Source organism: Emys orbicularis, chromosome 2 (genome assembly GCF_028017835.1).
Source record: "Emys orbicularis isolate rEmyOrb1 chromosome 2, rEmyOrb1.hap1, whole genome shotgun sequence".
NCBI lineage: Eukaryota > Metazoa > Chordata > Testudines > Emydidae > Emys > Emys orbicularis.
In genome coordinates, this window is record NC_088684.1 from 162,630,490 (window position 1) to 162,873,338 (window position 242,849).

At 45.1% G+C, this 242,849-nt stretch overlaps 2 protein-coding genes across 3 annotated transcripts; both read right to left on the bottom strand.

The window, feature by feature from the left end:
- Positions 1-26,351: 26,351 nt before the first annotated feature.
- ROPN1L (rhophilin associated tail protein 1 like) lies at positions 26,352-39,188 on the bottom strand. Its single transcript, XM_065399813.1, has 5 exons — positions 39,043-39,188; positions 36,884-37,007; positions 36,456-36,617; positions 30,812-30,987; positions 26,352-26,412 (listed from the first exon to the last, which is right to left on the bottom strand). Exons 1-5 carry the CDS (start codon positions 39,171-39,173, stop codon positions 26,352-26,354), a joined length of 654 nt encoding a protein of 217 aa, XP_065255885.1. The 5' UTR covers positions 39,174-39,188.
- A 21,680-nt stretch (positions 39,189-60,868) lies between these two features.
- On the bottom strand, positions 60,869-183,112 carry MARCHF6 (membrane associated ring-CH-type finger 6). Of its 2 annotated transcripts, XM_065398618.1 has the most exons (26): positions 183,040-183,112; positions 169,463-169,559; positions 168,397-168,470; positions 149,835-149,978; positions 144,384-144,456; positions 138,773-138,938; positions 132,561-132,753; positions 131,966-132,027; positions 130,116-130,148; positions 128,514-128,565; positions 120,193-120,251; positions 119,247-119,327; positions 116,969-117,037; positions 116,797-116,871; positions 115,289-115,423; positions 114,639-114,758; positions 113,180-113,280; positions 110,507-110,644; positions 96,612-96,813; positions 95,107-95,176; positions 90,735-90,916; positions 89,083-89,217; positions 70,502-70,591; positions 65,648-65,780; positions 63,254-63,389; positions 60,869-61,273 (listed from the first exon to the last, which is right to left on the bottom strand). In XM_065398618.1, the coding sequence occupies exons 1-26, from the start codon at positions 183,056-183,058 to the stop codon at positions 61,183-61,185; spliced, it is 2,730 nt and encodes a 909-aa protein (XP_065254690.1). In that variant the 5' UTR covers positions 183,059-183,112; the 3' UTR covers positions 60,869-61,182. The 2 variants fall into 2 exon arrangements, with proteins under 2 accessions (XP_065254690.1, XP_065254689.1); XM_065398617.1 differs by lacking the exon at positions 183,040-183,112 and having other exon boundaries at positions 169,463-169,590.
- Positions 183,113-242,849: the final 59,737 nt, after the last annotated feature.

Genomic DNA, 242,849 nt, shown 5'->3' on the forward strand with positions numbered 1-242,849 from the left:
GGAAGTACACCCTTATTAGCCCTCTGCGACCTTTTTAAGACTGGTGGTTCGTTACCCATATTTTCTATTTCCCTATCCTCAGGTAATACTGGGTCAGTTTGAAGGATCTGGCCATTCTCGTTAGGGTTTGGGTTTGCCCCACTCTGTCCCCCTCTGTATTCGGTTTGTGGGACTAGAACCATTTCCCAATTGGTTTCAGCCTCCTCGGGGTGTACTGATCTACGCCTCCTATGGTCCCTGTCTGGACTAAGAGTGCAATCTTTCAACTGGTCCCTATGTACTACTCTCTCAGGACCTCCTCGTTCAGGCTGGTTAGCGTACACTGGCAGTTCGGGATTGTTGTGGGTGACCACAGTGTGGGGATTTGGCTTCCATTTGTCCTGTATTTTATTACATCTCCGGCGTCTATGGCTACAAACTGGTACACAGTCACCAGATCTGATGAGAGCCCCACTGGACTTGCTATCATAAGTCCTTTTCCTACTTTGGGCTATGTCTTTAGTTGTACTGAGAGCAACTTTCCAGGCTGTCTTCAGCCTGTCATGGTGACCTTTGACCTGGTCATCATAATTGGTCACCTCATCCTTAGAAAAGACTTCTTGATGCTTTTCTGGCAACGCCCTTATGTTAGCCACATGTGCAGGAATCAGCCCTTGGCGTGCCGCTTGAACTGGAACTGGCAGTCTCCCATCACATCTTTCTTGAAGAAAGGTAACTCGTCCTCCCTTCTCCCTCGTCACCTGCAGCTCATTTCCTGGTACACAGCTGTGTTCGTCAAGGATCTTCCCTCTCCAAGGAGGAATAATGGTCTTCCGTTTTCTGCCCACTTTAACATTTCCCATATGCCTTGTGGGGCCCAGGGAAAGACTCTGCCTCTCCGCTCGAGCCAGTACTTTACTCAGCACAGCATTCTTCGTAGAGTGCTCGTGACAGTTTATCCTCCTGGTCCCTTTTCCTGGTAAGAGTAGCTCCTTCAGCTCACTAATGATGTTCATCCCTAGAATCCCTGGGACTCCTTCTCCTATATGGCTCCCTTTTGAGGCTTTGTCTTTCAGGATGAAGATGCATTTTCCTGGCAGTGTCTGGCCCATATACTCTATGTCTGCTTCAAGGCACCCCACCACTGGGATTGCCAGTCCATTAACAGCTGTTAGACGTACAAACCGTGTGCTGTGCATGGTCAGGTCCTTGTCCTTCAGATATTTTTGAAAATGCGACTCAGTAATGGTGGTGACTTCTGAGCCAGTATCTAACAAACATCTGGTCTTCACCCCTGCTATACATACTTCAGCAGTTAGACAGTCTCCAAATGCTCGCTTACAGAAGTCGCTAGATATGCTGGCACTGCCCACGTTCCTCTCAACACTGTATGCAGAGGGATTTTCTATGAAGGACAGGCCTAGGAATCCTTCTGCCACTGCTTGGCCTTCTACTGTAGATGGACCACTTGCTCCTGGTGCCCCATTGGTTTCGAGTGCCTGGGACTCTGTTCTCCTTCTCAGTGGACATTCTCGGCTAATATGTCCTGGCCTTTCACAAGTGTAACAAATGTATCTTCCCAGCTCGTCCTTCAGTGGGGCTCTTCGGGATCCCGGTGCCCTTGGATACTTTGGCATACTAATGGGATTTTTTTCTTTCATCAACTCGGTCATTACTTTCAGTATCTCCCCCTGTTGGACCGCCAGTTTTTGACAGCTTCACTTAAGCTTTCCAATGTTAGCTCTGTTTGGGGCAGGGCCTTTTCCCCAGCAGCTGCATTCACTAGGCCCCCACTTCGTGTATGGGGGTTAGGCTTGGCTGTCTCTGCCACAGGAACTTCCTCTTCTTCTGACCACATAATAGCAGCCTGCATGAGTTCATGGAACTTCTTACTGGGCTCTTCCTTAAACCTCCTTTTCATTTCACGGCGGAGGGAATCATCCTGGAGCCCCAGCACTAACTGCTCTTTCAGAACCATATCTGGGTCTGGAACTCGCTGAGGGTCTCGCCGCTCCACTCTGCTCATTTTCTCCTGGAGGTCATATGCATATGCCCAGATAGTTTCACCGGGCTCCTGCTTTCTCTCAAAGAACTCCTTTAGTCGGGTTCCAATAGGTACCTTGTCCCCATACACTTCTAGGAGGAGTTCAAATACCTTTTCCACATTTTTTTTGTCCGCCCCTGCCATGAACTTTACTGTGGCCTTGGCCTGGCCCTTGAGGTGTTCCTCTATGAAGTCTACATGATCTTCTTCAGGTACTCTTAGCACACGCAGAGCTGCCTTCACAGACTTGACCCACTCCTCTACCGTAATGTCTCCTGGTCTTGTCGGGAAGCCACCAAACTCTGTGACCTTCCGCTCCCGTGGGACATAAATAGTAGGGGGTTTCTTAGCTTCTGCTGCCTGTTGGTCTATCACTGCCTTAGCCAGTGATAAGGCTTCTCTCTGTTCTGTTCTAGCTTGCTGTAATGCCTCAGCTTGGTCTGATAATCTGCGCTGAAGTTCAGCAAACTGGGCCCGTAGTTCTTCAATTCCAGCCATGGTAGGATGCTCAATCAGGCCTGGACCGTGCAACTAGAATTCAACCAGTAAACCAATGGGGTGGACCCTGTGGATAGGATCCTGTTCGTGACGCCAATTATGTAGGCGGGGGAATGGTCCCGCTATTGTGGGGAACTTTCCTGGCTTCTGCACTACCCCGGTGAAGTGGGCTAGCGAAAGGATCTGAGTCCTCGCTCCCACTCCCTTTACCCAGAGGCCTCCCTGCCCTTGAGGGCTCCCCTTCCACTCTCCTGTCTGGCAGAGTCCTTGTAACCCCAACAAGGCTGGGCCCAGGATTCCTGGGGGGCTCAACCCCCAACCCTGCTGTGGTCACCTAGGACAGGGGCTAGGGTGTCCCCACTCCGGAGTACTCTCTTTGCACTGGCCACCTCCCTGACCCACTGATTATTTCATACAATTTAAAACAAATACAAGTTGTTTAATTAACAATTAATTTAAAGAAAAGAATAAGGGAAAATGGGAAAGGTTAAAGGAAAACACATCACCCTGCTTTGTGGCAGGGAACATTACAAACAGTGTCTCTGGACATCAGGGCACTTCACAGTCTGTTCCTTGTAGGTCCCAGATTTCCGTCTCAGGCCCTGGCTGTGCTGCAGGTATGCTGCGGGTTGGACACTTGCAATGGTGGTGGCCACACACCTCCGGGCTTTGAGTGGTGGGACCCTTCTTCCCAGCGTCAGCCCCCCGTCAGGTTACGGTCCCCCTCCCGGTCTGGCCTGCAAGGGCCCTTGTCTGGGGGTGTCTTTCTGTGCTGGGCCCTTTGCCCAAGGTCCCCTCTTGGCTGGCCCCACTTGCTCACCACACCTGGCTCTGTGGCTGCAGCTCTGCTCCCAGCACAGGATCTGCTCTCCCTGGGCTGCGTCTCTGGCTCTGTGGCTGCGTCTCTGCTCCCAGCACAGGATCTGCTCTCCCTGGGCCACGTCTCTGGCTCTGTGGCTGCGGCTCTGGCCCCTCTGGATCTGGCACGGTTCTGCTCTCCAGCTCAGCTTGGGCCCCTGCTTTCTCCTTAGCTCGGCCCCACTCAGTCTGATCCAGGCAATTCCAGCTCACATGGAGGAAGGGACCTCCCTGGCCTCCTGACCCTCTGATTAGCCTGCCCGGCCTGTCAATTAGGCTGATCTGGAGCATTGGCCTCTCCCCATTGTTCCTGGGGACTGTCAGTCTCAGGCTCCTGATTTGCCATCGACCCTTCCCCTTTTAGTACTGGGAGCAAGCCAATCAAAACACCCCCACTGAATGTTAGTAAGGGGGCAACAGTCCCCTTACATATTGGTCAAAGGTGTTAGGGAGGTGGTGACCTCACCGAGAGATGCTGACATCAGCCAGGCAGGACAGGGGCGCAGGGCCAGGGAAACCTCAGAGACCCCTGTGGCTTTGCTTCAGCAAGTCTCCTTCTCGAGGTCTCTCTTTGAGGACTGAGAGAGTATTAGGGTTCACGTAGGTGAGTGCGAGCAGGAGCCTCTTTCGAGTTTTCTCCTTTCCTTTTACTGATTTTACTAGAAAACAGACGTCCCTGTTGAGAAGGTAAGAGCCTCCAAGAGGTTTTGGAAGCTGCTCAGTCTGATCCATCTGGTGCCAGCTGAATTCTAGGCATGGAAAACACTAGTTCAAGGTGGCAGAATTTTATAGCCCACCTGGGATTTTGTTCCGTGGAATCACTGGGGACATTAGGGTTTGTCCTTTTCGTTTTACCTTTTCCTCCATCCCTCCTTCCTTTCTCTTCATCTCTTACTTCTTTTGTCCTTTCTCCTGTTCCCCTCTCACCACCAGGAGTGGTGTGTGTGTGTGTGTGTGTGTGTGTGTGTGTGTGTGTGTGTGTTGCTGGGGGTGCTCTTCACCTCCCCTTGTGGGAAGTTCATCCAAAACTGTGGGGTTGAAATAGTGCTTGGACTCCACTGACACTAGATGCTGCCATCCTGTGGCTTAGCATTAGTGTCTGGGATGACTTGGGGCAAGATCTCAACCTCCCCGCAACCCACTTCACTGCTGCCAGAATCCCTCCTGCCCCCCCTGCTAGAGCCGCCTTCCTGCCCAACCTGGGTGGGGGTGGAGAAGAGGGTTCTGAGAACTTGAGCTGTGGTTTGGAGGTGGAACAGCTGTCAAGGGCACTGAGGGGGAGGTAGCAGGAGCTCACCCTACAAGGAGGGGGGTTGGCACTGGACGTTACTAGAAAGGACAAGAAGACTCCATTCTGGGGTTCAGGAGGTGAATTCATCCCTCAGTGGTGGGCATGTGCTGGGTGGAAATACTGCTGGTTCCAGGTGCCCTTAATTCCCCCTGATTCCTCGGAGCGTTTGAGTCTCTGACGGGTTCTCGTTCCTTTGCAGCAGGAGGACGTCACGGCCAAAGTGATGCACCAGCTCCGCATCATCCGGCACTTGTGAAAGGTGCCTGAGACACGGCAGGGGCTGTGCCTCCGAGGCCATCAGCAACTCCCGCTCCCTGCTGCAGGTACTGCTCTGGCTCACTGTAAATGGGGAGCTAGTGGAAGGGGAAATGGAGCCCCCTGGCACTCACTAAAAGGGAAAGTGGTGGATTCTCCATCTCTTGATGTCATTGAATGAAGACTAGATGCCTTTCTGGAATGTGTGTGCCCAAAAAGTAACTATTGTACTATACAGGAAGCTTATGATATGCAGGGGGTTAGATTAGATGCACTAAAGGTCTCTTCTGGCCATAAAGTCTACTAATTTTGGAAACACTGAGTGTAGCATTTGGAGCAGCCTCTGATGTTTTACTGTCTAGCCGGCTTGCTTCCTAGAATGAACAGGCATTGAGTGGGGTGATCCACAGAGAGTAGCTCAAACCTTCAAAGTGTCAGGCCAGCAGCAGGACATTAGCACTTCAGGGGATGGGTGGGTGTGGCAGTGACATCACAAAGGCCTTTTGCAGGACCTCAGTCTATTGGTCAAAGGTGTTAGGGAGGTGGTGACCTCACAGAGAGATGCTGACATGAGCCAGGCAGGATAGGGGCGCAGAGCCAGGAAAACCTCGTAGACCCTTGTGGCTTAGCTTCAGCAATTCTCCTTCTCGAGGTCTCTCTTTGAGAGAGTATTAGGGTTCACGTAGGTGAGTGCGAGGAGGAACCTCTTTCGAGTTTTCTCCTTTCCTTTTACTGATTTTACTAGAAAACAGACGTCCCTGTTGAGAAGGTAAGAGCCTCCAAGAGGTTTTGGAAGCTGCTCAGTCTGATTCATCTGGTGCCAGCTGAATTCTAGGCATGGAAAACACTAGTTTAAGGTGGCAGAATTTTATTCCCTCCTTGGGATTTTGTCCTGTAGAATCACTGGGGACATTAGGATTTGTCCTTTCCGTTTTACCTTTTCCTCCATCCCTCCTTCCTTTCTCTTCATCTCTTACTTCTTTTGTCCTTTCTCCTGTTCCCCTCCCACCACCAGGAGTGGTGTGTATGTGTGTGTGTGTGTGTGTGTGTGTGTGTGTGTGTGTGTGTGTGTGTGTTGCTGGGGGTGCTCTTCACCTCCCCTTGTGGGAAGTTCATCCAAAACTGTGGGGTTGAAATAGTGCTTGGACTCCACTGACACTAGATGCTGCCATCCTCTGACTTAGCATTAGTGTCTGGGATGACTTGGGGCAAGATCTCAACCTCCCCGCAACCCACTTCACTGCTGCCAGAATCCCTCCTGCCCCCCCTGCTAGAGCCGCCTCCCTGCCCAACCTGGGTGGGGGTGGAGAAGAGGGTTCTGAGAACTTGAGCTGTGGTTTGGAGGTGGAACAGCTGTCAAGGGCACTGAGGGGCAGGTAGCAGGAGCTCACCCTACAAGGAGGGGGGTTGGCACTGGAGGTTACTAGAAAGGACAAGAAGACTCCATTCTGGGGTTCAGGAGGTGAATTCATCCCTCAGTGGTGGGCAGGTGCTGGGTGGAAATACTGCTGGTTCCAGGTGCCCTTAATTCCCCCTGATTCCTCGGGGCGTTTGAGTCTGTGACAGGTTCTCGTTCCCTTGCAGCAGGAGGACGTCACGGCCAAAGTGATGCACCAGCTCCGCATCATCCGGCACTTGCCCCAGGTGCCTGAGACACTGCAGGGGCTGTGCCTCTGAGGCCATCAGCAACTCCCGCTCCCTGCTGCAGGTACTGCTCTGGCTCACTGTAAATGGGGAGCTAGTGGAAGGGGAAATGGAGCCCCCTGGCACTCACTAAAAGGGAAAGTGGTGGATTCTCCATCTCTTGATGTCATTGAATGAAGACTAGATGCCTTTCTGGAATGTGTGTGCCCAAAAAGTAACTATTGTACTATACAGGAAGCCTATGATATGCAGGGGGTTAGATTAGATGCTCTAAAGGTCATAAAGTCTACTAATTTTGGAAACACAGAATGTAGCATTGGGAGCAGCCTCTAATGTTGTACTGTCTAGCCGGCTTGCTTCCTAGAATGAACAGGCATTGAGTGGGGTGATCCACAGAGAGTAGCTCAAACCTTCCAAGTGTCAGGCCAGCAGCAGGACATTAGCACTTCAGGGGATGGGTGGGTGTGGCAGTGACATCACACAGGCCTTTTGCAGGACCTCAGCCTATAGGTCAAAGATGGTGGGGAGGTGGTGACCTCACAGAGAAATGCTGACATGAGCCAGGCAGGATAGGGGCGCAGAGCCAGGAAAACCTCGTAGACCCCTGTGGCTTAGCTTCAGCAAGTCTCCTTCTCGAGGTCTCTCTTTGAGAGAGTATTAGGGTTCACGTAGGTGAGTGCGAGGAGGAAACTCTTTCGAGTTTTCTCCTTTCCTTTTACTGATTTTACTAGAAAACAGACGTCCCTGTTGAGAAGGTAAGAGCCTCGGAGAGGTTTGTAACCTGTTCAGTCTGATCCACCTGGTGCCAGCTGAATTCTAGGCATGGAAAACACTAGTTCAAGGTGGCAGAATTTTATAGCCCACCTGGGATTTTGTCCCGTGGAATCACTGGGGACATTAGGGTTTGTCCTTTTCGTTTTACCTTTTCCTCCATCCCTCCTTCCTTTCTCTTCATCTCTTACTTCTTTTGTCCTTTCTCCTGTTCCCCTCTCACCACCAGGAGTGGTGTGTGTGTGTGTGTGTGTGTGTTGCTGTGGGTGCTCTTCACCTTCCCTTGTGGGAAGTTCATCCAAAACTGTGGGGTTGAAATAGTGCTTGGACTCCACTGACACTAGATGCTGCCATCCTGTGGCTTAGCATTAGTGTCTGGGATGACTTGGGGCAAGATCTCAACCTCCCCGCAACCCACTTCACTGCTGCCAGAATCTCTCCTGCCCCCCCTGCTAGAGCCGCCTCCCTGCCCAACCTGGGTGGGGGTGGAGAAGAGGGTTCTGAGAACTTGAGCTGTGGTTTGGAGGTGGAACAGCTGTCAAGGGGCCAGCAGCACCTCAGAGGAGTGTGAGAGCCCTGAGGCTGAAGGCTCCCCCAGTGCAGGTGATGGGAGACCCAAGGGAAAGGGAGAAGGACTGGGGGGGAGGCTAGTAACACCCTGTGCCCATTGGTTTGCCAAGGTGTCAGGCCTCAGTCACGTGAGCCCCACTGACACCAGTGGGAGTGGCACAGCTACGCCCGGCGCAGGGCATTCTGAGTGGAGTCGGGGGAGCTGCCTCCCAAGCTCCTGATGATGTTGGGGGATGGCCTGACTGCTATGGGTCCCTAGGGTGACCAGATGAGAGGAAGAAAATATCGGGCACATGGGGGGGTCCGCCGGCAGAGCAAAAAAAAATAAAAATAAAAAACGAGTGCTGCCGGGCGGAGGAAAAAAAAAAAAGGCCGGCGAAGCGAAATACTGGGACGCGGGACAAACACCTAAAAATCGGGATGGTGCTGATTTTATCAGGACGTCTGGTCACCCTATGGGGCCCTGAGGCTGATGGGGCTGAGGGCGTCTCTGGGAGGGGCAGGGTTGGGCCCTCTCTGCCATGGGGTTCCTTACAGAAGAGGGAGGCACATTAAGCCTTCTCTCTCCACTGCACCCCGTCCTTCCCCTCAGCGGCAGCAGGAGTTATCCTCTCTCCTTCTGTGCCCGGTGCAGGGACCCCCAGTGTCCAGATGGAGAACGAGGAGGAGGAGGACGTAACCCCGGAGGAAGCTGCCATCAGGGTCATCCAGCAGCATCTCCAGGGCAGAGATGAGGTACAAAAATCCCCCTGCTGAGCTGGCGCCGAGTCTGTCCTGCCCCTTGTTCCATCCTCACCCCCGGCAGGAGGGTCCTGTCCCATAGAAGTCATAACCCCCAATAGGGGGCACTTCTTCCATGTTATCTGGGACCCCCCGAGAGGGGGTGTTTGTTTCCTCCCCCCACAGACATTGTCCCAGTTACAAACCCTGCCTGTGCAGGAGTACACTGTGGATTCGGGAAGGGGGGGCTTTTCCTGTCCAGCCCCATGAAGGACCTGGGCCCTGGAGCCGGTTTGGGTGGGGTGGGGAGGTCCCTACCTAACAGGTCACTGCGCTCCTTGGCACCTCCGTTTCCATTTTTGCTGGCCGGTGCCTATTTCTCTGACGTTTCATGTCCATGGTGGTGTCAGTGCCACTCTGGTACTGCAAAATCTAATACAGGCTCCTTTTCCTGCCAGCAAACCAAAGCCGCCACTGGAGCTGGAATCAGGCCTCCTGCGAGCTGTCCTGTACAGCGTTTTTACCATGCACCCAGGGAAGGACACCGCTCACCTCCGGGTAGGTCACCGTCCTACTTCTCTGTCCCAGGAGTAGGAGTGGCCTGTGGTCCCTGCTCCCTTGGTTTTGTGGAGCTGCTGAGAATAGGGGAGGGGTGAGGAGAACTGGGAACAGGCCCGGGGGTTAACAAAATGTCAGGGAGGGCCCCTTCCCTCCATAGGGAATAGTGTTACCCGTCCTTGGCAGATCCTTTCCTTCCCTCCTCATTCTGTGCTTTGCTGCCTGGACTCTGCCCAGGCGCCTGGCTCCCATCCATTGCAGTTTGGCTGTTCCATACCCTGCCGGGTACCAGGCCCTGTGCAGGGCAAAGATTGAAGAGCCAGCTGGAATCTGACCAAGAACTCTCGCTAAGTTCCCCTGGGGTGATGTGAATGGGAGAGGCCAGGATGTGTCTTTGGGGTCTTGCCAGGGCTTCCCAGAGAACCCTCCTAATCATCCCCTGACCGGTGTAGCCCGGATTCCATGACTGCCATCATGGAATCATCATCCATTCTCTTGCTGGCTCTGCACAAGGCCTATGCAGACAACCTGGATATCATGCTGAGGAGCCTGCTGACGGAAACCCCCACCACAGACACCTGCAGCACCTCTTGGGGGTGAGCACAATGGCAGGGTCTGGGGGGAATTTCCCCTTAACCCCGTGGGAGGGCTACAAAGAAGAGACTGGAAGAGTCACATTTCCATTGTGTCCTCCCAACTGGGACCAGCGGGCCAGACTTTGCCAGAGCTGTCAGTACAGTGCAATAGTTGGGCCCTTCCACCTTTGGGGGGACAGAGGGAAGGAGCTGGGACTGTAAGTGCATGGTTCTGTTCAGCATTAACAGTGGGCACCAGGCCTGGCTGGGGACTGAGAGACTGAAACCCCTGTGAGATCCAGGACATGGGCCTCTGAGAAAAGTCACTGGCTCCTTTCTAGGGAGACCCTGAGTATAGGAGGATCCTCAGAAAATCAGCTCTTCTGTCCTACGGACACTGCAGTTCCTGTAGGGACTGTCCTCATGGCGACTCCCTCCATCCTATCAAAGCCTTTGCAGCTGGGGAGGGGCCAGGGCGTGTGCCTTGATCCTGATGTGCTGTTCATGGATCATGGGTTCAGAAAGGATGGACCAGCCCCAAGACCGAACATCGTCCCAGTCTGGAGAGACAATGACAGCTTGTGCCCAGCAGGACCTGGGCAATGTCCTGGGTGCAAGAACCCCTTTTAAAGCTCTGGGATCAGCCAGTCAGCTATTCCACCCTGAGCACAATGCCTCAGCCCCATGTGGAGGGGGAGAGGCTCTTTTGTAGAGCATGTGCACCTGCCTCCTTCTCCCACAGCACGTCAATTTCTGGAGAGAGCCAGGGCCATACAGAGCAGCACTGCCCTAACCCAGCAGATGACATCAGCCGGCAAGCCAGGGGTGGGATTTACTGGCTCTACCAGCTACTGCTGCAGAAGAGGGGTAAGAAACGCAGCTGGGCAATGGGACCCTATAGAAATGAGCCCCTCGGAGACTAACTGCAGCTGGACATTGGGACTCCTATAGAACTAAGGCCTCTCTTTTTAGACCAACTGGAGCTGGGCAGAGGGACCGCAATAGAAACAAGGCCCCTCCTTTGAGACTCACTCTGTTGGGCAATGGGAACCTATAGAAAGAAGCCCCCTCCTCTGAGACTGACCCCAGCTTAGATGCTAATTCTTTCTCTTCCCTGCTCCCTGAATCAGGGAGATGAGTGTGAAAGTGCCAGGGAAATTGGCTGTTTTATCTCAGAGTCCGGCCCTGTCCCCCACCCGAGGGAAATCAGCCCATCCACGGGGCTGCCAGCTGGTGAGGGGACAGGAATGGAGCTATTGAGACACATGGAGAGAAGTGAAGTGAAGTCAGGGGCAGGAGCAGGGACCACAGGGAAAGGACACAAAGCTTGTAGGATGTCACCAATTGGGTACCTAGGGCCAGATCCTGACTTCAGTGGGAGTGGGGGTTCCCAGAACACACACACAATAAGGGTCACTGTGATGAATGGAACAAATCCCCTCCAGGTACTAAACCACTTGGTGGTGACCCTGCGAATCCACTGGGGCATGGATGCTGCGAAGGCCCCAGCCAGTGTGCACCCAGCAGTGGGAACAGAAGAAGATAGGCACTGAAACCAGAATGCCAAACCTCACAAATGTGTGTGTCTTTCTCTCCCAGGGCTGCACATCAGAGATGCCGAGGAGCTGTGGTGCCAGGATGGGCTCCTGGACACCAAGCGTCTTGGTTACAGGAATATGGCCAGGGTGGGGGAGGTAAGGATTCTCAGCCAGTGCATTGCAGCAGCTCAGGTCCAGAGCTGTGTCTCCCCCGGCAGTAGCTGTGTCCTGGATACAGGACAAGACCCTGCTACTTATTTCCAGCTGACAGTGTTCAGCTGCGAGAGGCTGAGGATTCTGGGTTGGAGCCTTGCTAACGGCCATGGTTTGTGTGTGTTACATGGATCCGTTGCTAAGTGGCATAAAAGGAATCCCCTGGGGGGTTGAGTTAATGGAGGATTGTATCTCAAGGGATCCAGCTCTGCTCACTGCAGTGAATCCTGCTCCAGAAAGAGCTATGAGAGGCCCTAGTGCCTGTGACCTCTCACTGAAGGGGGTTCCCTGGGCCATGGGACCCCACAGGTCCTCGAGGGGAATTAGCTGCCCGGGCTGCAGCAGGACTCTGACCGTCCACATGAGCCACTAGAGGGATTTGGAGCCTGGTTCTGGGCAATTGCCAAGGGCTCTGGTGCTGTTGGTTTTAGGTCTTTGGCGAGATCTTCTCAGAAGGCCAGAGGAGATCCTTCCTGCAGGCGGCACTGATGGCCATCCACGACCCCCGGCAACATGTCAGCCAGGCTGGGCTGTTCCTAGCCTTCTCCATCATGGGAGAAGCCGGCCAGCTGATAGGGGACGAGGTAACCAGAGAAAGATTAATCTAGTTTTGGGGAGTGACCCAGGGCCATTCACCTTCAGGCCATGGAAAGTCCCTGCCATCCCATCCCCATTCGCTGACCTGGGAGAAAGGAGACGAATTAATCATGGCAGGTGCCATTGTTAGGTGCCAGCTTGTCCCCTGAGCAGCTCAAAGCAGTTCAGACCCAGCTGTCCAGCAAGGCTATTTCATAACAGGCATCACATCAACAGAACAAGCTGCCATTGCTCATGCTAGGGGCTGGAAACTCCCCTTGTGATCTCTGCGAACCTTTCTTCTTCTCAGGGCCTCAGGCCAGTTCCTTCCTAGTGGTCTTGTGTCCATGTTATCTAGTGTCACTGGCAGCCTTGGAGGCCAAGGATTGAAAGGGCCACGAAGACTAACCAGGCTGGGCTCAGGCACGTGGGCCAGGGAAAGTTTGCCCTGCTGCTGGCCGGGCTGGGCCTGCTCTGGGAGAACTGGAGGATTCAGTCAGCAGAGGCTGCCCATGTGGCCCGTTCACCAGAGCTACCATCCACGGCTTCACCATAAGGACCAGGGGTCACTTGGGGAAAGGTCTCAACTTCCTCTCACCCCACTTCACTGCTGCCAAAAGCCTCCCAAACCCACAGCTGGAGGGGAAGGGGTGGCTGAGAGGATTCTGGGGAGCTGAGCTGCTTCCCCAGATGGGTTTGGAAATAGAACAGCTCTCACAGGGGGACTAAGAGGAAAGGGAGAGGAGGTCACTCTGCAGTGCTGGGAGTGGGAGGTCACTAGAGAGGAGACAAGACTTCATCTCGGGGGGTGGGTGGGGGAATCCATCCCTCAGACGTGGGGAGGGGCTGGGTGGAAATGTTGTTGTCTCCAGGTGCCATCAATACCCTTTGTTGCCGGGGGTGTCTGAGTCTGACTAGTTCTTGTTCCCTTCAGCAGGAAGATGTTACTGAGAAAGTGATGGGCCAGCTCTTTACTAACCGGTGCTTGTGCCAGGTGCCCAAGGCACTGCAGGGGCTGTGCCCCATGGGACACCCTTAAAGGACCCCCCCCTCACATGTCTAGCAGCTCACACTCCCTGCTGTAGATAGTGCTCTGTCTGACTGTACATGGAGGAGAGGGGCTAATGAGAGTGGAGATAGAACCCACAGGGCTGAGAGAAACCCTCTCCCTTCTGGGTGGGATGGGGCCTTTCCCTCCGCTCCTGAATCCCCTTTGTCTGGGGCATGAGGTTCTCCTCACCCTCCTTTTTCTTGGCCTTTTCCTCTCTGCCATCACCCCTGCTTCCAGGCCGAGCTCTCCCTGCCCAGCCTGATGCAGAAGGGCCTGCATGTCCCCCAGTAGAGCTCAGAAAGCTCCGCATTGGAGCAGGGGGAATGGCCGAGCGCCGCATCTGCAGCACTCCCAGACCCAGGGCTGCTGTGGCAGGGCCCCTCAGTCACTCCCCCATGCCAGGGGGGCACAGGAGGAATCTACCCTCAGGGAGCCAGAGCTAGAACGCCACCTCCCTCTCACCACCATGCCCACACCGACCCCCCGGGGGCTAGGGCCAGGCCAGATTCTGTACCTGCCCCATGCCCAGAGGCCAGTTTAGGAAACATCAGGCTGACAGGGCTGTGGGGCTGGCCCAGCAAATGACAACAACAAATGAGAACTTCCGTAGAGCCAGGGTTTATCATCAATAACCACTGCAGTCTGGGGGTGGTGGCCTGACATGGAACCCCTCCCCTATGCTCACTGCTCAGATGTTCCCATGGCCCATGTCACCCATGAGCTAGTGAATGTCTGACCCATCCCCTACCCAGGGTCCAATCCACCCACATGGCATCTGAATCCTTCCCAGCCATAAATGAAACTCCCCGCAAGCACCCTGGGGCAGGGAAGGATCCTCCCCATCTGACAGGTGGGGACTAAGACACAGAGGAAGGGCTGTGGCCCAGGTCACACAGGTCTGGATGTAGATCTGGGAACTGGACTGTGTCCCAGGCTAGTGCCTTCCCCTCAGGGTCAGCTTCACTTTCTGCCCTTTATTCTCCCCTCCTGCTAGGGGGTCTCTGCATGTGAAATTATCCTATGCCTAGCTATGACTTAAGCTCCAACCACTAGACCTAACTATCAGAGGCAGCATGTGACACCTGGTGGTGCAACTGTTTGCAGAAAAGCAGGCTTTCTGGAAGTAAGTGGCCTGTATGCAAAATGGGACACGTCACACCAAGTATGAACCATGACCTTGTTACCTGACCTTGTGGTGCCTCTATCAAAGTGGTTCAATGGAGATGACTGAAAATGTAGGGATTTCCTTAACCAGCCTCCGCCCCTGGACCTACACCTCCATTCTTGGCTCTGACACCCAACATTCCTGATAAATACCAGGATTATGTGGACATCTTCGAAAGAAAGGCGGACAATATTGCCTCTGCACCGAGACTATGACTGCCCTATTGACCTACAGCCTTGGCTGAAAGTTGCCTTTGTCCGTATTTACGCAATGTCCAAACCAGAACTAGTGGCTCTCCCTGTGTACAGCCATGAAAACAGTTCAAAGGGTTTATTCACTACTAAGCATTTCCCACAGAGGCCCCAGCCTCTTTGGGAAGAAGAAAGGTGGGACTCTACACTTGTGTGTAGATTACCAGCCCCTGAACAAAGTGACAGTTTAGAACCAGTACCCCCTACTCTTAATCCCAGAATTGTTGGATCACATGAAACCTGCACGGGTATTCATCAAACTAGATCTCCAAGGACTCACAATCTAACCCTCATTTGGATGGGGGACAAATGGAAGACAGATTTCAAAACACATTATGGACACTTTAACTGTCTGGTAATGCCATTTGGACTGACTAACGGTCCCGTGACCTTGCAACACTTCATCAGTGATGTATTTGGGGACATTCTGGATCACTACATTGTCATCTATTTAGATAACATACTTCTCTTTTTGGAGAACCCAGAGCAGCATACACCCCACATCAGAACTCAGAGAGGTTGTGGCAGAATGGTCTCTATACAAAATTGGAAAAGCAAACCTTCAGCCAACTCTCCACGGAGTTTTTGGGGCACATCCTCTCCCCAGAAGGAGTTAAGATTGATCCAAATAAGATGGAAGCTGTTCCCAACTGGGAGGAAGCTTGAAGTACTCAAGAAGAGCAGCACTTCCTAGGCTTCCCCAGTTTTACTGCTGCTTCAGCCCAGGGTTCTCAGAGAAAATAAGCCCCATGATAGCTCTCCTCCACAAGACTGTCAAATTTGTTTGATCGCCCAAGGCCCGACAAGCCCTCAAACAGCTCAAAATTGCCTTCACCACTGCACCTATTCTGGCACACCCCAATCCAACTGGAGCATTCATCATGGAAGTTGACACATCTAATTTGACAATCAGGGCCATGCTCTCTGAGGTATGGCCTCCAGCACCTGGTGCACCCCTGTGCATACCGCTCCTGGACCCCACTGACCAAATCTAGGAGATCCTTGATAATTAGCGGGTTCTCATTAAATCCTCATTTGAAGACTGGTGTCAGTAGCTGAAGGGGCCTCGATACCCAGCACAAGTTTGTACTGATCACAAAAGCCTCCAGTATCTGCGCAAAGCCAAAGCACTGAATCAGGGACAATTCAGCTAGACCTTATTCTTCTCTTGCTTCAATTTCAAGATTACTTAACTGCCCACATGGAACTAAGAATGGCCAGGCTGACGCCCTGTCATCTAATGCAGAATATAACCAAGAAGGGAGAAAGCTAGTCTGGAACAGCCCTTCCTCCTCAAGCCCCGAAACGTGCTTAACACTACCATACCTCAAGCTCTACTCATGCTAATTTAATCAGCCTCCCGGGATGACCCGCTGGCCAGGGAATGGGGACATCTCTGAACAATCAGGAGCCAAGAATGAGAAACAACATTCCATGTGGGACGCGATAACATTTACTAAGGGCCGCCTGTACTGCGAGGATGTCCCCGGTTGAAGGTACTACATCCGAACCAGGGCAACTCCCTGGCACGGCACTTTGGGTGCCTCAAAACCTCCTGCTTCGTTTGGTGGTGCTGGATGTGGGCTGAAATTCAGACTGATATTGACTCATGTGACTTCTGCACTTGCACCAAGGCACCACACACCAAATATCTTGGCACCTCATGTCTTTGCCCCAGCCATGGGCAGCCAGTGCCATGGATTTCATTGCAGAACTCCCTGAATGAAATGGCCACATGGTGGAACTGACTGCCATCTTGGTCAGTTGTTCTATGATACTCTTCTTCCCCTGTGTCCTCATACCTTCGGTGAGAGGACAGATCAGCTCCAAATTTGCAAACCAAAATGCCAACGACACCTTTTTTTGCTAGCTGTAGATTTCCCCCTCATTTCATCCCACACTACCAATTGCCTCTCTGAACTTCACAGCTATCGACTTGGTTCAATGAATCCATCACATTCAAGAACTACGTGGGCACCTTGAGGACACTAGGAAGGACTTCAAATAGTATGCAGATTGCCAATGACAGGAGGGGTCAGTCTTTTCAGTAAGGAAACTATTTGATGAAGGGAGGTACTGAGCCCTTGGCATTGACTGAATTCCTAAGCCCCGTGTGTGGCAGCAGTTCCTGCCCCATCCCCCTTCCTTGACCTTCTGATCCCATCCTCCTCCCCTGGTTATAGTAGAGAAAATTCTAGGTCCCTTCCCCTGTGGCACAATCCATGCCCAGAGTGTCCAAGCCCCATGTAGACAATGGGACTGTCCTCTCCTCACCTCCTGGGGAGGGGAGGAACCTACTACCCCCATTTTACAGACAGGAATGAAAGCAATAAAGTGACCTCTCCAAGATCACACCTACAAACATGGGGTAGATCTGGGAACTGGACTGGCTTCTACTCTAGTGCCTTCCCCACAGGGGCAGCTTCACTTCCTGCCCTTCCTTCTCCCCTCCCCTCTTGGCCCTTCTTCGGTGGGGTCCCTGAACAGGAAATGAGCAGGGGCTTCCTCCCCTCTCTGTCTTCCAGGCTCTGGGATCTGGCCTTGCCTCCTACATCAATGTAGTCTGCAGCTGGCCCAGCTTGGGGGGCAATGACCTCATCCTGTCAAACCGAGAAGTGCTGGCTCTCAGTGATGCTTAGATGGAAAACCACACACCCCTCATAGAGGTAGGAACCACTCACTCATCTGGGTGATTGTGGCGTTTGGGACAAAGATCAGGTTCCTGGTACATAGTCTGGCTGAGAGCAACCCTTATCCCTGGGTCCCAGCCCTGGGACTGAGACATTGTTCTCATTGTGCTGTGTTGATTTTATTCCTAGGAAAATCATCCCCAAAGGAGGTGTAAGGATCCTGGACTCTATTGCCTGCAAGAAGCTTCAGCCACCTTCACAGGTAGAGGTCACTGTCTTTCTTACAATGTCACCAGTGCCCCCACCTCCACCATCAGATACTTTTTCTATGGGAATCTCACTAGAGCAGAGAAGGAATCTCTTCTTCTCTTAGAACATGTCTGCTCAGTAAATCCACCCACACTGACCTCATCTTAGATGCTTTATTTATCTGAGATTAGTGGTATCTTTTGAAAACCCTTAGCATGTGGGGGTGGGGTGGAGCAGGGGAGACTGGAGCTTCAGCAGATTCCCATGAAGAACACCACCCTGTTTTTCTGTAGTCAGGCTAGGGCTCACTGTCCATTGTGGAGGTGAAAACCGGATGGGAGCTGCTGGATTGGCCTTGATATGCCATGTCCTTGTGTGGATAAGGGACCTACATCACAGAGATGGCCAGCAGCAGATGTACCACACATGACCAGGAATGGGCTGAACAACCTACACTGATAGGTAAGTAAAACTGTAGACACGACGGGCATTGGTGGGGATTGAACCAGGGTCCTTCAGCACAAGCCCCTCTCACTCAAACTAAAGGGATCACTCTAGGAGTCTAAGAGAGCTACCGGGTGAGTCTGATGGAATGAATAGAAAGGGAAGCCTAAGCTGAGGTTGCTGGGCCCTTCCCAGTAGCAGGGAGATGCTGCAGGAAGAAGTGGCAGTAAGATGGGATGGGGATGACTGAGGTGGAGATGTTTACACAGGGAGATATTTGGATAGGGAGCTTAGGAGGTGAGGAGGAGAAGTTTGAGCTGGACATGGAAAAAGGGCAGCCAGAGCCTGACTTGGGAAAGTGGGGAAGACAGCACCAGGAGAGGAAGTTCATCTCAGCAGCTGCAGTTTGGATGGCTGGCAGGGGGGAGGGGAAGTCACCAGAACGTGATCTGGGGTCTTGTCAGTCGGAAGAGCTTGGATACACTGTCAAAGAGATCGGCCCTATTTTAACAGAGCGAGGAACAGAGATGAAGTGGTGAAGAGTTCCCTGAGACCTAGAAAGGAGGCTGATTGCGACTCTGTTCTGATTCTAAGTCCTGTGCTTGGACCACACTCAGTGCAACCGTCTGTAAATTAATGACCTACCTGAACAACAACCAGTGCTGCCGCTGCCTGTCCTGGAGCAGAAAACTGAGAATTTTGTGGGAGCTTTCTCAGGTCAGTGTCAACCAAGGCTGGTGGCCTGTTGGAGAGTCTGTCTGACGCATTTGGAAAGCAGTCGCTTAGAAATGGCTGCTCCACGTAAGGGCATGGGGGTTGCAAAAACCCTCCAATGCACAGAGCTCTGACTAACAAGGCTTGTGTTCTATCACTAGAGTCCTGATGTCAGAGACCAGATGGCTGCCCCTGTGGTCTGGGCCATGGTGTTCTGCACTGAGGAACCTGTCCGTTCTCTCCAGACTGCAGGGATCTGAAATTGTTTGCAGCCCCTGCTGTTGCTGTACCCTGGAGAAGTGTATTTGTCTGGGGCTGAATTTGTGATACCAGGGCTAGATACTGCTGACCTTATTCACTGTTGTGACAATGTTCAGTGGCAGTTCTGTGTGAGCGAGGTCTGCAGGAATAGGCCTCATCTGAATGGGTGCTCTCTTACCCAGACAGAACCTTGTGGGCTGGACTGTACCCTGTGTGTGAAATTCCACTGGCAGTGGAGATGCACAAGTAGTTAGCTTTGGAGAGAGGGGTAGTCTAAACCTAATACCTTTGGGAGGCTTGGGTGGAAGGTGCTAGAGTGAGGAGACACTAACTCATGACCCCTCCCCGGCCCTCTGAGGTTGGTTGCTATTAGTTGCAAAGTGACTGGCTGCAAGGTCATACACAACATCAATAACAGAAGCAGAAGCCAGTCCCGGTACTCAGTACCAATCCAGCTCCACCCATTAGACCACGCACCCTTCCAGAGCCACAGAACCCAGGAGCCCCCACTCTCAGACCTGTGCCTTACATCACAAGGCCAAACCTTCTTCCGTTAAGGGAGCTATAGAAGGGATCATCTGTAGAGACTCCCTCTACACTCCCACTGTCAGAGAGTGTTTCCATGGGTGACAAGTGCATGAGCAGAGATCTCCCCTATGGGAATCCTAGGGGCTGCACAGTTGGGTTTCACAGGGAAGGCCTCCAGCAGCCATTGATAGAGTGTTGCATCGAGGAGATTTTCCATCTCTAACAAAGGGTTTCTGTTCTCCTAGATCGTTGGCCACTTAGCAGAATGCAAAAGAGCCATGTGGTGATGGGCTAGAGGAGTCACAGGAGTCACCATGTGGCTGTGCAGCAGGTGCAGTGCCAGCTGTCACCATGGGCCAAACCCTGCACTCCGGACAACGTAGGCTAAGTGACCCTTGATTGCGAAGGGGACTTTGGCTTGGGGAATCGGTTGCTGGTGCCTGTGTCCATAGACAGAGAACTGAGATGTTTTCATGAGGCTACTCAATGGTACATGCAGCTCCATCCAGACAAGTGGCGAATGTACGTTAAAGAGCGAGGCTGGGACCTCTGCGGAGCTGCTGCACTCAAGCATCCACAGCCAGGAGAGAGACAATGGGAAACTCGCTAAGATGGCTGGCCACAGCGCTGAGAAAAAGCAGTTTAGCAGCTAGTTCATGGGAAATAAAAAGGAACTAAATATTGCTCCCTGCTCAATAAAGTGTTAAAAATGTGTCTCTTTAAAATCGCTCTGAACTTTACAATGTCCTTGTATAATTTGCGGCAGGGGGCGGGGGATTTCTAAACGTAATAGTTCATGCTCCTAAAATGACCTATCAGGTTCAATCTCTAAGCACCTAATTCTACAACTTGAGCTGAACTGAACAAATGCCTCAGGATGAGCCTCCAGGGAGGCATTCAGTACATAGGGTCATAGAGCGGTATGAGGTTCCCCTTGCAGAGTTGCCTGTTGACAGAGTCCTTGTTGGGGAGCACATCAGGGTACTGTGGACTGGGCAGGAGAGACATGCCTCCAAACCTGCACAGCTCTGTCCCAGAGCCCAGCTCTTCCTCAGAGCAACTTAGGAGCCAGACAGCACCTGGATGCTCCCTCTCTGTGCCCCAGCAGCACAGAAGCAGCTGTCTGCAGACATGTCAAGTGCCATCTCCTGTGACACTCACATGAGGGTCACTGATGCATTTGTAGAGTCCAGGCTGAAGGCCGCATACTCCTCTGGGCTCTGGGAAACAGGAGGACTTGTGCTGCAATAAATCTTTCTATGCACCTGCCGAGCAAGCAACCTCGCTGCTCCCCAGCCTCCAGGAAGCACTGAGGGGTAAGGAGACAGAGTTACACCTGCCTCAAAGGTGGGTATGGGAAGAAGCAGAGCTAAAGGGTAACAGCCATGCTATAGTGTTCCCCCTAGGTTCACGCCAACAACCACCTGGCTCCTTCCCATTGTTGAGCTAGGTTCCCCCACTACAAAGCTGCCTCTGGCTTACTACAGGCTCTCCCACTGCCCTGTTGAGAGAGAGGTAAGGAATGCCTTTTGCCCCTGGCTTCTAAGTGGGGAGCCATGTGTGACCCCAGCTCCTTGACAGTCACTTGAGAGTATATCTACATTGCAATTAGACACCTGTGGCTGGCCTATACCAGCTGCTTTAGGGCTTGGGCTGCAGGGCTCTTTCATTGCAGTGTAGACTTCTGGGCTCAGGCTGTAGCTTCAGCTCTGGGACCCTCTGACCTCACAGGCTTGAACGTGGAAGTCCCAAATCCACCCTCAGCCACGTCACTGGGATTGTAGGGAGGTCACTGAGGCAGAGTTGGTCCCCAAGAATGCTGCCTTGTGTTCTCTTTCTTTAATGTATATTCCTGGTGTCCCCATCGTATGAGAGGCTGGTGATAGCAGGCTGTAAAGAGTTCATTTCAAGGTCATGCATATCATCTTCTGGGCAAATTTGTAATTATAAAACTCACCTGAAACACCTTTAAAAGCAAACACATCCATTTGATGTTTGGAACCCTAGGAAAACAAGTAGAAGGGCATTAAGGGGGGGAGGAACCATGAGATTCTCTCATCCAGTCTCCTGATCTTCCATCTGTGGGAAGGGCATGGACCTACACATGGCCTATCCTGGGACCCCATTTAAATCGGGATTCCAGCACAGACAGCTGTGGAGTGGCCACTCTGTGGCCATGAGATGGAAAGCCACAGTATTATTGATTATTAGTGTTTTCAAATCCACCAGAAGGACTTCCATTGATTTCAAGGGGCTTTGAACTGGATGTGCAAGTCTTGATGGTTCTGCTAATTTAGATTTGCTTTTATATATAACCTTCTCATAGGCAACATGGCAGAAATGAGTTTTTAAGAGTTGTTCCCATAGGCCTCAATCCCACAAACATTAAAGCATGCACATAGCTTTAGTCACAAGAAGGTTCAGATGCGTTCAATGGGATTACTTATATGAATAACATTAAGCAAGTGATTGGGTGTTTGTAGGTTCAGGGAGTTAGTCCTTCACCTGAACAAAATAGTTACAGTTTCCCCCTTCACTGAGTCACAACAGTCAAAGACAAATCTCTCCTGCCCTGTTGCTAAACTGCTTTTTCACTGGAAGAACTGAATTAAAATCCACCCTCCCCACCCAGACTCCAAAGGTTTTAGAAACAGAAAACCACAAAAGCTTTTCATGTCACAGGACTTAATTTTATATCTCAGTTGAATTTTAATCAACAATTTATCCACATGCTTTTTAAAAAAAAAAACCTGATCTTTAAAATAATTTTAGCAATTTTTCTTGGAAGCAGAGAAGAGTCTGACAAACATGCACATGGCAGAGACAGGATCGTCGACTAATGTATGTATCAAATCAGTACCACATCATACAGAGTATTTTTCCATGTGCATAAATCAGTGAACAACCTCTCAAGATTGTTGGGCAAATGTTTTCTTTCCAACCTCAATCCTGTATCTGTAATCTGTGTCTTGTTGTATTGTCTGCGTCAGAGCCTTACCCAGGAGCCCTTGCTTTCATGAGTAGCGCTATTGAGGCAAGTAGGACTACACATGTAAAGGCCTCAGGTTTGGGCCATAAATCAGACACAAACACAGAATTCAGTGGCACTCAAATAATCAAACCCCACTGCATCACTTCTTTTTTAAATAAAAAAGGTCTTCCCTCTCCATCCAATTTTTCAGTGAGCTATTTTGCATAATACTGTGCTCCTCTCTTTCCTTAACTGATTTCAGAGCCACTCTTAGTGTACACGGCCCATTACTCTTCCAGTGAATTTGTGCAATTTTAAAATGAACAAATGTTGAAAAATAAAAGCTGTTCAAAGCTGCCTTCTCCCCAACCACTATCATCAGTGCTGTCCTGTTCAAAGTGAGCCTCAATTGTGCCATTAAAGCATAATCCTGCTGCAGCAGACTGTAGGGGAGGAAAAATCATGGCCTCCTCCCCAGCCCTGGGGTCCTAGGTGGGAGCAGTCCCTGTGCACCCCCAAGTCCAGATCTGCAATTGTGCTGTCCCTTTGTGTGGGAGTGCGAGGCAGAGAGGCCACAAAGGCTCCTTGGACGCATATTTGTTCACTAGCCGGGTACAATATGTCCTTAAACTGAAAGCACCTCAGGGCAGAGCCCTGTTCATGGTGCTTGTTCAGCACCATGCACACACATGGCGCTGTATGTAGAATAAATAATAACCTATGAATATCCCAATTTGCAGATGTACTGAATCACCGCTTACCATTTCATACAAAGCTTGTTCAAAGTGTTGCGATTGTGCCCAATTTTAAGACTGCCTAAAAGGCTGGACTAAAAATATTTGCTACTTGCTAACTGTGAATGGCAAAAGCTATTTGTGGGCAGTGCCAAGAGTTGCATTGGCAGATCTTGCTCAAAACCAACTCTTGAAAGCAGTAGCTCCATAAAGGTAATAGTGATTGGCTGGTTGTATTTCTGACTCTGCAACTTCATTTGAGCAAGTAATACTTTCAGGTAAGTGCTGTGCAGAAGCGTAACAAGAAATGGGATTCTTTGTAATTGCTCAGATTGCTGCAGTCCCTTATTTTTATGTTTCTTCTTTTGAAAATCTATTTTTGGGGTCTGTACTTCCTTTACTATATATTTTTTTCTTTTTATAAACATAAAACAATATTCCAATTTACAAAAAGTGCAGATTGGACAAAATCTATAATAAACTTCAATTGGTACCAACAACCCTCAAACCATTTAATGTGTCATTATTTGGGAGAGGAGGGAGGGACACAGAGAGTATCGTTGTACTGGAGTGCAGGTTAACAATGGTCAGTTAACACCTTATTGATCTTTATGAATGGAAAATGGACAGAAGGATCAGAAAAAGAGATGAGAATTCTTGTAATAAGCTACAGCAAGGAAAGGGAGCAACAGCTGCATAGGGCACAGTATCCGTTCCCTCTTCTTCTTAAGTGAAGATTTGAGAATTTCATCTTTTATATTGCAACCCATGATTTCTGGTCTATTGAATAAAAATGACACTTCCTAGTGTGGTCACACTGATTGTAGTTCATCCGCTGGCCATGTGAGGGCATGGTCAGAACAGATCTAGGAGGCCAGGGTCAGAAAGTTTCTGGGCTGCACCATGCCATTCTGTTGATCTCTGGAAAAGAACAATCATACTCAGAACATTTTAAAATACTGTTTCTTAACCTTTATACGTCACAATGAAACACTGGCTGCAGAAGAAAAGCACCATGGAAGAGCTAAGCATTATTGTCCTCTCCTCTCAGTCAGATGACGGGAACTGTGCTGTGCTGTTCCTCCACTGCACTGAAAAGCCACCCTCCTCCAATAGTGATGTTTCCCCAGAAGGCAAGAGGGCTTTGGGTGAGTGTACATGTGGTTTCTTAGTTTCAAAATAAAAGAGGTCTTTATTTTCTCAATCCCCGATAGTATGAGCTGTGATGTTTTGGAATACACAATAGGAACAGATCAATAGTCAACTGAGTCTAGTATCTCTAGCAGTGACCAATGCTGAATGGTTCAGAGGAAGGCATAACCACCCCTCCTCCACCATTCCATTATGGATAGGTCTACATGTGAGTGAAATAAGCACCATCTTGTAGGAAGCTTTAGATGAAAAGAAAGCATTTTTACCCATTGCTGGTGTCGAAGCAGTTATGAGATCAATAAAGCCCTAAGACCCACGTGTTACCATTGTTTACATGTTATTTATTACACAATTTGTTGCAGAAGTGATAGTTCAGGCATTAAGGGCTAAAATGAATATCTGAAAGGACTGGTGGCCAGTTGTACAAATAAAATGTGATGTAGAGCCATGCACATTTGTCTTCAGCTTTCTGCACAAGGTTCTAGATGGTTAAACCATCATGCAAAGGCCTTGGCATCCCTCTGTCTCAGAATCCTGAACATCTATATGTTTCTACTTTTGTTACTGTGTGTTCCTAGAGTCTATGACCTGGCATGCTACCAGCTCCTGTCCAGCTGATAAACAGGCTTCATAAACATGAAAGATATGTTTATAGGTACCTCAGCTCCCTGATAAACTAGTAGGATGCTCCATTGCAGTCTCTCATATGACAGACTGCTTGGCACAAAGTTGGATTCAGTAAAGTGTACTGCAGTTTAAGGCAGATGGGGTGACTGTGTTCAATTCCTATTAGTCACAATACACTTTATTTAATCAAGTAATTAGTAACAATGAGCATTTTCACTGCAGTAAAGTTAAAATTATTCAGAGAAAACTGGGACTTCTATCATACTAAATAACAACAAATGCTAAATTGGCATTAAGATAAACAAATTGACGAGTGCTTGAGTGTGGCATAATTTAGAGAAATTGGGTATAAGGTGACCATATTTTCTAAATCAAACACTAGGACCCTTTTGTGGCAACGTCTTTAAGGGTTGTGAAATTCACATGAAATTGCTATTTCAAACTATATGAAATATGATTTCATATTTTCATTGCAGATAGCTTCAGATCTGTATGAAGCTACATCCATGTGAAATTGTGATGTAAACCATATATGATTTTTGTATGAAGTCCATACAGTTTTGATGACCATCTAGAGGAAGGAGGCGAAAGACAGACTGACCACCAGGTACCCATCCATCCTCAATGGCCCTGAGTTAAACAACACTACAGTAACTGTAGTAACCTAACAACAATAAGAAAATAACTATTAAAAGAGCAACAGAATCACACAGTGTGCAGAGAAGTGGTCACTTCCAGGGTTCCGTCTCACTGCCACAGCTGTAAAAAGGAACTGAAGGATGGGTGGGCCTGCTCTACCCTTTATGACTGGGATGGGATGGGTGTGTGTGTACACTTGTGCAGGCATGTCCCCAATAGTCACTGCTATTCAAAATAATCTGATCTCCTGTGCATGAGGCACATGTGAACCACAAGTGGAATACGTGTAGACAACTGCATGAAGAACAGGATATTTCAGATGTCCCAAAAGAAGTTTTTGGGACACACGGACATCATATGAAAAAAATGGGACATCTGATTTCTTCACTCAGGTAGACCCACTGGGCACGAGTTGCGTATAAGAACATACAATATAAATGAATGGCATAGTTCCTTAAAGTTCTTTGATATGGCCTTCAGATAGAAGAATCTTGATCAATTTATGGAGGTAGATACCAATATCTCTCTGTGAAAAAACATTTTTTTTGACCTGACATGTAGTTTCATAATATATCAGAAAATGTCCTAAATCACTAACTCTATTAAAAGTTTCTATTTATCTGCAGAAATCTAAAGCTAAAATTACACGTCTATGAAAACAAATAAATCCTAAGATGTATCTCTTAGTCAACTTTCATAAATAAAAATCACACTGCATATGGTATATTGGTAAATCAAAGTCTATATTTTGTGGTGACTGCTAATGCTAAACTTTATGTGACTTTATTAAAGTTCTGCTCTGAATTGGTGGCATTTACTTCCAGAAAATCCTTGTCATCTTTCTCTTAAACCTTCTTTGATGGAATGAAGAAATCTGAAACTCCAACCTGATCTCCTTTACGCTCCCTAAATTACAAGAAAATAAATATCCTTCATTAAATTATTTATTTTAATAATGACCCAAATGGCTGAACTTTTTAAAGCTACACTTACTCTCCCCCCAATGTACATTTTCTTAGTGAGGATTTTTCTCTTAAACATTTTTCTTTGTAGCATAGTTCAGAATTACTTCATTATAACAGTTGTAACAGACAATACAACCTGGTTCTGGAACATTACACATTTTACAAACATTTTACTCCTGGGGGAATTCTGTGGCAAAAAAATAAAAATTCCGCACACAATATTTTAAAATTCTGTAAAACTCTGCATATTTTATTTGTCAAAATAACACAATATAATCACATCAGCTTCAATTAATTTTGGTCATTTATTTCAAAATACCTGTCAGCAAGTATGTCTGTAACAATATAGACAACAAAAAGGATTCAGGAAATGTTTTTTGACAAATAGATTCCGTACTAGGCATATTAATACAGAACTCTGAGTAATAATTCATTTAAACTACAGTACAGAACCATATTTCCCACACCCCTCAGAAATGGTGCCAAGGCTTGGGGGAGTGAGGGGTAATGGAGGAGCTGAGAGAGAGAGGGAAATAAATTGCTTGGAAGGAGCCTGGGTGTGAACTTGGAGGGTTGTTGGGTATGGGTGGGAAAAATATGGAACAGGTTTTTTTGTGGGGTGAGGAGGAATTGTTAGGGAGCTTTCCCCATGCAGACCCTGGCTGATCCCTAGCCTCTCCCATTCAGTCAGGCACAGCTGCCCCTTTCCCCATGTGTTCCGGAACCCCCATGTGTCCCTCCACCTCTACTCAGATACCCACTCCCCACATCCCTATGTATCCCTGCACCTCCTCCCCACCCCCCTATGTCCCTGTACTCCCTCCCACTGTCCCCATGTGTCTCTGTACCCCCACCCAGCCACTCCCCTGTCCCTATGTAGCTCTGCACCCCCTTCCCCATGTGGCCCTGCACCTCCCTCTCCCCTGTGGCCCTGGGCCTCCATTCCCATTCAGCCCCTGCCCCAGTCTGCCTCCCCCTAGCCCTTATGAGCCCCTGTATGACCCCTACCAGCACACCACGCTGTCCGTCTCCCCATAACCCTTGTCTCCTGACCTGGCCAGCTGCAAAGAAGGCTCTGCAGGCTCTCTCTCTTCCCTAGCTGGCTGGGAGCTGCTGTGTTTTATCGACACAGCGCCCTCTGGTGGGCAAAAGGTGGAACTACAGCAACATTTCGTCAGAAGCTTTTTTCTGAACAAAAATTTAAAAATATGAGCGGCTCATTAATTATGCACATGCACAGTAGTGCAGAATTCCCCCAGGAGTAAATATTTTTCTTGCACCAAGTAATCTATCAGCCAAATTTTGCTTTATTTAAAATATAGAATTTAGGACTTGTACCACATGAAGTTGCCCTAACTCTTAAATCCACTAAAGTCAAGTGCACAGAAGCTCCATAAAGCTCCATTCAATGGGCTCAAATAAAAAAAAAAGGGTAAAGGCAGAATCAAACCTAGGATTCTGGAAGGGTTCTTGAAGGTGAAACCTAATTTAATACTATGAAATCCAAACAACTTCAAAAAGATCTGCCAATAGCACTGGAGTGTCTTATATGGGACATTGCTTTCACTTTTAAAGGTACATTACTAGATTGCTGTTTTACCTAGTCTGTAGCAGCTATAAAGAAATCTCCCAAGAGGCTATTATCTCAACTTTTCAAAAGTTAACAAGGGAAGGTAAATAAGGTTAACGATTTTAAACAAATTACTGTACAACGATTACTTATCTGGGTTCCAGTTAAACCTAAATCATTGTATTATGCAAAAGAGTAATATAATCTTAATTTTATGTATGATTGCAATTCTATAGTCATCCTAAGTGGTGACAGTAAAGCTTATCAATTTGTTAATGTAAATGGATATGGCATTTGTGTATTTATCTTCCCACCCGGAATGCTCCAGAGACAAGAAAGCTCAAAATAACACCACACTTAGGTTCAATTAATTTAGGACAGTGATTATGTTAATCCTGCTGGCTCCTTCAGCAGGAAGGACCAGAGGACAAAAGCACAAATGAAATAGGTAGTCTCCATACACCCACAGCTCAAGAACTGAGCAAGCCATGTATACCATATTTTTGTCCTCCTCCTGCAGGAATGCATTACTCAAATACTCAGGTACAAGAGATATGCCCTTTCAGGGATCAGGACTATGTCAATAGCATACAAGAGAAATAATATTACAAGGATTGGGGATCTGAGACACCAAAGAAATGACAAATAAAACAAACACCAAATTCATGCCCCTCACATATACCCCCAACCCCAGTCCTGATGGGATTGAGGCAACCCAAGACAAAAAGACGCATCCTCAGGATGGAACAGACACTTAGTGCATATCCATACATACAAACCAGGCATCACCCTGCAGCCATGGTATGGAGGACAGGATTATATGATAGAGTTGCCTGCAATAGCAGGGGACTGGACTTGATGAGTCAATAGGACCCTTCCAGTCTTATGTCCTAGGGATCAAGGAACATAACCGCAGGCTCATGAACACAAGATTGGTTAAAAATAAAGTCTGCGTTACATATGACCTGATTGTGGAGGAGGCAACTGACCTGGCCTACCTCGCTGAAACCTGCGTTGAAGACATTGTCAGATGCATTCTGGTACAACTCATTCCAGCAGGATATACAACACACCATGGGTGAAATCCTCATTCCACTGAGGTCAATGGGAGTTTTGCTGTTGACTTCAGTGGGGCCAGGATTCCACCCCATGAGTCCAAAGTTTGGTAGGGAGGAAGGATGGCTATCAGATAACCCAACCAAACCCAGATGGAAATGAGATCTTAACCCAGAGACCAAGTTATTCAGATGCACCCAGATGACACAGAACTCCAGGAAACAGAACCAATATAGACATTCTAGCAATATACAGACCACTCAAGAGCTCTGCAAGGTTCCTCTCAGAGCTAATCTCAAACCAAGACATCAAAATTTGTCTTGTGAGACTTCACACTTATGGAGTACAGTTCTGTCTCAGTGGCCCAGCATCTAACATCCATTAAGATAAACACAGCATTCTCCCGCATAGTGTTCAATCCCACTCTTACATTCTGTTGGAATACACTACACCAGCCAGAAGCATGACCAGTGTGCTAAGGGACTAGTCAGACACTCTCTAACCACAACCTCAAAACAACCCCTCCCTCTGTACCACCCCCAGAGATATCTACTGTTAACCAATGATCAGCACCAGATAAAGCAGAGACAAGAACTGGTAGCCTGGAACATACAGTGTTTATAAACACCAACATTATAAAGGAAACCAATATCTAAAATGTCTGATCAACATAACTGTTCTTGATAGCAGAACTCCTGACCAGCCCAGATTGTCTTTTCCTTTACCTTGCACCTGAACATCTCCCACTGTGAAGAACTGCCATAATACTTCGCTGAAAATATTAATAAAATCTATAAAGGTGGCAGGAGCAGCAGAGAGATAGAACAGACCCTGGTAATGGTAAATGAACACCTGAGATCATGTCTAAGGAAGGGCAATTTACCAGTGGCTTGGAATCATGGCTAATACTAAAAAAAACCCAAAAAACAGAAGGACCCAAACAATTTTGCTAGTTATGGCCTAGTCTCAAATGTTCCTTTCCTGAACAAGGACACTGAGATGATAGTGGTAGATCATCTCCAGCAATCTCCAGCAGAATCCACCTTCTGCCAATATGCTGGCTACCAGATTTGGCTAATGCAAAGCCAGTACAACAGTCACCCTAGTGAATGATCTCCTTATAAAATCTGCTGCCTTCAATAAGAGTTGGTCACAAGTGTATTCCACTTGTGCCATCTAGCAGGCATCAGTGGATTGCCCTCAGATATAATTCTATCCATTTCTCTAATAAAGGCTGTGATGGGCAGCTGCTCCTCACAGAGAGTCCTCCTCCAAAATCAGGTCATATGTAATGCAGTTTCCTCCTACAGGGCTTGTTTATTTCCCTTCTCCTGTTCAACATCTATGGTAAAACATAAGAAGAAACTTTAAAATGCTGTGGGTTCAAACAACAACATGCGGATGTTACAAAGCTATAAACATCATTTCTATCTGGAGTAGAGAACACCATAATTCACCTAACCGAACATCTGGAAAAAATAAACGTGTGGGTGAATAACTGTTGGCTCAAACTCTGACATTGAAGCCAACAGGAGTCTAACTTTAGGCACACATTTTTGAAAAATCTTGTCCTCAACGTTTATTATGCTCTCACTAGCAAGTACAAAGAGAAAATGAAGTGAAAAGAGAGATTATCTAACTAAAACTAGAGATTTATGAAGCCAGAATGAACTAGCATAGCTGATGCATGCTCCAGATCCAAATTTATACTTACACTTGTCCCTTAAGAGCATTGAGGAAAGCTTCAACTTTGTAGTCTGGCATCTCACCATCTATACTGGCCAGGTATGTGTAAATAAATGAGAATGTATCAAATGGAATGCGAGCAGGTCCCCCCTCTGGATCAGTTGTTAGAATTTCACAGGCATACTTCACAGAAGTCATTAAGGACTAGCAGGATCCCAACCAAGAAAAGAGAGACACAATACCAGAAGGCATTAGCATCCTTTGTTCACTATGGTGTAATATCGCATGAAAGACTGTCAGCTTCTGAAATTCAGTGTGAATAGAACCAAGACTTCATTTACACTTGCAAAGTTTGTACCTGCAATTCACACTCCAATGCAGGCAGCTCCACTGGTGATAACGGTGGTGGAAGCTGTAGTGTAGACAGGGCTCAGGCATTTTTATTATTGTGGCATCTCATTTGGTTTAAGACTACAGAGTGGTAAAAATGCCTGAGCCCTTTTTACACTACTGCCTCCACCAACATTAGCACCGGTAAAGCTACACTATTGGTGAATTAAGGCTAAACATTTTGTTAGTATAGAAAAGGCCTTAGTGTAATTCTGTTACTCTTTTAACCAATGCAAAAGAGAAAGGTAGCGTATCATTGAGCAATTAATTGCATCATGTTAGCCTGAACAGACATCAGTCCACTGCCATATTTACAAATACATCACCAGGTAAAGAATTGTCCCTAATTTGTTACCATATAAAGGCCTCAGTTCATCTGTGAACTATCATTTCAATTTATCTGAACCTGGCCCTAGTGAGGGCAGCACTAAATTGGCTAAGATAGCTAAATCTCAATAAAGCTGGGGAAAAAAAAGTTTGTCTGGATCAATGTTGTGGCAGCTGATATTTTGGCATGATGCTGTGAATGTCAGCATTCACAATAACCAAACAATATCCAATCCTGGAAAAGGTCCTTTTGGATACATCTAAACCAGTGGTTCCCAACCTATTTACCACATTGTGGGCCGCATATGGGGCCTATAATATGTTATGTGGGCCACATCCAATACTACCTGTATGGCCCTAAGGATGTCACATGGGCCATAGCTCTGTGCTGATTGGGCCAGCCACAGGTTGAGAATCACTGGGCTACACAGTCTGTGGCAGCAATCCTCCCAGCCTGAGTCAAGAGACACAGGCCTGCAGGGCTCACACTAGCGTTCTAATAATAGCTGTGTAGACAGCACTTCGAAGTTGCAGTTCAGGCTGGAACTCGGGCTCTGAAGCTTAGGGATGGGAATGGACTTCAGAGCCCAAATTAAAACTTCAAAGAGCTGTCTACAAGGCTATTTTTAGTGTGTTAGTGCAAGCTCCGCATGCCCAAGTCTGTCATCTCAGCCTGTGGCAGTGAGCCTCCCAGCTTATCTAAATATATCCTAAATGGAGTAAACTTAAACTGAAGTTAAGGATGTCAATAATTTAAGGCAGAAAAATCTTAACAAGAATGTTGCAGTTAAAAAAAACCACCAAAAACCCAGAAAATTCAGAGTTAAGATTACATTTTAAAAAACAAACATAACCCCAAGTGTTAGTTAAGGATATACTTTAAAAAAAAAATTCCTGTAACTTCAATGGGACTCTCACAGATACTGTAATCTGAACTAGTGGATACTAGTGCAGGATCAATGCCATAAATACTAACATTTATAAAAATTCAGTGAGGAGTTTTGCTCAGTAATAGGCTGGTTGGGGTAACAAAGACCATGACTAAAGACCCTAAAAATAATGGCAGTGACAAAAATTACAGTTTTAGTAACAAGTAAACAATGGATTTTCTAAAGATAAGTATTTTGTAGTGATGGAATGGTGAATAAAAAAAAAAATGTCTATTCAAAATCAAGAGTATATTCCAAACCCTGTTATTCACAAATTTAAGGTAATTAAAACTGGAGACCCAAACTGATATACAGTGCCACTTTATAACTGGCACACCTGTCAGCCCTCTCATACAAGAGCTTTGCTGAATCTGCCAACCTTGGGGAAGCCGGGAGGACCTTCTGCAGAATTTCTAAAGGCCTCCTACACAATTTATAAACTCTGCAGGGCTTTCTGGCCCTCACATTTTGGCCTAGCCACAACTCTCTCTTTTATGTTGTAGCAAGTTTATTCACCTCAAGTTTTCGCATATCAAGGTTATACAAATTGTTTCAAAAGATAAGGAAATTTCCACACCAAGAATTATTAAACCAGAGGTTAGACTGCAAAGACATCGCAATATTTTATGAAACAAATGTATTAAATCATTGTTGTTTTTAAAAGTTAGAAAGTCAGGAAATTCTTAGTTAAGGCTGCACTTAAAATATAAAAAAATTCAAAGGTAAGGAACTGCAAGCTATCTTAACTCTGACCCTGATCCATGATCATCTATGCATATCATTTACTCACTGTTATGACTTGGTGGGATAATACACATGATTGGAATGTTGGTGTGGATGGGTATAGCTTGCTCAGGAAGGATAGACAGGGGAAAAAGGGAGGAGGTGTTGCCTTATATATTAAAAATGTACACACTTGGACTGAGGTGGAGATGGACATAGGAGACAGAAGTGTTGAGAGTCTCTGGGTTAGGCTAAAAGGGATAAAAAACAAGGGTGATGTCATGCGAGGAGTCTACTACAGGCCACCTAACCAGGTGGAAGAGGTGGATGAGGCTTTTTTTAAACAACTAACAAAATCATCCAAAGCCCAAGATTTGGTGGTGATGGGGGACTTCAACTATCCAGATATATGTTGGGAAAATAACACAGCGGGGTACAGACTATCCAATAAGTTCTTGGACTGCATTGCAGACAACTTTTTATTTCAGAAGGTTGAAAAAGCTACTAGGGGGGAAGCTGTTCTAGACTTGATTTTAACAAATAGGGAGGAACTCGTTGAGAATTTGAAAGTAGAAGGCAGCTTGGGTGAAAGTGATCATGAAATCATAGAGTTTGCAATTCTAAGGAAGGGTAGAAGGGAGTACAGCAAAATAGAGACAATGGATTTCAGGAAGGCGGATTTTGGTAAGCTCAGAGAGCTGATAGGTAAGGTCCCATGGGAATCAAGACTGAGGGGAAAAACAACTGAGGAGAGTTAGCAGTTTTTCAAAGGGACACTATTAAGGGCCCAAAAGCAAGCTATTCCGCTGGGTAGGAAAGATCGAAAATGTGGCAAAAGACCACCTTGGCTTAACCACGAGATCTTGCAGGATCTAAAAAATAAAAAGGAGTTATATAAAAAATGGAAACTAGGACAGATTTCAAAGGATGAATATAGGCAAACAACATAGGAATGCAGGGGCAAGATTAGAAAGGCAAAGGCACAAAATGAGCTCAAACTAGCTACGAGAATAAAGGGAAACAAGAAGACTTTTTATCAATATATTAGAAGCAAGAGGAAGACCAAGGACAGGGTAGGCCCACTGCTCAGTGAGGAGGGAGAAACAGTAACAGGAAACTTGGAAATGGCAGAGATGCTTAATGACTTCTTTGTTTCGGTCTTCACCAAGAAGTCTGAGGAATGCCTAACATAGTGAATGCTAATGGGAAGGGGGTAGGTTTAGAAGATAAAATAAAAAAAGAACAAATTAAAAATCACTTAGAAAAGTTAGATGCCTGCAAGTCACCAGGGCCTGATGAAATGCATCCTAGAATACTCAAGGAGCTAATAGAGGAGGTATCTGAGCCTCTAGCTATTATCTTTGGAAAATCATGGGAGACGGGAGAGATTCCAGAAGACTGGAAAAGGGCAAATATAGTGCCCATCTATAAAAAGGGAAATAAAAACAGCCCAGGAAACTACAGACCAGTTAGTTTAACTTCTGTGCCAGGGAAGATAATGGAGCAAGTAATTAAGGAAATCATCTGCAAACACTTGGAAGGTGGTAAGGTGATAGGGAATAGCCAGCATGGATTTGTAAAGAACAAATTGTGTCAAACCAATCTGATAGCTTTCTTTGATAGGATAACGAGTCTTGTGGATGAGGGAGAAGCGGTGGATGTGGTATATCTAGACTTTAGTAAGGCATTTGATACGGTCTCGCATGATATTCTTATCGATAAACTAGGCAAATACAATTTAGATGGGGCTACTATAAGGTGGGTGCATAACTGGCTGGATAACCGTACTCAGAGTAGTTATTAATGGTTCCCAATCCTGCTGGAAAGGTATAACAAGTGGGGTTCCGCAGGGGTCTGTTTTGGGACCGGCTCTGTTCAATATCTTCATCAACAACTTAGATACTGGCATAGAAAGTACACTTATTAAGTTTGCAGATGATACCAAACTAGGAGGGATTGCAACTGCTTTGGAGGACAGGGTCATAATTCAAAATGATCTGGACAAATTGGAGAAATGGTCTGAGGTAAACAGGATGAAGTTTAACAAAGACAAATGCAAAGTGCTCCGCTTAGGAAGGAAAAATCAGTTTCAGACATACAGAATGGGAAGAGACTGTCTAGGAAGGAGTACGGCAGAAAGGGATCTAGGGGTTATAGTGGACCACAAGCTAAATATAAGTCAACAGTGTGATGCTGTTGCAAAAAAAGCAAACATGATTCTGGGATGCATTAACAGGTGTGTTGTGAGCAAGACACGAGAAGTCATTCTTCCGCTCTACTCTGCGCTGGTTAGGCTTCAACTGGTGTATTGTGTCCAGTTCTGGGCACCGCATTTCAAGAAAGATGTGGAGAAATTGGAGAGGGTCCAGAGAAGAGCAACAAGAATGATTAAAGGTCTTGAGAACCTGACCCATGAAGGAAGGCTGAAAGAATTGGGTTTGTTTAGTTTGGAAAAGAGAAGACTGAGAGGGGACATGATAGCAGTTTTCAGGTATCTAAAAGGGTGTCATAAGGAGGAGGGAGAAAATTTGTTCACCTTAGCCTCTAAGGATAGAACAAGAAGCAATGGGCTTAAACTGCAGCAAGGGAGGTTTAGGTTGGACATTAGGAAAAAGTTCCTAACTGTCAGGGTGGTTAAACACTGGAATAAATTGCCTAGGGAGGTTGTAGAATCTCCATCTCTGGAGATAATTAAGAGTAGGTTAGATAAATGTCTATCAGGGATGGTCTAGACAGTATTTGGTCCTGCCATGAGGGCAGGGGACTGGACTCGATGACCTCTCGAGGTCCCTTCCAGTCCTAGAATCTATGAATCATGGAGATGGATGAATGTGCTAACTCTTTTATTATGCTCTATGTACTGTCAGGTATAAGAGAATATGGATATAAATCTCTTATCACACAGAGTTAGAGTCAAATAAGGAGACAAATAAGGGAGTATTAGAGCCATTAGATACTTTGAAGGGCAGATGAGGTACATTGTACTGTTCAGCTCATAGTGATATGATATCTCCTTCTCCTGGTGCACCTGCTTGCTAATTGTACTGACATTAAACCAGCAGTGGTAGCACTCTTATCCCCCCTTCTTCTGCCTGTCTGAATCACACACACCCTCAGAGCAAAGGTTGACACTGAATGAACATAAACAAACACAAATACGTGACCTGCCTTTGCTGCACAAAAAATTGGGGTTTTAAAGTGACACAATAGTATCTAGATCTACAATCTATTTACTGTAGTTCCTCTATGGTCTGCTTGGTACATAGTCATTTGATTATGAAAGATTTTAACATGGCTACATACCCCACCAAGTATACTACACCCAAGTGCTAGAACTTTCAACCATTCCACCTCTTCACCGAAGTTGTCCAATTGTAGAAGGGCTCTCAGTTGCTCCACTGGCAAACATAGATGTTTCCATTTTTTTTCTAGTTCTATCATGCTCACACGGCCCTTCGGAGAAAGCTTTAAAAGACAAAACACAACACCACAAGTAAAACTGGAATACACCATGGAGATTATCACACAACTAAGAGTACAAAACTTTAGGGCCACTTTTTTCCCCCCACAAAGAAATTGTGGCGTACTGTTTCTCTGACAGATAGTCTGTAGGACCAAACTGTCTATGAAGAGTTCTACTGACATCTCATCTCATCTATGAGCCATGTCTATGAAAATTTCCATTGACATCTCTCAACAATACTGTGTGTTCAATATAGGTTGGCTTGTACCTGCTTGTGCAAAACTTTAAGGAGGCCTGGTGTGAGCCCAGTATCTGTTTTCTGTGTTGCTACTGGCATTTCAATCCTGTCCTTTACAGGAAGGGGCTCTCCTTTCGACAGAGCTGAGAAATACCTAGATTAATAGGAATACCAACACATTTGAATGCTTATAAGCAAATAAAAGTTAAGCAAAAACAAGCTTTATAAAAATCTGCTAATGAATCTAAGTGCCCATGAAAGTGGGAAATGGGCTTCAGTTAGCTCCTGGTATAGACTTCCTCCCCTCTCTGTATCCAGTTTCCATCTTCCTTTTTAATTGAAGCCACAGAGTTTAGTTTTAACAGTGTTTATTTGACACTATAATAATTATTATTGTGCTTTAATTGTGCATTCGATGTTCTGTGTTCCTTGGTGGCGATATTATTAGTGTGTTCTGGCAAGTAGCAATGTCTAAGCTTTCCACACACATTTCTAACAATGCACTTTAAACCAGATTTCTATAATCCTCTACAAGTCTAATTTGGTGATAGGCCATTGTCAAAACACAATTTTGAAGAATTTATATAAAGACTTACAATAGTCATTATACTTATTTATTTTATAGCTGAACATAACTTAAACACAGCAGGAATTAAGTTTGATGCAGATATTAGTAATTTTAAGGATGCTGATACAGATATCTACCTCTTACAGCCAATGTCACCATCACAACTGGCCAAAAACTAATATACAAGAGACTTATTCCGCTTAATTCACTACCATATACAGTGCCTTGCTCACAAGATAGGAAGAAACACTAAACTTTAACAACTTTTCCTAAAAAGTATCCACACAGCTATTTTCAAAAAGAGAACCACAAATAGTAACACATTTCAACAGTAGCCTATATCTTCTTAATACAAACATGGTACAGTACTTATGGTAAAGCTAGAGTTCACTAACACACAGAACTTTCAGATTCTGTTCCTTCCTATGAAATAGCACGTGTTTCACTGATGTGTAAAAGTGATTACCCCAGAAAATCCAACCAAATACAAGGATCTAAAGATGGCAACACCCTGCACCTGCTTTTCAACCAGGATTATTTAGGAAATCTACAGGGGAAAAACTAATTATGACATTCAGTACAGAGCAAAAATTAACAGCACCAAAAATGTGAGCCAGTTCGCTGGGTAGCAGTCCCTAAGTCACTCTGCCAAGGTTCCACATCTAAAATTGCATCACTAAATATAAATTCAATCAAAGACCACATTATCTTTAACAAATTAAAGAATACATAAAAATATATCAGCATATGTGCCACACAATACTTAATATCCAGACAACTTAGGGCTTGGCTACACTTGCAAGTTAGAGTGCATTAAATCAGCCCTGGGCACCCTAACTCCTGAGGTGTCCACACTGGCAAAGCACTTAAAGCGCCTGGACTCTGCAGCTGGAGCGCTCCTGGTGATCCACCTCCATGAGAAGCATAAAGCTTGCTGCGCCCTGGCTGAAACGCCTGGGTGTCAGTGTGGATGACGTGTTGCATTACTGCGCTGGGACTGGCCTCCAGAAATGTCCCATAATCCCCTGAAGTCAAGTGGCCACTCTGGTCATTGTTTTGAACTCGGCTACAGGCATGCGGATATCCCCTTTCAAAGCTCCGTTTCTGACAGCTGGCATGCTTATCTGCTCCGGGACAAAGCAAACCATTACTGTGGAATGCTGCTGCTGCTGCTGCTGCCGAGGCAGGCGTTTGTGCGTGCGTGTGTGCGTGCGTGGGTGTGTGAGAGAGAGGCGGGGTGGGGTGTCCTGCTGCTGCCTGAACTTACAAGACAGCATGCTGACACACTCTCTGCCCCCCAAAACACAGTCTCTCCCCCCACATACACACAACGCACTCCGTCACACTCCACCTCCTCCCATTTGAAAAGCACGCTGCAGCCACTTGCACACTGGGATAGCTACCACAATGCACTCCCCTCCATGGTGTCGCAAGAGCTGCTAATGTTGCCATGCCACTGAGCTTGCAGCTGACAGTGTAAACACACAGCAGCGTTTTCCCTGCTGCTGTCTCCGAAGGCTGGTTTAACTCCCAGCACTCTACATCTGCAAGTGACCCTAATTAGGTCAATATATGATGCAGCAATATTTTGTTGTTAGCCTATATATAAAGTACTACTTACCCAGCTGACCACTGCAGTACATCATGAGGCTGAGTCCTGATGGCAGCTTTGGTAAACTGTTTCAAAATATCTGGGAGTTCAGGAGGTATGTTAATCTGCTGAGCACAAAACATGGTGTCTGGAAGAGGCATGATTCTTGTAAGGTCCAATAACAAGATCCTGAAAGAACTAAAAATATAAATGAATTCTAAACATATGAGATTAGTATGGTTCTATACAAGTTCTCTTAATTTTATTATTCAACTCAAGTGTATAAAAAACCCAAACTTACTTTAACTGTGAGGTCCTGTTCCAGAACAGAACATGGATGTCCATGTGTTGCAACCAGTTTATTTTAATGTAATTTAATTAAATTAAAAGATAAAAGGAAAGAAATACAGATTTTTAGTCACAGCATCAGTTTTAGCCTAGGCAAAAATAAATGAGGCAAATCCATAAAAGTATGCAAGACTCTCTTCGTCTGCAGCTCCTGTGATCAGGAACAGCCTATTTCATCTTTATCTTTGTGCCTCATTGCCTTTCTCTTAACTGAAAACATCCCTCTGCTGCTCCCTTACCTATGCTTTTTAATTTCTTTCTTAATCTTCTCTTTGTTTTAGCTTTGCAACTGTATTATTTAACTCTGTTACAATTTTATGATACAGATTTTGTGCAAGATGATATACAAAATAAAAAGGTAAATCTGAAACTAATATAGATTCTCCTAGTTCTGTAATGGGCTAGCTCAGGCAGTGGGGTAATATGCACCAGATGATGGAAACTGATGGATTATACCACACAGTTTTTCTTTATTTCCTATTAAAAGGAAAACAGACTCCAAATTTCAATCAGTAACTTTGAAAAACAAAAAGTGAGACTAAAGCACTTCTGAACTGGCACAGACTCACGACAGTGAGCTATCACAGACCGTTCAGAACCGAGAGGGCACCAGTGACAAGGAGGCTTTGGGAGCTCTTCAACTGGTGCTTAAAGGTGAAATAGCGCTCCATGGGGAAAGTAAAGGAATTCAGAATATAAGAAAAATGTTGGTATATCTTGACAGGCAGAACCACAGAATGAGTTGGACAACAGCTATGTTGTCAAATCTTTGCTTTGAGGAGAGTCTGCCATTTTTGAGCAGACAATTAAGTGTGAAGATTATAAAGTTTCTACTATATCTGTGTATATGTTTAAGCAGAGCGAATATTTATTAACCTCTGCTCTTAGCTCTGTACAATACCACCAGAAAGAAATTTTACATGCAAGTCTTGCTATAACATATATGAGTAGTTAAAAATCCATAGAGATTTATTTTAAAAATACTCTAAAAGCATTTTAAAAATCACAGAGCTCTTAAGTTCCCTGGCTTCACAGTGAACAGTAGGATGGACTGTTTTATAATTAGAATAGGACAACCTGAACTAGCAGGTAAGAAACATGTCTTTGTCCAAACAGGCTAATTCAGAAAATTGGAACTCTTATAGCATTACTCAACATCAGCACAAGAATAGATAGTGTGGGTAAAAATAGATTGTGCTAAAAAGTGATTCTCTCATACCATTATGCACCAATCCTTTACAAAAGAGGCCTGCAGTGAAAAGCAAAAGCACAGAGAAATATTTAGTTTTTAAAAGTTTTTCTTTCATATCACTTTCAAATAACTCCACTTTCTGATCAACTTTTCTTCATATGTCTGTAAAAGATTGGTTGTCTATTTTAGAGGGAAAGCTGCTTGGCAGGGAGTTTCTTTTCCTATGTTTTGTTTATGCTTAAATAACAAGCAGGTCAAATGAAGATCCTATGATATCCTATGTATCACCATAGCATGAGCACACCTATACAGACAGCTTACCCAGGGGCTCCCTGCCCCTGCCAGTTGCCCAGGCATGGAGGGCACCAGCCACTCCCCAGCCCATCACCTGCCTTTGCTACTAGTCAGTCCACTCAGCCCGGGGGATGAGTTATGGGGCGGCCTATTGCTGAGCCTCACCTAGATGTTCCCCAGATCAAGGACTGGTACTGCCTTGTCCCACTCTGTATTAGGGTTGCCAACTCTGACTGAAGCTATTGCGGGAGAGTCCCCCCCCCCCCAACATGACATAACATCATGCTCTTAAAATTACCTCTTAAAGTCTCCTGGGTCCCTTTCAAGAGCCGGTTCCGGGGAACTCCAGGCCAAACCTAGAGGGTTGGTAACCCTGCGCAGGACTGGCCTGGAGCCTCCAGAAATTCAAGATGAATTAAAGATTAGGTCATGTGATGAAACCTCCAGGAATACATCAGTCAAAGTTGGCCACCCCGGGGGGAAGCGAGGGCGATGCCGCCTGCCCGGCTGAGCCGCCCCTGGCGCGGTCCCGCGCACCCTGCGGGGAGGGGGCGTCGCTCTCCGGCACCGGCTCCCACGCCGCAGCCTGGCCCTGCCCCGACCGACCCGGCAACCGCCGCAGGCAGCGCGGATCGCCCCGCGGGGCAGGGACCCCGGCGCAGGCAGGTGTCCCCTGAGCGGGGTCCCGCCCGGGCCGGAGCTGTGGCTCCAGCAGGCGCCCGGCCTCGCGTCTGGGGGAGCTGGCCCGGGGGCGGGTCTCTCACCTCCGTGCTGCGGCTCGCTCTGAGGGACAGCGCGTAACCGCCGCTCGCCTCCCGCCAGTTCCCGGGGCAACGTTTGTGTTTCACCGTCGCCATGCAACCGGCTCGAGCTACCGCCCGCGCGGCGCATGCGCTGGGCAAAGGCGGGACCTGCTCAAAGGATGAGGACCGACTAGCCTTGGCGCATGCGCTTATAGGTGCCAGCTATTCAAAACCGCTTGCTGGCCACAGCTTGTTACCGAGCCGCTGCTCGCTCACAGCACATGCGCAGGAGCAAGGAGCCTGGGGCGGCGCGTGGCTGCTGTTGCGCCTTGCCGGAGGTCGGAGAACAGCTGCTCGTCACACTTACCAACCTGCTACTCAGGGGCAGGGAGACCATTGGGAAGCCCCCCCCCCCAAACACCTCCTCACCCAGGGTGACCAGACGTCCCGACAAAACCAGGACTATCCCCATATGTAGCCGTTCCTGCCATGTCCTGACTGAAGTGTGGTCAGGACGCCATTTATCCCGATATTTGGTGCAGGACGGGACTGGTCAGCCTAGCGGGCAGGCTCCCAGCCTGGCTCTGCACAGCTCCCAGGAAGTGTCTGGTAGGACCCTGCAGCCGCTAAGTGGGGGGACATCTCCGCAGCTGCCATTGGCCAGGAACTCAGCCAAAGGGAGCTGTGGGGGCGGGCCAGCATGTGCAAGTAGCACACAGAGCCCCCTGGCTGCCCCTGGTCCTAGGAGCCAGAGGGGTCCTGCTGGCCACTTCCTGGGAGCCGCCCTAGGTAGGTGCTGCCCGGACCCTGCCCCTACACCCAGCAGGTCCCTCTGGCTCCTAGGGTCAGGGGGCACTGTGCGCTGCTTGCGCTCACAGGCCCCACTGCTGCAGCTCCCATTGGTCCTGCTTTGAGCAGGGGGTTGCACTAGATGACTTCCTGAGGTCTCTTCCAACCCTAATCTATGATCTGTCCTGCTGGGAGTAAGAAACCCATTCACCTTTCCCGGAGAAGGAGATCACAGCCTGTGGAATTTCAGAGCCCAGGCATAGAACTCTATTCCCTTCCCCTTTATGATTCACCCCATTCTGATTCACTCCTCTTCTTGCAGCTCGCTTGTTCCTGGTGGAGCTGCTTGTGTTCCTGTTCAGGAGGCTGAACAAGGACGATGAAGAGGAGACCTGTGCCAGTCTCTTCATTCTGGACCGGACAGTCTGATCCAACAGTAAGTGACCCACAGCGAGGCCTCGTCTTTTGATGTGTTATGGCCTCTTGTGCAATTAGCAGCGCTTAGCACTGGGCCTCATTGGGGTCATTTGTACCTGTCTGCAGTAGATAATCCAAGTCCTGCAGCCCCTCGGCCGATGCTGCGGCAATGAGAGAGGACAATCACTGCTGGAACTGCAAGTGTGGGCAGATGCAGCTGGTTACTCATGGGGGTAACCTGCCGGCAGGGTCATGTAGGGACATTGAGGTGTTGCTCTAAAGTTCCTGAGAAATCAGGTCCCTGCACACCCCGGTTTAACATCAGCCCTGCCGAGCCGTGTGTCTGTGTCTCTTACAGTTTCCGAAATGACACATCACACGGAGAAGCTGTTCATAGCCCTGGGGCCAATCCTGCAGAGCACAAGCATATGGGTGAGTCTGGAAGCATGGCCAATGCGGCCAAAGCTAGTGAATGTCTGCCTGCCAGTGCAGAGCCTGCCGGGACCCTGTGCATCGAAACACGTGCCCCACCAGTGCTCCATAGTGTAGGGCAGAAGGTGGGGGAAAGAATCCCAGCAGGGCTCCGGATGCATTCCTATCTCTGGGCTGCCTAGCAGCATTTCACCAAACCCTCCGCTGAGAAAGGATCCCAGCCTGGACTGGGAGGGGCCAAGGTCCCACCACACTGTGTGCAAATCCTTTCTGTTTCTGTCTGGGTCTGGCAGGTCAGAGAAGCCCTGGCTTATTTTATACGGACAATGGGGGCGCATGGGCTCTTGGAGAACTCTGCATCGAGACCCTTCATTGACTTCTTGGTGCGCCAGTGCACCCTACAGGAGACTAAGCCATGGTGGAGCTGGTTTTCCCCAGGCAGAGGGATGGAGCCTAGAACTGGCTCCACACAGACCCTGGGCTGGTTATGGCACAGTCACAGCCAGGGTTGCGCCTTTTCCCGTCAAGCTCCATTTTCACCCCCTGCCATGCCCACTGGAGTTACCGTGCCACGGAGGTCTCCACCGAATCTAAATCTCCCTGGTGTCTCCCTTATTTCTCACCATCAGGAGGAAGCAGACGGGAGGCGCACCATGGAGCTCGAGGTCCGCCAGCTCTGCTCCAGCACCCTGCAGTCCCTGGCTGACTCCCCCAGAATGGCCAATGTAAGTGACCCTGCCCCTCTCCATTGAACGCAGGCCTCTCTGGGTCTGAGCTTTTCGATGAGACAGGCCCCAACCAGACTTATTTCTCTGAGCCTCCCCGCTCCAGAACATCCTGGGGTTGGGTAAAATGGAGCCCGGATCCGAGCCAGACCTGGTTCTTTGGAACAGGGAACACTCCCCGGCTGAGTGCCCCTGCGTGCCAGGGTTTGGGGTCACGGGGGCTCTTCCGCTCTAGCATCCCCTGGGGTCAGTCATGCTGGTTCTGCAGCTTCCATAGCTCAGTCCCTTTTCATTGGTCCCTCTGGTAACTTTTTCCTGGCTGTTCCGGGGTGGGGTCTATCCAGCCCATCACATTCTTGTTTTGCAAAAGCCAACCCTAGCCCAGGAGTTCCTGCCTCTCACCCACATTACCCTGGTGCCTAAGGGAGAGTCCCCTGAGCTGGGAGACACTACATCCAAATCTCATCTCTGCTGACTAGTGCTTATGTTTCCACACACTGCACAGACCTGATTACTGACCCAGGCCTCAGAACGCAAGCCTGAGCAGTCACGTATTAGCCAGCCCCCTCCCCACACTGAACAAAGTAACAGCGACGTTGCGCAAGGTCACTTCAGGCAGAGCTGAGACTAGAAGCCACATTTCTAATAAGGCAGACCCAAGTATTGTGCGCTTAGCTACGCTGTCTTTCCGATTGAGCATGCCAAATAGACGTGCTTTAGTTACTACAGGTGGGGATAGACCCCCGGGGGTTCCTGATCTCCACTCTTCTATACTGTCTTGCAAAAAGTTGTGTAACCCTCTGGCATAGTGTGTGTTAAGTCCCCCTCTTGTCCACAAAGCAGACAGCAATTGCGTCTGTGGTTCAAGTGGCGCAGGTCTGTGTGGGGATGTGAAGGTCAGAGCTCAAACCTCCCTGAGCACCTGTTATGGTTTCACTCGATAGTATTGGTTTTCCTAGTCTCCTCTTTATTGATCAAGCTGGTGTATTGTGCTCACGCCGTGAGAACACAGCCTTTCCAAGCGGGACTGGAGTTAGGAAATACTGTGCTGTCAACGATGATGCTACACTCAACAAAAGGCGGGGGGTCAGTCATGTGTCATTTGATTTGGTGCTGGAGGCAGACACTGACAGGTGTGAAGGGGGAGGGGTTGGGGATTGCTGCATGGTTCAGGCTGGGTAGAGAGGTCTGGCTGGCCGTGGCGAGGCCACGGGTCCTGTCTAGTGTAGGAAAGAGAGAGCTGGTGCAGGGAGAGGATATTTCCGTACTGAGATGGCTTTTCTCTGCTCTGCAGGTTTTCTGGCCTGGGCTGCTGCTTCAGTTGAGCCCAGCAGCCCATGGGCCAGCCCTGCCTCTCCTCCTGCAGCCGTCGGTTAGGGTGGTAAAGAGGATGCAGGAGGAAGGCAGGCTGCCCTTGGCCAGGAGGTGCGGCAAGGAGAACAGAGGTGAGTCCCAGTATTTTATCCACCTGCTCTTAGTCCTTCTGTAGCGAGAGGCGTCTGCCCCCAGGTGGGGGTGGGGATGGGGATCAGCTCTTGGCTCTGGTGTTCCGGCTCACTGCAAGGACACAGCCAGCCGTCAAGGGCACAGGTAGAGCTCAGAGACGAATGCAGAAGATCCCTCCAGAGCCTGATGGGATGTCCCCCATTTCTGTTCACAGGGTGTCGGTCAAGCCCCAGGGCCACTCTACCCAAGGAGCTGCTGGCTCGGCTGCTGGTGCGTAACCCGCAGCCAGGAGGTTTCCTTATGCTCAGTGGGAAGGGGCCGCTCCTGGAGCTGGCATGCAATGCGTGGTGGCTCTTCTCCCCGCAGCCCCCAGAGGAGCTGGCTCGTCACATTCCTCACGTTCATTGCACATCGACCCAGCGCCTCCCAGCATTTAACAGAACCAGCGAGCTCTCTGAGCCAGCCACCTTCCTGGCTCCCCTGATCCTGGGCCGGACCAGGTCCCCCAGCACAAGTTAGTGCAGCCCTCAGACGGCTCCAATATAAGCCCCCTGGAATGAGCCCGTAGGGACTGTTGTGCAGGCCCCCTCCTGCCCCCTGGCCTCCAGCATCCTCCCTTACCAAGGGGCAGCTGGGGATTCCCTTTATGGCCCAGCTGCCTCTTTCGGGCTGCTTCAAGCTCCCCTGGTGCTGCTCTGACCTAGGCCAAGGATCTGACCCAGCAGCTGCCTGACGGCCTCTGGATAATCCTGTCTCCTTTCATCCGAGCTAGAGCCAGCCCAGGAGTGAGAGGATGGAAGAGCCAATAGCTGGTCCATGGAGTCTCCCTGATCAACTCAAATATCCATCTCAATCCTGTCCTGGTTGTCAGCTCCACCTCCCTGCTGTCTCCTTCCCTCCATCACTGAGCTCTCCCCTTACACCTGTAGGGAGCTCCCTTCTCACACTGCCTTGCAAGGGAGGGGTACAGCCACCTCTGCCTCTTTGTCTGCCAGGTGCTCGGTGCATCTTCGTATATGACGGTGCAGGTCAGGAGGGCAGCCATGTTCCTCCTCTTCCAGCTGATGGGCATGTTCCAGGCCGGGTGGGGCCGATTCTGGGATAACTACATGACGGACATGCTCCTCTACGTGGAAGGTGAGGAGGGAGTGTCTCCCCTTGCAGGAGCGAAGGGAGGGGACACTGTGGTGCTGGGCTCAGATTGGGAGAGGCCAGGGCCTCCCTCTGAATCCAGGATAATATGATGCTGTGACTTTGGAATCAGAGAGGATCACATCAGGATCATATCCCTTGGTTCATCTAGCCCAGCCCCCCATGCCCAGACAGGAAGGATCCTCTCCAGGACCGTATCTAACCATCATCTGACACCTCACACCCTGGGGAAGGATCTTGGCAAGCAGAACGCCTGGGTATTTCACGTCAAGGGGTCTGGGTCTGAGGAGCATTGTTGTCCATCAGCGATTTGCAAAGAGCCATGGGTCCCCTCGGGGCCTGTGAGTCGGCAGCTCCTCCCCACACCCTGCCAAACAAGAGCCAGGTTGTAGGCTGCTCCCCAGTAGAAGGGTCTAAACACAAAGGAAACTGACCTGCCCATCTCTTCCAGATCACAAGACCTGCTTCTGCCAGAGGGAGTGGGAGCAGCAGCTGCTGCAGGTAAGGGTCAGAGAAATGGAGGGCTGGAAAGGAACTCAAGAGGTCATCTAGTCCAGCCCCCCCCCTCCCCCCGCTGAGGCAGGCTTAAGAGGCCCCTCAGCAGCACTGCATTGTGGGACAGAGAAGGTGGCTGAGCCCAGCAGATACAATTAGAGAAGCACCAGGAGCAGCTCATAAGGATTCACAAGAGAGACGTGGGGGGGTGACAGTGCACGCTCCCTCTTCCTCTTCCCTCCCAGCTGTGGTGGGTTCCTGGCTGGAGCTATTGAGAGGACCAGTTTCTTGGCCCCTCTCGGTTCTAACTGGCTCTTCTTTCCCTGGCAGTTCCTGGAAGACCTTCTCTTCTTCATCTTGGACCATACCTGGCTGGGCTGCTTCATCGCTAGTATCAGGCGCCAGCTGGCCCACAGTGATAAGTGGCCCGATGACAAGGTCAGTGTCCTAGAAGGAATTGGGGGTCAGTGCCTAGTTCAGAACAGCAGTCGCTGCCCAGGGGCAGCTTGGGGCCAGTGAAGCAGACAACTCTACCCAGTGGGCTCTGTGCATGCCAGGCCGTGCCCAATGCATCCAGCATGATGGTGTCTCTTTTGCAGAGCTTTCTCTACAAGTGCTGGGGCACCGGGCTGATGTTTTTTCCAGCAGAGAGCATCAAGCCCCAGCTATGGCTTCTGGTGGAGATGGTCGATTTGCGAGAAGAAGAGGAAAGAGAGGTGAGGTCTTTGCTCCTCCACTGTCAAGAGATCCCTCATTCCTTGTCAATCCCCTGATGCTACATGTCTATGTTCTGCCTTGGACAAGGTCCAGTGGATTGAAAAGATCTTCCTTATACCCATGCCCATGGCGATGACTTTGAGATCCCATCCTGGCCCCTTGGCTTGTTGCTCAGCATTCCCAACCTCCATCTTTCTGTCTCTCAGAGATTCGCCCGAGCGCCTGGGCTGTGTGCCAGGCAACACCTAGGCGAGATTTTCGCCATCCTGGAGCACTGGGAGGAGTTAGTCAGCAGGGTGCAGCTCCAGCCTTCTGCTGGTGGCTCTCTGGAAGTACGGTCCCATCTAGCATCTCTGCTCTTTCATCCATCCCTTCACCAGCCTTTGCAAGTAAAGGGACCTGCCAGGGAGGACCCTGCTTCCCAGAAGCCTGTTCAGCGAAGAGCTGAATTTCCAAGCAGTGGCTCAGCCTCCGTGGAGGGAGCCCTTTCCTTACTCCTCCATGGAGCTGCAATCACAGCACAATGGGGTGGATCCAGGGGGGGAAGGTGGGTCCTGTTGTTTAAGCTTTCCAGGGTATCTCCTAGGGAGCTCAGACATGCTCCCCGCAGCCCCATAAACAAGGCTCAGAGAGGGCCCAAAAGACACTGCCATGCCATCAGCTCCAGCTGACACATTTCTCAGCAGAACAGACCCTTGGTCTTCCCCTGAACTGTGCTACTGCCAGCCCTGGTGAGTCTGCCAGGAAGGTCTGTGAATGTCTGACATTCCCCCCTGCACCACCACCACCTTCCCAGTAACTCTCTGGGCCTGTGCAATCCACTGTAGTCCCAGTGACATCTCTGGAGCTAGGCTGAATTAAAGCAGCTGCTAGTGCGTCCCCTTCGGCTGCCGGGTCACCTCAACCACCCAATCCTGGGGAGCTGGGAAGGGCCTCGGAGTCCAGGCATTTCAGCTCAGCAGAGTAGCCTTTGGTTGCTAAGCCGGCTGGGTGAAAAATCCTCCCCTGGCCCCATTTGTGAGTTAGGAGCAGCTGGAGTCCATCCCTTCTCCTCACTCTTTCCTTTGCAATTCTCAGGAGCCAGCTTCCATTGAGCAGCTGAGAAGCCTCCTGCTCCTCACCTATGGGCACGTGGTCCACTCAGGCCCCACGGATCTCATCCTAGACAGCATAGACTGCAAGATCCTGTCTCCCATGTGGCAACACTATTTTCTGAGCCCACACATAAGTCAGAGCCCTCCCCTGACCGCCCACGCAGCACCTACCTGGGCTGTGCACAGCAGCACAGAGCTATGCCTTTGCATAAACTCAGCTCAGAGGACTGGCCCTTTGCCCCAGGAGGGACAGGAGACATGGGAACAGCACCATTCTCTGTGACTCCCCATCTTGATTAGCTTCTTCTCTGATTCCAGGCCCATGGAAGCTAATGGAAGGACTCCCATCTGGGCCTTGTTAGAGTGTAACTGAGCATCACTTGGTGTGTCCCAGAGACGACTGTACCCTGTTTAGTATCAGGGGGTAGCCGTGTTAGTCTGTATCTACAAAAACAACAAGGAGTCTGGTGGCACCTTAAAGACTAACAGATTTATTTGGGCATAAGCTTTCGTGGGTAAAAAACTCACTTCTTCAGATGCATAGAGTGAAAGTTACAGATGCAGGCATTATATACTGACACATGGAGAGCAGGGAGTTACTTCACAAGTGGAGAACCAGTGTTGACAGGGCCAATTCAATCAGGGTGGATGTAGTCCACTCCCAATAATAGATGAGGAGGTGTCAATTCCAGGAGAGGAAAAGCTGCTTCTGTAATGAGCCAGCCACTCCCAGTCCCTACTCAAACCCAGATTAATGGTGTTAAATTTGCAAATGAATTTTAGTTCTGCTGTTTCTCTTTGAAGTCTGTTTCTGAAGTTTTTTTGTTCAATGATAGTGACTTTTAAATCTGTAATAGAATGTCCAGGGAGATTGAAGTGTTCACTTACTGGCTTATGTATGTTACCATTCCTGATGTCCGATTTGTGTCCATTTATTCTTTTGCGGAGGGACTGTCCGGTTTGGCCAATGTACGTGGCAGAGGGGCATTGCTGGCACATGATGGCATATATAACATTAGTGGATGTGCAGGTGAATGAGCCCTTGATGGTGTGGCATACTAGATATCCCATTACAATCGCCAGGCAAAAGTGCGACAGTTCCAACCAGGGGATTGGGTTATGGTGTTGGTACCCACGGCAGAAAGCAAGCTTCTGACCCAATGGCAGGGGCCCTATGAGGTGGTTGAACCCATGGGGGAAGTAACCTACAAGGTGCGGCAGCCAGGACGCAGAAAACAAGAACAGATTTATCACGTTAACCTTCTGAAACCCTGGCATGCACAAGAGGCATGCACAATGGTCCAAAAAGACCTAACCCAGGAAAACAAGCCTTCCAAACAGGTGAGAGTGTCTCCCTATTTAACACGTGACCAGAAGAATGAGGTGTCTGAGATGATCTTCCGGAACCAAGATGTGTTCGACAAAACCGGGTCGAACAACCGAGACATATCACCACATCGTCACGAACCCTGGGGCCAGAGTAACAATGAGTAGAGAGCGGGTCCGGGTTCCCCCCAAACCTCCCAATTGACCTGGACTGTGGGTTCTTCCAGAGGGGAAGGTCTCTGGGCTGTTCCCCAACCCAGATGGTGAATCTCTGAGGCAAGAATATCTGCCAATAAGCGCAGGACCCACCAAGATAGAGGAGGAACTTTGTCACACATGTTAGAACTTCCCAGCGATGTGTAGAAACTGAGAAATACACATACACACGTTGAACTAAATCAAAGAAGGCGGTTGCCTCCAAGCAACACTTTGCAGCATCATTAACAACCAAATTCAATGAATGTGCACTGCAAGGAATGAAAAAGGCTCATGGATTAATATCCAAAATTCTTCGCTGGACACCATTTTCTTTCCCTTTCATATTGCTCCCATTGTCATAGCCTTGACTACGCAAGTTTTCTATAGGCAGTGACATCTCTTCTAACTGGTGAAGAATAGTTTCTGTCATACCAGCTCCAGTTGTCTCCGTAAGCAACACAAATCCCAAGAAGTGTTCGTTTATGCATACTGATTCAGTCTCATTCTCGGTCTCTGAAGTAGGCCTATCCACAAACCGAATGATCATGGCCGTTTGTTCAATGTGGCCTGCATCTTGTGTACAATCTAGAATGATCGAAAAGTATTTTGCAGCACGAGCAGATGCTAGGATTTTTTGTTTGATGGAATTGGATAGAAGCTGAATAAGCTCATTCTCTGTCCTTCCCTAGGTAATGTACATGCATCTCCTGGTCCTTAATCCTGAGAATATGCTCATCCATAAGTGGGTCAAACAAAGCTAGATATTTGACAAATTTGAGGAAGTTCCCATTACCAGAAGTGTGCAGTTTTTCATGTGTTCCTCGAAAGGCCAGGTTTTGCACACCAAGAACTCTGACCAAAGCAATCAGACGTTTTAGTATTTGCTGCCAATACTTTTCTTCTTGCTTAATCAAGTGCAAATGTTCTTCATCAATTGTTCTCTTGTATTTCAATTGCAGTTCAAGTTCCTTCCATGTTTGAACATTCGTCAAATGTTCACTGCTTTTCTCGTGCCGTGAAAGAATTGCAGACATGTTTTTCCAATCCCTTGAGCCTTTTTCAGAAAGAGATGATATGCCAATAGTACTACTGCCAAACAACTTGCAGCAGAAGCAAAAGACAGAATCACTTGATGTGGAATACTGCAGCCACTGACGGTGCATTTCTTCTCCATTAACAAGTCTACGTTTGTAATGAATTGCTGAGAATTTTCTTTGCTTACTATCTTTGGGAAAATCCAACTGCTGAACTTGTTCAGGCCCATGTTCCACCAGAATTTGTCAGACTTGATCATCGCATTTGGCCCAAGTAGCAGGATCACTAAAGCTCAAATTCAAACGAGTGACATTTTCACTTTCACGGTCTTCCAAGTTTTGATCCTCGCGTGTCTCATTTGATTCGTCTTCAATATTCAGATTATGTTCTTCAAACTCTTCTTCAACTTGTGAAACTTCCATCCCCACCTCCATCTCTGCTTGATCCTTTGGCATTGAACTACCTTCATCTCTGGCCAGTGGATGGAGATATTTCAGAAACGAACCTTCTTGCTTTCTTTCTTCTTTTTGCTTATCAGCCTTCCGCTTACGAAATTGTGCCCCAGACAATTTTTTTTATCTGCCATGAGGCTGCATCAACTGAAAACGGAAAAAAATGAAATTTTATTCCTATCAGTTCTTTTTCTTGTTCACTATTAAAAGTAAAGGATAGAGAATACATGTCACTTACTATTCACTATTTGAATTTCATCAACTGTTTGATGTAAATATTGATTAAGAGATCAAGATGACTTTCCCTTAAAATTAAGCAATGTTGATTGTAATCAGAAACACACCCTTTTTAGTCATGTATACTTCATTCCTTCATATCAAAATCTGACTGGGAGTGCTGCGGAACCCATTCTGTCCAACCAGCCATGCACCTCCAAATGATTAAAAACATCAAATGGTACAAACTCAATTAGAATGAAAAGTTCAATTTTCTAACTAAATAGGTCACACACTCTCAAATGGTTGCCAAGTGCTCTCTGTGGTGGTATGCTCATCTGCTCTAAATGCCTACTAACTTCCTGTGAGAATAATCTTTGACTTTGATCCAATGAAAGCAGGATGGAAAAGCCCCCCCCTGAAGACCTAAGACATGATGGCTGGATGACATAAACAGACACCTGTCCCTCACAGGCACTACCTCATAACATGCCAATTTTGCTCAGGACAGAACATCATAGAGGAATATTATGCGTTCAGTGGTCTCTACACTGGCCAAGCAACAGCATGACAACTAACCTAACCAGTCCATCCAACTTTTTTGACTGCTTCTTGGGCACTGGTGAGGGGTAACGATGCCAGACTGAGTCCGGTGACAGGGGTGCTCTACAAGTCTACAAACCGAGGCAAGGTGCTGGGCCTCGAGTCCTGCTGAGACTGCAGTCCTGCGCCAAGTAGAGCGCAGCCTCCATGAGGAGAGAACTCAAACAAATATCACGCTCCTTCTGCGTGATTCCCCCAAGCACTTCTTCAGGCAGCTGCTATGGGGGTCACTCACAGGCTGCTATGGGGGTCACAAGCAGCAGGGCTTAAAACTCAGACAGGGCCACCCAGAGGATCCAGGGGGCCTGGGGCAAAGCAATTTCGGGGGGCCCTTCCATAAAAAAAAGTTGCAATACTATAGCAACATGTATTTGGAAATGTAAAAAATAACTAGTGAAATACATTCAAAAATTAATTTGTAATAATTTGAAAATACACTAAATACATTATTTAAAAACATTAAAAGCTGTAATGGTATGTATACATTTGCAATTACATAATGGGCTGTTGCTGGGTGATGGTGATGGTTGGTACCAATGGGCTGTCGCTGCCTGGGGGTGGTGCTGCTGTTGCCCAGGGCTGGGTGGGGAGCTGGGCTCTGGGTTGGGGGGTGCCCGGCTCACAGGGGCTAGGCTCAGGGATGTGGGGAGATGGGGTCAGGGGGATGTCTGGCTCAGAAGGGCTGGTCTCGGAGCTGGTGGTCAGGGCTGTGGCGGGGATGGGGTCGGGGGGGTTCAGGCTCAGAGGGGCTGGGCTCGGAGCTGGGAGTCAGGGCTGTGTGTGGGATGGGGTTGGGGGGTGCCCGGCCCCAGCCCCTTACCCCCTCTCCCAGGAGCCTCTGACATACTCGTGGGGGCCCCTGCGGGGCCCGGGGCAAATTGACCCACTTCCCCCCCCCCGGGCAGCCCTGAACTCAGATACTGGGCATGACAGAGGCTGGAGCAGGGAGAGGGGGGCACTGGTGCAGCTCAGCTCTGCAGACTGCCGTCCTCTCCAGCCGCCCACGCACAAGGGGAGCAGGAGCAGGGACCAGCCAAGGACCAAGGGGGCAGGAGCACAGGCAGCTGAGGCCGAGCTGTGTGGGGAAGTGCTTACCTTGCCCAACGCAGGGGCGTCGGGGTCCTCTTTCTTCCTCCACTCCACCAGACTGCTGCCTGAGGCTCTTTTTTCCCCCATGCCCCCCGATGGGGCTGACCGTGGAGGCTGAGCCAGGAGGCAGCCGCCCCTTTCCTCCAGAAGCCCTGCTGAGTCGCGCCCATCGCCGTCGCTGGGCTCGTGCCACATGCCGTAAGCAGAGCTGCGGAGCTCTGCCCAGTCGCCGGCGCCCCCGCCGGCAATGAGAAGAATCGCATGGGATGGAGCGGCTGCTGCACTGGGAGGGAGAGTGAGTCTGAGCCGCTGGCAGGCAGCCCAGGGGTTCCCCTGGGTCCGGCGCGCAGACCCAGGGGAACCCCTGGGCTGCCTGCCGGCGGCTCAGACTCCCTCTCCCTCCCAGCACAGCGGCCGCTGGAACACTTTAAAAAAAAATTGGGGGCACCGCTTTTTGGTGCCCCCAAATCTAGGCGCCCTAGGCAACCGCCTAGTTGGCCTAAATGATAGCACCTGCCCTGGCTGGCAGCAATCCTTGGGAGAGATGGTTAGTGCTGGGTCTGCAACATGACTTCCTGGCATATGCCAGGCTGGGTTTTGCAGTCAGCACCAAATGAGGCTCGGAGCAACCCCCAGCCTCACCCTTGGCTGGGGCTGCTCAGAGTCCCTGCCGGCGGCACCGCGGCTGGTGAGGGAGCGGGGGAAAAGTCTCCTCCAGCAGCCTGGTCTCCCATCAGAAGTTGTTTCCCTCCCTCTTGTGGAGTCCACCCCCCGTCTGCTTGCCACTGCCCCCTGCCTGCCAGGAACGACTCACTTCTGACTCCCAGACCCTGCTGACCAGCCATGGCTCCTGCCTGGGCCAGGATGGGAACACCCCACGGGGCAGGGAGTTTCAAACTATGGCCTGGGAGAGGATACCCCAGAATCAGCCCCGAGGGCTTTCTCTCTGCTCCTACACTCTGCAGGTCACTCCAACTGGGTTCTGGCTCCCAGCCACCGTGCGATGTGGTTGCTGCCCCCTGCCTGTAGAACGCCTCCCTGATTTCCCCCCGCCCCTCCTCCCAGCACAGCAATACCCCTCAGCTGTGACTTACAGCATTGTGGGTGTTCCAAGCCTCCTGCCCTTCTCTGGCTTCAATTGTCCATCATGTATCCTAGGGGAGGCAGGCGGGCCTGGTTATTTAACAGCATGCAGGGCACCAGCTACCCCTTGTATTTCTGTCCTTCAAGGTGCTCCCCTCCCCCAGTCCCCAAGATTACTGGGATCAGCAGCTGCGGGATGGGTGTTGGGTTCTCAGGGCCTCGCTGCAGGGTCTATCCTCACAGCAATTGCTGCTCCATACTCGAGCCTAGCGAAGGGGAAGGAAACATCGTACAGAATCAGGTTTATATATTCTGTTGCACCGTCATTACAGGTCAGCTGTATAAAGCAACACACAAGGGCATAACTGCCTTTCATAAGTGAGGGTAGCTACTAAGTCTGGGGGTAGCTGCATGCTCATGACTGCATAGGGATGTTACCCAAGATCTCATGTTCACTCCCCAGACAGACTTGCACAGATCCACACCCACAGTAGACTCCTCTCATCACATTTCCTGACACCCTCCCTATTTACAACCAATGCAGTTAGCTGCTTTTTAAAGAGAAGTGCATGTTGCAAACTCATGTTTTGTTATCCATTTCCTTCTTTGCAAACAAAGATTCAGGTGGAGAGAAATTCAGGCGTAGCTTTTCCTGCAGGTCTAGCTACTTAGATGCTCTGCTCACACAGGCAGGCTGATCGTGGGGCTGGGGATGAGGGGCTCAGAGCTGGGGCAGAGGGTTGCGGTGTGTGTGGGGGGTGAGGGCTCTGGCTGGGGGTGTGGGCTCTGGGGTGGGGCCAGAAATGAGGGGCTCGGGCAGAGGGTTGCAGTGTGTGAGGGGGGTGAGGCTCAAGGCTGGGGTGCGGGCTCTGGGGTGGGGTCAGGGATGAGGGGCTCAGGGCTGGGGCAGAGGGTTGGGGGCTCCCCAGGGCTACAGTGGGGAGAGAGAGAACTCCCCCCAGCTCTCTCTCTCTCCCCACAGCAACACCTGGGCTGGGGGGGAGAGGCGCCTGTCCCCCAGCTGCGGCAGGTCTGGGTCTGGCCTGGGTCGGGGCAGCTGTCCACCGGCCGCAGCAGGTCGGGGCTTGGGGAGCGGCATCTCTCCCTGCTGCGGCGCTTAATAGGCTGCTGTGTAGCCGCACAGCTTAGAGGGAACTTAGGCTGTCACCCCACTGCAGTTCAGGAAGTCTGTTGTTGCAAATCCATCTAATACATGCTGCATGTTGTCAAGAATCACAGCCCTGCGTAGCAGGCGACGATTAATTGCCATGCACACTTTCATGACAATGGCCCCCACTGTAGATTTTCAAATTCCAAAATAATTGCCCACTGACCAGGAACAATCTGGCACCGTGAGCTTCCATGGTGCAATTGCCACTCACTTTCTCAACCATCAACACAGCTCTCATTCTGGTTCCATGCACTGGAAGGCTGGGGTAAGCTGGGCACACAGATCTAGGAATATGGCCTATTGGATCTGAAAGTTCTGCAGCCACTGCTCATCATCCCAGACCTATATTAACGTGATCCCACAGGTCAGTGCTTTGTTTCTTGGGCCAGAAGTGGTGTTCCACTGTTTGCAGCTGCTTCGCAACCACCACCACCACCAACCTTGAATTCATTTTCACTATGTCCTTCAGAAATCTGTCCTCAAAGAAACAATCATGCCTCCCAATGTTGCAGTTCTTCCTTTATCCCGTGTTTGCAGCATTCTTGAAAATAATGCAGTGCTCTGGGGCTCCATACTTCCGTCATAGATGGTAGACGATGAAAAGTGCCACATGGGCTTGTGGGATTTTTAAAAAAAGGTGCAAAAATTAGGGGACAGAGATGGCATTATGGGATGGAGAAAGTTGCATGACAGAACTTGACCCCTTGTTCTCAGTCACACCTGCATGACTCGTTTGGGCTTCACCATGAATTGCACAAATTTCCAAAAGACATTGTTCTAGATGGTGGTGAGTAGTACACAGATACCTATTGATGGTGCACCACACTCTGCATCAATACACACACACCTTGTGAGTACATGTAGCGCCAACACAAGCAGTCAAGTACGCACACACACGAGCGATGTACTGACTGCAGTGGCTTTATGCTGATGTAACTTGTGTTGACCAAAGTTTGTATTGTAGACATGACCCCAGAGAGTGCAGCTCTAGGATGAGTATTGATAGGCATTTATAAAGGATATAGTTATACTGGGTAAACTACTAAGCAAAAGCACACAACTGATGCAAAAATGATTAAGAGTTTAACAAGAGGAAAGGGCATGAGCAACTGGGAGGCGAACCACTGTAGTACTGGAAGTCAGACAAGGCCTCAGATTCTGAAAAGGGAAATTATACCAGTAGAAGGTAGGGTGAATTTAAATGGCTAGAGTTATACATTGGTAAAACTTCCCCTATGGACACTTACTCCAGTTGGAATGCCTTTTTCCAGTCGAGCTTGTTTCGCTTTAGAAGTTTAAACTAACTTTAGGGGTTTAAACTTTAGGGGTTTAAACTAACCCCTCCCAAAAATGAAACCAAACCATTCTTTAAACCAGAGTAAGGCCAGGTCTAGACTAGAAATTTCTGGGAATACTGGCAGTTATGGATGTGATTTAGGATATTTCTATACCAGCAAAAGCCCTAGAGTAGATATTAATACCAAAAACAAACTGTTGCAAGTAGCAGGGAAGTTTGCTGTCTGCCTTGTCCCTCTAATTTGAATAAATTCTTACAGCAGAGTTGCTCCGTGGGAACTGGGTATTTGTTTTTGCTAAGGTCTAGAAAGAGAGAATTTCGTTAATGCTGTTTGTACACCAGTTTGTGAACAGAAGTGGTCACAACATAAATAAAACTAGTGTCACTAAGGGCTGGTCTACACTACACAGGTTGACATAAACTGCCTTACGCCAACCTAATTATGTCAATGTTTGCACTACAGCCTTCTTCCCGCCTATGTAAGTGCCCTACTACACAGACATAACTCCACCTCCACAAGACACTGCCTCCCTTACATGGGCTGTTGGCTCTTGTCAATTTAACAGCAGGAGCCGGGCAGTCGGACCCTGTTCCTGGGGGGCCAGAAACTCCAGGTGGCTTCCCTCAGCTCCCAGCGGGGAATGGGGAGGAGAGAAGCCCAGGTGGCTTCCCTCAGCTCCCAGCGGGAAATTGGGGGCGGGGGAGAGAAGAGAGGAGAAGGGCAGCTGGGCTCCAGCTCTCAGCTCCCCACATTGCCCTTCTTAGGTCGGTGGAAGCGCTCTTGGTGAGGACGCGCACCAGCAACCCAACGAGGGTAGTGTAGACATGCACCACTGCAGTAATTACTTATATTAGGTCAACTTACATTTCTAGCATAGACATACCCTAAAATAAGGCTGTGATTAGCGCTGTTTGCTGTGCAAGGGTGTCTACAATTCCATCCTCGCAATCCCTTGGTGCACAGACCTGAAATATGTAATGCCACCAGTAGTGATGGCAAACACAAAAAGGGAGTTGATTGATTGAATGGGGCAATGGCTTCACCCCTTCCACGCCAGTCCTCAGACTCAAGCACTTATTGACCCGGGAAGTGCAAACTGCACTTTTTCAAAGAGCATAGCAGTGTCCACTGCACTATGTGCTACCCCAGCATTCCTTTTTTTTTTTTGCTTCAGACACAGATGCCACTGGTGCAGAGTCTCTCAGCTCCCTTAACAATGGTGAAGAATTAACTGCCATAATAAAGCCTTTATTGTTGAATCTCTATCACACAGGACAATAATCCAGAGTATTATTTAACTAAAGTATTAAACCTTAAAACAAAAGCTGCTTTATATTTTCTTCTCAACTCTGTCTCTCTTAGGAAAGACAGTGAAAGTTGTGTGGAACAAATGTGTAAAATATTCTCAGAATAAAAGAATATCTTGAGATAAAAAGACTTTTGGAAGTTTACAGCAGCAATATACATCAACAAACTTCACCTCCCTTAAATAGCTATAAAATAACGCAACTTATTTTCATTAAGAAAAGCAAACATAACTCATGTATTCTTATGTCTATCTTTAGTGCAAAATGTTTAACAAGCTTACCTAACTGACCCAAATGCAGGTTTGGTTTGTATTATGATTTTTAAAAACAAACAGTAATGAGAAACAAAGCACAAAGGCTTTTTCTTAATAAACTTTAATATTTCTTGAAGACCAGTTTATCTGGATAAAAAACACAAATTACAAGAGTGCACTACTGAAAATGCTACATGAAGAAGCACAGCAGTGCTGGCAATATGTGAGTGGTAAGACTGTTTGGAATTGTTTACCAAAGACTACGTCCAGGATCAGATCTTGGTGGAACTCAAAGCGTTACCAGTAAATTTCATCTTTTTGAAAAATATTTATCTTACAGAAAGTACACCACTATAAATATTCAAATGTAAAACATTTGCATGTCAAAAATATTTGGGATGTGAATACTCAATTTAACTTTAAATTAACATGAACAGTGAAAATGTTTTGGCCATTTTTCCATTACTTCATTTTACTGGACATTATCTAAGAATCACTCTGAAGTGCTCACACATTATAGTTCAAAATGACTAGAATAAGGTAATGTAAAATACCAATTGTTGGCCTCTTGGTAGCAATAGCCCAATCCTCCTACTGCTTAACACAGATGCATTTGGCATGTGTCCACCGTCAAGGACTCTAGGCTCCTAATACCAAGATATTAATTCGGTTTAAAAAAATCCTGGACCAATACAGCTCTCAAACTTCACTGTCAAATCAGAGGCAGAGATGCAGTATCTTATATATCCCACGTATTATATTTTATATACATATAATTAAGTATGCAATGCTCAGGGAGAATGCTAAGTAGTAATTTAAGCATGTTCCTTTAAGTTTTCTGATTACCACAATAAATCTCCATACATTTTTTTCCTCATGCAGTCCAGAAACGGATAACTGCATCTAAGCACATGATTTAACTCTACTTAAAGCTTTGTATTATTGTTCTGTATATTTCTTTAAAAGACATCTACGTAAAAAATCATTATCACCACTGAAAAAAATTCTATCTAAATATAAAAATATCAGAAATCGTTGAACTTGATTTTGGTGGCTCTTGTTTGGCTGTATCCTTGCAAAGAAATTAGTTCATTTTTCTTTAACTCTGTTTAATACTATGTGGATTTCTTTTACCACAGGTAACATTCTGTACATGTTCACTGAAAGTTTCTAGTGTTACTCCCATACAAATGACAAGGTAAAGATTTATTTTATTTTTATGTGATCTAATGTGAAGTTTATAGTATAATTTGCAGCTTTGGTTGTAAGAAAAAAACAGGTTTTCCAAGGTCTTCAGTGAAAGAGCATTTCACAGCATGTTTCTTACACTATGGTCCTGTGCAAGCACGTCAGCTAAGCTTCTCCTGAGTAAATATAACATCAGGGAAATTTACTGTAATCATTTAAAATGCAGAGCTGTAGAGATGTTAGGGAAATATTGGTTGAGAATTAGAACTGTAGTCTTCTTACATACCCCTCAATTGGCAGGTTTAAGTGCTCCCACCATTTAGCGCTACTGAATTTTGATTTAGTGCTTAGAATCATGAAATCCTGATTTCCAGTGCTAAAGAATTAATGTCGCTGAGCCCCTACAAGTACTATCTAAATAAGGAAATATTTTTCTTGACCTACCAGTAACTGTACAATATTACAAACCCAGACACATGAACAAAATAATCAGGCAATAGAAAATGTACAACAGCTTTGGTGTTATACAAAACAATAAAAAAGACTGACAGTAAGGTACATAGTTCATTGTGTTCTTACCACAGCCACTTACTTCACTGCTGACTGGAAGGGTGGTTATTTCCTTTTTATATTCCCAGTGGGGCCTTCCAGCCCAAGAAAATCATATTAATATTACTGTAATAAGACTGTCATGAACACCATAAAATATGCTCCAATTTTTATAAAAATGACTTGCCTCTTTGCACCATTGCTTTGTGGCACATTGTTTGTCAACAGAACAGCAGTCCAAAATAAAGTGACAACTAGATTTAATAAATTAATATACTTTTTTAAAGATGTACAATGCACATTCTTTTTAATCCAACGTTTTAGGTATCAGGATACTTCTATTTACACATTTACAGACCTCAGACAGCACTGATAACATCAGAATATGCAGGTAAAGGAGCAGAACCTTAACTGCTATCTGAATGCTACGAAGAGAAGCAAAAAATAAAAACACTGCTGAGAAGATCATTGGGAAGGATATCCAAAGATTGAAGAAAAGTCTGTGAAAAAGGACATTTAAAGGCAAAGAAAAGGTTGAGGTGTTTAATGTGACCATTCTATTCTTGTGAAGACTGAGGTGGCGGTGTTGATGTGCTTTGTTTACCAGATTTTCGCTCATAATTCACAAGTCGTTGCCCAACAAGGTACCTGGGATTTTAAAGACAAACAGTCATTATTCAACAAAATGGTAAAATGTCATGAATGCACTTTTCTCACCCCTCTACTGTCCAGTGTATTGAAAGCACTACTACTAACGTAACCTCCCCCTGTCATTCCAACCAAGTTTGTTACTCCACGCTTGAACCTCCTCACTGGCTTCCTTCCATCCTTTTACTTAAAATCAGGTTCTTAGTTTGCACCTTCTTGGCAGGGCAGGATTAAACACAGGCATTACTGGTCTGTGTCTAGGGACCTAAGTCCTGATTACCTCAGAATCTCAGCTTTTATTTTAAAGAAATATTTCTACCCTTTGTAGTTGGGTTACATTTTCAAATTCTTCTTCAAAACAGCCGCCTGAGGGCAGGTCTACACTTAAAACACTGCATCAGTAGGGATGCAGCTGCGCCGCTGTAGTGCTTCAGTGACAATGCTACACAGATGAGAAAGCTTCTACCATCAGCATAGTTAATCCACCTCCTTGAGAGGCGGTAGTTTGTTGACCCTGGCACAATGTGATTTCCTTCTACCACTGCCCCCTTGCCAAATCGCTCCTTACATTCTTCTTAATCCTGTCACATTACTGCTTTTTGCCTTTTGCACTCAGTTTCATGCCTTTTTTTAATGTTAATCCCCATGATCAGAAGCCCCCCTCTTTCTACTAATTCTTCCTGAGAACCCACTTCCTTCAGGAACCAATCTATCATTCTCTTCCTCAGTCTTTTCTCATGTTCCTTTTTCCAAACTGTCATCTTTTGTCATGTGCACTTATTTTACAACTTCACATAAACAGCATAAGCCACATTCCCTGTTGAAGTTCTGTGTTATATCAATGATTTAATTCAACAAGGTTAAGTTTAAAGAACTAACTTTGCACTATCTTACATGCATATGCTTTATTTGTAAATTACTTCAAAATCTGATTGTGTAAGTTCCCCTTTTCTACAAGTACATGATTTGTTGTAAAATAAGGTTACTTACAGAGAGGAAATGTGTACTGTTCTTCAGTCAAGTACAGAACAGTAGCTAAATTTTTAATAAAGCGGAGGAGTATCAAATTGAAAACCTTTTAGGGCAAAACAGTCTGCTTATTCACAGTACAAATGCAGCACAGGCTGTACTTTCCCAAGCTGTGCTACCACTGTGCCTCACCGCAGTGCTGCAAGGGCCACATCTAGTGGTGAGATGTTTGCTCACTCATTTCACTTATCCAGTCTTTGGCTTCTCTAGTGATGTCAATAAGAGAGCCATTCAGGTTTAGTTTTGTAAAGCACATACATCTACTAGGGAAACCCCCCCCCCCCCCCCCCCCCACACACACACTCTAAGTGCCCTTAAACTTCCAACTGCCACAAGCTGGAACTGAATGACAAAAGATGGATCACTTGGAATTGCCTTGTTCTGATCATTCCCTTTGAAGCACCTGGCACTGGCCATATCAGAAGACAGGATACTGATCTTGATGGACAGCTGGTCTGACCCAGAATGGCTGTTCTCATGAAACAAAATCATCTAGAGCGGTTACATTTTAGTGACTTTTCACTGCTACCAAATACCAGCGGAGGCCATATTTGAACTGGTAACCTGAAATCCATTGCAAGTTTCTTTAGCCATCCAGTCCCTTAGTAACAATATTTTATTGAGAAGGAATCTTGCACTTTTATTAGGAACTTACACACATTGAGATTTTTCAGCTAAATATTTAATTCCCCAGTGTTTCTCCAACGTCGCATTGAGAAAAATCATTACACAGCAAATATCATTTGTTCAAATATGTTAAAGAAAATATGCTTTCTAATTATATATGATTGGTGCCAAGAATGTGCATGAAGAATGTGCCCATTCCATCACGTGACACAGCAATGAAATGGTGCACGGCGTTACATCATTTCTGAATTCAAAAGAGGTCTGACCTCATTTGTCACAATTTAAGAAAAATGTCCAGCTACAGGGCAGGTGATGTGTACGTACTTGTCATTTTTAATATGTTCATAAAGGCGCTTGAACTGGCGGACCTGGAAGGACAGGATCCCCATCAAAACCACCACCATGAGTAGGAAAGGATAAATTCGGCGCTGTACTAAATTTTGCATTTCAGCAGTAACACCTGCAAAATATATATAGTTAGGTCCACATATATCCATTACATCTTGCAGTATCCAACAGCACTATTGAACAGAACATGCAGTTTTCTCCCCCTCTCTCCCAGTGAACTACCACAAGTAAGGCTAAATATTAGCATGAAATATGCATTTCTAAATACTATGTATCAAATGAATCATAATTGAGGAAAATAAACTAATTTGCCTACCCTTGTAAACAAGCATACCTTCAGTTCTATTGCTAGTAAGTATCTAGTTTTACCCCCACTCCTTCATTTAATTAAAATCATGAGTTTGTAAACAGTTTGTATGTGCTCATTTATGTTACACTTTTATTGGAGAATAGGCAAACAACATTTCCAGAATTTTAAAAGATCCAACATAACAACTGGGCACTTGGCCCTGAAGTTGTAAGCATCGTGAAAACCCAAGTTGCAAAACCAAACAGTGAGCAGGAGTCCTGCTTGCTTACTAACATATATATAGTTTCAGATATGATGAGATGTTCACCTACATTCATGTAAGAGGTGAATGACAAACTGGTACAATTACTGGACTCCTTATATCCATAACTGCCTCACATATAAAAGCTTATCAACAACAAACAAGTGGTAACCAAAACTGATGTTCCATCAAAACTTTGAATTCTTTATTATGTTTCTGCTGAAATTTGCACAATTTAGTTACTGGTCTAGAAAGCAGGTGGAAACAGTCCACATCTATGGAACTCAAATTTAAGCAGAACTCAAATTCAGAAACATTTTAACAACTTTAATGTAGTGATAACAATACAAAACAAAATACATTAGTTTCATCTACTTTAGTCTTCCCTTCGCACCCTCTCTAAGAATTAACTCCTTTTCCTCAGCTCAATAAGCTTTTAATATGTCCACCTACACTAAAAGGTGCCTGGCCTCTGTGATATTTGACAACTACGGGTATCAACTACCACCCCACAGTGGAAGCCATACATGGTATCATTAAACAATTATAATCTATACTCAATGGGAACCACATCCTGAAAGAAATCTTTCCTGAACCCCCACTTCTGCCCTTCAAACAACCCCCAACTTCTTCAAGCTCATCATCAGAAGCAAACTCTCCTCAGACCAGGACACCAACTCAAAGCAGCACCAGAGAACAACAGATGCAAAATCTGTAGACATATCTCCACTGCTACAATGATCAACATCCCCCATGACACACTTTTCAAAATCCATGGGTCCTACACATGCCTATCGCAACATGTGGTGTACTTATCCAGTGCACAAAATGTCCCAACAACAACTATGTGGGTGAAACCAGACAATCACTAGCTCTCTAATGAACTCACACAGAAAATGATAAAAGACGAAAACACCATATCATCTGTGGGTGACTGCTTTTCAGAAAGCAATCACTCTATATCTGACCTCTCAGTTGTCATCCTCAATGGAAACCTGCACAATATTTTCAAAAAAAATGAGCCTGGGAGCTTAAATTCCTAACTTTGCTAGACACTAAAATCATGGACCAAATAGATACACTGGATTAATGGTTTATTACAACAATATATATATATAATCCACTTAACCCCCCTTCCCCCAGCTCTCCTTCCCCCAAATTATTGGAGAGATGTTAACTGGCCACTTTACCTTGAAATGAAATGAGTGTTAATTACTTATGCTAAACAATCTATTCCACCTTGTATTTAACTGTGACACACTGTGTACGTTTCCTAGACCTGAAGAGCTCTGTGTAAGCTTGAAAGCTTTCTCTCTCACCTACAGAAGTTGGTTCAATAAAAGATATTATCTCACCCACTTAGTCTCTCTAATATCTCATTAAAACATATTTATATTCAATGTATCATAAAAATTAAACAAAATGCATGGTGACATCACTATTTAAGCATTTAAATTTGCTAGTTAACATTGATGCTATACTGTATATCTAAGGCTATGTCTACACTAGAGAACGATGCAGCTGTGCTGCTGTAAGATCTCTTGTGTAGCTGCTCTATCCCAATGGGAGTTCTCTCCCATCGACATAATTAATCCACATCCGACGAGCAGTGGTAGCTATGTCAGCGAGAGAAGCTCTCCCACCAATATAGTGTTGTGCACACTAGCGCTTATGCTGGCGTAACTTATGTCACTCAGGGGGGTGGAATATTCACACCCCTGAGCGACAAAATTTTGCCGACAGAAGTGGTAGTGTACACATAGCCCCTCTTCCGCACAATGGCCAGATAACAAAACAAATACCTATAATTTATACTTACCTAACAAAGGAACAACACCAGAAGCTATGATATAAGGTACACAAAGGGAAAGTAATAGAACAGAGATGACAGGTGTTGCCAGTTTACGAATTATAAAATGTAAATCGATATTACGAATGCCATTTGCATAAACCTAAGAAGAAAGACAAAACAATTAAAAAGAGTGAATCAGAAACAATCGCTACAGGTTTTGGTAAATAAAAGTGTTTCACATAATTCAAGTTTTTTTGTTAGTACTTCAATATTTTTCTTAAATGTACCTAGTTAAATAACTGTGGTGAAACCTTCACAGGTTACCACAGACTTAGGGCTTGTCTACACTTGAAATGCTAGAGCGACACAGCTGTAATCCACCTCCCCGAGAGGCAGTAACTAGGTCAATGGAAGAATTCTTCCATCAACCCAGCGCTATCTACACCAAGGGTTAGGTTGGCTTAACTACACTGTTCAGATGTCTGGATTTTTCACATGCCTGAGTGGTGTAGCTGGGTCAATCTAGCTTTTTAGTGTAGACCAGGCCTAAGAAATGCTGTTTTTCAGGACAGTTGGAGAAATGGCTAAGACTGTAGAAAAAATAGCAGTAACTGCAAAACTTATTTTTAGTACTGCTGGTGATGTTATGGAAATACAAAAATGTTTCAGTAACTGGTTTTTAATAAAGCAGGTGTTTAACAACTGTTAATTAAATTTTTTATTCCATGAATTTTGATCCATAATTATGAAAGTATTTAGCATACATACCTATGTAATTTTTCATTATACACTAAGTTTTTTTACATTCTTTAAAATATGTCCAGGTTTCTAATTTTAATAATACACAATCTCTCTTCTCTCTCACACTATCATTACTCCTCAATTCAGAGACATCTGCGTGTCTACAGATACACATACTACTGTAACACACAACCCATTCTGTTTCTCCCTCAGTGGTCCTTTTTCTAATAGGTTTTATTATACTCCAGTTAGTCCATAAATGTCAGCAATGTAAACTGCAAAAACAAGGAACTGTAGCATCTAGTCTATCTCCCATCCATTCTATCCTAACTTTCATCCTACTTAAATACCGAAAACTGTGTCTGACAAAGTGGGTCTTCACCCACGAAAGCTTATGCTCCAATATGTCTGTTAGTCTATAAGGTGCCACAGGACTCTTTGTCGCCTAAAACAGTAGTCACTATTAGATTTTTCCTCACCTTTAAATCTACAGTTATATCCTTGATGTATAAGTATAAAGTAATGTAGTGTAAACTTGTACCAAAATGCCATTCAGTAGGCATGTGTACATGCAAAACAAGTAACTTGCATGCAGTGGGTGTGAAAGGAAATATGGTGATAAGAATATTATGATAAAATCAGCCAACCCACCAAAAAATAAAGCTACCCCAAAATCTCCAAACTAAAAACAAAACATCATTGAACCAAGAGCCTGACTGAACAAGTGAGTGTTGGCAGCATGATCTGAAGCTCAAATATAGGCTCTTCTGAAAAGTCAAGGGAAGACAACAACACTTCAAACAAAACAGTCTGAGCATTGGCCTGCTAAACTCAGGGTTGTGAGTTCAATCCTTGAGGGCTCCATGTAGGGATTTGGGGCAAAAATCTGTCTGGGGATTGGTCCTGCTTTGAGCAGGGGGTTGGACTAGATGACCTCCTGAGGTCCCTTCCAACCCTGATATTCTATGATTCTATGAAATTCCAAAGTGGTTCCAACAAGTCTGTTTCATACTTTCTGTAACCTTATTGAGAATTGTTTTATCCAGTCTATATTAGCAGTTAAACTTCTTTTAAAATTAGCTGAAGTGGAACCAGGAAGAACTACTGTCAGCAACTAACTATTGCCCATGCATATGTAGGAAAGGACTAAGAAAGCAGTTTAGAAAAAGGAGAAGAGTTCCATCTTCCAGAGGTAAGTGATATATCTTCATTTTGAAGAGGTGCTCAGATACTAACATGATAAATACTATAGAAGTGTCTATACACTTTTCCTGGGGGCATTCTGCACCACTGTACAAGCACAGAATTAATGTTCCCCTCACATTTCCCTCCTCCCCCCCCCCCCCCCCCAGAATAATTGACTCTGATGGGGAGGTGAAGAGAAACTGCGAGAGGGGTCACAGTGCAATTACACCTTTTGCCCACCAGGAGCTGCTGTGGCACCAGAAGAGAGGGCAGCTGGCTCATGGAGTGCAGCAGCCAACCACGGAGAGGGAGGGGGCAGAGGCTGCCTTCCTCACAGCGCCCTGCCCATGTGGCCAAGTGAGAAGGCCCAGGACAGACAGAGCGGGGCACACAGGGTTGCTGGGAGAGGGGGTTATACAGACTGGGGTTCAGAAGGGCTAGTGGGAGAGACAGAGTACGGCAGGGGCATAGGAGCTAGTGGGTGATAACATTGAGCCAGGGGCTGAATGGGAAGTGGAGATGCAGGGACACATGGAGACAGAGCCGCATTGCCTGGCTGAGTGAGGTTCAGGGCCACATGGGATCGGGGGGAGTAGAGGTGCAGGGCCACACAGGGATGGGGCAGATGTGCTTGACTGAATGGGAGAGGTTAAGGGTCTGCCAGGGTCTGCATGGGGGAGGTTCCCCAACTCTCTAACAATTCCTTCCCCCCTAAAAAAAATCTGCTCCATACTTCTCCCACCCACACACAACAACCCTCCAAGTTCACTTCCAGGTTCCTTCCCAGCAATTACTTCCCTCTCCCTCAGCTCCTCCATTATCCCTGACTCCCCTTTTCACCCAAACCATTTTTACTTGGTGTGACCTACAGAGCAATGAAAACCAAGAAAAAATCCTGCCCTCAAACACTGTACCATCACCCTGCTAGTGATCCCAAAACAGAGAAGTGATGTAGCTGAGCCTGAAATAAGAATAAGAGAGACTTAAACAAAAGTACCCATGTCTCTAGAGTAAAATATTCTGACTGTCTGGCATTTACATAGGGCCCATATAGCATAAAGTGAAGCATTTACCTCACTTCACCAAATGAGACAATGTTTGGGACAATTACCAAAAACAATACCCTGTTTCAAATGAAAGCATGGTCATACAGAGATTTAGCAGAGACTATAGCTGTGGTATCTGGCACTACAAACTTCTTAAAACACCATTTTATTTTGAGAAGTGACTGTAAAAATGGCATTTTCTTGTACAACAGTTACTCTCTCTAAGCATATAGCTGCTTAACTTTACTAAAATAAATGTTTACTGCTTTGTATTCCTTGTTAACACTGAAAAGCCAGCAGCTATGGAAGAAAGTAAGATTCTATTCCACCATTAATAAAACAGATTATTTTATTTTAGATTATTTTTTTGGACATACAGGGTCTCTTTACTATGTGTTTCTACAGTATCCAATTCAATGAGGTCCCAAATCCTGATTATAACAGGAAGTCATTACTGCACAGAACTGCTGTAAAATTACTACTACTCATGATTTGTGAACCAGAAGTAATACAGGCTGACCCTCTGTTTCCAGGGTGAGTTGACAAGGTTGGCATTTAGAAAGACCATCTGTTTACTTATAAATTGAACAGATGTGATCTAGGATTATTAAAATAAACATAGACCCTCACAGGTATTATTTTTAAACAGATTATCACAGAATCATTAGGGTTGGAAGAGACCTCAGGATGTCATCTAGTCCAACCCCCTGCTCAAAGCAGGACCAATCCTAACTAAATCATCCCAGCCAGGGTTTTGTCAAGACGGGCCTTAAAAACCTCTAAGGATGGAGATTCCACCCCTTCCCCAGGTAACCCATTTCAGTGCTTCACCACCCTCCTAGTGAAATAGTTTTTCCTAACATCCAACCTAGACCTCCCCCACTGCAACTTGAGACCATTGCTCCTTGTTCTGTCATCTGCCACCACTGAGAACAGCCGAGCTCCATCCTCTCTGGAACCCCCTTCAGGCAGTTTAAGGCTGCTATCAAATCCCCCCTCACTCTTCTCTTCTGCAGATTAAATAAGCCCAGTTCCCTCAGCCTCTCCTCAAAATCATGTGCCCCAGCCCCCTAATCATTTTCGTTGTCCTCTGCTGGACTCTCCAATTTGTCCACATCCTTTCTAAAGCTGAAAACTGAACGCAATACTCCAGATATGGCCTACAACTACACTTTAAAGGCTGGACCTCATATTAGGTAGTTTATACCCATGGGCACAGCACGGCAGGCAATTTGCATTTACGTACAAAGCCATGTACTCCTGAGTTCAACTTCACAGACCAACTACGCAAATAAAGTAGATTTAGTAGATTACAGACTTAAAGTCATAAACAAGAACCTTTAGCAAGAAGTCTCCATGTACAGTGTGTGCACAGCTGGCAGACAATCAGTTAAGACTGAATGAATGACTTTAATTGTGTATTTCCATACATTACAATTTCCAAAGTTAAGGTTAACTTTAAATTTCCTAGCTAATATAAAAAAAAAAATCAAAACTTTTCAAAAAGACTACACTATTCTCAAAGATTTTTTCCACATAGCTAATTTTTATTTACAGCCTGGAATCCCAGTTAACAAAATTTTGTGCCCGGTAATATCTAAATCAGAAGACAGATACTCAAGGACCAGGTGTTTAAAAAAAGTTATGATTACTGAGAAATATCAGCACCAAGAAATGAGACTGTTAAGAAATATCTGGAGGAAAAACATTGCAGGACATAACCAGGTATTTGGAGAAAGAAAAATTGCTAAATAATGTTAACTCAAATGGAGTGGGGGATGGACATACATGGCTTTTGAAATAGGAGTTACCAATCTTCGGTTCAGGTCCTTCCTTGTTTTTGTTCTTTTTTATCTTTAACTTATATTTTAATGTGTTCTAACAAAGAAAAAAAATGTTACTTTCTTACCTGTTCGATAACTGTTTTCAACCACCATTGTGGGCCCATCAGAGTTATGGCAGCAATTATTTTGGCATGCAGAACTCCAAGAGCCCAGTCCTAATTTTATAAAAGTGAACATAATAGTAAAAGTAAACTGTCAGTATTTTCTAAATGTATCTTGACCAGCCAAAGATTTACTACAGCAAATTTTTAATATCAAAATTACTTAAAACCATTAGAAAATTGCTTTTTTATTCACGAAGTGGAGTAGTTTAAAGATGGCATCTTTTGCAAACTCGTAAGAAAAAAAGGACGCTGCGATGCTTGAGTGCTTATAAAAAGCTTTGAGATTTTTGTACAAAAGACATTTACAGAAGTCCCAGCTATTATTAAACCAATGACAAAAAATAATATAAACATTACACTCTTTCAGTACACTCCTGAACTGGACAGGTAAGGTTGTTAAGATTTTTATTTATAATTTAGTTTTATTTTGGTTTGCAAAACATCTACAGTAGAACCTCAGAATTATGAACTGACTGGTCAACCACACACCTCATTTGGAACTGGAAGTATGCAATCAGGCATCAGGAGAGAGAGATACAGAAAAAGAAAACTGTACAGTACTGTGTTAAACAAACTAAAAAAATAAAGGGAAAGTTTAAAAAAAGATTTGACAAGGTAAGAAAACTGTTTCTGTGCTTGTTTCATTTAAATTAAGATGGTTTAAAGCAGCCTTTTCCTTCTGCATAGTAAAGTTTCAAAGCTGTACTAAGTCAATGCTCAGATGTAAACTTCAGAAAGAATCATAACGTATAGTTCAAAGTTACAAAAATGTCAGAGTTATGAACAACGTCCATTACTGAGGTATTCATAACTCTGAGGTTCTATGGTATTTCTTGGAGAATGCAAGGCACAGAAATATGCAAGTACTGAAGCAATTCAGAGATTTTAAATATCCTGCCTGTTCACAAGGACAGACGTGATGCATGCCCAGGTGAGTGAGATAAATCAATACCCTTTATATGTAGATGACAAACCACCCAGCTGAAAAGTTGGTGTTTTATCTATGTTGCAGCCCTCAACTAGGGGAGTTCACAGTAAACAAACTATGGATTTTTAGGGGGATTTTAAGTGTAGGTTAGATTTTAGGCCTATCGATCCATGGAGTGTCTTTCCTTAAAGGTGGCCCGCAAACAAAAAACAATGGGGTATTTTGTTTGTTTATACACAAAATAAAAGCAAAAAGGTTCTTTCAAAAACTTTTGACATTAGAAATTCAGTTCTTGTATACCTTATTTTATTTGAAATGCGCTATGGACAGCTACAGAACTGTTAGGATTGACTCATTACAGATTAGGAAGACCGGAACAGCCCCAGACAAGCGTCTCCTCTTGGCCCCTCAGCAAACTGCTACAGGGGATCTAACCACTGACTTCCCAGGTGTTTGTTCAGACTCCAGAGGATTAAGAGTCCAGGCACTGCCACTGTCTTGAGGTCCACAGGTATATTTTTGGGGTACAACTCCTCCGTCTAGTACCTTATCCTGAGAGCTTAGACCACATGGCCCCCTGCCTTGCCCCTAGATCCAGTACTGATCCCTCAGGCTTCACCCACAGCTTAAATACCCCCTCCTCCAGAGCTCCACACAAAGGTGTCTTCTGGTTTATCTCTTCAAGAGAGCATGTGGTAGGTGTAAACAGAGGCCAGAATTCTTCGGTCGACCTAGCTACTGCCTCTCAGGGAGGCGGATTACCTACTCTGATGGAAGAGATTCTCCTGTCAGCATAGGTAATGTCTACACTGAATCAGCTGTGCCACCATAGCATTAAGTGTACTTTGGATAAAATTTTAAACCACCAGAGCTCTCTTTAACAGCACGAGAAAGAAACAGATTTATACAAAATAAACCTATGACCGAATGCACCCCTGTATTCACACCCTACAGATTTATGTAATAACCTTTGTACAAAATATGCTTTGTGAGGTATCATCTGAAAACTAATAACGCACTGGTCAATAATATCATGGTGAAATGTATGTAGCAACATTATATGTAAAGTTATGAATTCCCCCTCTATGATGTGGCACATGTTCAAACCCACACAACCCTGGGCAAGAGTGGTTAAACAGGTTTATCTTATACAATGGAATGTGTTTACCTCAATTTACATAAAAGTAGTAAACAGGGTTCTTGAGACAGCAAGAGTGAGACAAGGCAAATCTGTATTTCAGCATACTCAGGGGAGAAGAAAGAGCATGGGGCCACTTCCACGTAGCCTTCTTTAATGTTTGAATAAACTCTGCTTTGAGGAGTAATCCTCAGAAGAATCCACTTCAAAGGGGGACTGGACTACAAGAGTGAGGGGCAAAAACATCCCCCCTCCTTCTCTCACATGCCTAAGAATACAAAGGAACAGCCCTTTGGAGTTTGGGGACAGATCCTGACTTTAGCACTGTTGTTGGGAACGTGTGGTAAGGATTATACCTTGATTCAAAGTCTAGTTTGTCAAGTTTTAGCTACTAGGAAGCGTCAGATGTTTATTTCTCTTGTAACCATTTCTGACTTTGTAATACCTTGTACTTGTACTCACCTAAAATCTCTTTTTGTAGTTAATAAATTAGTTTTATTCTTTAAAACTAATCCAGTGCTATGGTTGAACTGAACTGTTTGAGTAAACTCCAGTTAAAGTAGCAAACTGTTGCATATTGACCCCTTACGGGAGCAAGGAACCTCTAATATCTGAATTGCCCAGGAGAGGGAAGGACAGTGCAGAACACACATTTCTGAGAAAATTCGGGACTGGGAGTGTGTTGGGGTCACCCTGTAAGTCAACAACCAAGGCTGCTGGGAGCCAGAGTGTTACTGAAGTGTTGCTGACAGGCTGCTGGGATCAGAGTTACTGGACCAGGGCTGTGACTATACATACTCAGAGTGTGACCTGCAGGCTGATTGAGAGCGACCCAAGTTGGGAGCTATAGCAGCAAAGCTTTCTGAGGCATCAAAGTTTGCAGGGCAATCGGTGACACGATCCCTCACTGGTCTGGATTGCACCCCAGAATGTGACAGTGGCGTAGTCGAAACAGGATTTATACAAAGACTGGTATTTTAATGGAGATTTACACTTTAAGCACTGGTATAACAGTTTTAAGTGAGTCTCAAGTGTGGTGGCTGGGAACAATAAAGAGAGTTTACAGTTTGTTATTTTCTGTTTGTTTATTTTGGGTAAGAGAAATAGAATAGTAAAGCATAAACATGAGCACCACAGAAGCAACTATAAAGCTAGGTCAGAGAAAGAACAAAAAGACAGAGTGTGAACACCAGAAGTGGTACACAGACATGAAAGCCAAGGAGAGGAAGGCAGAAACGCAGCAGCAGGAAGTTGCACGCTGACGAGCCATGTAACTGAAAGACAAAGAAGCCCTAGAAAAGGAGAAAAGAGAGTATAATCTGGATATGATGGCAAGACATGGATAGATCCCACAGTGCCCAGGCATTCCCTTCATCCAAGGAGCATTCAGCTGAGATAAGTTGTGCACAGCATACAAGGAAACAGACTGTATTGACGAATATTTTAACACTTTTGAATAGCTATGTGAGGTTCGTAAGGTTCCAGAGGACAAGAAAGTCCCCACACTGATTGCAAAACTCTCTGGTAAAGCTTTAAATATATTTAATGAAATGCCAATTGGAGAGGCTTTGAAATATCCTGAATTTTAAAAAGCTGTTTTGCACAGGTTTCAAATTACTCTTGAAGTGTATAGGCTGCATTTTAGGAAACCCAGGAAATGTGCTGGCATGAGTCGTACTGATTATGCCTATAAAATGTGTGATCTAATGAGAAAACAGGTAAAGGGAAAGTGAGCTGAGAACTATGACCAATTGTTTGATCTCTTTGCTCAAGACCATTTCCCTAAGCAACTCTTCTGAGGAGGTCAGACATGCAATATGGAATAAAGCTTTACATTCTGTGCAGGAAATTGCCATCCTGGCTGATTCCTTTGTACAAGCTCAGATGTCTAATGAGTGCAAGACACAGAATGAGGGGCACAAACCTAGGGTAAAGGGACCCCACCCCAGGTAGGAAATAGTGAGGTTCGGGGCCCAGGCATTCACCACCCCAGAATCATTCCTCTCCTAGAAATCCCCACCACAGACCTCCGGGACAGGAAAATGGTCCAAGAAGGTGCTTCCAGTGTAACTCCACTGAACACCTGAGAAATCAATGCCCTAAACTAAAAGAAACCAAGCCCAAACCCTGTCCAGCCCAGACAAATGCAGCTGCCCTTAACACAGGACCCCTGCAGCTCCTCCGATGAATTTTGTGAGGTCTGACCCTGTGGATGTAGACCTGGAATTTATTAAAGTTGCCAAAGTGAATGGCAAAGAATGCACAGGGTGGAGACATACTGGTGCCCAGGTCTCTCTCGTCAGGGAAAGCATGGTCCAAAGGACTGACCTGTTGCCTGGCCAGGAGGTAGAGCTTCTGGCACTGGGGAAACATAAAATTCTTATGCCTCTGGCTTGAGTTCATTTGGAATGGGAAGGTTTAAAGAGTGACTTAGTAGTGGGGGTGCAAAATAGTATCCGCATGGAAATGCTTGTGGGGAATATTTTGCATATGACTAAGGCTGTGAACATAGTAAAAGGGAATATTGTGCTGGGATTCCAGGAGGAAATTATAAAGACCCAGAAATTGCTAAGGGGAGAGGGGAAAGTCCCTCCAGCTCCACTGCAGCAGAAGAAATCAGTGTGTTTCCAGGTGCAGGAGGGGCCAAGGCCAGCTCCTGTATGGCAGAGGAAAGACACATGCCCCCAGGGGAGGAATTAACCCGTTACTGAAGAAGCTGTCGCAGTTGTCAGCTGTCAACGTTTTGCAGATGGACAAATGACAGACTGCACTCTAGAATGAATAAAGGAATATGTCTTAGAGGGAGCCCCAGTAAGGGAATATGGGGAGTGGTTTTTTGAAGAGACAGAGGGAGAGCCAGTAAATGAACATGTACAAAGGTTTAGAAAAGAGTTAAAGACACAGATATGGTTCAGACTAAACTCAGGGACAGTCAGTCCAAACAAAAGGCATGATATGACCAACATACTTCTAAACGATCTTTTGAAATAGAGGACATGGTATTAGTATTAAGCCCTGTGAAAAAAATGCAAAATTCTGGGGAAGGACCTTTTGAGGTGATAGAAGAGTGACGGAAGTACATATGTTAAGAGGCCTCATGGTAATGCTGTCCCACATTCTACATGTAAACAAACTTAAAGCTTATCACAGCATGGAAGCCCAGTATCCTGTCTGCCAACAGTGGCCAATGCGAGGTGCCCCAGAGGGAGTGAACCTAACAGGTAATGATCAAGTGATCTCTCTCCTGCCACCCATCTCCACCCTCTGACAAACAGAGGCTAGGGACACCATTTCTTACCCATCCTGGCTAATAGCCATTAATGGATTTAACCTCCATGAATTTATCTAGTTCTCTTTTAAACCTGTTATAGTCCTAGCCTTCACAACCTCCTCAGGCAAAGAGTTCCACAGGTTGACTGTGCGCTGTAGGAAGAAGAACGGCCTTTTATTTGTTTTAAACCTGCTGCCCATTAATTTCATTTGGTGGCCCCTAGTTCTTATATTATGGGAACAATAAAGGACAGTTACCTGTTCCGTAACTGGCGTTCTTCGAGATGTGTTGCTCAGGTGTATTCCACTATAGGTGTGCGTACTCGCCACGTGCACCGGTGCCGGAAGTTTTTCCCTTACCAGTACCCGTACTGGGGGAGCACCGCTGCGACCCCTGCAGTGGCGCCTGTATATCGCGCCATAAAGGGGGCTGCGCGCTCCCCCCACCCGCAGTTCCTTCTTGCCAGACAACTCCGACAGAGGGGAAGGAGGGCGGGATGTGGAATACACCTGAGCAACACATCTCGAAGAATGCCAGTTACGGAACAGGTAACTGTCCTTTCTTCTTCGAGTGATTGCTCATGTGTATTCCACTATAGGTGACTCCAAGCTATTCTGATGGAGGTGGGTAGGAGTTTTAAGAGTTACCCGCGTGGAGTACCGCCCTACCAAACCCAGCGTCATCCCGCGTTTGGGAGACGATCGCATAGTGCGAGGAGAAGGTGTGGACAGAGGACCACGTAGCAGCCCTACATATGTCCTGAATAGGGACGTGAGCCACATAGGCCGCTGACGAGGCCTGCGCTCTCGTCGAATAAGCCTTCACTATAGGAGGCAGGGGCACCCCTGCCAGGTTGTAACATGTGCGTATGCACGAGATCCGCTGGGTGGAAACCGGTCGCCCCCTCATGCGCTCGGCCAATGCAATAAACAGCTGAGGGGATTTCCTAAATGGCCTGGTTCTGTCTAGGCGAAGAGGCAGCCTGCACGGGGGGAGCCGCTAAGAGCTGCAGTAGGGTCCCGTACCAATGTTGACGGGCCCAGTCCGGGGCTATAAGGATAATCCGTGCCCCGTCTGACTTCACCTTCTGTAGGACTCAGCCTATCAGGGGGAAGGGCGGGAAGACGTAAAACAGGGGCCCCGAGCATGGAATCAGGAAGGCATCCGATATCGCACCGTCGCCCTCTCCCGCCCTGGAGCAGAATCGTGGACACAAACGATTCTGGACGGTGGCGAACAGGTCCACCTGGGGAGTGCCCCACTCTAGGAAGAGCCACCTGGCCACCTCCCTGTGCAGGGACCACTCGTGCTGTTGGGAGAAAACCCTGCTCAGGTGATCCGCGAGCGTGTTGCGCTCGCCGGGCAGGTGAAAAGCCCTCAGGAGGAGGTCGTGGACTATACAGAACTCCCACAGGAGCTGGGCTTCCTGGCACAAGGCCGCGGAACGCGTGCCTCCTTGCCTGTTGACATAATACATAGCGGTCGTATTGTCCGTGAGGACTCTGACCACTTTCCCCCCCTATGTGCTGGCGGAAGGCCACGCACGCCAGGCGCACGGCCCTGAGCTCCCTGACATTTATGTGCAGGGCCAGTTCTGCAGGTGACCACATGCCCTGAGTCTTGAAGCCCCCCACGTGGGCTCCCCATCCCAGGTCTGAGGCATCCGACACCAGATCTAATGAGGGAGGGGGCTCTCGGAAGGGGATACCCTGAAGCATGTTGCTCAGGAGGGACCACCATTGCAGGTCTGCCACCACCTTGGGTGGCAACGTGACGACCTTGTCCAGGTCGTCCCTGGCCTGGGAATACCGGGAGTCCAGCCAGAGTTGGAGGGGCCTCATCCAGAGCCTGGCATGTTGCACCACATAAGTGCATGCTGCCATATGGCCCAGTATTTGAAGGCACACCCGTGCCGTGGTTACCGAGAAGGCCGTGACTGAGGCGATGAGACCTTTGAGAGTCTCGAACCTGTCCCGTGGGAGGGAGGCCGTGGCCACCCGGGAATCTAACAGCGCCCCTATGAAGTGTATGCGCTGAACCGGGACTAACGTGGATTTCTCCTCGTTTACAACTAGGCCTAGAGCCGCGCAGGTGTGTAGCAGGAAGTTCATCTGCTCCTGCACCTGAAACCGAGACTTGCCCTTGAGCAGCCAGTCGTCCAGGTAGGGGAAGATCTGCAGCCCGTTCTTTCTGAGGTGGGCCGCCACCACCGCCATGAATTTTGTAAAAACCCTGGGGGTCGTAGAAAGGCCAAAGGGAAGGACCGTAAACTGGTAGTGGTCCTGACCTACCAGGAAACGGAGGAAATGCCTGTGCCCCTCGAAAATATGGATGTGAAAATACACATCCTGGAGGTCCAGGGCCGTGAACCAATCCCCCGGATCTAGGGATGGAACAATAGAGACCAGGGACACCATGCGGAACTTGCAATGAACCAGAAAACTGGTTGAGATTCCGCAGATCGAGGATGGGCCTGAGACCGCCTTTCGCCTTTGGGATCAGGAAATACCTGGAGTAAAACCCTTTGCCCTGGAATTCCCGAGGTACTCTCTCCACCGCCCCCAGGGCAAGGAGACGCTCTACCTCCTGGCCTAGAAGGAGGGCATGCTCTGGGTCCCCGGGAAGCTCCCGGGATGGAGGATGGTGGGGAGGGGGCAAAGCGAACTGCAGCCTGTACCCTTTGGAGATGGTACTGAGGACCCATCGGTCCGACGTTATACGGGATCATTGCAGTCAGAAGGCAGATAAACGGCTGGCAAACAACTTTATTAACTGGGGGGCTTCCCTGGCAACAGGCCTGGTGACCCCCCACAACAAGTCAAAAGCACCTCTTCCCTGGCCTCTTGCCCTTCAAGGGGCCAGGTCGCGGGGCCGAACGCGATTGGCGCTGGGACCTACGCCTCTGCTCCCTCTGCCTCTTAGGCGGGGGCTCGTATCTGCCCCGAAATGGAGGAGCTGAGGTCTGGGCTTGTCCTTGGCAGGCGGGACATACAAGCCTAGCGTCTGCAGGGTGGTACGGGAATCCTTCATCCCGTGCAAACGAGTGTCCGTCTGGTCCGCAAACAGGGTCTTCCCGTCGAACAGCAGGTCCTGCATGATGGACTGGGACTTCACGGACAGCCCCGACAGCGAGAGCCACAACGCCCTTCGCATGGAGATGGCGGAGGCCATCGAACAGGCCGCTGTGTCCGCCGCATGCAAAGCAGCCTGGAGAGCTGCTTTGGCCGCCGCTGCACCCTCGTCGACCAAGGCCCGGAACTCCCTCCTGTCCTTATCCTGGAGAAGGAGTTCAAACTTTGGAAGGGACCCCCACAGGTTGAAATCATAGCGGCTCAGTAGCGCCTGGTGGTTAGCTACTCTGAGCTGGAAACTTGCTGATGAATAAACCTTTTTTCCAAAGGTGTCAAGTCTCCTAGCGTCCTTGTCCCTGGTGGTGGGCATGGGCTGGCCATGCCTCTCACGGTGGTGGACTGACTCTACAACCAGAGAGTTCGGGACCGGGTGGGTATATAGGTATTCGTGCCCCTTTGTGGGCACGAAATACTTCCATTCAGCATTCTTAGAAACAGGCCCCAGGGAGACCGGGGTCTGCCAAAGTCCGTTGGAAATATTGGCTACCCTTTGGAGCAGAGGGAGGGCCACACGGCCCGGTGCCGAAGAGGACAGGACCTTGAATAAGGCGTCCGACGGCTCCTCCATCTCCTCAGCTTGGAGTTGGAGGTTCGAGGCCACCCATCGAAGGAGCTCCTGTTGAGCCTTGAAGTCCTCCTGAGAGACAGGAGGTGGCGCCGCAATGGACTCGTCCGGTGCCGAGGAGGTAGCTGGCGCCGTGCCTACAGTGTCTGGCGGTTCCGTCGGGTCGAGCCCCGGATCCGGGCCCGGGATCGGTGCCGCTGGTTCGGTCCCCGAGGACTGGTCACGGTGCCGGGGCAGAGACGCTGAGTGGACCTGAGAAGCCCCGGCCACGGAACGGGGTCTTGCCGGTACGGGCGACTGGGGCCACGGTGCCCACTGGCACCATTGTCCTTGCCAGGGCGCCCCCTGCCACTGAGTCGTGTGGGGCCCCAGTAGAGCTGCTTGCTCTTCCGGTGCAGTGCGGCCCGGAGAAGGGCGGCTGGGCGCTGAGGTCATTGACGAGCGTACGGTGCCGGTCCCGGCCATGACGTCTCTGACCCCGAGATTTCGACCTCGACGATGAAGACAGGTAAACGTCAGAGGTACTGTCTCTCGAGTCTCGCCGGCGACCGTGGCTACGACGCCTCGATGCCGGGGATGCACTCCGAGTGCGGCATCTATCCCAGAGGGTGCTGGAGTATGAGTTGCCTGTGCCGTCGGCATCGAGACCTGCTCCTCTCACTCCGACTGGAAGAGGAGCATCGTCGCCTTTTGTCCCGGTGCCTGCGGTCCCTCCGGATGGAGGAGTCCGACACACTCCCAGGAGACCTGGCTCGCGGGGTGGAAGTTTGCCGCGGGCTTTGGGCAGGCCCTTCAGCATGGGGAGGCACCTCCGCCTCCAATGTATCCGGGGAGGGCTGGTGTGCACCCAAGGGCCGTTTCCCTCGGGACCGGGGGCCCGACTGGGGTGGTACTCCCGGCACCGGTAGGGCAAGAATGTCGCACGCGGCCTGGGCTGCCTCCGGTGTCAACGGCATCCTCGCTTCTGGAGAGGCACGCGCGGACGGGACCGGACTACTCCGCTCAGCTCGAGTCGGAGGTCTAGGTCCCGACGGGGATCGTGGGCTGCCCGACTCGGGTCTGGCCTCACCCCTATCCTTGTCTCGACGCCGCTGTGTCTTCCTTTGCTTCTTAGCAGGGGAACGGTGCCGACTGGTAGATGGGGCCTCACTACCAGCCCGGCGCAGGGTCGGGTCGATGCGTCGGTGCCGGGGCCAGTGCCGACTCCATAAGAAGGGCCCGGAGTCGGATATCACGTTTGCGCTTCGTCCGAGGCTTGAACGACTTGCAAATCTTGTAACGCTCACTGATGTGAGCCTTGCCCAGACAGCGAAGACACTGAGAGTGTGGATCGCTTCTGGGCATAAAATTGCGACAAGAGTCGCACGACTTGAAGCCTGGGCCATGGGGCATGCCCCGAGCCAGGATACTAACTAGAGAAACTGTTCACTCACGAAAGGGATACCACTAAGGCTATAATCGCTGCAGCCAAGGCTGGAGCACAAAGTTCCGACTACCTTCACTGGTGGCAAGAAGGAACTGAGGGTGGGGGGAGCACGCAGCCCCCTTTATGGTGCGATATACAGGCGCCACTCCAGGGGTCGCAGCGGTGCTCCCCCAGTACGGGTACTGCTAAGGGAAAAACTTCCGGCACCGGTGCACGTGGCGAGCACGCACACCTATAGTGGAATACACATGAGCAATCACTCGAAGAACTTTTCCTTATTCACTTTCTCCACACCACTCATGATTTTATATACCTCTATCATATCCCCCCTTAGTCTCCTCTTTTCCAAGCTGAAAAGTCCTAGCCTCTTTAATCTCTGCTCATATGGGACCCGTTCCAAACCCCTAATCATTGTAGTTGCCCTTCTCTGAACCTTTCCTAATGGCAATATATCTTTTTTGAGATAAGACCACATCTGTCCACAGTATTCAAGATGTGGGTGTACCATGGATTTATATAAGGGCAATAAGATATTCTCCGTCTTATTCTCTATCCCTTTTTGAATGATTCCTAACATCCTGTTTGCTTTTTTGACAGCCGCTGCACACTGTGTGGACATCTTCAGAGAACTATCCACGATGACTCCAAGATCTCTTTCCTGATTAGTTGTAGCTAAATTAGCCCCAATCATATTGTATGTATAGTTGGGGTTATTTTTTCCAATGTGCATTACTTTACATTTATCCACATTAAATTTCATTTGCCGTTTTGTTAGATCTTTTTGAAGTTCTTCACAGTCTGCTTTGGTCTTAACTATCTTGAGCAGTTTAGTATTATCTGCAAACTTTGCCACCTCAGTGTTTACCCCTTTCTCCAGATCATTATGAATAAGTTGAATAGGATTGGTCCTAAGACTGACCCTTGGGGAACACCACTAGTTACCCCTCTCCATTCTGAAAATGTACCATTTATTCCTACCCTTTGTTCCCTGTCTTTTAACCAGTTCTCAGTCCATGAAAGGATCTTCCCTCTTATCCCATGACAACTTAATTTACTTCAGAGCCTTTGGTGAGGGACCTTGTCAAAGACTTTCTGGAAATCTAAGTACACTATGTCCACTGGATCCCCCTTGTCCACATGTTAGCTGACCCCTTCCAAGAACTCTAATAGATTAGTAAGACATGATTGTCCTTTACAGAAACCATGTTGACTTTTGCCCAACAATTTATGTTCTTTTATGTATCTGACAATTTTATTCTTTACTATTGTTTCAACTAATTTGCCCGGTACTGACATTAGACTTACCGGTCTGTAATTGCCGGGATCATCTCTAGAGCCCTTTTTAAATATTGGCGTTACATTAGCTATTTTCCAGTCATTGGGTACAGAAGCTGATTTAAAGGACAGGTTACAAACCATAGTTAATAGTTCCACAATTTCACATTTGAGTTCTTTCAGAACTCTTGGGTGAATGCCATCTGCTCCCGGTGACTTGTTACTGTTAAGTTTATCAATTAATTCCAAAACCTCCTCTAATGACACTTCAATCTGTGACAATTCCTCAGATTTGTCACCTGCAAAGGACGGCTCAGGTTTGGGAATCTCCCTAACATCCTCAGCTGTGAAGACTGAAGCAAAGAATGCATTTAGTTTCTCCGCAATGACTTTATCGTCTTTAAGTGCTCCTTTTTTATCTCGATCGTCCAGGGGCCCCACTGGTTGTTTAGCAGGCTCCCTGCTTCTGATGTACTTAAACATTTTATTACCTTTTGAGTTTTTGGCTAGCTGTTCTTCAAACTCCTTTTTGGCTTTTCTTATTACATTTTTACACTTAATTTGGCAGTGTTTGTGCTCCTTTCTATTTACCTCACTAGGATTTGACTTCCACTTTTTAAAAGATGCCTATTTATCTCTCACTGCTTCTTTTACATGATTGTTAAGCCACGGTGGCTCTTTTTTAGTGCTTAGTCTCTTTTACTGTGTTTTTTAATTTGGGGTATACATTTAAGTTGAGCCTCTATTATGGTGTCTTTGAAAAGTGTCATTGCAGCTTGCAGGGATTTCACTCTAGTCACTGTACCTTTTAATTTCTGTTTAACTAACCTCCTCATTTTTGCATAGTTCCCCTTTCTGAAATTAAATGTCACAGTGTTGGGCTGCTGAGGTGTTCTTCCCACCACAGGAATGTTAAATGTTATTATGGTCACTATTTCCAAACCATCCTGTTACAGTTCCCTCTTGGACCAGATCCTGCACTCCACTCAGGACTAATCGAGAATTGCTTCTCCCCTTGTGGGTTCCTGTACCAGCTGCTCCAAGAAGCAGTCATTTAAAGTATCGAGAAAGTTTGTCTCTGCATTTCGTCCTGAGGTGACATGTACCCAGTCAATATGGGGATAATTGAATCCCCCACTATTATTGAGTTCTTTATTTTGATAGCCTCTCTAATCTCCCTTAGCATTTCATAGTCACTATCACTGTCCTGGTCAGGTGGTCGATAATAGATTCCTACTGTTATATTCTTATTAGAGCATGGAATTACTATCCATAGAGATTCTATGGAACATGTGGATTCATTTAAGAGTTTTACTTCATTTGATTCTACATTTTCTTTCACATACAGTGCCACTCCCCCTCCCCCCTCATGCCCCCCCCACGACCTGTTCTGTCCTTCCGATATATTTTGTACCCCGGAATGATTGTGTCCCATTGATTGTCCTCACTCCACCATGTTTCTGTGATGCCTATTATATCAATCTTTTTACGGATACAGACTAACACGGCTGCTACTCTGAAACCTATTATATCAATATCCTCCTTTAACACAAGGCACCCTAGTTCACCCATCTTATTATTTAGACTTCTAGCATTTGTGTACAAGCACTTTAAAAACTTGTCACTGTTTATTTGTCTGCCCTTTTCTGATGTGTCAGATTATTTTTTATGTGAATATTTCTCGTCTGATGTGGCCCATACTTTATCCTCTTCCATCCTCTCCTCCTGACTAAAACCTAGGGAATCTCTATCAATAGACTCTCCTCTAAGAAAAGTCTCTGTCCGATCACGTGTTCCTCTGCAGCAATCGGCTTTCCCCCATCTCTTAGTTTAAAAACTGCTCTGCAACCTTTTTAATGTTAAGTGCCAGCAGTCTGGATCCACTTTGGTTTAGGTGGAGCCCATCCTTCCTGTATAGGCTCCCCCTATCCCAAAAGATTCCCCAGTTCCTAATCAATCTAAACCCCTCCTCCCTACACCATCGTCTCATCGACGCATTGAGACTCTGAAGCTCTGCCTGTCTACCTGGCCCTGCACGTGGAACTGGAAGCATTTCTGAGAATGCCACCACAGAGGTCCTGGATTTCAGTCTCTTTCCTAGCAACCTAAATTTGGACTCCAGGACGTCTCTTCTACCCTTCCCTATGTCATTGGTACCTACATGTACCACAACCACCGGCTCCTCCTCAGCAATACACATAAGTCTATCTAGATGCCTCGAGAGATCCGCAACCTTCGCACCAGGCAGGCAAGTCACTATACGGTTCTCCCGGTCATAACAAACCCAGCTATCTATGTTTCTAATGATAGAATCTCCCATTACTAACACCTGCCTTTTCCTAATGACTGGAGTTCCCTCCCCCGGAGAGGTAACTTCAGTGCGAGAGGATACCCCAACATCATCTGGAAAGAGGGTCCCAACTATGGGAAGGTTTCCCTCTGCTCCCGTTGACTGCTCTCCTTCCCTGAGTCTTTCATCCTCCTTAAAAGTGGGCTGTCTGACCAGAGGTGGGACAAATCTACAGTGTCCTGGAAAGCCTCATCAACATACCTCTCTGCCTCCCTTAGCTCCTCCAGTTCTGCCACCTTGGCCTCCAAAGCCTGTACACGGTCTGTGAGGGCTACTTGCACCAAATGCGCACATACGCCACCCGCCCACAGGCCAGGTAATCATACATGCTGCACTCAGCGCAATAAACAGGATAGCCCCCACTCTGTTGCTGGGCTTCTGCCTGCATTCTCTCCTACAGCTACCTAGGTTAATGCTAGGCTTTTTGTTTAAATCAAGAAGTTTTGATTATAGTTTAGTTTAAAGGTTTTAAAGAATGGCAAGTGTACCTCGCCCCCTTCCCACTCCCCTTCCAAACTCCCTGTTCACTGACTCACCGCTTTAAAAAGCCCTGGCCTTCCTGATAGCCCCGCCCCCTGACTAAGGCTCAGCCAATGAACAGAGGCTTCTAGATTTCAAACCTTGTTTAGAAGCTCACAGCTTCCAACTGCCGGCCACAGCACACAGTTATCTGTGGTGCAAAAACACAGACAAGTGTTTTCTAGCAAGCCAGGGAAGACTCTCTTGCTGACTCATAAAATCATTACTGTAGGATCACAGCCGTCTCCCAGCAGCGCCTACTATACCACTGGCAAGCTACAAGAGCAAATTCAAATAGTAATACAAAGCACCCAGGACATGCGAGTCCAGCTCTTGGGTGTCACTTGTGGTGTTGGTCCTTAAGAAAGACCACACTATAAAGTTTTGTATTGATTATAGCAAACTCAGTGCTATCACTGTGCCAGACTCTGATCCCACACCTACAACTGATGATATGCTGGGTATTTTAAGCAAAGCTTAATATCTCAATTCTTTTGATTTAGTTAAGAGGTACAGGCAAATTCCTTTAGATGATGATGCACAGAAAAAAAAATCTGCTTTAATTAATGATATATAATATCATCGAATATTAGGGTTGGAAGGGACCTCAGGAGGTTATCTAGTCCAACCCCCTGCTCAAAGCAGGACCAATCCTCAGACAGATTTTTACCCCAGTTCCCTAAATGGCCCCCTCAAGGATTGAACTCACAACGCTGGGTTTAAGCAGGCCAATGCTTAAACCACTGAGCTATCCCTGTATGAATTCGAAGTGTTACCATTTGGGTTAGTTAATGCAGGAGTCACTTTTCAGAGGCTGGTCAATTGAATGTTAAATGCATTACAGGACCTTACAAGGGCCTATGTCAACAATATAGCAGTGTTTAGTAATACTTGGGCTGATCACAGCAAAGCACGGTACGGCACCTAAGGTTGCAGGGCAAGCGGTGACACAACCACTCACTGGTCTGGATTGCACCCCGGAATGCAATAAAACCCTACCTGCATTTCTCTGCATTCTTTGGGCTAGGGTCAGGGTTGTCTGGGCCGTCCAGGGTCCTTCTATCACAGTGCATGGCTTAAGTTCTGAAACATGGAGCCTTCTCTGTCTGCTTGGCTACTCTGACCTTGGCTGCCCAAACTTCTTATCTCTCTCATTGAGGCCCCCAGCTATTTAGAACCTCGTGCTCTGTCATCTCTGTCATTTTGTCTTGGCTTGGGAATTTCCATTCTCTCAACCTGCTGTTGAGGGGAATGGAAAGAACTGGTTTCCCTAAGATATAGTTACTTTTTTGTAAGGCCTATTCATGTGCTGACAGTTCTTAATGATTAGCTATTGTCCCTGGTCTGGGACAGGGAGGTACATGCTTAAAGGCTTGTAAGCAATGAGAGAGGGATTCATGACACAGCAATTTTCAAAACAACTTTGGAACATAGTATCAACCAGAATTCCTAAGTACAGTGAAACCCCGCTATAACGTGATGTTTGGGGTCCAAAAAATTCCACTGTGATAAATGCGGGGTCGCGGTATAGCGGGGTTTCAAGCTGGTCAGTTTAAGTCAGTGGTCCCCAACGCAGTGCATTGATGTGCGCCGCCTAGTGCCCAGCAGGGGAGAGAAGCCGCGGCCCCGCGCCTGCCGGGGACAGAGAGCACCGGCGCCAGCAGCCCTGGAGTTCTCTGTCCCCGGCAGGCGCGGGGCCGCGGCTTCTCTCCAAGCCAGAGAGAAGCTGCGACCCCGCGCCTGCCAGGGGTAGTGAGCACCGGCGCCCGCAGCCTCGGAGTTCTCTGTCCCCGGCAGGCGCGGGGCCGCAGCTTCTCTCCCCTGCTGGGCACTAGGCGGGGGCACATCAATGTCCCGGCAGGCGCCATGGCGTTGGGGACCACTGGTATTAGGCCTTAAAGGGGAGCCAACTTATGATCGCGTTATATGCGATTTCGCGTTATGGCGGGGCGCGTTATTACGAGGTTTGACTGTAATACATACGCTCCTCAAATCACCACAAAGACATCACAGATCATAAAATGGCAAACTTGTATTCAGATTGTTTAAAACAGCTTTTGTTAATACCTATTTACCTATAATACCTAGAGCTGGTCAAAGAATGAAAGCCTATCTTCATAAACATTTCAAAATTGTTTTCATTTTAAGAAGTGTTATCAGTTTTTAATTCCCCCCCCCCCCAGACTCCAATAAAAACATACCCCAAAATGGTTATCAAACTTTTTTGTTTTACGAAAAACCAGTTTTTGGTAAATGAAAAATGTCAATAACTCTCAAAAGAGTTTTCAGTAATTTTTAAAAAAACACATAGAAAAGAGGCACTTTTTTGCAAGGAAAATTTGACAACGTTGATACTTTTTACAACAAAAATCTAAGTTTTATAAAAAAGGTCATCATTGACAAAAAACCTATTTCAGGAAATTTCAAGCACTGTGTAGTACAGCTAGAAGAAAGATTAAGCGCTTAAGAATCAACTTCTGCTGCAATCTGAACTATGGGGTCACTATATGGCGCATCCATAATCCAATCTTTTCAGGATGCTTTGTTAACAAGATTAATGAAAGATTTTATTAAATTTAATTCCAGACTTCTGAGTATTTCCCTAGTTCATATTTGTTTGGAACGGAGACAGAGTTTCTGGATAATCTTTGTAGTTAGAAATTCTTTGTTCTTGTTATTCCCACTGTTATGTAATGATAGTTTTATGAATAATCATGATCAGACTTGTATAACTGTTATTAGTAACAACAATGTATATTATAAAGACATAACTCCAAAGTGGTGGACAAATATAAAGAAGTTATGTGAGATTCAATATGTAAATTAAGTTCTCTCTTTCAAGTTGAGTCTGTTTTACACACCTAGTTATTGTAAATAAATAAAAACTTGTTTGCATAGAAGTTAGAGATTCACCATCTCAGAATACTTTTTCTTACTTGGTAGATGCAGCTTTTACATGCTATCTTATAATGTGGTTAAAAAAACTTATTCAAAGTTCAGTTTGGGATGAAACAAACACCTAGTTGTCACTTACAGCCCACAGTAACTCCACTTACTGTATCAACCCCTTAAAGGATCTTTGCCCTCCTTTCCTAGTCCATCTTAAAATTGCTAGTCGAATCCAATTAGCAAGGAAATTCAGAGTTAACATGGATAATCTGGGACAACAGTTCCTCCTTATATGTCTTTACACAGGTAGGAGGCGAATGACCATTACTATTTTCAAGTACCTAGGCCAGGGGAATGGGCAACCTTAAGTTAGCATAAGGCCACAAAAATCCACTAAAATCTTTTGGTGGGCCATTTTTTCTTAATGACTACATATTGTGTAACTCAGAAATGTTGCTACAATACAGCGTGTTACTATACAATTCACCATGTATTAACAGTGTAAAACAGAAGTGTTCTTAAATATAAAAGCCCTTTACAGCATAATCTTTAAATAAAAAAGTTTAAACGTAAGTCTTTCACTAATCCCTTTTCCAGTGTGCAGAAGATCAGGGGATTAATACATGAAAACATCAAAAAATAAACAATATCTTAAAGTTTTTTCTCTGCCTTTCCCAGTCTTGCCTCCTCTCTGCTACCTCATGGACACAGGCTCTCCCACAAGGGTTGTACTTAAGTTATAGATGTCAAAGATGGGAGGTAAAACAGATGTTGTGAAAATCTGAACCTGTGATCCCAAAGAGTCAAGCAACCTCCTTCTAGTTTAACAGTGCTAAGAACCCTCAACCTACTAGTTGCCCTTTTTAAAAAAAAAAAAAAAAACACTACACATGCACAGAAACTGAAAAATGCTTTAATACTTAATCAAATAGGAAACCATACCTCATACTGTATTTATAAAAGCCTTTAGAGAACCTCATATTCCAGTAAAAGCAAGGTAGTGTTGAAAAGCCTGAATTAAATTAAAAACAAAACCAGCCATTAACTGACCTGCCATGGGTAGAATAGAGGTGTCTGATCCAAAGGAACTCTCAAAGGAGCAACGATTACCAGTTCAAACAGAAGACCAAGCAGAAGTGGAACCATACCAGCTAGTAGCACAGCTACTATCAGTGTCTTCATTATCTAAAACACAAAAAGTCTGATTTATAAATGATGCCAGACAGCTAGTTCTGGTCAAAGCTGCACCTCTCAATTTCTCGAAGTTTAAGGTCTTTGCATGTTTACTCTTAAAAGAGAAAAACAAAAAGGCAGAAAAAATTGATATTGAATTAGTATATATGCAAAATTAAGTTATGTTAACTGTAAATTACAATACACACCTGTAGTTACAAAATCTGTATTTTTAATCCTTTTTAGCCCAAAAAAGTAATTAACAGGATCCTCATCGATATCCTCCTTTTTTTTAAACCACATACTCATATTTGACTGTCACAGGTATGGAAAGTACCCAATGACCAGTACTTAATCAGGAAGGATTCTTCCAATGTTTCCCCTCCCCCCCACAGTTATGATCAAGATGTGAGTTTTTTGTTATTTACATGTTATGCAGTATTTGTTAAATTGATTAACAGATTCAACGTAATTCTGTCCTTGAATTTTTTGAGAATATAATAAAAGCAAAGGCATCCTGATCTAATTAACGTTGTCAGTGCAGGGGTGCAGAGGACAGACCCGAGGATATAATTTAGTATTGATATTGGCAATTTCCTTTGGCAAACTAAAGAAACTACAAATGAAGTAAAGAATGTGCTGATCAGGGAGACAGTCACGGCATGAAACATCTATTGTCTGTAAATATCCAGTAAGATGCAACCTTGAGTGGATCTTTCACAGGTTACTCCATTCCCCATGCATCTCTAAAATGTATCCATAAAGGGAAAAAAATGTGTTACCATTCCAGAATTATAGCAAGGTTGAGTATGGAAATTTTATAACTAAAACCAACTGAGACAGGTGAGGGCTTGCCTTGATCATGATGAAAACTTCCCTCAGTGTCATAAAGTCACTGCTAGTATAAGAACCATTATGAAAATTCTCTCATATCATAACTGGAGAGGAAGTTTATTTTTTTAACGTATTCATTTGAACACCACCACAAATTTGGTGATCTGAAAGAATTTTCTGAAAATGTGCACCGTACAGGTACAAAACAAATGGTTTCCCACAACTGACAATCATCTCCAGTCTTATTTTTGCCACTTCACTAATAACGTTCTGTCTCTAAACAGGTGAACACTTCACAATTTTCATCTGTTACTATGTACAGAATAGAAGTAAACAACTGTAAACAAATATTTCTTGAGATCATGTGACACAGGTTTTCACTGGATAGTATCCTGTATTACGTTCACATTTAAATGAAATATAGTCGTTAAATAGTTAGTACTGTGGCACTCAAAGGACTGATTCGTTAACATTCTGTTGGAATACTGATTCCAACAGAACAGGGATTACTGTTCAGAAGTCCAAACACAGATTGAGTAGATTTAGGAGAAGGGGGCTGGGGATCAAAAAAGAAAACACAGTACAAGGTGAGTTTGAGAGTAGGAGGAAGCAAGTATAAATCTCATTAACACCTAAAAAAAGCAGAATATGCTGTTTGATAATATAGCAAAAGCTTTCTTCTATCAAGAACTTACCATGAGGGACCACTCTTTAACCTTCTGAAAAATCACTCTGCGACCCTGCGGCATCCATGCGACTAGAACGGTCACCGCCCGAATGGTTAGCCAGCAGACATAAAGACCACAAGCAGCTGTGTACAGTTCATGGATTTTGGCTGTTCCCGTCCAAAATGACATTAACCAACGGCCAGCAAATACTGGAAATGTAGAGATTGATAAATATACTAAGTAGCAGGATTATTTTACCTATTAGTGAAGGATGGCAATTTATATAGTAAATTTGCCTCAGTCTTAAACCCAATGTAAAATATGAGTTTTCAAAATCTTGTGCTGCACAAATATTGCAAATTTCAACTGATTTGTTATCTCACATCCTAGACAAAAATAAAACATCCAGTTAGATTCACGAATTTTAATTTCAAGAATAAGTTTAAAAACAAAGCTGAAATAGTAATGGTTCAATCTCAAAATTTATGGCATTCAATTCAATTTGTGGCATTCGATTTAGCACAAAAAAGTGTCTAGAGTGCAACAAAAACGTTTAGATACATTCTAACAGGAAGCTTGAAACTGGCTCATTTTCCATTAATACTACAATCTCTCTACAGAAGTACTCTTAGTACCATGATGGTGGGGACCATGAGAGCACCCCAAATATTTAAAAATAGAAACAATAACTAACTGTCTTTCTTCTGTCCCAGGCTATAGGAGAAATTGCTCCATTGTCTTATTTATAGATTTGTGACTTGCAGTTATTTATAGATTTGCTTGCTTGCTTATGTTTAGGAGAGGCTGGGTGTGCTGTGTGTCTGTGTGAAGTTACTGAGAAAAAATTAAGTCAAAGAAAGGAGTAGTTTGAAAGAAGTCCAGGTCCATGGTCAGTATCTCACTCATCTCTCACAGGTAGCAAGTTACATAATTTAGATACATCTCCTGTGAAAAATACCATCTCCAAAAACTTACTAGCCTCCCCAACTTGTTGACAATTTCAATGTTCTGGGGGGGGGGAACAGTTATTGTAGGAGGACATGGTTGCAGAAAGGCACTCTCTCATGTAGCTAAGGGACCATCTCATGGAAGGCATAAAATATCAAGAGAGAGACCAGGAACTGGACTATTTAATTGAGAGTAAAGGCAGAGAGAATAGTGCCAGAAGGGATGTTCACAGCAAATTCTATTGCTAAGCAGACTGGCTGCTGCATTTTGTACCAGCTGGTGCTTTCTTGGTTTCATTCCTAATTATCAGATGCAGCAATCAAGACTGCAAGTCACAAATGCATGGATCAGGCTTGCCCTGTCTGCAACTGCTAGGATGGGGTGCAATCTCCACTTAGTGGGTCAGTAACCAGTTAAAGGTTACAGTTGGATTTGTTTGCCACCCTGCTTATTTGGGCATCTAACAGCACTAAAAAGAGTTCAAAGGGTTTGCCTTCACTAGATAATTAGTTCATGTTAAAAGTTGTGTTAACTAATATGATGTGTAATGTGATTTTGTAGTTAGTATAGACAAGAACAAGTTGTGTTTAACATGTCATCTTGTCATGGTTAAAAATGTGGTTTCAGTAGGATTTACCCACGATCATATGATGTAATATTACGCACTATTTGTTCCTGTCTACACAGAATGCAAAATCATGTTTAACATGTTAAGTTTACACAACTCCTCAAGGTCATATTCTAAGATACCTAATTGTTCAGTGAAGGCAAACCTTAAAAAGGATCTCAAGGCTGTATGCAGACTGACAATTTAAAGGCAAAGTGCATCACTTTGTGCATAACAGAACTTTATAGTATGGTAGTGTGCCAATGGAGATCACAGCTCAAATGCGCTAGGCACTACACAAATAAGTATCAAGATACAGTGCCAACCTGATCTGCATACTTTGTTTTAAAATATCATGTACATTTATGACAATATGTTGTTTTAGCTACAATATACCATACACTATCATTTATCATTTCATTTTGCTTTAGTTTAGGTTACTATAACTAATCAAGAGTTTCAGGGGAGATAAGTAATGAAATGGGTTGGTGCACCAGCCTTTTACCACTAAGCAAAATTAAAATTCTACACTGGATCACCAGTGAACCGTTTCTGTCCCCATTCTTTCTTACACCCTTTCCCTCACAGCAGTCATCTTACAATTATCATTCTCTGAGAACTACGCTAGATCAATTATTTATGGTTTCCATGAGCCAGGCCAGATATCTTATTTACAAAGCTGCATAATGACGTTTGCACACACGCAACCCACATGATGCCTCGCTGAAATGATCCCCCCTTTCTGCATAGGCCCTAAAATTTATCAACAAGAGTTTCCAACACTACCACACAAATAAGGAAGACTCATCCCCCACCCTTTAAAAATAATAGTTTACTAGCTTTCAGTACAATAAAATTATAATGTAATAATCTGCATATAATATCAAAGCATCACAAAAGGACACAACTCAAGATCATTCATAAGCTTAATTTAATCACTAAGTGTACTGGTTTATTGGTCACTAATAAGAATACCACCAGGACTTCTGTAGCCACAGTAGCCAGAGGTTAGAATTCCCTAGCTGACAGGGTTTAAACAACTTCACTTATCTCACTTACAGTACAATTAATTACAAAGTGCTCCAATAAACACTGATAACATTCACCTCCAAAGGCCTCAAAAACCAAAAGTTTATCCAATAAAAACCAGAAAAACGCTAGAAATGAGTACTTGTATCTAAAGGCTTGTTTACACAAAGCAATAATGTGAACGGCGGGGGTATGATTTCTAAAGTGCACTAACATGCATGCATCCATGCAGACCCAAGAAGTTCCCTAGTGCATTTTAACATGTACTGTTTCAAATAGCACAGTAGGGAAGATTAAAAAGCGATTACTATAGAAGATATATTATTCATTACAATATATCAAAAATAAAAAAAACCTGATTTTTGGACATTATATAAAACTCGAATTCTAGAAATAAGCCCTGAAAAAATGAAATTAATAAACCACAAAAAACAGAATCTCTATTGTTATGTCAAACAATTTCAGAAGTATGCAATGAAGATACACAGTTTATAAAAAATTGATTAATACTCTGTCCATGAAAACAGAGTCAATGTGTATCAGTACTGCAACCTCTAATATACAAATCATGTGCAATATGAAGTCTCATTCGCTCCTTCAACACTTATCAGATGGATGCTAGTCTCAATCAAATCCAATCTTGACCTCAAAGTCATGAAGATGATCTTGGTGCATGACAGATGTGGCAGTTTCCTGAAACATGTTTGGGAGACTTTACTGAATTACTTTTAAGTATCATTGGGGTACACAGTATTAAATGAATGGTGTATGTATTCCTGTGAGCTGGGATTATAAGTAACTTCTCTACGGGGAGATACGACAGATGAGAGACCTGGGGGTTCAGAGGACTATCGTGAACAATGTGCCAGATAAGCATGGACTTTTTGGAACAAAAAGTGCTAAGTGGGTTTCCTGGGGAATATATAAGGGAAGAAGATGAATGAAAATTCCCCTCCCTCAGTTATGCAAAAACCCAGACTTTTGAAGTTACACCTTGAAGAGTGAACCATTGTCTTCTGATCACCTGTTACGTGAGGCCAAGATCAAAGGCCCAAGTTGTATAAAGGAAAGACTGAACTACTCATGATTGTTCGGGTTCTGAATCTGAGAGCGTTATAAACTTATAACCACAAGAAAAACTCAGCTGTGGGTTTTGAAGCACTGACACCTACCAGAGTCAGAGGTTGGAGTTGAGGTGACCTCTGGTAAGCTTTTTAGTATGCATGAAGGTTCTTTTATTATTTTAATGTTTTCTGTAATGCTTTCACCTTAAGAATAAACATGCTTGCTTAGAAAAAGCAGTGTGGTAACTTGTAATCGTAGCAATTACATTGTTCATAGCCTCTGGAGAGAAAAGAAAGCACAGACCCTGGCCTTTTAGACCGTCTGGCTTGCCAGAGATATCACACTGTATGCTAGGCAGGGAACTGTGCACCTGGAAAGCCCCTGGTCAGGAGGGAGACACACACAGGTCTTTGCCCAACAGGGGTAAAAACTGAAGAGCTGGGAGCTAAAGTGGGTTCCCTCTGGGGACCATGGAGGGGGAATAGAGGTGCAGTTGCTCTGAACTGTGACAATAAGATGCTATAATGGACATCAGTCTCCCTTCCACTGTATTGACATTTGGAAAAAGATACTGTTTTTCATTTATGAATCTGTCATTTTGAATTTAGAATATTAAGCTTTCAAAAAGGTTAAAAAACACGTTCCCAACATTTTTCTGTGATTGCACAGTTTTAATTTTAAACCAACTATTGCCATAAATGTATGTATGGGTGTGTTTCTTTTAACACAGTATCGTAGCATAAAACATACCTGGTAATGTAAGGCAGATAAGACTGGCAATCAGTAATGTTATACACATGAAAACAATCAACAGAAATATCTGAAAGACAAAATACAAAGGGAGACAGTTAACAGAAAAACTGAAAGTTGCTTAACTAATTGTTAGCAAAACATTAAAGAATCAAGATATGCATCCATTTAGAAATCAGTAGCCTAGATAGTAAATGCAACACACAAAATTTCTGTTCCAGTTATTTTAGTTCAGATAGGAGAGCAGACTGTCAAACTTGCTGACTCATTATTCAGCTCCTGAATTATTCACAGGATTCTGTTGTCCCCACAGACTCAGATATTTGAGTGTTTCCAGCTCCATTTGCTATACAACCCTGATTTATTCACCAACCAACCTGTATAAAAATGAGCAGCAGTACTATGGATAAAACAGTATTTAATTATGTCATCAAAATATTGTAGTGCTAATACACAAGGCAGCAGAGCTCATGATTCACAGGCAATCTTTAGAATTTCTCATCTTTTGACCCTTTCATTTTGATACTCTAATATTCTATGCCTTGGTTTGGGCATTTTGATATATTTCTTGTTTTTAAAACAAAAATAAACAAAGTTCCATCAGCTAAAACTATTTGGGGGCAGGAGAAGAATACTATCTTACACAGTATTCTGGGAGGCAACGACTCCTGTGTCTCCTTTGAAATGCATGTGTGTCACAGTTCCAGGGTTAATTGCACCTCTGCTTCCTCTGTGGTCTGCTCCAGGACACCCCTTTAGGTCACTCTTGCGAAACTCAGAAGCCCCCCACAAGCTTATCTTCAGCTCTGCAGGAGAAAATCTCTGCTCCATACTATGGACCTGACAAGTTCTGGTACACTTGGCACCACTAAATGAAGCTGGCACAGTTTCAGCCCCCTCTAGTGACAGCTCTGAACAGTTTAGACTCCTTTGATGGTTTACTCCCAGGGACATACATGACTTTTGCTTAAACTGAAGTGGAGATACCACTTTTACAATTCCTTGGAACTAGTAGAGGTCCTTTTGATTATCTATTTGCCTTCATTAAAATATCTATCTATCTATCTATCTCACACACACACACTCTTCTTCCTATCTCTATAATTTTTTTAAAAACACTAGATAAACAAAGCTGAGCATTCATATCTCATCATGGATCACAATGTGTATGGGATCTATAATAACTGGATGCAAGAGGGCTGGTTATATATGTTTCAAACTGAAAAAATGATATTAAAGTCAGCTACATGAGTATAAACTAGACATTTGCTAACAAAATACACAGCGTCCAAGATACTAAGTAAAGTGTGGGGCCTTAATTATTTAGCTTCCAAAAATGATGCTACCATCAAATCTTCCTTAAAAGATACCCTATGTTTTTTTTTTGTTTATATTACTGTAGTTCCTAGGAATCCTAGTGATGGACCAGGACCCCACTGTATTCTATGTTTGTACAGCACCTAGCAAAAAGATGGTCCTCTTTTTAAAGTGTTCGATCTACCTACCCTGAGTGGGAATTTTAAAGGCCTACGGTAAGGCTGGAAACCCACAGGTCCTCCTTGCTGAAGTATGGCTTGATGGGCTGCATGAAGACCTTCTCCCACAACTGGAATGGCATTGTTATTGCGAGCATGCTGGTTATTAGGTTGCTGGTTTGCATTGTTCTCATTCTCTTCCTGGTCTCCAAGTAAGTAAGAATGGAGGTCCCTGTGGCAAAAAGCATGAAATGATTGTGTAACTTCCTCTGGATTTGTAACATGAATGAAAACCTAGAGAAAGCACACCACACAGCTATATTCATCAGTGTTTGTTTAATGAACAAGGTAAAAGGACTGATCACTGGAATATCATGAAGCAACGCACAAAAAGCAGCATTTGGCAGGTTTCATTCTTTTTTCTGTACGTGTTCTACCCATTGTTTTTTAAATGTAAGTTAGAACATACAAAGCTTGGAAGAAAAACAATTTGGGTACAGGTTAAAAAACAGTGGCAGCACAGCTACAATCTAAACGCACTGAGTCATTCATCTGACTATTTAAAAACAATATTGGTTACAAAAATGTCATGAACAGAAGAGGAAAACTCTGTCAAAATCTCTGCTGGTGTAAACAGGCACAGCTCCACTGATGTAAGAGTTCTCACTTTTACTGCTATTATGTTGGCTGGAGATTAATCCAGCCATGTAAGGAACTAACAGGACAACAACATATCAACTCACATTGTGAAAAGTATCTTCAGTGTAATAACTGGGGAAGAGTCAACATGGTTTTTGTATAGAGAAATCATGCCTCACCAATCTACTAGAATTCTTTGAGGGGGGGTGTAACCGTGACTCAGTGGGTCACAACTGAGAATGCCAAATTCAGGACAAACTGCTGAGAAACAGGACAAACACAACCCAAAACTGGTGGTTATTCTTCCATAAGATATACCAAACCAGTAACAAAAGTAAACTTCTGTTTCACCAAGCTGGCTAACAAGAAGCCATAAAAGCAGTTTCCTTAGGCATTCCAGTTCTTATGTCACCACCAAAAACACTGGATTTAGAGATGAGTGGTTCTCTACAACCAGTCTCATTAAATAAAAGGCTCTTCTGATCCCAAACGATCAGCCATTCACCCAAGTCAATATATAACTCAGATCTTACCCAAAAATCATGCTGATGCCAATCCTTTAGTATCTAAAATCTAAAGGTTTATTTATAAAAAGAAAGAAAGGTCAGAGTTAAAATTGGTTAAAGGAATCAAATACATACAATAAATGCAAAGTTCTTGGTTCAGGTTTGAAGCAGTGATGGAATAAACTGCTGGCTTAAGTTAAGTCTCTGGCTGCTTCCCAATCATTGGAAGGTCCTCAGTCCATTGGTTAAAATGCTTCCATTAGTATAAATTTATAATCCAGAGGCCTGAGCAAGAAAGGGGCTGGAGCAGGATAGAGGCAAAATGGAGGCGTTTCCAGGGCCTTTTATATCTTCTGCCATGTGGAGGGAATCCCATTGTTCTTACTGTGGAAAAGTACGGTAACAAGATGGTGGTTGGAGTCACGTGGACAAGTCACATATCCATGCATTTCGCCTAGTCATTGCAGGAAGCCGTTACCTATACTCCAGAGAGTACATTTGCAGGACAGTCCATTCAATGCAGATGGGCGTGTTCCATTGTCAGTTAAGTGTTTCTTGATGAGCCACTTAATTTGAATAGTCTCTCCAAGATGTCCTGGCTAACTACCTTGTGGGCATTACCCCAGGAGCAAACATTTGAAATCCAGGTATAGAGCCAATATTCATAACTTCAAATACAAAAATGATATATGCATACATATAGCATAATCATATTCAGCAAATCATAACCTTTCCATAGACATCTCACATGCCACATTTTGTACAAGATATCTTGCAAGTATATAACAGTGGTTGCAACAATGATCTATATCGTCATATTTTAATTAGATAACGTCACAGGGGGTACATAAACATGTGGACAAGGGGGATCCAGTGGATATAGTGTACTTAGATTTTCAGAAAGACTTTGACAAGGTCCCTCACCAAAGGCTCTTACGCAAAGTAAGCAGTCATGGGGATAAGAGGAAAGGTTCTCTCATGGATTGGTAACTGGTTAAAAGATAGGAAACAAAGGGTAAGAATAAATGATCAGTTTTCAGAATGGAGAGAGGTAAATAGTGGTGTCCCCCAGGGGTCTGTACTGGGACCAGTACTGTTCAACTTATTCATAAATGATCTGGGAAAAGGGGTAAACAGTGAGGTGGCAAAATTTGCAGATGATACAAAACTTCTCAAGATAGTTAAGTCCCGGGCAGACTGCAAAGAGCTACAAAAGGATCTCTCAAAACTGGGTGACTGGGCAACAAAATGGCAGATAAAATTCTATGTTGATAAATGCAAAGTAATGCACATTGGAAAACATAATCCCAACTTTACATATAAAATGATGGGATCTAAATTAGCTGTTACCACTCAAGAAAGAGATCGTGGAGTCATTGTGGATTGTTCTCTGAAAACATCCACTCAATGTGCAGAGGCAGTCAAAAAAGCAAACAGAATGTTGAGAGAACAGGAGTACTTGTGGCACCTTAGAGACCAACAAATTTATTTGAGCGTAAGTCTTCTTTGGATAGAAGACTGGTAGGAAGATGTCCTGGATAATATGGAAGCGGGACATCACCTTGGGAAGGAAAGCTGGATGAGGTCTAAGTTGTACCTTGTCCTTATGAAAGATAGTGTATGGAGGCTCAGAGGTGAGGGCCCGTAGTTCAGACACATGTCGTGCTGAGGTGATAGCCACCAGAAAAGCTACCTTCCAAGAGACGTAGAGGAGTGAACAAGAAGCTAAAGGCTCACTCATGAGGCGGGAGAGGACTAGATTAAGGTCCCATGCCAGGATGGGGGGCTTCATCGGGGGATGTATCTTCTCCAGTCCGAACACCCAGAATCGCCTGGGTGAAAAGCCGAGATGGCCACGAGGTGGACCTTGAGAGAACTGAACGCCAGATGCCAGTCTTTCAGGTACAGAAGATAGTCCAGGATACAAGGAATGGGAGCTTGGAGTACCTGCCTTTGGGCGCACTAGCTGGAGAACCTCTTCCATTTCGCCCTGTATGTGGCCCTAGTAGACGGCTTGCGGCTCTCCAGAAGTACCTGCCTCACTGGATCCGAACAGGCAAGCTCTGCCTGGTTCAGCCATGGATTCTCCAGGCCATGAGGTGGAGAGACTGAAGGTCTGGGTGAAGGAGGCAACCGTTGTCCTGTGTAATGAGGTCAGGAGTGAGAGGTAGCCGTACCGGTGCCTGGACCGACAAGTCCATGAGGGTGGGGTACCAGCACTGGTGAGGCCAAGCTGGGGCCACCAAAATGATCTCCCCCTTGTCCCTGCGGACTTCGAGAAGCACCTTGTGGACGAGCTGGAATTGCGGAAAGGTGTATAGCAGCTGACCGGGCCAAGGAATCATGAACGTATCTGCGACCGAGCCTGGGCTGTGACTCCTGAAGGAACAAAAGGTTGGGCACTTCCTGTTGGCCCATGTGGCGAACAGGTTGATTTGGGGAAAACCCCAACTGCGGAAGATGGCGTGGATGATGTCCGGGTGAATCGACCACTCGTGCGTGAGGAAACATCTGCTCACTGTCTGCCAACACGTTCTGAACACCCGTCCGGTATGAGGCCTGGAGAAGGATGGAGTGGGCTAGACAAAATTCCCACAGTAGGAGGGCTTCCTGATGGAGAGGAGACGAGTGGGCTCTGCCTCGCCTGTTTATATAAAACATGGTCGTGGTGTAGTCCGTCAATACCGCTACACAGTGGCCCTGCACGCGAGTCAGTAAAGCTTGGCAGGCGAGGCGGATCGTCCTGAGTTCTTTGATGTTGATATGTAGAGCCAGTTCCTCTACTTGCCCTGAGTTGTCAGGCTTCCGAGATGCGCTCCCCAGCCCGATGCGGACGGGTCTGTGACTAAAGTCAAGGTGGGTTGGGGTGGGTGAAAAGGACACGCGGGGATCCAGCCACTACCGTAGGGAATCGAGGGTGTGCCGAGGGATGGTCAGCACCATGTCCAGACTGTTGTGGCCCAGGCGATAACACAGATGCGAGCCACGCTTGCAAGGGCCTGAGTCGTAACCTGGCGTGTTGAACCACGTAAGTGCAGGATGCCATATGGCCTAGCAGCTGAGACACTGCCTCACCGTGGTGGTGGAGAAAAGCTGCAAAGGTTGCTGATTACACTGGTCTACAATTTTTGAGAAGTCGTCTGCTTCAGAGATAAAATGTGCTATTTATTATGTATTTTGATGTGGTGAATTCAAATATGACAATTAAAACAACTGATTGGCTACTGTTTCTAAGATATTTAAGTTTTTACATTTTATGTCTATGTATATTGTGTAGATAGTAGAGTTTTAATCATAAATTGTAAACCTAGGTCTTTTCATGTGTTTATGGTTGCTTTACATGATAATATTTCACCTGTCCTGTCTATGTAACACTTTAAAAATCAGCAAAAGGGTTATATAAATAAAATTTATTATGAAACAAAAGGCAAAAAACTATTCTGTACATAGTTTAGTCCTATTCAGTGTCTACTCGGCGCTTCTTGGCTTGTCTCTTGTATTCATTCAATGGAGCATCTCTTGTCACTATCCAGCAATAGTCTGCAAGCATTGATGGGCTCCATTTGCCCTGATAGCGTTTCTCCATTGTTGCAATGTCCTGGTGAAATCGCTCGCCGTGCTCGTCGCTCACTGCTCCGCAGTTTGGTGGAAAAAAATCTAGATGAGAGTGCAAAAAATGTATCTTTAGTGATATGTTGCAACCAAGGCTTTTGTATGCCTTGAGGAGGTTTTCCACCAACAATCTATAGTTGTCTGCCTTGTTGTTTCCGAGAAAATGTATTGCCACTAACTGGAAGGCTTTCCATGCCGTCTTTTCCTTGCCACGCAGTGCATGGTCAAATGCATCATCTCAAAGAAGTTCACGAATCTGAGGACCAACAAAGACACCTTCCTTTATCTTAGCTTCACTTAACCTTGGAAATTTTCCACGGAGGTACTTGAAAGCTGCTTGTGTTTTGTCAATGGCCTTGACAAAGTTCTTCATCAGACCCAGCTTGATGTGGAAGGGTGGTAACAAAATCTTCCTTGATTCAACAAGTGGTGGATGCTGAACACTTTTCCTCCCAGGCTCCAATGACTGTCGGAGTGGCCAATCTTTCTTGATGTAGTGGGAATCTCTTGCACGACTATCCCATTTGCAGAGAAAACAGCAGTACTTTGTGTATCCAGTCTGCAGACCAAGCAAGAGAGCAACAACCTTCAAATCGCCACAAAGCTGCCACTGATGTTGGTCATAGTTTATGCACCTCAAAAGTTGTTTCATGTTGTCATAGGTTTCCTTCCTATGGACTGCATGACCAACTGGAATTGATGGCAAAACATTGCCATTATGCAGTAAAACAGCTTTAAGACTCGTCTTCGATGAATCAATGAACAGTCTCCACTCATCTGGATGGTGAACCATGTTGAGGGCTACCATCACACCATCGATGTTGTTGCAGGCTACAAGATCACCTTCCATGAAGAATGGGACAAGATCCTTTTGACGGTCATGGAACATGGAAACCCTAACACCACCTGCCAGGAGATTCCACTGCTGTAGTCTGGAGCCCAACAGCTCTGCCTTACTCTTGGGTAGTTCCAAATCCCTGACAAGGTCATACAGTTCACCTTGTGTTATGAGGTGTGGTTCAGAGGAGGAGGAGGATGGGAGAAAATGTGGGTCCTGTGACATTGATGGGTCAGGACCAGAAGTTTCATCCTCTTCCTCGTCTGACTCAAGTGAGAATTATTCTGGTGCATCAGGAACCGGCAGTCCTTCTCCGTGGGGTACTGGGCATATAGCTGATGGAATGTTTGGATAATGCACAGTCCACTTTTTCTTCTTTGACACACCTTTCCCAACTGGAGGCACCATGCAGAAGTAACAATTGCTGGTATGATCTGTTGGCTCTCTCCAAATCATTGGCACTGCAAAAGGCATAGATTTCCTTTTCCTGTTCAACCACTGGCGAAGATTTGTTGCACAAGTGTTGCAGCATATGTGTGGGGCCCACCTCTTGTCCTGATCTCCAATTTTGCAGCCAAAATAAAGGTGATAGGCTTTCTTAACCATAGTGGTTATACTGCGCTTTTGTGATGCAAAAGTCACTTCACCACAAACATAGCAGAAGTTATCTGCACTGTTCACACAAGTACAAGGTATCTCTGCTCACTTTGGCTAAACAGAAATGTGTCCCTTTGCAAAATCAAACACTGACAAATAAGAGAGCACGACACTGTATGATTTCTAGAGCTGATATAGGGCAATTTGTTCAGCAGAGTGATGTAAGCTTCGTTATGATTGTATCATCCATGACTTCTAGGAATAACATGATGCAATTCATATCATGTATGACGCAATACCAGCTTCAGATTGCATCATTCATTGTTTTGCCTAAAAAGCAAGTACTGTCCAAACCCAGTCATAGATTTATTCATAGATCCAGTCAAAGATGTATTTTAGTCATTTCTGGTTTAAATTGAGATCCCTTCCCTTTATAACTCACTTATCCTCCGCCATTCCCAAGTCAAGGGTCATATATACTGACCCAATAGCATACCTTGAAAACTAGAGCCAATCAACAATTTTAAGCATCATTTTCGTTCTAAGTGACCCAGAATTAGTAAAGTTTGACTACATTTATTTCAGAAGCATTTTGGCTGTAGAGCAGTGTTATCTGCAAGAGGGCCAGTTGACGCGTGTCTGGCAAGAACGCTCTCACTTGAGTTGCACCCAGAACGGCTCCGATGAACTCTATCCTTTGAGTTGGGGTGAACACTGATTTGTTGACATTGAGAATGATACCTAATCGTTCGAAAGTGTCTCTATCTGCACCTGCGATTCCACCTGCTGACAGGAACGGCCCCGAAGGAGTTGATTAGCGATCCTGAGAGAGAGAGACCCCCCTGTGGAATAAATTTACCTTCCAAACAAATCAAGCCGTTTAGCCTCTCTTGATTTGGGTGCGGGGCCTGCTGATCTTGCCTCTCTTTTCATTCACTGCCTCCACCACGAGAGAGCATGGGGGAGGGTGGGTGAAGAGATACTCATATCCCTGAGTGGGAACAAAGTATTTATGTTCAGCCCCCTTGGCTATAGGAGGAATGGAGGCACGTGTTTACCAAATAGTTTTGGCGTTGGATTGAATAGTTTTTATAATGGGTAAGGCCACCCTAGAGGGCCCCTCTGTTGCTAGGATATCATACCATAGGGTCCTCCTATTCAACCACTTCCTCCACCTGGAAGTTCATATTCAGGGCTACTCATCGGAGGAGTTCCTGCAGGGCTCTGTAATCCATGGGTGGTGGCCTGGACGTTGAAGTGCCTGCCACTGCCTCGTCAGGGGACGATGAGGAAGAAGCTACCGGCAGGATCGGTTCCGTGGTGGCCTCTTAATCCTCGGGGACCGGGTCCCCACGAGCATTGGGCGTAGCCTCCACAGGCAGATGTGGGATTGTGTCCAGGTTTTGTGGAGGGTCCTGAGGCGGGCAGCTGAGAGTTGCCTCTGGGAGGCGAGATCCCGAACGGGAAGGCGGTGGGAAGTCAGGAGGGGCACCCTGGGCCTGATGGTACGCCCAAGGGGTCCAGAATTGCCACTAAGGCTGCCATTGGGGCACCGAAGCGTCCTGCCTTAGGCTCACCGGTCCTGATCTGGGTGCCTCAGATTCCCCCGATGCCCTGCCTGTGTGGAGGGAGGGTGATCTCGAGCGGGAAAGCCGGGGGGGGGAGTGGTGCGAGACTGCACCGGAGGCATCCTCCTCCGATGGACCGAATGCATGCCGTGAAGCATAGCGGGTCCTCAATGTCGATCGGTGCCGCGGTGCAGGGAGCGATGGCGGGATGTGGAGTGGTGCTGCAAAGTAGAGCGGTGCCGCAATGTGGAGCTGCGCCGATGCGGGGAGCAATGCTGCAATCGAAGATGGTGCCGAAGCGGAGAGAGGTGCCGCGAAGTGGAGCGGTGCGCCAGTCTATCGAGCGACACCTGGAAGCTGAGCGGCGTGCAGACTGAGGCCGGCACTGAGAACGGTGCCATGAGGTCACAGAGCGGGACCTAGACCTCAAGCGGGACCATGATCTATCTGCCGACGACCACCTCGAGCGGGAGCAGCTCCGAGGGTTGGGGCTGTGGGACCAGTGCCGCGAGTCGGACTGATGCCGCAAGTCAGACCAGTGCGGGGTGTAGGCGCGGCGCCGGGACTCAGAGCAGCGCCGAGATAGGGGTCAGGGGGCAGATGGGCCAAACATGGCAGGCTTGCCTCCGGACGGTGCCGTGCCTCGAGGGAGTGGCGGCTTATTACTTGTAGAGGGAGACTTAGATGCCGTCATCTCAATGAGCCCCCTAGCGGCTTAGAAGTGGTCCGGGGTGGAAGGCATCATAACTTCCCTCACATGCAGCTGCGGTGAGTCCAGGAGAGCAGTGCTTCCTAGGGAGACACGGGCCTGCGACGATTGTGCCTGGCCCGAGGCCCATTCCCTGCACCGTCCCTTTCCGGGGAGCAGTACCCATAGCAGGCCGCTGGGGGGACTTCTCCTTGGTCTGTTTCTTATGGGCAGCCAGTGAATGAGCGCGCTTCTGGGGCCCGGGGGACCGGCGGCTCCTGGGTTGGTGTGCTGAGTCCTTTCTCGGCACCGCAGACGGCACCGCAGGACGCGTGCTCTGCACCGAGGCACTTGGGGCCAGGTCCTGCTGCAGATGGAGGGCTGACTCCATAAGGAGTTGCTTTAGGCAAATGGGTAACTATATACAGTGATTGGCAGAAGAGCCAGGGATTAGTGCAACTTGCAAGTAAGAGACCACTGTTCCAGCAACCGTCACTGGCAGTAAGAAGGAACTGAAGGGGGGTCGGGCCGGCAGGGTCGTGTATAGAGCGCCATATCGGTGCCACTCCAGGGGGCTCCACAGCCGGTCCGACAGGTAGCTACTACGGAAAAGTTTCCGACAGCCATGCACGTTGCGCGCGCACACCTAACTGGAATTGATATGAGCATGCATTCGAAGAAGGAGGAAGTATTTTTTCAAATAATGCAGTCTGTAGAACTCTTTGCCAGAGGATGTTGTGAAGGCCAAGACTATAACAGGGTTCAAAAAAGAACTAGATAAGTTCAAAGAGGATAGGTCCATCAATGGCTATTAGCCCGGATGGCCAGGGATGGTGTCTCTAACCTCTGTTTGCCAGAAGCCTCCGTTTGCCAGGGTCACCTGGCATTAGCCACTGTCAGAAGACAGGATACTGGGCTAGATGGACCTTTGGTCTGACCCAGTATGGCCGTTCTTATGTTCTTAACCTTTGAACAGCAGTTTAGAATTTGTGGACAAAAGAAGTCACAGGTTCTAAAGTGTTTTCCCTACAGATATACTGTTTTCCCTACAGGTCTCAATATTTAAAAAAGCTACAAAACCCCTCAAAATTGTCCTCGCAGCAGTCTGAGAGCATCAGTGAACCTGCGTAGAGAGGGATGCCATCTTTGTTATGCAATGTCATTAACTGGCAGGACTTTATGGGGGTCTGCTAAAATCAAGTACCTATTACGTGTGCTCAGAAGCAATTTTTCATTCCCCACCTCCAAATCTAGCAAGAACTCCTCCTTAAACGACTACTTACATAAAGCTCCAAACTTCAGACAACTCTGATAACCCCATAAGAATGTGGATTTAAAAATGGTAATTAATTTTTTTTCACCATTGCTTAATTAAAAAGTGGCTGAAGGAATGTTTATTAGAGCCATCTCTACTGGTAACTGCAACAGTTGAAGATGCGTAATAGTTCCCATTGTTATCCGCCCAACTTGGTTCTCATCTCCACCACCCTCTGTCACCTACTTTCCTTTCGTATTCATCTTTGGGATGAGTTATCCATGTTTTGACTGTATCGGAAGGTGAATTTTTCTATTAAGTTGGAGCTAAAAATCTCATTTGTTTTTCAGGCATGAAAAGCTGAAAAGATTATTGCAACGAGGAAGAAAGTATCTCACTCTCCATCCCATTCTCAAGCCTCCATAAGAATAATTCAGTCAAGAAAAAACCTTCAAACTTGAAATATTATGTTCATGCCCCTTCATGAGCAGTACAGGCTTTGGGGAGTGCAAGTACACTTCTTTAAATCAAATTATGAAACAGTCAAAAACTACTAAAACAGAACAGTTCCTTGTAGTCAGTATGGATTCTTAGGTGCATGTGCATCATGTGTGCAAGCTCAGAATCTTTCAAACAGCAGAGTCCAGTGAGGCCACACACATGCCCTGAGCTTCCTTGAGCTTCTGTGCGAAGGCATAAAAAGGTGGAGTGGAAGCAATCCCCACTCAGTTCCCTTGCAATTCAAAGCCCATGAGTGACCGCTGAGGACTTGGAAAAGTGGGGATGAAGAGTAGGTCATGGGATCCACACTGACTATAACAATTCAAAGAACCACAATTACTGTAGAGTTAGTAACCATTCCTTCTTTGAGCATTAGTCACTGTAGGTGAATGGTAAGCAATATCGACTCAGGATGGTATGAATAAGGAGTATCAGCTGCATCTTCATAACCAAGGGGGGAGGGATAGCTCAGTGGTTTGAGCATTGGCCTGCTAAATCCAGGGTTGTGAGTTCAATCCTTGAGGGGGCCATTTAGGGATCTGGGGCAAAAATCTGTCTGGGGATTGGTCCTGCTTTGAGCAGGGGGTTGGACTAGATGACCTCCCTGAGGTCCCTTCCAACCCTGATATTCTATGATTCTATGAAACAGCTTGGTTCTTGAATCAGCCAACTGTGGCCACAAATAGAAGAAAATCCTCTATTGTTCCCCACAGCTATGAATATAACATCATGCAACGGTAGGTTTGTGCAGAGTGCAGAGTTTCTTCTCCCCTCATGTGGAATGAGGTCTTGGGAAGAATACAGGTTTGTTTAAATGGAACTTGGAAATCACCTTGGGAATTTGGAATGAGGTTTTAGTATCACTGTGTCTTTATGGAAACAAAAGTACAGGTGTTCCACCATGACTGTCTGAAGTTTGTTCACTCTCTGGATTGAGGTGATCACTACCAAAATCACCATTCTGAGAGTAAGCTGGTGAATGGAGTAGTCCACAAACTTTAGAAGGATGATGTTGAGGTCCCATACCAGAGCAGGTCTTCTGACCAGTGGGTAAGCATGCATTAGGCCCTTGTCATATTTGGATACCATCGGTATGAGAGAAGACTGAGACCAAATGCATCATTCGATGATATGCAGAGACTGCCACTAGATTAACTTTGACTAAGCTAAATGAAAGTCCAGAATGTTTTAACTGCAAGTAGTCCAGAATCTTTGATATCAGGGCCTGCAATGTGTTTAGGCCATGGTGGGTTGCGCATATTGATTATCCTATCCATTTGGAGGAATAAGTCTCTCTTGCACAGTATTCTGCTCTACGTCAGGATTTCCTGATTTTCCATGGCACTCAACCAATCAATATCCAGGTTGTCAGGTCCTGCGACTTCAGGTCTGGATGGAATCCTTGACAGTTTGACCGTATGGGGTCTGCAGGTGAGGCCTTCCTTGTCTTGTTATGATTCAATTAAATTTTGACTCAGTTGTGTATGGATCACTAGTGGAAGAGAAACACTTCTTTGGTCTGTACTACGATCATCTCAGGGTATGTCTATGCAGCAACTGGAGACCTGTGGGGCATCTTTTCCTGGACCACAGACACCACAAGCGACTCTGGTGTCTGATGCTTATAAGAAAGTTCAAAGCCTTTGGATGGGACTTGATAACACTTTTATACTCAGTTTGAAGTAGGGGAAAGCAAGGCTGAGGTGTGCCACAGTCCTTTTGCTGGGTCCAATATACTACGATTAGTAGCACAATCCCAGTTGGGACTGAGGATATTGAACAGAGAACAAACCTAAGATCACGGTTGTCTCAAAGTCCAAGATTTCAGCAAGCTATCCTCAGGAGCAGGTCTGAAAGGCCCTAAAGTCACTGACGGCTGGTGTCGGGTCAAGGCAACAGCTTCATTTGGAAAAAAGGAGGATTAGGTGGGGAAGACAACTGGGGTGTTTCCCGAGCCATTACCTCACAAGGACACTTCTCTGGTCCTGTGACAGGGATCTGGCTATTGATGCCAGATGAAGAGTGAGACCTGCTTTTCCCAGACACACATGATAGGGCTCCACTCTGGGAAGGTGGGCCCCAACAGGGCCACAAAGGTAAATTGTACAGTTACTGGCCAGGCTGTGATTGGCCTGTACACTGTCAGCTGTGCGTCAGTGCCAGATATGGGGCACTTCCAGAGCCCCCCTTAATGTACTATTCTGGTCTGATCCCATGCTTGAAGTCAGAGAGGAGTGGCTTGGACGTGGCGAGGAAAAATACATCTCCAGGAACAGCAGTGCCATTAGATATGGGACCAGTATTGATTCTGCTGGTACCAAAACAAGCAGCAAAGGCAGTTCCTCAAAGGTACATCTTGATACTGGGAAAGGCTCATTGATTAGCACCAGTGGTGTTGACATCAGCACCAGTACTGTGGTCTCCTGAGTCTTTCACAGCCAATGCTTTGCTCCCATCCCTCAACGCTAAGGAAGGTTTACAAGATCTGCCTTTGGAGGAATGCTATGAGTCCTTCTCATGCAATGAGCTTGTTGCATGCTTTGAGCTGTGCTTACGCATGGTGAGGGTATGCTGCTTGGCATCCAAAGTGGATGATATGGGTGCCAGGTCTCTCTGCCCCAGAGTCGGTACTGATGCACACAGCACTGAAGGCTCATGGTGCCAGTTCCATGGTCCCTTTTTAGATTTCTGCCTACTAGAACCAGAGGCATGGTGTCTGGTTACCAGAACACTTACTGTATATAGCCTCCTTGTCTCCAGTTTGGAGGATGTCTCTTCTCCGAGATCATATAAGACCTTTAAAGATTGCTTCAAGAGACTTAATTTCAAACACACATCTCTCAGTCTTCAGGTGTGGGACAAGAATGGCAGACGAAGCACTTGTTGGGTGATGTGCTCTTCCAAGGCAGAAAACACACCTGCTGAGACCACTGATTAAGGACATATGACTGACGCACAATGGACAAGATTTAAACCCTGTGGGTTTACAATAGGCCATACTGGCAGTCGGTGTGAAGTGCCTCACCCTTCTGTATGGAGAGGTTGTGTAGGAGAGTCTCTTCGTACTTTTTTCTGTACATGAGCAATGAAAGAGAAAAAGTGAAATGGTATTTCTTCACAAAAGGGTTAAGATTGAAGCTCAAAAAAACTATAGCCCATAGGACACTGTCCAAGTTCCATCTCTGTCACGGGTGGTAAGAGAGAACTGAGGGAGGGTCACAGCCACTCCAACCTTTATGCCCTCACACAGGAGGGTTTTCAGGGCTGGATTTATTTATATTTTTTGCATGGATTAAATAGCACCAGAGATGTACACGTTAATTTTGCTCATATTTTCCAAAGAGTCTATGGAAGAAGAAAGCAAAAAAAATTTCATTCCGAAAAGATGAACATAATGGAAAGCAAAACACAGAAAGAGGGACTACAGAAATTGCTATTGAGATTCAGCTATATCATTTTTTACCAAGCAAAAGTTGTATTAGTGCAGCAAATACAATTAATTGCAAAGGCATATTCTGAAGTTGCAGTACATGTTCAAGGATTCACTGTACAATAATTTGATCTATATACATTTTCATGCATCTCTGCTATGCACACATTTATGTATCAAGTAATCCATAATGCGCCAGTTACGGTATCTAGCCAAATAATAAATTTCTTCCACATTAAAAAGGTCAAAGTGAAACAGGCCACATAACTGATATTGGCTGTTTACACTTACAGTAAGTACCCAGCCGTAACAGTCCATGCTCGTACAAGACCTTTCAACCACTGTCTCGTGTGTCCTTGTTCAAGCAGAGCTGGCAGCACCACCTGAAGCAAAAGCAGCTCCAGAGAAAGTTCACTCACTGGAGCATCACTAGAAACAATGGGAAAGAACAAGGCGGCAGACATATAAGGACTATTCTAAAATTTTATGAATTTCCTACAAACATTTTAACAAACCAAGACCATCATAACCAAATATCTGACTAAACGAAAAGTAAAACAGTAAAGGCTAAGTAGGATTCCATCACAGACAATTCTTAGACTTTAATAGCCGAGATTTTTTTTTTGCATACTTTTCTGAGCACTGGGGAAGAATTTAGTAGTGTTTAGGAATTTAATGTGAACAGCCAGTTTTACGAAAAGTCTTTAGGAAAGATATCTTCCATTATCTGAAGTGTTCCTAAAAACAAACAAACAAAATAGGGCTGTCAAGCGCTTAAAAAAATTAATCGCACTTAATCACGCTGTTAAACAATAGAATACCATTTATTTAAATATTTTTGAATCCTTACTACATTTTCAAATATACTGATTTCAATTACATCACAGAATACGAAGTGTACAGTGCTCACTTTATATTTATTTTTATTACAAATATTTGCTCTGTAAAAAAACAAAAGAAATAGTATTTTTCAATTGACCTAATACAAGTACTGAGGTGCAATCCCTTTATCATGAAAGTTGAACTTACAAATGTAGAATTATGTACAAAAAAAAACTGCATTCAAAAATAAAACAGTGTAAAACTTTAGAGCCTGCAAGTCCACTCAGTCCTACTTCTTGTTCAGCCAATCGCTCAAACAAGTTTGGTTACAATTTGCAGGAGATAATGCTGCCTGCTTCTTCTTTACAATGTCACCTGAAAGTGAGAATAGGCGTTCACATGGCACTGTTGTAGCCGGCGTCGCATGATATTTACATGCCAGATACGCTAAAGAGAGTCATGCGTCCCTTCATGCTTCAACCATCATTCCAGAGGACATGCGTCCATGCTGATGACGGGTTCTGCTTAATAACAATCCAAAGCAGAGCGGACGACGCATGTTCATTTTTATTGTCTGAGTCCGATGCCACCAGCAGAAGGTTGATTTTCTTTTCTGGTGGTTGAGGTTTTGTAGTTTCTGCATATGAGTGTTGCTCTTAAGACTTCTGAAAGCATGCTCCACGCCTCATCCCTCTCAGATTTTGGACGGCACTTCAGATTCTTAAACCTTGGATCGAGTGCTGTAGCTATTTTTAGAAATCTCACATTGGTACCTCTTTGCATTTTGTCAAATTTGCTGTTAAAGTGTGCTTAAAATGAACATGTGGTGGGTCATCATCCGAGACTGCTATAACATGAAATATATGGCAGAATGCGGGTAAAACAGAACAGGAGACATATAATTCTTCCCCAAGGAGTTCAATCACAAATTTAATTAACGCATTTTTTTTAACAAGCATCATCATCGTGGAAGCTGTTCTCTGGAATGGTGGCCAAAGCATGAAGGGGCATACGAATGTTTAGCATATCTGGCATGTAAATACCTTGCAACGCCGGCCAAAAAGTGCCACGCGAACACCTGTTCTCACTTTCAGGAGACATTATAAATAAGAAGCAGGCAGCATTATCTCCCGTAAATGGAAACAAACTTGTTTGTCTTAGCGATTGGCTGAACAAGAAGTAGGACTGAGTGGACTTGTAGGCTCTAAAGTTTTACATTGTTTTGTTTTTGAACGCAGTTATGTAACAAACAAAAAAATCTACATTTGCAAGTTACACTTTCAGGATAAAGAGTACTACAGTACTACTACAGTATTTGTATGAGGTGAATTGAAAAATACTATTTCTTTTGTTTATCATTTTTACAGTGCAAATATTTGTAATAAAAAATAATAATATAAAGTGAGCAGTATACACTTTGTATTCTGTGTTATAATAGAAATCAATATATTTGAAAATGCAGAAAAACATCCAAAAGTATTTAATACATTTCAATTGGTATTCTATTGTTTAACAGTGCGATTAATTTTTGAGTTAATCACGTAAGTTAACTGCAATTTATGGACAGCCCTAACCGCTTCCCCCCCCCCCCACTACAGCATGATGATAACCTATGGGGTATCTAATCTATGGAGTAAAACTAATAATTTGTTCAACTTCTACATGCCTGAATGCAATGTCAAAGTAATGGTGAAAGTGGTACAATTATGCCATGTCTACACTAGCACTTATTTCAGAGTAGCAGCTGTGTTAGTCTGTATCAGCAAAAAGAACAGGAGTACTTGTGGCACCTTAGAGACTAACAAATTTATCTGAGCATAAGCTTTCATGGGCTAAAACCCACTTCATCAGATGCATGCAGTGGAAAATACCCTGAAGAAACACCCCTCTGAGCGACATAAGTTTTGCCAGCATAAGTGCTCTCCAGCCGACACAGCTACCACTACTCGTTGAGCTGTTTTATTATGTCAATGGGCATAACACGGCTACATGAGCACTCTTATAGCGGCACAGTTGTATTGGTACAGCTGTGCTGCTGTAAGCTTGTAAGTGTAGACATGGCCTTAGAGAAGTACGCAAGGAGGACTCTGTCTAATCACACGGAGACCAAAAACATCTTTCAGAATGAAAATAAAAACTTACCTGTAGAGCATGACATTATATGGAAGAAAATTAGGCAAGAGATACTTAATAATACGTATAGGAAGCCAAAGCATGAGCAGGACAATTGACCCAAAGACGATCTGCAACAAGAAAATTACAAATGCATATTATATCTACAAGACTCATATGAAGCCTTATTTTTTATATGGATGGGCCAATGAAGATGTAAACCATCTGCAAAGGTTTTGAATGAATGTATGACAAAGGTCCATGATTAAATTAAAACCTGTTCCTCTCAAATTTTGGTAGTCTATGTTCCATAAAGAGAAATAAATGTATAAACTAGAAGAGAAAGTTGTTTAATCTCTGAATATATAAGCTGTAATTGATCATCATTCATGGGGCCCATGGTACCACTGCGAGTCTAATGAAGGTTCTGAAATCATCTCAACTCATACCTTCAGAGAATGATAATTAGCCAAGAGCTTCATTTCTTGATTCACAAGGCAAAAACCAATTCCATTATATTCTGCTAACCCATGCATTTGAGAGCTTTAAAAAGAACTATATGTTGGACTAAGTTTGGGTCATTTGAAGTGGCACATACATCCCTGATGCAGCAAAAGCAGTGTGGCTATAAGATGACAAAAGGCCAATACATCCTGCTGTTTTCTAGAGTCCTAAGCATGACTGACCAGCACTCCTCTCCAGATGGCAGGGAGTGTATGCTGAGCACCACTAGGGTGATCCAACAAGGTACAGAGGATGTTGATGTGTTAACAGTATATCAGCATCACAGTATCCCATACAGCAGTCTGTTTCAAAGGTATGCAGTCTTCAGGGCCTGTATCTGCAAAACCAGTGCCAAAGCAGGCCATCTGAGATGTTGCTTTAAAGGCCTTCCAGACAGACATCAGGGTGAACATCTGGAAAGCGCTTGGGGAGGCCAGGAAAGACTTTAGGTGTTTCCCCAATAATTCAACAGCCTGCAGCTACATCTGGTAGTAGATACCACTGCCCAGGCCATCATGGTCCACCCGAAGACAGACAGGAACATGAATCAGACCCATCTCTACTGAACTGGGACCCAGAATGTTTGTTGCAATAAATGGCTTAGACCAGCACCGTGACCTCAAGGGATTTCCTCCACCATCCATAGTAATACAGTAACTGTTGGCTAGTGATACAAGCAGTCATTGTGGCTTTAGCACAAGAGGAAGATTTGTGATTGTCTGTACTAGACAAACATTTTAAAACTTTTAATTAAAAATTTCCCACCAGCATTTCAGATAATCTGAAGTGGGGCATATGTTACAACTAACACCTCTGAAGAAGTAAACTTCAGTTTTATTTTAGTAACTAAAAAATGAACACACATCAAAAAGGAAAGTTAAACATGCTAATATTCAAAACGTCAGCTAGGCTAGCACTGTATTTGCAACAACAAGAAAGAAATGAATATAAATTATTCAAGGACAAGTCTGAAAAAAGTCCTTACCACTGATAAAATAAACCTCCTGAGATGTCTATAAATGGGCAAGTGAATCATTTCCTGAACTGGATTAAAATCCGGATCATTCAAATTCCTCAGAAACCACAGGACACCAGGTCTCAGTACCTGAAACAGGTATTTACATTTGAGTTTAAAAAGACAAAAATGCAAGCAACGTAAGAATTATTAGCATGTTGTCTAATTAACAGAGTTAGATTTCTGTTGGAAAAAAGGTGTTAGAAGCAACTAGGCTGTGAGATATAAATATGAAGAACTTTTCAATACAAGAGTCAACAATGAGAGGTACAGAAGAACACTGCAGAGCATTACTACTAGGCCACAGTGGAAACATTTTAACTAAAAATCTTTACTTTCAAATACATTTCAGTTCACAGATACTAAGAAGTATTTAAACAAAAGCAACATCCATATTAAAAACTCCTTTGCATGCAATCGGCTGGCACCCTAAGGGTGTTCCCATATTCACTTGTAACCAGCATGATTGTTTAATTTTTAAGGCAGAAAAATTTTGAAGTCTGATATGTATTAAAAACATCATAACAGAAACACACAGATGGGGAAGAGCTAATGAACTCTTCAGTACATAAAGTTGTTCAAATATATTTTATAATCCCCTCACCTGAATAAGAACTTACCTCTCTCAGTAAGAGAATGAAAGATGCAAAGTAAAAGACGTAAACCATTCCCACTAACCAGTGTAGGAACATTGTGGTACCAGGGGCAGACTGAAAGCTCAACTCTCTGTCTTTCAAAGTAGCATCAAACATTTCCTATACAAAAAAGTACATACGATCAACGTTTACCAAATACTCTTCCTTGGTTACTCATTTAATTTATCCCGTTTGTACCTAGCAAATAGGGTTAAATTGGATTATATATTACATTTAAATAATCTCAACCTGTTGCAAAACTATAAATATTTAGAGGAGCATTCAAGAAAACAAAAACGTCTATTTAAGTCATAAGTGCCACTGAAAACTACACAGTTCTTACAACATACTTATAGCACTGACGCTGGAGATGGCAAATAGTGACATATTTCTCTACTCCACATAGTTTTAAGAATGGGAAGGAAACTAAAACAAGGAAAACACTAACATTTAATATGTAACACTACAAAGCATATCAGCATGAGCATATCAGCTGATACTAAACTGTACTGTACATTTATTCTCATTAGAAATAGTGTATCTTATTAATGCTGAGAGCAAAATGGTTGCTTTTTCCCATATAAACATTTAATAGTAATCTCTTATATTAGCTTTTGGGGAAGTGACATTTTAAAAGTTATGATAATTTCCCCTTCCTTTCCCCTGCACTCCCTAGACCAAGGGTCCTCAACCTTTTTCTTTTTGAGCCCCCCTTCCCCCAACATGCTATAAAAGTTCCACGGTCCACCTGTGCCACAACAACTGTTTTTCTGCATATCCAGTACATTAAAAGCCACTGGCATTCGGGGGTAGCACGCAGGGCAGCTGCCCAGGGCCTCATGCCACAAAACTAAGCTGCTTGGGCTTCGACTTCAGCCCCAGGTGACGGGGCTCAGGCTTTGGCTTTCTGCCCTGGGCCCCAGCAAGTCTAATGCCGGCCCCTCTCTGGTTTATTTTGGTGGACCCCCTGAAATCTGCTCGCGGGCCCTCAGGGGGCCCCAGATCCCTGGTTGAAAACCACTGCCCCAGACTACAATAAAAATAGTCTCTCTCATATGGCATTCAATACACAGAAGGAAAAATTCATAGTAATGCCACAAGATGAACCATGTATGAATTTCCCCACAGGTAGCCAAATAAAGAAAACTCAGTCATGGAGTTGCCGGTAAGACATTTAGCATAGCAGAGAAGTGACTTTTCACAGTGTTTTGTAACTGTTTCAAAAAGTGTAATGATGGTTTTTTTGCTCTGTTTTAAACATAGACTGTAGACTTTAACTGCCTACAGGAACATAGACTTTGTATTGCACCGTGCGTTAGAACAAACTACCTTTGACCTCTGAAACAGTGAAAGTATAAAAAATAAAAGCGAAGAGACATTTTCTGCAAGTCCAGTTTATATCAATTTTTTTTTCGCCAGGGCAAAAGAACTTTCTCCTCAGAAAAAAAAACAGTGTAAGACTTGGCCTACATTCCAATAATTTCTGTTCTTACCAAAGAGCATATATCCAGCCACCAGCCACAGATAAGGGGGAACACACCAATTTCTACAACCACTAATAAGGAAACCTTCAGGGAAAAGGAAAAAAAATTACTCAGTAACTATGAATAAATCACTAACAAAATTATAGTTGAAAACCTTTTGCTTTCAGAAGCCTATAATTACCTTAACAACAATATAGCAGACTCCCAATAAGTGACGTGATCTTTGGAATTTTACAAGCGCAGCCAAACCCTACATACTCTGGTCAAGGAAATATACTAAATGAAATGTTGTAACAGGACCAGGAGAGTATGATACAATTTATATCAGCAACTGTGCAATCTAGATTTTATAGCAGGAAATTCTGGAAGAGTCAAGCACTAATGTGAAAGTGTGAATACTATTGCTGGGGTCCTAATCTTTCAAAAGTAACGATGATTTTGGGTGCCTAATTTAAAACACCTTAAAGGGACCTGCTTACCAAAGTGCTAAGCATCCGTCCTCTGAAAATCAAGCCCTCTTTCAAAGGCATCTGAAGTTGGGGACTGAAAACTGAGATACCAGAAATCACTTTTGAAAAAAATTATGCAGGAATATTTACCACCAAGCGTTTAACAGTGCAGTTACAAGTCTGGAGGTCTAATGTAATATGCATTTTAATGGGGTCAGAGAAATTCTCATCTCTTCACAGCAGAGCTAGTGTGTGTGTTTGGTTTTTTTTGGAAAATTTAGTCCCAGGATTTTAAAACTATTTAGGTGTTGTGGTGCTCAGGATTGCAACTCTTAAGTGATTTAGGAGCCTAAATATAATTTTTAAAAAGGGATTTAGACACTTAGGAGCTTAAATCCTATTGACTGTCAATGAGATTTAGGCTCCCAAGAGTCTAAATCCCTTTTAAAAATGAGATTTAAGCTCCTAAATCATTAACGTGTTGCAACCCTGAGCACAATGCCTACATATCTTTAAATTCCTGGATAACGGTCTCCTTTTAGTAGGTCAGAGGATCTCAAGAGAGACATGGCATCAAATACTTTACTGGGTTTGTACAGTGCCTATCACAACAAGGCCCAACCTGACTGTGGCCTCTAAGTGCTACTGCAATATAGTGTGTTAAATAGCAAATAAATTTACTCCTTCAAACAGAAATCAATTTAATCTTTTTAAAGCATACACAGTTTTGTCTGTGACCAAGTCTCCCCAGACTTTCAAAACTCTAAGATAGTGGTAACAGGCACTTCAATCTCTCCAGTGCAGCCAAGTGAATTGCTGCCCAAGAGCAATTCAAGTTGCACAAAGCTCTGAATGCTACTGGCCTGGTGCAGAAACCAAGGAAGACATACTAATTGTATGTCTATACTGCAGTCAGGAGGTGTGACTGCAGCATGCGTAGGTACAGATCAAAGCTACCTCAAGCAATAATAGCAGTGTGGTCATGGCAGCATGGACTACAGCACAGACTAGCCCTCCAAGTATGTACCTAACGGGTCAGATGGGCTTGTACTCTGGCGGCTAGCTCGTGAGACCGTATTCACATTACTATTTCTAGCATGCTAGTTCAAGCAGAGGCAGCATGTTTCTGAATACCCACGCTGGCTAAACATATCCGGAGAAGCTGCCTGAAACAGGAGAACTTATGTAGATGAGCTTCCCATCCCACGTGGCACAAATCCTAGTTATTATTCTGTTCGCCTATTTCTATCTCTGCTGCAGCTGTGTAGCCCACAAGAAGCCTACGTGTGGAGAGAAATGGATGGCTCCATACCTGTCTATCAGGCTACATCACAAAAATTATAATTGCAAGCCTTGCCAGATCACAGGGGCACTCTTACCCTCCCAATCATGACTTCATTTCCGCAAAGCTTTTAAGCGCGTTTCTCAAGTTTAACGTTGAGTGCAGTCCCTAAAACTGCTGCAAAATTCTTTCTGGACTATTATGGTGTATGGTGAACAAGGGACACCCTTTAGTATTTTAGTGGCTACTGAAGAGGGCGGAAATATTTGTACCACACTGTCCCTTTTCTTTGACTGACCTCCAGAAAGGGATCTGCCATTCAGGAAGAAAGCAATGCATTCCATCTATGGCCTTGTGAAATTTTATCCTGGTTAGCTGACAGTCAGCTGGGGAAGAAGCTGATTCCACGTTAAGACCTCTCCAATGTCATTCCCATAAAACAGATTAGCATATGTGGAAAACTGGGCTGAGTGAAGTCTCAAAGCTTTTATTGTTCTGAATATGCAGCCTGTTTTGAAATTAAGTCTGGATGGTCAAGCACTTAAACAGATTTTATCCAAATTTTTACCTAAAACAGCCCTTTTTTCTTTGTTTCATCATAAGAACAAAGCGAAAAGAGAAAGAAAGTGCTCCTGCATCATTTCTAACCCTGATCTCAACATGGCTAGAGATAATGATCCACAGACAGAATTTAAGACAGAGTCAGGCAACTACTTATGAAAGGATACATGGCAAACAATTAGAGTTATTGCTAGCTGCACATAGCCAACTATTGTTGTAATTAGGCCTTCAAAGTGAGATGCTTGAACCTGGAAAAAAAAAAAAAAAGGATATTTTAAATATTTTCCATTCAATTTTAGTTAGTTTTTATTCCTCAAAAAGTTCAGTCCTCTTTCAATATTAATGACAGAGTCCACTTGGGCAGCTGGGATTTGGAATGATAAGGTTCCTAGGCTGCTTTATACTACAATATAAGTAGGACAAGTATTTAATCAATAAACTCTCTTTACTAATCATTTGGCATCCTCAACAAAAAAAGTGGAAAATAAGTTTGCATCCACTAGAAAAACCACATAATGCAAAGCTGCCAGCCTTGCAGGAGGAGCTGCCATATATCCTACTCCTTTGCCTGGCATTCACTAATAATAATAATAATTAATGGAGATATCCCATCTCCTAGAACTGGAAAGGACCTTGAAAGGTCATCGACTCCAGCCCCCTGCCTTCACTAGCAGGACCAAGTACAGATTTTGCCCCAGATCCCTAAGTGGCCCCCTCAAGGATTGAACTCACAACCCTGGGTTTAGCAGGCCAATGCTCAAACCACTGAGCTATTCCTCCCCCCAAATAGTAATTTATGAAGCATTATCCCCCATGCAATCAAGGAACACCACCATAAAATATATTAGATTTTATAAAAATATAATATTAAAAAGCCAAATTCAGTGACCTTACAAAGGGGGAGTCTTAGACAGGGATTACAATAATGAAGTTTGGGGGGAGGGTAAACAGTTAAAAGCAAAGAAAGGTCCTAGAATGAAGACATGGACAACTTCCCAGGCTGTTCTGTTGTCCTAGAGTAAAAATCAGGGGTTCCTATAAAACACAAAAATTTTAAGTTGCACAAATTTTTAAGAATTTAAAACATCAAAATTATAAAATAACCATACTTACATAGTCCTCAAAACCCAGGCCAACAACAGAGAAGTGACCAATGTGGTAAGGACAAAAAGCTGGAAAACATGAAGGGGAATACAGCAATTTTTATCATTTTCTCCATCAAATGCAATGTGAGACTTATGCTGAAAAGTCTCTGTTCTGTGGTGTGGCAATAGTTTGAATTTTCACCAGTTTTACAAAGTGGACAAAAAAGTAACTATCCATCCAATGTAGTTTGAAAGTTTCATTATAAAACTTGACATTTCTGTAGCACTCAAGACTAATAAATCACATTGCAAACTTTTAAGGGGTAATGTAGCTCAAGACTCATTTCTCTGAATTTTTTTTTAAACTTGCAATATTACAAGTAATCTATGATTACTATAACTGAAAAATGGGAACAATGATTTTGTTCCTTATTCAGCTTTCATTTGACAGTGCTCTGAATCAGCTTTATTTCCTAGTTTCATTCATTAGCTTGATAGAAGTCTTCTACGCTGCTATAGGAATCTGCCTGTATGCCTTTCCCCAACCACTACAGAAGAGTGGAGTTGCTTTTTCATAGATCAGTTGGGTGTTACTTTCCCTTTTAGTAAACATAATTTAAGAATCTGACATTTGAAATTTAAGAATTTAAAGATTTGGGGATTGTCCAGAGAAACGCAGTTCCTGCAGAAGTCTGGGAAGGGAGCAAAGAAGAAGATATATTGGGGGAAGGTAAGACACACTCCGACGAAGGAGTCAGGAAGGGGAGCTTTGAAGAGGTTTGTCACCTTTTCCCAGATCACTGAGCCAAGGATGGTATCTCATTCACAATCCTAAAGATTCCTCCCACCCACTCCCAGAGTTTAGGAAGGAAGCAGTCATGAGGGAGTCTTCTTTTCCCATACTTGAAGATCTCATATTATTGACTCATAAGTGGTTAGGTGCAGTAGGGTCAGGTATGCTCTCTTGGGGCTTGTCTACATTACCCGCTGGATCAACAGGCAGCGATCGATCCATCGGGGGTTGATTTATCGGGTCTAGTCTAGATGAGATAAATCGACCGCCAAGCGCTCTCCCGTCGACTCTGGTATTCCACCAGGGCGAGAGGCACAGGCGGAGTTGACGGGAGAGTGTCAGCCTTTGATTTACCGCAGTAAGTAGATCTAAGTACGTCGACTTCAGCTACGTTATTCACATAGCTGAAGTTGCATAATTTAGTTTGATCCCCCCCCAGTGTAGACCAGGCCTTAGTCTCCCTCAGGTCCCCTATTAGAGCTAGGAGAGAAAAGTCTGAAGCAGAAAAGATATCAATGTTCCCCCTTGGCATCGCTTCTCGTGCTTTCTCCTAGCCCTCAAAACAGAAAGGGGAAGCAAGAGCTGGAAGCTCTCATTCTTTACCTCTATCTGCTCCACTGTATCAGATGAAGAGAATTGGAGATTGCCTACCCCTTAATCTGTTCCACATGACTACTTGGAAGATGGGGATGGGAGTCTTTAGTCCCTAGTCCTGTCTATGGGGTCAAAGAGCAGGAGCAGCATGCCTGGCAGAGACTCTTCACTTGTCCAAATCCCTTCCATCGAATCAATGGCAGTAGGTGATGGCAGTGAGGAAAGATAAGGGAGAAGTATGGAGCTCTTCACTCCTCAGGATCTCTCAATGTGGCTTAGTAAGCATAAGAGGCAAATGTATAAAGTCAGGGAGAAAAAAAATCTCCACTTCTCAGGATCTCTCCACAGGAAAAAGGAGAACACGCTGAGAGGAAGCATCACTCTAGTAGCCCCTATAAAGTCAAAAGACTCAGATTTAGACCTGCTTAAGTTGCAAACAGCAGAAAGGGGAGAGAACCACCTTAAAAGTTGGGACCATGGATTAGGTACGGTTTTCAAAACTACTTTTAGTTTCTTTTTTTCCCCTTTTTTCTTCTTCTTTTTTTTTTTTTTTTTTTAAATGGGCCCAACTTCTGCCTGACAGTCCCCCTGGAAACAAAGTGTGAACTCCTCACGATTTCCCTGTGAGTATTCTAGTGATCTGTAAAATGTGTATATTGAGTCAGAGTTTAAGTAACTTGCTCAAGAACACACTGCAAGACAGTGGCAGGGTCAGAAATCAAATTCAGGAGTCCTGATTCCCAGTTCCTTGTTTTAGTCACTAGAAAATGCTTCCTATCAACAGAGGGTCCTGTGCCACCTTTAAGACTAACAGATGTATTGGAGCATAAGCTTTCATGGGTGAATGCCCACTTCGTCAGACGCATGCTTCCTATCAAGTTTCCATAGAATGTCATAGCTCAAACTTGACTGAAAGCTGCAATCCCTAGTTGCTAGTCAGGTGTTTGGAGCATGATGTACTTGTTCTAGTTCAAGTTAATTACAAAGCAGGATTTTCACAGATTATATACAATTTAAAATACTCATTCCAAACAATTACAGTATCCCTTGACAACTTTAGTTTAGGACTTAAATTTATTTTAAACTGCACTAAATTTATAACTGGGTCATACAGAACTTCATTTCAAAGCTCCTAATGGAACGTCAGAAATTGTGCTACATGATTATCAAGTTATTTTTAAACTGTAATTGCCATCAGGAAATTTCAGATTTTTCTAATTATAGTATTAAATAGAAATGATTGAAAGTGTTAGGTTTTATGTAAATAAAACATGCATTATTATTCCCTATATTCATTTTCTTTTTTAGATGTGCTAGTTTGTTTTCACATATACAATGCAGATGCCACATCTTGTTTACAGCAGGAAGCTAAGTATTGTGTACATCATTACACTGCTTGAAAAAAATGTAGCCCATACTACAAGTGGGACATTTTCCCTGGCAAGTGTATGGCCTAAGCCATCTATTTCTGCGCTATGTACAATGTATTTTAAATAATGTGTCCAGTCCTTTGGGTTGCTGAGACAACCTCTCAAAATGCATACCAATTATAAAAGTACAGTGTTGCCCACATTAATTTACAATCAGGCTCCTGGAACTACCTAAAACTTTGTGGCAGTAGTTGTAGTAGTAGGATTTTGTGTTTGTATTTTGGATAATTTAGAATGAAGGATATAATAATGTAGCATGTATTAAATGTATTGATGTATGATTTAACCATATCCTGCCTGCCACCCTTTTTGAATAACAGAAAGGAATGGCCTAAGGAGCCATTGGCAGAAACGCATCAGACAGGCTGCCTGTGTCTGAACTGATGTTAAGGCAGGAACAGACCAGAACAATCCTTATGGCTGATTATGGTCACCTTTTGTTTTAGGATAAGTTTTCATTACAGTATTTGCTATAAGGTCTTGTTTCTTATCTGCATTGCAAACGAAGTTGTGTAAGGTTCCTTTGTAATCCCTTTAGTAACCATATAACCCTTTCTAAAAAGTAATTCTGTCTGAAATTCTCTGTAAAATTGTTTGGTGTGAGTAAAGGATGTGTGCATGGTTAAGAATGAGTGTGAAAGCCATCACAGATGTCCAGATGGTCAAAAAGAAGTGAGAGACTCGGAGAGATAGCAGGAAACAATCAGAAAACATCCACTGTATCTGATACTAAACGAGTTAGAAGCATTGACAACCTCAGAGGTGAGGCAAACACCCCGGAAGGCGAGACAACAAATAAGAGATAACAGTGGAAAACCCCAAGATTAACACCACTTAAGGACTAATGATTACAGAATGACAAGGCAAAATCCATAGACGAAAGTGGGAATTTACAAGTATAAAGCTGGGGTGTTTTGCCATAGAACTCTGGGTTCAGTCCTGCAAAGCATCGGATTGCGACCGACAGAACCCAGCTCCTCACTCGTGCTCAATCTAACTGGCCATTAGATTGACTCAAGCTACAACAGACTGGTAACTATAAGACCATCTGCAGGACCTGTGTGTGTGTGTGTGTGTGTGTGTGTGTGTGTGTGTGTGTTTGAATACATATGCTAAATTGTTACCGTATATACTCGATCATCAGCTGGTTCGTTTATAAGCCGACCCCCCCAAGATGGAGAAATAAAAATGGAAGCCAACCCTATAATTCAGGGGTCGTCAAACTTTGGCTCCCGGGCCATCAGGATAAGCTGCTGGCGGGCCGAGATGGTTTGTTTACCTCGAGCGTCCACAGGCACGGAGGTAAACTTAAGTAAACAAAGTGTCCTGGCCTGCCAGCAGCTTACCCTGATGGGCCGGAACAGCAACTGGTGGGGAAATTTTGGGGGGAGGGAGAAACTGGGGGTCAGGGGAGTAACCCCTGTGACCACCCCCCACATGACCCCACCCCTAGCCCGGGACCCGCACACTCTCCACATCCCATCCCTTCCCACCTTAGCTGGGGCGGGCCAGGGGAGGATGTCTCTGGCCTGGCCGGAGCTGCTCCAACAGGCTGGGTGGAGCAGCTGCAGCGTGCGCCAGTGGGCCGGGCGCCGCAGCCTGCTCTGGGGGTCGGGGGGCGCGGCCACAGCTTGCTCTGGGGGGCAGGGCCGGGCAGCATGGCCACAGCCTGCTCTGGGGGGCGGGGCTGGGCGGCGCGGCCACAGCCTGCCAGCCCCGGAGCTGCAGCTGCTTCCCGGAGGCTGAAGGGAGAGCAGCAGAGCAGCGTGGCCAGAAGCGGAGAGACTCTTCCCTTCTGGCTCTGCTGCCTCTCCTTGCCCCCTCTGTTGGGGGGGAGGTGCTGTGTCCCACCTCTCCCTCTCTATACTCGTTCATAAGCCAACCCCCTTCTCTGATGCTTTCCTTTTTTACTAAAAAAATTCGGCTTATGAACGAGTATATATGGTATATTTTCAATAAACACGGCATATTGCCTTTTCCCCTGAAAAGATCCCGTGTGCTTTTTATAAGCATAACATAATGAAACTGACAACAAATCGGGACAATTTCATACTGCTACTTGGGAAAGTATTGAGCAATAGCAGAAGCAGTTATGGGATTTATTGATGGGGAGGACCACCCCAAAAAAGGGTGGCTTCAGGGAAAAGTGGAGACATCTTCTCATGGTCTCCTCACAATATCAAGGAGGCTCTGAGAACAGAGCACATTACTGGAGACCTTCCACTCTTTACAATAGCAAGCACCTCTCAAGAGGAGGACACACCAAACTCCTTCGCCTTTTGGGCAGCTAGATGGGGTGCAGCTTCAAGTTTATCCAAAATTTGCTAGTCAGAGGCTGATATGAAAGATGGACTCCTCAAGATCCCAAGCAGAGTTTACTCCGGAGGGAATTCTGCGCCAAAAAAATTAAAATTCTGCGCACAGTATTTTACAATTCTGCAAATTTTGTCAATATTTAAATGTGGCTCCAGCATGGCAGTGGGGAGCACAGGCCACTGGCTGCATTGAGGTAGGAGATCACCCTGAAGCCCCCCGCCCGGGTACAAGGACTCGGCAATGAGGCTGCACCTGACCCAGATACAGTGCAAGGGCTGGGCCTGCCCCAGAAACACCTCAGGGCCCTGTCCCTTTGCACCAGTTGTGGGTGGGCTGGCTCAGCCCAGCAGGATCCAAGTGTGGAGGGGCTTAGTGTGGGGAGATCCAGGTTTGTGGTGAGAGATATCCTGTGTGGGGCAATCTGGGTGTGGGTAGCTCAGTGGGAGATCTGGATGCACAGGGGCTTGTTGGAGAGTTCCGGGTGCAGGGGCAATGGGATGCTGCAGGGGATCCAGGTGAAGATGGTTGGGGCTCAGTGTGTGTGGGGGGAGTCTGGCTGTGAGGAGATGGGGCTCAGCAGGGTGGGGTCTGGGTGCTGGGGGAGTGGGGCTTGATGGGGTCGGGGTCCAGGTGCAGCTGCTTGGGGATCAGTGGGGTGGGGGGTCTGAGTGTGGGGGGCTCATTAGAGGGGTCCAAGTGTTGGGGGGTAGAGCTTGATAGGGTGAGGGTTCGATGGGACTGCTTAATGGGGGAACCACAACTGCTGCCAATGAGACGCTGCATGCCAAGCTTCCACTTCTCCCTATCCTCTTTTCTTCCCCATCTCATCCCCCTTCCACACTGCTCCATGCCTCCTCCCCCTCCCTCACTCCTACATTCCTCTCCCCCTGCCCTATTCCACCACCCTTCTTTCCCCCCACCCCTTTCCCTCATTTTCCCCCACCCTCCTTACCCAGCCCCTCTACCAGCACTTACTGTTGCACAGAAAACAGGAAGGCTCCCAGCACACAGAAGCGGGCATGACTGGCACTAGGACCCAGGAGGCAACATTCAGCTGCAGAGTCAGTGGAGCTGAGATGCAGCCTCCTTCAGCTGGGCAGCTCTGAGCTTGGAGAAACGAGGGGGGGCATTGGCACGTAATGCCGTGCGCCTCCCCATGCCTCGCCGCTGTTTGGGGGGGCAATCCCTCCCCCCAAACTGCGCCCATTGTTGTGTCCCCCCTCACCCCGGCATGGCTTCCCTTTGCTTTCCTACCGTTTTCGGCAGGGAAGCATAGGAATTCGGTGGGGGAGAGGGGTGTTTTCTGCAGGCACGCAGTCACACGGAATCCCCCCAGGAGTAAGATTTCGGGAGAAACATCATGCTAATGATGCAGGCTGGTCATTCTACTATCTGCCACTCATCTTCTCTGGAGGAGCCCTATATCCTCATCTTCTTTATCTAACTGTGGCTAGTGGGTATCTGGTAATTTTTTTAAGCCCCAAAAATACAAATATTTTCACATTAGGTGATTCCCGATATCTTGCACCAAAACATAACAAAGAGGCAAACTGTTTTTGAAATATTTAAGGGAGCAAATCAACTTTATCAGCAGCATGGATTCAGAACAAAACAATATTATTCAACTGTACAAGACTATTACTGGAGTCTTCTGCACCCCACCTCTTATTGAGGTAAAAGCATGCAACATACCAAAACAAAGGCTTCTTTACAGATTATAGTGGAAAGGTCCAGATATAATATCCTTTCTATATTGCTAGGTTAATACAATGAAAGTCAATCAATTGACAGAGTTAATTTTTCTCCACCAAAAAAGGGAGGCAGATAGGCCCTTCTATAACTACTATTGTCTTTTAAAAAACACACCACACCACACATTTGTGCACTTCTAGCCAAACCTGCTCCACTGCAGCAATTCTGAGTGTACTGGTTTGGTGCAGGGCTACTCTCTGGAGGAAGAAACTCTCCTCCCAAGTACGGAGTACTAATGGAGCTGCTCCAAGACAACTACTGCAGTCCCAAGGCTACAGTATGCGCCATAGCTGCTGGTCCCCTCCTATCCATCTGGGGCATTTGTGATTTCAGCCTGTGGGTCCCTATGACAGCGAATCCATTGGTTCCTCTCACACGCTACCCCTAAAGCCCAGCATAATACACATCTCCCACCAAAAATACAATAGTGTTCTGCCAATAATTTAATAACAAGTGATCCCACAGATTTTCCTTCCCTTAGCCTACGATAAACCCCATGTACCAGAGGTGTATGATGTCCTTTAAGAGAAAAGAGGTGAGAGACTGAGGATTCTGTTCACTTGATCTTCCATTTAAACAAAAATAATCTTAACCATAACCAAGGAGGAAAGCAACATCATTTGGAGAGCAAACAGATATTAAGGGCACTCTACTGGAAATGTTAGTGCTTTATCCCATGTACACCGAGTGTACAGATAGAACAGCACAATCTTCAACTTGAATGGGGTTGAATAAAGGCCTTACTGAAAGTAACAGGATAGTCTTCCTGGAAACTTTTTTTTAAAACAATAATTGACAACTGTGTGCAGTCTGCTGCACTCCAGAGGGGGGATGGGGGGCAAACAAACAAACAAATAAATAAATATACACACACACACACACACCCTCTTCAGAAATGATTTTATGAGCCTCAGAGACAAAAGGTATCACTTGAAGGGTCATTTAGCAATATCTAGGGAAGAATGAAAGCAGGGAAATTATATCCCATCTGTCCCCACAATTTTTGGGGGAACTTCATAAAGTAACTCCCAGGAATTCCCCCCTGAATATTATTCCACAAATATATAGTTCTCAGCTCTAACTAATAGCAATAAAGCTTAAGCAACAGCTCAAACTTTTTAAAACCAAATCCAAAAAAATTACTTTCAGTAACAAAATAAAAAGGAAAAAATATCTGTCTTGGATGCAATACATGCCACCTTGGGAACTAAAATTACACAATAAGATGCAAGTAATCCACTGAGGTCTACTCACATCCACGTGTTTGCAGGATCTGTGTAATACGATTAGTAAGAAAGGTTTATTATTCACATTTAATTATTCACTTTTTATTCTGGTTCAGTTTTTTTAAAAATTAGACACTCTGTTTTTCTCGGAGAATAAAAGTGGTCTAAAAACCAATTTTTATCAAGCATTCACAAAGAAAAAGCTAGTTTTGAAATAAGAACAAATAATAATACCTACCAAACACAAGTATGAACAGTGTGTTTAAAGACACCACCCAGAAGACATGTTCCTGGGGAAGAAAGTAAAACATATTTCAGTAAAAGCTGGGTATAAAAACATATAAATCACATAATAAGCAAATGACTGCACCTGAGTTCTTAGCTCATTATTATTCATTCTTCCCCTAAGTTGCAAGCTTAGAATTTTCTAAATTTCAGCCCCAAAAATGAAAGTGAATGTTGTGAGTGAAAATGGCGGCTATAATGGAAATTCTTTGTGGCTAGGGTTAGGAAGGGTGTTTTGCAGATAATCTACCCAGGTCTGTAAATATAAATGGCAATAGTTATACTACTTTTTATGCTTACTTTAGAAGTACAAAGAATTTATATTTTCAGAAAAAGAGGAAAATTATTTCCAGTTTAATTTGCAAAGGGATTCTTGTTTCTTACTTTGGTTAATAATAGCAAGTGTTTGCTTGTCATTGCTATAGTTAAAGGGACACAGTTGGCTATATTTACATTATAAACAAAACTCATTTAACTTACTAATAACACAGTACTCTATTAACAGTGATTTTTTTTAAACATTCAGTGTACTTGTCCTTTTGTTCTTTATGTACTACTTGTATTTCTCTCAGCTAGGACAATGAAAACCAATGTAATCAATTTCAGGTTTAGTGGTGCAATGCCTGGATTTTAAAAAGTGCAGAGGAATGCTTCTGGTTTAAAAACTGTTGTTTGGAATGTGGATGTTTGAGTGGAAATGTTTTTATTGATCATAAAATAAAAACTTGTTTTTACAAAATCTAAACTTTTGGGCAAATTTAAGTTTACAATAGATGAATAACAGCAAGTTCCGTGTAAAAATATTTGTATACTTTTTTTTTTTTTTTGAGAGTGCTCTACTAAAATATAACCTTAGCTTAAGAAATAGGAGGAAACTCTGGAATCATTTTAACTAGATGTACTCCACTGGCTAAACCCATTACTGTTATGAGGATTTTTTTTAAAACTCAATAGGTTATATTTAAGCTTTTCCTTTCATTGGTTTAAACAATAAAAGCTAAGAAAATTGCTGCACGTCAACACAGAATTAAAAATGTGATAAGCACAAGTAACTAAAGACCGGCGTAGCCTATATTACCTAAAGCTGGGTCTAAGCATAAAATTTTACCAACATAACTATGTTGGTAAGGGGTTGGTAAGGGGTGTGACTACACAAGGAGGGCTTTGGCATTCTAACTCTAAAAGTTTTTTGCTGCTTTAAGTGTATACAAGGCCCAAATATCTAGCATGGAGTTTTCAAAAAGAACTGAATCCCACTAAAAAAATATCAAAGTTACTTAGGCCCTTTTGAAAATTGTACCCTTATGGAGGACCCACCACAGCGGTATCTGATTGCCACAAAAAATTAAATCATCTATGTGAATGCATGACACATCAAGTTTATGATAAAGTAAGAAAATCTGTTTAAAGCTACCACATCGATGCAACATTTGAAATCTGCTTCATACATTATAGAACAGACTTTTTATTTAAAGTCTACATAAAACAAGTTATTAGTTTCCTTAAAAATAAGCCTACTGCAAAAACTATTCTTGAACTATAAGACTTCACTTACTAAAAAAACCAGAGATCCGTCAAGCCCAAGCATCTAAGAATAAAAGAAAGTTGAGTTCATCCACAGTTCTATATTCAAAAATCTTCATACTCCCACAACCAGCTTCAAGGTCACCCTTTTTCAAACCCACTTTTTACTGCCCTGGTTAGCTGCATGCCTTATACTACTGGACAATCAGACCAGCTCCCCAACACAAGTTTTTAAACCTATAGTAAGGTACTCTAAAACGGTCTAGTTCAGTATTGTAATCTAATCAACGGCAGCAATATTTTAATACACAATTGTTTAAATGTATAGTAGTTCATGTAAACCAAAGACAGTCTACAATTTAACTGATTATTTCAGAGAGAGTCCTGTTTCAAGAATGTGAACAGTGAAGATTTTAATTTAGCTCAGGAAATGAATTGTTTACCTAATTATAGCAGCCTCAGCATTTATTTAGTGATTTAACTGAATTTTAAATACATATGAAATCTGAAGTCAGAGAACTTGTATATCAAGATTTGTGTAAATATAATTTTGCTTTCTAGCTGCAGAGTATTACCCATGAAAGAATAAGAGCAGATGAGATTTAATCAAGAATATAATGGAGAAACAGCTCTCAGTTCTAGACCAGTCATATCTCATGCTGTTCAAGTTTGAAACAGGAATGGGCTTGCAGATGGGAAAAATATTCTCCGTTTAGTTGTACATATGTTTCAGAAAGTGCACACGGAAAAAACAAAACAAGGAAAAAGATTTTTAAAGGAATTTTCTTTTCCCTCTCCTCTAAGATCTTCTATGCCAGTCCAGACTCCTTCACTTCAAGATTAATGGAATCGTTCACAGTTTGGTGCTCTTTGTATGTCAAATTTTAAGCTAATATTTCAAGGTCTCATGGTTCTCAGATATTTCACTTAATAAACATCATGTAAACTACTGCTGAAATTTCAGATGAGCTTCCAAACTTCTTACATTCAAGGGTGACACCACCAAGAATTCTCAATGTACTGTCCCCATCAGGAAGGCAAACGCACAGACTGCCACAGAAGATCTAAGAGAGGTTTATGAGACTACTGCATTTAAACTTTGTAAAATGCTGAAGACAACGTATGTATTCATGAAAAGTTTTTGAAAATAATTAAAATATTTTTCAAATATGCAAGATAGTTCTGGAATATATATATCACTAAAAAAAAGTGAGCATAATGTTTATGCAGAAAACAAAAGAGCTAATTACTCCTTTCAGGAAAGTCCAATAGGTAAGAAAGGGTCAGAAATTTGAGTTTATATTGAGTCCTTTTCACCAAATGTCTATTAAACAAGACAATGCAGTTAGCATTCTGTATCGTTAACAGAGGACCTTTTCTATCTCCTTATTGTATCATGCTACAGATTGTGGGAAAGTTTTAGTTATGGAATTTATAAACTAGAAAACGAAATGAGATGAGCCTGTATTGGAAATCATTCTTGTACATAATTCTTGTTTGATTTTATAAAAGTGTATACTTATTTTTACTATATCTATACATACATTCACAGAAAGATTAGTTTTTAAGCTATGCACCATTTAACATCTACTGGCAAATTTAGGAGCAAAACTGAAGAGCTCAGAAAAGTGCCTTGTTGAAAGATGTTCTTAGCAATGTTTCTTCACAGTAATCAAGGAAATGCTTTTTTAAATTGTTCCTTAATACGGTATACAGTATTTTTAACTGTAATTACTTTTTGGTGTCACTAATATCCATCACAGTCAAATTTTACATGAAATCAAAGTATCAGAACCAATTTTCTATTAGGTTTAAAGTCATTTCAAATACAAGTCAGTGACTGAGAAAGCTCAGAATACTTCAGGAGAATGGCTTACTTACTCTCTCCCATGTAAGCTCTTCTGCTGCTCGATCCCATTCCAAAGCATTCCAATTCATGTCATCTACAGAGATATTATAATTGTTAAAGGTATCAACTGACGCAAAGCAGCACATTAGTCAGAGCTGTATTATGATTTAAACTAGCAAAAACACCATTTAGCTCACTCAGTATATCAGATGGGGATACAAGTCAAAAGAACATTTTAAAAGTAATTATTCTCTTTACAGTTTAATTTCTCCTCAAAAGTTAAAACAAATATTTCCTTAATGCCATTTCCCTTTTGACAATAGAAGCAGAGTAATTTCTTATTGTAGGAATGCCTGAAACCACAGAGCTGCTTATAGTTTTGGCTTTTCTTAACTGCAAAGTGTTTTAGTGCTCATTAAAAAATAAACTACATAAACATTGCAACACACATGAGAAGAGGTAAGCAGGCTGAACTCTGAGCCTACTGGCTTTGGTAGTTTCCCTATATAGGTTAATTACAAATGTAGATGTCAGCCACAAAAGTAGAATTTCCATTTTCACTTCTTTTCAATAACTATTTTATATGATCATTTTAGGGAAATGCTCCTGCTCTGTGTCACCTGTTACCTTGGGCTCCATTGTTTGCATCTGCTGCATCTTCTACTACAGCATCTTCTTCATCTTCATTGTCTTCCTCTTCCTCATCTCCCTGTTCTTCCTGAATTTCTGGGTTTTCGCCTACAACTGCATTCTCAGCAGGTGGGTTAGCAGGTTGATCAAGTGCAGCATTTTCACCTCCACCATTTCCTACCCCCTGAGCCTGCAGGGACAAAATTTCAGTGCAATTTCACTTAAATTAATTAAAGTATTGTTGTGCTTTGATCAATGTTCAGAAAAACAAACATATTAAAAGGCAACTTTTTTGGTTCCACTTAAATCATAACACAAGCCATTGCTTTTGGCAATGACATACCTCCTAAAATGTTGACAGTATCACTATCTTATTGGATTTCTGGAGATTCAATTTAGTGGTGTGCAAGAAAGATACATTATTTAAGAACACTTAAGTTAAAGAACCATACTTCTGTGTTAACATTTTGTATCTATATAGTTACAATTGATACTTATGAAAAAGTTGGGGAAAGGTTTTTTGTTTTTGTTTTTGGTTGGTTTTTGTTGTTGTTGTTGTTGTTGTTGAGTTTGTGCATTTGACAGTAATCTGTGAATATTCAATTTCTCTCCTGATGACAGACCCTTATGATCATCAATAGTTATGGAGAAAAAAATTGAAATTTAAAAATAAAATAAATAATTCAGAACATACTGTTTAAAAGGGATTCTAGCACAGAAGACTTAAACTTTACCAAAGTATGGAACACAACTTTAAGAGATGTTCTCAGGCAACTACAATTGTTGAAGTGGAAGTATTATTAGGAAAATATATTTTTAGTTTCTTTAATGCAATTTAAGGCTGGAAAGAAGGAGAGCTAGCACCACATGCAAGCCAGCTCTCCCTAGATGACCAGTAAGTGTTCCACAGACCACCCAGTTGTCCATAGACCAGTGAAAAATTTTGTTCTATCAGAAACAAATATTTTTCAGGTAGTCATTTTAAAAAAATGACCTCACCATATCACTTCAAACTTGCTTTATTGTGGTTACAAATTCAACTTCGCAGGCACTAAATCCTATTTTAAAAGAATTAATATATTATACATAGGGGGTCATAAGAACCATGATAGCTAGAAAATTATTTACTGCATAATCACAGTAAACATTACCATAAGATTCTACATTTTATAATGGTTCAGGAATGTATATTGTACACATTACAGCTGTGATCTGGTGAATTTACATAGGACTAAGTATCAGAAGGGTAGCCGTGTTAGTCTCTACCCACAAAAACAACGAGGAGTCTGGTAGCACCTTAAAGACTAACAGATTTATTTGGGTATAAGCTTTCGTGGGTAAAAAAACCCACTTCTTCAGATGCATGGAGTGAAAATTACAGATACAGGCATAAATATACTGGCACATGAAGAGAAGGGAGTTACCTTACAAGTGGAGAACCAGTGTTGACAAGGCCCATTCAGTCAGGATGGATGTGGTCCACTCCCAATAACTGATGAGGAGGTGTCAATACCAAGAGAGGGGAAATTGCTTTTGTAGTGAGCCAGCCACTCTCAGTCACTATTCAAGCCCAAATTAATGGTGTTAAGTTTGCAAATGAATTGTAGCTCTGCAGTTTCTCTTTGAAGTTTTTTTGTTGACTTTTTTTTGCTGAAGGATGGCTACTTTTAAATCTGTTATTGAATGTCCAGGGAGATTGAAATGTTCTCCTACTGGCTCCTACTCGCACAGATACAGACAGACATCATCTTCCTTTCCAAGTGCAAACAGATGGACATCATACCAAATGGACTGAAGGTAAAAAATCCATTGCAATTGACATACTACACTGACTATGGGGAGAGATTGTGCCACACACTCTCAAAGAAACTGAGGAACCACCCGATCAGCATCAGGAGAAGATCAAGAATGAGCTCTCAAAACTGGAGACTCATACAAAATCAACCTTCCACACAAACTTCCACGTGGCTGGACTTTACAAACACGAGACAAGTCATTTACAACGCACACTTTACTTCTCTACAGAGGAAAAAGGACAGTAAACTATCTAAATTCCTACATGCCACAGGGGACTACAACAGTGGTACCCTTAACTCACCCAACAATATTGCTTATCTATCCAACCACATATTTAGCCCAGCAGAAGAGTCTGTCCTATCTCAGGGACTCTCTTTCTGCCCCACCACCACCACCATGCACATGGTACAGTTCTGCGGTGAACTGGAAGCCTACTTTTGCTGTCTCCAACTGAAGGAATATTTTCAACACACCACTGAACAGTCGACTGACCCACAGGAACCCTCCAACCAACATTACAAGAAGAATTCTGTGTGGACATCTCCTGATGGTCGAAATTACAAAGTGGACTTCTACGTAGAGTGCTTCCGCAGATGTGCACAGGCTGAAATTGTGAACAAACAGCATCACTTGCTTCATAACCTCAGCCGTACAGAACGAAACACCATCCACAGCCTCAGAAAGAATTCTTCCATTATAATCGAAGGGGCTGACAAAGCAGGTGCTGTAGTCATCATGAACAGGTCGGATTACGAACAGGAAGCTGCCAGGCAACTCTCCAACACCACATTCTATAGGCCACTATCTTCTGACCCCACTGAGAAAAGAAACTACACCATCTGCTCAAGAAACTCCCTGCTATAGCACAGGAACAAATCTACACAGACACACCCCTAGAACCCCGACCAGGAATATTCTATCTGCTACCCAAGATCCATAAACCTGGAAATCCTGGACGCCCCATCAGCTCAGGCATTGGCACTCTTACAGCAGGATTATCTGGCTATTTGGATGCTCTCCTCAGACCCTACGCTACCAGCACACCTAGCTATCTTCGAGACACCACCAACTTTCTGAGGAAATTACAATGCATTGGTGATCCTGAAAACACCATCCTGGCCACCATGGATGTAGAAGCTCTTTACACCAATATTCCACAAGAGGGTGGACTAACAAGCTGTCAGGAACAGTATCCCTGAGGAGGCAACGGCACACGCAGTGACTGAGCTTTGTGACTTTGTCCTCACCCACAACCATTTCAGATTTGGGGACAACTTATACCTTCAAGTCAATGGCACTGCTATGGGTATCCACATGGCCCCACAGTATGCCAACATTTTTATGGCTGACTTAGAACAACGCTTCCTCAGCTCTCATCCCCTAGCGCCCCTCCTCTACTTACGCTACATTGATGACATCTTCATCATATGGACCTATGGGAAGGAGGCCCTTGAAGAATTCCATCAAGATTTCAACAATTTCCACCCAACCATCAACCTCAGCCTAGACCAGTCCACACAAGAGATCTACTTCCTGGACACTACAGTGCAAATAAGTGATGGTCACATAAACACCACCCTATACAAGAAACCTACTGACCGCTATACTTACCTACATGCCTCCAGCTTCTATCCAGGACACATGACATGATCCATTGTCTACATCTAAGCCCAAAGATACAACCGAATTTGCTCCAATTCCTCAGACAGAGACAAACACCTACAAGATCTCTATCAAGCATTCTTAAGACTATAATACCCACCTGGGGAAGTGAGGAAACAGCTTGACAGAGCGAGACGGGTACCCAGAAGTCACCTACTACAGGACAGGCCCAACAAGGAAAATAACAGAACACCACTGGCCATCACATAAAGCCTCCAGCTAAAACCTCTCCAGCACATCATCAACAATCTACAACCTATCCTGGAAAACGATCCCTCACTCTCACAGACCTTCGGCGGCAGGCCAGCCCTTGCTTACAGACAGCCCCCCCAAGCTGAAGCAAATACTCACCAGCAACTATACACCACACAACTGAAACACCAACCCAGGAACCAATCCCTGTAACAAACCCCGTTGCCTACTCTGTCCCCATATCTACTCTAGCAACACCATCAGAGGACCCAACCACATCAGCCACACCATCAGGGGCTCATTCACCTGCACATCTACTAATGTGATATGTGCCATCAATGCCCCTCTGCCACGTACATTGGCCAAACCAGACAGTCTCAACATAAAAGAATAAATGGACACAAATCAGACACCAGGAATGGTAACATACAAAAGCCAGTAGAAGAACACTTCATAGAATCATAGAATATTAGGGTTGGAAGAGACCTCAGGAGGTCATCTAGTCCAACCCCCTCCTCAAAGCAGGACCAACACCAACTAAATCACCCCAACCAGGGCTTTGTCAAGCTGGGCCTTAAAAACCTCTAAGGATGGAGATTCCACCACCTCCCTAGGTAACCCATTCCAGTGCTTCACCACCCTCCTAGTAAAATAGTGTTTCCTAATATCCAACCTAGACCTCCCCCACTGCAACTTGAGACCATTGCTTCTTGTTCTGTAATCTGCCACCACTGAGAACAGCCGAGCTCCATCCTCTTTGGAACCCTGCTTCAGGTATTTGAAGGCTGCTATCAAATCCCCCCTCACTCTTCTCTTCTGCAGACTAAATAACCCCAGTTCCCTCAGCCTCTCCTCTTAAGTCATGTGCCCTAGCCCCCTAATAATTTTCGTTGTCCTCTGCTGGACTCTCTCCAATTTGTCCACATCCCTTCTGTAGTGGGGGGACCAAAACTGGACTCAATATTCCAGGTATGGCCTCACCAGTGCCGAATAGAGGAGAATAATCACCTCCTTCGATCTGCTGGCAATGCTCCTACTAATACAGCCCAATATGCCGTTGGCCTTCTTGGCAACGAGGGCACACTACTGACTCATATCCAGCTTCTCATCCACTGTAATCCCCAGGTCCTTTTCTGAAGAAATGCTGCTTAGCCAGTCAGTCCCCAGCCTGTAGCAGTGCATGGGATTCTTCCGTCCTAAGTCCAGGACTCTGCACTTGTCTTTGTTGAACCTCATGAGATTTCTTTTGACCCAATCCTCCAATTTGTCTAGATCACTCTGGACCCTATCCCTACCCTCCAGCATATCTACCTCTCCCCCCAGTTTAGTGTCATCTGCGAACTTGCTGAGGGTGCAATTCATCCCATCATCCAAATCATTAATAAAGATGTTGAACAAAACCAGCCCCAGGACCGACCCCTGGGGCACTCCACTTGATACCGGCTGCCAACTAGATATCGAGCCGTTGATCACTACTCATTGAGCCCGACAATCTAGCCAGCTTTCTATCCACCTTATAATCCATTCATCCAATCCACATTTCTTTAACTTGCTGGCAAGAATACTGTGGGAGATCATATCAAAAGCTTTGCTAAATTCAAGATATATCACATCCACCGTTTTCCCCATATCCACAGAGCCAGTTATCTCATCATAGAAGGCAATCAGGTTGGTCAGGCATGACTTGCCCTTGGTGAATCCATGTTGACTGTTCCTGATCACCTCCCTCTCCTCCAATGCTTCAAAATGGATTCCTTGAGTGCCTGCTCCATGATTTTGCCGGGGACTGAAGTGAGGCTGACCACTCTGCAGTTCCCCAGGTTCTCTTTCTTCCCTTTTTAAAATATTGGCACAACATTTGCCTTTTTCCAATCATCCGGGAACTCCCCCAATCGCCACGAATTTCCAAAGATAATGGCCAATGGCTCTGCAATCACATCAGCCAACTCCCTCAGCACCCTTGGATACATTCAATCTCCCTGGACATTCAATAACAGATTTAAAAGTAGCCATCCTTCAACAAAAAAAATTCAAAAACACACTTCAAAGAGAAACTGCAGAGCTACAATTCATTTGCAAACTTAACACCATTAAATTGGGCTTGAATAAGGACTAGGAGTGGCTGGCTCACTACAAAAGCAATTTTCCCTCTCTTGGTATTGACACCTCCTCATCAATTATTGGGAGTGGACCACATCCACCCGGACTGAATTGGCCTTGTCAACACTGAGTCTCCACTTGCAAGGTAACTCCCTTCTTTTCATGTGCCAGTATACTTATGCCTGTATCTGTAATTTTCACTCCATGCATCTGAAGAAGTGGGGTTTTTTACCCATGAAAGCTTATGCCCAAATCTGTTAGTCTTTAAGGTGTCACCGGACTCCTCGTTACATAGGACTGTATATTTGAAAGTGTAGAAATAAGATCCCCTTGCAGTAAAATTTATTAAATTGAAGTGGACAGGTTTTTCACCATTTATTCTTCCATGTGCACATCCCCCGCTTCTCTCCTCCCCCACAACTTTATTTTAAACTAATTTGCATTTTACAAACTTTTACCTCATTTTGTTGGCCAAGACCATTGGGTGGCTGTTGATTTTGTTCCAACCACTGTGGTGCTCCTCCATGGACAATCTGTTCACGTAACCACACTAGACTGATAAATGCACAGAGTGTGCATGTCACCACAAAACAACCCTGCAAACAATCTGCCAATAAATTTTCCCTGTTAAAAAGAACAAGACATTTATGTTAATATAAAAAAAAAAAAACTATTTCCAATCATTTTTGTTCACATAGAATCCCTCAGTCAAAATCAGTTAAACTAAGTTCTCATTTTGTGATCTGAAGAGCTACGTTTCCCAGCTCCTTTAGTAAGGAATGTACATACAAGTAATATTTCCATTTCAAGGGAAGTGAATATAATGAATAAGTGAATATAATGTAACTGGAATATGCTTCATGCAAAAGGTCTCTGGTAAGGTATTATTACAAAGCTTATAATCTACTGAGTGTGATCATCCTATTTGTATAAATGTACCACTCTTGTATCTAAAACTAAAAATATAAAATATAACTATGAGGACCTACTGTAATTATGCAAAGTGTGGGCCATTAATGGTGGTTTGGAATCTTGATGACTCCCATTAACCAGGACCATTGTCTGCAGATGGCTGTGTTTTACCTGTGAGTCTTCCTGTATATGTGTGTGCTGGCAAGTGGGTAATGAAGTCTTGCAGTGGCATGTGATCATGTCACCTGAACTGGAATTCATCTTTAACCTGGTGCTTTTCCAGTGAGGGGGGGTGGAAACCCAGAGGGACAAAGAGTTCCCGCCTTATGCAAAAGATATATAAAGGGGTTGAACAGAACAAAGGGAGAGAGAGGAGCCATCATGAAGAATCCCCTAGCTACCACCTGAGCTGGAACAAGAGCTGTACCAGGGGAAAGAATTGTGCCCAGGCCTGGAAGGTGTCCAGTCTGAGGAAAAAACTTACTGAAGCATCTCTGAGGGTGAGATTATCTGTATTCAGTTTGATTAGACATAGATTTGCACATTTTATTTTATTTTGCTTGGTGACTTACTTTGTTCTGTCTGTTACTACTTGGAACCACTTAAATCCTACTTTCTGTATTTAATAAAATCACTTTTTACTTATTAATTAACTCAGAGTATGTATTAATACCTGGGGGAGCAAACAACTGTGCATATCTCTCTATCAGTGTTATAGAGGGCAAACAATTTATGAGTTTACCCTGCATAAGCTTTATACAGGGTAAAACGGATTTATTTGGGTTTATACCCCATTGGGAGTTGGGCATCTGAGTGCTAAAGACAAGCACACTTCTGTGATCTGTTTCAGGTAAACCTGCAGCTTTGGGGCAAGTAATTTAGACCCTGGGTCTTTGTTGGAGCAGACGGGAGTGTCTGGCTCAGCAAGACAGGGTGCTGGAGTCCTGAGCTGGCAGGGAAAACAGGAGCAGAGGTAGTCTTGGCACATTAGGTGGCAGCTCCCAAGGGGGTTTCTGTGATCCAACCCGTCACAACCACCACTCACAGGGATTGCTTCTCAACAAAAGAGGCACCTTTTAAATCTCAGGGAGCCCGGTATCCTCAACAGAAGAAAAAGTTGTTCAAGTCCCTCAATAGGGGAAAAGGAAAAACAATTTTTTTTTTTTTTTTTTAAAGGAAAAGGAGAACAAACATTCCAACTCTAAGGTACTAATCCTACTACTATTGCTAGTACGAAGAACCATCTATAAAGCAAAAATACTAATAAAAGGGGAAAACAGGTACACAACGAACAGGCATATTGTAGACTGCCTGGCTGAGAAGGAACTGTGGGCAGTTCACCCACGCAGCCCTATATAGCCTTGGTACAGAGCATGAGGATGTGTAGGGCACATGTACCAGGAGAAGAAACACTGCTACCAAAAATCTCCAATCAAAAGTGAAAGGGGTGCCCATAAAGTGGAGCATCCACAGGGACACCACTTCAAGAAGAACTAGTTATTCCAGGGAGACACTTCTGTAAGAGATTTGACTCACTACAGGATAAAGCAGGAGGAGAAACACAAGGAAAATAGTCCTCAAGAACAACAAGAAAAAACAGAAGATACTCGCAAATTAAATTTCTATAAGAAACAATTTACCATATATACTTGTTCATTAGCCCGTTTGTTTATAAGCCGACCCCCCAAGATGGTTAGGTAAAAATAGCAAAGACTGTATGACCCTTTCATAAGCCGACCCTATATTTCAGGGGTTGGCAAACTTTGGCTCCTGGCCATCAGGGTAAGCCGATGACGGGTCAGGACGTTTTGTTTACCTGGAGCGTCTGCAGGCATGGAGCCCCTCAACTCCCTGTGGCCGCGGTTCGCTATTCCCAGCCAATGGAAGCTGCAGGAAATGGCGCCACTTCCCGCAGCTCCCATTGGCTGGGAACGGCGAACCGCGGCCACAGGGAGCTGAGGGGCTCCATGCCTGCAGGTGCTCCAGGTAAACAAAACGACAATGTATTAGATCAGGGGTAGGCAACCCATGGCACGCGTGCCAAAGGCGACATGCAAGCTGATTTTCAGTGGCACTCACACTGCCTGGGTCCTGGCCACCGGTCCGGAGAGCTCTGCATTTTAATTTAATTTTAAATGAAGAATCTTAAACATTTTAAAAACCTTATTTACTTTACATACAACAATAGTTTAGTTATATATTATAGACTTATAGAAAGAGACCTTCTAAAAACGTTAACATTTATTACTGGCACGTGAAACCTTAAATTAGAGTGAATAAATGAAGACTCGGCACACCACTTCTGAAAGGTTGCCGACCCCTGTATTAGATATTCAATTCAATGATTCCATAGAGTTTAAAATCACCAAATTTTGGTGTAGACCCATTTATAATCCGACCCCCGCTCTTTGATGTGTCACTTTTTTACCAAAAATATTCGGCTTATGAACGAGTATATACGGTAGTTTAATTTAGCAATGTTCATTTCAGATTTGATTCAGTACAAGTTCTGCTTGACAGCTTCAATTTTCCTTTCAATCTCCATGAACGCCCAAGGAATTAGAATCAGCTATTGCACAAACAAATGTTAATTAGAATGATTACAGAATGAAGTCAATAATGTTAAAATATTAGATGGTGGCACAAAAAGTAATTTTCCAAGTATTTAACGAAGAGGGGGCGTTAGGGAAGGAATCAGTAGAGCAAGTTGCAAAGATCAGCCAAATGAAAAGAAAAATGTAAGTTAGAAAATAAAAGGTAGGTGACATTCCAGAAGACTAGGCTCCTGCTAGCAGGTTTTCATTCTACGTTATATAGTATGTGAAGTGTTTAAGTGCTAAGGACTAAACATACAAATTTTTACCATTTTCTGAGAAGCTTTAGCCTCTGAACTAACCTAACCAAAACGTAAAATGGCAGAACCTGTCTGAACTGTTGCTGTTTTCCCTTTCCATAACTTAGTTCTGCTTCAGAAGCTGCTCCCCACTCTCTCCCCTATCTCTACACTGTCTTCTTCTATTATGCTTGTTCAACCCCTCACAACACTTTATGGCTCCAAGTTAACAAGGTACTTAAGCACAAGTGGTCCAAACGAATCTACTCACATGCTTAAGTTAGACAAGGCTTGCTAAAATCAAGGCCTATACCTGGATGGAAAACGGTTGGATATAAAAAACCAAAAGCATATGAGAAAAAGTAGTCTGGCTTCAGATTTTCCCCCTCAAATGAGGAGATCAAATCTGGATTTATTGGTGGGTCACAGGGGAAATCTGTACTATGTTCTTATCCTAGTGAGTCTCTGTCCCCATAAAAAAAAAAAAAGGATGTCAATAGAGCAGTGGTTCCGAAACTGGGGTTCGTGAACCCCTGGGGGTTCACGAAATGTTACAGGGGGTTCTCGGGAAAAAATTCCCTAATGGCGGACAGAGCTGTCCCTAGGGACCCCGGCACGGGGCCAGCAGCCCGGAGCCCCTGGACTTCCAAGAGCTAAGCAGATCAAAGCAAGCATATCTATCACACTGAGGAGATTTAAACTTCAAGACTCCTTATAAGAAATGGAAAGGGAGGTGAATATTTTTTGCTTTTTTAAAATTAAATAGGCAGCTAGTATTGTTTTTAAAATGATTATGAAGAACAAGTTTAAGCTTTGTTGTAACGTGCGTTGTTTGCCTGGACTGCTCAAGACCTGAATGCTTGTGTAGGAGGAACTCTTTGAGTTAGCTTCTTAGGGTACGTCTACACTTACCGGCGGGTCCGGCGGCAGGCAATCGATGTTCTGGGATCGATCCCGGAAGTGCTCGCCGTCGACGCCGGTACTCCAGCTCGGCGAGAGGAGTACGCGGCATCGACGGGGGAGCCTGCCTGCCGCGTCTGGACCCGCGGTAAGTTCGGACTAAGGTACTTCGAATTCAGCTACGTTATTAACGTAGCTGAATTTGCGTACCTTAGTCCGAAGTGGGGGCTTAGTGGGGACCAGGCCTTAAATATCTTCATGCTGTTTCACATCTGATACTCCTTGATGAAACATATGAGCCTTGTCTTATAACAGGCTTATTCAAAGTGATACAAGCTACGAAAGTGAGATCTTGGAAGAGTGTTGCCATTTTCATAATGTAATAAAAATACTGTAATGATAAATAATAATAAATAGTGTGTAATAAGCATGTCATAAAAACAAATTTTATATTTCCAAGATCACTGCTTTTATAATTTATACTCAGGTAAAGGAGAAAATCCCTGGAAATATTCATTTCTAGGAGGGGGTTCGCGAGACTTGACATTTTAGTGAAAGGGGTTCACAGGCTGTAAAAGTTTGGGAACCACTGCAATAGAGCCTGACTTGAAGTGTAACTCAAAACTCCAAGACTGAGTGCCTTAAGGCAGAATTGAACGCATTGGCCAAAATGCAAGGCGAGCTAACAGAACTTTTGTTCAATGCCTGCTTGGCTTATAACTGGCTCTGTCAGTACCTGGCTTCCATGTGCATTAACCTCATAAATAATTCAATTAAAATAATGATCTGTGGGGGGGGGGGGAGAGAGAACACAAGGGTGATAATATTATATAGAGTTTGATGTGTGGAATATTGAAATGACCAGTTAAAAGAGAGGCCAATCAATTCAAATCTTTACGAAATCCCCATCATGGACAGATTAAATTCAGTATATAGAAATATAAAATGTAATTAAGCAACAGGGAAATCGTGAAGGATCCAATATCTTAGTAGGTCATATGGTATAAAACAATGAATAGGAAAATTACATAAAAGGTGGCTATAATTCTAAAACCTTTAGAATAGGCTCTGCTGCAGTTTAATTAAAGAAAATTAAGTAACTTTACACCATAGCAAGTATTCCTAAGGCTGAATAAACCACATACATCTATAATATGAAACAGCATTACCCAGGCCCAGTTCTATAAGCCTGATTTGTTCATCCTTCACATCAGCACTTCAAAAACAGAAAAGTTGTAGCACAGCTGTAAAACAGTTGGCTAGGTCTCCTTGCTATGGCAAAGATGATAGTAGTAGCAGCCAGTGTAAGAAGGTGTAAAGTCAAAGGATAATGAAAAAGAATTGGGAATTGAGAGTACCAAAAGCCACAACTTTAATAGGCATCTGGTTAAAAAGTCACATATATCAGGCTGGTTAGTACTTACGTTGACAGCATATCTAACGGCAGTGTCAATAGTGAGCTCACGGAGCCAGTAAACAAGCACTTGTAGATACGGCCTGTATAAAAGAAACAAAGTGCTGTAAATACCCTCAGTTATGAGGGAATAACTCTCTCTAAAGTGACCATTACTAGTTTATTCCAGATTGTTCTTAGCCCTAATAACAATTTACCTCTGGGACAGAAGCTAAAACCAATTGGTGGGAACCAATACAGATGTGCAAAAAGATTTCATTCAGACATAAGTCACAACAGGTATCACTATATAGTTGTTATTCACATACAAGTCCCAGCACTGGCGTGGATGGCTGTCCTTGCAGTATATAAACTTGAGTTGACGGTAAATCTCTAACTTGCAGAAGGATCAAGGCCTCTCCTGATGCACACACAGTACATGGAATAAGTTCGTTGACTATACTGAACATACTCTAGGAATCTAACATTTTATGGGGTGATGTTTGAAGCCAATAGCCAGCTCTTCTGCCATTCTTCAGAAAGAGAACCCCAAAAATGAAACATTAACAAATTCATAGAGCCTATCTTAGAAAATGAATCACTTGAAAGATGTGCTTATTTCTACAAAAATACTTATTTCTTTGAACAGGTGACCAAGCGTTGCTTCACTTTACTTTATTTACCACTCTACTCTGATACCCCAACTTGTGCTGATGGTAGCACAAGTCCCCTTGGATTAGCTCCAGGAGTCTGCATATGGAGAAAAGTTCCACTTTTATTCAATAATTTAAGGGGGAGAGGAGCAGAGGTATGTAGGCAGGGGGCAAGCTAGGAGTCTCTGACACTAAACACAACAGTAAACATCTGAGCAACTGGACTTTATGTAGAAAGCCACTATTTACAATAAAATAAAGGATTCTCTTCATACTCAATCATTTAATTTCATTATAGTAAGTTTCAGGCTATTTGTATGCTTGTACATATATAAAATTTTAAAATAAAACTGTGTTCAAGTGTGTTGTCCCTCACTGTTGTTCATTTTGGTGGTCACTGTCTCTCATTTCAGAGTCTGGGGACTGAGCTGACCAGCCCCTCCATCTGCTCATCTGCCACAGTTACACACTTTTTAGCGTGCTAGCTCAATTAGATCTAGTGCAGGTATGTCTCTTTGAGCTGGGAGTCAGACCCCCAGCTCAAAGTATAGACATACCTGAAGTGAGAGAGGAAGAGTAGGAGAGAGGGATAGTAAAAGTGAAAGGACAAGGGAGAGACACAAAATTGTGATTGGAGAAGAGGAGATGATGAATGGGGGCATGGGGAAATGAGGAGAGAGGACAAATCAGTGGAAATAGGTGAATTAAGGGATAAAAGGATTAGGAAGGGAAAGATAAGGAGGGAGAAGGAATGGGAGAGATTACACAATAGTTATGAAAATTTCAGCTTTGGCAGTCACGCATTCCACATACAGAAACCAATTTAAAGGGAAACATTTTCATATTAGTTCTTATATCTACGGCCCCACCAAATTCATGGTCTATTTTGATCAATTTCACGGTCATAGGATTTCAAAAATCATAAATTTCATTATTTCACCTATTTAACTCTGAAATTTCACTGTGTTGTAACTGTAGGGGTCCTGACCCAAACAGGAATTGGGGGGGGGGAGGGTTATTGTAGAGAAGGTTGCGGTACTGCTACCCTTACTTCTGCGCTGCTGCTGGCAGTGGTGCTGCCTTCAGAGCTGGGCAGTTGGAGAGCAGTGGCTGCTGGCCAGGATCCCAGAGCAGAATAAGGATGGTATGGTATGGTATTGCCACCTTACTTCATTGCCGCTGCCTGCAGAGCTGGGCCCTCAGTCAGCAGCTGTCTCTCTCTGGCTGCCTAGCTCTGAAGGCAGCAGCACCGATGTAAGGGTACGTCTATACTTACTTCCTGGTCCGGATGTAAGCGATCGATCTTCTGGGATCGATTTATCGCGTCTTGTCTAGACGCGATAAATCGATCCCGGATCGATCCCGGAAGTGCTTGCCGTCGACGCCGGTACTCCAGCTCAGCGAGAGGAGTACGCGGCATCGACGGGGGAGCCTGCCTGCAGCGTCTGGACCCGCGGTAAGTTCGGACTAAGGTACTTCGAATTCAGCTACGTTATTAACGTAGCTGAATTTGCGTACCTTAGTCCGAAGTGGGGGGTTAGTGTGGACCAGGCCTAAGGGGTGGCATGGCATGGTATTGCCACCCTTACTTCGGCACTGCTGCTGCTGGGTCACTGCCTTCAGAGCTAGGCACCCCGCCAACAGCTGCCGCTCTCCGGCCGCCCAGCTCTGAAAGCAGTGAAGAAGTAAGGGTGGCAATACCGCGATGCCCCTAAAATAACCTTGTGACCCCCCCTGAAACTCCCTTTTGGGTCAGGACGCCCAATTTGAGAAACACTGGTCTGGCTCAGTGAAATCTGTAGAGTATAGAGTAAAAGCACACAAAAGACCAGATTTCATGGGGGGAGACCAGATTTCATGGTCCGTGACTTATTTTTCATGGCCACGAAATTGGTAGGGCCCTAATAACTTCTATACATTGCAGTAACACCTAGAATGTTACGCACTTCCAAATAGAGAGCAAAACAAGGTCCTGGCCTTAAAGAGCAGACAATCTAGAAGGGTAGGAGAAAGGGATAAAATATACTATCAGGGTGACAGACAGCATGCACCCAGGGCCAGTGCAACCACTAGGCGAACTAGGCAGTCGCCTAGGGCGGCAAGTGGTTGGGGGCTCCCAGGGCCGTCCTCAGGCATAGGTAGCTGGGTAGGGCACCTGAAAATTTGGGGCACCACTGGGTCTTAGTGTCCACACTACTGGTTTTCCTATCCCTATTCTGACCCTTCCTGCAGGCTCTGAGTTTTCCTGGGAAGGGGATCTAGTAATCAAAAGAGAAAAAGTCTCCAGCCTGCTAGACCTATTAGCACAACACTGAAACTGTTAAAGAACCATTCAAGGGGTAATGAAGACATTTAACAGGCATTTGCCAAGCCCCAGGTATCTACTGTCAGTTTCTGAAAGTACTGACAAAAACAGTTGTGCATGACTGTAAACTAAGGTCCTGTAGACTGACATGTTCCGAGTAAAAGGCGAAAGATTTATACGATCTGAAAATCTTTCGCCTTTTACTCAGAACAGGTCAGCCTACAGGACCTTAGTTTAAAATTTGCTTTAAAAATATTTCATTAGTGAGTTGGTGAAGATTATAAAATCACATCTCTAAAAAATCCTTGCATAGATTTTTAGATGCACAATCATCTTTAGCCTTAAATGCTTGGATCTTCAGACATATGGTTTTTTAAATAAATTCTTCAAAAGACCACCCTTATCTAAAATACACATTTTAATTACTATAGTAAAAAAACTTACTTCCAAAGTCTTCCTGTCCATCTATTTCTCCCTTCACCCCCTCTTCATCCCCCTGCCCCCCCATTGAAGGAAACAACAGCCCTTTGCTTCCAGATAGCTGGACACAGAGTTTCCCTTTCTTTACTTCTAACTATCTGATGAACTAGTTTTAAGCAGAATCAGTACCTTAGTAAGATATAAAATCCTTTGTTATGTCTAAAATCTTTGGAAACGTATTTTTTAAAGTTGGTGAAATTTCATAAACGTGTATTGTTATGGAGATCACACACAGTAAATTAGTGTTCCCTTTTTCTAAAAGCAATGAACATTGTTATGAACACACTAAACCTCTGTGACTGATTAATTTAAAATAATGTCTGTTTCAGTGAGTTAAATATGTAGTAATCTGGAATGATTACTTTATGAAGGCTTAAGAGTACATTTAAAATATAAAATCAGCTTAGAAATACTGATTAGAAAATGTAGAACAGAGAAGAGCTGCATCATGTATTCCATGATGTTTAATGTTGTATTCAGCAAGACAGCTGACTCACCCTTACTACAAAGTTTTTGCAAATAAATGTCTGACAAACTTCAGGGCATATCAAAAAACCTGTGACTGACATTTTTTATTCCCAAGTTTAGTGCTTTTAATTAGGTACCTTCTGCATGTCCATTCTGTGTGAGGGAGAGGGTACAGGGGTCTCTGCGGGGAACTGTGACTCTCTGCCACCATGAGGCGGGCCGGGCGTCTTGTTGTTCTTTCTGCCTTGTCCCTCCGCCCCCGCCGGGCTGCAAGCTCAGGCTGCCATCAGGCATAGGGGCGCCAGTTTAATAATACTGCATAGGGCCCCATAAATCCTAAGGACGGCCCTGGGACGCCAAAAAGCGGTGCCCTGGCTCGGCAGGAAGAAGCCGCCTTCCGGAGGCACCGGAGAGCCAGAGCGTTGGCTTGCGGGGGCGGTGAGCCCCAGCCATGGAAGAGCTGGAGCAGAGCAGGGGGGCAGGAGCCCTGCAAAGGCGGCGGCGCCGCTAGCGGGGAGCAGCTCTGCCCCCCACCCCTCCTGCCCAGGCTGCAGCCTGGCGCCCCCCCGGGGGGCTCCTGCAGGCTGTAGCAGATGCATGCGGGCAGAGGCCCCCGTGCGCCCCCCACCTCCCCTCTCGCCATGCTTGGGCTCTGTGGCTCCCGGGCATGTGAGCTGCTGCCGGGACGCGGAGCCCTGAGCCTGCTCCAGGAGGGGCAGCGGGCGGCGGCAGCTCACACTGCCGGGAGCCGCAGAGCCCAAGCGTGGTGAGGGAGAAGCTGGGGAGGCGCACGGGGGCCTCTGCCCACATGCATCTGCTGCAGGAGCCCCCAGAAGGCAGCTCCTCCCTGCCGAGCTGCTGCAGCGGCCCAAGCCCGGCAAAGCCAGTGAGTGGACTCGGGGCGGGGGCCGCCGGGGTGGGGAGGGGAGGGGAGGGCTTGCGGGGGGGCTGTGCACCCTCCAGGGGAGTTCAGGGGGCGTGGAGGGGAGAACCTGGTCTGGGGAGCAGCCCCTAGGCACGGCTGGCCCCTGGGGTCTATAAAGGCTCGTTGCCCCTCAATGAATTGATGTTATGGGGGGGGGGGGGGGGGCCCAAGGTGGACATTTTGCCTAGGGCACAAAGTATCTTTGCACCGGCCCTGCATGCACCTATCTTAATTCCAGGGGTGTTTTGTTAAACATTTGTTTTATTTATATTATAAAAAATGTAGTTTCAGGTTTGTTTTGGGAGGGACCTTTGGGTTGAGACTAGGGCTGTTGACAGTATGTTAAATATTTTTAGTGCTCTCCTTTTGAAATGCTGTCCTGTATTCTCATGCTTTATTAACATTCCCTTAACATGGTCTCTGTTTTCCTACCTATTGGCTGTTGTTTGCACTATGCTATTGGTTTATGAATCGGATAGTTTCATAGATCAAGTAATTAAAATACAGCAAAATATAAACATCTGAAATAAAATGCGTGGTCAAGTCACAAAGTTGATACCACATGAGAAGTATTAAAGCTGATGGCTATTTGCAAGCTTGTTATAAGAACATCATTATGAAAGTATTTCAATGCAAAAACTTAATACTTACATGCTGTAAGAGGTACAACTCCCAACCATGCAAAGGCCACAAGCGTATAGTGAAACCAGTATCGTATTGCTGTGCCAATACTTGTAACCAGTCCAGCAAAAATGTCTTGGACTGGAAGCCGTGAAGGCATATCTGGGGAATAAACTAAGGAGAGGAAAAGAAAAACACTTTTATAAAACAGTTTTTATATGTGCTTGCAATAAAAGCATAATATAGCCCTGTAGTCAATAGCATAATTTTTAAATTATATTTAAGAAAAATGTACAGCAACAACAAACAAATAGCCACAAAGCCAAAAATAAGTGAACATTTACTCTCTCTTCACACTTTATACATCCACTACAGGCCATCCCATGCAAGTGACAATGAAACCTTTAAACCACAAGTTCTCCTTAATTCATGTATTTAACTTTATAGAACAACTATTTTACAGACAATTCAGAGTTTGAGAAGTTTTTGTTTTGGGGCATTAACACCGTCATCTCTACCAGTAAATCCAGGTTACCTCAGAACAAGCCCAACACCATAGGCCTTGAAAGGAGAGAAAAAACTAACCAAAAGTTTAAAATTCTATAACACAGTATCACCCAAATATATAGAACTCCCCTCCTTTATCACAAGAGACTTCCCTACTCAACTTAGCCCCCTGAGAGAAAAGCTAATTAAGCAACAGATCATGCAGAAAAGCAACAAACTCAGGCCCTGCGAAGAAAGGGAGAAGAAAATTCCAAATTCAAGGGCCCTCCAGAGAGAATACCCAACATCTAAAATGTACACATCTAGGAACTGTTTCCAGATGATATCAGCTGTTGGATAAAAGCACAAGGAGAAAAGCAGTCACTAAAAAATATTGATCTAAAACCATAAGAGACTAACTCAAAACAGTTCTCACAACAAAACTCCAAAGGTTTACACCATAGCTATTCCAATCCAATATTTTTTCCTTCTTTTAAAATGAATTCACTGGTTATGTCATTCAGCTGTCTGGGAAGTTTCAAAAACTTTGGTCTAATTTTTCAATAACTTTTCCATACTATATAATTTTTAAGTTCTAACCACTTCATCTGGCTCCTGCATCCCTCACAGCTAGCCAAAAGTCAGGCTCTGACTTACTAATATGATTTTTTGGTATGTTCTTACATGCAACTGCTCAATAGTTTATTAGACAGAGGAAGAGTTATTTTTAAAAAACATCTAATCCAACTAAACATTTTATTATATATGAACATTTATAAAAGTGAACACATTGAAGTCCAGGTTTCATTATACAGTGCAATCATATACTCCCTACATTAAACTTCTCGGACACTCAGGGCCACAAAACACAACCTATCAACAGCAATAAGGAAATAAAACTTTTATTTTATTAACAATAAATGTATTTCAAAAATTAAGCAAGACACTGAATATTCCATTTTCTGTATAATATGAGCATCTACAAGACTTAACTCTAGAAAGTACAACTGCCTTGGGATGCAAATATTTTGGTCAAAATTCTGAGCCCTATCTTTTGTGGACTTCTCTTTTGCTCCCACAATAATTTGCAGACCCAAGAAAGATTATTCCAATGTCTAAGTACCTGATCACACCCACAAATCAGGTATTTGGACACACAAGGCACATTAATTATGAGTGCAGAGGCTGGCTTCCACAAGTCTGGCCTTTAAACTGATATTCCCCATTTGCTTGTTTTATTCTAAAAACTGCAGCATATTGCTTGTAATAAAATTTAAAACTGCTTTACCAAAGAGGCAACTGTTTACCTTCTCCTTGCCCATATGTGAATTAGGACAGGTTTTTAATTTAAGAATCAGGAGTTTAAAATGCAATTTTACAGTTTATTTTCAACTTGTGTGACTTTTGAAATAACGATTTACAAGCCAGTGTTTACCAATTTAAAAGACAACTTGAGAGTATACATAGGAAGATAGGCAAGTTAATTATCAGAACTTCCTCCAAAGGCTAAATATTTTACAGAGAATACCCAATATACATCTTACTTTAACAATACTTAAAATATCCACGCTAGTTTTAAAACCATGTTATTAAATAAACAGAAGGTTAAATGGGTCGAGGGGGGGGGGAGAAGGTTTTCCCATTCAGCATGCTTTGCATCACCTAAACATGTAAGAAACAGTTGATATCAAAATGGGATGTGTCATTGCTTAGTTCTAAAACCAGGAAAGAATAAACCAAAGATTATTGTACATTTAAAAGAATCTACAAATAGGTTTAAGAAAAATCCATCCATTTTAGATTTATATGCATAATGTCCAAGATAGCAGAGTTAAGAGGGACATTCCACACATAATTCAACTATATAGATGACATCACAAACTGATTTATGAAGATCAGGTAAGTGACTAAAGCTACTGCACCATTTTATAAAGTTTTTTTTTTTTAAATGTCTATTTTGTACCCCACAGGGTCAGTCATCTCTACTGACCTTATACCTATCATGGCACCCTTCTGCAGAGTGAAGCCATTCTCTAATGGTAAATCTCCCCAACACATACCCCTTTCACAAGTGCCTAATTTTGGGGCTTGTCTGTAACTATTATAGTACATTTTACAGAATATTCCTCCAAACTATTAACAACCAGTTTAGTTTGCTCAAGTGTACACAGGGTGGATACAAATCGGTTATTTTAAATTTAAATCAGAATTTTTTTTATTTTAGAGACAAGTTGGGAGTTTTTTTATTTTGTTATTTAAATTACAATACATTTCTTTTTAAAAATAAACCTGTTTAAAATGAAATCTGAATTTAATACAAAAATATGTTAAGGGGTACATTTTTTATAATAATCTCTTAAAACATTTAAATAAAAAATAAATTTACTGAATCAATAAGCCTCTATCAAAAACTTTGAGTTAAAAGCTGTTTTTCTATATAAAGAAAAATCAGGGGGGGGAACATCTAACTTTTGAGGTCAAGCTTCATAAATATGGCACAATAGTGGCAAATAAGGAATATATCATTCACCCTTTTCTAACATACTAAAATATACAATAAGAAACTGAAAATAATGAGCTATATAACTTCTTAAATAAATGTATATATATACACATCTTTTTGCTGTACACTATCAAATCTACTGTAAAGGCTCTGTTTAGTTGTAAATCAACATTTTAATGGTTATATAAACCAATGAGAATGCACCTTTCTTCAGAAAATTATCTGAAGTACAAATGGAGAAGTTGATTAAAATCATTTAAATCAAGGCTTTCCACTTGATTTAAATTACTTTTATTTAAATCAATCCATTCTGCCCACACAATCTACAGCTGTTGTTTTATCTTCTCATTACCTAAATCCACCATTTACAACACATACCTCCTCCTCTTCTGACCTCCACATAAAATGCAGCCTTTAATTCTGATCATATGGATTGGTTAGAAATGATGTGCTGATGTGTTGTAACAATTAGAAAACATCAATTTCAAATCATTCCATGCAATTGCAATTAGAGATTGTGTGTTTTGTGTGGAAGTGGTGGGAGTAGGCATGTGTGTCTTGGGTAATTAATTTGAGTGAGCTGAAGAAACATGAAGAAGGTGGCCTTTCAATTGCTGTTTTGGTGGTATGACGACTTCAGGACACTTAGCTAATTTTAACAAACTTTATTTGGAGAAAATTTCCAGGTTTTTAAGAAGTCTTCAACAACTTTGGTAGGGATGGGAATAGCTATCAAAGTTAATGTCTCAATCAAATTTGATAGCTACTTCTAAAAAACCTAGCGCATAGCCTGATTTGCCGCCCTCAAACTCCTTGTGCTCTCTGTTCAAGTCCCACTCCCCATCCTTCTTACCATTCCCCCTGGCTCCTCAAGGTGCTGAGGCATAACAAGTCAAGAAATCCAGGAGGGGATGATACAATATGTGGGGAGGAGACCAGGACCACGCAGAGGGCAGCCCGGAGAGTCTGCACAAAGACATCATCAGCACTTGATGGCTCCCAGCCATATAAAAAAATAGTGTTTTGGGTAGCCCCTCAATAGAAAGTGCCTGGCATAAAGGTTACACTGGGTTGCCTCTACCCCAGCCACAGATCCTTACCCATGGCAAGCCTAGACAGAAGTAGGTGTAGGGATGTGTTGTAAGTGGTGGATTTGGGTGGGCTCAGGTAATGAGAACACATCCCTGTTAATTTCCCCCCATCATCCCATGGCACCCCAGAGCCCATGTCTTTCTGAGACACTCTCTCTTCCTCCCAATATCTCCTCATGTCAAATCTGCCTCTCTTGCTTCCAATGGCCTCTGAGAGGATTATCAACTGGTGAATTAGGAAGGTGGAATGGAAGCATCAGTATACAGAAGTAACTAATGCATTTGAACAGGTCTGTAGGCTAATTTTGGCATGATTCTGAATATAAGGAATAACTTTAAAATTAATTTCACAAATGGTCTATGTCTGACATGTTAGCTGAGTGTTTGTGTTTGGGGGAGAAAAGGGTTACCATTTGTAATAACTGTGTTTTTTTTTAACCTAGAGAAATAAAAAGAAGCATGAGAATACAGGGCAGCATTTCAAAAGGAGAGCACTCAAAATATTTAACATGCTGTCCATTTGCTTTACAGTTTTATGAATGCTGCATATTAAAACTGACTGCATGCTTATTATACATTTGTATTATAATCTTATTTGATATCATCATGGTAGTTACTTTCTTGGTAAATCCTGCACTAATAATAATTAAGGCTAAGACTTTGTCACGGTTATTTTAGTAAAAGTCAGGGACAGGTCACACGCAATAAACAAAAATTCACGGAAGCCCGTGACCTGTCCCTGACTTTTACTAAAAATAACTGTGACAAAGTCTTAGCCTTAATTATTATTAATGCAGGATTTACCAAGAAAGTAACTACCATGATGATACCAAATAAGATTATAATACAAATGTATAGTAAGTATGCAGTCAGTTTTAATATAGTATCAGTTGAACATGATGTTTTACTGATATATTTACAATTTTTAAGCAAGTTGGAAGCCTACCAGTGCCATCAATCATTATAATAAAATTAAAAGAATTGCAATTCAGCTGACGCCCGTGCCCAGCCACCCGGGGCTCGGGCTGTCAGCCCCGCTTCGGTTAATACAGAGATAATGGAGGCTCGGATAAATGGAGTTCTACTGTATTTGTCTTATTTTTTCACAAAAAGTAATAACTAAAGATTCTCTGTAAAAACGCAAATTTTGCATTTTTTTGTGGCAAACGGATTTTGAGGATCCCTGCTCATTAACATATAAATACTGTATTTAAGATAAGTTACTGACCTTACAATGCACAATATCCAAAACTGAAGATATCTTGTCAAGGAAATAAATGCCTCCTTTAGCCAATTACATATTTGGAAAGCAAAAATGTCAGAAATCTATTTATTGCAAATATTAAGATTTGTTACAATCTGCAAAGCAACTACCTCCTGATCATATCCACTCAGAATGCTGCTAAGATCATTTTTCTGGCCTGTCACTTTTACCATGTCACCCTTCTCTTTCAAATCTCTTCAATGGCTCTCCCTTCTCTATTGTATCAAACATAAGCGGTTTTTGTTCACTTTCAAGGCCCTTCACAGTCAATCCACAGCCTATCTCCCTGCTCTCATGCATTATTGAGTTGTTGATGTTCACCTCAATTATCCCAGGATGCCAGCCTCCACTGCCCACTTGCTAAATTTTCAAAAAAGCATCTTCATGGTTTCTCCCATGCTGCCCCACACACTGGAAGATGCTCCCCATAAACATCCACAAAGCTATCTCATTACCCTCCTCAAAATTCTCCTTTGCAATGATGCCTACAAAAAACTTGACAATGGTTACGCTGCTTGTGTGCAGAGATCACTGCTTCTCATGCTGACCAACATTGTCCCATTGCTTACTTGTACTCCCCCATCAGTCTGTATCTATTTGTTCACTTTTCTACGGTTCGATTATGAACTCATCGGGGCAGGAACTGTCTTTGTGTTCTGTTTTTGTACAGTGCCTAGTACACAGGGTCCTGGTCCATGACTAGGGCTCCTAGGCACAACAGTAATACAATAATAAATAATGATGTATAGCACAACTGGAAATTCAAAGTTGGAAAGAGTTGTCCAACACGGCATTTTAACACCACTTCTTAACAGTAATCTTTACTTATTAGCCAACAAGGAACCAAGTGATAGGACTAAATAAAATTCCTTTCTGATTCTAAATTAGAGAGAGAGTTGCCATGATACTAGGCAGAATAAGACAGAGGAAGACTAACTTGTCTTCAGAAACCTTACCCCTACTCCCAGAAAAATGGAAAAGAGACTGAAAGAAAGATCAAGACAGACAAACAAAGAGGAAGGGTAAAAGGCCCAACAAAATGTTAGCCTTACAGGTAAATGAAATACAGTACCACAAAGGCTGGGTGAAGGAAAGGGGGAGGCAGAGAAGAAATGATGAAAACGGCTTATAGCGATGGGACTAACGGGGGGCGGGGAGGGAGGGAAGATAGCCCAAAAAACCCTTATGGTTTAGCTCATCTTTCTTCCTTAAATAAAACTAATTCTAGATGTACTGGTGGCCAAAAGTAAAAAAAAAAAAGGTCCTCTTAAAAAAAATTAATCCTCTTTGCCAATTTGAAAAAGTGGTGGGCTAGGAGAGAGTCCCCAACATCCATCCCCCTCCAGACAAAAATGCAATTAGTCACTGAAGTTCTATTTTCCTGCATTATCTGGATGGTTTGCACAGTAAATTAGTTATCACTTCTGAGGTAAGGAGTGGTTTGCAGTCAAGTGTAAAAATAGTCTAGCAGCTTTCATGTTCAAAGTTAGGCTCAAAGGATGTAAGGATTTTGTATCAATCGTCCAGTATTCACTCCTTTTTCATTGTTGCTACAACGTCTCCACCAAACCATCAAAAATGCAAGAAACTGACATGAATTCAACAAAGCTATTACCTCTTGGCAATATGGACACAGCATGCCAATGACAACCAAATCTAAATCAGAAGTTATCAACTGGACCACTACAGGTTAAGCCAGTTTTAACATTTCCTCTTTCCCCTAATAAGCTCACTTCATGACACTATTGCCATGCAATTCAGGTCTACAGTTACAACTTTAAAAAAAGACATGCAAAGTGACTTGGCAAACCACTGAAAGACAGTGGCGGAGTACTGTGCACCAGTTTGGAGTCGATAGTCACACACCAAACTGGTGGATACACAGTTGCATGCCGCCATGCGCATCATCTCCGACACCCTGCATCCGACTCCATTCCCATGGCTTCCAGTTCTGAGCAATACTGCTCCTCTTCATATCAGACGAGAGGCTGCCACTGGCAAGTTACTGGAGAAACTATGCACCAACTCAAGCCTGCCGCAATGACCTTTTTAAACCACCAGCTGCACATTTGCAATCACACTGCCCATTATGGTCTCATCCGCCACACCCAGGATGTTAGGGCGGAAACACTCTGGCGAGAGGAATGGATATCTGTTGTAATCCCCAACCAGTCCCTTGTCGCAAACCCCACAATTTGCCCGCCCGGTTTTGACCTGCCCTGTCGCCAATGGTCTCTGTTGAACAGGTTCTGGACCAGGCAAGGTCTCTGTGCAGCCAAACAGTATTGCTGGGGCCTTCGTGACAGCCCTTTGTGCAGCTGTGGCGCAACACAGACAATGACGCACATTGTCAATGAATGCCTGCTGACTAGGTTCAGCGGTGGCCTAGAAGAACTGCACCACGCCACTGAAGATGCCATTGCTTGACCAGATGACTATGCACACGCTAAATAAATAGAATACTGAAAGACAGCACTGAAACAATCATTATCTGAGATGTCACTACGTACAGAATTTACAGCTATTAGCCAAATCAATCACTGGATAAGAAAATTGTAGACATTAAGCAGGATGTTGTGGCGTGAGTTACATTTCAGCTCACCATAATGATTTCAAGCCAGGTTATCCCGAATTTATATATTGAAGTTAACTATTTTAGAAGATATACTCTAATTATCCCAATTTTCACCAAAAAGATACTTAATGCAACTTACAAAATGCAATTGGTTTATATGACAAACACTGTTACAAAGCAATACAATAAAAGGTAACAATATGGACAATATCCTGGGTACTTGGCTAAATTACAAGATAAATTTGAACGTCACAACTCATACCAAATTTATCAGGATATAATCCAGAGTAAACGCTTAAACCAGGGATTGGCAACCTTTGGCACGCGGCTCACCAGGGTAAGCACCTTGGCGGGCCGGGCCGGTTTGTTTACATGCCGCGTCCGCAGGTTCGGCCGATCGCGGCTCCCACTGGCCATGGTTCGCTGTCCCAGGCCAATGGGGGCTGCGGGAAGCAGCGCAGGCCGAGGGATGTGCTGGCCGCTGCTTCCCGTCGCCCCCATTGGCCTGGAGCAGTGAACCGCAGCCAGTGGGAGCCGCGATCGGCCGGACCTGCGGACGTGGCAGGTAAACAAACCGGCCCGGCTTACCAGGGTGCTTACCCTGGCGAGCCGCGTGCCAAAGGTTGCCAATCCCTGGCTTAGACTTTGCCTCATCCCCCTCTCTACTTAAGTAGTGAAACAATTATGATCCAATGCAAATTATGCACTGAGCACACAATTTTTCCCCTGGGGAGAAGATGAGACAAAGAATAAACCATATATGACAGCATTAATCATGCCAGTTAACTGGAAAGTTCCCAGATACTACAATGATATGGTCAGTACAAGACCATATACAGAGTACATGATCACCTGCTGTTCTGATACATCTCGATAAAAAACTAGGAAATAATTGCACATTATTACCAAAATTGAATAGTTTCAGATTTAACTTTTACAAGTTTAAAATACAGCAGACCTGACCTAACTTGCAAGTATACATGTCTGAAAAGCTTTTTTTAAAAACGAGTATATATACCATGCTAAGTGTCCCAATTTGCAAAAAGTAGTTCAGAAGAGTCTGTAAGTGCCCTAAATCATGTAACTGTTTATTACTTGATTCTTAGTAAATTGCTAAAAAATGCTGTTTAATAGCAGATCCAGGATCCTATCCCACCTTATGACAACTGCTGCAGAAACAATCAGAATCTTCTTTCAATGCAAGTAAACAGAGCTCTCTCATCATGGTTCTTTTTGTAAAATAATATGACAATGGTGGAATAAAATAATATAGTGCAATGTTCTGTTTCAATGGTCATTGAATTTGTTCTGACTGCTTCAGAATAACTAGGTAAATGAGCCAATCCATTCACATTTTTAACTGTCACTTCAATAAACCAGGACAGTGAACATACGAATGAACGGTGATAAACAGCAGGAAGGGAATGAGTGAGAAAGGACAAGGATTACAACAATATGAGCACTACTCAGGTTAAGGTACAAAGACATCTTGATTTTTTTAATTCACACAAGGCAAGAACACATTTCAGAACATGTTATTTAACTTACAAGTTAGTCTTTTGGGGATTGAAGAGCTGATACCCCACTACTGGCTTCCTTCCATTTAACAGCCCAGTATTCATTCAGCTGGCAATGCCACACCCACCATTCATCAGCATTGCAGACTGTGTTGGATGGGAAGGTGAGCAACTTATTTTGTTTTATATAAAACTGTGTCCATCCAAAGACCAGACAAGCCTATTTCTACCACCCTCCATCCTTGGTATCGTGCATTTTTTCATACTTATGTTTTTAATAGGGCTGTCAATTAATCACAGTTAACTCACACAATTAACTAAAAAAAATTAATCATGATTAAAAAAATTAATCACGATTAATTGCAGTTTTAATTACACTGTCAAACAATAATAGAATACCAACTGAAATGTATTAAATATTTTTGGATGTTTTTCTACATTTTCAAATATATTGATTTCTATTACAACAGAATACAAAGGGCACAGTGCTCACTTTATATTATTTTTATTACAAATATTTGCACTGTAAAAATGATAAACAAAAGAAATAGTATTTTTCAATTCACCTCATTCAACTACTGTAGAGCAAATCTCTTTATCCTGAAAGTGCAACTTACAAATTTAGTTTTTTTGTTACATAACGGCACTCAAAAACAAAACAATGTAAAACTTTAGAGCCTACAACTCCACTCAGTCCTACTTCTTGTTCAGCCAATTGCTCAAACAAGTTTGTTTACATTTACGGGAGATAATGCTGCCTGCTTCTTACTTACAATGTCACCTGAAAGTGAGAACAAGCGTTCACATGGCACTTTTGTAGCCGGCATTGCAAGGTATTTACATGCCAGATATGCTAAACATTTGTATGCCCCTTCATGCTTCAGCCACCATTCCAGAGGACATGCTTCCATGCTGATGATGCTCGTTAAAAAAATAATGCGTTAAATTTGTGACTGAACTCTGGTTTCTCCTGCTTTGTTTTACCTGCATTCTGCCATATATTTCACGTTATAACAGTCTTGGATGATAACCCAGCACGTTGTTCATTTTAAGAATGCTCTCACTGCAGATCTGACAAAATACAAAGAAGGTACCAATGTGAGATTTCTAAAGATAGCTACAGCACTCGACCCAAGGTTTAAGAATCTGAAGTGCCATCCAAAATCTGAGAGGGACGAGGTGTGAAGCATGCTTTCAGAAGTCTTAAAAGAGCAACACTCTGATACGGAAACTACAGAACCCAAACCACCAAAAAAGAAAATCAACCTTCTCTTGGTGCCATCTGACTTAGATGATGAAAATGAACATGCGTCTGCTTTGGATTGTTATCAAGCAGAACCCGTCATCAGCATGGAAGCATGTCCTCTGGAATGGTGGTCGAAGCATGAAGGGGCATACGAATGTTTAGCCTATCTGGCACATAAATATGTTGCAACACCGGCTACAACAGTGCCATGGGAACGCCTGTTCTCACTTTCCGGTGACATTGTAAACAAGAAGCGGGCAGCACTATCTCCCATAAATGTAAACAAACTTGTTTGTCTGAGTGACTGACTGACCAAGAAGTAGGACTGAGTAGACTTGTAGGCTCTGAAGTTTTACATTGTTTGATTTTTGAGCGCAGTTTTTCTTGTACATAATCCTACAAATGAAAGTTGAGCTTACATGATAAAGAGATTGCACTACAGGACTTGTATTAGGTGAATTGAAATACTATTTCTTTTGGTATTTTACAGTGCAAATAAATATTTAAAAATAAATATAAAGTGAGCACTGTACACTTTGTATTCTGTGTTTTAATTGAAATATATTTGAAAATGTAGAAAATATCCACAAATATTTAAATAAATGGTATTCTATTACTGTTTAAGAGAGCAATTAATTGCAATTAGTTGTTTTAAACATACACTTAATCATGATTTTTTTTTTTTAATTAACACTCGACAGCCCTAGTTTTTAATGCTCTTATTTCGCATCCTACAGGATGTCAGGTAGGAATACTGAAAGATTTTAAAAATTATACAATAGTGGGAAATAAACTTATCTATCTCAGTAGGCAAGCTCCAGTACTAATGATTGTTTGGTCTGATGTTAGAGTGCATGCTAGGGTATCACATGGAGGCAAGTGGGGGACTGTGGAACAGTTGCTCTTTAGAAACCCAGAGAAGAAAGAATAGTTAAAAGTGAACTGAAATGCTTTTTACAGAAATAATGAAAAAATGGATTCCAAATTATTTTTACAGTTAATGTTCAGTCAACACGTAGACTGACTAACCACAACTAAGAGCAAATTTTTAAAAATGGATGTCTAGAATTACACTAGGCTTCTGAATTTGTTTTCAAACATCTAATAAAGTGACCTGATTTTCAAGTTTTGGCCAATTACTTTAATATACAATTGCTGAAATCAACTCCTGCACTTTCCTGCCAAGACCTGAGGGTTCTGTTCCTATCCCACTTACAATTAATAATTTCATTCACACCAAAAGGAGTGTAAAGAACACAGTTTCCTGCACAGTTTAGGTGTTAACTGCGGTCACCAGATGTTACAGAAGAGAGACCCCCCCAAGGACTGAAACTTAAGCCCTGACAGGTAAAAAGTATTTCCATTCCCCTTAACACATACTTATGTACATATTTTTAGGTCTAGATGTATGTTTTGCAATTGATTTGGGATCGCTCCCCCTTTTTACTCTACGTTTAAGGGAACTAAATTGTTAATACATAGAAACTGTGGTTCTTTGAGATGTGTGGTGCACAATTATATTCCATTTCAGGTGTGTTTGTCCAGTGCACTCAAGCCAGACACTTTTGGTCAGCAGTACCCATCAGGGGAGTTCATGAATTTTATGTGCTCTCAGTGCCTTCAATGAAGGGCATAAAGGACAGGGACACCCTCCCCTCCCCCGTTTTCTCTATTTCCTTCATACCAGAATCTTAGTTGATATCAGACTCAGAGTAGCAGGGATGGAGGGTGGGTCATGGAATACATATGTACATGGTACATCTTGAAGAACCAGTTATTGTAGAGGTAAGTAATCGTTTATTCAAGCGGTTGTATACATAAATATTCCAAGTTAGGCGATTCTCAAACAGGGCTGTCCATTGGTGGTGCAAATTCAGCTAGTGCATGCAAAGAACTCTGGCAAGCTCAGTCATGTGTGCAGGATATCATGTGTCCCAGCAGCTTGAGACAGAAACTTGCTGTTGTTCTCGAGAGAGACCATAGACTGGTGCATAGGGTTAAAATGGACTGGAACATTCCCAGAGATAGATATGTGATTGCACATGTTGAGCCAAGAATGGCCTCAATAAACTCAATTCTCTAAAACAGACACATTGTCAATTTATGCATGTTTATTTTCCAGACTCAACCAAGTACTGCCTGGATCTGATGGATGCCATCTGTGACTTTTTGCCTGTAGTGACAACAGATTTGTCAATTGTCCAGATACGGGAATACCTGGATACCCTTAGGTAAGCCACTGCCATAAGCTTTATAAAAGCTTCTAGGGGTTGATGAGAGGCTGAACAGAAGTACTGTATATGGATAGTGGCGATCCCCACACCGAAAACCTAGGATATATCCTGTGGCTGGGGTGGATAGACACATGAAAACAGGCATCCTGTAGATCAAGAGCAGCACACCAGTCGTTCAAATCGAGAGAAGGAATACTGCCTGAACACCATTGTTTTGATAAAGGTGTTCAGGTCTCTTAGGTCTAGGACAGGCCTTAGAATTTTTCTTTTTAGGGATGAGAAAATAATAGGAATAAGAAACACTTCTCCTATGCTTTGGAAAAATCTGCTCTATAACTCCAAGATCGAGAAGAGATTGTACAATCTCATGAGAAGGGTCCCTGAACAGGGAGTGGGAAGGTGAACGGGGGACTGAAAGGGAACGGTTAATCCCAAATTCCACAATGTCTAGAACCCAATAATCTGAGGTTATGGCATTCCAGACCCCGTGAAAGTGGTACAACTAATTCCCAAAGGGAGGGACAGGTTGGGAAGATCTGGTACAACGTGAATTCTGCTCCTGAGTAAGCAGTTAAACCTGCTGCTTTGAGGTTTGCAAATACTGATGAGAGGTCAAGTGTGGCAGAAGCCTAGGAAATTTATGTCTTTGCCTAGCTGGATCACATTGTCTAGGTGGAAGAGAGACTGGTTGATAAGGCTGGGCCTGTAATGCCTCCTATTGGGAGCATGTGAATTCGAATTGATCTCTAGGCCTTATCTGTTTTGTCCCTAAAGCGATTGCACCTTTCAAAGGGAAGGCCCTCAATTGTTTGTACTTCCTTAGGGAAACCGGAAGCATGAAGCTATGAGGACCTTCTCCTCACTATGGCCATTGTCACAGATTGTGAGGCTGTGTCTGTCATGTCAAGACCAGCAGAAGTGATGTTCCGGCTATGAGCTGGCCCTTGGTTATGACAGCCTGAACTCCAGCTGAGATCACTGGGCATTTTGTCCGTAAATACTGTAAGGGAGTCCCAATTAATAAACATATATTTGGAGAGATCCGCTTGGTAATTTGTGATTCTCGTCTGTAAGCTCACTGTGGAGTAGCTTTTTCTGCCTTGCTAGTCAAGCTTTTTAGGTTCCTTGTCCCTAGGGTTAGACTTCTGTTGTCCTGGCCTGGACCTCTCATTTACAGCCACCACTACAAACGATCCTTGCATAGAGTAAGAATTGTTTGAAACCCAGTGTTGGAACTTGATAATGTTGATCAGCTTTTTTACATGTGGGTAGTATGGAGGCTGTGGTCAAGGCCTGACATGAATAGGCTGAAAGGGTGTACCAGAATTCAAGCTACCCTTTTCCCCCCACTGAGGTAAAAGCCTCCACTCTAGGCTTCAGAGCCCAAACTTCAACATGAGCTGCAACTTCAAATCACTGTCTACACAGCTATTTTTCAAGTGCTAGCTGAGCTCCACTAGACCAAGTCTGTTGACCTGGGCTGGAAGGCTTGCTCCCGTGGGCTGTGTAGATATACCCTTACGGGGTTTAAGTGATGGCCCTGGAGACTGTGACTGGTGTCTCCATTCTGGTCGACTCCTAGTGCTTTCACCCTCTTTCAGAGGATGAGGTATTCAGCACCAGAGTGTCTACCAAATATAGAGTGGCTGCCAGAACACTCCTTATTGAAAGATGGTCAGGGACACTTGGTACCGGAGGCCAGGAGCATGGATTCTTCCATGAGATACATTCTCAGCCAGTTCTCTCTTGATTTCTTTGCTCTTATGGAGAAGGAGCTACATAGATTAACCTCTCTGGAATGCGGCGTTCTAAACAAAACAGGAACCATTGTACATCCATCATTTAGCAGCATGACAGCCTGAGAGAACAGATGTTATTTAAAACCTGGGGATTTTCTGACTGACAACTTCAGCAGCAGCAGTAGTAGTAGTAGTACAGGAGTACCACCCAAGGAAATAGAGAAGAGACTTATCTCAAAAACTCAGAGAGAAAAGGAAACACGATTTAAAAAAAAGCCTGTCACTAACTACTATGTAAACTAAGCTAACTATATACAAGAGTGCTAATAAGTACTGAATGACAGTGAGCTGCAGATGGTAAGAAGAAACTGAGAAGGGTCAGGGTGGCCCCACCCTTTATGCGCTCACCTGGAAGCACAAGGACACTCAGGGCACAGGAATCACCCCAGTGGGTACTGCTGATCAATCATCTCTGACTCAAATGCACTGGATGCACACACACCCTAACTGGAATACATATGTGCACAAGCATTCAAACTTTCTCTTCACCTTTCATAACTGTGTTTAAATGCCCCCTGCCTTCTTTAGATGTAAGTGCTGTATTGCTCATACTTCCATTGTTTTGCAGATACATTTTAAGTAACAGTTATTAACAGAGCCCCATGTAAAATTCAATTAGTTGGCCTTTTGATTGCTGCAAAATTATGGATTTCTCTTAGAATGCCACACAGTTGTGCCCCAGAATCAAGGTGGATTTTCTGTTGCAACTAAATATAGCCTTTAGCAAAAAGCAGCACCAAATTTAGTGTAACCAGAGGATACACTATATTTATAATCACATTTATTTGCGCAACTATAAAGTTTAACTTCTTTATTCAGATTCCTAATTTTTATTATACTAGAAAATGATGAATGATGCATTTCTTATTTACCAGATGAGTAATGATTTAGTTGTGATTTGTGTCAAGGTCTGTTTGGATGGACATTCAAATTCAATTAAAATACACAAAAACAGCATTTTAATTTTTTTTATTAAATAAAACTACATTAAAAATGCTGGATACATAAGAAAAAAGTTAGTCAAAGTTTATCAAAACTTTTTTTGCATTTAAAAATAACTGATTTATTAAATAAAGGAAATATCTGTAGTTAATGAATTTAACTGATTGTTTCTGGTCACCATGTTCTACAGGTTTTTAGCACTAGCACATCTCATCTTCTTACACCCAGTTTTTATTCAGAGATTGCAAAACAAGCATCCCTACTTTTTTAACTCCCAATTGTTTTCTCAACTAGGTATTGAACTGAACTAGCTGAAGAAAATGAAATGAAGAAAATATTCTCTCTGCACATACAGAAGAGTCTACTGCTATCATAAGCTGGTCCCATTTCAATAAATTGCTTGGGTCAGTGACTTCCACCAGCTCAGTAGTCTGACTTTCCTTAAAACTTGACAGCAAACATGTACTTTAATTTTTTTTTGTATTTAACTTAAATTATTTTAATAAATTATAATAAGTTAAGGCCTTAGCATAGGTTGTCCTAATGTCAAATAAATTTATTTAAAAAAAACCTATTTAAATAAACACTGATTTTTTAAAAATAATTTTTATCCACCTCATTTTTTAAGGTTTAAGAGGAAACCCTTGCAAGCTAGAAGTATAACCAAGAAGCAGGTATAACCAATGCAGTAACATATGTCAGAGTCTACCAACCAGTCTGAAACAAGCAGCAGAGGGTCCTGTGGCACCTTTAAGACTAACAGAAGTATTGGAGCATAAGCTTTCGTGGGTGAATGCCCACTTCATCAGACGTAAGTGGGCATTCACCCACGAAAGCTTATGCTCCAATACTTCTGTTAGTCTTAAAGGTGCCACAGGACCCTCTGTTGCTTTTTACAGATTCAGACTAACACGGCTACCCCTCTGATACTTGACAGTCTGAAACAGTAACTCTGAAAGATGCTAAATGCTCCACTCATCTGTTTGGTGTTAACCCCAAACTGTCAACATTAGCTATTTATTTTCTGATCATGTTAGTAGAAGCATCAGTCTAATATGCTTTTATGTTATTATGGTTGCTATGACAGATTTTGGGGTGGGTTACAAGGTGACAGCTAGTTGGTATAAAGGGCTCCTGGAACAGAGAATAAAACACTCCTCCCCTAGTTACTTGGGGATAGAGGCAACTGAATCCAGAGGGTGAGGGGGGGGAAAAAAAAAAAAAAAAAAAAAGAGAGAGATGTCCTCCAGCAGCAAGAGCCAAACTGCCTCCTGGATAACAAAAAACACCCAACTATTCAAACCGCCAGCTTCCCTCCCCATCCCAGACAGTTCCTAGGATGCAGGGACTCATTAGTTTAAAAAAAAAAAAAAAAAAGTCTCTTTATGCAGCACATTTAAAACTTAGAATTTGGGAGCAGCACCTCAGGAATGGAGATTGTTTGCAACTCTGAAGTATTTGTAACTGAACAAAATGTTATAGTTCAGGGATCGGCAACCTTTGGCACGCAGCCTGTCAGGGAAATCCGCCGGCGGGCTGATTTACCTGCAGTGTCTGCAGGTTCGGCAGATCGCAGCTCCCACTGGCTGCGGTTCGCCGTTCCCGGCCAATGGGGGCTGCGGGAAGTGGCAGCAAGCACATCCCGTGGCCCGGGCCGCTTGCCGCAGCCCCCATTGGCCTGGAATGGCGAACCACAGCCAGTGGGAGCTGCGATGGGCCGAACCTGCGGACGCTGCAGGTAAACAAACCGTCCCAGCCCACCAGCGGATTTCCTTGATGGGCCGTTTGCCAAATGCTGCCGATCCCTGTTACAGTTCTTTCAAAAGTTTAACACTGAACATTGACTTAATACAGCTTTGAAACTTTAGTACACAGAAGGTTGTTTTTTTTTTTAGTAGTTTACAGTTAACAGTACTGTACTGTAATTTACTCTTTTTTTTTGGTCTCTGCTGCTGCCTGATTGTGTACTTCTGGTTCCAAATGAGGTGTGTGACTGGCTGGTCAGTTTGTAACTCTGGTGTTCGTAACTCTGAGGTTCTACTGTAAACTGAATCAAAATAAATAATACAAGGAATATTGTACTGATTGGACAGGCAATGAGGGGGCAATGTGGAATGATTGAGGCCTAATATGCCACATAGGTCCGGGGCCTTACTTATCTGACACCTTGCCCAATGTTAGTTTTCTTGTTACCCAGTAGAACAGAACATGCATCCCATCAGAAACTGCATAGAGATAAGGTCAGCTCTTGAGTCTAAGGTTTTTAAAAATTAACTGAACTGCTTAGATTCAACTAATGAAAATTGAAGTTAACACGATAAACAATTATTTGTGGTAGCTACTCAACTTTGACTGAGGTAGCGGTAGAATGGATGGAGAACATTAGGGTACATTAATCAACTCACATTGCTAGTGTCAACTGTGTTGCTAGGAGGAAGTTAGTAAGATACTAAGTAATGTTCTTACAGATAGATACTTCAAAAGCAATTGAAAAAAGTTTGTCAACTATAGATTACAGGTTTGATTCACCTCATTTTAGCAGTCTAAAACTTCCAGATTCCTCAGAACTTTACTCCTGCTTAATACACTGTAACTGAAAATGAACTGTATGCATTAATTTATTTAAACTCAGCTCACAGTCCATGAACTGGAATTGAGGGCATCAACAAAAAGATACTGAATATTCTTTCTTGGAAACCAGGTGGATGAAAAAAATCAGTATTATCTGCTACAAAGAAAAAACTTTTAAAAGCCTATATTGTGATCTACTCAAAAGAGCTGCGGGTCAAACAAGAATAAGAGACATAGGCCAAAACTATCAATACAGATACACTTAGAAATTAAAAAAAAACCCATCATTACTATAAATATCACAAATAAGAAAATAAGGAAACAAAGGTGTTGAAAAAGCTAGAAAAGGTGTTATTATACTTACTTGGTGTGAAAGCAAATCTGTGCTTACATAATTCACAGTATTCTTTTCTGCTGTGTTTCAGCCACTGAACTAAGCTGCAATAAAGAGAAACACGAACATGGAGCTAAAATGTGTCTACACTTAAAAATTTAAGACATCCAAGCAATTGATTTCCTGCCACTTATGAAAAGTTCAAGTCTAAAAAAATTACAGTTGAAAAGCCAATAATTGGATTTATTAATTTATCAAATATATTAAGCCTGTTAAATCAATACAGATAGATTGGACCACTATGAAAATGAAATTGGTATGCAAGAATGGAAAAGGAGGGTGGGCTACCACTGGTAACTGTGACTCTTCAAAGAGATTGTTTGTACTACTGATGATGTGCCCTCCTTGGGTGTGCATTAACTCAAATCTTATAGACACTACTATCCAAAAGGCTAACACACACAGGGCACGTGCACCTCTATTAATGTGGACCTGTAATTTTTTTTCTCCCTCCCTCTCTCCTCTCTGAGGATTGTTTGTACAAAGTACACCTGCATATCTAAGGTTGAAATAGTAAGTGATTGTGTAATTAACCACTATCATAATCCATTCACACTGGGGGGCAGCTTTAACTTTGGCATTTTCATGATTAACTGTGCAATCATAATATTGCATTAATATAGGATTTTTAAAAGTTTAAATATAATATTTACCCTTGGGCATTAGACCTTTACACTCTAATTCATATCTACAAAGGTGCAGAAAGATATACTAATAATTTAGTAAGTTTAGTCAGCTATCTTCCTGATGCGCACAGTTTATAAAAAAGACTACCAGTCAAATACTACTGTATTCGTAAGCAGGAATGACTGTTACTACATGTAGGTGCACATACTTTGGTTTTCACATGCTCTTTACGCTATAGAGACAGAAAGCGGACAATGCGAGCTAACCTGTAAGAACCATCCAAAAGTTTACATTTAAATATAATTTTTCCACAAACTAACTTTTCTGTTTACAAAGTAGTTATTCTGAAGACCTAACAAGTATCCCTTTTAGAAAACATTTGTGTTCTGTTTAAAAAATTAAAACTTACCATTCTTGATGAATAAATTTAATACTGCCAGTACACACGCACGGATGATAGAGGGGTTTCTCAGGTGTTCCTTCAGACCGACACACCCTACATATGTCTGCTGGCCAAAACAAGAAACTTATCATCATTTTGCTTAAAGTTTCTCACACATTTAATATCAAAATAAATTAAGAATAAAAAATAATTGAAAATATAGCATTATGGTCAAGGATCATGCCACAGAGCAAAATAAAACCAGACCGATTTAAAATGAAATAAACTGAAAAATACACAAGACATATTTTGAACTTAATTGGAGAAATAAAGAGTCTGTGAGCTCCAGAAGAGCAGAACAGAATTCTGCTTCTGCTTCCTGAACACCCTGCCACCGTAAAAAATTGATAAAAATCTCTACCACACAAAAACAACAGAATGAAAGGTTCTGGAATTAACAAGTATATACAAACACACAACTGCTGAGGACGCATGCCTGAGCACACTGGATGTGAAGATATTTGTACTGCTAAAACAGCAACACATAGGGGTCATCTGAGGACATAAGCTGATGCTCCCAGACAGCTGCCTCTCAACTTGGCATTGGAAGCTGAGAATAGTTGTAGAAGTTTTATGCTAAGTAAACAGAAGACAGGAAGGTCTGAGGTCTAACCAAGGATGTGTCATTTGGGATATTAGCCCTGACCCTAGTAAATTATTGTTCTCAGGACTTTAGAGGAACTAAAAAAACAAATTTAAAAAAAAACCTCACTGCTTTAAAGTGACAAAAGCTGAAAGGTATACTTGATCAAGTGGACGCAAGTTCTACCTAATTAGAAGCAATACTGGTTTCAGGAGCTACAGAAGAGCAGAATAAATTCTGCCTCTTGTTCCATAACCCTATCACCTGCTTTCTCCTGAATTAACATAGCTGTGGGAGATTTTCTGAAGTGAAAAACATGTTATTTCTATTTATAAGAGCAGACACAAAGCCTATCCCAACTCTAGATGCTCTTGACAATTAGCTAAACACCACCAATACAGATGGAACACTTAAGTAAATAAAATATTTAAGAGTCATTATCCTAGCCAAAAATCTGTATGAAAACATCAGCTCCATGCCTTGTGTTAAACATTTGTGTCAAATTGTCAAGAAAGTGCCACATCTTCTTATGTTCATATCTTTTTGTGCTCAGCTGGAACTCAAACTGTTAATGTTTTACTTTCTCTAAAAGTCAGAAACAATACATAGCTATTTTCATCCACAGACCGCAAAGTATGTACTGAACACCAGCCTCTGTGTATGAGGCTAAGATAGTCCATCCCAAGTTCAGTTTTCAGAGACTGGCCATAAAAACGTAAGTAATTCAGGAGATAAGAGGAGGAAGAATAAATTGGTACATTTGATTCAGGTCTCTGGATCATTTACATGGACTATAAAGCTAAAATTCAGTAAGCCCAGAAACATTCTGAATGCAGCATCAGTAATATTACAGATTGATATGGTCAGCATTGAATTTGCCTCAGTTAGTTTCATTACCTCATAAGACATAGTGATAAGACCTTTTTATTAACCTATCACTATTACCCAGGAGGATTATCACTATACACATGAAGTGTGGCTGACTCATCTGTGGACAGCAGGAATGGATTGTGTTGCTCTTAGGTACGTAAGTATATCTTTCTTATTGAGTGTTCTCAAAAGATGGTGTAGAACAATTGCTGCTCCTCCCTGTGGGCACTGCTGAGATGTTCTAGAGTAGGGGAGGGCAAACTTTTTGGCCCGAGGGCCACATCTGGGAATAGAAATTGTATGGCGGGCCATGAATACTCACAAAATTGGGGTTGGGGTGCGGGCTCTGGTTGGGGGTGCGGGCTCCAAGGTGGGGCCAGAAATGAAGAGTTCAAGGTTGCAGGAGGGGGCTGGAAGGAGGGCTGCAGGCTTTGGCTGGGAGTGTGGGCTCTGGGGTAGAGCTGGGGATGAGGGGTTTGGAGTGCAGGAGGGTGTTCCGGGCTGGGATCGAGGGGTTTGGAGGGCGGGAGGGGGATCAGAGCTGGGGCAGGGGGTTGGGAGAGGCTCAGGGGTGCAGTATAAGCCCAAGTCTGAGCCTAGGCTCAAGGCAAACCCCCCTTGCGTCCACACTGCAATTGTACTAACCTAGGGCTCAGACCCAGGGTCCCAGGACCCTGGAGGGTCTGAACCCGAGTCAAGCTAGGGCCAAGGGTCAGAGTCCTCCCGCTTTCCTATGTACATGTGGCCTTGGCTTGATTCAGGTTCCAGGTGTCCTCCAGATAGATCGCACCCTTACTGGTGGCAGAGTAATAGCACAGCTGGCAGAAAGCATCATTACTGCCTGCCCAAGCATGGTCCCCATTCCTGCTCCTCCTGCAATGATGGCTCCAGCTTCTGCTCCTCCTTGCTGTTGTGCAGCGCTTGGCTGGAGCAGGTGGCAAAGTTGCCAGGCCGGAGGTGACTCCTGGCTCTCAGGATATTGGGGGGTCATCCCTCCCCAGGCCAGGCTGAGCTGGGAGCTCCACGGCATAGGGTTGCCAACCCTCCACTACTGTCCTGGAATCTCCAGGAATTAAAGATGAATCTTTAAAGATTGTGTCATATGATGAATATGTCCAGGAATACATCAAATCAAAATTGGCAATCCTATCCACAGGGCAGTGCTTGGTCCCCGCTTCGCTCTCTGGCTCTTGCTTCCGGGCTCCCCGGCTCTTGCTTCCGGGCTCCCCCTGCCCTCACTGGGACTGCATGTGCAGGGGCACCTGGATGCATGCACTGTCAGGTCGGTGAGAGGGAGCCAGCCCCAAAACTTCCCTGCAGCCTTCAGTGGGGGCAGGGACAATGGCTTTACTGGAGGTGCTGGAGCACACTGCACCCAAGCCCTGGGTATGCACTTCACCACTCCGCAGCAAGGCTGGTGGGTGGGTGGGTGTGTGTGTTAATGGATGGGATCTTTGGGAGGAGAGCAATGATCCCCCAAGCTGGGTCACTTGGGCAGGGACACACACTCTGGTCAGAATGAAGCATGGAAGGAAGTAGCTACTTCTGCGGCCCTTGATGGGGGAGTGCCAAAAAATGAAAACCTTGATTATTAAGCAGACTAGTGGGTCACCCATGTTGGCTGCTTCTGGAGACTTGTTAGAAAAGTGGGAGTAAGAAGCACCATCAGTTGAACACCGGAGGCTGGTTCTGCCCCAGTGTTCAGTTGAGCCACGGTTAGAAAACTTTAAATGGGGTGGTGACTCTGATGCAGTGTATATCCCACTAAGGGTGTTCCTCCTGAAGAGCAAGTGATCTGCAACTTGCACAAGCACACTACTAGAGAGTCTCCAGGGTTTTCAGTGGAGATCGATACGGTCAAGCCATTTCACAAACCCATTCACTTCACTCCCCCTGCCTCCCCACCACACATTTATTTTCCATCAAGACCACTCCCTCTCACAAGCACTGTTCCCCCTCCCCCCACAAAATGAGCCAGTTTCCCCTCCCACCCCCAAGCACATAATACCATTTATGTCAACGTCATTTGGTGGGAATAGTATCCAAGCCTGTCCATGAATGTAGTCAGTATAGTTTTCCCACAGTGTACCACGTTCCTAGGGCTAGAGCAGTGGTTCTCAAACTTTTGTTTTGGTGACCCCTTTCACACAGCAAGCCTCTGAGTGCGACTCCCCTTGTAAATTAAAACCACATTTTTTTATATTTAACACCATTATAAATGCTGGAGGTGAAGCAGGGTTTCATAGAATCATAGAATGTCAGGGATGGAAGGGACCTCAGGAGGTCATCTAGTCCAACCCCCTGCTCAAAGCAGGAACAATCCCCAGACAGATTTTTGCCCCAGATCGCTAAATGGCCCCCTCAAGGATTGAACTTACAACTCTGGGTTTAGCAGGCCAATGCTCAAACCACTGAGCTATCCCTCCCCCCCACATAACCTTGGGCTGGAGGCTGACAGTTCATGACCCCCCTACATAACCTTGTGACCCCAAGGGGTCACGACCCCCCATTTGAGAACCCCTGGGCTAGAGTGTCAACACTGGGGGGAGGGGGCAACTAGATATACTGGGATATGGTTACTTTGACTCAGATCTGTGCACTGCAGTGTGGATGCCAGAGCTCTAGGTTTGAGCACAGTCAAAAAATTCTTAACGTGGGGTTAAAATGCAATGTAGACGCTTAAGTCCAGGGTTCCTTGACATGGATCAGCTGACTTGAGTCCCTCTAGTCCAGGGGTTCTCAAATTTTTTTTGCTGGAACCCTTTTTAAAAATATTTCAGGCCATAACAATCCCTCCTGCCAAAAAAAAAAAAAAAAAAAAAAAGTGATAGCAAATTACTGTACACACTCATAGGAGCATAGTCATGATACTGCCACCCTTACATCTGCACTGCTGATGGTAGCGGTGCTGCCTTCAGAGCTGAGTGGCCGGAGAGCGGCAGCTGCTGTACCCCCTTCCCATTCTCTCCAGCAATATTTTTTGTGATCTCATGACCCCTGTACAATAGCCTTGCAACCCCTTTTTGGGTTGGGACTCCCACTAACCCAAGACTTACATTGCTGTGTAGACATAGCCTAAGGGCATGGCTACACTTGCAGATGTAGAGCACCCCAGCCCTCGGAGATTGCAGCAGGGAAAGTGCTGCCGTATGTTTACACTGTCAGCTGCAAGCGCAGTGGCGTAGCCACATTAGCAGCTCTTGCAATGCCATAGAGAGCAGTGCATTGTGGTAGTTCTCCCACTGTGCAAGTGGCTGCAGTGTGCTTGCTTTTCAAATGGGGGGGGGGGAGGAGTGTGACAGGGAGTGTGTTGTGTGTATGTGGGGGGAGAGACGGTGTGTTTTTGGGGGGCAGAGAGTGTGTCAGCATGCTGTCTTGTAAGTTCAGACAGCAGCAGGGGAAAACCCCAACATCAGCCCCCCCACCCCCACGCCTGCCTCGGTGGCAGTAGCATTCCACAGTAATGGTTTGCTTTGTCCCGGAGCAGATAAGCATGCCAGCAGTCAGAAACGGAGTTTTGAAAGGGGATAGCCACATGCCTGCAGCCGAGTTAAAAAAAATGACAAGAGTGGGTCACTTGACTTCAAGGGATTATGGGACGTTTCCAGAGGACAATCACAGCACAGTAATGTAACACATCATCCACACTGACACCCAGGCGTTTCAGCCAGGGTGCAGCAAGCTCTATGCTTCTTGTGGACATGGATTACCAGGAGCGCTCCAGCTGCAGAGTCCAGGCGCTCTAAGTGCTTTGCAGTGTAGACACCTCAGGAGTTAGGGCACCTGGGGCTGATTTAATGCGCCCTAACTTGCAAGTATAGCCAAGGCCTAAGAAGCTTAGTTCTGAGGTAGTACTTTAATATGCTGACGACACCCAGTTTTTTTAATCACCCAATCCAATCAGTGCTGTTGAATGCCTATCCCAATACTGGGGTCAGATTGGGACATGGATGAAAACTAGGTGACTAAAGCTCAATTCACATAAAATTGAAATAATGTTGGTAGATTAGGGGAAGTAGACAAATGATACAGTGAAGCGGATGTCACTGCCGATTAAGGACATTTGTCTGCCATCTATTCCATGGGCATGCAGCCTGGCTGTTGTGTTTTAACCTCAGTTGTGGCTGAGTGAAAACACAGAAGCAGAGTCCAGAAGTACTTTTAACCAAATGCATCTGAATTGGGCAATGTGACTTTTTTCAGATGCAACCCTGCTAAAATAACCCAGAAGGGAGACACCACTATCTGAAGAATTGGGCGCTTGGCTGAAAGTCAGGAGACCTGGGTTTTATTCTCAGCTCTGACACTGTGTGACCATGACCAAGTCACTTCTCCTCTCTGTACCCTCACACACTATGTCTAACTTGTTTGAGGCTTGTAAGTGCTACTGCGATCCTTAAACAAAATAATAATCTGTATCTTTGTCGCCTGAAGACTGGATTACTGCAATGCACACTACATGGGGATACAACTTAAATCAATTCAGAAACTTAAGCTGCCACATTTTGCACCAGCTTGTTTATTAAGGCCCTGTCTACACTGCCACTTTACAGCGCTGCAACTTTCTTGCTCAGGGGTGTGAAAAAACACACCCCTGAGCGCTGCAAGTTTCACCACTGTAAAGTGGCAGTGTAGACAGTGCATCAGCGCTGGGAGCTACTCCCCTCGTGGAGGTGATTTTTTTACAGCACTGAGAGAGTTCTCTCCCAGCACTGGTGCCATGACTACACAGCCACATTAAAGCACTGTCACGGCAGCGCTTTAACATTGCTAGTGAAGACATACCCTTTAGTATTACTTCCCTGGAGTATCATATGATCTGTACCGGTGGCCTATTTTCTTCTGGATGGAATTTAAGGTGCTAGTTTTGACCTATAAAGCCCTACATGACTTTAGATATTCCCCCTAGAGAGACCACATCTCACCACCACAGCATACTTCACCAGCTTTGAACGGTCAAGATGCCTGATCTGTATCTCCTTTGATTTCAAAGAAAGGAGGCTGGAGGTAATACATTCTCTGAAGGACATACTGCAAGGCACATGAATTTGTGGAAGTTGCTGTAAAGGATGGTGTTATATCTATGAGGGTGAGTGGAGTTCTGTGCTTTTTTAAGGAATTTTACTTCTGGCTGTCAAAATAAGTTTGTGTATCTGGTGTCAGGGGGTGCTGAGAACTTTTGGATAGGTGTTTTTTATTACTGTAGAAATCCAAATATATACACATATATTAGGCCTAACATAACTCAGACTGTAAAGGCAACAGTCAGCTTCAATCTACTCTGTCTCCTGAGGGCAGCCTCCTGGAATTAATTACACACATTATTGCCTACACATTGCAACATTCAAAATGAGTTCTGGCTGCCTAACAAGTGTAGTTTTCTACTTGTGTATACAGTTCTCATCTTCCCCTCTGTTTACATGCAATGTGCAGGGAAATCTATGCTGTCTGTATATAGCTCTTTACCTTGACAGAAGTTGTTAAAGCCAGATTGCCTAACTATTTTTCTCTGCATACAACACCTCAGTCTTCTATTTCCCCCATTAGAGAAATCTCTCTTCGGCATCACGATGCCTAGAATTGGAGATTAAGATATTTAACTATAGACTAAAATTTAATTGCAAAGCAATAGGAGTGTCCTCCACCAGCACAAACTGGATTTTGTTATACATGGAAGTTTTAGCCTTTCAAAGTTCCTTTATAAAAGATACACATATGGATACAGTCATGTGGTGATGGAGTTTTGACAGTTTTAGGGTGACATAATATAGTCCGGGGTGGGCAAACTTTTTGGCCCGAGGCCCACATCTGGGTATGGAAATTGTATGACGGGCCATGAATGCTCATGAAATTGGGGGTTGGGGTGCGGGAGGGGGTGAGGTCTCCGGCTGGGGGTGCGGGCTCTGTGCTGGGGCAAGAAATGAGGAGTTCAGGGTGCAGGAGGGGTCTCCGGGCTGGGGCAGGGAGTTGGGATCCGGAGGGGGTGGGAGGGCTCTGGCTGGGGGTGTGGGCTCTGGGATGGAGCTGGGGATGAGAGGTTTGGGGTTCAGGAAGGTGCTCAGGAAGGGGTCTGGAGAGCAGGAGAGGGATCAGGGCTTGGGCAGAGGGTTGGGGCGCAGGAGGGGGTCATGGGTGCAGGCTCCGGTCGGCGCTTACCACAAGCAGCTGCCAGAAGCAGCAGCATGTTCCCCCTCTGGCTCTTATGCGGAGGCGTGGCCAGGTGGCTCTGCGCGCAGCCCTGTCCACAGGCGCTGCCCCTGCAGCTCCCATTGGACGCAGTTCCTGGCCAATGTGGTGATGGAGGAGTGGTGCTTGGGGCAGGGGTAGGGTGTGGAGCACCCTGGCTGCCCCTACACATAGAAGCCAGAGGGGGGACATGCCCCACATGCCATGTGGAATGGGGAAAGCCCCCTACCCAGCTCCCCAGCGGGAGCTTCAGGGCCGGATTAAAATGTCCGGAGGGCCGGATGCAGCCCCTAGGCCGTAGTTTGCCCACTCCTGATATAGTCCATTAGCATGAGCTTAACAACATGTGCTTAGAGAAGATATAATCAGAGAATGCTAACTACAGTTTTAATCCAGCTTTTGAAGAGTTATTAGCTACTACATTTCAACATATACCAATATCCTGTTAACACGGGGGCAAACTGATAACTAAGAGTGAACCAGGACTTGAAAAAGTCACTCATCCATTCCCCATGGTTGAGTGAGAAAATGCCACTTGTAAGTGCTATAAAAGTTTAAATATTAAAATTTAAAATTAATGCTTTTGTATATACTATAGTAGTCCCCTTAAACCTCAAATACAATTGCATCTCATCACGCTACAACAGCGGTGGGCAAACTACGGCTCACAGGCTGGAGCCGTTTTAAGCCATCCCGCAAGCCACACCACGCAGCTCGGCCCCGCTCCGGCCGGCGTGCTGGGTCAGGGGCCGCGGCACGGCCCCGCTCCGGCCGGGGCACTGGGTCGGAGGCCGCACCACACGGCTCCCGGAAGCCGCAGCATGGGCCCGCTCCGGCTCCTACGTGCTCCAATGGGAACTACAGGGGCGGTACCTGCAGATGGGGCAGCGTGCAGAGCCGCCTGGCCGTGCCTCCGCATAGGAGCTGGAGAAGGGACATGCCGCTGCTTCGGGAGCCACTTGAAGTAAGCACTGCTCGGAGCCTGCACCCCCTGAGCCTCTCCCCACGCCCCAACGCCCTGCCCCAGCTCTGATCCCCCTCCAGCCCTCCAAACCACTCGGTCCCAGCCCAGAGCACCCTCCTACACCCCAAACTCATCCCCAGCCCCACCCCAGAGTCCACACCCACTCCTGCACCTCAACCCAATTTTGTGAGCATTCATGGCCCACCATACAATTTCTATTCCCCGATGTGGCCCTTGGGACAAAAAGTTTGCCCACCCCTGCGCTACAACATATAAGTGTACATGGAGCTTACAATTGAAGGCCCCAAGCCTGTAAATATTTATACATGATTAACATTATATATGTGAGGAATCCCCTAAACGTAACTACTTCTATGAATGTTTTTAGGATTGGGACCTAAATTAAGATAAAACAACATCTGTAACAATAGTTAAGACAAGGGTAACAGTACTATCATACATTCTCACAGGCTAACAACATGCTCAGCTTGGTAATCTGAACTATTTCAATTTTTCAAAAATTCTCTGTCAAGTGTATTCCCTCAGCTCCTTTAACATTTACCCCCCCCCCCCAGGAATGGGCTTGTTGCCTATTATTTTGTTTATCCTCCTCAGGAGGCTATACTCCATTGCTAGCACTAATAGCTCCCCAGCTCCCTAAAACAACTATCCCCATGAGTCCCTCAGACAACAGACCCTATTCCAGGGATCAGCAACCTTTGGCATGCGGCCCGCCAGGGTAAGCACCCTGGCGGGCCGGGCTGGTTTGTTTACTTGCCGCATACTCAGATTCGGCCGATCCAGGCCAATGGGGGCGGTGGGAACCAGTGGCCACCACATCCCTCGCCCCACGCCGCTTCCCGCAGCCTCCATTGGCCTAGGACAGCGAACCGCGGCCAGTGGGAGCCGCAATCGGCCAAACCTGCGGACACGGCAGGTAAACAAACCATCCCGGCTCGCCAGGATGCTTACCCTGGCGGGCCGCATGCCAAAGGTTGCCGATCCCTGCCCTATTCTGTATATAAGCCCCACATCGCCATTGGGTGCAGCAGGAAGGCAACCAATGTTTCTGACACACACTGCTGCTACCCGGTTAGCAGAGGTGAATCCATAAACATGTCAGGTGCTACTGAGCAGCAAATCCTTTGCTCAGTTATGGAGCATATGTTCTGATGCCACTATGGTCTGGGGTTGCGAAACTATCATTCAGGTCTGCTCATTATCTGACCCTAAATCATCCCCCTTTTCCACCCCCTCCCCACCCCCAGTTAGTCTCCCAACCCCATGATGCTCAGAGTCCAGAAATGAAGACATAATAAGGACTACTGAGGCTGTAAAGGCACTACCATGGTGCTCCTGGGAAAAGGGGAGGCTGCTTGGGCCATGTTCACCTGAAGTCTTCCTGGCTTTGCGGGGCAGTGAGAGGAAGCCTAGCTAGTCTCCATACCCCTATGATGCTAGCAGACTCTGCAGTTGTTGGTGAGTTATTTCTGGAGGAGGCTGAAGTCTTCTTAAAGGGAAACTCCTTGGAAATGAAAGATGGATGCCAGAGTCTGAGCCCCAAAGTCCTAGCTTTGAGGGAGAGGGCAAAATCTCTAAGTGTTTTGGATAGTCCTTCAGAGCAACTGTAGAGTTTGAGGGCAAATGAAGCTCCAGAGTAACATACTAACATTCCAAGATGTACTAGACATAACCTACATGCTGCATTCCAGAGGCTTACTGGAACAGCCTTAATGATTCTCAGTGTACTAAAGAACTAGCCAGTCTGGCCTGGTCCACATTAGAAAAATTACCCGTTGCTGACAAGAGGTAGCAGCAGCACACTGCAAGTTTAGAGCATGGCTTTTCATGATCAACACCATTTCAGAAAACAATGAATAAAATTAAATTTATTCCAAGCAAGTCTTAGCCAGGGTTTTCTCAAATGGTGCTGAACTTTATGTGTCCTGTTCTCCAAATGCAATTAAGCTGTGCAGTTTAACCAGTGTTGGACCTACTGCTGACAACTGGTGTCAGCAATGGGTAATTTTTCTAGTGTAGATCTGGCCTCTGACTTGACTCAATTCAATGTATTCTCTTTTATCTAGAAACTATTTAAGTTTATTTCAGTACTAAAAAAACTACTGCAGTAACATTTTCTCTTTGTTCTGAAAGAATCCCATACTCATAAATAACATTCCTGTTCTAAACAATCAGCTGAAACTTAAGATAAATTTGCAGCGCACCTCATCACAAGCCCAAAAATAGATATGGCCAGTATGAAGACAGCATAAAAGACCTAAGCAGTTATTTAACATTTGCAAGTGCACTTTTAACTGATTCTAAAGTTTGACTTTAGCATTAAGTGCTGAATGCATAGAATCAACAACAAAGAAGGGCAGGACCATGAAGTGCAGATCCACTGAGAGTCACCTACTCCCGTTTGATAAAATAATTGCAGGAAGTTGTAGACTGTACCTATTTTCTTTTATTTCCTAGTTTTCTAATACATTTTTTTCAAAAAACTGAAATATAAAATACATGATTACTTTTCCTCAAAACGACAGCCTTCATGCTGTCAACATCACACACACCACTGAATAAAACTAGGAGTAAGGAACGATGCCCCAGTGAGCAGTAAGTAGGTCCAACCTTCATGAAGAAAAATGAAAACTAATGCCTCTTGTCTTGATTTTTGTAGGGTTGTCAACAAATACCTTAACTGCATTTTTTTTCTTTTTTGAAAATTTACAGGTCATCTTTATTACACTTTTTCACAACCTCAAAACTCAACCTTCACCAGTGATTTAACTGATTTTTTGAGAGAATAATAGTTTAAAAAGTAAATAGCAAAAATCTTTTTAAGTACATGAGCGGCAGGAAGCCTACCAAAAAAACACTGGCAATCAGGGTGCTAAAGAAGCACTCACAGAAGACAAAGCCCTTGCGGAAAAAAATAAATGAATTTTTTGCATTGGTTTTCACTGCAGAAGATGTGAGCAAGATTCCCACACCTGAACCATTCTTTTAAGGCGACAAGTCTGAGGAACTGTCCCAGATTAAGGAGTCAGAGGAGGTTTTAGAACAAACTGATAAATTAAACATCAATAAGTCATCAGGATCAGATGATATTCACTCAAAAGTTCTGAAGAAACTCCAATATAAAATTGCAGAACTACTATACTAACTGTGGTATGTAACGTATCACTTAAATCAGCTTAAGTAGTACACCCACATCTTGAATACTGCATGCAGTTCTGGATGCCCCATCTCAAAAAAAGATATATTAGAAATGGAAACGGTACAGAGAAGGGCAACAAAAAGTATTAAGGGTATGGAACAGCTTCCACAGGAGGAAAAATTTTAAAAAATGGGACTATTCAGCTTAGAAGAGATATGACTAAGGGGAGACATGATAGAGGTATATAACATCATAAATGGTGTGAAGAAAGTGAATAGGGAAGGGTTATTTACTGCTTCACAAAACATAAGAACTAAGGGGTCAGCCAATGAAATGAATAGGCAGCAGATCTAAAACAAGTATGAGGAAGTACTTCTTCACACAACACACGATCAACCTGTGGAACTCTTTGCTGGGGATATTGAGGAGGCCAAAAGTATAACTGGGTTCAAAAAAAGAATTAGATAAGTTCATGGAGGATATGCCCATCAATGGCTATTAGCTGTGTGTGTCCCTAAATCTCTGATTGCCAGAAGCAGGGCCTGGATGACAGAGGGATGGGATCACTGGACGAATTACCATTTTTTGTTCATTCCTTCTGAAGCATCTGGTACTGGCCACTGACAGACAACAGGACCCTGGGGCTAGAGACATTGGTCTGACCCAATATGGCTGCTCTTATGCCTGTAGGGCCCAATCCACTAGGCACGCTCACTCAGAGGCTGCCTTACATCACACAAAATAGCCAAAGAGGAGGCCACTCCATTATAACCGTTAGCCCAGTGGTTAGGGTACTTACTCACTGAGGACATGGGAAACCACCAGTTCCAGTCTCCCCTCTGCCTGCTGAGGAAAAGGGATCTGGACATGGATCTGCCACCTCCCAGCAGAGCCCTAAATCACTTTTATTGTTGACATTACCCAAGATTTGTATTTAAAAGAAACAGACCTTCCAAATCATCTTTCACTTTTAAGAATTACACAGAACACATTTAACTGTTCCCAAAAGACGTAAGTAAAGGGGCACCAAGTACCTTTCCCTATCAGAAGATATTTTGGGGGCAGAGAATAGGGAGATGTGAAAGAATACATGTTTGACGGTGGACAGGGGCACCTCTTACACAAGATTTCCCCTCCTCCAGGCGGAGTGACTTTGCTCTAGGCAAGCTGCACTGCCGAGGGAACTGAAAGCGGCGCACTGTCCGTGCACCGAAGCAGCCCGTCTAGACCGCTGCAAGCGGAGTTCTCCCCCAAAGTGCCCAGCGCCCTTTGAACGCCAGCAGCGCCCGCCGCACCGGGCGGACATGGGCGCAGCGGGGGGCTGGGCATCACAATAAACCCTGCGGCCGCTGGATCCCCCGCACGGCGAGCCGCGTCTCCAGCCGGCCGCCCCGCCCCGCCCCGCCCCCCGCACGGCTCAGCGTAGGTGGGTCCCGCTGCCTGCCTCCCCCCCAGCGCTGGCTCCAGACTCACCCGCACCCCCGCAGCGGTTACATAAGCGACACCCCCCCCCAGCAACCCCTCCCCACCGACACCCCCCTGCACGCACCGCCCCCACCAGCAACCCCTCCCCCACCGACACCCCCCTGCACGCACCGCCCCCACCAGCAACCCCTCCCCCATCGACACTGCCCAGACACCCCCGCAGCCGCCGCGAGGCACCTGCAGCCAGCCCCAGGCGCGGGATTGGGGGCGGCCCCTCCAAAGTGCAAACACCCCCGGGACTCCCCGCCTGGCCCCCGCACCCGGGGAGCGGTGATAGCGGCCAGCGAGCGCGTTACCTTCCTCGGCGGTCTCCATCTTGTCTGGCTGACGCAGCGCCGCGGCCGGCTGGCGGATGGTGTGACCGCGGTGCGGGGGGGGGGCCGCGGGGTTCGCAGAGGGAGCACCATAGAGCCAGCCCGGCTGAGCGTAGCGGCCTAGAGCGCCGCGCTCGCCTCCAGCGACCCCCGGCGGCCGACGCGCGCCAGCGACGCTGGCGGGCGCTGCGGGGACGTTGTTGACCCGGGAGAGGGAGGCGGGAGCCTAGGGGACGTCTCTGTGTGTGAGCGAGTAACCGTAATTCCCAGAGTGTCTGCAACAGAGATACGTGTCCCGGTAGAGTCCAGCAGCACTCACACCTACGCCTATGCACACGCTTCAACACGTGCGCATGCACATGCAAACACGCATGAACGTGCATGCACACGCTATTCAATTCTATCAGAATGTATTGGCATGGACACGCGTTTCCAAAACAAGCAGGTACCTTCATGTGTGGCTCAGAAACATGCTCCTCGCCACACACAGACAAAAATGTGCACATAAGAATAGCCCTACTGGGTCAGACCAAAGGTCCATCTAGCCCAGTATCCTGTCTACCGACAGTGGCCAATGCCAGGTGCCCCAGAGGGAATGAACAGAACAAGTAATCATCAAGTGACCCATTCCATGTTGCCCATTCCCAGCTTCCGGCAAACAGAGGCTAGGGACACCATCCCTGCCATTCCTAGCTAATAGCCATTGATGGACCTATCCTCCGTGAATTTATCTAGTTCTTTTTTGAACCCTGTTATAGTCTTGGCCTTCACAACATCCTCTGGCAAAGAGTTCCACAGGTTGGCTGCATTGTGTGAAGAAATACTTCCTTCTGTTTGTTTTAAACCTGCAGCCTATTAATTTCATTTGGTGCCCCTTAGTTCTTGTGTTGTAAGAAGGAGTAAATAACACTTCCTTATTTACTTTCTCCCACCCATCATGATTTTATAGCCCTCTATCATATCCCCCCTTAATCGTCTCTTTTCCTAACTGAAATGTCCCAGTTTTATTAATCTCTCCTCATATGGAAGTTATTCCATACCCCTGATCATTTTTGTTGCCCTTTTCTGAACCTTTTCCAATTCCAATATATCTTTTTTGAGATGGGACAATCACATCTGGACGCAACATTCAAGACATGGGCGTACCATGGATTTATATAGAGCAGGGGTGGGCAAACTTTTTGGCCCGAGGGCCACATCTGGGTATGGAAATTGTATGGCGGGCCATGTATGCTCACGAAATTGGGGGTTGGAGTGTGGGAGGAGGTGAGGGCTCCGGCTGGGGGTGCAGGCTCTGTGGTGGGGCAAGAAATGAGGAGTTCAGGATGCAGGAGGGGTCTCCGGGCTGGGGCAGGGGGTTGGAGTCCGGGGCAGGAGGAATCTGGCTGGGGGTGCGGACTCTGGGGTGGTGCTGAGGATGAGGGGTTTGGGGTTCAAGAAGGTGCCCCAGGCTGCGACCGAGGGGTTCGGAGAGCAGGAGAGGGATCAGGCTCTGGGCGGCACTTACCTCAAGCAGCTCCCAGAAGCAGCATCATGTTCCCTCTCCGGCTCCTATGCGGAGGCGTGGCCAGGTGGCTCTGCACGCTGCCCTGTCTGCAGGCGCCACCCCTGCAGCTCCCATTGGCCACAGTTCACGGCCAATGGGAGCTGCAGGGGTGGCGCTTGGGGCAGGGACAGCATGTGGAGCCCCCTGCCTGCCCCTACACATAGGAGCCAGAGGGCGGACATGCCCTACATACCACGCAGAGTGGGACAAGCTCCCTACCCCGCTCCCCAGCTGGAGTGTCAGAGCTGGGCAAGCCCCCAGACCCCGCTGTTAGCCAAATGGGCTCGTTTCCCCCTGGAGCTGCCCAATTACCCCAAGGAGGCACGGGAGTCTAGAAGACGGCTTCAAGTTTTTTATTGATCAGTCAGCTGAGTGGGTGTCTCCCTCGACTATTGCCAGAGGGAGGAACACACTTGCAAGCACAGAGCAAGCCTTTTTTATACACAGAAACAAACAACTTAGCGTGCATACATTCTGCTAACCTAAGGAATTTTAAGTTCCTTTCTAGGGGTAAATAGGATACATTTGTTGGACTTCCTTGATTGATTATCTTGTGCAATGTATGGGAAAGCAGCTACTTGTGGGAAAACAGGATACATCTGGGATAATAGGCAAATAGTTGACCTTTGCTCTAACAGGATTTTCCCCCCTTAAAAGCATTTTGAGAGCTTTACGGCCCCCAATCCTCAGCTTTTACCGGCTGGTATAGTGCCATCATTTGTTGGTATACAATTTGATTAGTCATTTGTCGGATCAATGCAGCTATGCAGGGAGCAAAGCAAGCTAGAATTAATAGGGTTATAATAAAGAGTACAACGAGGAGAAAACCTTTTTGAAGCCATCCTAGTTGCGGTAGCCAGGATGTAAACCAGTCCATATTCCACCCTCCCCAGGTTTGAACTGGGACATGGGCTAACTTTCTCATTTCCTTCGTTAGCTGTTTTACCGCTTTTCCATTATCGTCGATTTGTAAACAGCAATTAGACTTATTTAATTTTGCACAAACCCCTCCTTTCTCTGCTAGTAAATAATCAAGGACTATATGGTGCTGATAGATTGCATTCCTCATTTGGGTTGATTGATCGGCCAAGAGATCGAGAGCTGTGGCTGTTTGGTTAGTTAAGATCTCCAAAACAGCCTGTAATCTGATTATTCGATTTAGGTTATAAATAGGTTCTCTGGCCCTGGATATTAACTTATTAGCGTTCCAAGTGGCCGGTCCATAGTGTTGTATAATTTTTTCAGGGGGCCACTCCTGAGCTTCCCACTTTTGGGAGCTTCCGGCGGCCAGGGTGGAGTCTACGAACCGCCTTTCTCTAATTAAATCATCATACACCTTAATTCCCAACTTATTTCCCTGCACCTGGGGTAACAGAAAGAACAAGGGTCTTATATATCCAACATAACATATTCCTGACCAGTTTGGAGGCAATCTTCAGTAGGCATAGGATCCACAGATCCAATAATGGCCCTTTAGAGCCCAGGTTCCATTAGCAAAGGGGCCATTTCAGGTTTCGTCATCCTCGTCGTCCTTCATGTGGTCAAAATATAAAGGATTACTTGGCCCTAAAGGTCCCCCCCACAAGCCCATCAGCTGAGTTGCAATAATTACATTTCCACGCCCCAGCTCCCGCCTTTCAGACACAATCGCAGCCCCATTTTAGCTGATTGGTGCTAGACCAGAACTGGCTGAAACCCCATACTCGGGTTCCATTCTGATGCTGCCATGCCCATCGATGCCACCGTACCACGTGGTCCTTGCTAGTGGTATTGTCTCGTGGGCAAACTAAAAATAGCATATCAAAGAACCCATCCTGTCTTACCGCTTTGCAACCTTCGCCCGTATAGTGTTGGAAGGAGCATCTTACCCAACTATTATTGGTAAGCCTTACATGGGTCTGGTTCCATCGCCCCTGATATTTAGAACAGTCGTACGGGCGACAATAGCGATCCCAGCAGTCAAACCCTAGGGATAGAGTTCAATCACACTTGCTTTTTCCCAAGTACACTCCCTCTCCCTTCCGCCTTGTTCGATTAAGGCAGAGAACACCCACTCCAGAAGAGTAAAGTCGCCAGGGGCTACTATCCTCAGTCCAAACTCCCGTTCCATCGTGGACTACACTTAAATTACTGAGCCACCATTTGGGCTGTACCGGCTGGGCTACCCAAGGCCACTCATTTAGCTCCCCTGGGCCTCCACACACCCAACAGTTACTGAGGTTAAAGGAGTTTGCTATTGTCTCCCCCAGCTGTACAAACCTATTTTCCCAACCATAATAGTGATGGAAGTACATAAACAGAGATATTAACAACAATTTCATTATCTTTTTTCTAAACAGCCCCTTTAGTCCGTCCAGCTGCTGATACTCCCAGGTGGAGTCTTCGCCTGTGCCACCCCGGGCGTCCGGAACCGGGGCGGGCAGAGGGCTGGTGTCCTCTTCCGCTGATTCAGTCTCCGGGTTTGGGTTCAGAAACCGTTTTACCCGCGTATGGTGTGTCCATTTGTCACTTCCAAGAACTTTAACTGCCGCCTGGCTGATGAGCGAGACAGTGTGCGGGCCGTCCCACCGTGGTGTGAGGGGGTCACGCTTCCACTTCTTGACGAGGACCTGATCACCGATCTGGAACGGGTGCACGGGCTGATCCAAGGGAAGGGCCTGAAAAGGCACCGCGTATCGATGCAGCTGTAACAAAACAGATTGCAGCCCAGAGACCTGTTTCCATAAGGAGTCCTTCCCCATTTCCCAGTTTACATCCTCCCGGAACCCCGGGATAAGGATTCGGGGAGGGAACCCGAAGACCAGTTCAAAGGGTTAAAGCTTAAGACCCTTACGCGGGGCCCTCCGAATGCGGGTAAGGGCGAGCGGTAGCGCATCAAGCCACTTTAAACTAGACTCTGTGCATAGTTTAGTGAGGGTATTCTTGAGAGTTCTATTCATTTATTCTACCTGACCCGAGCTTTGCGGCCTTCAGGGTGTATGCAACTTCCATTGTATACTGAGTGCCTGGGACACTTGTTGGACCACTTATGAGGTAAAGTGGCTTCCCTGATCAGACTTAATCGTTTTGGGGAGATGGAATCGGGGAAGTATTTTATGCAACAGGGTCTTAGTAACAGCCCGGGCCTGATAGTGCCGGGTGGGGTAACACTTTACCCATCCGGTAAGCTGGTCCACAAATACGAGTAGGTATTTATAGCCCCTGCAAGGGGGCATTTCTGCAAAGTCAACTTGCCACTTTTGGAAAGGGAATGTGGCCCAGGGCCAGCCTCCCATTGGGGCCGGAGGGCCACATCCCTTTTGGTTGGTTTGTTGACAAACAGGGCAATTACTAACAATTCTCTGGGCTTTTATGTGCATGCCCAGCCCCTTAAGGGATCGGGTGGCCAAATTAACCATTGCCCCCGACCCCATATGTCCCTTTTTATGTATGTGCCGAAGAATTTCCTGAAGCACTGGTTGGGGGACAAAAATCTCCCCCCCCCTCCCCCCGGTAATTTCCACCATCCAGAGGGAACCTGCTGGGCCCCCGCAGCCTGCGCGTGGCATACTTCCTCAGCTGTGTATTGGGGGGGGGGTTAGCTTTTGTATCTTGAACCAGGAGGAGCCATGAGGCTCCTTCTTGTGCGGCCTCCTTTGCGGCCTGATCAGCCAATTGATTATATTTACGCTGTTCGGCCTCCGGGGCCCTTCCATGGGCACGCACATGTATTACGGCAACCCGGAGGGGAAGCATCAGGGCCTCAAGAAGTGTTTTGATGAGACTCCCATGTGCGATTTTTTGGCCTGATGCTGTGATAAATCCCCTTTCTCTTCACAGGGTCCCGTGAGCATGTACCACCATGTAGGCATAGCGACTATCAGTATACAGGTTAATAGTTTTCCCAGTCCCCAACCGGAGAGCCTTAATAAGAGCCACTTTCTCCGCCGCTTGGGCGGACAAATTAGGGCTAAGTTTAAACTTGTGTATTCCTTTCTCCTTAATTACTACTGCTGCTCCGGTAAACCGCTTGCCATCTATCACATAGCTGGACCCGTCAACGTACCCTTTAATTTTAGGGTTGGGCCAAGGCAAGTCCGAGAGATCAGGGCGGGGTTTGGTTTCCTGTTGCAAGACTTCAATACAGTCATGAGTGGGGCTGGTCTCATAGGAAACCCGAGGATCGGGCAATAGGGTAGCTGGGTTAAGGGAGCTAACTGTCCTAAAGGTTAGGTTAGGGGCTAGCAAGAGCCCTACTTCATATCTGGTATGTCGGCTGGGATTTAGATGCTTTTCCCCAGCGCCTGTCCCCAGTATTTGAGGCACCCCGTGGGGAACCACAACCTCAGTGTCCCCTCCCAGGGTCAATTTTTCAGCCTCCTGTACAAGGAGAGCGGTTGCTGCAACGGCCCGTAAACAGGCAGGCCACCCCTTGGCGACAGGGTCCAACACCTTTGAGTAGTATCCAATGGGTCGCCAGGTTGGTCCCGACCTTTGGCACAGAACTCCAGCAGCCACCCCTCCCCTCTCATGAACGTATAGAGTGAATGGCCTCCGAGGGTCGGGGAGGGCTAGAGCAGGAGGCTGAACCAAGGCTTCTTTTAGCTCTCGAAATGCTTTTTCCATCTCTTTGGTCCACGTCCAATGGAGCAGACCTTCTTTAGTTAAGGATTCATATAATGGTTTGGCTCTTCCCCCGTAGTCAGGGATCCAGAGCCGACAAAAGCCAGTCAATCCCAGGAAAGCCCTTAATTCTCGGGGGCTCCGGGGTTGAGGGCTATTGAGTATAACCTGGATTCTTTTTTTTTTTACCCAGACTACGACTTCCCTGGCACAAATGATACCCAAGAAAAGTGACCTGCTGCCTAACCAGTTGTGCTTTTTCCTTTGAGACCTTATACCCCTGTGCCCCAAGGTAATTAAGGAGCTTTATAGTCTGCTCTTTACAGGCTGCCTCTGTTCCAGTACTTAAGAGCAAATCATCGCAATACTGGACTATGTTACATGAGGGGTGTCTAGCCAGGAATGGGGCGAGGTCCCTTCTTAACTGGCTGCCAAAAATCTTGGGTGCACAGGTAAGTCCTTGTGGGACAACGGTCCAAAGGTATTGAGCTTTGTAGTGGGTATCTGGGTCCTCCCACTCGAAGGCAAACAGTCTCTGAGACTCCAAATCAAGGGGGATGGAAAAGAAGGCATCTTTTAAATCTATGACAGAGAACCAACTGTGATTTTTGGGAACTTGGCCCAGAATAGTATGGGGATTCGGGACGACTGGATAGGGAGCTTCTATTAACTTGTTAATCTGTCTTAGGTCCTGGACCAACCGATACTGCCCATTAGGTTTAGGCACCCCCATTATCGGAGTGTTGTATGGGGACGTGCCTTCCCTGAGCCACCCGCACTGCAGAAACTTTTGAATCAGAGGTTTTAACCCGATTCTAGTGGTCAGCTTAAGAGGGTATTGTCGAATTCGGACCGGGCTGCTTCCTTCCTTAAGGGAAATATGCACTGGTGAAGCATTCCGGGCCCGAGCGACGCCTCCCTCTTCTGCCCAAACCTCAAGGTTAACCCCTGACAGCTGGCTTTCTTCACTCCTCCCCTGGTATTCCGGGGAGTGATTTCCAGCGCTTATCAGGGCCATCTGGTAATTGGAGGATTGCTGCTTAGGGAGTCTAACTTCCATAGTCCCTTTATCGAACGAGATTTCTGCCTGCAGTTTAGTAAGAATATCTCGTCCGAGCAGCGCGATGGGGCAAGAGGGGCTGCAAACAAATTGGTGGGAAATTTGACGGTCCCCTATTTTTACTAGGAGAGGCAAAGTTTTTTCCAAAGCTGTAGTTTGTCCCTCTATCCCCTGGACCATGGCACGTTCCCGAGCTCTACCTCAGGGAGCCTTATTAAGGGGGAGCAAACTAAGGGTGGCCCCAGTATCAATAAGGGCTTCAATTGGGCGGCCCTCCACTTTAATTTTTACCGTGGGATCCAGGCTGGCAGCTTGCGCCGCCAGGAGGGGCCGCTGGGTCCCCCGGCCCCCTTATGGGGAAGATCCCTCCCCTGAACGTCCCGTACCATTGTAGAGGATGGGAAGGGACGGAGATTTATCTTTACGTTCCCTTCCCATGGCCTGTCGCCGGGGGCATTCATTCTTCCAGTGCCCCTCTTCCTTACAGATAGCGCACTGATTTCGACCCAGGCGAGGGCCCCTCCCCTTCCCAGGTGGCCCTGGCCGTCCCTTAACTTTGTCCCCCCTTTCTTCATATCCTTCCCTTAGGGCCATGGCTAAAACGCGGGCCCCTTTCTTCCGAGAACGGGGGATTCTGTTGCTTCCAATTATATAGATCACTAGTGGTAAAGGGAACATATACCATAGTGAGATTGCCCTCAGGGGCTACAGTTTTCCGCAGTGGACACAAATAATTCTGTTGCAGGGGCCCTTGGAGTACCGGGCCACCCTTGCTCGATGAGCTAATAAGGGTAAACCGAATATCCCCAGGGTTATAGTTAGATGACACGTTCCACTGCTCCTCAGAGCTCTGACCTATCACAGGGCCAGTCTTGCTCCTGGTGCAATTAGACACTGAGGAGCTTAGAGAAGTTGGAGGGGACTCCCGTTTGGAAGAGCCCTGGTGGCTTAGCTTACCCCTTTCAGCTGAGGCATTATCCTCAGAGGAGGGGGGGGCTTTCAATTGAGGGTGCCAGAACCGGGAGGCCAGGATACAAAGTGGGAGGGGGCATAGGATCAGGGGCAGAAGGAATCACAGTCGGCGGACAAGATTTCTTAACAGGGGGACAGGGTTTCCTAACAGGGGCACGGGCCATTAAGGTCTTAATAGTTTGTGATCTACATTTCTGCAACCATGGGGGAGGATTGGCCATGAGGTCCTGCCAAATATCTATATAGGGATATTGGTTCCAATGCCCATCCCGGGTCACAATGCTATGTACTGCTTGTACAATCCCTGGTTTGAGCGTCCCTCCCTCGGGCCATTCCACCCCAAATGTCGTCCATTCAAGAGTACAGAATTTTACAAGATTGTCTTTACATAATACAATTCCATAATCAGCCTGGTGTCTAAACGTCTTCCAGTTATCCAGCATACATCCCAGGGGTGTCCCGGAGAAGGTGCTTTGTCCGGACCCCATTATGCTTTACCCAGAGTTTTTCAAGACAGAGGTATCAAGAGGGGGAAGGGGTAGGGATCAGATATCCGCTGGGTCACGAGGTTCGGCTGACCCCCCTTGCAATCAAGATATCCTGGTCACCGGGTTTCCCCTCGCAGGAGTCTTGGGGCGGCTGAAGTCAGCTTAAGCCTCAGACCTGTCAGCGGCACTCATTCATCTTTCACATAGATCCTTTAATCAGTTACAATCTCGGTTTCCAACACACCATTAAGAGGAGAAACAAGATTACCCCTCCCAGAAACAAGAGTAATCCCTGAGGTTGCTTCAAGTCCCAATAATTGTTAAAAACGGCCCATGGACTTGTGGAGTTAGTTACGTTACTCATTGGCCGTCATTTGCTTACCCTTTAACCAAAAACACAACAACAAGACATTTACAAAGCTACAATGATGTTAACATACCTTCCCGTATACAGGCTGCCTAGGGGATTTCCACCATCCAACCCACACCTCGGGGGCGTTATTCCTCAAACCCAGGAGGTAAACGCACTTACCGCCCGAAGTGGCCGCGTCCGGCAGTCAGACTTCCCCTTCTTCTGAAGCCGTCTTGCTTCCGTGTCCTTCAGAGTTCTCTTCAGAGAGGACGCAGCCGCCCCGACCGATTGTGACGACCCGAGGCCCGAGCAAACCAACAGCTCAAGGTGGCCACTCCTCGGAATCGCCCTCGGTCGTCGGTCAGTGTCCTCTACAGGGAGAGAAGTCCCGGCGGAGTCGCCATTGTTAGCCAAATGGGCTCGTTTCCCCCTGGAGCTGCCCAATTACCCCAAGGAGGCACGGGAGTCTAGAAGACGGCTTCAAGTTTTTTATTGATCAGTCAGCTGAGTGGGTGTCTCCCTCGACTATTGCCAGAGGGAGGAACACACTTGCAAGCACAGAGCAAGCCTTTTTTATACACAGAAACAAACAACTTAGCGTGCATACATTCTGCTAACCTAAGGAATTTTAAGTTCCTTTCTAGGGGTAAATAGGATACATTTGTTGGACTTCCTTGATTGATTATCTTGTGCAATGTATGGGAAAGCAGCTACTTGTGGGAAAACAGGATACATCTGGGATAATAGGCAAATAGTTGACCTTTGCTCTAACACCGCTCCCCAGGAGGAGCTTGAGGGCCAGATTAAAACGTCTGGAGGGCCAGATGCAGCCCCGGGCCATAGTTTGCCCACCCCGATATAGAGGCAATATGATATTTTCTGTCTTATTATCTATCCCTTTCTTAATGACTCCCAACATTCTGTTTGCTTTTTTGACTGCCGCTGCACATTGGGTGGATGTTTTCAGAGTCATCCACAATGACTCCAAGATCTCTTTCTTGAGTGGTAACAGCTAATTTAGACCCCATCATTTTATATGCATAGTTGGGATTATTTTTTCCAATGTGCATTACTTTGCATTTATCAAGCACAGAAAACATACCCAAATTCACAAGGACTTATACAGGTGCTCACATGCACACTTCTGCACAGTCACTATGATAAACACGCAGACAAATGCACAAGCATATCAGCACAAGCACACACACACACACACACACATGAATGCACACAAACATATGCATGCACACATAAAAGTGTACATATGCCACATGCATAATCACAGATGAGTACATACATGCACAGATGAAGACAAGCACAGAAACACAAAAATGGATACCACACATACACATGCATACATACAAATACACATACATAAGTACACGCAAAGATACATTCATACAACATCTTCCCACATACACACCTTGTACTCCCTTTGCTTCATAGAAGACTTTGAAAATTGAACACTTGATGATGTCACTTGTGGAATAAAATAGCTTTAAGGAGTTTAAACAAAATTCAGACATCATACTTTATGACTCAGGAGGTATATAAACTGTTGCTCTTGACAACAACTAAAATTCATAGAGTATGAAAAGAATAAAGTACTAGCAAAAACAACATTATGTGCACCCAGTGAAACATTACATAGATAACTAAAGTAGCCAACCCTTAAGGTGAGAATACACTATAACTGTACATGTGTCCAAGCGCAAGGTTCTGCCATAAGAGAAGGCTACTCACCCTGTGCAGTAACTGGTTCTTCAAGAATTAAGGTTCCCAGGAGTCCAGTTTTCGACCAGAACACCCGGTCAAAAAGGGACCCTGGTGGCTCCGGTCAGCACTGCTGACCGGGCTGTTAAAAGTCCAGTTGCCCGCGCAGAGGAGCTAAAGCAGGCTCCCTGCCTGCCCTGGCTCCACGCAGCTGCGGAAAGCAGATGGCATGTCTCTGCAGCCCCTAGGTGCAGGGGCATTCAGGGAAGCTCTGTACACTGTCCTTGCCTGAGCACCGGCTCTGCAGCTTCCATTGGCTAGGAACCATGGCCACTGGGAGCTTCAGGAGTTGCGCCTGCAGGCGCGGGCAGCGCACACCGTGCAAAGTCGTCTGGCCACGCCTCTGCCTAGGGGCTGGACATGCCGGCTGCTTCCAGGAGCAGTGCGGAGCCAGGGCAGGCAGGGAGCCTGCCTTAGCCCCACTGCGCCGCTGACTGAGAGTCGCCTGAGGTAAGTGCCACCAGGCTGGAGCCTGAACCCCAAACCTACTGCCCCAGGTCCGAGCCCCCTCCCGCACCCTAACTCCCTCCCAGATGCCGCACCCCATGCCCCTACTACCCATACCCCAATCCCCTGCTCCAGGTCAGAGCCCGCCCACCCAAACTCCCTCCCACACCCCAACCCCTTGCCCCAGCCCTGAGCCCCCTCCCGCATTCTAAACCCCTCGGCCCCAGCCCGGAGCCCGCTCCTGCACCCCAAACCCCTTTATCTGGCCTACCCCAGAGCCTGCACCCCCAGCTGGAGCCCTCACCCCCTCCCACACACAACCCCCTGCCCCAACCCATGAAAGTGAATGAGAGTTGGAGAGAGAGAATGACAGAGGGAGGGGGGCTGGAGGGAGGGAGCAGGGCTTCAGAGAAGGGGTGGGACAGGGGCGGGCCAAGGGTGTTCGATTTTCTGCAATAAGAACATTGGCAACCCTATTCAAGATGTGTGTCCTCATGAGTGCTCCACTCGAGGTGCATATGTGCTCCATGTGCCTCAGATCAGAGATTTTAAGTAGCAGTGCCCATTCAGCCTGCACATGTGCTCCATGAAGCCTGTGTCTATATAGAGTTCCACTGGTGAACTGCCCTCAGTTCCTTCTCTGATGCAAAACTCCATGGCAAAGAACTCTGAAACAAAGGGGAGTAGGGGGAGTAGTAGACACATCTCAAAGGAACGCAGTTACTGCACAATGTGACAAACCTTCACTTCTTCTTTGAGTAATGTCCCTATGGGTGCTCCACTCTAGGTAACCACTGAGCAGTACACTCTATGGAGGCATGGGGCTTTGGAGTCAAGTCCAAGATTGAAGACAGTACAATAGAGCCAAACATCACATCTGAGGCTGAGGCCTGAGTAACTGCATAGTGTTCAGAAAAAGTAGGACTGGAGATCGAGGTGGCAGCTCTACATATGTCTGTGACAGGAACATTCTTAAGAAAGGCTACTGAAGAGTGTGTTAACACTCTAGCACAGGGGTGGCCAACCTGAGCCTGAGAAGGAGCCAGAATTTACCAATGTACGTTGCCAAAGAGCCACAGTAATACAGCAGCAGCCCCCATCATCCCCCCCCTCCGCCGCCACCCCCAGCACCTCCTGCCTGCTGGCAGCCCTGCCGATCAGCACCTCCCCTTCTCTCCCCGTGCCTCCTGCCCGCTGCGATCAGCTGTTTCGCAGTGTACAGGAGGCTTTGGGATGGAGGGGGGAGGAGCAAGGGTGCAGCAGGCTCAGGGGAAGGGGCAAGAAGAGGTGGGGGCCTTGGGGTAAGGGGAGAAATGGGGGCGGGGCCTGGAGTTGAGCAGTGGAAAGTTGGCACCTGTAGCTCCAGCCCCGGAGTCAGCACCTATGCAAGGAGCCGCATATTAACTTCTGAAGAGCCGCATGTGGCTCCGGAGGCACAGGTTGGCCATCCCTGCTCTAGAAGAAGGTTGAAGGTCATGAGACTGATAGCAATAGGTAATACAGCCAGATATCCACCCAGAGAGTCTTTGCTTGGAAATTGGAGATCCCTTAATTCCAGGGCTTAAATTCTGATAGAGTATTTCCCGGAGCCCCCTATGCCCTCTCCCCTCCTCCCTCAACATGCTATGAAAACTCCAGGGGGGTTGAAAATATTTACCAGAGCTCCGCTCCGGACAACTCCAGCTGAAGTTAAGCCCTGGTCTGATCCCATACTACAGTTCCTGTGACTAGGCAGGGGTTTTGGATGAAGGAGCCTATAGTGGTATCAAATATAATTGTCCAGAGAGCATCACCTCATGGTCCTGATCTGGAGTCCTTGAGGTAAATGGGAGATTTTGCATGTGGATTGTGTTAGTAATACCTCCAAAGATTTAGGTTCAGCCATGAGATTAATTCAGGAGGAAATATCCAAATAATAATAAACAACACATTCTTCTAGGGATCATTTCATGTGCAGGAGCTCACAGCACTTTACAATAGTTAATTAAGACTCATAATCCCAGGAGGAAGGGAAATATTGTTATCCTCAATGATGGAGAAACTATAGCACCAAGAAGTGGAGTGAGTTGCCTAAAGTCCTAAAACAAATCTTTCAATGTCAGGAATGGATCCAGGCCAAGTGGCTTTCACTCCAAAGCTCTGACCACCAACCCATGCTGCTTCCTCTTATCTATATATAACAATTTTGTAGATATTAACATACAAAACTTCAGTGTCTGTGAAGAACATAGATCCTATGATGTAATGATTCAGTAAAGCACAAAGGAGTCAAAAGAACAAAAATTAGAATTATCCTTTCACTTCCTTCCAATTGCTAAATCCAACTCAGCAGCATTTTTTAATAATAACTGCTGGAGTGTTATATGAGACATTTACATATCCCAGAATCTGGATGAGCTTCTTATGTGCTTGACCTCAGTGGTGTCATCCAACCTTCCAAATCGTGGAAGTGATTTTGGATGGTCGGGGGGAACACCCAACCATTAAGTCATCTGTTATTTTGTATTGCTGAGTTTAATATTCCATATCCTCAACTACCATCCATGGCCACTTAAAGGAAAGTGTGATGAATGGCCTAGTCCAATTTATAAAATGCCATTTGTATATTTCATCCTAAAAATGACAAGAGGGATTGCAAATTAGAGAGAGAACAGCCTAGATATTTAAGAAGGTCATAGGGACTGTTGAAATGCTAAATGTGACCTGAAGCAAAATCTTTCACATAATTTGATTTCATGGCTAAAACCTCTTGAGGGGAAAAATTGAAACATTATTCATGAAAGATGCTGCTTTATAAAAGAAAGAAAGAAAGAAAGAAAGAAAGAAAGAAAGAAAGAAAGAAAGAAAGAAAGAAAGAAAGAATTTAGAGGCAGCATGAGGTCCAATATGAGGCCTTGATCCTGCAATTGGATCCAAATGGATGGAACCCTCTGGCCACACAGGGCTCAATGAGTATATACCCTTTCACTCCTCAGGATCCAATTGTAGGATCTGGGCCTCAGATGACATGCTCTTTGAACAAGTGCCTTGTCGCTCCCGTTTGTTCTGTATAGTGCCTAGCATAGTTTTGGTTGCTAAAAAAATAATAAGTATTTAGAATACATTTCTAGAAAGATATTATGACCTTCTTTGAGTTTAACCCCTATTCTGTAAGTAATGGAACCACTTCTTACCTGGGAGGAAGTAGACTTGTTGTTTAGTTAGGATGTTTGTGTAATGTTTATTCCTGAGGTTAAAATGTATCCGTGCGTCGGTTACCATGGAATACTGCACTTATGCTTATAGGTGCTAATCCACAGTACTATATGACAGACAAAAGCTCGGTCTCCTAAACTTATTTGAAGTATAGGATATTGGTTATACCATAGAGAAAAGATTTTTAAACTAGACTGGACAAAAGCACTGGAGGAAGTACCGTAGGGAACAATCTGTCTTGGCTCATGGGGATAGACTGGATGAACTACTATATCTTTCTTAACTCTAATTTCTATGATGTATTTGCTATGAAAGCTGTTTTTACCAGACACTTACCAGATACCTGAGGCCTTCCTGCCCCCAGCTGCTTCTGCTGTTTTCTCAGTCTGTTTAAATTCTTATCTTGCACACCTGATGCCTCCCCTCTCCTAGATACTTTTCTTTGGCCCTTCCCCAATTCCGGTTTCAGTCCTCAGGTTCTGATATATTTAATAAAGATAGGATGAGAGGAAGATAGTAAATATAGAAACCAAAGTGGGAGAAAAACCATGCCGCCTAAGTCAGGTCAAATTTTGCTAGACTGTTTTTAGGGAATGGAATATGAGTGCCTTTAAAAAAAAAAAGTACATTCTACTGTAAGTTATATGGACAGCACCAGCGTTATTTTTTCTAGCCATTAGAGGAAAGGAAATGACATATGGAGGGAATTCAAGTCCCTCCTCATTCCTAGAGAGTCTATCCAGAAAGTGAGAATGTTGAATTCTGTCCAAACATTGTTCCCTGCTCTGAACTGGAAAGGGGAGTAGTGGGGGAGGGATGCAATTAAATTGCTGCTTTGGATTAACAGCAACTCGTTTAAGAATGATTTCACAAGATGGCTTTGAATGGAATTGAACCTCTGCAGCCCAAATCAATGTAGCAATCCACTGATGAAAGAACTACTTTTAAAGCTGTTTCATATAGTGGATAAAAGTAATATGATTTGGATGATGGACAGGGTTTAAATTCTCATAGAGTATTTCCCAGAGGTCCCCCTCCCCCGCACTTCCCCATGCTATAAAAAGTCCAGGGGGGTTGAAAATATTTACTGGAGCTTTGCTCCGGACAGCTCCTGCTGAATTTAAGCCCTGCTCAGTTCTGTCCGCAAAGGAAAGAAACAATCTGGGAGATTTCCTAAAGGATTTAGTCCTGTCTAGGTAAAAGGCTAATGACCTTCTGACACGGAGTGTATGTAATGCCGCATCTCCCTTATCCAGGTGTGGTTCAGGGAAGAACACTGGAAGGTGGATAGGTTGGTTTATGTGGAAGTACAAGGATGCCTTTGATAAGACCTTAGGGTACAGTTGCAACATGACCTTATCCTTAAAAAAATACCAAAAAGGGGGAATATGCCATCAGAGCCCCATCTTTTCAACTCTTTGAGCTGAGAAGTAACGTCTATGAGAAAGGTTGTTTTCATAGACAAGTTTAGAAGGGAGCAGGTAGCCATAAGTTCAAAGCAAGGCCTAATAAGACATCTAAGCACCAAGCTGAGGTCCCAAACCAGAGTAGGGAATCTGATTTGCGGAAAGAGGTTCTCCAATCCCTAGAGAAACCTCATCGTAGTAGGATGAGGGAACATGGAAAAACCCTCCAACATAGGATGGAAGGCCGTAATAGTTGTCAAGTGTACTCTAACAGAGTTTATGGACATCCTCAACATTTTTAGCTATAAGATATCTGACAGCAGAGAGGATGCAGATGAACAACATCTTAGGTCACACCAGTGACTGAATCTCATCCACATTTGCAGATACTTATTACAAGTGGATTGTTTCCTATTATGTAATAGCACTTTCCTTACATCCTCAGAACAGGTTGTTTCTAACTCTGCAAACTGTCAATCAGCGATGCCTTGAGTCAAAGAACCTTGAGGTTGGGGTGAAGAATTTCACCAGCATCTGGAGAGACAAGATGGGGGATGATTTGGAAGGAGATCAGTTAACAAACAGCGAGCTGGGTGAACCATGATTGTCTTGGCCATGTCGAAAGTACTAGAATAACCCTTGTCTTTAATTTGATTAACACTTTAGATATCAAGGGAGTTAGGGGGAAAGCATACAGCAGGCCTGAACTCCAATGAAGGAGAAAGGCGTCTGCCAGGAAGTGGCAACCCAGTCCACCTCTCAAACAGAACTGGTCGGACTTCTTGTTCGTGGCGAACAGGTCTATCTTCTTCTTGGCTGTGGCGTCTTCTTGGCTGTGGCGAACAGGTCTATCTGTGGGACTCTCCAACATTGAAATATGTGGTGGAGTGTAATGGAATCTATTTCCCATTTTTGATCCTGTGAGAAGTGCCTTGCTATGGGCATCTGCTGTGATGTTTTGCATGCCCAGAAGGTAAACTGCTGAGATTATCTGATTTCCAGTGCACCAATTCCAGAGCCTCACTGCTTCGTTGTAGAGGGTGGATGATCTTGCTCCCCCTTGACAGTTGATATAAAACATGCATGGCAGGTTATCTGTCATGAAATTAATGTATTTGCCCTGATCAATGGAAGAAAATGGAGACAGGCACTTCTGACTGTGACCGGTGCCTAGAATGGACCACACTGAGAATGAACGCAAGAAATAGGGCAGAGTGCAAGAAACAGGGCAGGCACACCCCAGAAAATGGTGATTTATTCTATAATTAGATTCACCAAACCAGTAATGAAAGAGCTTCTGTAGTACCACTTAACAAGTAGCCAGACACAGTCCCCTTTAGGCATTCCAGGCTTTGGTTCCCATCCAGACAAACAGGTCTAATATTGTGAGAGGTTACGGAAAACCCAATTCACCATTTGTGAGGTTCACCAATCCCAAAGGATCAGACAATTAACCCAGGTCAATATATATCTCAGATCTTACCCAAATATCACACTGTCAGCCAATCCTTAGTAAACTAACGAAAGATTTTATTAGAGTTATTGAATGGTTAAAAAAGATTATATACATTAGAAATGCTTGCAAGGTTTTTATATCAGATTTGTAGCAGTGATAGAGGAGTCTGCTGGCTTGCAAAAGTCTCTCTTGTATCTTCCTAAAAGGTTAGAATCCAAATGCAGTTTAGATGTAGAGTCTGTTAGAGTCTTTCCTTGCATTTTCCATGGTATTTTAAGAAACTACTTGGAGATCCCAGTCCTATGGCTTGAACCTTTCCTTGTTTAAAGTTCAGCAGACTAGAGATGCAGGTTCAGGCCTCAGGTTTCCCTTGTATAGCTGAAGCAGGTTGTCAAGTGTTTTGAGTACCGCATGTGACTGAAGATTTTTCTTTGTTGAGCACACACTGACCCACCAGTTTGAAGTTAACATTCAATTTCCTATGAATACACAGGTAATCTAGTTACACTCATTTACGTAAGGCAACAGCCAGACATTCATTATAACAGGGGTAGATAAGATGAAGACAATGTAGATAATATTATTAGTTTCCTGCAGTGTCTCACATGTTTGATGTTAAGGTTAACTGAATGCAGTCCATACATAAGACAATTGAGACATGAAAAGGATTTAGCATCTAAAAAGCTAATTTGGTTACACTGGCAAACTTCTAACAGGATATAGTTACATAGACAAACACATTTAGCATCTGCCCTTGATTTCTGTTACTACAAATGAATGGGTTAGTGATTGCTGGTCTAGTACATCTCTGATATTGACATACAAGTGAATTTCCTGATTACAATTGCAGTGCCTCTTTTAAAGACATTATGGGTCATACACAGGTTAGCTGGTTTGCCAGTGTCACACTGACTGCTGTGAGTTCCAGCAAGTTGATATGTAGTGTGGATTCAAGAGGTGATCACCTGCCTTGAGCCATGTGAGCATCCAGATGGGTTCCCTGTCTCAATAGGGATACATCTGTTGTTATTACTAATGTTAACGATGGTCGAATAAAGAGAACCCCATGCAAATATTATGAGGACCCTTCTACCAGTCAAGGGACCTTTTCATAATGGAGGGTAAGGTGTATGTACCAGGTCTTGAATGTCAATGGTCCTCTAACCTCATTCCCATAGTGCACTGAACCCTTTTCTGCCTGACCCTTACCCAAACTATAAAGGTCCCTGACTCCCTGATGTGGCCTGGAGCAGCAAGGAAAATTCACCTGACCTGGAAAATTTCACAGAGGCTGGAGAAGGTGATCATTCACTGGCCTCTAGCCCACAGCTGGGTACTTGAGGCTTCTGTACAGGAGGACAAAAGACTCAAACTGTCACTCCTGGAGGGTTTGTCGTCATACATACTACCATCTTCAAGTTGTCAGAAAGTCTTTTCCCGATTCCATCCAGCATCTTACCTATCGCCTACTCCACTGCATAAACATTTGTCTTGCAATAAGGAGCTGGAGCAGAACCAGATCATCATCCAGTTGATGGAGAGGTGAGCAGGAATTGCCATCGCAAATGTGTAAAAGCAGGGGCCAATATCAACAGCACATAGTAAAGAAGCTCTGTGCACAGAATCCTGGGAAACCATTCCTGAAATGGTAGCCCTAAAGTTGCATAACAAAAGTGGCCGTGAGGACACGGGTATATGCATGTACACAGTGTTACACCTGTGTCCAGCACAGCTTATGTGGACACTTGGCATGGGTATAGGGAATGTGCGCAAGCATGTACATGGTCAAGTAACCAAGTATGTGCACCAGCATAGACATAGCCTTAGATGTAGTTGATGTTCATGCAGCTGTTTCATCGCTCATCAGAGTGTAAACACACTTCCTTTCTATAGTGTTAGTGGAAATACTGTTCCTATTATCTGGAACAGCCTTTATGTTACTCAGAACAAAATGTAACTTTATGGCTTTGTTGCCAGCCCAAAGGGCCCGAGGGGGGCAACAGCGGGGTTCGTTGCCCGGTGTGCTTCACACCAATGAACACACCGAGGTGGAGAAGCAATCCAAGTTTATTCAAGAGCTCTGAATAGGCACTAGGAGACCAGCATGTCTCAAATCAAGCGCAGCACATATAAGCAAGTTTTCCCTTTTATATTCCAAGCTGTTTCTGTGCAGGCTTTGTCTGTTTCCCCCCCACTACCCCTCCCTGCCCAAGCAGTTACAGCAGACACACATTGTGGCTTATTAGAACATTTCCCATTCATATGCTTATCTTCGACCTTGAAGGTATATGCGCACGCAGTCCTGTCCTTCCCCTTTTCCCCCGCATTATCACGAAAAGTTTTGCTAGTGTGAACGAAACTGCAGCTGTCTGCTAGAAAAGCTGACCATTACATTTCTGCTACAGCATGTAAGCAGTTAGCATGGAGGTAGGTCAAAGTTTACAAGATGGAGTTACTGTGGCTCACCTAGACCCAGAGCAGGGAGGTTTCATCGGCACTTATGGCCTTCCATCCCCCCGAGTTACCTGGTAGCTATGCCTAGTGACACCAACAATCCCTCCTTTGAGAACACTCAACAAACCTTTGGCAGAGTTTTCTCATACTCTAAAGACAAAATGCAATTAAGCTCCATGCAATTGGGATCATCAATAAGAGAATATAAAGGAACTTCTGGGGAATGGGAGGTACAAATCTTACATATGAGCACTTTATCGCAAGCGAGCAAAAGGAAAAGGACAAAACATATCACAACACCTGTGAGTAAGATGCGAACAATGCCTCCCCCTAGTCCCCTTAGACCAGGTAACCACCCCAAAGGGAATCAAAAATAGTGGGTTCCCCTTCCTGGGACTTCCACTGGTTCAAGGCCTGTTCGGATATGCTTGTTAATATCCTGTGAAAACTCTGGGACATAGGTACAACATTCTTCTCCAATAAGGGCACAGACCCCGCCCTGTGAGGCTAACACATAATCTAGGGCCTGGCGGTTTTGCAAAGCCAGCAATCGAAGCTGGTACAGCTCAGAACTTATGCTTTTTTTATGGCCAGGGTATCATTGGCAAACTGAGTGAGAAATTTAGACAGTCTTCTGTAGAGTTGGGTTAGCCGTCCCACCCCATAGGTAGGGAGGAATATTATCCCAAACCTGTCTCCTTCACCGATGGGTTCAATGGTAGCTTTCAAGGACCAATAGTACCTAGGGCAACCTGAGGGAGCCTGGGTGAGAACACGGAGGGGAGGAGCGAGATAGCCTTTGTAACAGCTACCATGCCAACCATGAGGGAGCCATTTATAGGCACTATTACCACAAACCCAGAATGCTTCACCATAACTAGCCTTTCCATTGTAGGTCCCGTAGGGTGGCTTGTGGGGACAGGGCAAACAATGCAGCACCGGTTTGCCAACCGGTGGCATTTAGTACAGGAATAGTGAGACTTATACCAGGACCAATATAAAATTTACACCTACTAATGCCTGCAAACCAGGTATGATTACTTGTACTGGCTTGCTGATAACATATGAGACCAGTGGGTGGACAGCATAAACAAATGGGCTGGGGCTTACGAGTGCTACTATAGTGGGAATTCCAAGAGCCATTGTGTAGGCCATAAGGAGCTTCCGCAGTACAGTTAGATCGCAAACTTAAATTGTCAGAGGTGCTACTGCTGGTAACCATCCACCTTTGACAAAAGTCTGACCAATTTTGGGGAACTACTCTCCAGGGCAATCCCGCTGAATGGTGGGGAGTTTGGGCACATATCCAACAGTTGGAGAGATTGAACTCACGGGCAAAGGCAATTTTTAGGGCCTCATAGGTATTGGTAGCCATATCTGCAGGGATGGCTCCCCATCCTGCATGCGATGTGGATGAAACAGTAGGTAACAGAAGGAGTGCTTCTGTGACAAAAAGGAATGTTGTGAGAGACCCTAAACCTGAACCCATATTGTGATTACAACAACCCAAATGCCCAGAAGATAAGAATTATTGATACCAAACAAATTAAAAAATAAAAGGACCAGGACCATAGGTTAGGTTGGCCTTCTGTGAATAGATAAAACCAATGCTCAGGGTTCTCGCAGGGAGTGTGCTGTGGCTGTTCAGAGATATCACAAAGCATTCCCAATGACCCTTACTGTCTTTTGAATAACAGCTTAAGTCCCAAATCGTCGTTAGCAGCTTTCTCAGCAGGCTGGACAGTCCACTGTTCAGGAGTGGGTACTGCTTTCAGTCGAGAGTGATGAATCCAGTTCTTGTGTCCTTCGACCTTTGCCGCTGTGTGGGAAACAAGCAGGATGGTGTGGGGTCCCTTCCACTTTTCTTGGAGAGGCTCGTCCTTCCAGGTCCGCACGAGTACAGAATCGCTTGGCTGCAAGGAGTGGACGGGGCATCCAGCAGAAGAGGCTGTGAATCTTTGATGTACCTGTGAAGAAAAGAAAGAACAGCAGACAGAGGGCACATGTACTGAGACAAGAAACCATACCCCACTTCCCATTCCCCTGCCAGAACTGGGGTACCATTCATAGGCCATGCCCTTCCAAACATAATCTCGAAGGGACTAAGCCCTATCCTACCCTTAGGGAGAGCACGAATGCGAAGTAACACAAGGGGCAAGGCATCAGGCCACTTAAGAGAGGCCTCCTGACAGACCTTTGAGAGGTGTCGCTTGAGCGTCTGATTTGTGCGTTCCACTACTCCACTGGCTTGTGGTCGCCAGGGTGTGTGGAGTTTCCAAGGGATTTGCAGAGCACATGATATCTTTTGAACCACTTGAGATGTGAAGTGTGTTCCGTTATCAGATTTCATCCACTGGGGGAGGCCGAAGCGAGGAATGATCTCCTTAACAAACTTAAGAGCCACTGTTTTGGCAGTGTTGTTACGACATGGGAAGGCTTCAAGCCATCCACTGAATCGATCCACCAAGACGAGGAGGTACCTGTACCCTTGGGTCCTGGGAAACTCAGTAAAGTCTATTTGCCACACCAATCCTGGGCCTGGGGTAGGTTCCAGAGTGGCTGGCAACACTGCTACTCCTGGTCGAGGGTTGTTCTTTTGGCAGATTAAACATTCAGCCTGTACCTGTGATGCTAGGGGTTTAAGTCCAGAGGTTAGAAAATACTTATTCATAAGCTGGGTAAGAGCCTCTCTGCCTGCGTGGGTGGTTTGATGCAGTTTCTGCAACACTGGTCGGATCAGGCCCTTGGGCAAGAGGATTTTTCCCTCTGTGGAATAAAGCCATCCCTCCTTTTCCTGGAGACCGAGACTGTCAGCCAGGTTTCTGTCATCATGGGAGTACTGAGGAGCTGCAAGCTCACCTACTGATGGGATGAGGGCATGCATTTGGGCATTCTCCTCTGTTGGTGACTTCAGGGTAGCAGCGCGCTTGGCTTCCCTGTCTGCTCTGGCATTGCCCTTGGTTACATCTTGATCTTCCCTTTGATGGGCTTTGCAATGTACCACTGCTACTGCTGAGGGGAGTTGTATTGCTTCTAACAGCCGGAGAATTTGAGACCCATGCTTGACCGGGGAGCCTTGGGCTGTTAGCATCCCTCTTTGCTTCCACAAACCAGCGTAAGCATGCAATACCCCAAAAGCATACTTTGAGTCAGTAAAGATATTAACCCGTTTGTCTTTTGCCAGCTCGAGTGCACGAGTTAGGGCCACTAGTTCAGCAAGTTGGGCAGATGTCCCAGCAGGTAAACTTTTAGCTTCCATGGTATCATGGAGAGACACAACAGCATAACCAGCCCTCCTTTGCCCATCTACAACAGTACTACTGCCATCAGTATACCATTCCAAGTCAGCATTTGGGAGTGGTTAATCTTTTAAATCTGGGCGGCTGGAGCAGTGGGCATCTATGATTTCCAGACAGTCATGTTCCTGCTTTTCTGTTTCTGGTAGCAGGGTAGCTGGATTAAGGGAGGGACAGGTTTGCAGGGTAACTTCAGGGTTCTCTAACAGTTTTGCCTAGTACCGAGCAACCCGAGCCTGTGTGAGCCAAAGACCACCATTAGTATCTAGCAGGGCTTGGACCAGATGGGGAATATACACTTGCACAGTTCCTCCCAGTGTCAGTTTTTCAGCTTCCCCAAGCACTAGGGCAGTGGCTGCGACCGCCCTCAAGCATACTGGCCACCCCTTTGCAACTTGATCCAGTTGTTTAGAGAAATATGCTACAGGACGTTTCCAGGCACCTAATAACTGAGTAAGCACTCCCAGGGCCATCCCTTTCCTTTCATGCACATACAGTTGGAATGGCTTAGAGAGATCTGGCAGACCCAGGGCTGGGGCTTCCATCGGCTTCCTTTTCAAGATTTTAAATGCCCTGTCCGCTTCTGGGGACCAGTGAAAGGGGTCATGATCCGCTCCCTTAATGCATTCATACAGAGGTTTAGCCCACAGTCCAAACTCTGGGATCCATATTCTGCAAAAGCCTGCCATGCCCAAAAATGCTCTGAGCCATTTACGGTTGCTAGGGATAGGAACTTGGCAGATAGCCTCCTTTCTGTTATTTGAGAGTCGCCTTTCTCCCTGCCTAATGTGAAATCCCAGATACTGTACTTCAGAGAGTGCAATTTGAGCCTTGCTTCGAGCTACTCTGTATCCTCGGAGTCCAACAAAGTTCAGGAGACTCACAGTAGCTTTAAGACAAGGGATTAGACCCACAGCAGCAATTAGCAAATCATCTACATATTGCAGAAGGAGGGCTTTGTCCTCATTGTCCCACTCCTCCAAGTCTCTGGCCAGAGCCTGGCCGAACAGAGTGGGGGAATTTTTAAATCCCTGGGCCAATACTGTCCAGCAAAGCTGCTTTTTAACCCTTCTGTTGTCCTCATTATGCCTGGCAGTATTTTGCAGATCTCATAGTTGCTTGGGCACATTCAGGCCCCCCTTTTCTTGGTTGTCAGCCAAGTCTTAGCTGTGAACAATGTCCTTGGATAGGGCCAGCATGACTGAGCTTGCTAGCTATATTTTCCAGTTAACTCATTCTGTTCTTTTTCCATCTCCCTCCTTTCGGCATATGGCACACTGGTTGTGACCCAGGCGCCTTTCCTGGGGACCAGGGCGCCCACATCCACGGCCTCTCACTCCCCGGCCCCTTCCACCTCTCTGTGGCCTTTCTCTGCTGCCGGCCTGCAGCGCTGCTACCATCATTTTCACTTGCCTTTTTTCCTTCTCTCCCTCTCTAAGGGTATAAGCCCTATTTGCAGTCTCCAAAATCTGAGCCATAGACATTCCCATTAAATCCTCCTTTTTCTGCAATTTCCTTTTAATATCAGGGGCCGCACGGCTGGTGAAGATACCTTTTATAATTGCCTCAGTTGCCTTATCATCTGGGTTTGCATTAGTAGTTTGCCTGATGGTATCCCGAATACGCTGCAGGAAAGCCACTGGACTTTCTTTTGAGTCCTGGATTAGTTCATACGGCTTGGCCCAATTGTTATGTCGGACAGCTGAGTGCCGGAGGCCATGCATAAGCAGTTCCTTACAGGAGTTAAGCAGCCTCAAATTCCCCTCCTCATTCGGATTCCACCGGGGGTCCACTAGGGGGACAGCGACCTCAGGCAGAGGCTTTCCTTCCCTATCCTCATTATACCTTTTCTGTGCCTCCTCCCTAGCCTTAGCTATAACCTGATTCCGCTCCATCTCAGACAACAAGGTTCTCATCAGTATATTGCAATCATCCCAGTCAGGCTTATGGCTAGCTAGACACCCTTCAGAGATTGAAATAAATTTGCTTGGATTCGTGGAGAATTCCCCTGCTTCTGCCTTAAAGGCAGCTAGGTGTACTGGGTTAAAAGGCACATGAGAGAACACTGGCACAATCTGGGCTGCACGCTCCTGTGTTCCTGGACGGGCTACCACATTCTCAGTAATCAACGGATACAATCCCACCGAGGGGGTACTCTCTGGAGCCTGTGGGGGTGGAGGAGCCAAAGGGGATACCGATTCTGCCATTACAACTGTGGGAGGGTTCTGAGGATTAGCAGCAGGTACTACTGAGCCTGTCGGAGTCAAATGGCACTTGTGCAAAATATCAGTCCTATTTCTTAACACCATAAACGTATACGCATAGAGATGTTCATTCCATTTACCTGTTTTTTGACAAAACAAAAGTAACTGAAGGATCGTGTTGTAATTAAGTGATCCTTCCGGTGGCCACCTTTCTTGGCACTCTAGCTGATATTGAGGCCAATCAACTGTACAGAACCTTTTCAATTTACTTTTAATCAACTGGTCTGATCCAAACACTTTCCAGTTCACCAGAATGCATTCTAAGGGTGTACACTGTACCCTGCTGGCTGTACTCTGTCCCTGCCCCATACTCTAGGGAGACACTGGGCGTCCCCAGGTCAAAACAGGTAAAGTCCCCACTGGACTGTTCCTACCTTAGGGACGCCAAAACTGTTGCCAGCCCAAAGGGCCCGAGGGGGGCAACAGCAGGGTTCATTGCCCGGTGTGCTTTGCACCAATGAACACTCCGAGGTGGAGAAGCAATCCAAGTTTATTCAAGAACTCTGAATAGGAGACCAGCATGTCTCAAATCAAGTGCAGCACATATAAGCAAGTTTTCCCTTTTATATTCCAAGCTGTTTCTGTGCAGGCTTTGTCTGTTTCCCCCCCACTACCCCTCCCTGCCCGAGCAGTTACAGCAGACACACATTGTGGCTTATTAGAACATTTCCCATTCGTATGCTTATCTTCGACCTTGAAGGTATATGCGCACGCAGTCCTGTCCTTCCCCTTTTCCCCCGCATTATCACGAAAAGTTTTGCTAGTGTGAACGAAACTGCAGCTGTCTGCTAGAAAAGCTGACCATTACATTTCTGCTACAGCATGTAAGCAGTTAGCATGGAGGTAGGTCAAAGTTTACAAGATGGAGTTACTGTGGCTCACCTAGACCCAGAGCAGGGGAGTTTCATCGGCACTTATGGCCTTCCACTCCCCCGAGTTACCTGGTAGCTATGCCTAGTGACACCAACAGCTTTTTTTCAAATCCCATCCCTTCTCCATGGTCTATGATTCCTAATACTCTCTACAATAATTAATCCTACTCTTTAGATTAATAATTCACATCTTCAGATCTGTCCAGCTGTATCTACAGTTGGTACACATAGCATAAGATACAAACGATATAATCTGCAGGGTGCATAGAGTGTAATTTGCTACCAGATGCTCTCCGATGTTTTGGTAAGAATATTATATAAAAATAGTTTTGTTGTACTGAAAGTAATAATTAGGTTCTTTGTGATAAATTAAAGTAAAAGTGTGTCTTTAATTCTATAATAATGCTCTGAAATGCATATGTGTTTTATTTTAGCCGCAGTTTACTACTGCAGCAACTTTTAATAATTGATGAAGTAAATGAATGGTGAATGAGTCCCAGAAACCTTGAGCCCTTTTTCCTATATGAGCTCACTGCATTCAGCCCATAATTAAAAGTTTGCTTTAAAACAAATGGTGCTGTTGGCCAGACATAGTGCCACCACCAAAGAGCAGCATGTAGCAATTCAGGCTTGGACTTTTAAATCCCAGGTACAGTGCAAAACCACTTCTAGAAAACTTTTCTTTAGATTCAACAGCATTAATACCCCCAAACAATTACATTTGGGACCACTAGAACTGCTGCTGGTGTTGTGTATTTAGTTGTCATGGTAATAGAATCTTGTTGTTGCTATGGCAACTGAGTTAGATTATTAGGGGATAGCCTAGGCAGTTTTGGCTGGTTTTTGGTTAGTTCAGTGTGTGGCAATAAATGGCTGCTTTTAAGGTTTACAGCTCTCTGTGTCTCCAGTAATTTCTTCCTAAAACTGTTGCCCCCAAGGATATAACAGCTGGGACATGGGATGCCAACATATGAAAGCAAGAATATCCCAGGAAAATGTGGGTGCGTGGAGTGTCTCTCTGGCACCCATATTGTGGGCATCCACAAGATAATAGTGGAATTGATATACAAGTTTTTAAAATTCTTTGAAATGATATCTATGGAAGTCTGCTGAGCTAAAGAGGGCTGTCAAGACTGATGTTCAGTCACATGGTCAGCAGTTTAGCATATTTCTGATTCACTTGAGAAGGGTGTTGCTTTGTAATAATACTATTACCAATTTTCCCTCAGGGTGTCATCATGAGGGCCAGGGTAACCAAACCCTTTTAGATATATGGTAGAATACTATGTGAGACACTTGCCCCAAACATCTTGGCCGTATCCAAACCCCACTGTTTTCTTTCTATCCCCACAACCATATCTCTTACTCAGGCCTTTATTGTATCCCATCTTTACTACTGCAACATCTTGCTTTCTGCCCCCCCAAACATATGCATTTGCCCCCCACTCAATCCATATCAAATACAGCAGGTAAACTCATCTTCCTTGCCCCTTGATTTCATTGTGTAACTCCACTCTTCAGATCCCTCCATTGGCTCCCCGTCTGCCATCACAGCAAATCTGAGGTTCTGGCACCATCTTAAAAACTCACCACAACTCTGCTGTTCCCTGCATGTCCTCCCTTGTCAAGCTTCACATTGTCCCCATCCCTGTCGCTCTGCCAATTTCCCAGCTTGATCCTCTTATTTGTCTGCCTCTCACACAAGAACCTCGGTGCCTTCTTCCACATAATGCCCGGTGTATGGTATGACCTCCATGAGTTCATCCACAATGTATCTTGGCCACTTTTAATTCCATATTAAAGAACCCCCACTTCTGCTTACAGTGACTCATATTGGCATATACAGATTGTGTATACATTCCCTGTTGCCATTCTCCTTCCCCTAACTTCTGTCCTTGGGCTATAAACACCTTGTATAAGTGACCATCCTTCTGAATGTATGGAAACTGCCTAGCATGTACACCATTTACATTTACAATAAACTCAGAGGCACTAGTATAGGCATTCCAAGCAATAGGCCCAGTATTTCTGCTCCTTGCTGGTTCTCAACAGAAACTCAAATACACATCTAGTAAAGGAGGATTTACCAAAACTGGCAGACCAGAATTCCTAACTGAGCCCCTAGAGGGCAGTAGGAGGAACGATTAGAGCAGTCTGAACCCTGGTATGTGTTTTCTGAGACAGACTTGTCCTGCTTTGCTCGCTCAGAACAAGGAAAGTGCCATTCAAAGCAACAATCCATGCTTTCTCTGATAAGTGTATGAAAGGGAAAGTATTAAGCACTAGCATTCCTGCACTCTTAACAAAGTACCAGTAACATGCATGTATCCTGCTCTCTGGATCCCCCAAAACATGCAAGGAAGGGAGAAAAACAATTGAAAAACTCAGTTCCTCCCCAAAACACATGGGAAAAGCAGTAGCAAATCCACACACTTCCTAACAGCAAGATGTATGGAAGATAAAAGCCCACCGTTTTCCACCAGCATAGCCCGGGAGGTAATGCTTTCTGTCACAGGACATACTGTCCCTTTAAGAGCAGGACTGGCCAGCACAGCCCTACTGCATATAGGGCAAGCATAATGGGAAGAGAGGTACTGAGGCTGCCAAATACATAATGGTATCCAGCTGCACAGCCACTGCACTGTGGGCAGCCAGTAACAAGTACAGTAACTAATTCAGATTACATGGCAGAGAGAGGAAGAAATGTCAAGAAAAGTCTGAGATTGCTACAGATTTTGAATCCCATATTGAGATGAGCATCTCATAAGCAATCTGTTACACTGATAAAATATTGAAGCATTCTAATGCAAATATTGTTATCATCCTTCCTTCTGTTCTTCCAATTTGTCTGGTATTTTCTTCCTACCCAGTTTTAGTTCCTTAATAAGTCATTACCTATTGCTTCTAAATCGTTTGATGCCACCTGAATTTTCTGTTATGGAGCTGACATTTCTCACTTATATTGATAAGAGGTCAGAAATAGCTCTCAGAATGGGTTTTTCCATTTTTCTTCCTTTCACCTGTACCTTCTCTGTTCTATGTTTTCATCTCTTCCCTTCCATGGAAGTGAATTTTGCTGTTGCCTTCACTAGGAGCAGGACTTGGTCTTTTCTTCCTCCCTTGAGTTGTTTCTCTTCTCCATTATCTGTGACTGTCACTTCATCTTCTACTAATTTCTCTCTTCATTCAGTTTTGACTTTTTCTTCGGTTGTACTTGATTCCAATAGAGCAGGGGTCTCGAACTCAAATGACCACGAGGGCCACATGAAGACTAGTACATTGGCCCGAGGGCTGCATTTACTGACACCTCCCCGCCGCCCCCACTCCACCCCTTCCATGAGGCCCGCCCCGCCTCACCTCTTCCCACCCCTTCCCTGCCCCCATTCCAATCCCTTCCCCGAAATTCCCACCCCAACTCCGGCCTCTCCCTGCCCCCAGGGGGTGCAGGAGGTGTGTGGGGTGTGGCGAGGGCTCAGGGCAAGGAGTTGGGGTGTGGGGTACAGGAGGGGTGCAGCAGGGGGTCGGGGTGCAGGGTGCAGCAGGGGGTCAGGGTGCGGGGTGCAGCAGGGGGCTCAGGGCAGGGGTTCAGGGTGCAGCAGGAGTGTGGGGTGCGGCAGGGAGTTCAGGGCAGGGGGTCGGGGTGCAGGAGGGGTGCGGGGTGCTGCAGGGGGCTCAGGGCAGGGGGTTGGGGTGCAGGGTGTGGCAGGGAGTTCAGGGCAGGGGGTCGGGGTGCGGCAGGGGGTTTGGCTGCAGGAGGGGTTCGGGGGGCAGGCTCCAGCTCGACGCGCACCGGGGGCAGGGCAGGCTCCCTGCCCCCGGTGCGCGTCGGGCCAGAGCCGCTCTAGGTAAATGCTGGGGGAGGGCGGGGGGCTGCGAGGAGCTCGCAGGCCGCAGAAAATAACCTCGCGGGCCGCGTGTTTGAGACCCCTGTAATAGAGCATGGCGTGCAATAACTTTTAAAGGGAAACCTTCGTCTTCCTTGCAAACAACCCTTTATTGCAAATTGTAATTACTGTAATTTTCCTTAGATGCAGAATCTGTCCAAGAGTCACAAGCTAGCAGGGGAATTTCAAATATCACAGTGCTGGGGACAAGCCTGTGTCATGTGTACTAGCTGTCTGAACTCAACATTTCTGACCTCTTCATCCATGCCCAGCCTGTACTACTATAGTGCTTTAGATTTTAAGGGACTGTAGCTAACCTACATCAAAGGACTCCAAAACAATATTCCTTAGACAGAAACAATATAAAAATATAGCTCTGCATTATAAGCGTAGGGTATGTCTCACACTGGTGTGGTGAGGCTTAAATAACATTTAAGTGCTTTGAAGTGTATAAATGGCAAACATGGTGTATAGTTACTATTGTTGGCCAACAGGAATTATTTCCACATTTAAAAAGAAACAACTGCAACTCAATAGAACTACAAAACTTATTTTGGCATTACTTGCCTGTGTTTGCAGGACTCTTGTCTTAGTTAGTGATTGTCTTGCCCTCTAGTGGCTAGTCTAAACCCTAATTTTTTCTCGCTCATGGTAGAGGACAGAAGTCTGAAGCAGAATATCATTAATTCCAATCCCCACAGTGCATATATGTGACTTAAACCATCTCTGACTTGGACATATATGCAGCCATAGCTTATACACACATGCAAAGAAATAAACAAACTAAAATAATGAATACTGTAACTTCCAAAGAGTGGCAATATAATGTTTCAATTGTATAAGTAATTTGTAGCAATGTTGTATGCAGTGTTGTTGTAGCCGTGTTGGTCCCAGACAGGGTGACAAGGTGGGTGAGGTAAAAAATCTTTTATTGGACCAAGTTTTGTTGGTGAGTTGGTAAGCTCAAAAACTTCTCTCTTACCAACAGAAGCTGGTCCAATAAAAGGTATTACCTCACCCACCTTGTCTCTCTTGTAGTAATGTTAGTAATACATGGCAAAAAAATTACTAAGTAGAAGTTTATTGTAAATAAAGATAATACAAGATTTTGGTTACTAAGTAAAAACAATACTAAATTATTAATTTAAAAATAATAAGAAATTTGGTTTTTTAAGGTCCTGATCCTGCACACACTTATGAACATGATGAATATTATGTACTTATATAGTAGAACTGAGTGAATAATTGATTTTTTTCAATTTGGTGGCTAAACCGGCAAAAAAAATGGTTAGTTTTTAACCAAAACTGATTTTGTTTTTGTTTTACTCAATGAAATGAAAAACTGGGGGAAAAAATCATTTGGGTCAAATGAAATGTTTTAAATGTCAATTTTCAAATACATTTCTTTTCAACATTTTTGTTTTCATTTTTTTTTCAGCTGAAACTATTTGCTGAATTTGACCCTACTTCACGAATAATTTTTGGTGCCCCACAAAATGCATTTTTCTGAAAATGTACTATTTGCAAAAAAAATTTTGGCTATGTAGTACTGTTGCCCTTTTGCTGAGCACTAGCAGATTGAGGTCTTGCAGGTCAGCTTTTCTTTGGTGGAGGAAAAATTGATGATGCAGAACAAAGATCTCTTGTAGTGTAATTGACTTCTTTACAAATATAGCCCTGGAACAGAAGTGGTGAAGACACCACAAAGGCAGTTCCTTCTTGCAGAAACCTCAGCTAAGACACCACTGTCCAGTCTCCAAGAAGCTTCTTTCTTGATCCTGGTTTCTCTTGGGCCTTGTATAGACTAGGATTTTAAGATGGGATGTTAGCAAATGTTGGCATCACACGTGCTAACATCCCACCTCTAAGTCCTAATGTAGACTAAGCCTTGAACTTTCCTGTTTACCACACTCTACTCTTCTAGCTTTGGCCCCTGAGTTTTTCACCTTGGTAACCTCCAATGCAAAACTCGTATGGTCTGGTAAGGTGAGCCTGGGAGTTTATTCTCCTTTTGTGCATCTGCTCTGAAACACAAATGAACTTGTTAGGGCTTGTCTACACAGTGCTTTAGTCCACACCAGCGGGGTGTAATTCTAGTGTGCACTAGCATGTTGCATACTAACTGGCTTGTGTGGACCTTGCTAGTATGCAGTAAAAGCAGGACAACATTCATGCACTCTAGGGAATTTCTAATGTGCACCAGCAGGGTCCATATGGGCCAGTTTGTGCACTATGTGCTCGTGAGGACTAACATCGTGTGGACTAATGCACCAAGTAGACAAACCCTTAGAATAGGTTTAACTGCCCACTTAGACAAAGGACAGTAATTTAACCCACGCAATCCCCTTTTAACAAGTGTCTGGGTGCAGTTAATGCATTGAGTTTCCTTTAACTCTTGCCATGGAGAATTTAATTCGGAGTGCTTATATACTGATCACTCATAATATGCATGGCATTACCACCTGTTGCCATAACATGAACCATTAAATTATAATTGACTTGCAGAATAGTCAAATTATTTACCACACCTAGTTAAATTGCTTACAGGACATTTATTTTAATGAAAAACAGCATCTCTCAGCATAACTTGCTGTATTTTGCAATATGTCAGCAAATAATCATAGAACCCAAATCTTGCAAGTGCTGTAACTCCTAACTATATTTGCTACATAGTCATCTGTTAAGATCAATGGATATGACAGATGTGTCACACACTTCATAAAACCTTAAATTTCTCATAACTCTTGGCAATGACTCAAGTAAAAAGACTGACATAATATTACAGAGCTTAACTTCCTTGTGCACTCTTTAATTATAGGCGGCACAGGTGGAGACGCTTATAGTTAAGATTGCCCAACACTTCCCAGGACACAATCCTGTTTTCAGTGGTTTGTAACATTGCCAAACTTAAAATGTTTGGGCTGAAATGTTCTATGCCAGGTGTCTTCTAGGGCTGTAATCTTTTGAAAAGTTTCAGCTAGAGCAGCTCATTTGTTTCTGAAAATTAGGTTAAAGAAAAATGTTATTTTCCCCATATTAGAAAAAACTCTGACAATCATTTTTTGAGGAGAAGCTCTAACATCTCTAAAAAGCAACAGAGGGTCCCGTGGCACCTTTAAGACTAACAGAAGTATTGGAGCATAAGCCCGCGTCTGATGAAGTGGGCATTCACCCACAAAAGCTTATGCTCCAATACTTCTGTTAGTCTTAAAGGTGCCACAGGACCCTCTGTTGCTTTTTACAGATTCAGACTAACACGGCTACCCCTCTGTTATTTAACATCTCTGTGCTTTGGAGCAGGGATTTAAAACTTGGTGGGAGGCCCAGAGGGCTATGCTGGTGTTAGGGATGTGTCTTTCACCATCCCTGTGAAAATTCGCCCAAATAAGTGGGTGAATAATGGCAGTTTGCACAAACTCAGTAGCAATTTGTTAGTTTGGCAGCTAACATCTCTGAAGATTCTATCTGTACTGGGCATGTTCCTTCCCCTCACAGTCCCTATGTGCTGATCAGACTGTGCCATCCCCACAGAGTGGCTGAGCATGCTCCAACCCAAGGCTGCAGGGGCTGAGCAGCACTTTCCCTGCAGTTATTCCTCCGAGCTTCCCAGAGGGCACTATAGGTATGTCTACACTGCACCCTCCTTATGGCGGGGTGTAGAGAACATACACTGCATGCCCCCCTAGCATGGGTATAAATAGCAGTGTAGTTAGTCACATAGAGTAAGGACATGCCTAAATCCTGTGGGTATGTACCCTACTCGCCCAAGCAATGCCTCCCCTATCTACACTGCTGTTTTTAGCAGTGTAGTGTCCTGCTGCCTCCTCTCTTTCCTTGTCTCAGGGAATGGCTCCATCAGCAGGAATAGACTCTGGCAGTGGGAAGGCAACAGAGAAAGGCATTGGCAGCTCCCTGCTGCTGGAGCCTTTCCTCACCACAGGCAGTTGCTGGAGCCTCTCTCTTTCACGGGGAGACTCCAGCAGCAGGGAAAGGCTTTGTCAGTGGAGGGGCAGTGGGGAAAGGCCCTGGCAGCTCCCTATTGCTGAGCCTTTCCCTGCTGCCTCCCCCTGCCAGAGCCTTTGATTGGCACGTGTAGCCACACACCACAGTGTGGATGCAGCCCGCTTTTCACTGAATATGCCACCACAAAAGGCATGCAGCATAGTCTAGCCTATGGCACGAGGCACCAGAACTGACAGCAGGGAGACTGTCTGTCCGGTGATCTCAATGCTGCTGTTGCTGGTGCCCATACAGCATGCTTCACTTCAATGCAGAGGGATGAGAAATTGGGGAAGAGGGGATATAAGCTGGGGAGATGGCAAGGAGCAGGAGACAATAAGAGGACAGGGATGGGAGCACAGGGAGGCAACAGATGAGGGAGATAGATATGAAAAAAGGAGGGAGAAAGGCAGGAGAAGTGAGAGGATGAGGGAGAGGAGCAGGAGCTGTGGAGGGGTCAGGAGGATAGAGGAAGTGTGGTGGGGGGACTTGCAGAGCCAAGGGGAACAGCAACAAAGGAGGTAACGGGCAGGAATTGGGGACAGGGGAGATAAGACCAAAAGGGGACAGGGAGAGTTGGTTGTGAGGGATGGGTCTGTAAACAGTAGGCCACACTTCCTCTAGAAACTGGACTTGAACACATTCCTGAATCTCAACAATCCTTTGCTGTCTAGCAAATAGCTGTGAAATCCAATGGCAAAGTGTCTCATTACCCACTAGTGGCTGGTCTACATAGAGGATAACAGCCTACTACTGCTACTGGTTACTCTGTTAGCTCAAGTAGCAGTCGTCTGTGCTGTGACTTTAAAAATCCCAACCCTGCCGATAACCTATGAAGGGAGATCAATATGATTCCACATGATGGAATTCTTGTTTCAGTTTTTAAGATTTTTTAAAACCTAGGAAATTGCATTAAAGAAAGCTATGTTGCACCTTAATGATCTCTTAAAATCAGCAAAGAGTCCTGTGGCACCTTATAGACTAACAGACCTATTGGAGCATGAGCTTTCTTGGGTGAATATATGCAACCGACGAAGTGGGTATTCACCCACGAAAGCTCATGCTCCAATACGTCTGTTAGTCTATAAGGTGCCACAGGACTCTTTGCTGCTTTTACAGATCCAGACTAATATGGCTACCCCTCTGATACTCTTAAAATCAAACACTCAAAATTTAGGAATTGCCTGTGAAACCTTAATTCAGCCCTCTTTTGAGTATGCATTATGATACAGTCTTTATTTAGATGATCACATATGATTTTTTCCACAGCATCCCTGCCTCATTCAGTGCAAAGGATTGATGGTGCTCACTGAATGGGTAAGCTATTCAATATTTATCTTTATCATCATTCTGTGCATTTCTGTATACCATCCAAACCCTGCTCTGAATATTATTAATTTCTCATGGGCATTTTTATGATGTTCTTGTGGTATCTTAAGGTAAATCTATACTGTGCAGGAGGTCAGACTAGATGATCATGATGGTCCCTTCTGACCTTAGTCTATGAGCTTTTTATTACAATCTCATTTTGGGGGAAGTCTGCAGCCTTCTCTGTGCCTATGACCTGAAATACAGAATACAATAAGAAGTAACTTTGCCTAGCTCCTGAGGTCAGATAAATAAAAGGTACCAATTTAGGCCAAATGTGAGTACTGTAGCTCCATCGACCTCCCCCTAACCCAAGGCAGTGTTTGGCCCAAGAAGTAGTTTATGGGCAAACTTACAGACAGCAAATGCCATGACAATTGCTAAATAAATTGCAAGTAACTTTATTACTGTACATAAAATCAGTGCTAAACAACTGAGTACCTAAAACTTAATTACGGAATGGACATGTTCTTTTACCACTTCTAAAATTAAATTACTAGCTTTATTCTAGCCTCAAATAAACCTCACCGGAATATAATTTACAAGCAGTCTTTAAGCACTCGGTGTTGCAATGGGTTGGGCATGCCCCGAAAAAGTGTATATACTGATTTTTCAGCTAAGTCAGTAGAACTTGTAGGAGCGCTACATGTTAAGAAGGCCATAGCACCTAAGAAAACCATCCAATCCATCAGACATATAAAACCGCCCACAACATAATGAAACCTAGCCATAAAATAGCTCTGTGCATAATAGAGATTTAAACTCAGTTATGCTCTCAGTAATTGAATTTCCCCCTAAAGATGACCCCAACAGGGGAAATGGGCCTTCTGTCCTTTGCTTCTCTGTGATTTTATAAAGGCCCTTTTTGGTAGGGCAGCGTGGTGTTGTGCTTGTTTGGCATAGACTGGGATTTGACACTGGTGGCTTTGACTGGGATAAATCCTTACCACAGACAAGACTTTAGCAACCAATCCTGCAATCATATTTTTACATGAGTAACTATAAACACAAGTAGTCCCATTGAACTCAGAAGTATTACTCATGGGCATAAAGCTACTCCCATGCAGTATTTGCAAGCAGGAATCTAAAGTTGAGCAATTGAGGGAAGAAGTGTTTTTTCTCAGACTGTTCAAAGCTTTTAAACACCTGCTTAACACAGACTTCTGTTATTCTGATTGTTCATTAGATACTGGAGTTTGTCAACAACCTGACCCCTTTAGTTAGGATACAAAAGACTGAAAGTTCATTTAGGAGATGGAAGACCAATAGGTAGTCAAGAGTAAGGGGAAAGTCTGGGCAGGCCTTAGAATTAACCCATATCTTAACCATTGGTGTAGTTGCACTAGTCTAAACCCCTTGCGTACGCAAGGAAAGCCATGAATTGCATTTGTGGATCTTGCTTCTGCTGGAAACCAGGGTAAGCTCCACCAGTGCAAATTTCAGCGCTCTCTCTCTGAGCTGTAGTAGCTACCAATGACTAGACTTGAGGCTAATTCTGAGTGTGGACAAGGCCTCAGTTAAAGGATATGAAACTTTGCATCCCAGCTGACAAATCATGTAAACTCTCCAAAATCTAAGGGGAGCCTCAAACACACGCAATCCAATGTCTTTTTGGGGTCCCTGAATACCATGTAAGCTCTTCCTCAGAGTTCTCCTCTCAGGAATCTTAGATTTAGCAGAAGGAGCTGAAGAGTTGAGGCCATATGACTGTTATAACCTAGGCTTTGAATGATCATTGCCTCAAGAAAGCAGAGCCCAGTTTGTCCTTTCTGGGCTCTGCTTTCCAGAAGATTCTAAAACTCTGGTACCAGGCAATGCATCCTCCAAGTGTGAAACCGCAGAGGCAACACTCCCAAAGAATCACTGCTCTCTCCCTCTGGTAATTTAGTGCCCCACTCTTGAGAGGACAACAAGAGTTAAATTTAAGGCAATGTGGTTGTAATTGTTGTAACTGAAGGTGGAACTTTCTCTGCTGTTGCTCCATCAATAGTAATGTTTGAACAGGAAAGAACCCAGGGACCTGAGTAAATTTCCAGGGCTGGCAGTTTTAACAAGGTTCCCAGTTATCCTCTCAATGACTGCTGCAACTCAGGGCCAGTCTACACTTAAAATGCTACAGTGATGCAGCTGCGCCGCTGTAGCACTTCAATGTAGAAGTGTCTGATGGGAGGGATTCTCCCTTTGGCGTAGTTAATCCACCTCACCAAGAAGTGGTAGCTAGGTTGCTGGAAGAATTCTTCTGCCGACCTATCACCGGTTTACACTGAGGGTTAGCTTGGCACAGCTACGACTCTTTCATACCCCTACTGTACCAATGTAAAATCCTAGGGTAGACCAAAGTAGTTCAGTTCACAAGTTAACTGCCCTTCTCTACCACACACACATTTTAAAGATACTCTAAAGGTGACATGGCTGTGGGTGTGTTTTGAATTATAAGAAGGCCTGGATTATTTCATTTTTTTTATTTGTAAACACTAATTGTTTCCTGCATGTTTTTTGGATCAGAAATTCAGCTACCTTGCCTGGAAGAGTTATTGGTGACTGAAGAAATAGTGAAAGGATGACATCCTGGGAGGGAATAGATTGAAAGGTGAGTAAGTGAGAAGGGAAAGGATTTTTAGTCACTTTTGGGTGTAGTATTTATTTTTTCAGTTTGTTGTGTATAAAATGGCAAAAAGCTGGGAAGAAATAAAATGACAGGTAAGTACAATAGGCATATGACATGCAAAAATGTTTGTTAAAAGACATTTGTTTAGATTGCATAATCAAGCACTAGTGGGTTTGGAAATGCCTGTAAAAAGGTTGCCTATGCAGACAGTTCTGGTCCCTTGTGCATTTCCCTGTTTGTGTTTAGAGGACCAACGATCACCACTTCCGATCTTGGTTGTGGGGCCTATTCTAAACCATGGAGCTACTACCGTTGTTGACTGTATAAAAAAACTCTTTCTAATGTTGACATGCTGCCTTTTGTCCACAATAACCTCATCTTAAAAGGCTGCACTATTTTTTTTATCAAACTTTAAAAAAAAAATCCAACCTGAAGTGGACACCAAGAACAGTCATTTCGGCACCAAAGGCTAGTTTGGCAAATTGGTGAGCTACTGAATAATCTGGAAAATACCTGCAAAGCATTAGATAACTTTAATAAACATAATTACATATGTCACCTGAAGTATTAAAATTGTCCTGCTGCTTGGTTGTCATTAGTTACACCTCCTCCCCTTGCATAAAGGTGAGAGTTCACAATACACATCCGCTGAGAGTCCCAAAACATCCTTTGGCAAAACTGCACTGTTGACTCATATTTAGCTTGTGATCCACTATGACCCGCAGATTCCTTTCCACAGTACTCCTTCCTAGTCAGCCATTTCCCATTTTGTATGTGTGCAACTGATTGTACCTTCCTAAGTGGAGCACTTTGCAGTTTGTCCTTATTGAATTTCATCCTATTTACTTCAGACCATTGCTCCAGTTTCTCCAGATCATTTTGAATTTTAATCCTATCCTCCAAAGCATGGATCATATCCTGCAACCCCTCCCAGCTTGGTATCATCCACAAATTTTATAAGTGTACTCTCTATGTCATTATCTAAATCATTTATGAAGATATTGAACAGAACAGGACCCAGGAACGATCCCTACCGGACCTCACTTGATATGTCCTTCAGCTTGACTGTGAACTACTGATAACTACTCTCTGGGAATGGTTTTCCAACCAGTTATGCACCCACCTTATAGTAGCTCCATCTATACCAGGGGTGGGCAAACTTTCTGGCCCGAGGGCCACATCTTAGTATAAAAATTGTATGGCAGGCCATGAATGCTCATGAAATTGGGGGTGGGGTTGCGGGAGGGGGTGAGGGCTCCGGCTGGGAGTGTGGGCTCTGGGGTGGGGCTGGAGATGAGTGTCTTGGGGTGCAGGAGGGTGCTCTGGGCTGGGACCAAAGGGTTTGGAGGATGGGAGGGGGCTCTGGGCTGAGGCAGGGAGTTGGGGTGTGGGGGGAGGTGTGAGGGCTCTGGCTTGTGGTGTAGGCTCTGGGGTGGGGCTTGGGGATGAGGAGTTTGCGGTGCAGAAGGGTTCTCCGGGCTGGGACCAAGGGGTTCAGAGGGCGGGATCAGGGCTGGGGCCGGGGGGTGGGGCGGGGAGGAGGGCTCAGGGGTGCAGGCTCTGGGAAGCAGCAGCATGTCCCTCCTCCGGCTCCTATGCGGAGGCGTGGCTAGGGGGCTCTGCGTGCTGCCCTATCTGCAAGCGCCACTCCCACAGCTCCCAGAAGCAGCGGTATGCCCCCCTATGGCTCCTATGTGGAGGCATGGCGCCAGCCAGGCGGCTCTGCAAGGTGCCCTGTCTGCAGGCACCACCCCTGCAGCTCCCATTGGCCGCAGTTCCTGGTCAATGGGAACTGCGGGGGGCAGCGCTTGAGGCAGGGCAGCATGCGGAGAGACCTCTGGCTGCCCCTATGCGTAGGAGCTGTGTGGCAAGCCCCTGACCCCGCTACCCAGCTGGAGCGTGGCAAGCCCTTGACCCCGCTGCCCGGCGGGATCTTGAGGGCTGGATTAAAAGGCCTGATAGGACGGATGCAGCCCACGGGTCGTAGTTTGCCCACCCCTGACCTAGACTGTATTTTGCTACTTTATTTATGAGAAGGTCATATGAGACCATATCAAAAGCCTTATTAAAATCAAGATATACCACATCTACTGCTTCACGCCCATCCACAAGGCTTGTTACCCTGTCAAAGAAAGCTATTAAGTTGGTTTGACATGATTTGTTCTTGACAAATCAATGCTGTCTGTTACTTATCTTATTATCTGCTAGGTATTTGCAAATTGGTTGCTTGATTATTTGTTCCATTATCTTTCCTGGTGCTGAACTTAAACTGACTAGTCTGTAATTCCCTGGGTTGTCTATATTCCCTTTTTTTATAGATTGGCACTACATTTGCCCTTTTCCAGTCTTCTGGAATCTCTCCCGTCTTCCATAACTGTTCAAAGATACTCGCTAATGGCTCAGATATCTCCTCAGTCAGCTCCTTGAGTATTCTAGGATGTATTTCATCAGGCCCTGGTGACTTGAAGACATCTAACTCGTTTCAGTAATTTTTAACTTCTTCTTTCCCTATTTTAGTCTCAGACCTTACCTCATTCTCACTGGTGTTCACTATGTTAGATGTCCAATCCCTACTAACCTTTTTGGTGAAAACTGAAACAAAAAAGTCATTTAGCACTTCTGCCATTTCCACATTTTCTGTTATTGTCTTTTTCTCTACGTTGAGTAATGGTCCTACCCTGTTCTTGGTCTTCCTCTTGCTTCTAATGTATTTGTAGAAAGTGTTCTTGTTACTGTTTGTCTTTAGCTAGTTTAATCTTATTTTGTGCCTTGGCAATTCTTATTTTGTCCCTACCTGCTTGTGTTGTTTGTTTTATATTCATCCTTTGTAATTTGACCTAGTTTTCACTTTTTGTAGGACTCTTTTTTGAGTTTCAGATCACTGAAGATCTCCTAGTTTACCGTTTTAATAGTATTTATACTAATAGTAACAGCATTTAGTGTAAATTAAACTTGATATGCATAAATTAGTTTCGTACCCCCAGGCTCCTGGTAAATTGCCAGTGCAGTTCTTATATCTGAAAAGTTAATGGGTTATTTTGGAATGGTGAGGGCTGAAACAACCCCCAGTTACCTTAGTCTTGCTTTGTGTGTATTTTCCTATTCATGAACAAGGCAGATTAATCTGGTTGAAAGGTCATCTGACAACAAACTCTGGCCTGGCAGCCAGACCAGGTGTGTCTCAATAGCTCAAGAACTAGGGTCTTGCACAGAGAAACCCTAACCTTCTCTCTTCCCCCCCTCCCCCCCCCGGATTAACAACTGAGGGCATAGTATGAGTATCTGTGAAATAGTTCACAGTTGCCTTAAGGCATTAGCAGCTTCAGGCTCTTGCTATTGTCTTACATAGGGATTTGGGTAGTAACATTTGAAAACATCTCTTGAAATTAGCTCAGTTTGAGCTGCGTCATGCTGTCAGATTGGGGTCATAATCTATGTGGTAGGAGACCGGGAACAAGTCCATCCCCCAGCTATATTACTATTAAGTCTTAGTTATTGCAGATACTGATGCTGATAGCATATGATGAGTTGCTGGAGTATACGTAGCAACAGTGGAGGGGGAACCAAGTCTGTCAAAGGCACATTTAGGCCCAGGGCTAAAACTAATGGACAGTCCTAATGTGGGCTTGATCATCCTCATCACTTGGCATTTTTACATGACAGGCCATAGCACTCTACTTGGTCTGGGAAAAGTAACCCAGTTAGGCCCTCGTGGGGCTCTTTTGGGTGTAGAGGATATGGCACCATCTGTCATTCCCTCACAGGATAAAGCAGATAAGATCACTGCATCTGAAGAGACATTCTCATCTGGGAATGATTCATTTCCAAATCTTTCTTCTGAGAGGGAGGATGGTGAGACTCCCATGATACCAATTAATCATGAGGCGGGGAGCATTCAGGAGCAAGAGGGAATTAATTGGTAAAGCTAGTGAAATAAGAAGGGCCATAAATATTGTCACAATTTCTGGAGATTTCTATGATGCTGTCTCCAAAGGCAACCAGCACCTGTCGAGTATAGCACCTGGTAAACAGCAGAAGCCAAAATCATGGGTGTGTGGGAGTATTTTTCCACTGAGAGTGGAACTACCTGTGCATCTTATCTGATGTATCAACAGATAGTATAACATGAAACTGGCACCCTTTGTTCCCCACACACCCAAGCGTATTTCCTTTTGGAAAACCACACCCATGGTATCTCATTTGTGGGGAACTACATGAAACACAATGTATCACTGTGGACCTTCAAGAAAAGAAAGGGTGAACAGCACCACGTCTCAGGTGGAGGAGAGCCTGTCACCAGAGCGTGTCTGAACAAATGAATCCATTGCATGCATCCCAGCCCTCAGCTTTCCTCTCTCCCCAGAAGCCTGGGGAAAGAGGTGGAGTTTGCCGAGTGCTTTGAAAAAAACAGATCCGACAGCTAGAATTCTGCATATTGTTTCAGCACTATGGTTCTCATAGACCACTCCATTCAAGCTGAATAGATTCAACTTCTGAGTGTCAGACAGTGGGAACCCCTTGGCAGCATGACCCCAGATGTAGAGCTCCTTGCCAGAGAAGGTCAGACTGAATGCAAACTTGATGGTGTTGAGATCAAAGTGTAAAATATACCTTTTCAATAAGATCTCCTTCTCCACCCCCCCCCCCACCTCTCCTTTCCAACAACAGAATCTTAGGATCTTAGAATGTAAAAACAAAAACAAACAAACAAGCAAGCAAACATCATGCAAAGTCACTCTCCTGCCAGGAAAAAGAGAGAAGTGCCTTTTGTTTCTCATATTGTGCACCTACTTTTGTTCCACACTTAGGTACCATGGTGCTACAAGCAAAATAAAATTGAAAAATAAAAGTAGCTGTGTGGTTCTTAAACCATGGTGTGGGTGTGTGTGTGTGGCCCACTAGAGCTCAGTAGAGCATTGCTCATGATCTGTGGAACGCTGCTGTGTCCAGTGGTGCTGGCTCTCTTCATTTCTAGCTGCCACATTGCACTAAATAATCTAAAAATACATGAAATAGTTTCCTAATATTACTTTTCCATATATTACACTTGCAGCAACCACAGTAGTTGTTTATGTGATCATAGCTAGGAGGGAACATGGTCTACACAGGATTCTGAATGGGAGGGGAGGTGCTCAATGCAACAATCTGGTCATGAAGATGTGGCCTAATCTTCAAAAAGATTTGGAAAGCTCTGATCTACCTAGAAAAGATACGCCTGATTCACCATTGTTCTGCACCTTAACTAGTCATTTACACCAGTGCAAAGTGGGTGTAAAATGCTTCCATTCTGATTTTGCAGTGTCCTGTATTAACATGCAGGGTGTAAATGATAACACATAGTAAAGGGCCACAATGAAATGGACCTGAGGTGAGCACTGTGATGCCCTCTAGACTTTCTACCTATATGTGTCCACTTAGGGTCAGAAAGACAGCACAAGGTATTCTGCACAAGCAGAGTGACCTCTGATAAAGATACTGTATAAGGTCCTGAGTCTCTCTGATGTGCCATGAGACTTGTCCGTGAGGAGCATGCTGGTAGTAACCAGGTTATTCCATTAATCTGCTTGCTGCAAAAAAGAAAACTTGCTGAATAGTACAATGAAAATAACAATGTCAGAGTCACCCTGCCAGAATAAATGCTGTGTGCGAGGGCAGATAATTACCACATCCAAGAAATATGTGAGTGTGAGACAATATAGGAAGGGGAATGTTCAGTACATGCAGTTTAGCAGACTCCAACCTGTCTAAAAAAAAAAGTTAAAGGCAGTGTGAGAGACAAATGAATAGGAATCCAGACAGCTCCACCTTGCTCCATGAAGGTGTGTCTCCTCCCTCTTTGTGTCTGGGTTATTAGGGTGCTGGGTTCTCAGCAGCTTCCTCCAAATTTCACAGGAGAGCTGCAGCGTGCTAGAAACAGCAGCAGCAACAACGCATTGGCAGCGGAGCTGGTTTTTCTCCTGTTTTATTTGGAGACATCGAGCAGGTTTCTAGCTTAAGAGAAGGGAGTGATCTACTTTTTGGGATCGAACTGCAGGTAATGCACAGAAAATCCTTCCACTAAGAATGTGTTGAGAGCAGAGAAACGCAGCAGCTGCTCCAACTGCAGGACAGGTCTAATGGGGATGGGGGGCACATTTGAAACCATTGAGAGGTTGGAAATGTCTCCTTGAAAATGACCAAAATACTGGACAAAAATCACCACTGTAAAATAAGATTTTTACTTCTCTTACTGTAAGCAGTGAGGGTTGGACAGGTGATCCAGAGTAATGGAGACAACCCTTCAAGGGGTGTTTGACTCATTCTGGGGAAAGGGCTGAGTTTCATTTTGAATTATGCTCTGTAGGCTAGGGTGTAAATTTATGTCTATATACTCCCCTAACCCACAGCAGATTTCCCATTGATGTCAATGGCTGGGTTTGCACATAGATCAAGGGTAGAATGTGGCTTTATTGAGTAGTGAAATGTCTAGGTTTTTTTAATAATAATCTAATAGTTCTTCAGCACTATTACATTAATTTAGATGAAATATATGGGCCCAATGAATCAAAGAGGTTAACATGACTCTGTCACTGTCCAACATTAAATAGTGTTAAAGAAGGTCTGGGATTTGGTATACAGAGATCTCAGCCTGCTTAGTACCATGGCAAGGATGCCATTAAAAATTCTTTTAGTCTTTTATTAAAGATACAGAAAAGGAGGAAAAACAGTTAAAGTATTTGAAATGTAAAGTATTCAATAAGACTTTCATTTTACCAATATCCCTGTTTCCCTTACCTTTAGATGGAGAGAGTCTTTAGTAGGAAAAAAGCCTTTGTTTGACAGTCTCCTAGATGGTAATAGCTGTCCTTTTTGGGGAAAAGAGAAGAAGTTAGTTGTTATTGCTGTTGCTAAAGTCCAATCCCATTTCTTAGGCTATGTCTATGCTATAAGGTAGTGGTATGATTCCCCTGCTCAGGTACACATATTTGCGGTAGCTTGGTGAGAACTAATGTCAGTATAAACAGAAGTGTAGCTGCAGTAGTATGGGTAGCAGCAGTGGAGAAGCCATACCGTTTTCAGGGGGTTTGTACTCAACATGGCTCAGCCATGCCTCTATTGCTACTACCTGGGCTGCCATGGCCACATAGCTACTTATACTTGCAGTAGCTGGATGAGAGCTAGCACAAGTATGTGTACATGAGCAGGGGAATCACATCTCTACCTCACAGAGTAGGCATAGCCTCAGCCAGCTAGTGCCGTGGTAGCCAGCTCCCTCCCGGCACAAAGTCTTTTTTTTTTCAGAATCCCCAAAAGGGAGTGATGGGTGGAATAGCCCATCCCATCATTATTGTGTCCACCAGTTAGGCCTAATTTCTGACACGCCAATTTTGGTTCACTGATTTTTGGTCCCACACTTAACTTGTTTACCAGGCATGATCTTAACACAGTCCTTGAATTATAGATTCATCGATTACAAGGCCAGAAGGGCCCATTGTGATCATCCAGCCTGACCTCCCATATAACACGGGCCATAGAACTCCCCCAAAATAATTCCTAGAGCATAGCTTTTAGAACAACAGCCAACCTTGATTGAAAAATTGTCAGTGATGGAGAATCTACCAAGACCCTTAGTAAATAGTTCCAATGGTCAATTACTCTCACCATTAAAAATTTATACCTTTTGTCATAACTATAAAAGGAAGGGTAACAGCTCTCTGTGTACAGTACTAAAATCCCTCCTGGTCAGAGACTCCAAAATCCTTTTACCTGTAAAGGGTTAAGAAGCTCGGGTAACCTGGCTGACACCTGACCCAGAGGACCAATGAGGGGACAAGATACTTTCAAATCTTGGGGGGGGAAAGGCTTTTGTGTGTGTCCTTTGTTTAAGGGGTTGTTCGCTCTTGGGACTGAGAGGGACCAGACATCAATCCAGGTTCTCCCCATCTTTCTAAACAAGTCTCTCTTATTTCAAAATTGTAAGTAAAAGCCAGGCAAGGCGTCTTAGATTTACTTTGTTTTCTCAACTTGTAAATGTACCTTTTACCAGAGTGCTTATCTTGTTTGCTATACTTTGAACCTAAGACAGAGGGGATTCCTCTGAGCTCTTTAAGTTTGATTACCCTGTAAAGTTATTTTCCATACTGATTTTGCAGAGATGATTTTTACCTTTTGCTTTAATTAAAAGCCTTCTTTTTAAGAACCTGATTGATTTCTCCTTGTTTTAAGATCCAAAGGGGGTTTGGATCTGTATTCACCAGGAGTTGGTGAAAGGAAGGAGGGGGGAAGGGTCAATCTCTCCTTGTTTAAGATCCAAGCAGTTTGGATCTGTATTCACCAGGGAATTGGTGAAAGGTTTCTCAAGGCTTCCCAGGGAGGGAATCCATCGAGAATGGTGGCAGCGGGACCAGAGCTAAGCTGGTAGATAAGCTTAGCAGTTTTCATGCAGGCCCCTACATTTGTACCCTAAAGTTCAAAGTAGGGATACAGCCTTGACACCTTTATTTCCATATGAACTAGTCTAGCTTCAACTTCCAGCCATTGGATTGTGTTATACCTTTTTCTGCTAGACTTAAAGCCTATCGGGATGCTGGAACATGGGGGCCAGGGGGCCATAGCCCTCCCACTTTTTGAAAGTGGACAGGCCTCACCTGTCCACTTTTCCCCATGGCGGGCCCTGCCCCCTTCCCCTTCTCTTCCCTCTGAGGCCCCACCCCCCGGCCAGGCCAGCAGCTTGTGGAGCCCGCCTGGCCAGGGAGCCCGGGCAGTTGTGGGAGCTGCGTGGACCCTCCACCTGCCCATTGTGTGGGGACTGTGGAGAGCAGCCCCCGGCCTGTGTCCTTGTCCCCTGGGCTCCCTGCCTGGCCCAGGGTAGGTGGAGGTGGAGGGTTCGCGACTCATGCCGGCTCCCCACAGATGCCTGTGCGGCTCTCCCTGACCCGCTCCAGCCAGGGAGGGAGGGGGGTGGGAGCTCCAGCCCGGCCATGGTAAGAGCCATGCGGGCAACTGTGGGGAGCCGTGGCTCCTCCACCTGCCCTGAGTGGAGGCTCTGGGGGACAGGGACATAGAATCATAGACTTTAAGGTCAGAAGGGATCATTATGATTGTCTAGTCTGACCTCCCGCATGATGCAGGCCACAGAATCTCACCCACCCACTCCTGTATCAAACCCCTAACCTATGTCTGAGCCATTGAAGTCCTCAAATCATGGTTTAAAGACTTCAAGGTGCAGAGAATCCTCCAGCAAGTGACCCTTGCCCCACGCTACAGAGGAAGGCGAAACCCCCCCAGGGCCTCTGCCAATCTGTCCTGGAGGAAAATTCCTTCCCAACCCCAAATATGGTGATCAGCTAAACCCTGAGCATGTGGGCAAGACTCACCAGCCAGACACCCAGGAAAGAATTCTCTGTAGTAACTCAGATCCCACCCCATTTAACATCCCATCTTAGGCCATTAGGCATATTTACCGCTAATAGTCAAAGATCAATTAATTGCCAAAATTAGGCTATCCCATCATACCACCCCTCCATAAATTTATCAAGCTTAGTCTTGAAGCCAGATATGTCTTTTGCCCCCACCAGGGCTGGCTTTAGCAAGAGCGGGGCCCAATTCCTGGGGGTGGGGCTTGCGGCAAGCCCCGCCCCCAGGAATGGAGCCATGCTCCAGCCGGAGCTCCGGCTGGGGTCGCGGGGCTTGGGTCCGGCCCGGAGCCGGTTGGCGGCCAGAGCTGAGCCGGGGGGCTGGGCCGGACCCGAGCCGCACCGCGGGGGCCGTGCCGGTCCCGAGCTGAGCCGCGCCGTGCCGCGGGGGCCATGCCGGTCCCGAGTTGCGCCGCGGGGGGTGGGCCGGACCCGTGCCAAGTCGCGCCGCGGGGGCCGGGCCGGACCCGAGCCGGACCCGCACCGTGCCGCGGGGGCCGGGCCGGACCCGAGCCGAGCCGGACCCGCGCCATGCTGCGGGGGCCGTGCCGGACCCGTGCCGAGGGGGCCGGGCCGGACCCGAGCCGTGCTGCAGGGGCCGGGCCGGACCCATGCCGAGGGGGCCGGGCCGGAGCCGAGCCATGCCGCAGGGGCCGGGCCGGACCCGTGCCGAGGGGGCCGGGCCGGAGCCGAGCCATGCTGCAGGGTCCGGGCCGGAGCCGAGCCGCGGGGGCCGGGCCCGAGCCGAGCCGCAGCGTGGGGGCCAGGCCGGAGCCGAGCCACGGGGGCCGGGCCGGACCCGAGCCGAGCCGGACCCGAGCCGCGGGGGCCGGGCCGGACCTGAGCCATGCCGCAGGGGCCAGGCCGGACCCGAGCCGCGGGGGCCGGGTCCGAGCCGAGCCACGCCACGGGGGCCGGGCCGGACCCGAGCCACGGGGGCCGGGCCGGACCCGAGCCGGACCCGAGCCACGGGGGCCGTGCCGGACCCGAGCCGGACCTGCGCCGCGCCGTGGGGGCCGGGCCGGACCCGTGCCGAGGGGGCCAGGCCGGACCCGAGCCATGCCGCAGGGACCGGGCCAGAGCCGAGCCGCGGGGGCCAGGCCCGAGCCGAGCCGCGCCGCGGGGGCCGGGCCGGACCTGAGCCGTGGGGGCCGGGCCTGAGCCGAACCAAGCCGCGTCGCGGGGGCCGGGCTGGACCCGAGCCACGGGGGCCGGGCCCGAGCCGAGCCGGACCCATGCCGAGGGGGCTGGGCCAGACCCGAGCCGTGCCGCAGGGGCCGAGCCAGAGCCGAGCCGAGCCGAGCCGAGCCGCGGGGGCCGGAGCTGAGCCGGGCCGGCGCACTTGGCCGGAACCGGGGCCGGAGGGAGCTGCTCGGCCGGGGCTGGACTGGCCCGCGCCGCGCCTCCCCGGAGCCCTTCTCGCGCCCCCCCGCCCCCCCAGCTTACCTGGTGCTGCCTGCCTGCCCCTGCTTCTTTTCAGACTTCCCGCGAACCTCTGATTCGCGGGAAGTAGGGGAGGGGGAGGAGCAGGGGGCGGAGCGTTCAGGGGAGGGGAGGAGGGGGAAGTGAGCTGGGGGAGGGGTGGAGAGCTGCGGCGCGGGGCCCTCTTAGCGCGGGGCTCAATTCAGCCGAATCGGCTGAATCGGCCTAAAGCCGGCCCTGGCCCCCACTGCTCCCCTTGGAAGACTGTTCCAGAACTTCACTCCTCTGATGGTTAGAAACCTTCATCTAATTTCAAGTCTAAACTTCCTGATGGCCAGTTCTTTTGTCCACATTGGTACTGAGCTTAAATATTTCCTTTCCCTCCCTGGTATTTATCCCTCTGATATATTTATAGAGAGCAATCATATCTCCCCTCAGCCTTCTTTTGGTTAGGCTAAACAAGCCCAGCTCTTTGAGTCTCCTTTCATAAGACAGGTTTTCCATTCCTTGGGTCATCCTAGTAGCCCTTCTCTGTACCTGTTCCAGTTTGAATTCATCCTTCTTAAACATGGGAGACCAGAACTGCACACAGTATTCCAGATGAGATCTCACCAGTGTCTTGTATAACAGTACTAACACCTCCTTATCTCTACTGGAAATACCTCACCTGATGCATCTCAAGACCGCATTAGCTTTTTTCACGGGCATATCACATTGGCAGCTCATAGTCATCCTGTGATCAACCAATACTCCGAGGTCCTTCTCCTCCTCTGTAACTTCCAACTAATGAGTCCTCAGTTTATAACAAAAATTCTTGTTATTAATCCCTAAATGCATGACCTTGCACTTTACACTATTAAATTTCATCCTATTACTATTACTCCAGTTTACAAGGTCATCCAGATCTTCCTGTATGATATCCCGGTCCTTCGCTGTATTGGCAATACCTCCCAGCTTTGTGTCATCCGCAAACTTTATTAGCACATTCCCACTTTTTGTGCCAAGGTTAGTAATAAAAAGATTAAATAAGATTGGTCCCAAAACCGATCCCTGAGGAACTCCACTAGTAACCTCCCTCCAGCCTGACAGTTCACCTTTCAGTATGACCCGTTGTAGTCTCCCCTTTAACCAGTTCCTTATCCACCTTTCAATTTTCATATTAATCCCCATCTTTTCCATGGGCTGGGGGTGCTCTCCTTGGGCCCCACAGCTGCCCGTGCGGCTCTTACCATGGCAGGACTGCGGCTCCGAGGCTCCACCCCCCGGCAGGAGCCAGGTTGGGGAGAGCTGTCAGGCAGCTATGGGAAGCCTGGGTCCCTCCACCTGCCCTAGATGTGGGGCTGGGGGGCAGGGACATGGGCAAGGGGCTGCTTTCACCCACCCCCACCCCGAGTGGTGGGGGGGGGGGCTCCCTGGCCCCGCTCCGGCTTCCGGCTTGGTCGGGGCGGGGCCTCTGGGGGAAGAAGAGGGTGGGGCTGGAGCCTCAGTGGGGTCGGGGGCCAGTCCTTTTGGGAAGGCTCCTAAGCCCTTGGAGCCCATTATTAAATATTTGTTTCCCATGTAGATACTTATAGACTATAATTAAGTCACCCCTTAACCTTCCCTTTGTTAAGATAAAGAGAATGAGCTCCTTGAGTCTATCACTGTAATGCATGTCTTCTAATCCTTTAATCATTCTTGTGACTCTTCTCTGAATCCTCTCCAACTTATCAACATCCTTCTTGAGTTGTGGACAAAAGAAACGGACACAATATTCCATCAGTGGTAACACCAGTGCCAAACACAGAGATAAAATAACCTCTCTACTCCTACTTGAGAATCCCGTTTATGCATGTCAAGATTTCATTAGCTTTTTTGGCCACAGCATCACACTGGGAGCTGATTATGCACCACAATCCCAAAATCTTTTTCAGAGTCGCTGCTTTCCAGTATAGAGAATTATATAAGTAGGCCTGTTTGAATTAATTCAGTTTTTCTGTCTCCCTTTTGCACCTTTTCCAATCAACATTTATTGTTGTAAGTTATTGTGACACTTCATGAATTTTCACTCACTTTTCACAGTTCAGCTCACAATTAGGGTGAATTTGTAGGTCAGGTTATCACAACAATACCCTATTGTCATAACCAACATCACCAGTGGGAAATTATACTCAACTTTAGGAACACAGCTTTTTCTGCCCATTATTTCTCTTCTTTTCCTGACTTGACCTCTCTGATGATCTCCTCTGTTGCTCCCTCTTCACTTCCTTCCTGACAGCAATTCTTCTTTCTCCCCGGACCAGGAGTTTCACTCTGAATTAAACATTGGAACAATTCACCAAGGGATGAAGTGATTACACATCACTTGAAGTCTTTAAATGAAGATTGAATGTCTTTCTAAGAGAGATATTGCAGTCCAGCCTCAAGTTACTGGGCTTCGAATTACTGGCAGTATTCTATGGTCCATACGTCGCAAGAGGTCAGACTAGATGATCACAATAGTCTGATTCTGACCTTAACATCTATGAATTCCCATTCCCTTCCAAATCCTAGCCACTAAAATGATTAGTAAGGAAATAAATGCTGTCACTTAAAGTGTCATAATTAGGCTTTAGCAGCAACATTTTAATGATACTACTGAGAGGTTGGAGAGGGTTCACCCCTCTGAGTCATTGTTTCAGGCTGGCATTGTTTTAGGCATCCATTACTGCATCCGTTACACTTCAAGGATTTTGTCACAACCACTATGACTGGACATTTATTTTATTTCTAATGAAAGTTCAGGTTCTTTAGAATTTGATCATGGTAGGTGGGCCACAAATGTGTCCAGCAGGCCTGATCCAGCCTGCAGCCCAAGTATTTTTCACCTTTGCCTTACATTAAAAAAAATACTACAGCTTTCTGTACTAATGGTCCAAACTGTACAGTGACCAATAGACACCGAGAGCATTAAGGGGTAGCAGCAGCAGAACTTGTAACAGGCAGGAGAACCCTTGAAGTGCCCCCTATCTAGCAACCTGTGGGGATTGTAGTTTTTTTCCTAATTGGTGGCAGCTTCTCCCTCTGATGTTAGTTTTGTGCCCTGGCCTATATCCCCTGTAGGCCAGTGTTCTGTGATGAGATGTTGGCCTGTGGTGAGGGGGGTGGGCGGGTAGTGGACTATTGCTTGGAGTAGTCCTGTTGGGTTCTGGGAAGTGCTTGCGCCCGCCCACTGCTAAAGGACCCTCCCACAGCCTATGGGAGGATCCACTGGGCCTGGGACTCAAATAATGGGGGGGCAATGGAAAAAATAATGAGGACAGGTGTGGGGGTCAAAGGGTCAAAATTAGGGAAACTGAGGGAGTTACTTGGAGTAGTGCTACAGGGGAAATAGACTGAGGGAAGGCATGGTGGATAATACTGGTGTAAAGAAGGAAGAAGGAATGAGGTGAAGGAGCAGGGATAGGAGATATTCCAGATTCTAGCATTGCCGGGACTCTATCTAACCCAAATCCATGTTGGGTGGAACAAAGGTGGTGTGGGGATGAATATTACAGGAGCATGCAGCGTCTGCCTAAAGAGGGTGCCATCAAAATCCTCCACGCCATCAGGTGAAGGCTCACAGGCAGTTGAATCAGGGGCGGCATTTCAGATTTTGGTAGGGGGGGCACCTTTAACTGTGATTCCACGGGCTATGTAGGCACCTGAAAAATCTACTGTAGTTTTCTTTGCAGATAATAACTTTCAAATTAGCTGACAGGAGCACTGTATCTAATTTGTATGTAAAGAAAGAAAATTACATAAATATTAGTCCCACTTAGTTCTCACACTAACATGTTCTGACATCTTGTGTCAAGTCACTTAAGGGACACTAGTTAGGTTTAAAATTTTAATGTGTATTCTTTGTTACTAACTCTTGAATACATTAATTGAAATAATTGTAGAAAAAATCTAGATTACTTTCTGTCATTTAGGCTACTTACTTTTTGCAGTTCACCAAGCTTGGAATAGATCATTTAACTATTGGAAACATCCTACTAGGGCAAGGCCCCATGAGTTTATACTGCACCTGCTTGGGGCTCTTGGCGTGTTACCATACTACAAATAATAGACAAGAAACTGACTTTAAACAGGAATGAAACTGACACTTTCAAGTTTCTCTCACAGTATTGCCAACCGCATATGTTCAAAAATCATGAGTCAGGCTCACCAAAAATCAGAAGATTGGTTTAAATATCATGAGATTATGTAAAAATAATAGATTTGGTGTTCTTTTTATTTGCCTTCTGCTTTTTGAGCTTTTAGGGTGCACTGGGGTCACATATTGAAGCTTTCTCCGCAGCCACGAGGGCTAGAAACTTACTTTTTCTTTAAGAATGAAGGCTGATATCATCACATATCAATTGACTCCAGGAGCTGGGGCTTTAAAGAAAACAATAATTAGCATGAGACTCATGACAAAATCATGAGAGTTGGAAACACTGCTTTCACTTCTGTTTAAAGGCTAGTTACTTTCCAGAAGGCTCTTAAACACAACACTACAGTGATTGAGTTGCAGTTCTCACAGGAGACTATTTTAAACCAAACACAAAGAAAATTCCACATTTTAAAGTTGAGGAAAAACTTTGAGTCTTCTGAGGTATATCAGGGCCACTGCAGGCAGGAAAGGAAAATAAACAGGCACAGGAGCTCTGGGCAGCTCTACCTCTTGAAAAAAAAGTTGGAGGGTCCAATCTTCCAGTCCTTAATCAGGTAAAACTCCTTTTGCCGTCAGTGCCTCCACTCAGAGATATTAACACGTGCTCAATAACTATACACTTCATACTTAAATATCAGAGTCATCTTATCCAGGGCTACACATTTTATACACATTGGCTCAGTGGCTATATTTTCTGGCATATTCTGAACAGTGCTGAGCACACAGATGGTGCCTAGTGAATAACACAAATTATGACAATAATTATCTACTTTATGGACTCTGTGGATGAGATTTCTGTTCTTTTCTCTGGAATTGGCCCGAATAAAGCTGAAACCCCTAAGAATGTGAGGCATAAACATATCTGATACTCATGTGACACTTTCTCATTCGTTCCTTTTCTCAAACTCAGAACAAAAAATGACAAAACAAACTGGTTTTCAGTTAAAATGTAAAATTTAATAGAAGCCATTGCTCTACAACCCAGCATGGGGCAGAACCTGCCACCTCTTGGGATTTAAGTGATCTCCTCTCATCTGACTCTCATTCTCACTCTTTCTTCATCCTTCCTGACCTCTGTGCTGCTTTTCATGCTATCAACCATGACATTCTTCCCAATCGCCTGGGACCAACTGCTGGAGTCTCAGAGAACTGGCCTTCTTGGTTTTGCTCCCATCTATCAGAGTCCTCTTTTTTTGCAGTGTGCAGCAGATAGGCTGGTCCAGTGGATAGGGAGCTAGCCCTGAGAGACCTGTATCCCTCCACCCCCTGCTCCCCGGGACTTCCTGTATGACCTTGGCCAGTCCCTTAGGGACAGAGTTTCAAAGCATTTTAGGCACCCAAAGATGCAGCTAGGCATCTAGTGGGGTTTACAAAGAACCTAACCTTCTAGGTGCTTTGAAAATCCCAGTAGGTGCCTAAATACCTTTGAAAATCTGGCCTTTAGTCTGTGTGTTCCTCAGTGCCCCATCTGTATAATGGGGATAACAGCACTGCTCTAGGTCACAGAGGGGCTGTGAGGAGAAATAGGTTAGACATTGTGAGGCACTCAGATACTATGGTGATGGGGCCACATAAGTACCACAGACAGAGTGGGAACTTCTCTATGCCACTGCTAGCCCTTCCCTGGGTTTTGGACCCTTCTTTTCACCCATCCCCCTCACATTTCCCTCTTTTCTGAATGTAAACTTGGCTCAGAGGCCTTGGCTGTATTTCTTCTGAGTCCTGTGCATTCTCTCTTCAACACACACACACCTGCCCCGCAAAGGAATTCCTGTTTTACAGGCTTATCTAAGGACTTTCATTTCATAAGAGCCTTAATTTAATTACCAGCCCTGTCTTATCTGAATCATGCTACCTCTGTTTGTAAACAAAATACTGACTCCCTGCCCTAGGGGCACAAACTGGGAGCAGCACCTCTCCTCTGCAGATGTCATATTCCACACTCAGGCTGCTCTGTAGTTAAGAGCTTTGCCTGGGGCTAGGATGTAGAGCTCCTGTACAAAACCTTTGGGGGGCGGGAGACCCCCCCCTCCCCCTTGTCTTCCCTAAATGGCGCCCCTGAGTTGAATGCTGCCCTGAAGAACTGGTGGGGCATCTTTTGTCTTAATCTCTCTGAGCTTTCATTCCCCATCTGTAAATTGGGGCTAATAATACCACCTCACCTCACAGGGGTGTTGAGAAAATAAATATTTATGAAGTATTCAGTTACTATAGTGATAAGCAACACAAATAAACCCATGAGGAAATTAATAATTCTGTATTCAGAGCAGGGTTTGTTTTGAATAGTGTGCAGTAAATAAGTTCTGAGGTCATGCATTGAACAGTGAGGAGAAAACACAATAATGAATAGCTGTTCAGTAAGCACCATTCATCCTGTGCACTGAATGAGGCAGGGGTCCTGTGGAAAAAATGGGATGTGATTATGTAACTAAAGAATGTCTTCTTTCCCAGGTAGTTATACCCTCCCACTCTGGTCTTCCCATTCAAATCCCAGTCTTCCCTACTCATTGGGGTCCCCTTCCAGTCTTCTGCACAGCCCGTCTCAGTCTTCCACATTGGGCTCCTCTTTGGATCCTCAGTCTTCCGCCCCTTCTTACCACCATACTCAGTCTCTACCCCCACCCCAAGGATCCTTGTCTGTTTCCGTTCCCCCAACAACTCCCACATTCAATCTCCAGGCCCCTCTACCCCCAACTCATCCCAATCTACTCTCTCACTGCCACTGCTGTCCCCCCCGGCCCATTCCCCCCGGGGTCTGGTTTTTCTCTGCCTGAGTCAGGTTGTCTTCTTCTCCACACAGCCTGGGCACCAGCAGGGGTAACCTTGAAAACACAGGGAAGACAAGTATCAGGGGGTAGCCGTGTTAGTCTGTATCTACAAAAACAACAAGGAGTCTGGTGGCACCTTAAAGACTAACAGATCTATTTGGGCATAAGCTTTCGTGGGTAAAAACCTCACTTCTTCGGATGCATAGAGTGAAAGTTACAGATGCAGGCATTATATACTGACACATGGAGAGAAGGGAGTTACTTCACAAGTGGAGAACCAGTGTTGACAGGGCCAATTCAATCAGGGTGGATGTAGTCCACTCCCAATAATAGATGAGGAGGTGTCAATTCCAGGAGAGGAAAAGCTGCTTCTGTAATGAGCCAGCCACTCCCAGTCCCTATTCAAGCCCAGATTAATGGTGTTAAATTTGCAAATGAATTTTAGTTCTGCTGTTTCTCTTTGAAGTCTGTTTCTGAAGTTTTTTTGTTCAATGATAGTGACTTTTAAATCTGTAATAGAATGACCAGGGAGATTGAAGTGTTCACTTACTGGCTTATGTATGTTACCCTTCCTGATGTCCGATTTGTGTCCATTTATTCTTTTGCGGAGGGACTGTCCGATTTGGCCAATGTACATGGCAGAGGGGCATTGCTGGCACATGATGGCATATATAACATTAGTGGATGTGCAGGTGAATGAGCCCTTGATGGTGCGGCTGATGTGGTTGGGTCCTCTGATGGTGTCGCCAGAGTAGATATGGGGACAGAGTAGGCAACGAGGTTTGCTATAGGGATTGGTTCCTGGGTTGGTGTTTCTGTGGTGTGGTGTGTAGTTGCTGGTGAGTATTTGCTTCAGGTTGGGGGGTTGTCTGTAAGCGAGGACTGGCCTGCCTCCCAAGGTCTGTGAGAGTGAGGGATCATTTTCCAGGATAGGTTGTAGATCGTGGATAATGCGCTGGAGAGGTTTTAGCTGGGAGCTGTATGTGATGGCCAGTCGTGTTCTGTTATTGTCCTTGTTGGGCCTGTCCTGTAGTAGGTGATTGCTGGGTACCCGTCTTGGTCTGTCAATCTGTTTCCTCACTTCCCCAGGTGGGTATTGTAGTTTTACGAATGCTTGATAAAGATCTTGTAGGTGTTTGTCTCTGTCTGAGGGGTTGGAGCAAATTCGGTTGTATCTTAGGGCTTGGCTGTAGACAATGGATCGTGTGATGTGTCTTGGATGGAAGCTGGAGGCATGTAGGTACGTATAGCGGTCAGTAGGTTTCCGGTATAGGGTGGTGTTTATGTGACCATCACTTATTTGCACTGTAGTGTCCAGGAAGTGGATCTCTTGTGTGGACTGGTCCAGGCTGAGGTTGATGGTGGAGTGGAAATTGTTGAAGTCCAGGTGGAATTCTTCAAGGGCCTCCTTTCCGTGGGTCCATATGATGAAGATGTCATCAATGTAGCGCAAGTAGAGGAGGGGCACTAGGGGACGAGAGCTGAGGAAGCGTTGTTCTAAGTCAGCCATAAAAATGTTGGCATACGGTGGGGCCATGCGGGTACCCATAGCAGTGCCACTGACTTGAAGGTATAAGTTGTCCCCAAATCTGAAGTGGTTGTGGGTGAGGACAAAGTCACAAAGCTCAGCCACCAGGCGTGCTGTGGCCTCATCAGGGATACTGTTCCTGACAGCTTGTAGTCCATCCTCATGTGGAATATTGGTGTAAAGTGCTTCTACATCCATGGTGGCCAGGATGGTGTTTTCAGGAAGAACACCAATGCATTGTAGTTTCCTCAGGAAGTCGGTGGTGTCTCGAAGATAGCTGGGAGTGCTGGTAGTGTAGGGTCTGAGGAGAGAGTCCAAGTAGCCAGATAATCCTGCTGTAAGAGTGCCAATGCTTGAGATGATGGGGCGTCCAGGGTTTCCGGGTTTATGGATCTTGGGTAGCAGATAGAATACCCCTGGTCGGGGTTCTGGGGGTGTGTCCATGTAGATTTGTTCCCGTACTGTAGCAGGGAATTTCTTGAGCAGATGGTGTAGTTTCTTTTGGTATTCCTCAGTGGGATCAGAGGATAGTGGCCTGTAGAATGTGGTCTTGGAGAGTTGCCTGGCAGTCTCCTGTTCATAATCCGACCTGTTCATTATGACTACAGCACCTCCTTTGTCAGCCCCTTTGATGATAATGTCAGAGTTGTTTCTGAGGCTGTGGATGGCATTGTGTTCTGTACGGCTGAGGTTATGGGACAAGTGATGTTGTTTGTCCACAATTTCAGCCTGTGCACGTCTGCGGAAGCACTCTATGTAGAGGTCCAGTCTGTCATTTTGACCGTCAGGAGGAGTCCACGCAGAGTTCTTCTTCTTGTAGTGTTGGTAGGAGGGTTCCTGTGGGTCAGTGCACTGTTCAGTGGTGCGTTGAAAATATTCCTTGAGTCGGAGATGACGAAAGTAGGCTTCCAGATCACCGCAGAACTGTATCGTTTTCGTGGGGATGGTGGGACAGAAAGAGAGTCCCCGAGATAGGACAGACTCTTCTGCTGGGCTAAGTGTGTGGTTGGAAAGATTGACAATGTTGTTAGATGAGCTGAGGGTACCACTGTTGTAGCCCCCTGTGGCAGGTAGGAGTTTAGATAGCTTACTGTCCTTTTTCCTCTGTAGAGACGGGTACCCAGCAATCACCTACTACAGGACAGGACCAACAAGGACAATAACAGAACACCACTGGCCATCACATACAGCCCCCAGCTAAAACCTCTCCAGCGCATTATCCATGATCTACAACCTATCCTGGAAAATGATCCCTCACTCTCACAGACCTTGGGAGGCAGGCCAGTCCTCGCTTACAGACAACCCCCCAACCTGAAGCAAATACTCACCAGCAACTACACACCACACCACAGAAACACCAACCCAGGAACCAATCCCTATAGCAAACCTCGTTGCCTACTCTGTCCCCATATCTACTCTGGCGACACCATCAGAGGACCCAACCACATCAGCCGCACCATCAAGGGCTCATTCACCTGCACATCCACTAATGTTATATATGCCATCATGTGCCAGCAATGCCCCTCTGCCATGTACATTGGCCAAATCGGACAGTCCCTCCGCAAAAGAATAAATGGACACAAATCGGACATCAGGAAGGGTAACATACATAAGCCAGTAAGTGAACACTTCAATCTCCCTGGTCATTCTATTACAGATTTAAAAGTCACTATCATTGAACAAAAAAACTTCAGAAACAGACTTCAAAGAGAAACAGCAGAACTAAAATTCATTTGCAAATTTAACACCATTAATCTGAGCGTGAATAGGGACTGGGAGTGGCTGGCTCATTACAGAAGCAGCTTTTCCTCTCCTGGAATTGACACCTCCTCATCTATTATTGGGAGTGGACTACATCCACCCTGATTGAATTGGCCCTGTCAAAACTGGTTCTCCACTTGCGAAGTAACTCCCTGCTCTCCATGTGTCAGTATATAATGCCTGCATCTGTAACTTTCACTCTATGCACAGGGAAGACAGACTCCCTGCTGTCAGTTCCAGAGCCATAGTAGCCCCAAGCACCAGAAGCAATTGCAGTGTAAGTCCTGCTCAGCCCCTGAGGTCCTGGGACTGAGCATTCTCCATGCTGATGGAATCCTCAGAGAATTTAGCTGCCAAACTCTGACAAGTGTCTACTGAGCAGATGTGAACTAAAAGTTTTCAGAGGCTTAGATACTCATTAATGTGGGCTGTTTTTTATGAGAACGGCAAAAAGCATATCAATGACACAATGGTCACCCCCTGCCAGATTTCAAACCCCTGCTCCAAAGCATGAGGATGCTAAACTTTCTCAGTAAAACAGTTGTAAGAAGTTTTTTAACATGGGCAAAAAAACATATTTTCCCCTAATCTGTTTTTCAGAAATGGCTGGACCCTTTTTGCTGAAATTTTCCAAAAAAAAAAAAAAAAAAAAAATTGAGCCCGAGGCAGACATTTAGCATGGAAAAATTCAGCGCAAATGGTTTAAGTCTGGCCAAGACC

Excerpts from the sequence above, each read along its gene's own strand:
- ROPN1L (XM_065399813.1), bottom strand. The coding sequence starts at position 39,173 with ATGCCTCTTCCAGACACCATGTTTTGTGCTCAGCAGATTAACATACCT. Across the intron at positions 36,618-36,883 it reads TTAAAGTTTTGCACAAGCAG|CTTTCTCCGAAGGGCCGTGT; the intron begins GTACAAGCCAAC and ends TGTCTTTTAAAG. Across the intron at positions 26,413-30,811 it reads AATGCTCTTAAGGGACAAGT|GGAGCGTAAAGGAGATCAGG; the intron begins GTAAGTATAAAT and ends CTTGTAATTTAG.
- MARCHF6 (XM_065398617.1), bottom strand. The coding sequence starts at position 169,590 with ATGATGATAAGTTTCTTGTTTTGGCCAGCAGACATATGTAGGGTGTGT. Across the intron at positions 117,038-119,246 it reads TAACTCTAATTGTTTGCCAT|GGTTTGGCTGCGCTTGTAAA; the intron begins GTATCCTTTCAT and ends CAGAGTATGTAG. Across the intron at positions 61,274-63,253 it reads GAACATATTAAAAATGACAA|GTACCTTGTTGGGCAACGAC; the intron begins GTACGTACACAT and ends TTAAAATCCCAG.